Here is a 209,866-nt window from a genome sequence, read left to right as displayed (position 1 = left end):
TTTCCATTACAGCAGATAGAGAAGGGAATATTGAGCGTGGTAGATTTTGCTGATGATAAATTCTAGAGGGCTGTGAAAGGAATTCAGAAGATGGGGAAAAGTGCAAAATGGGATCAGAAAAGGATGCCTGGGAATTAGAATCTGAGCGATCTGGGCTTCTTAAGTTGACTTTATATGAACACAATAGGGCCAGGTACAAGAAATCCGGGCAGACATCATGCCTCACAAGCCCAGTGTGCCATGTGGCCTGGAGTCCCATCTCACCTATTCATAACTCCTCCCCAAGGCTATTTCCCTGACCTTAGGGGCTACCTGGGAAAGCAGTAAAGTGAGGGAGAGAGGCACAGAAACCTTGGAATGGGGTGCAAGAGGCCCAGGAGAGAAATTGTATAAAGCAGTATACAGAGCCTATCAGCATCAGGCATTCTGAATGAAAGGTGAGTTTCTCTGGTTACAGTAAAAGATGTCAGAGCCTGAAAGACAGGCCTCATTCATGTTAGTACCCTGAGGTGACCATAGGGGCAACATAGTGAAGCAGTTAACAGCATAGTTTGAAAGTTTGACAGACCTGGTTTTGAAACCTTCTCAAGCCATTCTGATGCCTTCCAACTTTTGGTAAGTTACTTATACTTTCTAAGCTTCTGTAACATCATTTAAAAATTGTAATAGTTGCCAGGTGCAGTGGCACATGCCTGTAATCCCAGCAGTTTGGGAGGCTGAGGCAGGAAGATCACAAATTCAAAGCCAGCCTCACCTCAGCAATTTATCAAGGTCCTAAGCAACTTAAAAAGACCCTGTCTCAAAACAAAAAAGGGCTAGGGATATGGCTCAGTGGTTAAGCACCCCAAGGACTTTGCATAGTATCTGCCATGTAATGCAGCTTGCAACTTTTAAAAGTAGCTGGAGTTATTATTCCTAGCCTACTCTTCACCTTTGTGTATCTTTAAATATATATATATATATATATATATATTTTAGTTGTAGATGGACATAATGTCTTTATTTTACTTTATGTGTTGCTGAGGGTCGAACACAGGGCCTCACACATGCTAGGCGAGTGCTCTAATGCTGAGCCACAGCCACAGCCCCACCTTTGTATATCCTTTTTAAAAATCAACTTTTGTCAGGCATTGGGGTATACACTTGTAAGCTACTTGGGAAGCTCATATAGGAGGATCACAAGTTCCAGGCCAGCTTGGGCAATTTAGCAAGACCAGTCTTAAGATAAAATAATCAAGGAAAATACTGGAGGGCTGGGGATGTGGCTCAAGCGGTAGCGCGCTCACCTGGCATGCGTGCGGCCCAGGTTCGATCCTCAGCACCACATACAAACAAAGATGTTGTGTCCACCGAGAACTAAAAAATAAATATTAAAAAATTCTCTCTCTCTCTCCCCCTCCCATTCTCTCTTTAAAAAAAAAAAAAAAGAAAAATGCTGGAAATGTAGTATAGTGGTAATATGCTTCTGGGCTTAATTCCCAATTCTAAAAAAAAAAAAAATCAACTTTTTATGATGGAGTTATAGCTCAATGTAGAGTGTGTGCTTAGGTTGCATGAGGCCTTGGGTTTACTCCCCAGAACAAAAACCAAACCAACAAACAAAAAACAACCTTATAGGTATTAGGGGCATATCTCAGTGGTAGAGCATATGCTTAGTATGTATAAGACCTTAGATTCAATTCCCAGGGCCTCTGCAACCATAAATTCTCTCCCCACACACACCCCCGCCCTGATACCAGGGATTGAACCCATGGGCACTTAACCAGTGAGCCACATGCCCAGCCCTTTTGTTTTTTTATTTAGTGACAGGGTGTCACTGAGTTGCTTAAGGCTTTACTAAGTTGCTGAAGCTGGCTTTGAACTCAAAATCCTCCTGCCTCAGCCTCCCAAGCCACTTGGATTACAGGTATGGTGCTCAGTGGGCTTAAAAGTTTTGACCTATGCATATATTCATGAAAGCATCACCCTTCTCAAGATAATGAACATATAGTCACCCCATAAGTTGGTTCTTGTTTTTCTGTAGTATCTTCATTTTGACACTCCCAGCCCTATCCCAGCTAACCATGAACTTGCTTTCTGTCAGTATAGAATAGTTTGCATTTTCTAGAAAGTTACATAATTGGAATCCTACCATAAATATATTTTTGTCTTGGCTTCTTTTTACCCAGCATAATTATTTTGAAATTCATCAAATGTTGCATGTATTAATAGTTGGTTCCTTTTTATTGCTTAGTAGGATTTCATTGTATAAAAGTTAACAGTTTTTCCATATTTTTACTGTGCATTATAATCATACATAATAGTGGAATTCATTGTTAAATATCCATACATGCACATGATGTAACAATATAATTTGGTCAATACTATTCTTCAATATTTACCCTTGTCCTCCCCTTGTCCCTCCCCTGGTCTCTTTATTCTCTATTCTGCTATTCTTCCTTTGATTTTCATGAAATCTTCTTTTTCTTTTCTTTATCTTTGGTACCAGGGATTGAATCCAGTAGAACTTTATCACTGAGTTACACTCCCAGGTGTTTTTTTATTTTGTTTTGTTTTTTGAGAAAGGGTCTTGCTAAGTTACTAAGACTGGTCTCAAACTTGTGGTCCCCCTGTCTCAGTCTCCCCAGTTGCTGGAATTACAGGAATACACCACCATCTCTGGATCTCTGATTTTTTCCCTTTTTCTCTCTCATTTCCACATGTGAGAGAAAACATAAGACCCTTGACTTTCTTTTTTTTTTTTTAATAGATAGACACAATATCTTTATTTCATTTGGTGCTAAGGATTGAACTCAGTGCCTCCCAATGCCTCCCACTTACTAGGCAAGTGCTCTGCCACTGAGATACATCCCCAGCCCCTTTGACTTTCTATGACCTCTAAAGGCACAGGAAATCAGTGGTCCCACACACACACTTTTTTTTTTTTTTTTTTTTTGTGTGTGTGTGTGTGTGGTGCTGGGGATTGAATCCAGCATGCAAGGCAAGCACTCTACCAACTGAGCTATGTCCCCAGCCCCCCCCCAGTGGTCCTTTTCCTTGAAATCCTTTCCTTTTCCTGCTTCCTCCTCTTGTCTTTTAGTCCCTGCATCAGGGCACCAGATGTCCATTGGGGAACAAGGTCCATAGTTGTACCTATTTGAGGGGTGGCACAGGAGGTCCTCACCAGGATTGATCACCCTGGAAATCACCACAAGAAAATAGAACTGATCCCCTGAAGTATTGGTGAGCTTAAGTAAAAGGGGTTCAATTTCCCTGATTATGGTTTACTCATTTTTTTCTCTCTTTCCTCCTTCCTCATTCTCTACTCCCCATCTCTTTCCTAATATTGAATGTGCACTCTGATTAATGTAATTGTTCTATATGTTTTTTGTCTATTAATCTGGATGTTAGTCTGAATTTATGAAGATTGACTTGATGAAGTCTAAGAATCTGATAGTTGCAGCAACAGAGATTTATCTACATGAGGTCCTTGGACTCCAAAGAGACAAAAATGTTCCCTCTGCCCCAAGTTGGGTGACCCTAAATTACTGGGTTTTTTTTTTTTCCTTGCTATGTTTTTTTATTGTACCAATGATTGAACCCAGAGGGGTTTTACCACTGAGTCATGTCCCAAGGCATTTTTATTTTTTATTTTGAGACAGATTCTCACTAAATTGCTGAGATTGGCCTTGAACTTGTGATTCTCCTGCCTCAGCCTCTTGAGTCTCAGAGATTTTGGGCATATGCCACCATGCTCAGTCTCTCCATTTATTTTAAGTTTCAGAATCCTTACTTAACTTAGAAGTTCAACATATAACTGGTTAAATTCTGATTTTTTGAAGCAGGTTGTATATGTGTCTGTAGGATGCTGTAATATATATGTTTTGATCTACTGTTCCTGACTCAAAACTCCCTTCCCCAGAGTAAGGCATAGAATTTATCTGTCTTCCCCAAGCCAAGTCATAGGAACTCTAATCTTCCCCCATCTTTATCTCTTAGAGATGACCATAAAGAAATTCTCTGATCTACCTTGTCTGATAGTGGGTCAGAAGACTCCCATTTCAAAGGAGACCTGCCCCATACCCACAAGGCAGGAATGCTGCGCAGAGAAACCAAGAAGAATCTGAACAGACAGGCCTTTCAGGGTTTCCCCCACTCAGTTGATTAGCATTAGATTATATCCTTTCTGTCCTATCACATTTCTTTTTGCATGGTTAACTGTATATGCTTTGATTATGTCTATGAAATGAGGTTTCCATAAAAAACAAAAGGATAGATTTCAGGGAGCTTCTGGATGGCTGAACAGTAGGAGGCTTACAGGAAGGGAAATGAACTCATCCACAGGCAGGCACTCCAACTCTGTAGGGAGAGAAAGAAGCTCCTGCACTCAGGACCTCCCAAACCTTGCGCCATGGATCTCTTCATTTGGTTGATATTTAAATGTGTTCTTTAAAATATCTTTTAGAAAAAACTGTTAAATAAGTACAATGTTTCTCTGAGTTCTGCATGCTGATTTTACAATTTTCATTATTATTATTTTTTTTTTTTTGGTGGTGTCAGGAATTGAACCCAGATCTTAGGTATGCTAGGTACACTAGGCAAACTCTCTACCAATGAGCTACACCCCCAGGCCTTAAAATTTTTTTTTTCTTTTGGTACTGTGGATTGAACCCGACGCATTCTACCACTAGACTAAATGCTCAACTCTTTTTTTAAATTACTTAATTAATTTTTTTTTAGTTGTAGTTGGACACAATACCTTTATTCCATTCATTTATTTTTATGTGGTGCTGAGGACCAAACCCAGGGCTCTGTGCATGCTAGGCGAGCGCTCTACCGATGAGCCACAATCCCAGCCCCATGCCCAACTCTTTTATTTATTTTTTTTATCTTGAGACAGGGTCTTGCTAAATTGCCCAAGCTGCCCTCAAACTTGGAATCCTCCTACCTTCTGCATAGCTGGGATTACAAGTATGCACCAACTGGTCACTAAGCTGTTCTAGTAATTTAATTGAATTCCAGGAGAGGTTGTAGAAACCCTAGCTGGTGGCCAGTAGGTCAGAAGTCTCAAAAACCTGAACATGCACTTGATCTGAAGTGGGGGACAGTCTAGTAAGCCTGAACCCTCAAACTGTGCTATCTCCAACTAGAGAGTGTCTGAATGAATTGAATTAGAGGAAGTCCAGATGATTTCTACTGCAAAACTGATTGCTGGCTTGTTGATGGGAAGAAGTCCCCACACATTTGGAAATCACAGAAGTGATCTGTGTTATGAGCATAGGGTAGGAAAAACAGTTTGAGTTTATTTTCTCTCTATAACTACAAAGGTGCTAACTCCTTTCTGTTCATCCCATCCTACCCCTCAAAAGCCTCTGAAACACTCCCAGGGTTTCCAGGAACACGATTGGGAAAATATTGAGATAAATAATTTAAATGCTACAGTTGCAGAACAGGTCCTGAAGCAAGGAAGGGAACACTGTAGAAACAAAACTGTTGTCTGGTAGTAAACACCATCATGTAAATATGTGATGGAAATAACTCCTCTACTGGGGTTAAGAAAGGGATTGAGGAAGCAAAGTGCAGTGGTACGTGCCTGTAATCCAGTAACTTGGGAGGCTAGGAGGAAGATTGAAAGTTCAAAGCTAGTTTCAGCAATTTAGTGAGGCCCTAAACAGAAACTTAGACCCTGTCTCAAAAATAAATTAAAGGAAGAAAAAAAAAAAAACAAAACTAAGGGCTGGGGATGTGGCTCAGTATTTAAGCACCCCTGGGTTCAATCCCGTACCAAAAAAACCCAAAAATAAATAAAAATAGAAGGGGATTGAGGAGGCGGGGGATGTAGCTTATTGGTAGAGTTGACTTAGCATTTGCAAGGCCCTCAGTTCAATCCCCAGCTCTTCAAATAATACTAATAATGATTTTAAAACTTTTTTAGTTGTAGATGGACATAATGCCTTTATTTTGTTTATTTTTATGCAGTGCTGAAGGTCAAACCCAGTGCTTCACATATGGTAGGCAAGCGTTCTACCACTAAGTCACAACCCAGCACTAATAATGTTTTTTATTAATCAAAGATAGAAGGAAATTTTCTTTGCTTGGTGAAGGTTTTTAGCTCAAAAACCTATAGCTGGCATTATACTTAATTGGTAAATATTAGGTATAGTCTCTTTAATACAAAAAAATGGGCTGGGGGCCGGGTGAGGTGGTGTACACCAGCCTCAGCCTCAGCAATGGCAAGGTGCTAAAGCAACTCAGTGAGACCCTGTCTCTAAATAAAATATAAAATAGGGCTGGGGATGTGGCTCAGTGGCTAAGTACCCTGAGTTCAATCTCTATATCCACCGACAAAAAAAAAAAAAAAAAAAGGATGGGCTGGGGATGTAGCTCAGTGATACAGCATTTGCCTAGCATATTTGAGGCCCTGTGTAGTGACCCCTCGACAGCAAGGAAGACACGACTCAGGAATCTTCTCAGCAGTTTATTCAGGCCTTTACTCAGACATGTCTTCTAGCATTTCTCCTTCCGCTTGCGCCTCCCACACTTAATAAAGCACACCAAGCCCCAATGCAAAGCCACCACGTGGACCTTTCTCATAGGGTGTTAAACAATGACGCGCCAACTCTCCCTAATAAGGAGTTGTTTGTCTCAGACCACGGCGGAGCTGGCGCCATCTTGTAATGGTGACCACAGTCCGCTGAAATGGCTCACCACAGCCCTGGGTTCAATCTTTAGTATTGCAAAAAAAAAAAAAAAAAAAAAAGAAAAAGAAAGAAAGAAAAGAAAAGCTGGATGGATATTGTCCTAAGTTCTTTGAGAATAAAGATCATATCTGGTTTGTTTACTTTTTTAATTAATTTTTCAGTACCAGGAACTCAGGGCACTTAACCACTGAGCCACATCTTCAGCCTTTTAAAATTCTTATTTTAAGGGCTGGGAATGTGGCTCAGGCAGTAGCGCGCTCGTCTGGCATGCGTGCGGCCCGGGTTCAATCCTCAGCACCACATACCAACAAAGATGTTGTGTCTGCCGAGAACTAAGAAATAAATACTAAAAAAAAAAAATTCTCTCCTCTCTCACTCTCTCTTTAAAAAAAAAAATTCTTATTTTGAGACAGGGTCTAGGTTGCTTAGGGCCTTGCTAAATTGCTGAGGCTAGCTTTGAATTTGCAATCCTCCTGCCTCAGCCTCCTGAGCCACTGGGATTATAAGCATGAGCCACCATGCCCGGTGATAATTTGAATTTTTGAAAGAGACTAGGTCTGGCTATGTTGTCCAGCTGGCCTCAAACTCCCAGGCTCAATTGATCTTCCTACCTCAGCCTCCCTAGTAGCTGGACTACTGGAGCAAGCCGTACACAGCAAATTCTTTAAAAAAAAAAAAAATATATATATATATATATATATACACACATACACACACAAACACACACACACACACACTAAAGCTTCTGGCCAATGTTCTAAGTATAGAAAAAGAAAAAAGGAAGAGTAATACTTAGTAGGAAGAACTAAAACTATCTAGTAGGGAGGAGGACTCTGAAAGCTCAGGACCACCAGGAGGCAGAAATTCTGGCTGAAGTTTTTTTACTTCTTAGGTTGATCACTTATAAGCATGTGCAGTTTATTGTATTTATTATAATTTAATAAAGGTATTTAAGAAAAACTGCCTCACTGAGCATGGTGGCATACACCTGTAATTCCAGTGATTCAAGAAGCTGAAACAAGAAGATCACAAACTCAAGGCCAGCCTGGGCAATTTATTGAGACCCTGTGTCAAAGTAAAAAATAAAAAGGATTGAGGATGTAGCTCAGTAGTAAGAGCACCCCTTGGTTCAATCCCTAGTACTCCCCTCACACACACACAAAAAATCCCTAGTACTCCTCCCTGCACAAAGAAACCATCTAGACCATTCCTATCACACATTTGTTCATTCATTCATTATCACCCAGATATTTATCTCAGTATTGCTCTATACTCCCTGATCTGCCATATCTTGCCCTCTTCCCCTCCTCAAAAAACATTTTGTCTTCAATCCCCATTCTGTAATGATCACCTTAGGAGATTCTTACTGTCTATCTTAACTGGAACCTGCCTGGCTAAACCTAAAGAACACCTCCCACCCCCACCCCCACCCCCGAACCGGGATTTAATCCAGTGGTGGCTGAGCCACATCCCCAGCCCTTTTTTATTTTTGGTTCTGAGACAGAGTCTTGCTGAGTTGCTTAGAGTTTAAGATATTAAGGCTACCTTTGAATGTGTGGTTCTTCTGCCTCAGCCTCCTAAATAGCTAAGGTTTGTGCCACTGTGCTCAGCAAGGCAAAAGCACACCTCTTAGTGAACAGCTTTCTCCAAAAAAGGCTGTCATTTCTGTATACTCCAAGTAACTTGGGTTCAGGGATGTGTGTGTTATCCCACTTTCTCCTTAAGTGGTTCATGAACCGCTTACTACACCTTTCTGCCTAACCTCCCTGGCTCCCTGCAGATTCCATTAGCCAGGTTCCATCATCCTTAGTTTACTTACCCAAACTCACTGAAAACTTCAGCTCCTCACTGTCTTCCTCCCCAGACCATTCTCTTTCATCTTTCTTGATGGACTCAACATCTCTTTGGATCATCCAGCACATACTCTGACCTCTTGGTTTCTTGAGAGCTTATTTAGAAGTTCTAGCAGGAGGCAGGGGAGCTATTTGTATACCCTTCACTGAAAAACATCCTTCTCTATTAGGGACAATTCCCCTTGTTTGTATGTGGTGCTGAGGATCGAACCCGGGCCGCACGCATGCCAGGCGAGCGCCCTACCACCTAAGCTACATCCCCAGCCCCTAAATCTTGATTTCTTAACTACCTTGTCCTCCATAATCTTTCCTCTACTCCACCAGTCATAGTTTAGACCTTGGCATCACACAAAAACTATCATCTTAGAAAACTCAAACCATGTCTCCAATAGTCACTTAACTTTCCAGTTCTCTTGCTCACCAAGTCCACCTCAACAGTTTGTCTCTTTTATTTCACTTCCAATACATTTTTACCATTTCCCCAGCTCCTAGCAGACTCCACCTCTCTCTAAGAATCTTGGTTTCTTTAATGAGAAATGGTAGTGAACACCATCTATGCACTAGGAATGATCATTAGGTTGGTCATTCTAGGTCTTTTCAGTAGGCAATGTAGAAAGCTGATACATATCAGCATTTATATTGATATTTCTAATTCATTTTAGAATTACAAAACTACAGAAAGTCTGGAGAATCATGAATCATGGCTCTTGGGACTGGGATTGTGTCTCAGTGGTAGAGTGCTTGCCTAGCACGTGCGCAGCCCTGGGTTCGATCCTCAGCACCACATAAAAATAAATAAATAAAATAAAGGTATTTGTGTACATCTACAACTAAAAAAATAAAATTTATATATATATATAAAAAGAATCATGGCTTTTGGGCTAGGGATATAGCTCAGTTGGTAGAGTGCTTGCCTCACGTGTATAAGGCCCTGGGTTTAAGCGCGCATACACACACACACACACACACACACACACACACACACACACGATTCATGGCTTTTAAATCAGTGTGCAGTGATGCTTTCCTGTAATCCCAGCAGCTTGGGAGGCTGAGGTAGGAGGATTGCAAGTTCAAAGACAGCCTAAGCAACTTATTGAGACCCTAAGCAACTTACTGAGATCCTGTCCCGGAATTTAAAAAATAAAAATAAAAAGGAGGAACTGGGGTTGTGGCTCAGTGGTAAAGTAGAGTGCTTGCCTAACATGTGTGAGGCACTAGATTCGATCCTCAGCGCTTCATAAAAACAAACAAACAAATAAATAAAGTTTAAAAAATTCATAGCCTTAAAATAATAATAATAATGATGATGATGGTGGTGGCGGCTGGGGATGTGGCTCAGTGGTTGAGAGCCCTTGGGTTCAATCCCTGGTTAAAAAAATTAAGACTAGCCTGGGCAACATAATGGGATCCTGCCTCAAAATAAAATCTTACAAAAGGGTTGGGTTAGGCTGGGACTGTATAGCTCAGTGGCAGAGCACTTGCCTAGCATATGTGAGGCACTGGGTTTGGTCATTAGCATCACATAAAAATAAACAAACAAAATAACGACATGTTGTCCACTTACAACTACAAAAGAATTTTAAGAAAGGGTTGGGTTGAGTTGCTGGAATTATAGGCATGCACCACCGTGCCCAGTTATTCTTCTGTTCCTTATAGTTATGATATTTATACTGTCAGATCATATGACCATTACATTCTGTACTCTCTCTTTTTTTAATTGAATTGAATTTGTTTATTTTTATGTGGTGCTGAGGATCGAACCCAGGCCCTCACATGTACTAGGCAAGTGCTCTACTGCTGAGCCACAACCCTAGCCCCTGTACTCTCTCTTTTAATCTTCATTTAGTCTCAGTAATATACAGTACTGACTCTTGGTCCTTAAATTGATGACTCTCTAAATGGTTTGGTTGTCTAAAGTTAATTCTTTTTTGGATTTCTTAGGAAAGACTCATGGGGACAATATTCCCTGAGTACCTACATGTTTATAACAATTTGTGCCCATTATAGTTGAATATTAATTTTGCTTTGGCTCATATGTTCTTCCTTAAATATTTAAGAAGGACAACTCCATTTTCTTCTTGCCTAAAACACTGTTGTCAAAAAGTGTGACAGTTTTCTAATGTTTCCTTTATGAGTTATGGCTCTTTTTGCCAGGTAAAGAATACTTTTTTCCTTGGAAGTCCAATAATTATCATCAAATATGTCTTGGTGATGGTCATTCTAACTCAGTATTTTTTATATTTATTTTTTAGTTGTAGTTGGATTCAGTGCCTTTGTTTTATTTATTTATTTTTATGTGGTGCTGAAGATCGAACCCAGGGCCTCGCATGCTCCAGGCGAACACTCCATGCCTGAGCCACAAGCCCAGCCCCTAATTCAGTATTTTTAAGTACCTGTTCTAGGAAAATCCAGTGTAAAAAAATAAAAAAATAAAAATACAGGGCTGATGATACAGCTTAGTTGGTAGAATGCTTGCCCCGCACAAGGCCATGGGATCCTGCCTCAAAATAAAATCTTACAAAAGGGTTGGGTTAGGCTGGGACTGTATAGCTCAGTGGCAGAGCACTTGCCTAGCATATGTGAGGCACTGGGTTTCAATCCTCATCACACACACACACACATACAAAAAAAAAAAAAAAAAAAAAAATCCATACGTGGAAAGTGCCAAGACAAGAAAGAGACAGGACTTGTCAGAGGATTGGACTCATTTACTAGTCAGGACAAAAGTAATTTTCATCCAGGACAGAACATACCTGGTTTAACCCAAGCTACATTCAAAGACATTAGGCCAGCTGAGTGCAGTGGTGCACACCTGTAGTCCTGCTACTGTGGAGGTTGAGGTACAAGGATCAGTTGAGCCCAGGAGTTCAGGGTAAATCTGGGCATCAGAAAATAAGTACATTCCTGATGCGTATGGCGCCAGGATCTGATTGTAACACTCCACATACCATTCTAATGGTTTTGTTTATCTGTAAAATGCTGGAAAGTATGAAGAAAAACAGGTCAGAGTTATGCAGAAGCAATCATGTTGGTTATCACTCGAGATAGCTACGGTCAGGTCTAACTGGATCCCTACAGTACCTGCTATATTCTTTCAATATGTCATTTTGATTTTTTTTTTAAGGTGCTAGGATTGGAACCAGTGCCTTATTAATGCAAGGCAGGCGTTCTACCACTGCACTATACCCTCAGCCCTAATAGTTTAGTCTTAATATTTAAAACCAACCTTCCTTCCTTCCTTCCTTCCTTCCTTCCTTCCTTCCTTCCTTCCTTCCTTCCTTCCTTCCTTCCTGCCTTCCTTCCTGCCTTCCTTTCTGCCTTCATTCCTTCATTCCTGCCTTCATTCCTGCCTTCCTTCCGGGGTTTGAACCCAGGGGAGCACCTAGCCACTGAGCCACATCCACAGTCTTTTTAAAAAATATATATATTTTATATATTTTATCTTGAGGTAGGGTCTCACTAAGTTGCTGAGGCTTGTTTCAACCTGTAATCCTGCTGCCTCAGGCTTCTGAGCCACTGGGATTACAGGTGTGCACCACATACCCAGCTAAAATGTTTTCTTTTTATGTATTAAGTTCTGTCACTTTGTTTTGGAACTTTCATAATTCTGACTTGTTATTCTTTCATGTCTCACATCACTTTCTTAATGTGTTTTAACTCATTTTGAAATCAAAATGTTATAATTTTCAGTTGTTTTGTGAGCATATCTCTCACTCTTTCTGGCATGCTTTCTTTGTAGAGATGTTTTTCTGTTCCTTATTTTCTTTTAATAATAACTTGTGTTTTGGTACTGAAGATTGAACCCAGGGGCACTTTACCACTGAGCCACATCCCCAGTCCTTTTTATTTTTTGAGACAGGGTCTTGCTAAAGTGCTGAAGCTGGCCTCAATTTGTGATCGTCTGCCTCAGCCTCCCCAGTGGTATTTTGGCATGTGCCAATCGGCTTTTACAGTAATTTTATACAAAACTTAACTGAAGGGGCTGGGGATGTGGTTCAAGCGCTAGCACGCTTGCCTGGCATGCGTGCGGCTCAGGTTCTATCCTCAGCACCACATACAAACAAAGATGTTGTGTCCGCCGAAAACTAAAAAATAAATATTAAAATTCTAAAAAAAAAAAACAAACTTAACTGGATACTTTTTAGAGCTGAACAATATTACACTGCTTGGATGTATATTACATTGCATTTATCCACTCTTCCATTGAGGGACACCTGGGTGGTTTCCATGGCTATTATGAATGATGCTGTTATAAATACTCATGTACAAGTTTTGGTGGTAAGGACTTATGATTTTATTTTTCTTGTATAGCCTCAGGATAGGAATTACTAAATGATTTAATTTACTCTTTTTTCCATAACCAAATATTTCTTTCTTTCTTTTTCTTTTCTTGTTTTTTCTTTTCTTTTCCTTCTTTTTTTTTTTTTTTTTTTTTGTACCAGGGATTGAACTACTTAGGGGCACTTGACCAATGGGCTACATCCCCAGACCAATTTTGTAATTTTGTATTTTATTTAGAGACAGGATCTCACTGAGTTGCTTAGAGCCTCACTTTTGCTGTGGCTGGCTTTGAACTTGCACTCCTCCTGCCTCAACCTCCTGAGCTGCTGGATACAGGAGATTTTTACCAATATGTTTTGAGTTTTTTCTTTTTCTTTTTATTAGAGTGTTCTAATTATATATAGTATTTTGGTTCATTTGACAAAATACATTCAAGGAATTTTATTTCAATTTTATTTCCTCCCTTTATCCCTCTCCTTTTCTCCCTCCTCTACTCCACTGGTCTTCCTTTTCTTTTTTTTTTCTTTCTAGTACTGGGAGGATTGAACCCACTGATGCTTAATCACTGAGCCACATCCCCAGCTGTTTTATTTTTTTATTTTGAGACAGGGTCTTGCTAAGTTACTCAGGGTCTCGATAATTTGATGAGGCTAGCCTCAAACTTGTGATTCTCCTGCCTCAGACTCCCAAGCCGCAGAATTTTAAGCGCTTGTAATTCCAGGTGTGTGCCATGATGCCCAGCTATTTATTTTTAATTAGTACTTTCTACATATACATACGGTGAAATTCCCTTTGGTACATTTACATATGTATGCAACGTGATGCTGTTAGATTCTTCCATATTTCTTTCTCTCCTTCCTTCCTCTCGTTTTCCTTTTTCTACTCCAGTCATTTTCCCTACATCTCCATGATATCCATTCCCTTACCCCATGGCCTTCTGTCCCTTATTTTGCTGTAGCTTCACATATGAGGGAAAATATTCAACCCTTGATTTCTGAGTCTTGTTTATTTCACTTAGCATAATTTTCTCCATTTCCATCCATTTACCAGCACATTCCATTATTTCATTCTTATGGCTGAGTAAAATTGCATGCTGTATATATGCCACATTTTCTTGATCCATTTATTTATTGACAGGCATCTGGATTGATTCCGTAATTTGGCTATTGTGAATTGTGCTGCTATAAACACTAAAGTAGCTATATTACTATAGTATGCTGATTTTAGTTCTTTTGGATAAATAATGAGGAATAAAATAGCTGGGTCATATATGGCTCCATTCCTAGTTTTTTGAGGAATCTCCACACGGCTTTCCAAAGTCGTCGTACTAATTTGCAGTCCCACCAACAATATGTGACTATATTTAATTTACTCTTGGATCCATTAATAGTGTTCCTAATGTGCTAAATTATAGTCCCACCTATAATCTGATATTCAGTCTTGGGCGACACATGTTGAAAACTAGACTGGGAAAAGCCAAAAGAGAACAGGGCAGACGGGTACACACCTATAATCCCACAGGCTAGGGAGGCTGAGGCAGGAGGATCACAAAGTGAAAAGCCAGCCTCAGCAATGATGAGGTGCTAAGCAACTCAATTCAGTAAGACCCTGTCTCTAAGTAAAGTACAAAATAGAGCTGGGGATGTGGTTCAGTGGTTGAGTGCCCCTGAGTTCAATCCCTGGTAACTGCTCCCCACAAAAATAAAAAAGAGGCCAGGGTAACAGAAGAAGGATTATTGAGTAAGTCACTTGAAGAACAAAAAGAAGACCTAGAGACATTTAGCTAGAATAAAGGAAACTAATAGGGAAAGAGAAACATCTTCAAAGATCTGAAGAGGTGTTACATAGAAGGCAGAGAAGTTAGAACTAGATCTGCTTGACAGAAGCTACCAAGAAAAACAATTGGTCTGTATTTCTTCTTTCTTTCCTCCCTTCCCCATTCTTTCCAATTATGTTATATTTTGATCACATAAAACAGGAACAAGGGGCTGGGGTTGTGGCTCAGCGGTAGAGTACTCGCTTAGTGTGGGCGAGACCCTGGGTGGATTCAGCACCACATAAAAATAAATAAATAAAATAAAGGTATTGTGTCCAACTACAACAACAACAAAAATAAATATTAAAAAAAAAAAACAGGAACAAGGGCTGGAGATATAGCTCAGTTGGTATATCTTTGTGCCTCACGTGCACAAAGCCCTGGGTTCATTCCCCAGCACCATACACACACACACACACACACAAAAAAAAAACAGGAACAAAACATAGAAGATGTAAAAATACATATAGTGATGTCTTATAGTCACTTCCCATTTCTAGAAGCAGTTTCTTATGTATTTTAAGCACATGTAAACAGTTTTTTTTTAAATTTAGTTGTAGATAGATATATTACCTCTATTTTATTTATTTACTTTTATATGGTACTGAAGATTACATCCAGTACTTCACATGTGCCAGGCAAGCACTCTAGCATTGAGCCACAAACCCAGCCCCACAGATTTTTTGTGTTATTTATTTATTTATATATTTATTTATCATTTATGGCATGTGCTGTCCCACTGAGCTATATCCCTGGTCCTTTTGTTCTCAATTATTGATGCTCAAAGCCTAAATTAATAAATCTATTAGTCAAAATATGGTAAAATTTTAATTATATTATTCCTTCTTCACTTGTTTGCTGGTTTGTTTGTTTTTGTTTTTCCCCTTGCAGTGCCTTGGGCATGCTAGGCAAACACTCTACCACTGACTATATCCTCAGCCCTATTTTTTGTGGGGGAGTAAGGGGGACTGGGGATTGAACACACAGGCATACTTAGTCAAATGCCCAGCCCATTTTATTTTTTGAGACAGGGCCTCCTAAGTTGCTGAGGGTGGCCTCAAACTTGTGATCTTTCTGCTCTAGTCTCCTGAGTGGCTGGGATCATAGGTGAGTGCCACCGCACCCAGGCTCAGCTCTATATTTTTATGAGAAACTTCCCATTGTTCCTAAATTGCTACTCTGACATATGTAAGACAGGGAGAATAAATATTTATTACTTTTTATTTATTTAGAGTTTTCAAAATCATGGATTGGTTTCCTATCATTTTCCAGTGATAAGCAATTTCTCTGTGTGTGTGTGTGTGTGTGTGTGTGTGTTTACTGGAGATTGAAACAGGGGTTCTCTACTGCTGAGCTACATCCCCAGTACCCACCCCTCATTTTTTTGTACCGACGATTGAACTCACTTAACCACTAAACTACATCCCAAGCCCTATTTTGTATTTTATTTAGACACAGGGTCTCACTAGTTGCTTAGTGCCTTGCTAAATTGCTGAGGCTGGCATTGAACTCTTGATCCTCCTGCCTCAGCTTCCCAAGCTGCTGGCAAGCACCACCGTGCCCAGCACCACACCCTACCTTTGTTTTCCAATTTTATTTTGAAACGGGTCTTACTAAGTTGCAGAGGCTGACCTCAGACTTGCAATATTCTTGTATTAGTCCCTGAGTAGGTAGGACTATGGGCGTGCACCACCATGCCTGGCTTCAGTTCACATTTTTAAAAACAACACTAAGATGGGCTGGAGATGTGGCTCAAGTGGTAGCGCGCTCGCCTGGCATGCGTGCGGCCCGGGTTAGATCCTCAGCACCACATACCAACAAAGATGTTGTGTCCCCCGAGAACTAAAAAATAAATATTAAAAAATTCTCTCTCTCTCTCTCTCTCTCTCTCTCTCTCTCTCTCTCTCTCTCTCTCTCCTCTCTCTCACTCTCTCTTTAAAAAAAAATAAAAAATAAAAACAACACTAAGAATTCATGGATTTAATGCTGGACATGGAGGTGTATGCCTGTAATCCCAGCGGCTCAGGAGGCTGAGGCAGGAGGATTGCAAATTCAAAGCCAGCCTCAGCAAGGGTGAGGTACTAAGCAAATACAAAATAGGGGTGGGGATGTAGCTCAGTGGTCAAATGCCCCTGAGTCCCCTGAGTACCTGGTACCAAAAAAAAAAAAAAAAAACAGTTCAAAAACAGCCTCAGCAATTTAGCAAGGTCCTAAGCAATTTAACAACACCCTGTCTCAAAAAGAAAAAAAAAATTAAAAAAAAAAAAAAAGGCTAAGCACTCCAGGGGTCGATCCCCAGTATCAATAAAAATAAACAAATAAAAAACAATTCATGGATTTAAAGTTCAGTATGATGTTTCACACATGTAATCCCAGTAACTCAGGAGACTGAGGTGGGAGGATCACAAGTTTGGGGCCAGCCTCAGCAACTTAGTGAGACCCTGTCTCAAATAAAAATAAAAAAATAAAAAGGAACAGAGATGTAGCGATGGTAAAGTACCCCTGGGTTCAATCCTCAGTACCAAAAGAAAGAAACAAAAACTCATACATGTAAATCTATTCAATATGTTCTAATCCATTGTGGTTATTATCCTTGTTGATAGTGACATTAGGAGAATCTTCAGGATGGCTCTCTTTTTTTTTTTTTTTAAAGAGAGAGTGAGAGAGGAGAGAGAGAGAATTTTTATTTTTTAGTTCTCGGCGGACACAACATCTTTGTTGGTATGTGGTGCTGAGGATCGAACCCGGGCCGCACGCATGCCAGGCGACCGCTCTACCGCTTTGAGCCACATCCCCAGCCCCATTCAAGATGGCTCTTGAAGCCTTTGGCAACAACATTAATAGTCTTTGGGAGATACTCCCATTCTCTCTTCAACCCACTATATAGCAGGTTTAACCCCTATCATTTGATAGAAACTTGTCAAGGTCATCAAAAATCTCTAGATGTGATCAAATCCTGCGCCAATTCTCAGATCTCATCTTTACTGCCTTTTCAGAAGCATTTGTCTCTGCTTCTTTGAAATCTTTTTCTTTTGTCTTTTGGAACATCCCTCTCTCTTGGTTTTCTTTCTACTTCACTGAATATACATTCTCTCTCTACTTGATCTTCTTCCTGTTCCTAATCCAGAAAGTGAAAGTAGGTGATGAAACAGTTCATCCACCAAGTCTTGGAAGTCTCCACCATTTAGAAGTCAAAAAGAAGAGAAAGAGGGCTGAGACTGTAGCTCAGTGGAAGAGAGCTTGCCTAGCATGTGTGAGGCACTGGGTTCAATTCAATTGTGCCCAACTAGAAGTAAAAAATAAATATTGAAAATATAAATAAATAATAAAGGCATACTGTCCATCTAGATCTGAGAGAGAGAGAGAGAGAGAGAGAGAGAGGAGAAGAGGGGAGGGGAGGGGAGGGGAGGCTGGGGATATTGCTCAGTGATAGAGCATTTGACTAACATGCAGTAGGCCCTGGGTTTGATCCTCAGCACTCCAAAAGGGGAAAAAAACAGGAAGATCTCAAATCAATAACTTTGTATCTCAAGGAACTAGGAAAGAACAAACAAGACCCAAAGTTAGCAAAAGGAAGAAATAATGATTAGAGCAGAGATAAAAGAAATGATGAATTTAAAAAACAATAGAATAAAGAAAACCAAAATAAAGCAAAAAGAAAGAATAAACAAAACCAAAAGTTGGTTCTTTGAAAAGATCAACAAAGTTGACAAACCTTTAGCTAGCCCAACTAACAAAAAAAGAGATACACAAATAACTAAAACTAATAAAAATGTAGACTTGCTATGACTCTCATGGAAATCAAAAGGGCTCAGTGGGGGGGGATGGGAGAACTGTACTCTCCTATTACCTCAGAGAATACATACATGATCATAAACAAAATGCTGTTAGAAATATGAACATTGTCCAGGGTATAGTTTAGTGGTTGAGCACTTGCCTAGCATGTGCAAGGTCCTGAGTTCAATCCTCTCTTCTCTCTCTCTCTCTCTCTCTCTCTCTCTCTCTCTCTATATATATATATATATATATATATATATATATGTGTGTGTGTGTGTGTGTGTGTGTGTGTGTGTAGTTACATATACAGATATTGATATGTATATAGTTATATGCTATATATATATATATATATATACACATACATACATACACTATACTATTAAGGGGTTTCTGGTGAGATCTTGATGGATATAGGGACATGTTATTGGAAACTGGAAGAAAGATGGTCCTTATTATAATGTAGAAAGAACATTGCTGAATTGTGTTCTTGTATTTTGTGGAAGGAAGAATTTATGAGGGATGATCGTGGATATTCAGCTGACCAAATCAATTTACCTACCTGCCTTTCTTTTTCACAAGGTTTATAAAATGACCTCTACTTTTTATAAGTTAATATGTGCATTATAGGGATCTGAAAAGCACAAAAGCAAAGAAAAGAGAAAAGGCCATCCACCATCACGAGCAGTTTACAGTTTGACCAGTCCTCTAGGGCCTATGTGTGAACCCACAGACATCCAGTTCTATGTGACTAAAATTGCAGTGTGTCATGCTTTCATCATGCATATTTACCAGTTCAAAATCAAAAGCTCTATGAGTATGTTGATAACCAAGAATACACTCTACCAACTCAATCTGTTAGGCAAAAAAAAAAAAAAAGCAATCTTGACTTTCTTGGCAACAAAATTTCATGGAATATAAAAATAACAACAGGCTTCTAAATAAAAGAATTGGCCGAGAGCTGGGGTGTAGCTCAATGATACAGCACTTGTCTAGCATGTCAAAGCCCTGGGTTGTTCTATTCCTAGCAGCATGCATTGTTATGACACATGCCTACACACACACACACACACACACACACACACACACACAAATTGGCAGAGTTACATTTAAAACACTGAGCTGGAAGCAGTGATAAGCCCCTATAGTCCCAACTACTTGGGGGGCTGAGGCAGGAGGATGGCTTGAGCCCAGGAGTTTGAGGTCAGACTGGACAACCTAGCTAGATCCTACCTCTTAAAAACAAACAATGAGGGGAAAAACAACAAAACACCGGAGACTGAACCCAGGACATGTTAACACTGAGGTTCAATCACCAGTCCCTGGTATACCAGCTGTGCTCTGCCACACCTAGCAATACTGCATATTCTCTCTCTCTCTCTCTCTCTCTCTCTCTCTCTCTCTCTCTCTCTCTCTCTCTCTTTCTCTCTCTTTCTGGTACTGGGGATTGAACCCAGGGACACTGAAACACTGAGCCACATCCCCAGCCATTTTTTATGTTTTTTCAGAGACAGGGTCTTGCTGAGTTGCTTAGGGCCTCTTTAGGTTGCTCACTTTTAACTTGCAATCCTCCTGCCTCAGCCTCCAGAGTCACTGGGGTTACAGGCATGTACCAGCACACCCTGTTAATACTGCATTCTCTTAATGCTCAATTTACACTAAGTAAGAGAATTATCAGATCTATACTATTAAAATATTATCAAGAAGATATGTTTTGTCTGGGGTTAAAGAAGAGGTAGAGTAACATTTTCTTAATCAGTGCAAGGCTCTGGGTTTGATTCTCAGTACACCAAAAGAGGAAGAGGAAGTATGTTTCCACTGAATTACTGTATTTTATCTCATAATTGTTGCCACTGCATAATAGTCACACCCTGTTTTTTTCAGTCCAAAAATTGAATTATAACCTTTCATCAAGGAATCATTGCATGATTTAATTCTGTTCCTTACACAGCTTAAAAGGAAAATAGAGTAGCAATATTTTCACCAGGGGCATACAGATACACATTTGTATTGTGCACTGAGTCCAAATGACTGGAATTCTCAGCCCCAAAAGCCAACTTGCCTTTGTTAAGAAACCTGCAGTACTGACCATAAACACATCTAAAAGGTGTTTGGCTGCAGAGGGCTGGTCAGATAAAGAAACAAATGATAGGAGTGCAGCATCTTCAGACAGAAGGTTAAATTTTCTAAACTCATACTTTGCAACATAGTAGTAAATTTTCTCAAGTCTGATATTTCCACTGTAATGCACAAATCAATAAAAATTAATGTGTTAACTTTTTATTTTCAGACCAAAAAAATGTTCCATAAACTGTTATGAAGAAATGATGTTCATCCATTTGGACTATTCAATTTTAACATATTTTCATAAATATTCTGTGGATCCTAATTTTGTACCAAAAACAGTTTAGTAGTAAATGATTTTTAAGTAATACTGGCACAATATTTTTAAGCTTTACAAAACGATCCATCCCCACTTTTTTTTTTTTCTTTTTTCGTACTGGGGATTGAACTCAGAGACACTCAACAACTGAACCACATCCCCAGCCCTATTTTGTATTTTATTTAAAGACAGGGTTTCACTGAGTTGCTTAGCACCTTGCTAAGTTGCTGAGGCTGGCTTTGAGCTTGAGATCCTCCTGCCTCAGTCTCCTAGACGTGCACTGGCCCACCCCACTTTTTCTGCAAAAAGATTTGGCATAAAATTTGTGACGATTATGCAACAAAAGATCATAAAACCAAAAGATGCACACACTTGATTCATTGTCTGGTGTCAGAATTTAAATATGAACATACCTGCATACATCTCTGCCTTTAACCTTACTCCGCTGCTGTCAACCTAATGAACAAGTCCTGGTAGACACCTCTCAGAGGTAGTTTAACAATTCCATAACTGAGACACATCTTCTCTACTATAACAAAGATATTTACCAATTGATTAATTTACTTCCTCTGTTATTGTCACACGTTGTCACCTTTAGGTACCTATAAAACTTAGATGTTTCAAAATAAAGATGAATTTTGTCCACAATTAGCACATTTGCTTTACCAAAAATGTACATGTAGACCTGTGGTTATTGTGTAAAACCATCTCAGAGATATGGAGATATGTGCAAAGAATCCTTTCCTAACCTTTTCTCTTCTCTGTTCCCCCATTCCAGTCACTTCATATGGAACTATGTGTTACTTCAGGAGATAGATCAACAAAAGTCACTCCCAGAAGATAGTCCTTCCTAAAAACTAACAAAAGGACATTTATAAAATGATCGTTTTAATTAGCCCCCTTTATGTATGTATGTGTATACATATGTGTGTGTATGTATATATACACGCTACCACTGAGCTACACACCAGCTCTGCTACATTTTTTTTTTTTTTTTTTTTTTTTTTTTTTGCTACTGAGGATTGAACCTGGAGCACTTAACCACTGAGCCACATGTCCAGGCCATTTTTATATTTTTATTTGGAGACAGAGTCTCGCTGAGTTGCTTAGACCCTCACTAAATTGCTAAGGCTGGTTTTGAACTCGTGATAACTCCTCCCTCAGCTTCCTAAATTGATGGGATTACAGGCATGGGCCACCACGCCCAGCTACATTAATATTTTTAATGTGACAATAATACCCAAAATAATTTAGAGACTGATTTTATGAAATGTACTTTTTGGTTTCCATTCATGGTTCCTGGCTCATAGCTCCTAAAATTTCCCTTGAAATATCCAAAGTGACTAAAGTAATGGAAGTTTTTTTTTTCTTTTCTTTCCTCTTCCTTCCTTCCTTCCTTTCTTTCTTTCTCTCTCTCTTTCTCTCTCTCTCTTTCTTTCTCTCTCTTTCTCTTTCTCTTTTTCTCTTTCTTTCTTTCTTTCACTAAGGATTGAACCTAGAGGCATTTTAACACAGATATTTCCCAGTCCTTTTATTTTTTGATACAGGGTCTGACCAAGCTGCCCAGGCTGGACTCAAACTTGATCATCCTACCTCAGCTTCCAGAGTCATTGGGATTACAGGTGTGTGCCCAGTGGCCTCACCTTTCTTTCTTTCTTTTTTTTTTTAATTTTTAATTTTTAGGTGGACACAGTATCTTTATTTTACTTTATGTGGTGCTGAGGATTGAACCCAGTGCCTCACATATGCTAGGCAAGCACTCTACCTCTGAGCCACAACCCCAACCCTGGCCTCACCTTTTAATGCTGTTACAATGCATGTTATGGTTTAGATATGAGGTGTCCCCCAAAAGCTCATGTGTGAGACAATGCAAGAAGGTTTAGAGATGAAATGATTGAGTTATGAGAGTTTTAACCTAATCAGTGCATTAATCTCCTAATATTTTATCTGTAGTCAGGGGATTCTCTCCCCCACACACCTCTTTCTCTCTTTTTCTCTCCGTCTGTTTCCTGGTTCCATATTCTGGCTGCTTTCCTCTATCACACTCTTTCGCCAAGATGTTCTGCATTACCTAGGACTCAGAGCAATGGAGCTGCTGTCTATGAACTGAGACCTCTGAAACAAAAACTTTTCCTCCTCTAAAACTGTTCTTATCAGGTCTTTAGGTTGCACAGTGAAAAAGCTGACTAAAACAGTGGATATTAAGTTTAAGCACTTGCTTAGCACATGTGAGTCCCTGGGTTCAATCCTCAGCACCACATATAAATAAATAAAATAAAGGTCCATTGACAACTAAAAAAAAAAAAAAAATATATATATATATATATATATATATATATATATATATATATAATTTTCAACATGAGTTTTGGAGGGGACATTTGAACCTTAGCAGGAAGTAAAGTTACTTCTATGAGTTCTATGAGCTGCTCTAACAGATTAATCAAACACAAGAAGGGGAGCCTGGCAACCTCAGTACCTGAAGTGGGGAGGGGTACTCTTATACAACTGAACCCTCAATCTATAGGATCTGATGCTATTTCCAGGTAAATTGTGTTAGAATTGGATTGAATTAGAGGACACAGTGCTATCTGCTGCAGAATTTCTTGGTGTATGGGAAGTAAACCTTCCTGTATATCTGCTGCCAAAAGTATTGTGTTGAATGAGAGTAGAAAATAGGAAAAGGCAAAGTGTAGTTTTCTTTTTTCTTTTTCTTTTTCCCCTTGAGATGCTGGGGATCAAACACTATTTTTGGTTTTGGTTTTCCTTATCCTCTAATACAGTTTGAATGAAATCCCTGTCAAAATTCCAATTACCTTTTTTGCAAAAATGGAAAAGGTAATCCTCAAATTAATATGAAATTATATGGAATCCAGAAAACCAAAATAATCTTGGAGAACAAAGTTGGAGAAATCCCATTTCCCAATTTTAAAACCTACTACAAAGTTACGGTATCAAGTATACAAGTGTTATTGGCATATACATAGACATACAGACCAATGGGAGAGAATTGAGAATCCACAAATAAAGAGTATATCTTTAGGGGCTAAGGGTATAGCTCAGTGGTAGAGAGCACTTGCCTAGCATGTGTGAGGCACTGAGTTGATCCTCGGCACCACATAAAAAAATAAGATAAAATAAAGAGCATATCTTTGGCAAACTGATTTTCAACAAGGATGCCAAGACAATTCAATAGGGGAAAGAACAGTCTCTTCAATAAGTGGTGCATCAACAACCAGATATTCATATGCAAAAGAATGAAGTTGGGCCTGGTGGCCCAAGCCTCTAATCCCAGCATCTGAGACCGGAAGCTGAGGCAGCAGGTTTGTGAGTTCAAAGCCAGCCTCAGCAATGGTGAGATGCTTAGCAATTCAGTGAGACCCTGCCTCTAAATAAAATACAAAATGGGGTTGGAAATGTGGCTCAGTAGTTGAATGCCCCTGAGTTCAATCTCTGGTACCAAAAAAAAAAAAAAAAAGGGGGAATGAAGTTGGATCCCACCTTACATCAAACACAACACAAATATGAACTCAAAATTCTTAACTGCTTAAATAAGAGCTAAAACCATAAACTCTTTTTAAAAAAATACCTTTATTGTTTAGTTGTAGATGGACAATACCTTTATTTATCTTTTTGTGTTACTGAGGCTTGAAACCAGTGCTTCACACATGCTAGGTGAGTGCTCTACCCCTGAGCCACAGTCCCAGCCCCCAAATCATAAAACTCTTAATTGAAAAAAAAAAAAAACCAAAAAAAAACAGGGGAAGGCCTGGGGCTGTAGCTCAGTGGCAGAACACTTGCTTTGCACATGTGAGGCACTGGGTTCCATCCTCAACACTACATAAAAATAAACAAAATAAAGATATTCTGTTCATCTACAACTACAAAAAGTGTGTATGGGGGGGTAATTCCTCATGACTTTCAATTTGGTAGCTTATTCTTTTTTTTTTTTTTTTTTAAAGAGAGAGAGAATTTTTTTTAATATTTATAATACAACATCTTTGTTTGTATGTGGTGCTGAGGATCAAACTCAGGCCTCACGTATGCCAGGCGAGCATGCTACCGCTTGAGCCACATCCCCAGCCCCAATATTCTTTTTATTTATTTATTATTTTGGTGGTACTGAGAATTTAACCCAGAGGTGCTCTGCCACTGAGCCACCCATCCCCACAGTGTCTCACTAAGTTGTCCAGGCTGGCCTTGGACTTGCAATCCTCCTGCCTCAGCCCCCAGAATAGCTGGGATTACAGGTGTACACCACTGTACTTACCTTGGTAGTTTGTTCTTAAAATTTGACACCAAAAGTACAAGCAATGACAGAAAGAAAAAAAATCCAGATAATTGATCTTCATCAAAGTTAAAAATTTTGTGCATCAAAATACATTATTAAAAAATGAAAAACAACATATGGAATGGTAAAAATGTTTAAAAACCATACATCTAACCAGAGTTTGGTATCCAGAGTATATAAATAAGTCCTATAATTTAACATAAAAAGACAGTTCAATTTTAAAATGGGCAAAAACGTTAAATAGATAATTGTCCAAATAATATATCTAAGTGTCCAATGAGCATGTGAAAATGTGTGCAACGTCACTAGTCGTTAGGGAACTACAATCAAAACCATAGAAAGATATTACTTCACACCTACCAGTGTAGCCATCATTAAACAATGGTAAACAAAAGCTGGGGAGGCTGGGATTAAGGCTCAGCGGTAGAGCACTCACCTCGCACATGCAAGGTCCTGGGTTCGACCCTCAGCACCATATAAAGTTAAAAAAAAAAAAAAAGCACCCCTCCCTATTAAAGGAAAAAAAAAAACCACCCTGGGTACAATGGCACACACCTGTAATATAGGCAGTTTAGGAGTCTGAGGCAGAAGGATCACAACTTCAAGGCCAACCTCAGTAACTTACTGAAACACTGACTCAAAATAAAAATAAAAAGGGCTGGGGATAGGGCTGGTTGTTGTAGCTCAGTGGAAGAGCACTTGCCTAGCATGTGGAGGCACTGGGTTTGATTATCAGCACTGCATATAAATAAGTAAAATAATGATCCATGGACATCTAAAAAAAAAAAAAAAAGGGCTGGGGATATAACTCTAGTGGTAGACTTCCCCCAGGTTCACTCTCTAGTACCAAAAAAAAAAAAGGAAGGTCACAAATTTTAACCTAGATATGGAGAAACTGTCATTCTCAGACATTATTGGTAAAAATGCAAAGTAGTCAGTTTCTGTGAAAAAGTTTGGTAGTTTCTGAAAAAAGGTTAACAGAATAATTATATACCACAGCAATTTTTTTTTTTTTGTGTGTGTGTGTGTGTGTGAGTATGAATTGAAAACAGGAACTCAAATGCTTGTACAAAATATTCATTGTAGCACTTCTCACAATAGCCAAAGGGTAGAAACAATCCAAATGTCCATCAACAGATGAATGGACACACAAATTGTGGTATTATGTACAATGAAAAGTTATTCAGTCATAAAAAAGAATGAAGTGCTGATTTAGGCTACAATGTAGATAAACCTTGAAAACAGTATGCTGGGTGAAAAAAAAGAAAGGCCCCTTATTGTATGATTCCATTCATATAAATTATCCCAAATAGGTCAATCCATAGAAACAAAAAGATTGTGGTTAAGAAACAGGGAGTAATTGCTTAATGGATATAGTGTTTTATTTCAGGGTAATGGAATGTTTTAAACTAGATAAAGGTAATGGATAATACTGTGAATGAACTGAATATCACTGAATTGTTTATTTTTTGTGTGGGGGAGTCTTTTTTTCCGTTGTTGATAGACCTTGATTTTATTTATTTATATGCGGTGTTGTGAATTGAACCCAGTGCCTCCCACATGCCAGGCAAGTGTGCTACCACTGAGCCCCAGCCCCAGCCCCTGAACTGTTCACTTTTAAGGAGTTTTTTTTTTGTTTGTTTGTTTTTTTTGTAGTTGTAAATGGACAGCATGCCTTATGTTTTTTTGTGTGTGTATATTCTTTTATGTAGTGCTGAGGGTTGAACCTAGTGCCTCCCATGTGCAAGGCAAACACTCTGCCACTGAGCCACAACCCCAGCCCTTAAGGAGTTAATTTTATGTTATATAAATTTTACTCCAATTCAATTTTTTTTTTCTAAATGGGTACAGGTGTAGCTCAGTGGCAGAGTATTTCTTGACTAGAATTAGAGTGAGGCCCTGGGTTTGATCCCCTGCACTGGAAAAGAAAAGAAAAAAAAAAAAAAAGACTGTGGTACTTCCCCCACCCCCACCCTTCTCTCTCCACTCACTTACTCTGGGGGAAGATGGAAGGAAAGCTGCCATATTGAGAGTAGTGCTGTGGAGAAGCCCCTGTAGCAAGCAACTGATATCTGCAGCCCTTGGCCAGTGAGGATTCAAGCCCTGCCAACAAGCTCACTGAGTGAGCTTGGAAGTGGATTCTCAAGTTGAACTTTGAGTTGACAACTTGATTGCAAACTTGTGAGAGATCTTGAGCCAGACCACTGATTAATCTGCTCCTGAATTTCTGACCCACAAAATCCATAATATTATATATTTTTTGTTTTTTAAACTTCTTTGTTTTACTATGACTTGGACTCCGGATATAGCAGAGACTAGGTTCTAAGAATGAACATCCTGCAAGGGACTGTCCAGAGAGCAAGCATTCAGAAAGAATTAGAAGCTACATCATCATTTTTTTAAAAATATTTATTTTTTAGGTGCAGATGGACACAACACAATGCCTTTATTTTTTTTTATGTGGTGCTGAGGATCCAACCCGAGCCCCGCCCATACTAAGTGATCGCTCTACTGCTGAGCCACAATCCCAGCCCTACGTCATCTTTTATGAAGCAGAAGACAGAAGTCCTCAGAAGTAGCTGGGTGGGGCTGGGGATGTGGCTCAAGGGATGTGTGCTCGCCTGGTATGCGTGCGACCCGGGTTCCATCCTCAGCACCACATACCAACAAAGATGTTGTGTCCGCCGAGAACTAAAAAATAAATATTAAAAATTCTCTCTCTCTCTCTTCTCTCACTCTCTCAAAAAAAAAAAAAAGTAGCTGGGTGTAGTGGCACACAACTATAATTCCACTGACTCTGGAGGCTGAGGCAGGAGGATTTCAAGTTCCAGGCCAGCCTTCCAATTTAGTGGGGCCCTCAAGCAACTTAGTGAGACACTATCTTGAAATAATAAAAAGAGTTGGGGATGTAGCTCAGTGGCAGAGTCCCCAGGTTCTATTCACAGCACAAAAATAAGTAAATAAATAAAAATTCCTAGGATTATAGGATTGTACCACTGGTCTAGATAGAAGTTTCTAATATTAATGATTTATTAATTTCTTTATGCTTGGTGCATTTTGTATCTTGTTTAAGAAAACTTTGTACATGCTGTAATCATGAAGATAGTCTCCTATATTTTCTTCTAGAAACTTTTTCTTTTATTCATTGTAATTCTATCTACAACCCACCTGGAAATTATTTTTTTCCATGGTGCTGGGGTTGAACTCAGGGACTTGTACATGCTAGGTTAGTGCCATGCCACTAAACATAGCATATCCCTAGCAGATATTTGATTTTTTTAATGCTACCTATTGCAAATTATATTACTTCAAAATTTCACTTTCCACTCCTGTGGTGCTGGTATATTGAAATATAATTTTTTTTTTTAAATTGGCCCTGGAGATGGAGCTGTAGCTCAGTGGCAGAGTGTTTGCCTAGCATGTGTGAGGCACTGGTTCGATCCTCAGCACCACATAAAAAATAAATTAATAGTGCTGGGGTTATGGCTCAGTGGCAGAGCACTTGCCTCACACCTGTGAGGCACTGGGTTCAATCCTCAGCACCACATAAAAATAAATAAAAGTATTGTGTGTATCAACAACTAAAAAAGTTATTAAAAAAAATAATAAACAGGGCTGGGGATGTGGCTCAAGTGGAAGTGTGCTTGCCTGGCATGCGTGAGGCACTGGGTTTGATCCTAGTACCACATAAAAATAAAATAAAGATATTGTGTCCACCTAAAAAACCAAAAATTAAATATTTAAAAAAATCCTTAGAAAAACCCCAAAGATATTGTGTGTCCTTCTATAACTAAAAGAATATTTAAAAATTAAATTAAATTAAAATTAGCCTGGAGGCTCCATGTGGTGGCACACACCTATAATCCCAGTGGCTCAGGAGGCTGAGGCAGGAGGATCATGAGTTCAAATCCAGCCTCAGCAAAAAGTGAGATGCTAAGCAACTCAGTGAGAACCTGTCTCTAAATAAAAATACAAAATAGAGCTGGGGATGTGATTGTGTGGTCAAATACGCCTGAGTTCAATCCCCGGTACCCCCCTCAAAATTATCATTGACTCTAGCTACCTCGGTAAACTCATTTATTCTAGTAGATAGATAGATAGATAGATAGATAGATAGATAGATAGATAGATAGATTTGTACCTTTTTTTTTTCCTTCAGTCTGAGGATTGAACCCAGGAGCACTGTACTTCTGAGCTCAGTCCTTTCTTTGAGATGGAGTCTCTGTAGGTTACTCATCCTTGAGTTGCTAGGATTAGGGGTATGGCCACTGTGCCTGGCTCTGAGATACTTTTATTACCTGAGATACTATTCATGTAAAAACATTCACAGTGCATTTCCTTCCTTCATCTTCCCACCACCTGTACTGTCACTGTCCCCAAGAACCCTCAAGCCACTATATCTTTCTGTAGCTCATGGTGCTATTAAGCTTCACTCATGGGCTGGGGATATGGCTCAAGCGGTAGCGCGCTCGCCTGGCATGCGTGCGGCCCGGGTTCGATCCTCAGCACCACATACAAACAAAGATGTTGTGTCCACCAAAAACTAAAGAATAAATATTAAAATTCTCTCTCTCTCTCTCTCTCTCTCTCTCTCTCTCTCTCTCTCTCTCTCTTAAAAAAAAAAAAAAGCTTCACTCATCTGATCCTTCCTCCAGTCTGAAAATTTGTGGAACTCATGCATATGTATGTAATTCAGTATGAGTTTTTTCCTGTTAATCTGATTTATATCAATTTAATTTATAGTTCAACCAAAGGACCTAGAAAGATGGAGGGAAGCTATTTTTATCTACTCTACAGAGAATAGAAAGAGTTCACATTTACTTGGAAAAGACAACAAATACATTTATAGTCTTTCTCCAGGGCTATGTTAACTCTCCTGTTCTCTATCATAAAATAATCTGAAGACATCTAACCAGTAGGACTTCTTTCAGACCGTCACTACGTTGATCTGCTATATTGATAACATCAGGCAAAGAACCATTGAGCAGGAAATAAATGGCAGGTATGTCCTGATACCTTGGTAAGACCTGCTGTCAAGAGGGTGGGATATTAATCTTATTTCAAAGTTCCCTTCAGGATTAGATGAAGCATTGCTACTATTGTACAGCCTAACTTCTGTTCAATCGTGTAGCTTGATGGAAGGGCACTTGCCTAGCATGCATGAGTTTCAGTCTTTAGCACAGAAGGAAAAGAGAGAGAGCAAGAGAAACCAAAATTAAGAAAGTTTGAGAAGACCATCAAACATATTAAACATTAAAATTGTAATGAGATGGGGCTGGGGATATAGCTCAGTTGGTAGAGTATTTGCCTTGCATGTACAAGGTCCTGGGTTCAATCCCTAGGACCACAAAGAGATATTTAAACCTTAGAAAATTGGAAACTTAAATAATGTCAAGTATTGGCAACAAAGTTTGGAGAAATTGAAATTCTACCACTGATTGTGAGAGTATAAATAGGTGGATATTCCAGAGTCAGGAGCCCCATGTGCACAAGAAATTATCACAGGACCAAACATAGATATGAGGATATTTATTGCAGCATTGAGATGGCGGCAATAAGTTGAAGACTATTTAAGTTCCATCACTGGGATAGCAAACAAAGTAGTGGGAACCTTGTAATAGAATATCTTGCAGGAGTTAGGAACAATAGACTAGAAGATCTTGGAAGTCAAAAAAGTTCATTTTGTTTTATTTTTGGTTTTGTTTGTTTTGGTATTGGGGATCAAGGCAAGGTGTGTTCAACCACTGAGCCCAGCCCTTTACATTTTTTACTTTGAGATTGGGTCTCACTAAATGGCTGAAGCTGACCTGGAACTTGATCCTCATTACAGGTGTGCACCCCTGTGCCTAGCTGATTAACCTTTAATTTTATAATAAAATAAAACCCAAAATCACTGGCTAAGAGAAAGAAAAGAAAAAAAGGATGCTGGAGGACTAGAGAGAGCATTCTGTAAAGGCTCCCTTTCATTTATTCATTTATGGTAGTCCTTAACATTTCTGTTAAGCTGCCAGCTCCATGGCAGCCCTGTGTACTGTTTCTCTAAGTGCTAAAGAATGAACAGATACCAGCAAACCTATCTTGGGATCTAGCTAGGAAGGGTAGTTAGAGTTAAAGATAATGGGAATAGATAAAGCTAGCTTTCACTGAATGTTCCTTAAAGGTAGAGCATACCACAATAATTTCTCTTTAAAGCCAATCAACCTGTTGAGCACAGTGGTGCAATGTGTAACCCCAGGGATTCCAGAGGCTGAAGCGGGAGGATTGTATGTTCAAGGACAGCCTCTTGCAATTTAGCAAGATCTCTCTCAAAACATAAACAAACAAACAAATAAACAAATAATTTTTAAAGGCTGGAGATGAAGTTCAATGGTAGAATCAATGGTAGAATATCCCTGGTTTCAATCTCCAGTACTGGGGGCCGGGGGGGGGGGGGGGGGGTGACCAACAACTTTATAAACTGACATAACTGGAGATTTTTTTTCTTTTTGTTGTTCTTTTCTGCAGTGCTAGGGAATCGAACTCAGGGCCTCTCATGGGTTAAACAAGCAGTCTACCTCTGAAATACACCCGGGTCCTACAATGTGTGTGTGTTTGTGTGTGTGTGTGTGTGTGTGTGTGTGTGTGTGTTAGGGGTTGAACCCAAGGAATCCAAGGGCACTTTACCACTGATCTATACACCCAGCCCTTTTTGTTATTAATGTTATTTATTTATTTTTTTTAAAGAGAGAGTGAGAGAGAGGGGGACAGAGAGAGAGAGAATTTTAACATTTATTTATTTTTTCTTACTTCTCGGCGGAAACATCTTCGTTTGTATGTGGTGCTGAGGATCGAACCCGGGCCGCACGCACGCTAGGCGAGCGCGCTACCGCTTGAGCCATATCCCCAGCCCTATTAATGTTATTTTTGAGACAAGGTCTCCATAAATTGTGGAGACTGGCCTTGAATTTACAATCCTCCTGCATCAGCCTTCTGAATCGCTGGGATTATGGGCAAGCATCATGGCAGCCAGGGAGCCCTATCACTTTTAAACAAGGAAACCAAGGAGTGTTTTCTCCTTCAGAACCAGGGCCCTGAACAGTAGGTTTCCATGAGTCAGTAATAAAAATGAAAGACCTTTCATCTGGATAGAGCAGGAGGAGCACTTTAAATGGTATTAGCACAGTTACCTGATGAGTGTTTGAATCCCAGTGGATGAAGCTCCAGTCTCAGGACATAAGAAATTCTAGGTAGGGCTGGAGATGTGGCTCAAGCGGTAGCGCGCTCACCTGGTATGCGTGCAACCCGGGTTCGATCCTCAGCACCACATACCAACGAAGATGTTGTGTCCGCCGAGAACTGAAAAATAAATATTAAAAATTCTCTCTCTCTCTCCTCTCTCACTCTCTCTTTAAAAAAAAAAAAGAAATTCTAGGTAAAATCAGTAGACCACTGAGCCTCTCTTCCCAATCAGTAGACCACTGTCTCCAGGTAGATGAACTTGAAGAAAAATCATAAGTTCCAGTTCTGGTAAAATGGAGAGTGATGTAGCCTAACTCACATGTTTTTCATGTTAAGTAGCACATTCTCTAAGGCATTAAGTTTGGGGAAATGCTTTGCAAACGAACTGTTTCATGGTAGTATATATATATACATGGTAATGGTTTTGCTGCTGTTGTTACTAGTAAAACTGTTGGGCAAGAGGTTCAGGTCCAGGTGAGGCCAACCTCCTGGGAAGGTGACCTTTGGCAAAGAATGAATCCTCTGGGTTATATTTCCATACTGAGCAGGAAAGAATTTTAGCCTCTAGTCTTGAGGTTTGTGTGTGGTGGTAGTGGGTGTTTCTTCCTCAAGAAACTCTCTGAAACTTGGGACGCAGGAGTATGGCAAGTTCCAGGCCCAAAAAAAAAAAAAAAAAAAATCTGGGAATGTAGCTCAGTGGTAGAACGCTTTTCTGGGCTCAATCCTGGGTTCAATCCCCAGTACCAGAGGGGTGGGGAGTCTATTGTTTTCCAAGTCTCTAGGGGAAAATAATTAGGCTTTCTGTTCAAGATCTTGTAAAGCCAATTTAAAGGATTTGAAATACAACGTCTTGTGGGGCTTCACTGTCGCGGGTTGTGCACAAGGGGGCGCCAGTCGGATTCCTTCGGGAACTGGCAGGGTTGGGGGCAAAAACCCCCACGCGGCCGACAGCCTCAGTACTTAGATGTAGGAGCTGATGTAGGAGGTCCCAGGGGTTCATCCATTTCTTGCACTCAGTCTCTGGTGACCTATTCGCGTTCCCCTTCACTGCTCCCTTCTCTTTCCTTTCTAGCGCCTGGGAGGGTGCCAGAGACTGTGGTGGGGTCGCGGGGTGCCCATCTGGGTCCCTAAAAGAGCGGCGGGAACTTCAACCGCCCGGAGGGCGCGGTCACACACACTCCAGAGTGGAAGGGGAGGCAGCTGTTCGCCCAGGCAGCCGTGAGGGGCAGCAGAGGGGACAGTGACAGGTGCGGGAGCCCTTCCCCGAGTCGAAGTGGGGAGGCGGGCTCTGGGGTCTGTTCCCAGGCTGGAAACCACCCCCCGCCTCCCAACCAAATCCCCCGGAGAGGCCGGGCCGGCGCCGGGTCTGGAGGAGGAAGCGGCCGGAGACAGTGCAATTTCACGCGGCCTCTGGGGCTCTGGTTCCCGGGCAGGGTGGATGAATTATGGGGCTTTGAGTCTCGGGGAAACTGAGGTGGACTGAGCGTGAGGGGGGGGGGCCCGACCCTCCCCACTCAAAACACACAGAGAAATATTCACATTCAGAGAAAATCCCTCAAGTGACCCAACCGGCTAGGGGAGTTGAGTGATTTGGATAAGGGGCGAGGCCAACTTTCAGGGGGCCGGGCTTTAGAGCTCTCTCCCCAACCGCATTCAAAACCTTCCCCGAATTGGGGGCTTTTCCAATTTCGATCTTCCCTTAGCCCAGCTCCTAAAGAAATGTTAGAGTGACACTCGGTTCGATCTGCTTGGCCGCGCTGCGGGTCGGTGGGGCGCGGGTGGCACGCTCTGGGCCGGCTGTCGGAGACTGCAGCAATCCCTACTCCAGCCTCGCACGGGAGGGGGCGCGGCCGTGACTCACCCCCTTCCCTCTACGTTCCCTCCCTCCCTCCCTCTCTCCCAGACTTACACCCTCCCCTGCCATCCCGCTCCGGACTTCGGCTCCGGCTCCGATTGCAGTTTGCAACCTCCGCCGCCACCGCCGCCGCCGCCACCAATTCGCTGGCGGCTCAGGTGGCTGTCGCTTCGATGTCCTAGTCCAGGGGCCCCCCGGGCCGGACTCGGCTGGGCCCTCTTCGCTCTCCACTGGAGTCATGAAGGCAAATCGGGCTCTGCAGGTGCTGGGTTTCGTTCTCAGCCTGGCCCGGGGCTCCGAGGTGGGCAACTCGCAGGCAGGTAAGTGGCGTGGGTGCACCAACTGGCTGGAATCTGGGAGCCGGACTGAATGCGTGCAGACCCTGAGGGCAGGGGCGAAGGCAAAGGAGTGCCAGGCTGGGGCTGCGACCCTGAGTCTGCTGCGACCACCTGGGAAGGGTCGGTTAGGCTTGGGTTCTCGGCGTGGTGCGGACAGAGACTGCATTCCTGGACGGCTCACCCCTTCTTCTTCAGGGCGTCGCAGATTCTCTAATTGGTCTCCTCTGGTAAGATTGATGTTGAAACAGTATTTCACACTTCTGAGGGGCTTTGCAGGGAGAAGAACAGGATTCTCCTTTCTGTAAACATGGGAGCTGTTATGGGTACGGTGGGCGGTGGGCCCCAGCTTGATTTCTGGCACCCCTGGCTCTCACCCCACCCTGGGTTTCGGCAACCCCCAGTTTCGTTGTTTTGCCCACAGGGCGGAGCTGTGGGAGGATTGGAGGGGGTTGTTGTTTTCTGGTGTTGGAAAAACAGAAATGGCACCTCCTCTTCCGTGAGTGGGCCTGCCCTGGGGAGTACTGAGATTAACAACAGGGCCAAGTCCAGGTGACACCAGGGTGAGAGGCCCAACAGAGGCTGGCTGCCTGTTATCCTCAACATAAAGCTGGCTAGACCCCAACTTGACCAACCTCTCTTTGTCAACACTTAGTCAATTCAACTAATATTTATTGAGCATCTACTATATACAGGGCCAGGTAGGGAAAATGTTGTAGGGGAAATGACATACAGACTTTATTTCTGTTTACTTTTTCTCTTCCTTGAGGACCAAGTGGGTACTTTGCCTACCTTCTGAACCTTCTGTCCTGGAAAGTCATTCCTAGGCCTATCTCCTACCCCTCTCTCATTCTGTTTATTATCTAACTCCAGAGTCCTGGGTTACTCATCTCTATTCCTCTTCCCGGTCCATGCCATCTGAGCCCAACCATGTGAGGGTCTCTGGGACTATGGACACCTGAAGAGTTGTGGGATTAGAGTCTTGTTAGTCTTCCCCCTCCCCCCAGATCTCTGCTTGGGGTTTGGCACAGCTAGGGCCCCTTCCCCAGGGTGGGAGTGGGAGAAACCACCTGTGCTTCCCCCACAGTTGCTGGGCCTAAATTTAGCCCCTGGGATCTTGAGATGTGAACACTCCCAGCTGGTGGAGGGAGGTGGTCTGGGGACTGGAGTGGGAGGGGCCAGTGAATGACTATCACTGTCTCATCCAGACCCCTGGAATCTTTAACCCCAAACCCAGGAGTCCCAGATTCTAGCTACCCTCCGTGAGAGAGGCAGGAGGTAGACATGGTTGAGTCTTTACCCTTTATCTGGATCCTGTAGCCTCTGGGCATCCGGCCCTGTCTCAGGCCTTCTATAGCCCCTTTGTCCCTACTGTGATGGGGGTGGGGGACATCAGAGGGGAGGCCTCTGGTTGAGGGGGGGCTGGACATTCTTGTCTCCCACCCCCAATGTTTTCTACTAAAGGAGGGACACTGGCTCTCCTATGCTTTCCTGGTTCCCGGGTACAGCAGGGGTTTTTATAATTCCCTTCCTCCTGCCCTACTCCCCACGTTGCCTGGTTCCTCCCCAGAGTTGTTGTTTATACTCCCTTCCTGCCCAGGCCCTTTGCCCCCTGTGTGAAACATGGACTTTACCCTCAGGGTGTCAGACAACTGGGACTATAGAACTATTGCCTTCCACGCGCAGACTTTGCACAGACATAAAGTCTGCATCCGTGCTGTGGGCAGGTGGGATGGACGCTACCACCTGCAATACTTCCTGATAAGGATCCTAGGGACAGACCAATGTCGATTTCTGGGCCAGCTGTGTTCACGTGTGTGTGTTTGTTGTGCGTGCACCTATGCACACATTACTTCCCTGTGAAGAAATCTTGGCTTCTCCCTTATCTGGGAAGAAGGGTTGGCAACTTAACTTAGAAAAGGGGGTGTCCTTCCCGAAGGGGGTTGGGGTTCCAGAAATGACTAACCTTCCTTGTCTCTTTCAATTCAGTCCAAGGACCCTAGAGTTCCCAGACTCCTCTGGAGAACTCCCTGCCTGTTTACCCCTCTTGGCTGAGACTAGCCCACCCCTTCCCTTCAAGGGGAGTGATAGGAAGAGGAACCCTCAAAGATCAAGTGGTCAGACCAGGGGTGTATCTAGCAGGAGGGGTTGGAGCCTCTCAAACTCCCTCTCCTCTGTTTTGTACTCTTGCCTCCCACTGGGCTGCTACTGCCTTAGGGAAGGGTGGCTGGAACAGGTGGTATCTATTCCCCTACTCTCCACCCTCCACACTGGCCTTTCACTGAGCCAGAGAAAAGAGACAGGTATATATAAGGCTTCAGGGTCCAAGATTTCCCTTCACCCATTGTCTTTCATATTTACAAAGGAAAGTGAAAACCCCAGGCTGCCTGCTAGGTGCTTGCACCCTTGTCTAGGCTGCCTCCACTGTGTGGAGAGGAGTGCCACGTTGTAAGTCAGCTTAATGAAGCTCTTCTGACAATGAAATTGGTAGAAGGCTTGGGAGTGTGTGTGTGGCGGTATCTTCTGCTGTTTCCCTCCCTTCTTATTTAGGGCTGGAAAGGGATGCTGAGTGAGTGGAGTATATTGGGATAGAGGAAGGGAGTGAGAAGGGAAGCCAGAGTTTAGGAGGGGGGAAGCTGCCAGCTTCTTATCTTCCAGCTTTAAAGACAAAGCTGCCATTGACCCCACCACCATCACCAGCAGAGCTCCCCCCTATAGTGAGGTCACTTGTCTGAGACCAAAGCTCCAGGGTGGAGGGGTATGTGTGAAGGGGGGTGCCGGCATCTGGGACAGGGTGGGGCAGCCCCCTCCTCCTGGATAGAATTGCTTCATTGTGGGCTGAACTGTGGCCCCGGGCACTGCCCCCACCTCTGCCCCCATCCCACCCTCAGTAGACACAATAGGGGCTGTGTGCTAACCCCAAAGAGATATTTATTCCAGGACCTAGAGAGAGGCAGGACAGGGGTAGAAAAGTCAGTGGCCTGGTTGAGGGGGAGAGGAGGGTAATCAAAGTTGTGATCCTTGCCTAACTTCTCCCTCCAGGAGGGGAACAGTCCCTAATGTCTTCCTTCTGGATTAACCCTTTTGTACCCAAAGTAGAACCTGAAAAAGACTTCCAGAGGGCCCTGGTGGAAAAAGAAAATCTTGTCAACTTTTCATTCAGGGGATGGTGAGGGCATTCTGAAAATGGAGTAGACTCTTAGGCCATGATTGGCACCTCTATCTGTCCCTAGTAGGAAGAGTCAGCGCCAGCTGCCTTTTGATCCTTCTTTAATATTACTAGAAGAAGGCAACCAAGGGAGTGTTGTTGGGGGATGGCAGATGGGACTGAAAACTTTGTATCCAGCCCTCTGCCACTTTTCCTGTGTTTTGTTTTGTTTTTTTTTTTTTTTTTTTTTTTAAAGAGAGAGTGAGAGAGAGAGGGGGACAGAGAGAGAGAGAGAGAGAATTTTAACATTTATTTATTTTTTCTTAGTTCTCGGCGGACACAACATCTTTGTTGGTATGTGGTGCTGCTGAGGATCGAACCCGGGCCCCACGCATGCTAGGCGAGCGCCCTACCGCTTGAGCCACATCCCCAGCCCCTTTTCCTGTGTTTTGAATAGTGTGTCCCGGGACCCTGAATGGGCTGAGTGTGACTGGTGATGCTGAGAACCAATACCAGACACTACACAATCAATATGAGCGATGTGAAGTGGTGATGGGGAACCTTGAGATTGTGCTCACAGGACACAATGCTGACCTCAGCTTCTTACAGGTGAGAGTGTCTGATCCCTTCTTCAACCTGTTCTCCTTTATTCTGTACAAAGGAGACTCCTTCCCTCCTTTAGGACCACCCTTTGCTGAGTTTAGCATTCTTAAGACTCAGAGGTAAGTCCTAAGATTCAAAGCTGTGTAATTTTGGAGACAGTGGCTGGAATCTGGGACCTCTGATCTGAAGGCTGTAGTCAAGGATGTGTAGGTACTGGCCATTAGGTGGGGACGGGGGCAGATGGTGATACAAAGTAATTAGGGACTAATACGGGGAGACACCTAAGGACCTGAGGACCCAGAGGCACTTGGAGAGATGGGGAAGGGACTAAGCCAGGACCCTTCTCCCTGGTATGAGGAGGTCTGAAAAAAATAGGTAGCAAACTTGAATTCCTCAATTATTTCTGCTGCCTTTTTCACTAACCAAAGTGACACAGTAATGTGACATAGCTTACCCCCTACTCCAGAACGGGAATTCAAAGAGGTCAGGCACAATGGCACATGCTGTAATCCCAGCTACTCATGTGGCTGAGGCAGGACAACCACTTAAGCCTTGGAGGCCAACCTGGGCAATGAGTTAAGGATGCCAGAGTGGGGGTGGGGGTGTGGCTCAGAGATAGAGTGCTTGCCTAACATGTGTGATGCCCTGTGTTATATCCCTAGCACTGAAACAAAAAAGAAGAGTTAGGGAATCCTTAATTCCTTAAGGAGGGAAAGGGGACTAAGATCTTTTGCTCCATTGTCTCTCTCATTGACATAATCTGCCCCCTCACAGTGGATCCGAGAAGTGACAGGCTATGTCCTTGTGGCCATGAATGAATTTTCTACTCTACCACTGCCCAACCTTCGAGTGGTGAGAGGGACCCAGGTCTATGATGGGAAGTTTGCCATCTTTGTCATGTTGAACTACAACACCAACTCTAGCCACGCTCTGCGCCAGCTCCGTTTCACTCAGCTCACCGGTCAGTTCCTAAAGATTCCTTCTGGCCTTGCCCTCAGCCATCCTGCTGGCAGATATCTCCTTGATGATGACCCAAGACTCCTCACTCTAAGTGCTCTTTCTAAGGTGCTCAACACCTTGACCAGTATGGTCTAAAGACTCTCCACTCATTAAGTAGAGGACCCAATAGGAAGCTCAGGGCATCTGTTCAGGAGAGTGGGTCCTTATGTCATGGTGGGGCTGGAGTTGGAGCTGGGTTTATTACCCATGCCTCTTGTTGCAAAGTACAGTGTACCTTGATATCCCTCCTTCCCTGGAATCCTACCTTCATTCCCTCTCCAATCCCCACAAGATGGAGGACTGTAGGGATTAAATACCATCAGGCAACCTTCTACTCTCCCTGTCCCAGTCAGTTGGAAAACACTCAGGTAGGCCCGGGGGGAGGGGGCATTGAGTCAGAGATGTCCTTTCTTTTCCTTCCCCTCCTCCACTGGCTAAACCGGATCTGGACAGGTGTCTGAAGTGGCGGGAGTTTCTTTGGCCTGACTCCTCCTCTTTCCTGCAGTGAAGGATCTGATTGGACTGTCTGCCGTGTTTCCCCTGCTCCCCGGTCCCTGGTGTCCTTTTGGACTTGTCGGGAGGTAGGGAAAAGGAATGCTGTATTTCTTAGCTTGTCACTTCTTTTCCCTACCTCAGAGATTCTGTCAGGGGGCGTTTATATTGAGAAGAATGATAAGCTTTGCCACATGGACACAATTGACTGGAGGGACATCGTGAGAGACCGAGATGCTGAGATAGTGGTGAAGGACAATGGCAGAAACTGTGAGTGGCTATGATCAAGGCTATGATCCTGTCCCACCAAATCAGTGACTCCTTTCCCATGTTCATTACATCCCTAGTCTGAACCTGCCCCTCCACTGAACAGTCACCTCAAGCCCTAGGCCCAAAAGCCTGTCAGAAGATACTAGGTCAGTCTCCTGGAATCCAAACCACAGAAGCAGTGTATTAGGAAAGGGGGCCAAAATCTCCGGGTACTAATTAGGGAAGCCAGGCCTTTGCACTGCACATCCATTACTCTTTCTGCTCTGAGATCTCCCTGCCTGCACTGACCAGAATCTAGTACTCCCTGTTCATTCACAGGGACAATTTCTGCTGGGTTCAGTTTGCCCAGAAAGAACTGAGTTCCTGGGTTGAGGTTGGGGCAGAGCTTGGCATTTGCCCCAGTCCCTCCCATTCAGCTGCCCAGTGGGCGGTGTGGAGGCGGGGGCTCCACCCCTTGTTGACAGGTTCACTTGAGCCCAGCCCTGCTCTCCAAGGGCGGGGAGGGACACTGCCCTGACTTTTGCTTCCCAGGATTGAGGTGCCTGTGTGCTGACATCATACCCTGTTGATTCAAGTAAGCAAGCCTATCTTAGACCCAATAGCCCCTGTGTTCTCTTCCTTCCCATCAGGTCTCCCCTGTCATGAGGTCTGCAAAGGGCGATGTTGGGGTCCTGGACCAGAAGACTGCCAGACATGTGGGTTTGAATTTCCCTCTAAAAACTTCAAGTTTCATATTCTTGCCTACCCAAGCCTGTGTCAGTCTGAGGGTAGGAATGGACTAATGGGTTCAGAATTCAATCCAAAGAGTCCTGACAGCCATGCTTTCTCTTCTTCCATAGTAACCAAGACCATCTGTGCCCCTCAATGTAATGGCCACTGCTTTGGGCCCAACCCCAACCAGTGCTGTCATGATGAGTGTGCAGGGGGCTGCTCAGGCCCTCAGGACACTGACTGCTTTGTATGTATTCACTCTATGTGCCTGGGTTCTGAAATGGGGATGTGGGTTTGGGGGAGGAAATAGGGTACTGCGTATGTGCTACAAATTTTCAATCTGTGTTCTTAGGCCTGCCGACACTTCAATGACAGTGGAGCCTGTGTGCCCCGGTGCCCACAGCCCCTTGTGTACAACAAGCTAACTTTCCAGCTGGAACCCAATCCTCACACCAAGTACCAGTATGGAGGAGTTTGTGTAGCCAGTTGTCCCCGTAAGTGACAGGAAGGAACAAGGATAGTGGATGCAGGTTTTCAGACATACTTTTGAGAGTCAAAATGGATTGAGTTAGGTGACAAATAGGAGACCTAGACAGTAAATGGTTGTGATCACTAACTTCCCTCATGAGTGACCTCTGTGTCCTATCCTAACAACTATGGCCTTTAGCAGCAACAAAGAGCAGACTTCATTGTTCCATCTGCATGACCTCCAGCTATGGCCCTTAGGAGCTGCATAGAGCAAAAGGACTTTCTAATCTATAGGATAGCACTTAAGTAACCTAAAATGGGGCAAATTTAGTGCAGAGCAAGAGGGAGCAAGGACTCAGAAGAGGCATTCCATTGGTATGTTGGCAGTATTCCCCTCTCATCTCTAATGGTGCCTTCTTCTCTAGATAACTTTGTGGTGGATCAGACCTCCTGTGTCAGAGCATGTCCTCCTGACAAGATGGAAGTAGATAAAAATGGGCTGAAGATATGTGAGCCTTGTGGTGGGCTATGCCCTAAGGGTGAGTAGGAGATGGTAAGAAATTATGACGAGACATCCTTTTCTCTGAGACTAGTCAGGCCACCTCCCTTCACTGAGCTTCTTTTGTATTTGCAGCCTGTGAGGGGACAGGCTCTGGGAGCCGCTACCAGACTGTGGACTCCAGCAACATCGATGGGTTTGTGAATTGCACCAAGATCCTGGGCAACTTGGACTTTCTTATCACTGGCCTCAATGGGTTAGTAGAGATTGTGCCTTCTCTCCCCAGGTCCTACCCCAACCACCCACACAGTTCATTTAATCAGCCTAAACCTTCCCTATGTAGAGCTGACCAGGAATGTAAGTCATAAAACCTTAGCAGTAGAAAAGGAACTGAGAGAATGCTGAACTCAACCTCCTATCCTGAGCTTGAATCCCCTCAGGGACATCCTTTAGCAATCCAGTGTCACTCTGAGGACTGATGCTGTACAGGGACAGTGTCTAAAAGTTTGTCTTTCAATTTCAGATAGAAATATGCTGTTCTTGGGTTGGGGATGTGGCTCAAGGGGTAGCGCTTTCGCCTGGCATGCGTGGGGCACTGGGTTCGATCCTTAGCACCATATAAAAATAAAATAAAGATGTCGTGTCCACTGGGGGGGGGGGAGAAATATGCTGTTCTAGCTCTTTTCTCTAGTTCTCCTCCTTGAAACAACAAAGGTCAAAGGGACTTTCTGATCCATAGGTTAGCACTTAAACTGTGTATGTAGGAATGGGGTGGGGAAGACTATAGCCACCTGCTGTTTTCACTTTTTACTTGCACATAATTTTAGATCTACACTGCAGTTGCAAGAATGATATATTTTCTATACGCTCTTTACTCACATTACCCGAATGTTAACATATCACACATGATTTTATCATTCCTCTCTACTCATACACACATACTACTCAGAGTATTGTGTTTCTGAACCACTGGATGGTGAAGCTTCAGTCATGTGCTCCCCTACCTCTGTTGTATTTCAGTGTGTATTCTTTGAAAACAATAACATTTTTTTTCTTTTGGTACTAGGGATTGAGCCCAGGGCCTTGCACCTGCTAAGTATTTGTTCTACCATTGAGTTACACACCCCCAAGAACATTTTTTATCTAACCAAAGTGTAGTTGTATGTAAATTAAAAAAATTAATATTGAGGCTGGGTGCTGTGGTGCATGCCTGTAATCCCAAAAGTACAGACTGAAGCAGGGGGATCACAAATTTGAGACCAGCCTTGGCAATTTAGTGAGACCCTGTCTCCCCCTCAAAATTAAAAGGCCTGGGGAGTAGCTCAGTGTTAGAGTGTCCCTGAGGTCAAACCCCAGTACCACAACTCCCCAAGAAAAACCCAAAATAAACAAAAAACATTGTAATCAAATATTATCTAGTTTATAGACCTTTCTCAGAATTCACTAATTGTTCTACTAATGTCCTACATTCAGTTACTATGTCTCTTTAATCTCCTTTAATCTATAATAGTTCCTCAGCTTTTGCTTATCTTTCATGACATTGACATTGTTGATGAGTACAGGTCAGGTAACTAGTATAATATTTTTCAATTTGGATTTGTTGATGTATCCTAATTCTTTTTTTTTTTCCTTCTTTCTTTTTTTGGTGGCATGGATCTAATTATTCTGGGCCTCACACATGCTAGACAAGGGTTCTATCATTGAGCTATATATCCCTAGCCAAATTAGGTATTTTTGATAGCTGTATCTCAGATGTTGTATTTGTGGTACATCATATCAAGGATACAAGGGATGTTGTTGATTTGTTCCATTGCTGATGATAATCTTCCTAACTTGGATAAGGAGATATCTAATAGTTTTTTTCCACTATAATTACTATTATGCCCCTTTGAAATTAATATATTAAGAGACATTTGCTTGAATCATTTATTATGCCTAAGGTTGATAAATTAATTCTCTTATTCCTTCTGCATTTATTCGTTGGCATTCTAGAATTAGGAAGAGTCTCTCCTTCCTATTTATTTATTTATTTATTTAATGGTGCTAGGTATTGAACCCAGACCCTTGTGCCTGCTAGGCAAGTGCTCCAGCTACACTCCCAACCCTGATTTATTTTATCAGTGTGGATACTTAATATTCAATGGTTTATGAACCTTTACAGTCATTATTTATTTTATTGTTCCGGTGTCCCTTCCTTTGGCCATTGGGAACCCTTTCAAGCTGGTTCCCGTGCTCTTTGCATGGGTATCCTGCCTTCTTTGAGCACTTCCTTTCTTTTCCAGCACAAGGTGCTGTAGGCTCAGGTTATATTTTCCCTGCTGAAATCTTTTCTTCAAAGAGCCCTGTTTTATTTGGGTAGAAAATGGCTTTTAGAAATCAAGTTCAATTGGGTTAGGGGTGAGTTCAGTGGTAGAGCACTTGCCTAGTAAGTGTACTCCTTACTACCGAGTTATATCTCCACCTTTTTTTTTTCTTTTTTTTAAAGAGAGAGTGAGAGAGGAGAGAGAGAGAGAGAGAGAAATTTTTTTTAATATTTATTTTTTAGTTCTCGGCACACACAACATCTTTGTTGGTATGTGGTGCTGAGGATCGAACCCGGGCCACACGCATGCCAGGCAAGCGCGCTACTGCCTGAGCCACATCCCGGGCCCCTATATCTCCACCTTATTGACCAATTTTTACTGTTCTCCCCAGAGATCCCTGGCACAAGATCCCTGCACTGGACCCTGAGAAGCTCAATGTCTTCCGGACAGTACGAGAGATCACAGGTGAGTGGGAGAAGAAGCTGCCTTCTCTTGGAGGAATACATTAACCATTGGCAAAAACTGCTGTATATCTGCTTGAGAAAATCATGTCCCAAGGAATAGGCGAGGGGCCAGAAGAACCTGCAAAAGAGGAAGGGGAGATGGCTCCTTGCTCAAATGCGTTTCTTTAATCCCTCAGGTTACCTGAACATCCAGTCTTGGCCTCCTCACATGCATAACTTCAGTGTTTTTTCCAACCTGACAACCATTGGAGGCAGAAGCCTTTACAAGTGAGTAAGGGGTTTGGAGGTGGTAGCAGCTCCAGACAGTTGAGTAATCTTTTTAAAAATATACAGTAACATCTCATGCAGCAGGCCCAAAGCTTCTTCAAATTTTATGGGGAAAGGGGAAAAAGGAAAAGGAGGGTGATTTCCTTTGTCTAACCCAGAACAGATTTGTTGAATGAAAAGTGAATCTTCTTAATTTTCCATTTGTAGTCTGCCCTCTCATCCTGTCTCCTTATTCTCAGCCGGGGCTTCTCATTATTGATTATGAAGAACTTGAATGTCACATCTCTGGGCCTGCGATCCCTAAAGGAAATTAGTGCTGGGCGTATCTACATAAGTGCCAATCGGCAGCTCTGCTACCACCACTCTCTGAACTGGACCAGGCTGCTTCGGGGGCCTGCAGAAGAAAGACTAGACATCAAGCATAATCGGCCCCGCAGAGACTGTGGTGAGGGAAAAGGCCCAGTGGGTGGTGAGAATAAGGAGTCAGGAAGGCAAGGGTGTAAGGACTATTCTGTCCCAGATGTGGGAGTAGTGTTGGGGGATGGAACCAAAGAGAAGGGGAGTGTTAGGCTAGAAATAATGAGGAAGGATTCAGGAGAGGGCTTTCCAGAAGTCCTCAGACTCCTCTCCTAATTTATCCCTTCTTTTCCAGTGGCAGAGGGCAAAGTGTGTGACCCACTGTGCTCCGCTGGAGGATGCTGGGGCCCAGGCCCTGGTCAGTGCTTATCCTGTCGAAACTACAGCCGAGGGGGTGTCTGTGTGACCCACTGCAACTTTCTAAATGGGTACAGTGAGGGGAGGCAGTCAAGAAGGGATGGGGTGTGCTGGGCACTATGGTATATGCCTATAATCCCTATGACTTGGGAAGCTGAGACAGGCAGTTTGCAAGTTCAAAGCCAGCCTCAGCCACTTAGGCCCTAAGCAATTCAGTGACACCCTGTCTCAAAATGAAAAATAAAAAGGGATGGGAATGTGGGCACTGGGCACTTACCCACTGGATGGTTCAATCCTCTATACACCCCCTGCAAAAAAAAGGGGTTGGGTAGGCCTGGGATGTAGCTGTCCAGGTGGCACCTGACAGTCTTGGTGGGAATGAGGTAGGAGATCCTCATTCAGGATCAGGGAATTAAATTCAGGACTTGGAAGTGACCCCTCTTCCTTTATCCCTCACTGCAGGGAGCCTCGTGAGTTTGCCCAGGAGGCTGAATGCTTCTCCTGCCACCCGGAATGCCAACCCATGGAGGGCATTGCCACATGCAATGGCTCGGTATAGTATCTCTAAGGGAGACAGGGAAGGGCAAGACTTAGAGTGTCCAAGGAATGATATGTTCAAATTCCCATCATAGCATAAAGAGACCAGACAATGATAGAGTATGTGGAGGATCCTGTAAATACATCTGAATGGCTGGGTTGGTTCTTGTTAGGAGGTATGGAATTAACATTAGGATCCCATTCTAGGATCCTGACCTTCTCTCTTCTACCCAGGGCTCTGATGCTTGTGCCCAGTGTGCCCATTTTCGAGATGGGCCCCACTGTGTGAGCAGCTGCCCTCATGGAGTCCTAGGTGCTAAGGGCCCCATCTACAAGTACCCGGATGTTCAGAATGAATGTCGGCCCTGCCATGAGAACTGCACCCAGGGGTCAGTGATGGGATGATAAAAAGAGGGGGTCAGGGAAAAAGGTAGAAGCACAGATCTAGGGTAAGTGGAATAGGAGTAAGACAGGGACTGTGATTTAAGAATTACTCCCAGCTCTGTAGTAATGGATTGGAGGAAGAAGGCAAACTCAGTTTTAGGAACCTGGAATAACCTCAGATCTGGGTCATTTAAGGGAGGATTGGAGAGGGCTGGTAAGCTGAAGATGGAGACTGAGTCTTGGGATAGACTTTGGAGCCCAGGATGGGATCCATAGTAGGTTCTGAAATAAGCTTTTGATGTTAAGCTGTTGGATTTAAGTCTCTGTTGTCCAAGTGCCTATCTAAGAGGGTGATTTTCTTCTCTAGGTGTAAGGGACCAGAGCTAAAAGATTGTTTAGGCCAAACACTGGTGCTGATCAGGTAAGATGGGCTTGGAGATTTTGGAAGCTGGTGTAATTGGGAGAGAAACTAGGGAGAGAGGGTGGTTAACTTGAGTTGGGGAGAGCCAAGATTTAGGTTAACCCCTTCATTGCTCAAGAATATATGTATATATAAATGTTAACTTGCTCCAGATTTGCACTATACCTTTAACACAAATATAGATGACGTTTGTGAGGGAGATGTAAATACACCTAGATTTCTTTGTATTCCATAGCAAAACCCATCTGGCAATGGCTTTGACAGTAGGTTTGGCAGTGATTTTCCTGATTCTGGGCGGCACTTTTCTGTATTGGCGTGGGCGCCGGATTCAGAATAAAAGGGCTATGAGACGCTATTTGGAACGGGGTGAGGTGAGTATTTAGCTTAATTTTGAGAGGTATCCAGGGATAAATGATGGGATGAGGCTTTCCTCATCTTTCTCTGGAGATTTAATCCCTTTCTTCAAGGAAATAGTATAGTCCACTAGAAAGAACACTGGGAATTGGGAGGCTTACATTATATTTCTGATTTTGCCATTAATTTGCCATATGAGGAGCTGGGTACAGTGGTGCATGACTGTAATCCCAACTACTTAGGAAGTTGAGATAGAGGCTTCTAAAGTTCAAGATTATCCCAGGCAACCTAGCAAGACCCTGGCTCAAAATAAAAAAGGGTTGGGGCTATAGCTCAGTGGCAGAACATCCCTGGGTTCAATCCCCAGTACTATACACACTCACAGAAAGATAATATTTTGCTATGTGACTTTGAAGAAGTTATGTGCCTTCTCTGTGCCTCAGTTTAAGAATCTATACAGAGAAATTAACATTCTTCTTTCTAGGATGGGGTGAAAGGGGATAATGTTTGTGAAAGTGCTTTCCAAAGCCAGAACATTGTGTAAAAGACCCTTAAGGTGATAGTATGACTAAGTTTCCTCAGCCCCCTCCTACTATTCTCTCAAAGGGGAAACCCAAACTGCTTGACTCCTGATTTAAAAAGCAAAAATGGGCTGGGATTGTGGCTCAGCAGTAAAATGCTCATCTAGCATGTGCGAGGCCCTGGGTTTGATCTTCAGCGCCACATATAAATAAATAAAATAAAGGTATTGTGTCCAACTACAACTAAAAAATAAATATTAAAAAAAAAGCACAAAAAACTTCCTCAGTTCTCAGGGCCTATTATTCCTCAATCTGCCTATGATGTTTCCCAGGACTAATGACTATTCCTCTTCCTGCCCTTAGTTCATTGGGTTCTGCTGCCTTTGGTATCCATCTATGGGGAGCAGGTAGGAGAGGGACATGAGACTGGGCTTTCCTGAGAACCTCCTTCCCATCCACTCCTCAGAGTATAGAGCCTCTGGATCCCAGTGAGAAAGCTAACAAAGTCTTCGCCAGAATCTTCAAAGAGACAGAGCTGAGGAAGCTTAAAGTACTGGGTTCAGGCGTCTTTGGAACAGTGCACAAAGTGAGTGACCTACAGAAGTATGGGGGGATGGAAAAAGGATCTAGGGCAGAGGGAAGAAAGATTTTGGCAAAGGACTTCCTTGCCTGGTGTGGTGGCAAGTGAGACCCTGTCTCAAAATAAAAAATAAAAAGGGCTGGGAATGTAGCTCAGTGGTACAGCACACCTGAGTTCAATCCCCAGTACTACCAAAGTGGAAAAAAAAATTCTGGAAAAGGACTGACCTGGGGAAAATGACCCTCCTTTGACTCCCACCCTTAACTTTCCAGGGAATATGGATCCCCGAAGGTGAATCAATCAAGATTCCAGTTTGCATTAAAGTCATTGAGGACAAGAGTGGACGACAAAGTTTCCAAGATGTAACAGATGTAAGTGAAGGAAGGGGATTCTGTATGCCACTAGGAGAGAGGACAATATTACATATGGTCATATAGAATCAGAGTCCTGTGTTAGCAGATACCATGTTAACTGTGCTACAATATTTGGCTTTGGGGGAAATCATGGTCTGGGTGTGTGTGTTGAGTATACATGAACCTGTTGTTCCCTGGATAAACACCTCTTGTATTTTGTAGCATATGCTGGCCATTGGCAGCCTAGACCATGCACACATTGTTCGGTTGCTGGGACTATGCCCAGGGTCATCTCTGCAACTTGTCACTCAGTACTTGCCTCTGGGTTCCCTACTGGATCATGTGAGACAACACCGGGGGGCACTGGGGCCACAGCTGCTACTCAACTGGGGAGTACAAATTGCCAAGGTGAGAGGGGCATGGAGTATTTCTATAATAACTGCCAGGCTGGAGGCAGTCAGGAAGGGTCGGGAAGTCTGACGTTTTGAAGTTGTGAGAGGGCCTTCAGAGTTTAGAGGGGATTCTCAAAAACTGACTCCCCAATCCTTAGACTATTTCTTTCTCCTGCAGGGTATGTACTACCTTGAGGAACATGGTATGGTGCACAGGAACCTGGCTGCCCGAAATGTGTTACTCAAGTCACCCAGTCAGGTTCAAGTGGCAGATTTTGGTGTGGCTGACCTGCTGCCACCTGATGATAAGCAGCTCTTACACAGTGAGGCCAAGGTGAGATGACACAATGGCTGGGAAAGGAGGTGGGGTGGAGTGAAGCAAGGGGAAAGGGAGCAGTCAGTGGTCTCTTTCTGAGGTAAGCAGATACTTTATGGTGAATTCAAGGAGAGGAAACTGGAGATGCCAGAAATTTAAGTTCAGAGAGCAACAAAGAAAAAATATGATAGATAACTTGGGGCTTGGAAATGCTAAGAGATTTATGGAAATCAACTGGTGGCATCTTTATCTTTAATCCTCAGACTCCAATTAAGTGGATGGCCCTTGAGAGTATCCACTTTGGGAAATACACACACCAGAGTGACGTCTGGAGCTACGGTCAGTGCATCTGGGTGACCTCTATATAAAATCCACAACTGCCTTTTGAGTCATCTCCTCTTATAAACTATAAGCCTTTCAGATCCTTGTATCAGATCAAGTTCTGCCTTTCCTTTACATCATGCCCATGTCTACTGTTTTTGTACTGACTAGTCAATTTCTTCCTGTACCAGGTGTGACAGTTTGGGAGTTGATGACCTTTGGGGCTGAGCCCTATGCAGGGCTCCGACTGGCTGAAGTACCAGACCTGCTAGAGAAGGGGGAGCGGTTAGCACAGCCCCAGATCTGCACCATTGATGTCTACATGGTTATGGTCAAGTGTGAGTTACCTGTTGACCTCAGCCATTTCTGACTTCCCTCCCTATTCCTCTATGGCTGTATTTCCTTTTCTCATACTACCTGCTCCATCTTACCCCCAGGTTGGATGATTGATGAGAATATTCGCCCAACCTTTAAAGAACTAGCCAATGAGTTTACCAGGATGGCCCGTGATCCACCAAGGTATCTTGTCATAAAGGTGAGCAGGGACTAAGAGATATCAAGGACATTTAGAGAAAAGAGAACTTGGCTGGAACCAGGATCCACTTAACAATCACCTTCCCCTATAGAGAGAGAGTGGGCCTGGAATACCACCTGGGGCGGAGCCCCCTGCTTTGTCAAACAAGGAACTGGAGGAAGTAGAGTTGGAGCCAGAACTTGACCTAGACCTAGACTTGGAGGCAGAGGAGGACAGCCTGGCAACCACACTGGGCTCTGCCCTCAGCCTACCAGTTGGAACACTTAGTCGGCCACGTGGGGTAAGACACCTTCTAATTGCCCAAGATACTGTGTGCCCTGAGCCCTCATTAACCACAAAGATACCAGATTAACTAATCAAAGGATCCTATGGTAAAAATAGATTTCTCTCTTCATTTTAACCTTTCATTACTTTTTTCATTCTAGAGCCAGAGCCTTTTAAGTCCATCATCTGGATACATGCCCATGAATCAGAGTAACCTTGGGGAGGCTTGCCAGGTAAGGCCTGCTGGGCAGAGTGGCAGAGTCTTAGGGATTTGATAGGGTTGATAAGGGTAATGTGGGAGACATTAGAAACCTTTAAGGTTGAATCTGTATTCTGAAAAAAAGAAGGAACTGAACATCCTAACCTTCTAAACAAACATCTCTTCTTTCCTCATCTTTGTATAAATCTCCTTATATTATTTTTCTCCTTAGGATTCTGCAGCTTGTGGGGGGAGTGATTGGTGTCCCCGTCCAGTCTCTCTGCACCCAGTGCCACGAGGACGCCTGGCATCAGAGTCATCAGAGGGCCATGTGACAGGATCTGAGGTTGAGTTCACAGAGAAGGTGTCAATGTGTAGAAGCCGGAGCCGGAGCCGGAGCCGGAGCCCACGGCCACGTGGAGATAGCGCCTACCATTCCCAGCGCCACAGCCTGCTTACTCCTGTCACCCCACTCTCCCCACCAGGGGTAGAGGAAGAAGATATCAATGGTTATGTCATGCCAGATACACACCTCAAAGGTGCCTGACTTTTCCATGGCTTTCCTCAAATCTTCCTCTAATCCTTTATCAGAGGTCCTCTTAATTCTTTTACTTCTCTGATCACATCCCTCTCTATTCATTTTTTTCTAATTTACCCTACCCATTTCTGCCCATTGCCATAAGGTTCACATTCCTATTCTTTCTTCTCAATCCTAGGTACTTCTTCCTCCCGGGAAGGCACTCTTTCTTCAGTGGGTCTCAGTTCTGTCCTGGGTACTGAAGAAGAAGATGAAGATGAGGAGTATGAATACATGAACCGGAAGAGAAGGCACAGTCCACCTTGTCCTCCTAGGCCTGGTTCCCTTGAGGAGCTGGGTTATGAGTACATGGATGTGGGATCAGACCTTAGTGCCTCGCTGGGCAGCACACAGAGTTGCCCACTCCACCCTGTGCCCATCATGCCTTCTGCTGGCACAACTCCAGATGAAGACTATGAATATATGAATCGGCGGCGTGGTGGAAGTGGTCCAGGTGGAGAATATGCAACCATGGGGGCCTGTCCAGCATCTGAACAAGGGTATGAAGAAATGAGAGCTTTCCAGGGACCTGGACACCAAACTCCTCATGTTCGTTATGCCCGCCTCAAAACTCTACGTAGCTTAGAAGCTACTGACTCCGCTTTTGATAACCCCGATTACTGGCATAGCAGGCTTTTCCCTAAGGCTAATGCCCAGAGAACATAACCTCTGCTCCCTGAGACATTCAAGGAGCATTTGATGGCAGCTAGTGCCTCTAGAGGGTACCCCTCTTCTCTGTACTCCCTCTCCCCTTTTCAGCCCTATTTCTCCAGTACTAGACAATTCCATTCAACCCTTTGGAGGCTTTTAAAGACTTTGACACAAAAATTTTGTGGTATGTACCTGGCTGTGCACTTTCTTCTCTTTCCCAACCCCAGGAAAGAAGAAGGTTTTCCTATTTTGTGTGCTTTTCCAATCCCATTCCTCAGCTTCCTCAGGGGGAACACCCTGGAGATATGAAGGATCACTCCCCTGGTCCCTTTCTCTCAGGCTCTTACTTATTTGGATTAGACTGTTATGTGTGCTTTTACTTCCCATCAGAGTATCCTAAGGAAAGGATAGGGGGAAACCTGGAAGAGGAAAGTAAATTTTTGGTTTATGACTCTTAATCCTCTGGAAAGACTGGGAAGCTTAAAATTTTGTGGAATGAAGAAACAGAAGGAGATACTACTATCAATTGAGCATTTATTATGAGCCAATCATCATGCTAAACTTTGCCTACATTATCTCACATAATCTTTTCGAATCATTACAATTTTGTAAGGTAAAGATTATCCCACTTTACTTATATAGTAGTTCCATCAGGTATTCCAGTGAAACTGGGATTAGGTAGTAGCATACCTGTAATCCAAGTAACTCAGGAGGCTGAAGCAGGAGGATCACAAGTTTGAGGCCAGCCTGGACAACTTAGTGATACCGTCTCAAACAAAATGAAAAGGTCTGGGGATATAGCTCAACAATAGAATACCTCTGGGTTCAATCCTTAGTACCAAAACCAACAACAACTTAAAACCCAGTCAATTCCTGAAAATGCAAATAGTACCAAGCCCTATAATTTAATGCCTTTTCCATCTTAACTAAGCATTTATGCATTATGGCCATAAGTTTTGCAGTTTGAAGCATGACAGCAAAACTAGTACTAATTTCCTTTCCCCCACTTTCACAATTTCAGATAGTTATGTTCTTACCATGAATCTTAGCAACCTCAGCATATTATCTTTTTTCTTTCCTTATTGAGGACTTTCATCTTTTCATTTTAAAGGAAGTCTTTTATGGGCTTCTATTTGGCATGTCTGAACTATTAGCACCACAGCTCTTGTGTTTTGGGGCTATTATTAAGTAAAATAAGGGTAAACAATCACTGTGATACTACAAAAGTCTAATGGAGGACTGCTAAGTGACAAAGGGGCAGGTAGCCTATACTGTGTGTGGATACACTGGGCAAAGGGGTGATTCACCTCTCCGGACAGCAGGATGGTATGCAATTACATCATGCAACTCAGAATGGTGTACAGTTTATATAAATTGTTTATTTTCCATTTATCATCTTCAACCTATAGTTGACTATAGATAATGAAACTGTAGAAAGAAAAACCGTAAGTGGGGACTGAGCTTTGAAGAAATTAATGAAGCAGCAGATGGAAGATTCAAAATTTTTCAGTCCCAGTGCACTCACTCTTATAAGGTGTTAAGGAATACTGTATGATGGAGCCCTTGTAAAAGGCATTGTTTTCTTGGTTTTGCACTGAATTAAACCCAACCCCAATAGCCACATCTTCATTCTACACTCAGATTTGTGCTTTCAGGAAGTGTGTATGCATGGCGCGGTGGGCTCAGAAAGAAATACAACTGGACACCTTTGTGTAGACCATAGCTCATTTGTGTTGTCAATGATCTCCACTCCTTATGAACTGATTCACAAAGGTCTCCAAGACGCACTTTTAGGAGCTATTCTGATCCAGTAATGAGAAGCTTCCAGGTGGAACATAAAGAAGTCTATCTTCAGACCTCTGTCCTCTTGGATGGGACTGGGGAAAAAATGTCTGTTGTATCAGTGAAGTTTTTTGTTTTGTTTTTATACATGTCTGAATAAAAATGCCCAAGTTTTTTCAGCTTCTTGTTTGTCAAATGAAAACTTTGTGAGATAAGAAAGCATTCCTTTTCTTTGCTCCTCAGAAGTGAATAGCTGCTTTTCTCTGTCTCCAGACAGTCCTACTCTATCCCATCCAACTTTCTCCAATACCATTTTTATTTGTATTCCTTTAAAGCAATCATAGAGGACAGTCTTTTTTTTTTTTTTAAGGGTTTTTACTAGGACTCATTACACAGGCAACAACTAGGAATAACAAAACAAAAAACCGCATGCTTAAGAAAGTTAGAAAAAGCTTTATAGATGGGCTTTCTCCTTCGCAAGTGTAATAATGAAACCTCGGATACTTCAGAACAGTTCTCTTTAGAGTGAACAAATCTCTCTTCTTGAACATTTCCCTGAGGTGTTCCATCAAAGGCTATTGTTGGAATAATAAATGCCATCTTCTGTGGGAGTCTGGAGCCTCAGCGTAGGGAGGACATAGTAAATAGACAATCCCTCGGAGTCTGGTTGCCCAAGTTGGCCTCGCTGCCCAGTCCCTGCTCTCAGCACCCTTCCTTGTCCTTCCACGTCCGCTGTGCTCCTCCCCAGCGTTCGAGGACGATTAGACTGGCTGGGCCGGTTGCGCCTGTAGATCCAGGGATCCAAGGCTGCGCGGCCAGGCTCCCCGCCCTAGGTGTAGACATTGCCCATCCACCTCGGCTCCACCCTGCCCCTACCGACTCTAAACCCATTCCCCGGGTAGCTCCGCCCCTACTTCCTCAGCCCGCCTCCTTCTGTTACGGGCTCCGGCTCAGCGCTCGGGTGGATGTGGTTTTTTCCCGGAGAGACCACGCTTTCCTTCATGCTCCCCAACGGCTCCGCCTTCCCGCCGGAGCCTGACCCTTCCCAGCGTGCCCGGCGATTCCGGCGTGCGAGGCCCTGGGAGGGCAAGGCCCCAGGGCCTGGCGGAGGGGCGCGAGGGGAAGGTTGGGAGTTGTAGTTCTCCTGTGCACGAGGGCAGCTGGAGGCTGGCGGAAGGCTGGACTCGTTGTCCCAGCGTGCTCTGCGCCTCTACCCGCGCGCTCGCAGCTTCTCGCTCTCGCCGCTTGCCCGCCCGCTCCCTTGCTTGCTCGCGCTCTGCTCGCGGATCGAGGAGGCTTTGGCCACTGCGTGCGGCCGTGAAGGGAGACAGGAGGCGGCTCAGGGGAAAGGAGGCTGCATTGGTGGTGGTAGTAAGAAGATGTCGGGCGAGGACGAGCAGCAGGAGCAAACTATCGCCGAGGACCTGGTCGTGACCAAGTATAAGATGGGGGGCGACATCGCCAACCGTGAGTGCGGCCTCAGGGGTCTGGGAGTCGAGACTGAGAGGGAGAGGTGCCGGTCTATCCCCAAAGGGGCTGGAGCGGCTGGGTCTTGCGGAGTGAGCTACCGAGGGGCGCGCACCGGCCCGCGGGGGGTGGCGTGGTGGGAAGACCCGGTGTCGCGCCGGGGACGCAGTGGCCAGGCCTGGGCTGGAGTCTGGAGGTGCGGGCCTGCGTCCGGGAGGAGAGCAGAGAGGGGCCCCCCGGCAGGCCCAGACTCTAGGCCGTTGGAAGGAGGCAAGGCGCGTCCTTTACAGCCCCTCACCCTTCATTCCTGTTCTCAGCCTTCTCTGGTTCTGGCAGCAGCGAGGCCACTTCCAAAAGGAAGCGCCCAGCTGCTGGCGTCAGAAGCACTCTGTTTTGTTGCGGTTCCCGGCGGTCAGGAGCCGAGCCGGCACGTGTTGCTCAGACCCCATGCGAGTCGCTGTCTTCTCTCTTCCTCTGCTACAGTCCCTGACACCAGCTTCCACCACGTGCTTTACTAGAGCCTTTCCTTCTTTACTTCGGCTTTTACCCTGGTGGGGGCCCCCTTTTACCCTAGGTTTAGCTCTGGGGACCGTTGGAAGGCACTCCTGGACCTTCTGACACAACTCCTGGAGATAATGTCTGCTTTTCTGGAAGTTATTCATATCTACCATCGCTCCAATCTGTGCAGATGGCCTTAGCCTTTAAATTTGATTGTTCTCAGGGACTTGACAGTGTTTTGAGGTTCTGCTCTCCTTCCAACTAGGCAAGTTTGTGAACAGTACTAGAAAAGGGGAGACTGATTATAGAATTGTCATAAGTTGTCTTTATTCCATTTGTTTTCTTAGGAGTTGCCTGCTACTCTGGACAGATGTCTCAACTTTCTGTTTTCTCTCTTTCTAATTCCACTTTTAAAACTTAAAACCCACTTAGGGAGATAGAAACTGCTTATCCTTGAACTTTTTAAGTAATTTGACAGTAAAGATAGTTGGGAGGAGATATCTGGAATGCTTTTAGTCCTGTGGCTGAAAATTTCAGGTTTTATGGCTTCCAAACAATCATCAAAACAGATCTCAAAAATCAAACCTAAGGGGCTGGAAATGTGGCTCAAGCCGTAGCGCTCTCGCGCCTGGCATGTGTGCAGCCAGGGTTCGACCCTCAGCACCACATACAAACAAAGATGTTGTGTCCGCCGAAAACTAAAAAATAAATATTAAAATTCTCTCAAAATCAAACCTAAATTTCAGGATGGATGATAATAGGAAATGTACAGACTCCTTTTTGATGTGTTTTTAGTGTTGATACTCATGGTTTAAATCTGAAAAAAGAAGTTTTTCCTCTTTCTTGCAATGCATAATTTGAAGCACTGGTGATCTCAGATACCAATTTTGAAATTGAGATCGCATACCTCTTTGATATCTACTGAAAGTAATAGCCCATGAGCCCCCCTGGAGCTCAGGATCCTTAGATTAAGTCCTCTTGGCTTATATACTTATTTATGAAGAAAAAGTCTACATATAATTTCGATTACTAACACCTAATTAGAGTGACAAGGAGAGAAGAAGGTAACATTTAACAGTGCATCAGCTTCGAGTCAGCAATTCTGTCTACCTTCCCATTGCCTCTGATGCCTATAAATTTCTTCTAATCTGCTTGGCATGTATGTGGGGTACCTTGGCAAGAGCCCGATGAACTTCATAATTCTATCTTAACACACAAAGGGATCTTTGGAAAGTTTGAGGCCTTGCCTAAGGAGACAGATTACATATACCCAGTTGTCACATAATGTGAGGGAGAAAAAGGAGTGTTGGCTTTTTCCATTTTTAGGAAAAGAAGGTAGAAATTAGAGATTGTAAGTAGATAGATTCCAAGAGTCAAGAATTGTTTTCTCCTTCAACGTCAGGACAGTGACACTAGGGAGTATTAAAATTTTTGAGTCCAGCTTGGGTGGTAACTAGATAATAAATATATGCACAGCTGAGATGGTGGTATTGTGTCCCCAGGGGTACTTCGATCTTTGGTGGAAGCATCCAGTCCAGGTGTGTCGGTACTGAGCCTATGTGAGAAAGGCGATAACATGATTATGGAAGAAACAGGGAAAATCTTTAAGAAAGAAAAGGAAATGAAGAAAGGTAAGGAAAAAAAAAAAAAAGATTCCCTCCCTAATTTTCCAAGTTTGACCCTTATTTGGTCCTCTGGTTTTTTTTTATCCATTGTAATTGTGTGATCCCCACCCCAGTTATGTTTGAGGTATTTGAAAATTTGGAGTGCCGGGTAGGATAGCATTTCCTACCCAATCCAAACTTACTGAGCTTAAGCAAGTCCCTGGAAAAAAAAACTAAAAAACAAAGAACTTTTCATTTTTCTAAAGGGCAACAGGGCTCTGGAAAGAGAGCAAGATAGTAAGGCTGGTGATTCTTTTTACAGGTATTGCCTTTCCTACCAGCATTTCGGTAAATAACTGTGTATGTCACTTCTCCCCTTTGAAGAGTGACCAGGACTATATTCTCAAGGAAGGTGACTTGGTAAAAATGTAAGGTTAAACCATTCTAGAGTATTTGTTTTTTCCCTAAGCATTTACATAGTGCCAGTTCCAATGCAGTGCTCTGCTCTTGCCTTTCAGTGACCTTGGGGTCCATGTGGATGGCTTCATTGCTAATGTGGCTCATACTTTTGTGGTTGGTGTAGCTGAGGTAGGTGCCCTGTTCTTGAACTCTACTCAGTCTTGGTGGGGAGATGTATTATCATTTGCCTTTTATCCCCATCTTCTAGTACCACATCAATTTTGACAGTGCCTAGAAAAAGGATTTTTTTCACATGTTTATTGGTTGGCCTTGTATATAAGTACAGAAATATATTAGCTAAATAGCCAGCTGCATTAGCAAGCTTTTCAGGAAATCACTGTTTGTTTATATTTCCTTATCTACAGGGGACCCAAGTAACAGGACGGAAAGCAGATGTCATTAAGGCAGCTCACCTTTGTGCTGAAGCTGCCCTGCGCCTGGTCAAACCTGGAAACCAGGTAAGGTGTTTTCTCTTAACTCAAACCTTGATGGAACCAAAGATGCATTAGACATCTATAGCTACTATGTGTGGAATTGTATCTTTTTTTTTTTTTAATTGTATCTTGCAATGGAATTTCTTAAAGAAGAGAGGCAGTAACTAAAGTGCTTGATACTAAACAGCAGTTTAACTATGAGTGCCTATCACAGACAATATCTGGAGATATATGAGCCCATATATGGATATATGGAGCCAGCCTATAGTGGTCCTTTCTTGTTTATATGTGCATCTTTCTCAAAAATAAGAGGTATATAGCTAACAGCAAAACAAATTTTTTAAAACCCCAACTTAAAAGCTTATAAAAGTCATAAAAATAATAGGAAAGAGACAATAGTACCAATACACTGATGTCAAAGAGAGGCCAAAATTTATTCTGTACTTTAAGTTCACTCAATCACTGATCCACATCCCCAGCCCTATTTTGTATTTTTATTTAGAGACAGGGTCTTACTGAGTTGCTTAGCACCTCACTTTTGTTGTGACTGGCTTTGAACTCTTGATCCTCCTGCCTTAGCCTCCCAAGCAGCTGGGATTACAGGCATGTGCCACCATGCCCGGCTATTCAATGCGTTTTGCAAGACGATATTAGGAAGTCTGGGAATGATAAAAGTTCTCATGAACTAACAGAATTAAACATGTTAGGTTATCAATAGAGATATTTCCAGAGACCCATTTAATACTTAAAAGCATTGGGTTCCCCTCCCCACTTTTTTTGGGTACTGGGCATCCAACCCAGTACTTTACACATGCTATGTAAGCACTCTATCACTGAGCTGCTACTCCTGCCCCAGCATTATCTTTAAAAATTTCTTTCTTTGTGCTTTTTTTCCTCACATTTTTAATTAATTTGTACTTCATCATCATTTAATTGCATTTTTTCCTACTGTTTAATTTCCTTATAATGATATCTAGCTTTAGAGTTGTTATAGAACCCTTTAAACTCTGCTGCGTGTATAGTAAACTTCTGAATTAGGTGTTAGTTTTATTTTACATATTTATATGTGATATATTTTCATAGGAAGATGGTATTGTGGCTACTTTTATCTGAAATCAGATGGGTTCTTTACCCTATCACCAACTCTTATTGATTAAAATAATCTTGAACTCAAATTTCCTCATCTGTGAAATGGGAAAAATACAATTTTGTCTTGTTTGCAGAGTTGTGAGAATGGATTTGGTGTGAGGGGGTCTAAATTAGTAGCTTAGGTGAGGATCAGATCACATGTGAAAGAGGTAAAGAAGAAAAAAGGTCTTGCTGTCCCCTTTCAACAGATAAAATGACTGGCATAAAGGAATAAAAACTGGACTTCACACAGAAAAACCCAGGTTTAGATCAGGTTCTTCCTGTTAAGGAAGGTCCTTCCTTGTTTAACCTTGGGCAAGTCAGTCAATCTTTCTAAGCCTCAGTTTCCTCATCTTCTGTATAGATATAGTTCTGTCCTTTTCCCCTTTGAGAATTGTTCTCAATTAGATCATTTTTGTGAAAGTATTTCGTAGAATAATAGGTAAATATAAGATTTTTAGCCTAGGGATGATAAAATGAAAAACCAATGAATGGGACTTGTTGGCACTTGAAGGATATTAGAACTCCAACTTTTATGCTTCTTGTTCTTGTGATAGAGAACTTATTAGCCCCTGATATCTTACCTTTTATTTGATCTTGTACTTCTAGAACACCCAAGTGACAGAAGCCTGGAACAAAGTTGCCCATTCATTTAATTGCACGCCAATAGAAGGTGAGACCTCAGATAACAGGGTTGAGGGTCTAAGAATGAGTGGTTTAGCAGACTTAGGGATTTTGCTCCCTTAAGGATCCATCCTGGCTTTAGCTCAGTCTAAGCCAGAAACCTCAGTGCCCTGTTTCCATAACCAGGCACATTGCTTACATTGTCAAAAATGGGTGGATTTGGAATCCTTTTTAATTCTGGATAGCTGGTACCACGGGCCTTGTCCTGTCCACAGGTATGCTGTCACACCAGTTGAAGCAGCATGTCATCGATGGAGAGAAAACCATCATTCAGAATCCCACAGACCAACAGAAGTAGGTACCAACCCCTCTCTTCACTGTCTGCCATACCGGAGTAGTCACTAAGCTTTTTTCCATAATTCCAACTTAATCATATCCACCTTCAACCCCAAATTTAGAAGCTACTTATTCTTCTCAACCGTTCCCTTTTTCTCTATTCATTTTAGGAAGGACCATGAAAAGGCCGAATTTGAGGTACATGAAGTATATGCTGTGGATGTTCTCGTCAGCTCAGGAGAGGGCAAGGTGAGGAGAGTAGCAGAGTTACCAGAAGGGATGGCTGGCTGAGGGTATGTTCACCAGAACAAATGTGACCTGACTTAACTCTTTTAGGCCAAGGATGCGGGACAGAGAACCACCATTTACAAACGAGACCCCTCTAAACAGTATGGCCTGAAAATGAAAACTTCACGTGCCTTTTTCAGTGAGGTGGAAAGGCGTTTTGATGCCATGCCATTTACTTTAAGGTACTGCTTTTAGTAAAAACAGGACTTGAAACCATTCTGACTCAGACCCTGTACTCAGGAACACTTTTCCTTCCTATATCCTTCCCTTCCTCTTCCCTCCTGCCCAGACTTGTAGCTGGTGCATGCATATACTAGCTCCCTCTCTTCCATTCTCTCCCTGTCTACTCATTGAAGGTAATATAAAAGCAATCCTAAACATGATTTCTGCCTGAGGGTAGGCATGATCCAAAAACATGAGCAAAATGGGGCTAGGGGTATAACTCAATGGTAGAGCACTTGCCTAATACATGTGAGGCCCTGTGTGTAATCCCTAGCACCAGCACCACCAAAAAAAGAAAGCCATCTTTTGGTGGGGAGTGAGGAAATCTCTGAATTCCATTTTTCCCTACCTAGAGCATTTGAAGATGAGAAGAAGGCTCGGATGGGTGTGGTAGAATGTGCCAAACATGAGCTGCTGCAACCATTTAATGTTCTCTATGAGAAGGAGGGTGAGTTCTGAGATGAGATTTTCACTTTGGAGCCCCTGATTATATGGCATCCTTTTCCCATAGCTTCACAAAAGAGCTAGATTGACAAAGGAATGTTTTATCGAAATAATCTTCATTTTCCTCATAGGTGAATTTGTTGCCCAGTTTAAATTTACAGTTCTGCTCATGCCCAATGGCCCCATGCGGATAACCAGTGGTCCCTTTGAGCCTGACCTCTATAAGTCTGAGATGGAGGTCCAGGATGCAGAGCTTAAGGTTAGTGTGGAATGGAGAGTGATGAACATGTGGCACTTGTCCTGTGATGAAACCTTGAGAAGTGCTGCAGTGCTAGAACGCTGTTTCCTCAAAAATTGTTGCCTTCTTTGTTCTGTTTTTTAGGCCCTCCTGCAGAGTTCTGCAAGTCGGAAAACCCAGAAAAAAAAGAAAAAGAAGGTGTGTTCTGATCGTCCTCTTCTGGCAGGGGAACCTGAGTACTCTTTATTCTACCTTCCTGTGTCTTGGTGGAGTATAGATTTCTGCATATCCTGATATCACTCCTCTTAGCCTTGATGGAGAGAATCAAGATGTTTTTAGTTTTGGTCCCCCCAGAAACTATTCCTGAAGTATTTAGAAACTGATGTGTCGTCTTCTCCTTTTCTTGAAATGTAGGCCTCCAAGACTGCAGAAAATGCCACCAGTGGGGAAACATTAGAAGAGAATGAAGCTGGGGACTGAGGTGGGTCCCATATCCCCATCTTGCTGCTCCAGCCTCATCCCCTTCCCACTACACCCCAGGCTCTGTGAAGTGCAGTTCATCTTCTCCACCTAGGACCGCCAGCAGAGCAGGGTCTCCCTGCCCTCATCCCAGTCCCCCTGCCCACCCCCTTCCAACAACAACCAGCTCCAACTGACTCTGGTTTTGGGAGGCCAGGCTTCCCAGCCACTGAAGACTACTTTAAATTGAAAAAAAAAAAAGAAAGAAAGAAAGAAATTGAATAATAAAATCAGGAGTCAAAATTCATCGTCTTCAAGCCCTCTTTCTAGCCTTTTCTACTATGCTTGATCAAGGTTTGTGAACGGGGAGGAGGCTAAATTAGCCACCACCACTAAAAACTCAGCTGAAATATTTTATACCATTCTGATGTCAACATTTTCTTATCCATCTTGGGCTTTTCTGTCTGATTTCTCACTCTCCCCAAGTATTTTATCTGCTCTCAAAATTAAGAGGAGCTGTTCTTCAGATTGTTTTTTATTCATATGTAGCAGATTCCTCATCTGATCCAGGTTGTCTAGTCAGGCCCTTCCCATGTTTAGAAGTTGAAGTCTCCATTTCTGAAGAGATTCCCATCTATCAAATGGATTCCCATTTGTAAATCTTTTTAGTTGTTTTTGTTCTTCAGGCTCACCCCCCCACCCTTGACAAAACTGTAAAGAAATAAACCATCTCACCTGTCCTTTTCTCTGGAGTCAGTGGGGCCTTCCTTGCTCCTCCATTTACAAAAAACCTAAGCTGGAAGTTCAACTGTGGTTTTATTCCCTGTTTGAAATATTTTGACCTCCCTCCCCTGAAAGAAATACCTGGAACCAGAGGAGTAGACTGAAGAGAACTCCTGGCTTTCTGAAGCTATGGACTTGGATTGGATGAATTGCTGGGGGTTTATAGAGAAAGATGACATTTCAGTACCTCTGGCATGCTGTCCCGGGAATCGGGGCTCCCACTAACTTATGAGGTTTTTAAACACATTGAAGGTGATATAGCATTAAAATAAATTTGGATTTGCTCATAATGTGCCTTTGTATGTTGCTCTTATTTTAACAAAGGTAGGAAGAGTGTAAGTCCAGGCAGTGATGATTAACTTGGAAGTTTTTCTATAATGCTACACTGTACCTTTCTGAAACAAGGATTGATTGGGGATAGTGGGTTTACATGAATCCTAGATTCTTTGAAGATAACAAATCTGGCATTTTGGTTGTGATTTGATTTTCTGAAGCAGAAGCATCCTTCATTGCTGTCATTTGTTCAGGACTAGGACAATTAATGTATACTACAAAAAACATTTGGCTAGGCATGGTGGCACTCTCCTGTAATCCCAGCAGCTCAGGAAACCCAGCCTCACCAATTTAGCGAGGCTCTAAGAAACTGAGATCCTGTCTGTAAACAAAATACAAAGATGGCTGGAAGGTGTGCCTCAGTGGTTAGCTGCCTCTGAGTTCAATTCTTAGTACCAAAACCAAAACAATACTGTATTTATCTAAACTCTTAGAACGTACATCACCAAAAGTGAACCCTATTAGTCTGAAGTAGTGGTTCTATGGGTGTTGGTGTGAATGTAGATTGTCAGTTGTAACATATCACTGGGGATGTTGATAAGGAGGGTGACTCTGACTGTGAGGGCAGGGAATAAGGTAGAGGAAATAAATTTTTTGAGGTACTGGGGATGGGACATAGGGGCATTATATCACTGTTATACCCTAGCTCTTTTATTTTTTTGAGACAGGGTCTTGCTAAATGGCCCAGGCTGGCCTCAAGCTTATGATTCATCTTAGCCTCTTGAGTAGTTGGGATTACAGGTTTGTGCCATTGTGAGAAATCTCTCTACTTTTAGTTTTGCTATGATAAATGTTTTAAAAAGTAGTTAAAAGCCAGGGATGGAGGTACATACCTGCAGTCCCTGCCACTTGGGAGACAGAAGCATGAGGATTTGAGTTCAAGGCAGTCAATTTAGTGAGACCCTGTCTCAAATTTTTAAAAAGGGCCAGGCATGGTGGTATACACCTATAACCCAGCAGGCTGAGATAGGATTGCAAATTCAAGGCCAGCCTTGAATTTAAGAGGCCCTAAGCAATTAGGAAGATCCTGTCTCAAAAAAATAAATAAATAAATAAATAAAATTTTAAAAAAAATAAGGGCTAGGGATATAGCTTAGTTGGTGGAGTGCTTGCCTTACAAGCACAAGGCCCTGCCTGGGTTCAATCCCCAACACCACTAAATAAATAAAATAGAACCAAGCACAAGGCCCTGCCTGAGTTCAATCCCCAACACCACTAAATAAATAAATAAAATAGAGCTGGGTGAGGGGTTTGATTTGGTGGCAGAATGCCCCTGGGTTCAATCCCCAGTACTGAGGAAGAATGGGCAAAAAAAAGTGACATTTCCCCTCAGAGTTTATAGACTAGTTGGCAATCCTGATGGATCTGATATAATTGCTAGGATTTTATTTTATTTTAAAAAGTTTCATTCTTTTTTTTGCGACAATTTTAGAACTATCTAAACATGTGGAACAAGAACCCTTAGTTTTAAAAACCTTGGGAAACTGCTCAAAAGAAGAAGAAATTATAGACACAAAAATCTTACACTATTTTAAGTGGTAAAATGCCTTGTTTGGCTAAGGGTTCTTTTTTATCCTTAAGTACTCTGTATCCAAATCTTTGAGGTTGTTTTCAGTGTATCTGACTGTATCATAAGATTAAGGTTCTTTAACATCAAATGTCATATTTTCCCTAAAGATGTTAGCTAATCTTGCATTCCCTTGACTGTAATTCAGGACTCCGGAGGCTAAGGCAGGAGGACTGCAAATTTTGAGGATCCATGGCAATTTGAACCGTCTCAAAATAAAAAATAAAAAGGGCTGGGGGATGTAACTCAGGTGTAGAGTGCCCTTCGGTTCAATCCCCAATCTCGAAAATTAAAAACAACCCTAACAGTTTTCTGTACAAATTATGCGTTGTGACCAGGAGTCTCTAGTGACATTCTATCTCTGGCCTTGTCGGGGAAAGACCACAAGACCACTCAGCCATTTCATTCTTGGAGTTGTAGAAAAAGGCTGACGTACCTCAAACAGTGAGTGATAAGGGTCTCTTTTTAGCCTCCTGACTCCCCACTTTACATCCTTCCATGTTCTTAAGAACCTGCAAGTTCCTATTTCAAATTTCCCTGCAGCAAATTACCTTAGAAAATAAAACAAACCAGTAAAATACATCAGAAATTTTTAGTGTACAGCTCCCACCATTCCATAATAAAATGGAGGACTTCGCTAAGATACTGCAACTCCCAAGAAGCAATGAGGGAAGGCGGAAGCCATTATCTTTTTCCCGTCTGCATGTCTCGGTCTTGTATTGGAAATAGATGTCCACGCTGAAATAATACGAAGTCCTCAAAAATGGCTGGGGAGGGGGAAACTGGTAACTCCCATTCAAAACACCCTGCTACCCAAGAGAACCGCTGGATCACCTAACTGAGGGCGGAAGAAAGCCATTGTTGCTTTCATTGGGGAGCCCCACCTCTAGGGGAAGGGCCGGCCGGCGGAAGTGACGACTACTGTCGCTCCATTAAATAGCTGCAAGCGGAACTTTGGCGCTCTCTCGGCCTTAGCGCCATCTTCTTGGGTGAGTGTTAGTGATGTTTGTCCGGATTCCGCGTACAATCCGTTAACATCTGAGCTCTATATTTACCATCATCACAGCAAACTAACTCTAGCCTATTTCTCTTTCCCTGTAGAAACCTCTGCGCCATGAGAGCCAAGGTGAGCGGTCCCTACCAGGGAACTTGGGGAGGTAGGAGTTGGCAAGGAAAGTCCGCCATAATTTCCAATTGCTGGGTTCTCAAAAGTGCCAAAGAGATGGTGGGAGAAGGCAGCATAGTTTGGAGGAGAAGCAGAAGACAGCGAAGTCCTGGGTAGGGCAAGTGTAGACAAACGCAGAATTGGAGCTTCATGCAAATGTAAATGTGTCTAATACTGATATGATTGTTGTGACCAGGCTTTAATATTTTGTGAGGAACCTATCCGATTCTAAATAGTGGACTAAAAGCCTTACTTAAACCTTTTAATAAGACATTCTCTTTTTTCCCCTCCTTATGCCTCTTGTGACTTTCTAGTGGAGGAAGAAGCGAATGCGCAGGTATGTTAACATAATCAGCCCAGGGTGAGGATGGTAGGCGATTCACCTTGAAAAAAGTCGCCTAGGAACATTTGGTTTAAATGTAAAACTTGAAGAAAACTGCGGGAGAAAAATGTTACAGAGCATTGCCTTGGCGAAACCAGGGACTGAACGCAGGACGCTTTGATGCTTGTTGACTTTATTAGGCCATGTATTCAGTAAATTTTAATGTGGGAAGGAAAAACAACTTTGTGTGTGGGCAGATGTATTCTTGTGTCTCCTTTTCAGGCTGAAGCGCAAAAGAAGAAAGATGAGGCAGAGGTCCAAGTAAACTAGCTTGTGCACCGTGGAGGCCAAAGGAGTAGAGATACGGAATGCCAGGGGCCGGGGACGTTGGTACAAGTTGGACTGCCTCCTACTGTCCACATTTTGTCTCGGATTTAAGAACTTACATCGCCACCTCGTCGCCAAGATCACCACTGAGAGAAGACCCACCTTGCTTTTAACATCCCCTGTTGGTCCTTTGCCCGGGACCTTTGGCATTCTGGACTAACTCGTTTCTCAGTTGTGGCCAGTGTAACGCGTGTACAATAAATCATCCCTTCTGTTTTAGCTGAAGAATTCAAATCGTTTTTTTCGTGTTTATTTCGGTTCCTTTGGGTGGGCATTCTGTCGTACAGTTTGTACCGGTTCCCTGCCTGTGCTGTGGAGAACGCTAAGAAGCGTATAAAGCCAAAGCCTGGGGTGTATGATGTGGTCTACATATGGATGGAGCTGAGGAGGGTGTTGTGTGTGCTTGAAACTTTTTGAGGTTCGCGGGCAGGTTTGGGGAAAATTACGGCACCGCCCCTACTTGGCAAGGGACGTACGCTGTGCGGAATTGTGCTTGAGAGGTGCTTGACTGGTGTTAGAACGGGTTGCTATGGCAACACGCAAAGCTTGCTGGGAACTTCCTGTGTCGCTTCTCAGAACTACTCCGTGCGCTATAGAGTGTAGTTCCGGGTCTGGTGACTAGAGCGTCACTTCTTCCGCAGGAAGCGGAAGAGCGAAAGGGTGGGCGGCTCTTTGTCGAAGCTAGAGGACCGGCAGGCGGCAGCAGCAACTACGGCGGCGGCGGCAGGTGAGGGAGGCGGGAGACTTAGGTGGAGGCCGCGCCCGGAGGGGAGGAGTCGGCCGGCCCAGCGACTGGGCTCTGCCGGGCCTCACAAGCCCCCCAGAATGGAGCTGGCTCTTCCTCACATCCCAGGAAGACCCCCTTTTCTGACTGACCCCGCTTAGCGAGCAAACGCCAGCTCCGTGACGTCACAGCCCTGCCCATCTCAGCTTGATGTCATCTAGGGCTCCCTTTCCCCGCTTTATTTTGTGTTTCCTTAGTGCCCTATTCACCTGGTCCTCTGCTGAGTGAGCGCAGCGCTACATGGAACTTACCAAGCTAGAAGACTTGCTGCGGGGAAACTCCTAGACTTTTCGCAAACTCTAGGGTGCTTGGAAGCGTCATAATCACCGCCCCCAAGTCTAATCTGCCTTCCCGCTGCACTGTCAGTTGCTGCCATTTAGCGATCGTAACTCCAGTCCTAGGCAGGGCTTTGGTCCCTATATCCTCCTTCATCTTGAGTCAGGGCTCCCCCTCACCCTTTGGTTCACTGAAATACAGGTTTTTCAGTCCATCCTTTCAGGTTTTCTGAATCAGTTCTATTTCTTACTCCTCTTACTGGCGACTTCTCCCTTTGACAGGTGAAGTTCAGTTTGAACCCCAAGGAAATTCTTAAGTTTCCAGTGCTTTTACTGTTTTCAGAGTTCTTTCTGGTTGACAACCACCTCTTGGTCCTCCACTCTTACTCTTTCTCCCACCCACGTGTCTATTTTTTTCCTGTTCAGAACCCAGCAGTGATGTGGAGGTGGAGACCCACAGGAGCCCCGGACTTCACCTGAGCTACCTCAGGTATCAATTCTGGGAGAGTTTGGTGGGGTGGAGTATCATACCAAGTTTTCTATCTGGTGGTATTTGCAACACATGGATCATTTGGTCATTTTCCTTTCAGTAAGTTTGTATCTTTTACCATTTGTATTATTTTAGGGCTACTTCCATTTGAAGGAAGAGGATTTTTTTTTTAACATAGATTCTTGTGTAACTCTGGCCTCTGACCTGGTCGGTTATTTAGGAAGATATAAAGACCAAGATAGGTCAGTAGACTGTCCAGAGATATCAGAAGAGATTCCCCTAAGTTTAAGGGGAAATAATATGAAATTTTCCTATTTGAACAGCAGAGGGAGCCTGAACACTGCCTAGGAAAGGTTTAGGAAGTTAAGACACGTGGTGGCAGGGACTCCCTGTCTTCTTGGGGGTGGAGAGAGGGGAGGGCTATAACTAGGGCAGTGGACTGACATTCCAGAGCTCTCTTGGGAAATAGGAGACTTAAAAAGCTTTTATAGAGTCTATAAATAAAAGGATCTTTATGGGATAAGGGATAGTGTGGTTTGATGTCAGTGGGATCTTTTCATGGAGAGGTAAAAGGTGGGTGGGGAATAGAAAAAGAAAGGTCACTTATTCCTGTAACATTAACTCTTTCCTATCTTGACCTTACCAATGTTTAGGGGGTCCAGAAGTGGAGATTACAGCTTAGAACTCCTCCCCTAAAGTGGAGGAAGCTGATTTTCCTGGAATTGAGAATGATAGTAGACTACAAAAGGATATTAAAAATTGGTAGGTTTAGGGACTACCCTCAAGCTGGTGACATCAGTCCTTTTACCCAGGATTTCTTGGGTTCTAGAGATATGATGCATTCAGAGCCTTCCCCTAAGATTTCATGGAAAAGAGTTGAGACGTTTTATTACCAGTGTCCCATCTCCACAAGTCCTAGTAGCTAAGCAGCCCAGCTTGGGCACTATTCCCGGTCTCCTCCCAACCTATTCAGAAACCAATAGCAGTTTTAATTTCACTTCCACAACTTTAATAAGGTCAGCCCAGAAGGGAAGATAAAATCCACACTATGCTCTCCCTCTGCCACTACCCCTGACCTATCACCATTAGTGAGATGAGGTGGCTTCATCCCAACTCCCTCCTCTGTTAGCCAGGCAAGTGTGAATCATTCTGACCAAGACCAGGTGCACAACAGCCTGGGCAGGACTTCTGACAAATCAACCAGTCCAGCCAGAATTCTCGTTCTTTACATGTACCATCTACAAAGCCATTGCCCTACTGGACTGTCTGCTCTATAGTCAGGACAAGTGGGATCTCTGAAGGACTCCTGTATAATACAATTCTCTTTTTTTTAGCAGTCACCAAGAGTGGCAAGAGAAGGAGGAAGGCCCTGAGTTGGAGGGGGCCAGAATGCCTGACCGGGACAGCTATGCCAATGGTACCGGCAGCAGCGGTGGAGGCCCTGGAGGTGGTAGCAGTGAGGAGGCCACTGGAGCAGCAGCAGGCACTGGTGGGGCCAGCTCAGATGCCATCTGTAGAGACTTCCTGAGGAATGTGTGCAAGAGAGGAAAGCGTTGTCGATATCGCCACCCAGACATGAGTGAGGTATCCAACTTGGGGGTAAGCAAAAATGAATTCATCTTCTGCCATGACTTCCAGAACAAAGAGTGTAGCCGCCCAAACTGCCGTTTCATTCATGGTTCCAAGGAGGATGAGGATGGCTATAAGAAGACAGGAGAGCTTCCACCTCGGCTGAGGCAGAAAGTAGCTGCTGGCCTGGGGCTTTCACCGGCTGACCTACCAAATGGCAAGGAGGAGGTTCCTATCTGCCGTGACTTTCTCAAGGGTGACTGTCAGAGAGGAGCCAAGTGCAAGTTCCGTCACCTGCAAAGGGATTTTGAGTTTGATGCTCGGGGTGGGGGAGGTACCGGTGGTGGAGGCTCAACAGGCTCAGTGCCCCCAGGACGACGCCATGATCTCTATGATATCTATGACCTACCTGACAGGGGCTTTGAGGACCATGAGCCAGGGCCCAAGCGCCGGAGAGGTGGATGCTGCCCTCCTGATGGCCCCCATTTTGAATCATATGAATATAGTTTGGCTCCACCCCGAGGAGTAGAATGCAGACTGCTAGAGGAGGAGAATGCTATGCTCAGGAAGCGTGTAGAAGAGCTAAAGAAGCAGGTCAGCAACCTGTTGGCTACTAATGAGGTACTTCTGGAACAAAATGCCCAGTTCCGCAATCAGGCCAAGGTCATGACCCTGAGTTCTACTGCACCAGCAACTGAGCAAACTCTGGCCCCCACTGTGGGCACTGTTGCCACTTTTAATCATGGCATTGCCCAGACTCACACTACTCTCAGCAGCCAGGCTCTACAGCCTCGACCTGTGTCCCAGCAAGAACTGGTGGCCCCCACTGGAGCTCCAGCTGCTCCCCCAACTAATGCTGCACCTCCTGCTGCTCCACCACCCCCACCCCCACATTTGAACCCAGAGATCACACCACTGTCAGCTGCTCTGGCTCAAACAATCGCCCAGGGAATGGCACCACCACCTGTCTCCATGGCTCCTGTGGCTGTATCTGTGGCTCCTGTGGCTCCTGTGGCTGTATCGATGGCCCAACCCTTGGCAGGAATCACAATGAGCCACACTACCACTCCCATGGTGACTTACCCCATTGCTTCACAGAGCATGCGCATCACAGCCATGCCACATTGATGGGGCTAATGGATACTCCCCTGGTATAGCCTCTCAGGGCTGGGTTTGAGGGGTCCTTACCTACCCCCCTAGCCCTCCCAGGCCCTATCTGAAGGGCTCACTCAAGGACTAGGACAAGAGACTATAAGGAGTATGCTTCTGAGGAGCATTTCCTGAGGTGGGGTTGGGTTGGTGTGTTCTGTCACCACCCTTTTAAAGGGGGTCTTCTTGTCCTTTATTCAGGCCTCAATCAAGTCGGGGCTTTCATAGGAATGCAGACTGAAACCAATGAGAGGAAGGACTGACTAAGGGGATATGTCCTCTTACGGAAGTTGGGGACATCCTTGATTTTGTCCTCTTGTGAACAGCACAGGTCCTAGCACTGGTTTTGGAAGAAAAAAAATCCCTCCACAGGGAGAGCCAGGAAAGAATTGGGAAGTGGGTGGCCAGGAGAGAAGGCCTCATAGGAGACTATTTGGGGCCCGGTTGGGTTAGATAATACAGGAACTACTGCTGGGCCCCTGAAAAGATCGGGACCATAGTATTCCAGCTCAAAGACTAGGGGAGCCTTCACATAACCTAGCTTGGCCTGGAAATCTGTAGGGCAGGGCCCACTACTTTCCAAAGAAATAAAAGAGCAATTATTTTTAACAAATGGAGGCAGTGAAAACTTGCTTAGAAATTCTCTGGAAGAAGGGAGCATAAAATAGGTCTCATGCCAAAATGGGGTAAGGACCCCACCCTTACAAAGCTTGGGTAAGTTGGATGAAAATCAGCAAAGGGTAGGTATGTAGAACAAGACCAAATGGGGCTTTGAGGAAAGCACTTTGTGGGGAAAAGCATTGGAGCCACCTAGTCTAGTTTAAAAATAGTCGCATCTGTTTCTGATCTCTGTCTGCATGTGCTGCTCCCAGGTTGCCTTAGTAACCAGGGCTCCTAGGGTCATTTAGGGGGGCAAGTTCTAAGGAGGGTGTATGTGCTGAGAAATGGGGATGAGAGGTTATGTAGTTGACAAATCCTTCCCTTATTCAAAGAGCAAGGCAGGTGGCAGTTGCCTCTCTTAGTTGTTGATGGCATTTACTGTCCCTTCTACCCCAGCCCTTTCTCAGTGGCCAGTCTCTTAAGCCTTCAAGGCTTGGGAGGTGCTGGGAAAAGGGAGTTCTTCTGGGGACACAAGCCTCAGGGTTTATCCCTTTCTTCTGTCTGCATAAAGGACCAGAGGTTTAAAATCCACTTAAGGGTCATTAAGTCCAGAGGCCCAGTAGCCAAACTTCAGTCCCTCCTTAGCTCATGGCTGATGTAGGGGAAACAACTCAGGTATCTGTTCTAAAATTGGGGGTAGAGTAAGTGGTCCTGGATGTGCTTCCTTAATTGTATCTCCTGCTACCTTTTGCTCTGGTGTGGTTAATCACTCAGATTATACACCTGGGGTTGGAGATGGTGGGCTAGATCAAGGCTGGTCACTTAAAAAAATGAAATCGGGAGCAGTGGCACATGCGTGTAGTCCCAGCTACTAGGGAGGCTAAGGTAGGAGGGTCACTTGAGCCCAGGAGTTGGGAGACTAGCCTAGACAACATAGTGAGACCCTGTCTCAAAGATGGGGGGTGGCCTAAAGACAAAAAACGTGGGCAAGTATTGTTTATGAATTTTAGAAACAACACTTGATAAGTTTAATGTTCATCTTCTGGCACAATTCTGGATTATTAAAAAAGATGGTTTATGAATATTTAGAGAGGAATATGATTATAGATACCAACATGAATTCTCAAGTCAGGTCCCAACCTTATTTCCTTCTTGTCAAGTATCTCCAAAGAAGTGAATTTGGGAAACTGTGGACATTGTATGTCTTGCATTAATGCACTCCAGCTAAAGGTCACCAGGAATATACATGTAGTACACCAAATACAGTTCAATGCTTATTGCAGTGAAGGAGAGATTGATTATACCACTAGGAATCATGATATGTCTCAGCAAAGAGGGTATTAGAAAGGTCTCAGAGGACTTGGACTTTGGTGAAGACATTTTGGGAAAGGTTCAAGGAAGTGGGTATCCTCTGGAGTGGGTGCTGCCAAAGGAAGCAGGGGTCATTCTATGATTATTATCTTAATTAGAAAGAGGGCAGACTAGAATGAAGCTAAGGCTGCATTTGGGAGTTGGGGATGTTTCTATTTTGTGTTTTGCACATTGATCGTTTTGTGCTTAAAAGATATTGTGAAATGATCTTGCTTTTTGGTCTCACTTCATCACAGTCACTGAGTGACCTTGTCTCATGTGGTGTTTTGTGAGATTGTGTCAAACCTAAGAACTCATTGGCTTAGCTGTGAGCACCAGGTCAACCCTAGTGATTCCAAAGGGTGGCTGGCTGTGTTAGGTTAGTTATCAGATGTCAGGAGCTGCTTTTGTCTCTCACTTGTGAATCATCGCAAATAAGAAAAAAGTTATGGAGCTGGGCATAGTAGCACATATCTGTAATCCAAACTGCTTTGGGAGACTGAGGCAGGAACACTGCAACTTCAAGGCCAATCTGGCAATTTAGTAAGACTATCTCAAAAAAAAAGGGCTGGGGAGGCTGGGGTTGTGGCTTAGTGGTAGAGCAATTGCCTCACATGTTCGAGGCTCTGGGTTCCATCCTTAGCTCCACGTAAAAATAACTAAATAAAGTACTGTGTCCATCTACAACTAGAATTTTTGGTTTTTAAAGGGCTGGGGATGTAATTCAGTGGTAATGAACATTAGTAGCTAATGAATGATGATTAGAGAATTCATGTTCAAGAAATCTCTAGACTGTAGTGATATGCCCAGTGGCTATGTTTTATATTATTTTTTTAAAAGTGGAGGTAATACTCCAACTTTGATAAGAATATTAGAAAAACATAATTTAAGGGCTGGGGGGTATGTGGTTCAGTGGTTGAACGCTTGCGTAGCATGTGCAAGGCTCCAGGTTCAATCCCCAGTACTACTGGGGGTTGAAAAATAAATAAATAAAATAATAATGAAAAAGCCCATAATTTGGACTGAGTAAACACTGGACCCTTCTTCCCTCAAAATATGGCTTAAGGATAAAGCCTTGAGCTTGACTGAATAATAATGTTTAATTCACTAGGGGGTCTGGGACTTCCAGTTAAAAATCCCATCCAAGATCTTAAAAAATTAAGATCTTGGATGGGATTATAGCTCATTGGCAGAGATTGGCAGAGTGCTTGCTTAATTCCCCCACTAATTTTTTTTAGTCCTCATAATGTCAATTCATAGAGCATGCTAGGTTCTAGGTACAGCTTTAGGAGATCCATAAGGATAGTTGAGCCTTAGTCATGGGTTGTAAATAAAGTAGTTCTGTGTTCTGCCTAAGTGGAACCATGTAACCATTTCCTTTTTTATTTTTTTGGTACTTGGGATTGACCCCAGGGGCACTCAACCACTGAGCCACATCCCCAGCCCTATTTTTGTATTTTATTTAGAGAGAGGGTCTCACTGAGTTGCTTAGCGCCTTGCCTTGCCAATGCTGAGGTTGGTTTTGAACCTCACTATCCTCCTGCCTCAGCCTCCTGAGCCACTGGAATTGTAGGCATGCACCATTGCACCCAGCTTCATGGGCTTCAGGGAACCATTTCTAAGTACTGTGAATTTTTCTTCTTTTTTTTTTTTCCTTTTCTTTTCTTGGTGTGGGGAGTACTGGAGCTTGAACCCAGGTGTGCTTTACCACTGAGTTAAATCCCTAGCCCTTTTTTATTTTTTATTTTAAGACAGGTCTGGCTTCAAACTTGCTGTGCTTCTGCCTCAGCCTCCTGAGTTGCTGGGATTATAGGTGTGCACTACCATGCCCAGCTATTGTGTATTCTTCTGATTTTTTTTTTTTTTTTGGCCCTGGGAATTGCACCCAGAGGTGCTTTGCCACTGAGCCATTCCTTTTTTGTATTTTTTGAGTCAGGGTCTCACCAAGTAGCTTAGAGCCTCACTTAGTTGCTGAGGCTGGTCTCAACTTTCGATCCTCCTGTGTCAGCCTCCCAAGGTGTGTGCCACCACTCTCTGCTTTAATATAAATTTTAAAGAGGGACATTGACAAGGCAGAGGGGTAGTAGCTGGGCGGGGAGTGGGGTGGAAGGGCAAGAGAAGACTGAGGAGAAACTCAATAGATGTCTTCAAAAGTTTAAAGGGCTGCCAAAAGGAAGAAGGTCCTATGTTGCTGCAAGGAAATAAACAGGGAGTTCTAGAATAACAGCTAGCATTTCTGAGTGCTTAATGTAAGGCAAGGTACTGTGCAAGACATTTTCCATGAAGTATTTACTGACCCAGTGGATGATATTACCTTACACATTTTGCAGAGGAGAAAGCAGGTTTAAAAAGTAATCTGGCCAGGTACAGTGTTGCACGCCTCCCAGTGGCTTAGGAGGACCACCTCAGCAATTTAGCAAGGCTCTAAGCAACTTAACAAGACCCTGTCTCAAAATTTAAAAAGGCTGGGAATGTGGCTCAGTGGTTAAGACCCTCTTAAGCACCCTGAAACCATAAATAAAATAAATAGATTAGATAGATCGATCGATCGATCTGTCCAGGGTTCCACAGATAGTAAGTAATGGGGTCAAGAATCTATTCAGTCTTAACTCCAGACTTGTTATAAAAGAGTTCTGAAGAAAATTTCCTCACATCCTGTTGCCTTCCCATCTTTATGAGTGGGCTGAGACCAGAATACCACATCTGACCCTCTGTCTCCCCTAGAAAGCAATTATAGATTTCAAGTCCAGGAAGTGTAGATAATCTCTCCCCCGCTGAAGCTCCACCCTGTAAGACACTTCCTCTAACAAATGGCCATCCCTTCCTGTTAGCCGCTTACTGCTTTTCACCACCAGGTGGCACCTGGGAAGCAAAATTGTCAATGGGTGGAGACCCACCCTGTTTGTGCTGCTACCTTCATTTTGGCTGCCAATTCGGTGATTCCTGGTTCCCAGTTGGGACAAAAACCTTTTTGAGGATGAGGTTATGTCTTAAGTAGGAGGGTCTGATAATCTGGATGGAGTGAAGAAGGGCAGAAGTTTTGGAAAGGAGCTTCCACAGGTCACCTTGCCCATTTCTCCAGCCTTTGGAATCCCATCCCTAACTGCAAATTTCATTTTCTAGGGAGTCATCTTCTAAGGAGGTTTATTCATTTCCTAGCTGTAGTTCTGCTTCATCAATTCAAAGCACATTCCCTCCAAGCTGCTTGTTTCCCTTTTCTACCTGTTCATCTCTGGGAATATGGAGAACATGGGCATCAGATAGAAAATTATTCTTTATATCGTTCAGCACACAGAGTAAAGCAGTCTAGATATTGGCAGCCCCAGGGAAGTACAGAAAGGGAAGTGAGAAAAGATTAAGGGAGGGAAGCTTTAAGTAGCTTTGATGAAACAGCCTGATGAAATCTATGCCCTGCAGAGCCAGATAAAATTTTCCAGCTGCAGATCTAGTCTCTCCCCAATAACCAACTCTAGTTCCCCTGCTGCATCAGACTAAATTACACAAGACCCATATGTGCGTCGTTAAGAGGTAATCATTTTATGATAAACCCTTCCCTTAGTTTCCAATTAATCGAATTTCTAGGTCCCTGGACAACACTATATTTCTAAGGCAAGTAAATTGGTAACAATAAACACCAGTGTACCTTGAACTTTTTCCTTCCTAAACCTACACAGTACTATGTAGAATATGTTAATTCTACATCTGACTATATTCCAAATCTTCTAATTCAGAAAAATGAGAAACTGAATCCTCTCACTATCTTGATTTCTCATTTTAATGTCCTAGAAGCTCCTCAAAGTCAAGAAATTCTTGGAATTTCTTGTAATTATTTCTGCAGTGAGTCCTCCCCCCTTCTTGGGGCCAATTTGGTCTCCATCTATAATAAAAATCTGCCGGGCGTTTGCAACTCTTGGAGATTTTCAAAAGGAAATCAAGCCTCAATTGTTTACTCCTTTGCTCCCCACTCCCCAGGCTGTATTATCTCAACTCTGATTCTCTAGTTTTCTCTAGTCAGCCCTTACACTGCACAGACAAGGTAGAGGACTGGGAACAGGATAGACAGGATCCGTCTTCGAACATATTCATTCCAAATAGGGTCATTTTGTTTCTTTTTATAAGGGCAGCCAGGAAAAAAACATTTTTTTTGAAGGATAAAGGAATGTGTTTAGAATCAAAACTAGGAAAAGTTGAAAAGTGAACATATAAGAATCCCAGACTAAATCTGGCCCAACCGTCTGAATGGGTGGAGGGAAATATTAACCCACCCACAACCCCTCAACTTAGCAAACCCATCTCCTCTCGAAAACCGAGTAATTGGGGTTGTGGCTCTGCATGACGTCATACCACAGGCGCTATATCCCACGTGGGAGGAGCACTTAGTCCCGCCCAGCTTTAAATAGTGTGCCACTCCTTCTCCTCTTTACAGCCAATAGAATGCAGTCCTTTAGCCCCTTTCCTCTTTTTCCCGCCATCCCAGACCGCTTATCTTGACACTCTTGTCCAATCAGGGAGGTCCTGCCTCTCCGAAGCTCGCTCCCTTTCCTGCAGAAGACAGGCGGAGTTTCAACCTTTTGACTCCACCTCGGTATATGCAGCACGAACCAACCCAAACTGTCAGGGATAGGGGCGTGGCCTGGGTCCCCTCCCCCAACCTGGGGATCTCTGCTTGCAAGGGGGGAGCTGGTCTCAAAACTAGGAAATCTTTAGCGGGTGACTGGGTCGGGAGGGTCCTCCCAGAGTTGGCACCATGGAGCGGTCTCCTGGAGAGGGCCCTAGTCCCAGCCCCAACCTGGTGGACCAGCCCGCTGCTCTCTCTGAGCCCCCTGACCAGCCCCCTGCTGCGCACACTAAGCCGGACCCAGGTTCTGGGGTCCCACCTGCTGGCCCAGGCGCGGCGGGTGAGGTGCTGGCGGTGCTGACTTCCTTCGGGCGACGATTGTTGGTGCTGGTACCCGTGTACCTGGCTGGGGCAGTGGGGCTCAGCGTGGGTTTCGTACTCTTCGGCCTTGCCCTCTACCTGGGTTGGCGCAGGGTCCGCGACGAGAAAGAGAGGAGCCTTCGGGCAGCAAGGCAGCTACTGGACGACGAGGAGCGGCTCACAGCAAAAACCCTTTATATGAGTCATCGAGAGCTACCTGCTTGGGTGAGCTACCCACTTCAGTCCTTGTGCAGCACAGCCCTATCTGTTCTTGAGCTCTGCCCCTACTCCTAGAGTCAGCTCCCCAACTTGGGACAGTGAGCCCCAGATTTATACCTCTTGCCCCGCTAGCCGCTTGCCTGTTGGGACTCGCCACAGTTGGAAGGACTACCCAACTCTCCCCGCACACCCGAATCGGGTCCTTTCACAGAATCAGGACTTCTTCCTCTACTCTTGGGCAATAGCCAGACAATATCTGGTCGCAAGCCAGGCCATCTTGAACGCTACTCCTGGTTGTTGGTACCCCTGACGCCCTTGCTACTCTGCCCCTGGGTATTTCGGTCCCCTTTACTGCTCAGAGGTTCCCTCCCCTTTCCTTGTCTCCTCAAGACTTTTTATTTGGTTTTCCCCTTTTCCTGATCTTATCCCCAGCCCTCAGAGCATTGCTTAAATGATCCCCAAAATCTGGGCTGACTGTGGTTGCCTTTCAGCCTCAAGCAGCCCGGCTGCAGTGTAGCGGAGACAGCTGCTGGGTCAAGGGAGCGGGTGCTGGGAAGAGGACAGTGTGCTGCTGCAATTCCCGCTGCCCCCACTGCACTGGCTCCTGTCTGGCCCCACCCTTTTCCGGATTGTCGTTGCGCTTGTTCTCTTGTTCGGTTGACCCAAACCCTTATTTCTGCTCTCCTCTCCAGTGCTGAGGCAGATGCCTTCTCTCTGGCCCTGCAGAGGCAAGGCGGTTTACGGGCCCCTCCTAGCCTTCCTTCCTGCTCCTCCCAGCAGAGGTACAGTCTAGTGGGAGATGGCAGAAGAGAGGAATCAAGTTGAAACTACGAACATAGGCACATTTCCAGGCTGAACTGGAGAAGAGAAAGGAGGAGAAATGGTCCTAGGGACTTGTAGCCTAGGCAGCAACTGTCTGTTCCAGCTACTCCTCATCCCATACATCCATACAGAGCACAGGTGCCCTTTCCCATGAAAGGAGTCACCCAGGAAGACAGAAAAACAAAGAGGATATGCTTGAGGAAAGGGCTGAAGAAAACATATATATGGTGGGATTTGCTAGGCCACAGCATCCCTTTTCCAAGACAATGAAGGAAAGCTGAGTGAGGTGGCTCACACCTGTAATCCCAGCTACTGAGGAGCCTGAGGTTTGAGGCAGGAGGATTGAAGGTTCCACACCAGCTTCAGCAATTTAAGTGCTGACTCAAAAAAAGAAGGAGAGAAAAAAAAAAGCCAAAACAGTGTGTGTGTTGGGGGAGAGGTTGCACAGGGAGGGAAGGCAGATACCATTGTCCTCCTATCCTGCAGACAAAGAAGAACTGCAAACAAATGCTTTAGAGAGGTAAGAGTGACAGACACACACACACACACACACACACACACACACACACAGCCACACAGCCACACAGCCTGAACAGATCTTCTAGCCCCTCTCTCATTAAGGATTTGCTTTCTTTTTCACCTGCTTGGGATGGAGGTCCCAGTTTATTCCAAAGGGAGAAGGGAAGGCTGGACAAAGGAATCAGGATTTTGTGAATCCCAGGATTCCCTCAGCTCTGATTTGACAGGACCTCTCCTTCCAGAAGCAATGTGCCCTCTCCACTCCTCCTCCTCTGACCCAACATCTGTCATTTCACATCATTGAGCTATCCACAAAGCATCTTTACATGGCCCATGCCCTTCTGGCTCCCCTTATTTGAGAGCTTCAGATCCCCCAAATTCTGAGAAATGAAACCTTAGGACACCCCCACCCCTGCTAGTTCTGGGTGTGAGGCGTCCCAGTTGTATGGACATGTTCCCTCTCCTTTGTGGGCATTCCACAAACTTCTTAGGAAACATAGATGGAAGGTGTGTTTGACACTGTCATTGACTTCCCTACCTGCAGGTCAGCTTTCCAGATGTGGAAAAGGCTGAATGGCTAAACAAGGTGAGGACTATCCTGATATTTATTTCCAAAGAAGGGACAATGGGTATTTGTTCCTTTGGCCAGGCCTTGCCACACATTAATTCTAGCCTGAGTCTAGTCCCCAGTACTTCCCATGGGTAGGATTCTGGAAGAACTTGTCTTTAGAGGGTAAATGGGCCTCTCCTCTGACCATCTCCCTTTCTCCCAGATCATTGCACAGGTTTGGCCCTTCTTAGGCCAGTATATGGAAAAACTTCTGGCTGAAACTGTGGCCCCAGCTGTTCGGGGATCTAACCCTCATCTGCAAACGTTTACATTTACACGAGTGGAACTGGGTGAAAAGGTATATGTGGGAGGAGATGGGACAGGGAGGATGAAGGGGAGCAGGCTGGAGAAGGCTGAGGTGAGGTGCTTCTGCCTCTCTTGAGATTTCCTCTCTCTCTAGCCATTGCGCATTATAGGAGTCAAAGTTCACCCTAGTCAGAGAAAAGACCAGATCTTGCTGGACTTGAACATTAGGTAATGCCATTCATCACTCTTCCTGCAGTGGGTCCTGGTCACTCCCGGCTGCTTCACACACCCCCTACCCCACTTCAGCCTAGTGTTAACCTTCTTTTTTTCACCAACCCTCAGCTATGTAGGTGATGTGCAGATTGATGTGGAAGTAAAAAAATATTTCTGCAAAGCAGGAGTAAAAGGCATGCAGGTAGGACAGATGTCAGGGGCCCTCATATTAGAATTGGGAGGGAAATTAATGGGATATGAGGAAGTGGGAGGTTGGAAAAACCAAGATTGGGGAAGTTTGCATGCCTTTTCTGAGGGAAAGCTTTGGTCTTCTTGCCTTAGCTACATGGCATCTTGCGGGTGATTCTTGAGCCACTCGTGGGGGACCTTCCTATTGTGGGAGCTGTGTCAATGTTCTTTATTCGACGCCCGGTAAGGGAAAACATTGAGGGGGATGGTGGAGAAGCAGGATTTGGAGGGTGAGAAGGCAATTGACAAAAAGCGGAGAGGCCTAGTGATTATTGGTTGGGTGTGACTGTGACCCATAGGTGCTAGCCTGACCCCCTGCCCTTTCCTTCCAGACCCTGGACATCAACTGGACAGGGATGACTAACCTGCTGGATATCCCAGGACTTAGGTATTATGGGTTTACTGAGCACCTGCTAAGTATCCTAGCCCTGGGTTAAGGGTTTAAGGACTATAAAACAGTAAAAGATATAACTTGTCCCCTGTAGTTGGGGAGATAAGAAAAATATTCCTGAAAAGTTTAATACTGTGGTTTTCCTTCTATGGGAAGAGCATGCATTTGGGTAGGGAATAAAGAGGGTTGAAGACTGCTCAAGCAGGGCAAAAAGAGAAAAGCTGGGATGGTGATGAAGAAGATATAGAGCAGTAGGTGAGAAATTTGGATATAAGAGTAGCAAAAGGATTTTCAAGAAAAGACTTCCTTATAACTTTAGGTCTCTCTTTGCAGTAACAAATTTGGATTTGAGGGAAAAATGGAAGGTGGGGCTATATTTCTTTTCCACTCCCCTATTTAGCTCACTCTCTGACACCATGATCATGGATTCCATTGCTGCCTTCCTTGTATTGCCCAACCGACTATTGGTGCCCCTTGTACCTGACCTTCAAGATGTGGCCCAGTTGCGTTCCCCTCTGCCCAGGGTATGGCCTCTCCCCATTCAGATAGATTCTTCTTTTAAAAAAGCATGTGCTGAGTTCTTAAGTTTCTCACCAACTGATTCCTAACCCCAGGGCATTATTCGTATTCATCTGCTGGCTGCTCAAGGGCTGAGTTCCAAGGACAAATACGTGAAGGGCCTAATTGAAGGCAAGTCAGATCCCTATGCACTTGTGCGTGTGGGCACCCAGACATTCTGCAGTCGTGTCATCGATGAGGAACTCAACCCTAAGTGGGGAGAGACATATGAGGTAGGAAGCCAAGGGCGAGGAGGCCTGTGCAAAATGGGAAGGCCCTGAGAGGTTAAGGAAGAAGATGCTGATTGGATTATCATCATAGCTGCAGCCCAGGAGACCTTTATCCATCTGTGCTTCTAGGTGATAGTACATGAGGTCCCAGGGCAGGAAATTGAGGTAGAGGTGTTTGACAAGGATCCAGATAAAGATGACTTTCTGGGAAGGTAAGTCTCTACTTATGTTAAGATTCTGAGATCCCAGAGGTAATTATAGTCATTTTCTGGGACTGGGATTCACATTTCCTTTTCCTTCCCTACCCATGGATACACACATACAAATATCTCAGAGAAGGGTGTTGGTGATCTGCCAGTTATTTCTGGGTGGGTGAGTGAAGGGTCATTGACATGCTACAAATTACAACACTCCCCTTTTCTCCCTCTCCATACCTTGTCTTCTCCCTGCCTCCCAGAATGAAGCTGGATGTAGGGAAGGTATTACAGGCTGGAGTACTGGATGATGTAAGTTGAGGAAAGAGAAAAATGGGAGAGATCTTACCCTTTGGCAGACACTAGCTGCTTCAATGGTAGAGAAGTGGTTGGGTAGATATCTGACCTCCACTACACCTCACTTTCTTCTACTTCTCCCTTCAGTGGTTCCCTCTACAAGGTGGGCAAGGCCAAGTTCACCTGAGGTTAGAATGGCTGTCACTTTTGCCAGATGCAGAAAAACTGGAGCAGGTGAGCCATACGGGAAAAAGGAAGCCAGCAGGGAAGTGATATTGGAAGTAGGGATTAAGAGAAACAGGGTCTGACTTTTACTTCCTGTTTCCTAGGTTCTACAGTGGAATCGAGGAGTCTCGTCTCGACCAGATCCCCCATCAGCTGCCATCCTAGTTGTCTACCTGGATCGGGCCCAAGATCTTCCTGTGAGTTTGCTTCTAGTGTGGATGAACGGGGAGACTTGGCTGCAGCATTCCCATACTCTCTTTTGCTGAGGACTCAAATGACCCTGACTTCCTTGCTGTAGAAGCAGGAACCTGTAATGCAGGGGTTCCACAAAGGTCCACCTCAGGGAAGAGTTCTGGTATGATCCTACCTTTTTTCACCAAAATCCAAACTCCCAAGATGCTGACCTTTGAATTCTACCCCCACAGCTGAAGAAGATGAACAAAGAACCCAACCCCATGGTACAACTGTCAATTCAGGATGTGACTCAGGAGAGCAAGGTAAAAGTCAGGACATGTGGGGGTGTGACATGGGAGGGGGCCTGTTCTTGAGATGAAGGCTTCCCTTCAGAAAGCTTGCAAGTACTTTCTGGAGAAATGGGAATGAGGCTGTCATTCATACCACCCTCCCCATCTCCAGACTGTCTATAGCACCAACAGCCCAGTATGGGAGGAAGCTTTCCGGTTCTTCCTGCAAGACCCTCGAAGCCAGGAGCTCGATGTTCAGGTGAGATAATCACTATTCACCTTATTCTTTTTTCCCAAATCTATGCTATTACGTCTCTCCTTTGATCCCTATTTACTTTCTTTCTTTTCTTTTTTGTGTGTGGTGTTGTGCTTAGTATGGAACCCAAGGACCATTTGTTTGCTAGGCAAGTACTCTACTACTGAGCTACACCCCCCAGTCCCAGAATCAGTTTTTATAATTGACAATTGTATACTTAAGATGAGTGATTTTTGCCAGATGTGATGGCAGAATGTCATATATTCCCAGCTGCTGGGAGGCTAAGGCAGGGGGGATCACAGATTTAAGTCTGGCTTGGGAAATTTAGTGAGACCCCATTTTTTTTTTAAGTATGGTAGCTTGAACTCAGAGGTGCTCTACCACTGAGCTATATCCCAATCCTTTTTATTTATTTTTTGAGACACACAGGGTCTTACTAAGTTGCCAAGCCTGGCCTCAAATTTGCAATCCTCGGGCTGGGGCTGTAACTCAGAGGTAGATTGCTTGCTTTGCATGTGTGAGGCACTGGGTTCGAACTTCAGCACCACATACAAATAAATGAATGAATGAATGAATGAATGAATGAATGAATTCCATCTACAAAAAAAAAAACACCAAACATGCAATCCTCCTGACTCAGCTTCCCAAATGCTGGGATTACAGATGTGTGCCACTGGGCGACATTGTCTCAAAATAAATAATATAGAGGGCTGCAGATGTAGTTTAGTGATAGAGTCAGTGGTAGATAGAGCACCCAACCCATAGATTCAATCCCTAGTATTGCCAAGAACAAGAAGAAGCATTATATGAATGGTATGATGTAGCTCAGTCGTAAAGTGCTCCCTAGCATGCACAAGGCCCTGGGTTCTATCTCCACTATTAGAGAAAAAAGAAGAAAGAAAAACAGAAAAGCATGAAACAGTGTCTGCCTATATAGCACTTACTGGCCAGCGTTTTAGTTTGGGTTTTGGTTTTATACTAGGAATTAAACCCAGGGGGTCTTAACCACTGAGCCAAATCCCAGCCCCTTTTGTATTTTATTTAGAGACAGGGTCTCACTGACTTGCTTAGGGCCTTTTTTTTTTTTTAATAGAAATATGGCTTTTATTCCCCACATGCTTAGGGCCTTGTTAATTTGCTGAGACTGTCATTGAACTCTCAATCCTCCTGCACTGCTGGGATTACGGGTGTGTGTTACCATACCCTGTGGAAGTAGACTTTTAATTGAGCCCTGAAGTATATGTAGGATTTAAATAGGCAGGGTGGAGGAAAATGAGAATTTTCCAAGTAATGGGAACAGAATGAGCAAAGGTAAGAGGGACCCTGGCATGGCTAGAGGACTGTAAAGAGATAGCTCTGAAGGGAACAAAAGTTTGTGATGGTAGAAAGAGGAATGAAACTGGGGCTGTGTTATGATTTCCCATGTGCCTCCCTTTACTCTAATTCCTTCACTACATTTCTTCCTCCTGTATCTGTAGGTGAAGGATGACTCCAGGGCCCTGACTTTAGGGTCACTAACTCTGCCTCTGGCTCGTCTGCTCACTGCCCCTGAACTTACCCTGGACCAGTGGTTCCAGCTCAGCAGCTCTGGCCTAAACTCCAGGCTCTACATGAAACTAGTCATGCGGGTATGGAAATGGAAGAAGTGCTGAGGGGTGGGGAAAGGATTGTGGATTCCTCAGTAGTCAGAGTAAGGAAGGGGAGCCTGCTAAGACTAAGTGAGCTGGTATATGTAGAAGCAGCTAACAGGCAATTTTTGTTGGGGTAGCACACACCTGTAATCCCAGAAACTCAAGGGACTGAGGCAGAAGGATCTCAAGTTCAAGGCCAGCCTCAGCAATTTAGCAAGACCTTGTCTCAAATGAAAAATAAAGGACTGGGAATGTGATTCAGTGGGTGAAGCTCTCCTGGATTCAATCCCCAATACCAAAAAAAAAAAAAAAAAAAAGTTTGTTGATTAATGTGACAGGGGGAGGTCTGATGGGGATAGGTGTGAAAACAATCTTATAGAGATATGCCCAACCAAGTCAGGGACCTGGTTCCCCTGTCAGAGCCAGGGCTCTGTCTACCAATCTCCGCTTACCTTTGCCTGCTGATGGCTAACTGCACCTCCTTGATTTGGTAACCATACTACCCTCCCAGATCTTGTACTTGAATTCATCAGAAATCTGCTTTCCCACTGGGTCTGGTTCTTGGGACCTAGACAATGAGAGCCCCCAGACAGGCAGCAGTGTGGACACTCCGCCTCGGCCCAGTCACACAACTCCTGACAGCCACTTTGGGACTGAAGTAAGTTAATATCTGGAAAGCACTAGGGTCTATTTGTATACCCTAAGTAAGCAATGGTTCTGAGAAATTGTGTTTCCTTTAACTGCCACTTGGTGCCCCATCTGTCCCTTTTGCAGAATGTGCTTCGGCTCCATGTATTAGAGGCCCAGGACCTGATTGCCAAAGACCGTTTCTTAGGGGGATTGGTGAAGGGCAAGTCAGACCCCTATGTCAAGCTAAAGCTGGCAGGAAGAAGTTTCCGGAGCCGTGTTGTTCGGGAAGATCTCAATCCTCGCTGGAATGAGGTTTTTGAGGTCAGAATTGACTGAGCCTCAGCCTGCCCCATTCTCCCTGCCCCCCCAGTTCTGAGAGTAGTTCATAAACTTCTGGGGTTGCTAGCTGGGTATGGTGGCACACACCTGTAATCCCAACAGCTAAGGAGGCTGAGGCAGAAAGATCTCAAGTTTGAGGCCAGCCTCCAATTTATCAAGATCCTGTCTCAAAAAAAGTTGGGAAGTAGCTTAGTAGTAAAATGTCCTTGAGTTCATTCACCCTATTTCCCCCTACTAGGTGATTATCACATCAATTCCAGGCCAAGAGTTAGAGGTTGAAGTCTTTGACAAGGACTTGGACAAGGATGACTTTCTGGGCAGGTGAGAGGGTGGGAATTCAAGTGGGCAGACAGGATGGATCCCTGTAAATCATGGAGTGTGACCTCAGGGAAAGGGAGTGTTGGTTTGATCATCTGCCTCTTGTCTTCATCTTTCTTCTCCACAGGTGTAAAGTGAGTCTCACCGCAGTGCTAAATAGTGGCTTCCTTGACGAGGTGGGCATGGGATTAGAACCAACAATCCTTTCTGATCTTGACCCAAGCCTTCTTCTCTTTGTTTTTATCCCCACATCCTCAAGTTTTTCACTGCCTCCTTCCACAGTGGCTGACCCTGGAGGATGTCCCATCTGGCCGTCTGCACTTGCGCCTGGAGCGTCTGACTCCCCGGCCCACTGCAGCTGAGTTAGAGGAGGTAAGGAGAAGACTGGAGGAAGAAAGGAACCCAGGAGGAGGCAGGGTGAGCTCTTCTCAGCTTCCAAAGCTTGTGTCCGACACTAGGTTATCAGTTCCCACCTCTGTCCCCTGTGTGTCTTCCTCCAGGTGCTACAGGTGAACAGTCTGATCCAGACACAGAAGAGCGCAGAGCTGGCGGCAGCCTTGCTGTCTGTCTATGTGGAGCGGGCAGAGGACTTGCCGGTGAGAGCTGTTCCCCACACCCCTCAGTTCCCTGGCCCTTCTACCTCCTTCAGGTGTGAATGTTCCTCATGAATTTGGAATAGTAAATGGCTCCTTTCTTTTTGAGGATGGTGCTAGGGTGGGATGATTATCCAAGGTTGTGACAGTAATGGCTGTCAAGTGAAAATGGAGACATGGCCACTGGCTGTGGCTATAATTTGTGAGGGAAGGAGCTGCTTAACCAGGTCCAAATTTAAGACTAACACAATATTTTCTTTCCAGCTCCGAAAAGGCACCAAACCTCCTAGTACTTATGCTATTCTTACCGTGGGAGAGACTGCCCATAAAACCAAGGTATTGGGAACTGTTGCAGGGTTAAGAGATAGAGGGAAAAGAAGAGAGGAGGAAGTATCAACCACTGATCTTAACACTTCCTCCCTACCAGACTGTTTCCCAAACCTCAGCCCCTGTGTGGGACGAGAATGCCTCTTTTCTCATCAGGAAGCCACACACTGAGAGCCTGGAGTTGCAGGTACTATAAATTTACTCTACAAATACTTATCAGATTCTCTAATTAACCTAACTTAATGCTAGCAGAGGTAGAGAAGAGGTATAAATGAGCTCTCAACTCCTCATCTTTCATAGCAGGGAATCATTACATAAAGTTGATAAATCATGAAAAAGATACAGTCATATTAGAATTAAAAAAAAAATTGTAGTTGTAGATGGACAGAATGCCTTTATTTTATTTGTTTATTTTATGTGGTGCTGAGGATTGAACCCAGTGCCTCATGCATGCTAGGCAAGCGCTCTACCACTGAGCCACAGCCCCAGCCCAAGATTTTTTTTAAATATATATATATATTTTAAGTTACTGATAGACATTTATTTATTTATTTATTTATTTATTTATGTATTTATTTATTTATGGTGCTGAGACTCGAACCAGTGCCTCACACATGCCAGGCAAGTGCACTACCACTGAGCCCCAGCCCCAGCCCAGCATATTAGAATTATACTAAAAAATAAATAAATAAACAAATATGATTTATTTATTTATTTGCTTGAGATTGAACCCGAGACCTTGTACGTTCTAAGCATGTGTAACTGAGCTACAATCTAGCCCAACAGGAAGGTTTTAAAAGTTGTACATATGGAATATGGAAATGAGAGCAGGGTGAACAGGGAACATTTCATTTTTGCCACTCTTCACTCTTCAGGTAAAAATTTTACTATTGGTAAAATATGTGAAGACTTAGGAAATAAAGATAGTATACTCTACGTTGGATAAGAGAGGAATGAAAGAGGGACCAGCAATTGTTATCATGGCTTCCTTGCCCTTCACAAAACTTCTCTCTTACCAAAACTACCAAAGTGTCCAAGTGTTTAGACTTTGAACATCAGATAAAATAATGTATTGATGATGCATTTGCCTCTGAACACAGCCCTGTTGCTCCACAGATTCGAGGCGAGGGGACTGGTGCCTTGGGCTCCTTATTCCTGCCCCTCTCTGACCTCCTCGAGGCAGATGGGCTCTGCTTGGACCGTTGGTTTGCACTTACCAATGGTCAGGGGCAGGTGCTACTGAGAGCACAGCTAGGGGTAAGTGCCAAGAGATGGTGGGTGGGCCTAGAGGGAGAGGAGAGGGCCTTTCTGGCTGAAGGACACCAAGAGGGTGGGAACAGAGGGCAGTGTCCTTACCGCAGGAGAGCTGGGAGAACTATGCCCAGCTTACAGCTTTCTTACTCCCAGATCCTGGCGTCCCAGCACTCAGGAGTGGAAGCTCATAGCCACAGCTCCAGCTATAGCTCCTCCTCACTGAGTGAAGCAGCAGAGCTTGGTGGGGGACCCCCTCACATCACCTCCTCAGCTCCAGAGCTCCGGCAGCGCCTAACACGTGGTGACAGGTGAAGGGCTGAAACAGAAGACTGGAGACCAGTAGAAGTATAGAGGGTGAGTTTAAGCCTCCCCAGGCGCTACCTTCTCCCAGACCTATTTCCATTTCTTCACAGTCCCCTCGAGGCTCCTGCTGGGCCTCTGGGCCAGGTGAAGTTGACAGTATGGTACTACAGTGAAGAACGGAAGCTGGTCAGCATTATTCACAGCTGCCGGTGAGACCCCTGTATCGTGTCCCCCAGCTTCCCTGCATGCCTTCCCTTCGATCACTTCATCACCTACAGCCTCCTGTTGCAGGGCCCTTCGACCAAATGGACGGGATTCCCCTGACCCCTATGTGTCACTGTTGCTACTGCCAGACAAGAATCGAGGTACCAAGAGGAAGACCTCACAGAAGAAGAAGACCCTCAATCCTGAATTCAACGAACGGTCAGTGAGTGGGCATTCAGATAGAGAGGTGAAAGGCTTGGGAGGCACCCTGGCCCTAACACCCACCCCTCCCCAGGTTTGAGTGGGAACTGCCCCTAGATGAGGCCCTCAGGCGAAAGCTGGATGTCTCGGTGAAGTCTAACTCCTCCTTCATGTCAAGAGAGCGTGAGCTTCTGGGGAAGGTAAGAGGGCAGAGATGGCCAGGGAAAGGAGTGCTGCTGGGACCAAGGCTGTTAGGCACTAATAATGGGGGAGTATCCCAGGTGAAACTTTGGAGGTGACTCCATCACCTCTGCAGTTATTTGGGACCAGTAGTGTGTAATGATGATGGGACACAGTCTTTGAACACATCAAAATAACATCTTATCCCCTACCATCCTCCAACCTAGGTGCAGCTGGACCTGGCTGAGATAGACCTTTCCCAGGGTGCAGCCCAGTGGTAAGTGTCTGCATGGGTGGGGCTGGGGCTGAATATTTAGGTAGAAGAAATCCCAATCTCAGGAAAGAGAAAAAGGAAATAATCTGAACTGAGAACCAATGATTCTGACATTAGGAACCCTAGGATTATGTCTCATTTTTAAAAGGACATAAGGATCATCATTCTGTTTGAGCCCTTTCCTTATCTCTCCAGGTATGATCTGATGGATGACAAAGACAAGGGCAGCTCCTAGGAGCTGGTGGTGACCAGCCCAACTTGGCTGCCTTCTTGCCTTGCCTCTTACAGCATCCCCGCCTCCAATATGATGAGCCTAAAGCCAGGGCCCCAGGGCGGAGCCTGTACTCTTCAGCCCTCTTGCCTTTCAGGCCCATACTAGGGCCTTTGCCTGACCAAAGAGAAGGACCATATGTTACTCTTTACTGCATGGCCTTTATCCCTTGGGTTCCTGGGGCAGGGACCTGAGCTGACTATTTCCTGCTCTGTCTGCATATTGTTCTCCCTTCCTCCCAACTCCTCAGGGCCTTCTGTACCTGTGCCTGGCCACTGGCAGCACTAGCAGTGGCATTAGCTTATGCCAAATACAGCTTTTGGAAAGATCTTTCTTCTTTAGCTGGTTGGTCACCTTCTTTGCTATCATGATCAGTCAGACAGGATAGACATGTGTGGGAAGGTAGATAGGCTAAACTCTCAAGCTGTGAGCCTCTTGGACTACTGCATGTAGCAGGTGTCCAGCAACCTGAGCTCTGTGTCCAGTTCTGTCCTCTCCTTCATCAAGCCTGCCCTACAAATACACCTGCTATAATTCCTAGCACCTGCCTCCAGATTGTCAATCCAGAACATGTGGATTCTACTCAAGCCACCAAATAGCAAGATACCAGTCTTGGAGCCCCAAGCTGGTAATATGCAGATGGTCTTAAAGGATTTGGGACAGCAGGGCCAATTTTTTGTTCAAGTGCCTAGGTTATAAACTCATTGACTAGAACTGAACCTGATACTCTTAGTTCTGCACCAACTCTGTCAATCTACTGTCTTATATTAAACATAATACTCAAACCAGCTGTGGCTGTTTTCCTTAAGAATTGGGAATCCATCCTGGACATGGTGGCCTATAATCATTCCAGCAACTTGGGAGGCTAAGACAGGAGGAATGCAAGTTCAAGGCCAGCCTCAGCAACATAGCAAGACTTCAGCAACTTAGTGAGATCCTGTCTCAAAATATAAAAGGGGCTGGGTATGTAACTGTATGGTAAAATGCCCCTGTTAGATCCCTAAACCAAAAAAAAAAAAAGAAAGAAAGAAAACAACAAAAATTGGGACTCTAGCCTAACTATCAGAAGTTTATTATAACTGTCAAAAGCCTACATTCAAGGGCTGTGGTGGGGCTCAGTAGTAGACCTCTTGCCTAGAATGTGTAAGATACTGGGTTCAATTCTCAGAACTGCATATAAATGAATAAAATAAAGGTCCACTGACAGCTTAAAAAATATTTAAAAAAAAAAAGCCTTCATTCAGTCACAAGTCATGTCAATTGTGAAAACCTACTGAGGGGGGCTGGAGTTGTGACCCATGGAGAGGTGAAAGGCTTGCCTAGCATGGGTTCGATCCCCAGTACCATATTAAAAAACAAAACAAAACAAAACAAAAACCCTAAATAAACATCATAAAGAAATATAACCATCTACAGTTATAAAACAAAACAAAAACCTATTGAAGGGGGATGGGGCTGGGGCTCAGTAGTAGCGCACTTGCCTGGCATATATGAGGCACTGGGTTTGATTCTCAGTACTCACTACATATAAATAAAAATAAAGGTCCATTGGCAACTAAAAAAATGTTTTTTTTAAAAAAACCCAAACCTATTAAGATCACAGTTACCACCAGGCACAGTGGCTCACACCTATAATCCCAGTGGCTTGGGAGGCTGAGGCAGGAGGATTACAAGTGCAAAGCCAGTCTCAGCAATTTAGTGAGGTCCTAAGCAACCCAGGGAGACCCTGTCTCAAAATAAAAAATAAAAAAGGGGGGGCTGGGGATGTGGCTCAAGCAGTAGTGCGCTCGCCTGGCATGCGTGTGGCCTGGGTTCGATCCTCAGCACCACGTACAAAGATGTTGTGTCTGCCGAGAACTAAAAAAAATATTAAAAAATAAAAAAATAAATACATAAAATAAAAAAGGGCTGGAGATGTGGCTCAGTAGTTAACCGACCCTGAGTTCTTTCCCTGATGATTAAAAAAAAAAAAAGAGAGTTCATAGTCACCAAAAATATTGATTTCATTGAGGATGGTCAAGGGCCTTGTGTGAAGCAGGTGCTGAGTTTCAGGTAAGACTTATTTTCAGTCAGTGATGAAGTTTTGTTGATCCAGCCTGTCTGCTGATCACTGTCCTCTCATGGCTGGCTGGGGAAAGGATTCCTAAACCTGGTAAACCTGGAAGCTCAGTGTCACAGCATAAGCTTGTAGTCTCAGTACCATCAGGGCCTGTTCAGTCACATCCAAAAGGGTTTCAGGTTCATCTGACCAGCAACTTAGATTTCATACCTATTTTATTTTTTTTATTCTTAAAATTTTTTTAGTTGTAGATGGACCCTATACCTTTATTTAATTAATTTATTTTTATGTGGTGTTGAGGATTGAACCCAGTGCTTCACTGAGCCACATCCCATCCCTAATTGTATTTTATTTAGAGACAGGATTTGAGTTGCTTAGCATCTCGCCACTGCAGAGGCTGGCTTTGAACTCCTGTCCTTGACAGAGCACTTATCTACCAATGGAGCATGTGCCAGGCCTTGGCTTCAATTCCCAGGACTGCAAAACAAAAACAAAAACTTAGGACACTCCCAGTGTGAAGAGGGGAAAGATTCAGGGGAGGAGACTAAGCTCAATTCCATAATTTTTCACAAATTTTCTACCACTGAGCCACAACCTCAGCCCCATATCCATTTTAATACCCATGCTCACTTTGAACTCGGCTCCTCACAGGAACCGTTCTGGAATGCAGGCTCTAGGGATGTGCTCCACCACGTGTTCTAACTGCTAAATGAAAGGAGAGTGACATGGATGAAAAGTTACTACTAAAAACAGGGTCACTGGAATAGGAATTTGGAGATTTTCTTAGTGCCTCATAGGCTTTATCATTTTCTCTAAAATGATAAAAATCTTATCCCAGTGTGCATGCTTATAATCCCAGTTGACTAGAGAGGCTGAGGCAGGAGAATCTCAAGTTTGGGCCAGCCTAGGCAATTTAGTGATACTCTGTCTCAAAAAAATATAAAGGGCTGGGCGTGTAGCTCAATGACAGAGCACTTATGTACCATTGGAGCATGTGCAAGGCCTTGGCTTCAATCCCCAGTACTGCAAAACAAAAACAAAAACTTAGAATGCTCCCAGTGTGAAGAGGGGAAAGATTCAGGGGAGGAGACTAAGCTCAAGTCCATAATTTTTCACAATTCTCTTTATTGGCAAAAACAGAATTTAACTTCTATATTGTCCACTGACTTAGCTGCTTTGTTTTCAGTGATCCCTTTGTACTAATTGCTGGTTCTCCTGCATCTTCCTTCTCATCAATTTAAGAGCACCCCAAGCTTTGCCATGAGAAAGAGTTCTCACTTACTGCTGCTTCCTCCTGACCACTCCAGACCCTTAGTGGGGTAAACTCCAAAGACACAGGGCAGAAGAACTTACATTTTTAAGGTTTCTTACTTAACTATTGGATACTGGGCATGTGACCCAAGACCTGCTAGTCCAGCTGGCTTCAGATAATACACCAGGGATTTTGCTTTATATGATTTTAAGAAATCACTTTAAGTAATTATATTTCTAGAAACCAGAGGACATGGCACAAATTTTCTCAGTCTGGAAGGGTCCATACTCTTTCTTTACCTTTCCAAAGTTCAGGATACAATAGGGAGGAGTACCAATCTGCATATTAAATATCACTCACACTTCAGTATTCAGTACTTTTTTTTTTTTTTGTGTGTGTGTGTGTGTGTGTGTGTGTGGTGCTGGGGATTAGAACCCAGGGCCTTGTGCATGCAATGCAAGCACTCTACCAACTGAGCTATATCCCCAGCCCAATGTAGTTCTTTATTTGGGTGGGGGAGTTAAGAACTCAGAGCACTCAGCCACTGAGCCACATCCCCATCCCTAATTGTATTTTATTTGGAGATAGGATTTGAGTTGCTTAGCATCTCGCTACCGCAGAGGCTGGCTTTGAACTCCTGTCCTCCTGCCTCAGCCTCCTGACCTGCTGGAGTTACAGGCATGTGTCACCACACCCAGCAAGTCAATACATAGTTCTTTTATGTACAGGAAGATGAACCAAGTCATTAGAGGGATTAAATATTCTTGTTATATATCAAAATAGTTTCATTTTTGATATCTGTGATGCATGTTGCACTTTTTCCAGAGAAAGACAGGTATGACTGCATATGGGGACATTGTCATGGCCTTTTGCAAATGCTACTTCATAGGATGTGGCTCTACTGAACTAATGTGCTGTAGTAAACTAACTGGGTGTAGCAACACAGATGGCTACCCAATAGCTTTCTCCTCTTCCCTACATAGAGAACCCCAGAGAATTCCAAGTGGCAGTGTACCAGCCCCATGGGATTAATCACAATCCTCTTTGCTGGATACTCATTTTCCCAGACTCCCCTATAACTTGGGATAATTCTGACCCAGTTCTAGTAAAAATGTAAAAGGAAGTCAGTTGGGGACTGGAGCATCAAAAGAAGTCATGCTGGGCCTAGTGGTGTATGCCTGATAGCAGGGACTCAGAAGGCTGAGGCAGGAAGATCACAAGTTTGAGGCCAGCCTCCACAATTTAGCAACCTTAGCAATTTTAGGAATAAGGATATAGCTCAGTGGTACAGCACCCATGAGTCCAATCCCCAGAACCCAAACAAAAGAAAGCCTTCATACCTCTTCCTTTTGGGGAGTGGGGAGTTGTGGTGCTGGAGATTAAACTCAGAACCTCTCAACCCCTTCCTTTTTAGGTCATTAGTATCAGGATGTGATGTCTGGAACTATAGCAACTTTTTTTTTTAACTGAGCTATATTCCCAATTCTTTTCATTTTATTTTGAGACAGATTTCACTAAGTTGCCCATGTTGGGCTTGAATTTGTGATCTTCCTGTCTTAGCCTCCCAAGTAGCTAGGTATGTGCTTCCATGCCTGGCTAGTAACCTTTTTTAAGACCAAAAAGTGACCAACACACAAGGAAAGCTAACATGATTACAGGAATACAAATTTACAAATTAGGATCATAGTATAACCTACTTTATTCACTTAGCACAAAAGCATTTTTATACTTCATAAAGTATTCTTTGAAATCATAATGTATAGAGCTGAGGATGTATCTCAGTAGTATAGTATTTTCCTAGCATGCGTAAGGACCTGGGTTCAACTCAATTCTTAGTATCATGAAAAAAATATATAATAGTTGTATATAATGCCACAGAATGAATTTACCATAGTTTCGCTGATCTATTGTGAGGCATAAAGATAGTTCCCAATATTTTGCTAATCACTGGCAATAGACACAAACAATATTTATATATGTCTCAAATGCTTTAATTAGGATAAGTGGGATTACTGGGTCAACTTCTGTACTTTAAAAAAAATTTTTTTAGGGGCTGGGGATGTGGCTCAAGCGGTAGCGCGCTCGCCTGGCATGCGTGCGGCCTGGGTTCGATCCTCAGCATCACATACAAACAAAGATGTTATGTCCGCCGAGAACTAAAAAATAAATATTAAAAATTCTCTCTCTCTCTCTCTCTCTCTCCCCCTCCTCTCACTCTCTCTTTAAAAAAAATTTTTTTTTAGTTGTAGTTATTTATTTATTTTTATGTGGTGCTGAGGATTGAACTCAGTGCCTCACACGTGCTAGGGGAGCGCTCTAGCACTGAACCACAAAACCCAGCTCTCAACCACTGTACTTTAATGACATTTACTGCATTCTTCTAAACTGCAATTTAAGAAGATTATAATGCAAGTATCTTATATGTGCTTTTGTCATGTGAAAATCGCTTTCCTATATTCTCTCCAATCCTGAATATTATGAAAATCATGCCAATGGATGTGTAAATTTTTACTTTTATAGATTTTCCTAAGTCTTCCCTCACAGTGAGACTAACAACTGTCCTTTCTTGTTGATGTCTGTCAAGCCCTTTCTCCAGCAGTAATCTACCTGCTAACTTTCTCATATTTGGATGGAATTCCATAAAACTTGTGTAGTATTTCACAGTTGGTGCTACTGGAAATATACAGGGTTTGTTTTGTTTTGCAGTGTTGGGAATCAAACCTAGAGCTTCAAGCATGTCAGACAAGTACTCTTGGATGCAGCAGCCCATGCCTGTAATCCCAGGGACTTGGGAGGCTGAGGCAGGAGGATCACGAGTTCAAAGCCAGCCTCAGAATTTTAGCAAGGCCCTGATCAATTCAGCAAGACCCTGTCCCAAAATAAAATATAAAAAGGGCTGGGGACATTGCTCAGTAGTTAAGTGCCCCTGGGTTCAATCCCTGGTACAAAAAAAAAAAAAAGGCAAGACTACCTACCCTAAAAAAACTATAAATCCCAAACGAAAAGGTGTAGGGTGCTTAGGCAAGTAAAACTATAATAAATAATTGAACATAAGAAAGGAATAAAGAATAAAGATGCCCTAGAAGAGCAGCTGAAGGGCCCTGAAATAATCTCCTTCTGCTCCCCTTCCTCTCAAATCTTCCCCTGTGCCCTCTGCAAGCCTCAATCCACAGAACGTCCCACCCACTCTATCTACCCGGTATTCTTTAGCTGTACTGACACAAGCTTATTCCAGCCTCCCTTTAAACCTGGCTCACCTCTGGAGAGGTTCTGTTCACCTGTAGCACCCTCTAGGGGTTGCTCCTTATCCTGAATCCCATATATTTATCTTGCAAGGGGGGCGGTTTGCTCCTCAAAGAAGATTCTTCATCATTACTCTCAAGTCAGCAAAAATCTCAGCTCTTTTGGAGATGATGGGAGTATTATATATTGTTTCCATCTTCTGTCATTTCTGTTATTCACTAAAAACTTGGTTATTCCTCAATATTTACTGATGGGTTTGGCATTCGAAATCTTGCTACCCTCCTGCCACCTTCAGTGCACAGCATAGGCGGTTATTCAATAATTAGCATCACAGTTCCTCACTGTGGTTGACATTGTTGGTTTCCTCGCCAGTATTCTTTCCACTCCTTTCCATTTAGATTGACCCCAATCTACCTCCAGTGTCAGGGACACACCTTAAGTGGCCTAAGTGAATCAGAAGAACACACCATCTTCCTTGCTACCGGGGTGGGCAATAAGCCATGCCTAAGCCAATCAAAAACATATCCTGCCAGAGCAATTAGTTCAAGGGTAAATGGGCATTTTTCCAAGTGGGTCCAGTCAAGGTAAAGTCCAGGAATTGATTCCAATGGTCAAAAGAAGTTCATTCTCACATTTGAGGCCAGCCTGGGAAAATTAACAAGACTCTGTCTCAAAATAAAAAATAAGTGCTGGAGGAACTGAGAAGTTCATTCTCTTGACACATGGAGGAGGGAGCCAAGAGTATTAAAGAATGAATCCCTTTGTTTTGTTGTGAATTCCTGGGTCAAAATAAATCTAAAGCCTACCCAATTCTTGACTTTTCAATTACATAAGCCAATAAATCCCCTTATTGTTTAGCCAGATTTTTGATACTCTCAATTGAAAGAACACTAATGGATTTTATCAAAACTAATGACCTTGTGGGTGTGGCTGTGCACGTCTGTAATCCCAACAGCTCAAGAGGCTGCAGCAGGAGGATCACAAGTTCAAAGATAGCCTCACAGCAACTTAGCGAGACCCTAAGCAACTTAGTGAGATCCTGTCTCAAAATAAAAAATAAAAAGGGCTGGGGATGTGACTCAGGGGTTAAGCACCCCAGGTACCAAACAAAAAAAACTAATAACCTTCACCCCATTCATCTCTCAATCATCTCTACCCATAGCCATTCACCTTAGTTCCTGGCTTCCACTATATTCTTCAAAATTTTAATCTCAAATGCACTATTTTCTTCACTACAACACTAAGGTCTTCAACAATCTCATTTTTTTAAAGTGGTATCAGGAATTGAATCAGGGATGCTCTATTGCTGAGCTACATTCCCAGCCCCTTTTATTTTTCATTTTGAGACCATGTCCCACTAAATTGCTGAGGTTAGCCTAGAACTTGCCATCTTCCTGCCTCAGCCTCCCCAGTAGCCTGGATTTTATGTGTGTACAACTGCACCAGGCTCAACTATCTTACTTCTTCATCCTCACTGAAATTTATGCCTGTAATGACTCTATATTCTCTCAATCTAACAGCCCACGCCTCTATACTTATTTTTCTCTTTTGGGCCTAGACCATAAACCCTATTTTTACCTAGAATCTCAACTCCCTTTATCCCATGTTCATCCATTGTCCCTATTCCATAAAATGCCAAGATCTGACCATTCCAGTTGACACTTTATCTGGCTCAATTGTGCACATGGCAAAGTGCTGCTGGAAGAAGGAACTTAGTACCTTATAGACTGGCACTATTCCAAATTCATGGGCAGGAATTACAGGCTAGGGATGGAGCTTGGTGAGAAAGCACTTGCTTAGTATGTGCAAGGCTCTGGGTTTAACCCCCCAAAACCACCCCCCCACACAAAAAAAGCAAATTCATGATTTTCCATTGCAACTACTCTTCATGCTACTCAGCATGAAGTACAAGTGCTTAGTACAAGTGCTTAGCACTTGGTAAATGTTTACTAAACAAATAAGTCATTTCCCATCTTTTACAATATCTACCTCAAATCTTTACTACTTTCTCAATTTATCTCCTATTTCTCTTAGCAAATCAAATCATTTCACCTTTTATTTTTTTTTCTTTTTGATACTAGGGATTGAACCCAGGGGCATTTAACCATTGAGTCACATACATCCTCAGCCCTTTTATTTTTTATTTTGACACAGGGTTTCACTAAGTTGCTTATGGCCTTAAGTTGCTGAGGTGGGCTTTGAACTTGTGATCCCCCTGCCTCAGCCTCCTGAGTTGCTAGGATTACAGGTGTGTGCCACCACACCTGGCTCACTTTCCATTTCAAAGTAAAAATAGAGTTCAATAATGGGAACTTTCTCAATCCCTTTAATCTCCAACATACCTATTGACTTAGTAGTATGGGTGTCCATCCTTGACTCTTCCCTTTCACTGAGATATCCATTCTTTCTACAAATATTTCAGAACTTAATATGTGCTTGGTTCTGCCTGGCCCTGGATATACCATATGTGTGGGGATGGGGAGGTGTATAGGATCATAATAGAAAGGGAACCTGAGCAATGAGGACACAGGACATGTATGAAATACTGCAAGCTGGTAGGTGTGACTGTTACAAAAAAAGAGTGCTTTTGTGAGACCCTAAAGAATGATTCTAGGGCTGAGGATGTGGCTCAAGCGGTAGCGCGTTCGCCTGGCATGCGTGCAGCCCGGGTTCGATCCTCAGCACCACATACAAATAAAGATGTTGTGTCTGCCGAGAACTGAAAAATAAATATTAAAAAAAAAATTCTCTCTCTCCCCCTCTCCTCTTTCTAAAAAAAAAAAAAAAAAAAAGAAAAAATAATTACTGGAAAATGAAATTAAAAAACAACAAAGATATATATATATAAAAAGAATGATTCTATTTATTTTTGTGTAGTGATGGGTTTTGAACCCAGGGTCTTGCACATGCTAGGGAAGCTCTCTCTCACCTATACCTAGCCTCAGGATTAAATCTTAATTCAAAAAAGATAAAGGAGTCCACAGAAATGGAAGGATTTTAAGTAGGGACATCACATAATCAGACATAAAATTTGAAGTGATCACTCTATTTAGTAAAGCTGTGTTACTTGTATGTTTGGTAGCTTTTTCTCTGTGCTTTCTAGCAGACTAAAAATATTTTAAAAACATTTCCAGTCCTGGGTAGGGGGCTCAGGAGACTGAGACAGGAGAATAGCCAGTTCAAAGTCAGCCTCAGCAACGCGAGGCACTAAGCAACTCAGTGAGACCCTATCTGTAAATAAAATACAAATAGGGCTGGGGATGTGGCTCAGTGATTGAGTGCCCCTGAGTTCAATCCCCAGTACCCCCCACCTCCCATGCACGCGCACGGCATGCACACACACCCACACCCACACACACCCCACAAAAACATTTCCACTCCCTAGAAATTCTGAGGAGAGAGTCTGGAAGTCTGTCTGCTTACAAATTCCTAGGAGATTCTGAAAAGTAGCTAAATCTGTGAACTACTAGTAAAGAACATTACAAATATGAAACTAGCTTTACTTACCATAAAACTAATTTTTCTGTTTATATTTTGCATCTCGTACAGGTCTATAAATATAACTTGAGCTGGGGACGGTGGCACCCACCTGTAATCCCAGCTAGTTACTTGAGAGGCTGAGGCAGGAGGATGGAAAGTTCGAGGCCAACCTGGGCAATGTAGTGAGACTCTGTCTCAAAACTTTAAAAAGGAAAAAAGCAGGAATGGTGTGTGCAGTGTGCATATGTGCATTGTGCACACACAAGGATAGTTTTTCAATCTATTTGTCAATGGTCTTTTGTCTCTTCTCCTTGCACTACTTCTCTATAAAGCAAACAGAAAATTGTATCAAGTCCACTGACGCCATAAATCTCATACTAGGCAAATGCCTAAAGTGGACCACAGCTAGAGGAAAGGAGGGTAAGTTAAAAAAAAAAATAGATAGACCACATCTTTGAAATTGGACAGAAGCCAGGTATGGTGACACCTGTCTGTAATCTCAGAGACTGGGGGAGAGGGAGCCGAGGTAGGAGGATGGCATGATCCAAGTCCAGTCTCAGCAACTTTGCCAGACCCTATCTCAAAATTTTAAAAATAATACATAAAAAGGGCTGGAGATGTAGCTCAGTTCAATCCCCAGTACTGCAAAACAAGAATTGGGCAGGTTATGTAGTTCAGTGGTCCAGCACATGCCTAGCAAGTAGGAGGTCCTGGGTTTGAGCCCCACTAGTCCCTGGAAAGACAAAAATCCCTTATGGTGTTGTCCCTCCAAACATGGGTTCTCTTAAAACTTCTATTTTACAGATTCTAATGAGAGTGGACCAATGCTGCTTCTGTAATTTAGCTCTCAAGAGTGGTTTCTAACTATATCATTCCAGATTGGCCTTAAACCTGTCATCCTCCGGCTGCAGCCTGGCTTCTTCGGGTTGTTTGTGTCCTACACAACTTTTCTACTACTATTCTTTTTTGGGAGGGTGGTAGTGAGGATCGAAGCCAGGGCCTCTGAGCCATATCCTTAACCCTTCCATTTCTACTCTTCTGAGAAGCTTTCCCCAACCAGTAAACTTAACTTATACCCCATAAAGTTCACTTGGGCCTCACTCTGGGGATCCGGGCGGTTTTCTAATCTGAGCCACTCTTTGCATACCCATAGCCTTGGCTTCCAGCGCGAGGTGCCTCGCCAGAGCATTGAATGGTGCAAATGTGGCTGCAGAGTCTGAGGTCAGGTGACCGGGCTTAACTGTAAATCTCATTTACCTCAGCGACTAGTTTATTTAAAAAATAAAAATACACTTTGAAAGTTAACTGCTCCAAGCCACACAACAATTAGCCTGTTTTCCCTGTATCAAATTGCTAGAGGAAACGAAAGACATCACAGCTACTCTCTGCGGTACAGTGCTTTCAGCTATCTGATCTTCAAACCGCCGGCTGCAACTTTTCCTCTGGTTTTGAGTCCTCTCACCTTTGGTGAGATGCAGAAAAACACCCTTGCCACTCTAAACTCACCACAGGGCTAGGCACAGCGGATATCCTGAGCAGCCCCGCAACGTTTTAGGGTCAAGGGAGGGGACTGCTCAAGATAAGCCCACTCCGCAGAGCCTGAGTCACTAACCGCGGTCGCGGTCCGGATGCCCTGCCCACGCCCTCGCGTCACTACCGAGTTGGAAAGTTTCCCGTGAGCCCGCGGGCGCGGGAGGACTACGACTCCCGGCATGCTCCGCGGCTGACGGAATTAACCTTTCAGGGCCCGGAGCCGCGCTGCCTTCGGTCCCCGCCCCTTACCCGGACCCTGCAGGGTGAGTTTTGGGGGACTGGGGAGGGCTTCTTTCCTTTAAGGCTTAGGGATATGCGTGCGTAAGATGGATGTATTATTCGCGGAAGGAATGATTTCTTATTTTCCAAAATTAAGACAATTTGCTGTAATGAGATTCAGAGGCTTTTTTGCAAATGGGAACCCAGCATCAATCTGAACCCCAGGGCCCAAGTGGATATCACTACTCTCTTCCTCAGATTGCTGCCTAAATCCTCTCCTTTTTTTCCTAGAACAAAAGTAGCCAGCACCCCTTCCTCACACCCCCAACTTTGTCCCTTCTTCTCTGCCCCACCCCGCACCCCGCAAGGTTTTGTAACCTGGAGCCAGAGTCAGGGCTTTTATTAATTATATCCTTGGTTGGGGGATGAGTACTCATGGAGCCCATAGGAGTTTCCATATCCTTTTGGATTACAGAATCTAGGCCTTTTCTCTCCTAGAGCGGCCCTTACCCCCAGGTACCACCAGGGATTCCCTGCATTTTCAGCAAGCACCCTACCTTTTGTCTGACTTGAATGATTGTGGGCTTGTGGAAGAAGATTCCTTCTTTGGAAGAATGGGTATGGGTGGTGGGTGTTAAACTTGATTTTTAGCTATACCCCCACCCCTAAATCAGTACTAGATACAGGAGACAGTGGAGAGCCTCACCCTCCCCTATTACTATGCACAGTTTCAGGCCTAGACTGGGGGGCCTAGAGACTTCAAGTACTGGGAATTATTAGACTATGGGGTCAGCTATCCCTGCCCTCATTCATGGTTAGGGGGGCTGGACAGGCTGCTTGTTTTTTCACCTTTCACTGTTTCCAGACCACCCTTTAAATGTTCCCACTTCACACAAACCTCTCCAGGCTCTCCCCCACTCCCCGACTCCCACCCCTCCCTAAGCTTTCTAGAGTCTAGAACTTCTGGCTTCACTCCTTTGCTTCACCCCTATCTCAGTGTCACTGGCAAGCATCCTATCCTTACCCAGGAGGTTAACTCCCTCATTCTGGGCAGTCTGTGGCTTACTCCCTCTGCCCCCAAAGGGAACAATATTCTGGTCATCTTTTGGGGAGGAGTGGGCAGAGGAAAGAAAACCTTGGGGCAGGAGTTCTGAACCATAGTAGGCCAGGGGAGTGAGGACAGGCAGGCATATCTCTCCTACCTCACCCTCACCACCGCCAACTGGCTCCCTGCCCCTGCCCCCGCCCCTTGACATCCCAGACTCCCTGGCTATTTAAACAGAGATGGGTGCCCCCATCAGCACACTGTCCTTTGGTCACCGGACATCATGCCTCCCAAGAAGGATGTTCCCGTGAAGAAACCAGCAGGGCCCTCCATCTCTAAGCCTGCTGCCAAGCCAGCAGCAGGGGCCCCTACAGCCAAGACCAAGGCTGAGCCTGCTGTTCCCCAGGCGCCTGTGAAAACCCAGGAGCCCCCTGTGGATCTCTCTAAAGTGGTGGTGAGTCCCCAGAAAGCGACAGTGTGGAGAGAGTGATTCAGGGTCTGATTCTGCCTAGAGGATTAGGGAGTACATAGAAGATAGGGATGAATGAGATTGGAGGTTCCTTGCAGTCCCCTATTGGGCTTATGATTCTGCTGTTGTCTTTGCTGTTGTCTGTCCTTCTATCCTATGACATATGTGTACCATATATACATACTTGCTGATCCCCTGGTGGAGGCAGGGACTGTGAGGTGGGGAACACCTGGGTTCTGGGGACAGTTTCAAGGTGAAGGCAAGGAGTTGCTGCCTGCTTCTGGCTGGCTATTCGATTCAAAAGGCCACAGATTTGAACCCCAGGAGGGGAGGCTGAAGAGGACAGGCTTGTTAGACAATCACAGCTGGGGGCCAGGAGTAAATTTAGCCTTTGTTCAGCCCCCAGTTATGTGAGGGATGCAGGGCCCAGGGCAGTGGAGGGAGGGAAACAGGTGGCATGGGATTAACCCTGTTCCCAGGAAACCCTCCCCACTATAATTCCTCCTCTTGGGATTCTCCCAAGGCCCAGAGCTGGGAATGGGACTGAGGTGGCTGGGCTCCCAGCTTGGTCCCTTTGGGCCCCTCCCCAGAAGTGGCTGCCAGCTGGTTGGGAGGGGTGCTGGAGTGGGATTGAATAAACCCTGACATCTCTCCTCACCTGCTCTTTTCTTCCACAGATCGAGTTTAACAAGGACCAGCTGGAGGGTGAGGAGAAGCTGGTTCCTTAAGCCCACTGTCCAGTCCCAAGCAACCCTGCTCAGATCCCTTCTCTGTTCCCATAACTCCAGTCCCGACCTTGAAACCTCCCACACTAGTCCTTTTTCCAACTTTGTTGCACCCAGGTCTACCACACCATTTCTGATCCTTCCTTGAGGGGGGGGCGGTGGAGGAATGGGCACCACTGATCAACACTGATCCCTCCTTACATCTCAGAGTTCAAGGAGGCCTTTGAGCTGTTTGACCGAGTAGGCGATGGCAAGATCCTGTACAGCCAGTGTGGGGATGTAATGAGGGCTCTGGGTCAGAACCCGACTAACGCTGAGGTGCTCAAGGTCCTGGGGAATCCCAAGAGTGATGGTAAGAGGAGCTTTGGAACAAGTGGGTTTTCTTTTTTTTTTTTTTTTTTTGCAGGAGCTCTGGGGGATCAAACCCAGGGTCTTATGCATGCTACCCAAGCATTCTACCACTGAGCTACATATTCAGTCATCAATTTGCAATGGTAGAATGTTGGTAAGGTGACAAAGAATGCTTGGGTGGACCTCAGGACTTCAAAAACTTAAACAAAAGGGCAGAAAAACATCCTGAATGCTGAAGGGGATGAAAGATTTGGTAGGGATGAGAGCTGGGTCCTGGGTGATACCACAATGACCTCTCTCTCACCTCTTTCTGACCTCCAGAGCTGAAGACCAGGCGCGTGGACTTTGAGACGTTCCTACCCATGCTCCAAGCAGTGGCCAAGAACCGGGACCAAGGCACATATGAGGACTACTTGGAAGGGCTTCGGGTGTTTGACAAGGAGGGGAATGGCAAAGTGATGGGCGCAGAGCTCAGACATGTCCTCACCACCCTGGGTAAGGCAGGGACCAGAAATTGAGGAGAGAGTAGATCAGTAAGAAGGTTGGCAAGCTAGGCAGAGCCAGGGAGGGGATTATTATCTTGCAGGTCATAGACAGTAGATTAAGAAGGTCAAATCCATGAGGGCAGAATCTGAGGGACTTCTCAAGACTAAAATGCTTTCCAAAAGGGACAGAAAGAGAATGTGGTGGAAGCCCTAAAGTTCTAGCTTTGGAAGCAATTCTTGTGCTCTGTGATTCCATTTAAGTCAATCCTTGGGGCTTCAGTTTCCTGTCAAAGGTTTCACTGGGTCCTAGACACTGTGTTCAGGCTGGCAATATGGAAAGCAAGATTCAGGGTGGGAAGAGCTGGCCCGGTTAGGAGAGGGAGGAAAGGCAGGGGGCTCCAATGCTGTGTTTGGGATTCAGGAGAGAAGATGACTGAGGAGGAGGTGGAGACGGTTCTGGCAGGACATGAGGACAGTAATGGCTGCATCAACTATGAGGGTAAGGGTAGTCAGAGGCGCAGAGGGTCCAGGGGTGGAAGAGGAGTGCGGGGTGGGAGAGGGGCAACCTGGATTACCTACAGTTGGGTGGATTATCCAAGGGTCTGCTTCTGAAGCCTTCTTGCCTGCTCTCTCTGCAGCCTTCCTGAAGCACATCCTAAGCGTCTGAGCTCTACAGGTAGGCCCTCCAGCCTCCCCAGCTCGGCTTGAGGGGCAAGACTCCTCTTCCCTCGGCCAGCAAGAAAGCCGGGGAGTGCGTTTTCCTGTCCAATCATTGCGCAAGCGCCAGGGCTTGGCAACTTTCATTTTTTTCCACAGATCCTGTGGGGCCGGCTTGCCTTCCCTCTCCCAGGCAGACGGAGGCACGTTTCTGCCACTAGGCGGCCACCTATTGTGTCAAAATAAAGACATGGTTCCTTGCTTGGTCTCAGACTTGTTTTCTTCAGAGGAATGGGTAGGAGTAAAGGGTGGGCCCTCTCCTCTCCCAAAGCTGATATCCTCGGATCTTTAGGGTCTTCGGAGAAGCGGACACTGTGCACTCCACCCCACCCCCTTGCGCGGCTTCTGCGCCCAGGTAGGGCTGCAGCCCAGAAGGGACCACAGCCGGCCCGCCCACCTCGTTACAGATGCAGCATTGTCATCTGCATAAATCCGGGTCGGGGTTCCTATTGGCTGAATTCGAGGAGGGTGACGTCATTAGGACGTACTAAGACTAGGGTTGGCCTTGGAGTCGGAGCCATTACTGCAGGAAAAGGTCCCGCAGAGCTGAGCAGTCAAGATGGTGGGGCCCGAGGCCTGGGGATAAGCGGGGTGTGGGGCGAGGAGGGGAGGCAGGGGTCGGGGGCAAAGGGGGCCTGAGGGCTTGAAAGGTTGGCGATGGGGTTGGAAAGTTTAGGGCCCAGTCCTGCGGGGAAGAGAGTCTCCAGCGTGAACAACAGGACTTTGTGGGACTGGGATGTTCGCTTGTGGGATTGGAATTCAGATGCTGACCACTCCCTTCTTCTCCGAGCAGTGTGACTTCACGGAGGATCAGACCGCAGGTAGGCAGTCTCTGATCCCAACTGAGGTCGCCCTTAGGGAGAGGGACACCCCCCTGGCACTTATCCTCTAACCCCAACCTGTCATCTTTCTCGCACCCCCCCCCCCGAAAGTACCTCCTGGATTCCCTTCTCCCTTCCTCCATTTTCTTTTCTCATTCTTTCTTCCTTCCCCTTCCACTCTAGATCTGAGCCCCAAGCACTGGGTGAGTTTTAGGTGCTGTGGGTATGTGAAACAACTTGAGTTACCTCATGCCTGATGTATGTGGGATTTGGGGAGGGTGTATTAAGCTGTTTGTGCTCCTCTGTCCCTTAATCAGTGACTTCTGCTTCTTCTGTTGTCCTGTTAGCAACTGTCCTCCTCCCCCAGCTTGGATTTGTGAAGATTGCAAAGAGTGACCTAATATTTTTGTGAAGTTGGGGACTGGGAGAGTATGCTAAGGATTAACTGCAGCTCCACCTTCTGGAAGGTCTCTTTGTAGAGGAAGGGTGGGAAGTGGCAGGCTAGAATGACCCCAGGCCACTGCTCTCACTTCCTTATAAGGTCTGGACCCAGATGGGGCGGTGGCAAATTCCTGCCCTGAGTAGTGTAGTAGTAGTGAAGAGGCTGGGCCTGACCTGCTGTAGGCAGAGGGGGGTGTATATATAATATTACTGTGCTGACAAGGTGGGGATGGGAGAAAGACTGTATTTTTAATTGGGACATTTGAGTTGGGAAAAGTAGATTGTTCTTAGCTGACTTGTGAGTGCAGCAGGGTAGTATCTGGTTTCCAGAGTGTGATCAAAGTTGACCAGGCAGCAGATCACTCTGAAGTAGGATCTGAGCTGACCCCCTCATTCCAAGTGCTCATGTTCACTTGAATCCTCAGAATTCAAGGAGGCCTTCCAGCTGTTTGACCGAACAGGTGATGGCAAGATCCTGTACAGCCAGTGTGGAGATGTGATGAGGGCTCTGGGCCAGAACCCCACCAACGCCGAGGTTCTCAAGGTCCTGGGGAACCCCAAGAGTGATGGTGAGCATCCTTATGAACAATTCAGTGTGGTGTAGTAGGTCCACAGTACTTCAGCTGAACTTTATTGCCATAGGACCCAGGCTTAACCAAATCTTGTCTTGATTAGCAAATCCCACAGCATTCCTCTTTGAATGGGAACATCTGTTGTGACCCCCATAATTCCCTCTCCTGGGGAATTTCGTGACTTCTCTGGCTGACACTTTTCCACTTCCCATGACAGAGATGAATGTAAAGGTGCTGGACTTTGAGCACTTCTTGCCCATGCTGCAGACTGTAGCCAAGAACAAGGACCAGGGAACCTATGAAGATTATGTTGAAGGTCTTCGGGTGTTTGACAAGGAAGGGAATGGTACTGTCATGGGCGCTGAAATCCGTCATGTCCTTGTCACATTGGGTAAGGCCCTGTGCCCTTGTCCTGGAACTAAGGTGCCACCCTGAGGTACTTCACTTGCCACCCAAATCCAAAAATGCACTTTCACTCTCTGTAGGTGAGAAGATGACAGAGGAAGAAGTGGAGATGCTGGTGGCGGGGCATGAGGACAGCAATGGTTGTATCAACTATGAAGGTGAGGGGTAAATTGGGGGCTTTCACAGTTAGCATATAGCGGGCATGTTATGGACAGCTTCTGGGGCTTTCCTTGTCCCTGGATTTGGGCTCCAAAGAGCCAGGAGGCAAGAGGCAGGGCCCAGCCCAGCCAGGAGTGGGAAGTTTGTGCAGGGGGCAGGGGCGGGGATAACGGGAAAGTAAGGGATAATGAAGGGCAAAGGAATGGGAAGTAAATGGAATGTCTGTTTCCCCACTGCCTGAACCCTTCACCCCATGTCTGTGTCTTGTCTTCACCATTAATGTCTCTTCCTTCCTGCAGCGTTTGTGAGGCATATCCTGTCGGGGTGACGGGCCCGTGGGGCGGGTACGGCTCCTCCCAGCCTCTCCTTCTGTAGATGATCTCCCCCAGTGTTTCTTTTTCTTCCCAAACTGTGCTCTCTAGCCCTTGCCCTTACCCTACTACCATCTGACTTCTTTCTGGCATGTATGTGCATGGAGCTGGCTAGGGAGGGGAGGGATTCCTCAAAGAGGAAGGCAGCTTGGGGGTATGGTACCTCCCACCTCTCTCCTAGAATGGTCTGAGATTTTGCTTATAGGGCCCTCGGTACTGGTGTCTGGGAACTCACACCAGCTTGTAGCTAATCTTGCTTTCGGGTAGTCCTTTGGCCCTGGAGCATGGAGAATTGGCATAGGTGGGTAGGCTGCCTGCCCCATTCTGCTGCTATAGCTGAACAGCCCTATCCCCATCCCTCTGCTGGGCAGCTTGGAGGTACCCTAACCCAAAACTCTGTCCTCTCCTCCCTCCAGTGGCTGATAGTAGCTGTAGGTGTAGTTGAGAACCTTTCTGCCTCTGCTGTGTTCTTGCTGCTCAAGGTGGGGTGGTGACTAACAGCTGGTGGGAGGGAAGCCAGGGCCAGAGAGAACTGATTAGACTTAAGGTGGCTTTTCTGCAAACTGACCCCAAGGTTGGTTGCTGTGGGCATGCTCCCTCTCATGCTACCTTCATGGTCTTGTAGTCTCCTGGTCCATGGTGTAACCCCTCCCCAGCCCTGTTCCCTGGGCTCACCCCTCCTTTCATTTCCACAGAGCTTGTCCGGATGGTGCTGAATGGCTGAGGACATTGCTGGTATTCCCTGAGCCTGTGCCTTGCCCTGTATGAGATTTGTATGGTGACCCTGGAGGCTTCCTAGGCTCCCCTGTCAAAACACCTTTCCCACCTGGTCTTTCATGGATGATGTTTGCCATCAGCATTCACCAAATAAACCTGTTTTTTGGCCTACATTTCAGTTCTACTTTTCTTCCTAAGCAGGGTTAAATGGGGAAAAGGTGAGATGGTGATGATTTCTGCCCTGAGACAGAGAGAGCCCAGAGCCCAAGAACAGTGGGCCAGAGTTTGGGGGAAAGTTGGAAAGGGCCTTGTACTGATATTGAAATGTTGCATGTTGCAAAGGCAATCCCCCTGGGGATCAGGAAAGCGGTAGATCCCTAAATCCTTATTGGACCAAGCCTTTTTTTTTTTTTTTTTCTGGCAGGGGAGGGTGTCCTTCAGTTCCATCCCATATCAGGCTGAATCTTCTAGCCTTCAGGCTCCTTAAATCTATCCCCCACCCTTCTAAGCAAGGAAGGCCTTTTGTGGGAGGAGCCTGGGATTGTTGACTAGGGCTAAAGCCAAGCCATGTTAGCACTTCCTGAGCCTGTCATCACACTGGCAGGGCTGGGGGCCAATAACAACAGAAGTGAGAGACTGCTTCCTCCCTAATAAGGGAAGGAATGAAGCTTCTACTTCTAAAGGATAAAGATACAAAATCTCTATGTTATGGGCATGTCCTTCCAAGTCTCAAGCAGCTATTTTTAGGGCAAGTGAGAGTCTCTGCTGCTACAGCAGTGCCCAGTCCTGACAGCTCGTCTGCCTTCAGTGGAGAACCGCACAGTGTCTGTAGGCCTTGTAGTTTGCAAAGTGCCTCTCCAGCCCTGTGAATGGTGAATGCCCCTGTGAGGTACTCTAGGAATGCTGCCCCCAGTCCGATCCCCCTGCCTAACAGTCACAGGTAAGAGAACACAGAGGCATCCACAAGATGGAACTGAAAGCAAATTAATTTATAAAAAAAAAAAAAAAAGAAAAAAGAAAGGAAAAAAAAAAGAAAGGGAAGAAAAGAGAAAATTTACAGAAAACTTTGAACAGAAGAAAGGTGCCAAGATGCACAGGAAGAGAAATATGGGGACATGAGGAACAAAGGGCCTGGTAGGAGGAACCAAGAACTGGTGTAGAGCCTGGAATCCCATTTGCCTCCATGTCAAGGGGCAGGGGGAGAAGGGGGCACCTGGAATGGGGAGGCACTGGAATCCAGGGAGCAAAGCCAAGCTGTGATGTTCCCAAACCTGGGTCCTCATCTGGAGAAACCCTATTAGTGAGGTCTGCCAGTCTTGGTGGGAGCGGGCAGAGTTTGGGAGTGCCCCAGACAAGTCTTAAGAAGGAGGTGATTAAGTGCTTTTCGAAATCTTCAGGTTTTAAAAAGTTCCCATTGTCTTACAGCTCCCCCTTCCATACCTCGTAGAAGCTTATGGATACAACTCGGAGAAGGGAGGAAGAACAGCTCCTAGCGCCCTTCTTCTCTTACCTACCACAGGAGTCCCCCCCCAAAATTATTTACCCACCAAATACACATACGCTGACATCAACTAAGCAGGTGACTTTTAAAACAAACACGAAACTGACATTCAGAGGGAAAGGGATCAGTGGCTGAGTTAGGGCGGCCTAAACAGCCACTTTGAGGAAGCAGGAGAGAATGGGTACGAATGATCAGGCAGTGGGTGAGGGGAGCTGACTCAGTTATTCCCAAGGGGCTTGGGGCGAAAGGTTTGGAACCTTACTCCATCCCCAGAGCTCCCCTTAGAACCGTAATTTCCCTTTCTTAAAACTTAACCTCCCCCCTCAAAAAAATGTAAAAGTTGGTTGTTTTTTAGTGAGCTAAAGGGAGCTCCAATGTGGCTTTTTAAAATCTTCCTTTTGAAGGGCTTAATTTTTTTTTATCTGTAAAAAAATGCAATAGTTTTAAGGGGGGTGCACCCTTAGAAGTGGTTAAGTAGAACCTTGTATAAACACCCTTCCCCTGCCCTTCCTTCCTTTGAGGGCAGCAATCCCATCCTATCCTCTCTCCCAGACATTAGAAACATCTTTTAAACAGAAGTCCTTGAATAATCCAATATAAAAGTACATGCCTCTGCTGGGCATGGAAGGGGCTGTGGAGGGGCAGGAGGAGCTTTCCTTACGTAGTGATGAACTCTCCATCTGGGGAAGGGTCCCAGTGGGGAAGGGCTGTTCCTGGAACTGTGATCTCCGTGGGGGGCAAGGGGGAAAGATGTCTGGCTGGATCCTCACTGTGGAGGTGGTACAGGGGTGACTGTCCCTGGACTTGGGGCCGTGGGGTCTGGAGGCAGGGGAGTGCCTGGGTCTGTGGAGAAAAGGAAGAGGAATCAGTTGGGATAAGCAGCTGAGAGGGATATAGACCCAGGTTCCACATACAACCAACCAGGCAGGGCATGCAGTGGGTGGGTAGATGAATGAGGTACCCACAGTGTACAACTTCCTTTTCCCAAAACCCTCTTCTACCTCACCATTGGAAAAACTGATAATACCCTAAGTCATCTCTTGCCCCAAAGGAACTCTAAATGGGGCATTGAATGTGATGGGAACAAGCAAAGGGATGCTAATCATCATGCAAACAGACAGCTGTGTTTCAAGTTTACGACTGAGATGCTCTCTGCCACAGGACTCCTCCGTGACCCACCAGTGAAAGGCCCCAACGTCATCCCAGAGTTGGCAGCTGCCAGGTTGGGGAATGGTAGAGGACAGCCAGAAAGGCCCTTCCTCCTGCATTCTAATTTTACCAGAGTATTCAAATAAAGATTGTGGAAATTCTAGTACCTGACCCCTTCCGCACCAACCTTCCCTCCCCCCATGTGGACCCCTCTCCCTCACCCTTCTCCCCTCTTAGCCCCTTCTCACCTGGCAGTGGGCTGGCACTGGGCAGGAGGTTGCCCTGAACAGCTGCCACAATGGCAGGGCTCTGGGCTGCGGCGGATCCGAGCCCCGGCCCGAGAGGCAAGGAAGATGGCATGGTGGTGGTCGCCGGCAGGTTAGGATGTAGAGGGTTCGCCATGGACACAGGCAGGTTAGGTGGGGGGAGTGTGCCCGGGGCGAACGGGAGATGGTGATGATGCCCATGCAGGTTAGGAGGAGGGGGAAGGTTAATACTGATGGAGTCAGCTAGACTACCAAATGGGATGATGGATGGAGCAGGAGGAGGAGGAGGCGGCATGCCAAAAGGCAAACCCAAAGGAGCATTACCCGCCACGCCTGGGTGCCCGCTGCCTGGCACTGCCCCTGGCATCATTGAGGGAGGAGTTTGTTGGTTGGGGAACGGTGAGGGGCCTGGCAATGAAGAGAGAGGAAGGTTAGAGGAGTAAAATCTCACTCACCTATTCACTTTCACAACAAGGACACTCTAGCCACTGCTTGGTGCCACGTTCCATTTTCCTGACACTAGAATAAAGGGTACCTCTTAGAACAAAATTCCAAAGGTCTGGGTTTGGGGAGAAATGCCTGCTGGCTTAAGGACATAATAGAAGTAGGACCATCTATAAGAAAAAGCTAATCCATTATCTCTAGGCCCATCATGTCTTCCCTCTGCAGGCAACTGTGATGTTCACCTGGCTCCTGGTGAGCCAGTTCCCAAACCTACCACTTACCATGGGGTCCAGGGGGGGGTACCCCTGGTGGGACTGCCCCAGGCTGGGGGGCTCCAGTTGGTTGTGGCTGCTGTGGCCCTGCTGTTGGTCCTGCCTGCCCAATCTGTTCAGAAGGGCCCAAGCTTCCAGGAGGGGCCCCACTGCCAGTAGGAGCAGGGGCCACAGAGGCTGGAGCCACAGCTAGGCCATGAACTGTGGGTGGCCCAGCAGCCCCTGAGGGGGGTATAGGCTGGGAGCCTGGAGGCAGGGTTGGTGGTGGCTGCTGCTGCTGTTGGTGCATCTGCTGGAAGTGCTGCTGCCGTGCCCTCATCTCCGCATACTTCAGCTGCTCCATGTGGAAGGCTTGTCGGTCTGCCAGGAGTTGCTGCCTCTGATACTCCAGCTGCCAGTGGCAATTCAATGTTCTTATTGGCTTTTCATATGACCCCTAGGCAAATGTCTCACTCTCTGCTTTCTCAGAGATCCCATCTCCATGCTGGTGCTTCCCCAAATCTAACCCTGTGCTTCCTCTGTCCCCGCCCATTTCACCTCCTGTAAATTCCATGACCTTTTTTGACTCCTTGCTGCCCACATCACTTCTTACTGCATTCTAGTCACTCTGGTGGTAGCCCTGGCTCATTTCAACTCCCAAACTTTTAACTTACTATTACCTTGATTTGGCAAATGTTTCCAGTTCTTTTCAACTGAAGTTCTTTTCTTCCTCCAAAACTGGCTAGAAACTTACTATTTTTAAGAAGCCATCTGAGCTCAATTCACTAGCCTCTGAGCTTTGACTTTATTCTGTGATTTCTCAGGCCTATATACTGGATACGAAACCTCTCAATTTGAACTGGCCAGATACTTTAAGCATTGTTAACTGTTTCAGATGTCTCCTTATCATACATTTGATGTCTCCAACTAAAATTCTGAGGGTAGGATCCCTATCTTCTATTTCTTTTAAAGTCCTTTCAGAAACAAATTGGTTCAATAACCTGTCTGGCCCATTCCCTTTCCAAGTTCATGTTTTGAATCTGAAATCCCCAACCTCTCATCATCTCTCCAACCCATTCAATAACTTGATAAAGATTTATTGAGTCTACTATGGGGCAAACCAAACTCTGTTCTAGGACCTGGAGATGCAGCAACCAAAAAGCCTGACTGGCATCTCTGTTCCATGGAGCTGACTTTTGTAGGACCTCAGTCTACAGCTTCATGTATGAGGCCACTTTTCCTTGATTGCCTGAGACTGGCTCTCTCTGCCTTGACCTGCTGCTCTCCCTTTTGCTTTAGAGCCTTATCATTCTCAGGCTTTCTACCCTACTGTTTCTCCCTCTCCCTCTCCCTCTCTCCTCCTTTTTCTCTCTCACACCCAGTTCAGTCTCTAGATGTGGTTCCAAGCTCCTGATGACCCCCTAGGGGAGGCTACTCACTGCTTCCCGCTCCCGGTCCATTATTGTCTCCAGCTCCTCAAAGTGCCGGAGTTTGATCTCCAGTTTTTTCATCTGGGTCTCCACCAGCAGGGCCACCAAAGATTTGATCTTTCTTTCCTCAACAGCAGCCAAGTGCTAGACAAGGAGGGGTGGTATAATATGTCAAGGGGAGAACCTAGCTGCAGACGTTTCTGGGGAGACAGGGTAGGGTGGTTGCTGGTAGGTTTAAGAATGAACTTGGCTGGGCATAGTGGCATATGCCTATAATCCGAGCGACTCAGGAGGCTGAGGCAGGAAGGTCACAAGTTTAAGGCCAGCATTAGCAATTTAGTGAGACACTATCTCAAAATAAAAAATAAAATGAATTGGGTATGTAGCTTAGTGGCAAAGCACTCCTAGGTTAATCTCCAGTACCAAAACAAATAAACGAATAATCCCACCCTAATTTCTGTGGTCACAACCCAGGCTTGATTTTTTTTTTTTTTTTTTTTTAAAACAGCATGAAGAGGGGCTGGGGTTTTGGCTCAGCGGTGGAGTGATTGCCTCACATGTGTGCAGCCCTGGGTTCAATTCTCAGCACCACGTAAAAATAAATAAATAAAATGAAGGTATCGTGTCCAACTACAACAACAATAAATAAACCTTAGAAAAAAAAAAAAACAGCATGAAAAATAGAGTGATAAGGATTAGACAAAGTCAAATGCAGAGCTGGAAACAGGCCCAATATTAAGAGCTTTAAAATGCTTAGAGATGACTAACTCTCAGAATAAAACAGAAAATAAAATTGTTTAAGGGATGAGCAAGGAAGGACTTCCTCTAAGCGAAATGATTAGAGAAGTGGGCCACTTCTTCTCAGAATCTTTGGGAACTGGTCTCACCTTGGCCTTCACTGCAGCGGCAGCCAGAGCAGCAGCGGCAGCAGTGGAGAGGTTACCCTCACCAATATCCCGTTCCACCTTTGTCTTCCTTTCCCCCTCCGACTCCACCACTTCCTTTAATATTTCCTCCTGTCCTTCCTTTGGTTCCTTCTCCTTCTCAGAGTCAACTGGACCAGGACAAGACCTGCGTTAGTCCTATACCTTTACATCTTTTTCTGTACCCACACCCACCATTCAGGGAGGCTTACCTATCGGGTCTCCATCACTCTTCTCTGACTCCTTCTCACTGTCGCCTTCTTTTCCTTTCTCTTCATCCTTCTTGGGAGCCTCACTTGTTTTCTCCTTTGCTTCCTCCTCTACAACCCCTCCTTCTCGGGGTTCCTGACATCCCAGTAGAAGAAAAGAAAGACATTAGGAGCTGAGGAGACTAGCTCTTATACAAAGGGCCTAGACTGGGGACTGACTTTACTCCTTTTACTTCAGGGGTGATCTGGCTTTAGGAGACTGCCCTTGCCACCAGCTTCCCCATCACCACCAAGCTGTGCCTGGCACCCCCTCCCAGCTCGAGGTCAATCCCTCTATACCTTGGGCTCCTTCTTTTCCTCTGTGGCCTGGCCCTCTGCCCGTGCCTCATCGGTCCCGCTCTCCTCTAGGCCCAAGGGGAAAGGTAAAGAAAGGGGAGGTGTCAAAGCATGCGAATGACACTTTTCCAACAACCCTTTACCAGCCAAAATCTCAGTGAGAGGACCAGTAGTAGCCAAAGCCCCTAACGTGAAATCCTGGGGAAAATAAAAACCCCACCAATTCTCCCACTGGAATTGTGCCCTGATGCCACCATGGAGCAGGGACAACAGAGGGATGCAAGGTAACTCTGACTCTTGGGAAAAGGGGAGAAACCTAGAAACTTGCCAGGCCTTACCAATGCGCTCAGGCTCATCGGAGGTGGTTCCTGCAATGCCACTGCTTTCCAGACCAAAAGCTGGGTCAGCCTTGCCTGTCACTTTGGCTGCTTCTTCCACTTTCCGAACATGGGCCTCCACCAAGGCTGTGGGCACCTCTTCCTTCATTTTGGAAAACTCTTCTGTAAGACCCAGAAGAGATAAGGCTGAGATGACCAAGGTGGGCAGTTCTAGCTATCCCTATGAAAGCTTCCTCACAAGCCCAGCTTTTCTTCAAAGACCAGAATAGAGCCTAGACAGGTTCCTAAGCTGAGGCCAGCAGGGCAGCCAAACTTCTGAGGGTTTCAAAGCAAACTAAGAAGGCTGGGTCACCACCACCCCCAAATACCTAGGGCTGACTTTGCAGCTGCAGAAGCGACTCGGGGATCGACGACAGAGGCCAGAAAGGCAACCGTGCTCATAACAGGGTTGCCCGACTGACTGAAGGGGATGGGCTGGTAGGCCAGGGGGCCCAGGGAGGCCTCTGAGTCTTCCAGGTAGGGGTCTTCAATGGGAAGGCGAAGAAAATGCAAGATACATTCGTCCTGCGTACGGCTTCCCACATGCTCGGATACTTTGTTCCAGTCATCCTTGTACATTTCCAGGGCCTGGTGGTAGTGGTGGAGACACAACTCCATTTACTTAGCCACTTTCTCGAAGGTCAAAACCCCCATCCTACTAAGGGCAGCTGGCTTCAAAGCTCTCTGTGTTCTGTTTTTTTGAGTACTCTGCTGGGTCCAAAGGGGATCTCCAAGTAGCACTAAGAAAGGATATAAAGTTAGTAAAATGACTCCAATCCTTGGTCTGGAGCCATTCCTGGACAGATGCTATGGGTAGTGGGATGGGGGGACCAGGGCACAATTTTTCTCTGCTCACAGCAGATTCTATAAGCCCTCCTCACTCACAAGCATGACTGGCACCCCAGCCACTTTTGCTTTTGCAGCAGAATTCTCCTTTTCTTGCCCCAATTACCTCCAGGAGTAGCAGGGTTTCCTGTTCTGTCCACTCTCGAGTAGCACTGGCTGCAGCTTTGCTCTACAGGAGAAACATGGACGGGTCAGGAGAGAGGAGCCTGGGACCTGTGGGGAGGAAAGGTCCTCTACCCCAGGTCAGCCACAACTCATACCTTGGAGGGAACATTCTTCTTTGTGTACATGTCTGTGCGCAGTCCAAAGTTCTGCATGTCTGTTGGTTTCTCTTTGCCTTTGTCAGGAAAGTTGAGCATTTGTTGGGAAGCAGAGCTCTGCTATTTGTGGAGGGGAAAGAAAGAGGTGAGTGGAGGTGACCCCAGGGAGCCAGGGGCAGACAGAAAGAAAAAACAGACAGAAGGAGCTTCCTTCCCAAAGCCAGGGATGCTCTGGGTGGGACTTCCTCCCTCACTGCTGTAGCTCCTCTGCTCTCATGTCTCTTCTTCCCAGGCAGGGCCCCCCCAATAAAGGGGCAAATAAGAAGCCCAGCGGGGTCTGCACCCCACCTACCAGCTCTGGCTTGCCCTTAGCCGTCTCTGGCACCAGGTCATCCAGCTCTTTGCCCTTCCGCCCAGCCTTGGTATCAGCATCAACCTGGCGGCCCTGGGGGACAGAGCTTGGCGTCATGGAGGCTGGGCAGGAAATGGCCAGGCCAAGGCCCTGGAGGCCTCAAAACCAAATGCTGGGCATTCATGGGGGCATTCATGCCACTGTTCCAAGCTCCCTCCATGATTAATTACACAGGTAGTTGGCATGATATTCACTTGAATTCACATGTACCTTTATAGGTTCTCTTAGGAGCTGGACAATTAGGTTCAAATCTTAGATTTGATATTCTGTGACCTTGGGCAAGCCACATAGTCTTTCTCCTCTTAAATTTTGTATTCGGTGAAATGGAAATGTTAAAAAAAAATGGAGGTGGTAATAATTATGAGGCAAAAATTAAAAAATGTGGAAAATGACAAAATTTTAAAAGTTCACACAAATTAATTTTGAGATACTAATTTTGAGACATTTTTCTCTATCTGCTTCATCCCCTACATTAGCCTGTCTGCTTCCTGAGGACATGAAGTGACTCTTCTCCCTCAGCAAGTCCTCATGGCCTTAAATACTGAGGCTGAGAGAAGATGCTAAACACATGGGGCTGATTCCTGTGGCCCTGTGCATACCATGGAAAAGGAAGAAGCCTCAAAGCACTCCTGAAACATTACCCTATAAACCAGAAAAAGAAAAGTCCAAAGAGACCCAATCTTACCCACCCCTATCCTGTCCCCACAGTCCCTCACCCTACCTGTGGGGTTTTGGGCTGCAGAGGTACCAGCCCTGATGGCGTGTCAGCCAAGACATGGAAGTGAGAAGTGGGTGGAGGCCCCATTGGGGTTGGTCGACTCTCAGCATCCACCTGGTAGTTAATAAGACCCCATTGTTCTAGGAAGGCATGGACCCTATAAGAAAGGCAGTCAGTGTTACACAGCATAGTCAGAAAGGTACATGAGGAGGAGGCTGGAGGCCTCTCCCTCTTACCCTGTTTTTTGTTCATTCTATTCCCATCATTCACCAGTGACACCTAAGCACTCACTCTACCCTGGACCCTCCTCCATAGCAACTACCAACTAATAACTAGTAAAACTGAACCATGGGTTGGGGCTGTAGCTTAGTGGTGGAGCACTTGCCTAACATGTGCAAGGCACTGTGTTTGATCCTCAGCACTACATAAAAACCCTAAACCACTATCTTTCAGCTACAGACATGTTTTTCTTTCTCCTTCTATTCTACATTTCCAATCCCTCAAGTCACTTATTCCTCTATCCTGTACTTGGTCTTTCTCTAGAGGTATTCTCCTGCCAGTTCCCCTATGTTTCTTGTAGGCATCTCTAGTTCTGCCAAGACATCCACAGGGAGACATCCTCCCATACCCCTTTGCCTCAGCTGCAAGACCTACCTCATGATGGCACAGACGTCACCTGCCAGGTTCCGACGGCAGGCAGTAGAGGTGAGATATTCCTGAGGGTTCAGTCGGTAAGTGTCAATCATGAAGTTTCGATAGGCCAGGTAGCTTACAAGAGACAGAGAAAACAAGAAGAAAAATAAATGTTGGGTGAGGGCTGAAGAGTAGGAAAAATGATAAGAACTAATGACTCAGCTGAAGATGTAGTTCAGTGGTAGAATGTTTGCCTAGCATGTGTGAGGTTCAATCTGCAACAAGAACAAAACTAAAGACCCATTCTGCATGAGAACGATGGAAAAGAGTAGATTTTTTGAGTCAATAAATACTGGAGTGTCAGTATTTATTTATTTATTTATTTATTTATTTATTTTTAAAGGTAATTTTTTTTTTAAAGAGAGAGTGAGAGAGGAGAGAGAGAGAGAGAGAGAGAGAGAGAGAGAGAGAGAGAGAGAGAGAGAGAGAGAGAGAGAATTTTTAATATTTATTTTTTAGTTCTCGGCAGACACAACATCTTTGTTGGTATGTGGTGCTGAGGATCGAACCCGGGCCGCACGCATGCCAGGCGAGCGCGCTACCGCTTGAGCCACATCCCCAGCCCCTAGTGCCAGTATTTAAAAAGTGCCTCTCCACCTCATGTACAGTCACAAGAATGGGAAGTTATATTCCATGTATGTATAATACATCAAAATACATTCTACCATTAAGTATAACTAAAAAGAACAAATAAAAAAAATACTGAGTGCCTGCTATATGTTAAATGCAAGGGATTCAAACTTTTTTTTTTTACATTTTTCCTTATTTATTTACGTGGTTAACAAGGATCGAACCCAGGGGCTCTTAATCATTGAGCCACATCCCTAGCCCTTTTTTTCTTAAATTTATTTTTTTACTTGTTCTAATTAGTTATACATGACAGCAGAATGCATTTTGATTTATTGTACATAAATGGAGCACAACTTTTCATTTCCCTGGTTGTACATGATGTGGAGTCACACCATAAGGGCAGTCATACACGTACCTAAGGCAATGATGTTCATCTCATTCTACCATCTTTCCTACCCCAGCCCTTTTTAATATTTTATTTAGAGACAGGGTCTTGCTGAGTTGCTAAGTGCCTTGCTAAATTGCTGAGGCTGGCTTTGAACTTGTGATTCTCCTGCCTCAATCTCCAGAGCTGCTAGTATTAAAGGCATGCTCTACCGTGCCCAGCCTTATTTGCTTTTTTGTTTAGGGTACCAGGGATTGAACCTAAGAATGTTCTACAGGTGAGCTACATTCCCACACACTTGTGGTCCTCATGCTTTAGTCTCCCAAGTTGCTAGGATTACAGGAATGCACCACCACACCCAGCTACATCCTCAACCCTTTCTATTTTTTGACACAAGATTTTAATTAAGTTACCATCACATTTGGCTTTGTGGGATTTTTTTAGGTTAATGAACTATTAACTTAGTTATAATTGGGGATGTTTTACCCAACTTTTGAACAAGGAACCTAAAAGTAAGAAAAAGTGCCTTTGTTTCCAAAATCAGATGTTAAAATGAAGTTTTTATCCATGCATCCAGGTTGTCAGCATGATTTCAGAGAAAGAATTTAGGCTTTGAAGTTAGAAAGATTTACATTCAAATCCCCAATCTACTATGATGGTCTTGGCAAATTACTGCTCTTTCTTGAAACTCAGATTCCGCGGCTCTATAAAATGAAATGTCCACTGAGGATTAAAGAGGTCTGTAAAGTACTAGTATAGTGTCTGATATATTGTAGGAGCTCAAAAATTAGTAGCTGTTATAAGGTACAGTGTAAAGTTTGAGAATAAAACCAGACTAAAGGATACGGATTCCGGTTTTACTGACTGTGAATTTACCTGCAAGTGACGTAGATATTTATACCCTAGTTTCCTAATCTGTAAACTGGAGGTAATAACAGTAACCACATCTGAGGTTAATGTAAAGATTATATTAGCTGCATATGGTGGCACACACCTGTAACCAAAGCAGCTTGAGAAGCTGAAACAGGAGGATCATGAGTTTAAAGCCAGCCTCAGCAATGGCGAGGCACTAAGCAACTCAGTAAGACACTGTCTCTAAATAAAATACAAAAATAGGACTGGCCGGGCATAGTGGCTCACGCCTGTAATCCCAGAGGTTTGGGAGGCTGAGACAGGAGAATCTTGAGTTCAAAGCCAGCCTCAGAAATTGCACCAAGATGCTAATTAGCAACTCAGTGAGACCCTGTTTCTAAATAAAATACAAATTAGGGCTGGGGATGTGACTCAGTGGCCAAGTGCCCCAAGTTCAATCCTGGGACCAAGAAAAAAAAAAAAAAGATTAAATTAATGCCTATAATCCAGCAATTCAGGAGGCTTAGGCAGAAGGATCAAAAGTTAGAAATCAGCCTGGGAAAATTAGTGATACTCATCTCAAAATACAGAAAGCCTTTAAGAGGGACTGAGGATGGCCAGGCATGATGGCACACACCTGTAATCCCAGCAATTTGGGAGGCTGAGATAGGAGGCTGGCATGTTCAAAGTCAGCCTCAGCAATTTAGTGAGGCCCCAACTTAAAGAGACCCTGACTCAAAATAAAAAGGGCTGGGGATATGGCTCAGCAGTTAAACACCCCTGGGTTCAATTCATGGTACAAAAAAAAAAAAAAAAAAGGCTGAGGATGTAGCTCAGTGGCAGAGTGCTTATATAGCAAGCACAAGGCCCTGGGTTCAATCCCCAATATCTTACAAAAAGGAAAAAACTGGTTGTTTGTGGTGCACACCTGTGATCCCAGTGACTCAGGAGGCTGAGGCAGGAGGACCACAAGTTGGAGGCCAGACCCTGCCTCCAAGTTAGGTGTAGTAATGCATACCTGTAATCCCAGCAATTTGGGAGGTTGAGGTAGGAGGATTACAGGTTCAAAGACAGCCTGGGCAATTTAGCAAGACACTTTCTCAAAAAAAATAAAAAGGGCTAGAGATGTGGGTCAGTGGTAGATCCCCTGGCTCTCATCCCCCTCATCATATATCTATTCTGAAGTATCCACAACCGCACAATTGCCAAATCTCATCTAAAGCCAGTTTGACATAGCCAAACCTCAAAGGAGATAAATCCTCCTGAGCACTCTTCATCTCTTAATTCACAGATTGGTCTTCCCTTGGTTCCTTCTCTTGTTTTTCCTAGCAAAATATACTCTCATATGGGCTGGGGCTACAACTCAGTGGTGGAGGGCCTGCCTTACATGCATGAGGCACTGGGTTCGATTCCTCAGAACCACACAAAAATAAATAAATAAAGATATTGTGTCCATCTACAACTAAAAAAACAAAAAAACAAAAAGACTATTCTCAGAGACAGCCTGATAATAAACATTTACCCTTTAGTCAAAGCTATTGCCTATGCTACAGTTATACTTAGTTTTTGGATTTAAAAGCTCTGTACCCTGTACAGAATTTGAAGCTCTAGAACAACTGGAACAGGCATTTGTTTTACACAGAAGAATACACTTTAATATCCATCATCCTTAGGTAAACCCTTCTAAAGAACATGCATCTAAGTGCTGGGCTACAGCAGGTATCATGTTTTCATAAGCTTAGCACAATGCCTGAGGTAGATGAAGTTCAAGAAAAGTTTGCTTAACTGAACAGTCTGGATAAGGAAGGATGAAAATGGGGATAGGAAGAAGAAAAAAATCATGAGTTGAAATTTCCTTACATCTCTGGAGTCTTGGACTTATTCTTGCCGTTAAAGAACTCAGGGAGAGCCCTCCGCTCAATGGCATGAACACTGCAAGAGAAGGCAAAATAGATTCAGAAGGTGCCAGGGGAGGGAAAAAAGTCCAAAAAGGAGGAAAAGTCTATAAGGTGGGGAGGCAAACAGTTCAAAACTAGGAAGAAATGAGAAACTTGAGGATTTTCAAGAAACCAGGAGCTCTTCTAAAACTGAAGCACACCCTGGTCTATCTCATGGAAGAAAATATTTGTTTGGATAAGGCAAGGGGAAAAAACAACCCACTGATCCCTGGAAGAAGGAAAATAAGAACCTAATGATAATACCTGTTGTAATCAAACCAGGCAGCATAGCTAGGAATGATGATGTGGTGGGTCTGCTCAGTCACATTGTCCTCATGCAGATCTGGATTCTTGGTCTGCTCCCCCTTGTTCCCCGTACTGCTTTCATCCTCATCCTATGAGTATGGAGGCTGCTGGACACAGCATTCCCACTTCCCCCCAGCAACCCTTTGCTGTTCCCACAGCCCAGGAATGTGGACACTAAGAATGGGTGATAGGTTGAGCATAATGGGCCCCAGGACATGGAAGGGGTAAGAGTTTTGAGCAACAGCTAGGATTAGTCTATGGTGGTAGAAGGAACTTATAATCACAAATCAGAATCACATAGAGAGGTAGGGCCTCTCTAAACTGGCTCCACCTTGCCCGTGGTCTCCATGCCTTCATCCTCCTGCTCATCTGAAAGAGAAAGAGAGAAAGATGTAAGGCTGGAGCCTACTAAGGGGCAGGAGGGTCCTATTGGAAAGCCTTGTCAGGTTAGGGGAAGGTGGCAGCTGAGCCCTACTGGAGCCTCATGCCTGCCTTGCTGCAGCTCCCATCTTACCTAGGTCAGTCATGGTGCCTCCTTTGACTGGGGCTGACTCCGAGTCCTTCTTAGTATTGACTGCCAGAAGAAAAAGTCATTTTATCAGACACTGCCAAAACCAATCTCTTATCCTCCACTGTTAATAGTTCTAGAGATATCACTTTCACTTAATAATTTTCTCCATTTGATCACAAAATATACTAACTCCCTCTGGTTACAATCAATCTAGTGCTTGAAACTCACTTGCTACTTTACTCATTATCTTCAACCAAAAATTCAATTAACTTCTTTATCTATGTATATGTAAAAGTCATTCTTGTTTTTGATAGATCCTTATCTCCATCATTTATATATCGATAAGCTCACTTTTGTTTTTTTTCTTTGGTACCAGGGATTAAACTCAGGGGTACTTAACCACTAAGCCACATCCTCAGCCCTATTTTGTATTTTATTTGGAGACAGGGTCTCATTGAGTTGCTTACCACCTTGCTTTTGCTGAGGCTGGCTTTGAACTCGTGATCCTCCTGCCTCAGCCTCCTGAGCCTGTGGGATTATAGGCACATACCACCCTGTGCCTGGCTAAACTCACTTACTCTTAATGGACTGAGATAGAGTCTGAACAAAGTCACTTTGTAGGGGAGTTAAGTGGTTAGATCTTAAAACTTTTTTTCCTCACCTTTCTTTTGTTTAAATTTCTTTTTTTGTGGTGCTAGGAACTGAACTCAAGGTCTTACACATGCTAGGCAAACACTACCACTAAACCTTATCCCCTGCCTACTAATTGTGATCCTGTGATCTTGACTATCCCTGCTCTATTTTTTTTTGGTTCAGGGGATTGAACCCAGCCTTATGCGTGATAGGAACATGCTCTACCACTGAGATACACCCCCAGCCAGACTTCAAACATTTCTGAAAGCAGAGGAGTTTCATGAACTAAATTTATAGACAAAATGTTAGGACAAAACATAGGTACAGAGGTGAGTTGATCTGAGGAGGGAAGAAGTGGGGAATACTTCTCTCTCAGCCACTTTCCAAACTCTACCCCTCAGATATATTTCTGGAATACTTGGGGCTAGTCTATGGAATACAGATTATAAACCAGTATTATAGAGCAATGGTCTCCAAAGTTGGGTTCTCCAGTAGGACACAAAAGATGATCCACTTTAGGATCACCTATAGGAAGAAACTATTAGAACTTGTCTTTACCTTTGTTTTTATTATCCTTTACATTTTTTCCATTTTTTAAAAAAATTATTTTAGTTGTAGATAGACACAATACCTTTATTTTCTTTACCTTATTTTATATTTTTATGTGGTGCCAAGGATTGAACCCAGTGCCTCACTTGTGTGACGTAAGCGCTCCACCACTGAGCTACAACCCTAGTCCCCACTTTTCCATTTTTCAAGATAATATTTGCATGTGTTTTATAATGGTTCCAAAGTAGTGGCTTAATAGTACATGTAAGGGCTAGTGATGTAGCTCAGCACTACAGTATATATAGCCTAGCACATGTGAGGCCCTGGATTTGATTCTCATGACTGCACCAAAAAAAGAGAGAAAAAGAGAGAGTTTGTGTGTGTGTGTGTGTGTGTGTGTGTGTATTTGGAGACAGCTATTACTAGGCACAAAACAAGTCCACAACCAGATATGAATGGGAAGTGAGAGGATTTTCCATGGTAATGATAACAATTTCAATAACCAGCTAGATTGAAGGGAAAGCAACTTGTAGACTTGGAGCTAAACCTGGGAAATCAGCCCGCTCAGGAGTTTGGCACTGGAGTGGTAGGATAGGGAGTAGGTATGGGTCCCAGGAGCTTGGCTTCGCCTGTACCTGTTTTGGGCAGGGTCACTTCTTCTACATTGGGGACGGGAGAGGGCTCATCCATGTCCTTTGTCAGGTCTTCTTGCTCTTCCTCTCTGTGGCCACGCTTTGACTTAGTGTAAGGTGTTGAGGGACTGAGAATGAAAGAGAATACCTGGTCATCCTTGCACAAAGTGCCCCTGAAAATTGGGGTCAAGTGAAGGGAAACTAGAGAGAATCTCAAGGGTAGAGTTGAGCACAAAAAGAAATCAGTAACTGCAGAGTGATGGGAGATGGCAAAGCCTTTTTATTTGGTGATTAAGACCTCTTTTAAGCTTACTGGTAGCTGGGACTAGAACTAACAACTGGGCCCCTAAAGATCTCATCTATTTCTGTCAGTACAGCTGCAGTGTTACACAGGTCAGGGCCCAGTGATTATAGAAAGGGATTTATCCATTTTTCCTTTGACATGGTGTGGAAAGAACAGTGAAAGTGGCGGCAGGTTAGGGGTTGGCATACCCTTTCTTAGCATTTTTCTTCTTAGCTTCTGGGGTTGGTGAAGGAGAGGGGGAGCGCTTTCTCTTCTTATAGTTCCCTCCTTTCTTGTCCCTTCGATCTGAATCTGGGCTATTCACCTGAAGGACAAAGAATTGAGACAAATGTCAGTCTATAATCCTCAGTGAAGATTTGTTTTGAGACTTAGGCTAAGGTCTCCTGGAAAGAATAGAATTTTCACCTCATCTGTCAATGTCTTAGCTGAAATTTTTTTCCGGCGAGAGACAGGGTTTTTGTCATCATTTACTTCATAGTCTTCCTCATTCATCCATTCATTGAAGGTGTCTGTGTCTAGGATCCATTTAGCATGAACCTAAAGTACAAAAGCAGACTCTGTTGGAGACAGCCTAGAAGTCACAGCTCTATCTAGGGACCCTTAAGAGCACAGAGCCCCCACTTTACCTCCAGAGTGGTCTGGTCCTAGCATTTTTCCTGGGGTAGGGGGTATAAGAAAAACTCACCTTCCTAGGTTTCTCGGGAGTTGGGGCATCTTCCACAGATGCTTCAATTTCACTGGCTGGGATCCATGTGTCATAACTGCCGGGAAAATTTGAGTGTGAAGTACAATCAATGGAATGGAGTTGTAAAATAGAAAAAGTGCAGATTTTTACATTTTTCATTTATAAAAAGTATTGGGTTGTTGGCTTTTTTTGATAAAATTATTTCACAATTAATGTTGGGATTCTTTTCACTATAAAGTAATAGAAGCATACTGTAAAACATTTAAAAAATAGACAACGATGTTTGAGATGATGGATATGCTAATGACCCTAATTTGATCTGTGTACACTGTATATGTATGTCAAAATAACACAATGTGGCCAGGTGGGGTGGTGCATACCTATAATCCCAGCTACTTAGGAGGCTGAAGCAGGAAGATTACAAGTTTGAGGCCAGTCTGGATGAATGTCTCAAAATAAAATAAAATAAAATTTTATTGTATTCTATGTTATTTCATTCTATCTTTACAAGAGGCTCTTTACCACTGACCTATACTCTGCAGCCCTTTTTTATATTTTATTTACAGACAGGGTCTCGTTGAGTTACTAAGTGCCTCACTAAGTTGTTGACGCTGGTTTTGAATTCCCGATCCCCCTGTCTCAGCCTCCCGAACTGCTAAGATTACAGGTGTGTGCCCACCATGCCTGGCATCCCCAGCCCTTTTTATTTTTTGAGTCAGGGACTCAGTAAATTACCCAGCCTGGCCTTGAACTTGGAAGAAGCCTCCCACCGCAACCTCCCAAGCAACCTGGGATTATAGGTTTGTACCACTGGGCCTGACTCAAAAAAAATATTTTTTTAAAGGGCTGTGGTGTAAATCAATGGCAGATTGCTAGCATGTGTCAGGCCAGTACTGCAAAACAACAATTACAACAATTGTGATTTATCAACTAAAAGTAGACTTAAAAAATTGAATGATCTGGGTATGGTGTGCATGCCTATAATCCCAGCAACTTGGAAGGCTGAAGCAGTAGGACTGCAAATTTGAGGCCAGTATCAGCAACTCAGCAAGACCCTAAGCAACTCAGTAAGACCCTGTTTCAAAATAAAGAATAAAAAGGGTGGGCTGGGGATGTGGCTCAAGCGGTAGTGCGCTTGCCTGTCATGCATGCAGCCCAGGTTCAATTCTCAGCACCACATACAAACAAAGATGTTATGTCCACCGAAAACTAAAAGAAAAAATAAATAAATAAAATAAAAATTCTTTTTCTAAAAAAGGGTTGGAGATGTTTCTCAGTGGTTAAGTGTCCCAGAGTTCAATTACAGGTACCAAAGAAAAACAAAAAACAAACAAAAAGAATCAACCTAATATAACTACTCTTGACATTCAGTATATATATTTTTCCTGGAAACACTTTTCTGTACCAATTTGGTTTTACACAATTGTATCATAGTAGATATTATTTTGTTGCAGTTCCTTTGTAATCCTGGGGATAGAATTCAGACCTTATGAGCTATATAAAATCAGTCCCTAGATTTTATTTATTTATTTATTATAAGATGGGGTCTTGCTATGGGGCTTTATGAACTCATGGGCTCAAATAATTCCCTTGCTTTAGCCTCCAGAGTAGCTGGGACTATAAGTCCACACCATTGTGCCTGACTTACATGCTACTTTTTGCCATTATATTCATCTATAAATTATCCATATTATTTTATGTCACCTTAAAGGCCATATAATAGCCCACTGAGTAGATATACAAATTTGTTAAAACATTTTCCTATTGTCAGATTGTTTTAACACTTATCAGAAATTATACTGGGGAACTGGGGATATAGTTCAGTGGTATGGAATTTGCTTAGCTGTTTCCAGAACTCAAGTAAAGAAAACCATCCAAAATACACACACACAGATAATCATTTCACACAAAAAGCTCAAATCCTTTTAGCCTAAGCCTTGTCCAATAAGTCTAAATCTCCCACAAGACAGAGGACTCACATATTAGGTTGGAGAACAAATTAAGTTACCTAAAAATAACCTCCAAAGAGTGCTTTTTTTGCTCTTCAATATGTTCTAGGACTTCTGGTTCTGGCTCTGGCTCTTGTACTTAAACCTGCCCCAGGAACCCATCCTCACCTGTCAGGATAGTAGCCCCAGTGCAGAAGAACCTGCTTATCCCTCTTCATGACTGGTCGTACCCATTCCTCTGGGGATAGAGAGAGAAAAGGGAGACAAGTAAGCTAAAGGGGAACACAAAAAGTAACTCTGGAAAAAGTCTAACTGAGCACTCTCCAGTTGCAGCAGGGGACTTGGTAATAGGAACTTAAGATAGGAAGATTCAGGGTTGAAAAGAGAGAGAAGCCTAGGTACTACATGGTGATTCTTCACCTCCTAGTACAAGCTGTCCACTGCAGAGGCCAGTAAAACCCAGGTCGTACCTTCTTCTAGGTTCCCTGGGACGGGATACACAACATGGGAGGCATTGTTCTTATCCTCAGTGACTGTTCCCTGAATGGCACAAGGAGAAGCAGATCAATACAGTCCTATTTGAATTAATCTTTAGTGTAAATAAACCAATTTAAGATGTAACCATAGATGTGTCTGCTTAATACTCTGCTTAGAGTGGTATTAAAGTTAGTTCCTAGCACACACCAGTTGAGGGGCAGAGGAAAACAGCTGGGATTATGTTAAAAGAGAAAAATTTTAAAAATATTGCTACAAAAAATACCAGTACAGGGTTGGGGCTGTAGTTCTGTGGCAGAGAGCTTGCCTAGCATGTGTGAGGCACTGGATTCACTCCTCAACACCACATAAAAATAAACAAATAAAAAAAGGCATTCTGTAAATCAACAACTACAAAAAAATTAAAAAAAAAATACCAATACAAAAAAGTATTGCTATAGATAATCCTCTGAATAGATAATCCACAACTGGGAAATTTTTAAGTTGACTAAATGTTCATATTAATGGCATCTGCTTGTTATTATTTAGTTCTAAAGAACAGAGATTTCATTTATATGAAATCAGGCAATCTCTAGTTTAGTGGAAGTGGATACTTCTTCCCCCAGGTCTCTAGGAACAGTGATCAAAAGTGTCAGCATTGGGAAATGGGAGAAACAGGAATAAAAGGCTCAATACTTTTTTTTTTTTTCTTCTAGTACTAGGAATTGAACCCAGGGCCTCATGAATGCTAGGCAAGAACTCTAACACTGAATTACATCCCCAGCCCAAGCTCAATGCTTTAACTCTAGTCTTTGCCAAGTAGAGAAATCCACCTATGTAGTAGAAAGTGGTATTTAAGTGTTGCTTTTTGACAATTAAAAAGTATTTTTAATTAACATTACTTCCTACAATTTCTTTATTTTTTATTTGTTCCTTTTAGTTATATATGACAGTAGAATGTATTTTGACATATTGTAGATGGAATATAACTTTCCATTTTTGTGGTTGTACATGATGCAGAGTTACACTAGTGGTGTATCATATAAGAACATAGAAAAGTTATGTCTACTGTCTTTTTTGGAGCTGCTTCTTGATATGGAAAATAGTAGGAAAAGAGTCATGGAATTTCTGAAACCTCTCCTGACCTGCCACTCACCTGGTGTCTCTTGATAATGTCCTTTAATTTCCCCAGCAATTTAGGCTCAATTTCTGGGCACAGAAAAATGTTAGGTCGAGACAGGCAATTATTCTGTGGGATGAAGAAATAGATGAGATGAGGTTATGCGGAAGGAGTCCTTTGGATTCTCACTGAGGGAAGATGATGCATGGGGAAGGTTCATGAGTATTACCTGTACCAAAGACTTCTCAATGGTCATGAACATTTCTACATTGCGGTCCATGCGTGATGGATTCTGGAAATCGTAACGCCGCCTTGTGAAGAGACAATAATCTAGTGAGTGATATAGCTCATGTCTGGGGATAAGGTGAGGGTATGTAACTCCTTAACATGGGAAATTAGGAGGTACTCTTGGTGACAGCTGTTGCCAAAAGAACCCTAGATCTGGGATTCCTGATCTCAACTCCATAAATCCTTCTATACTTAGTCTAAAAGAGTGAAGAAAAGCTTGAGATACCAACCTAAGAATCTCTCTTTCTCTATAACATATATGCTGAGATACACACGCAGACACTCCCACATTCACTCTTGGAATCTCTTTTTACTCTGGCTCCCAACTATTTTTCTGACTGATCTAACAAAATAAGAGACACACAGCATTTCTACCTGTATTCCCCCACCCCAGAAAGACCCCAGGGAATCAAAATAGGAGTTTCTCTTTAATCTAAATATAAGAAGCATAGAGATAAGGCATCTCACCATCCCTGGTCACTCTTGAATTTGTAAGCAGCTGCAAGTATGTGGCATAAGGAGCCTCCTGCTTTGAAATCTAGGAAACATTTGATCTATAAAATCCAGACAGGGAAGAAGTATATGAGAGTTAAATTGTAAATTCTCTTTATCACTTAAAAATCCTTTCTCAAAATCCCATGTTGAGGGCTGAGGTTGTGGCTCAATGGTGGAGCACCTGCCTAGTACATGTGAGGTACTGGGTTCAATTATTTTTATGTCAGTACCACATAAAAAATAAAATAAAGGTATGGTGTCACCATGTGGACACCATCAACAACTTAAAATATTTTTAAAAATTCATGTTGAACTGATCTCCCTCTTAAAACTGTAATTCTTTAACCCTTGAGACAATATAAAGGGTTATATGGCCTAGAAGAGAAAGAAACCAATGTATACAAAGCACCACCTTGTGCCAACCACTTTACTGGGTTACTTCATTTACTATTGGAGAAATCCTATAAGTAAGAATATTAATTCCATCTAGAGATGAAGGAACCAAGACACACAAAGGTTGCTCAAGATCTCTGAGCCATCAAATGGCAAAGCCAAGATTTGAACACAAACCTGTGCAAATTTCAATCTTAAACCCTTTTAACTATATCAAGAGATGCAAGGTAACTTGTTACACAACTATTACTAAGGGAATGGTAAACTGGGGACAAGGCCAAACCACCATACCCTGACCAAGGATAGAGACTGTAATAGGTAACAACCCAAATTTTAAAAATAATGAAAACTTCAAATATTTTTACAAATACAATTCCCTCTCCAATTTGGAGGGCTGATCTCCTTGTTTTTGCACTCACCGGCAGTTTAGTGAGCGGTGCATTGCTGACATGTTTGCCAAAAACTTCTTCCTGAAATTGTAGCAACTGTACGACCAGACTAGACAGGGACTTGTTAGTAGGTGGTTCAGCTTGAATATACTGGGAAAAGGCAGAGAAAGGAAAGAAAAATAGACCCAGATAATGGTTTATCATCTCCCATATTTCTTCCCCAGGGGCTCTGGAAGACTCTGGGGCATAGAAAATGGTGTCTTTCTCTTCCAAAGAATATGGTAGAAAGGAGACCCTAGAAACCTTTAACCAGAAAACTGGATTCTGCTGCTACCAGCCCAAGCTGCCAGGATTGGATGCTGACAGTAAGGAAAGCGTCCTACTCTTCCTCAGCTACACCCTGAAATTGGAGTTGCAGGATCCTGTTTCCTTGGCACCTGATCTCCAGCCAACAGCACAGAGGGTTGTAAAATTCTAAAACTATTAAGTTCAGGCCAGAGAAGCAACACCCCTTAGATGCTCTAAGTGAGGACAACAGTGTATTTCTTAGGGGAACTTTGAGAATGCAACAATTACCCTTACCATGTAGTCTAAAGAAAAAGAAGCAAGGAAGTAAGGTAGGTCAAGCTGAGTGAGTTTGTGCATTCTGCTTCTGCTAGACCTGGGCATAAATGTCTTCCTAGGCCCTCCTAGCTGGGAAGTACCACCTACTCCCAAGCCTGATGAGGAGATGTCTATCCTGAGGAAGCCATATCCAAGACAAGCAACCTTGAGCCTTCTTAAAAAACTTCCCTATCATACTACCTAGCATCCTAGCCTTCTGTTCTAATTTAAAACTCAGTTAGGAGACTTTCTCTTTACCTATTGACCCTTGTTTCCACTGAAAAAAGGACACCTCTCAGTGGGAGGTGTAAAAAGATCTGTAAAGGGAAAGGTAAATGACAAAGAGCTAAAAGCATGAAAGATGAACCAGGTCACAAGCTTTCAATCCCCCTAGGGCGGAGTCTAAAGCCCTAGACTGATTGATCTCCCTTCAAAAGGTTAAAGGTTTCAGAAGTCTGGGAACTAGAGCCTCACATTGGGGTACAGACAAGCCACAGCCTGGCAGCTGTTTGTCAGGATTCTGACTCCAGCGAAACCTGGAGGGATATCAGGGGCAGGCTCATAACCAGGATTAGTGTGGAGTTCTCCTAAATCACCCATCACACTTCTGACAGGCAGCAAAGCTGGGCAGTAAGAACTGGGGAGCTGAAAAAAGCTAGGAAAAAGAACCCATAACTGGGGACAGTGAGAAGGAAGACAGGCAGGCCATCTACAGAAAAAATCGGGCTTAGACACAAAGAAGGCATCAGGAAGAGGCCTGGTAGAAGACAGGTAAGGTTTCTTAAGCCTTTTTTGTTGTTGTTGTTCACTACTTCATTATCCCCAGTTATGGGGTGATGGGGGGGGGACTGGAGATATAAAGCTTATCTGTGCCTCTGGACCCTAAACCCAAAGCAATGCAAATCTAGGCTGCCGGTGACTTCTTTGTGAAGCCTAGGACTGGTCTTAGCAGGGACCACTGCCCAGAAACTCGGTACCCTTCCCCCTGGGAGGTTTTGTTGCCCTTTAGATGGAGGCGAGGTGGGTGATGAGCCGTGAAGACAGGTGATACCAGGGTGGAGACCCTTTCGGCCTGCTCTGTGGCTGTTTACCCTCCTGCTTTCATCATCTCTCTCAGAACATACACAAAGCACCAGGGAGGCCTTAGCCCCGCTGGTACCTGGCTCCGTGGGGAGCCCTGGCGGGCGCAGTGGCGGGTACACTAGAGAGGAGGGGGAAGGCGCCCATTCGGCACCTCGTCCATCCCCCGGCCCGCAGTCTCTCTCGGGAAAGCCGTGAAGGCGATGGCTTAAGGGAGGGTGGGCTGCAGGCACCCGACAGTGGAGAAAAACAGGGACAGAGGGCACAGCGGTGGGGGCGGGGGTGGGGTGGGGGCGGGGAGGGGCGCGGGCGCGCCAGAGGACACGCTGGGGGCTGCCAGGGAGGCCGCTGGGAGGGGCCGGGGCGGCTGGAGGGTGGGCTGGACCCCGGGGAGCCGCGGGCCGCGCTCCCTTTGTCCCGCCCCCGGCCCTCGCGCGGCCCTGCCCGCGTACCTTCTTGTAGTTCTTGCCGAGCCAGAGCCGCACGTTGTCGAACTGGGTCACCGTGTCCGCGGCCTCGTAGTACTTCACGTTGGGGCCGCCGTCCTTCTTCCGCACCGCCATCTTCTCGGGCTCGGGCCCCGCCGCCGCCGCCCGCCCCGCTCAGCTCCCGCCTCCTCCGCCTCCTCCTCCGCCCGCCTCCCGCCGCCTCCCGCCGCCGCGGCCGCCGCCTCCCGCCGCCTGGGCCGGCCCCGGCCCGCGTAGCGCCCCCTGCCGGCAGTCCCGGCGCGGCGGCGGCGGTGGCCCAGCGCCCCGCGCGGCGCAGACCCTGTCGGCCTCCCCGGTGCCGGCCTCCGGGAAAGCGGCTGCTTCCTGGTGGGGGCGCCACTTTCTTGAGAGCGCCCTTTACCCGCCGCGAAGAGCCCTTTCCCTCTTTTTTTGCCTTTCATCCCGGAGTGTGCTAGTCCTCTATCCTATGTAAGGGAGGAAGCCCGTCGCCTGAAGGGGCCCCAACTTATAACCTGGAGTGGTCTTCACTTGGCACGGTCCTAACCTCACGGAGGAGCTTTTATCCCGAAGAACTCCAAACCCCTTTCCCCGAGAAATTCCTTCCCTGCATGCATTACCAAGTGCTGCTTACTCCCTCGTCTCCCTCACCCGCTTCGCCTGTTCCACTCAGTCCCTATCACTCCTTAACCCGAGAAGTCCCCTTAGCCGCCACCGTGAGGGCCCAGACGCTTTCATCAACTGCTTGGTCCGAAGGCCTTGCCATCGATTCTAAGTAGATTTGCGCTCCCTAAGACACCCCCTCATCCACCCACACAAGCAGGAGACTCCCGCCGGGTCAGCCGGTGCACCCGACTCTTTTCCTTTGAGTGGCATAGAGGAGAGGTAAGGAGCGAGGCGGGATAGTCTCAAGGTGTGTGCATGTGGGCCGCGGCCCTGCTTCCTATGGCCCCGCGCCGTCCGCGGTCTCCTTGCGGACCCTTTCTGTAAGCGCGCGGCAAAGCGCGATTTTGGGAGTCACGGTGGCCGAGTGGTTAAGGCGTTGGACTCGAAATCCAATGGGGTTTCCCCGCACAGGTTCGAATCCTGTTCGTGACGGTGGCTTTTTTTCGCCTCCATCTTTCATAGCATATAAGAGGAACCCCTGTACTCGCACGTGTCTGTCCAGCACTTCTCTTTCCGTCTCCATAAAGGTCACATCTTTGCACTTGGGGAGGACTGGGGTGGTCCCAGATCTCGGAAAGCTTAATTATGCAGAGCTGTATTGGCTGCTAGGATGCCAGACCCTCAGAATTCTGTAACTTATGATTTGCTAGCAGATGTTGACACACGTTTCATTCTTTTGAAGGGATGGGGAAGGATTTGAGTGAAGAAGAGTTGAATTTTTTTCAAGGAATGTGAGCTTGTGCAATAATCATCAAACCTGGGATTTCAAGGAAAATAGAGCATCTCTGAATTATCTCTTTCTTTCTTTCTTTTTTTTTAGTACCAGGGATTGAACTCGGGGGCACTCGACCACTGAGCCACATCCCCAGCCCTATTTTGTATTTTTTTTTTTTTTTAGAGACAAGGTCTCTTGAGTTGCCTAAGGGCCTCATCAAGTTGCTTAGGCTGGCTTTGATCCTCCTGTCTCAGCCTCTGGAGCCACCGGGATAACAGGCGTGCCAGGCCGGCTGCACCTCTGAATTTTGTAACTGGAAGTAACACCTTCAAAGTCTGAGGCCACTGAAGACCCAAGAAAGAGGGCATTTTCATTAGTATTTTCTTGAGGCGGACATAGGAGGGGGCCTATTGGAACATAAACACTGCAGATCCAGCTGGAGCCAGGGAGTTGGAAAATAATTTTATTTTTTATAAAGTGCTTGTTGTGTACCAAACTAGGGAATTCATCTGTTCTTATGCTCTCCTTTACTCAACATCACTTAGTTCTTAATCTAAGATACTTGTTTTTGTACTTCATTTCTTCTGCAGTGCATCTTCTCCAAAAAGGATCACAAGAGCAGGCAATTCAGGGTAAGTCAGAGCTTTGTGCACATTTATAAATCTTAAGAGTTTTTCACCCTCATACCACTACTCAGCTGAACTTCCCAGCATCACTCTCACCACTCCAAAATCCTGCATATCCTTTGGGCTCTTCTCCTTGATGCTCTAGATCACTCCAGCTGGAACCTAACAGTCTGTCAACTACCATTCACTGAGTATGATGCAAGGAATATCTTAACATGCTTCCACAAAATTAAGAACAAGTTCTGTTTATTTTGCTTTCTAAATATGTTCTCTAAGGTGAGTTTCAGGTTGGGCCCACCACTTAGCAAAGCTTTCAATTGGGAAGTAGTGGTACTTGTGAGCCATACTAAAGTAATCACACTGCAGCTGACCTTAAGTCTTGCCATGGTTGTTTTTTTGTGTTGCATGATCTGACCCTTTTCTCTCAACAGTCTTCCATTTTATTTTTTATTTATTTTTGCGGTTGTAGGCTTTGAACCTAGAATGCTTTATCACTGAGCCACATCCCCAGCCCTTTAATATTTTGGGTACAGGACCCCCAACTTGGCTCAGCATCCCAAGTCACTAGTATTTCAGGAATGTGCCCCTGTGCCCAGAGTCAATCTTCAATTTTCACAGCCACCAGCATTCTTTTAGTTTCCTAGTATAGTTATTTGACCTTGTTCATATGCTGTTCTCTGCTTTAAATAACCTTCTCATCCTCATCTACTCGGTATCCATCTAAGTGTTGGTTCTCTTAGAAAGTCTCTGACCACCTGGCACACATCCTTCTCCCTAATCTTTTTTTTTTTTTTTAAAGAATTTCAATATTTATTTTTTAGTTTTTGGCGGACACAACATCTTTGTTTGTATGTGGTGCCGAGGATCGAACCCGGGCCGCACCCAGGCCAGCGTGCTACCGCTTGAGCCACATTCCCCAGCCCCTCTCCCTAATCTTATATGAAGTCTTTCTTCCTCTGTAGAATATAAACTCTTGACACAAATAAGCCACTCAGTATACACATTTTAATCTTGTTTGGCTTTATTTTTTATTTTTATTTTTGGGGGTGGGTGGGTGGGTAGGGATTGAACCCTGGGCATTTTACCACCGAGTTACATCTTTAGCCCTTTTTATTTCTAATTTTGACAGTGTCTCACTAAGTTGCTTGGGCCTTGCTAAATTGCTGAAGCTGGCTTGGAACTTGCAATCCTCCTGCCTCAGCCTCCTGAGTTCACAGGAGTTCACCACCATGCCTGACCAAATTGGTGTTTTTTACAGTAATATAAAAATTTCTTGAGACTTAGGAAAACAGTGTATTTTGTTTCTTTGCAAGAAAATATCTCATACACAGATGTGATCAAACATGTATTGAAATAATAGAATCTAACAGGCTCAGTTTTCCACTTCCTGCCAAGTCCCATTTTGGATATACCCTCAGGCTTAAATATCTGGAGAGCCAAAATCAAAATTGACCAGCAGAGGGCAACCAACAACCATGTTGTGAAGGGAAGAAGGCTTCAAGATTTACAAAATGGAGGCTCTAGACCGGGAAGGGGATTGTGGCAGAGGTGGCTAAATACTTGATGTTCTTTTTCCCTTCTCAAATTTATTTTCCCTCTAACTTCTGAGGGTGAGGGTTTGTAACTTTCATGTACAATAGATAATTTGAAATTTCTACCATCTCTGTAGGCCACCCCAACTTCTCACCCTTTTTCTTCTAGCCCAGCAAGTCCTATCTATCCGTTTTATATTGTATGACCTGATCCACTCCCCAAACCATTTTTACATATTTATATTCCACCCAGTGCTTTAGTTCCTACTTTAGTATTTGACCTTGTTTATCTTCCCTGAAGTTGCTTTCTCTACTAGATTTACCATCCCACTCATTTCAGCCTCCTAAAGAACCTTCCATAAATATTTTTGCATCACCTTCAAATTCTCATACTCCAGGTAACCATTCCTTCATGAATTCATGACAGAGAAAATCCTACATTTGACAATTTCAAATCACCAAATTGTTTTGTACTTTTTTTCAGATAAAATACATACTTCCTGCCAAAGTCCCTAGTACCTTCATCCCTTGTCATCTGGTTTCTGCCTCCCAAAGTTATTTTAGACATTAATAGAAACCATTGGACAGATATGTATATGTGTGTGTGAGAGAGAGATAAATGCAGGAAATTGAACCCAGGGCATTTTACCACTGAGCTATACCCCCAGACCCTTTTTTAAAAATTTTTGAGATAGGGTCTTGCTGAGTTGCAGAGGCTGGCCTTGAAATTGTGATCCTCCTGTCTCAGCTTTCCAACTTGCTGGGATTACAGATATTTGCTACCACGTTAGGGCAGAGCTAATACCACTGTATAGTGATATTTTCAAGTATAAATTCTTAAGATTGGGGTTGGGTCTGGGCTCAGCAGCAGAGTGCTTGCCTCACATACGTGAGGCACTGGGTTCTATCCTAAGCACCACATAAAAAATATATTTTATCCATCTACAACTAAAAATATTTTTAAAAATTCTTAGATTGTAATCAAAATTGCTTTCCAGCATTAAAAAAAAAAAAAAACGCTGCTAATGAGGGAAAATCTCGTGCAATTGTTTAATATTGTGCTCTTCCAAGTTGTTGACTTACTCTAAATTTTAAAAGGTTTGCATAAACCCCTGAAGTTTATCCTGTAAAGCAAATAAAATTAGGACTTGAGTGGAAATTATCTCAACCTACAGTTGTTTCAGGGATGTTGCAATGACAGAAAACATTTCTGAAATTCCTTCCCAGCCTACTTTATGAGCTATCTTAAAATGATTCATTACTTCAGAATTATTTTTTAAAAATTTAGTCAACCTTATCATGCATCGCCTGTTTTGTTCCAGATGACTACTGGGATTCCTAGTACTAGAATTTCTTGATCTCCTCTGGGCAGATAATTCCCCAATTCATGTCCTTAGCTCTAGTTTCTTGCTCTTAAACTCCAGATCCATTTCCTGGATTTTCCAATCCAGTTCTCCAAATTAACTCAAAACTACTCATCCTCTTCTCCCTATTCAGGTTAATGACACCATGTTCTCATCAACTTATACTAGAAACCTGTCTTTTATCTTTGACTCATTTTTGTTTATGTGTAATAGTTAGAGGCTCAGGTTCTAGAATGATTTTTCTGGGCTCAAATCCTAGTTTTGATTATTAACTCTGTGAACTTTGCCTTCTGCTTCAATTTCCCCACATAAAAAATGAAGTTGATGATAAAACCTCTTAATTAAAAAGTTGTTGGGCCAGGGACATGTCTGCAGCCCCAGCTACTTAGAGTTTGAGGCAGGATGGTGGCAAATTGGGGCTAGCCTGGGCAATTTAGTAAGACTGTCTCAAAATGAGATTGTACTTCAGTGGTAGAGTGCTCCAGGTTCAATCCCCAGTATGGAGCAGTATGGAGCAGCAACCCAGTATGGGTGGATTAGTGGGATTATTAAATTAATATCTAATATTTAGAACAATGCCTGTCTCACAGTAAATGCTCAATCTGCCCACTACCCCTTTTCTTTAATGCCAAATGTGACTGGTTCAGAATTCAGCTCATGATTCCAGAGAAGCCTTCCCCTTCATGTCCTTCAAATAGATAGATGACTCCTTTCTTGACCTGTTATATTTAGTCCCTATCTATTAGCAACATACTATACTGCATTTCTCATTGTTTAAGTTTACATTACCTAGTAAGCTGCAAATTACATCTTATTTTTCAATTATTTACATACTTCAAATGCCTGGCACCATGTCTAGCACATGACAGATAGTTTCATTGTTGGGCTGAGAAAAATCTAATCAGTTAAGACCTTATTTATTTTTTCTTCCCAAATGTCTCTTGTCCCTTCTTTCCTGCTATATTTCAAGGGCTTATTCTCTCTGCATAAATTACTGGAAAGCTTGTTAATATTGCTGACACCAATTTGTTTTCTTCTCACAACCACCAGAATCAGTTGAAAGCCATTCCTCCTCTCAAAAACTTACCTGTAAAATTAAAATCCAAATTCCCTATAATGCAACTTCAATAACTGGCCTCAAATTATTTCTACTAACCTTTCATTAGATCCTTTGATAAATTATGCTCCAGATTATATCCTATTGTTTTCCTTCACTTTTTTAAAAAAATATTTTTCTTTAATTGTAGATGGACATAATGACTTTATTTATTTATTCTTTTATGGTCCCGAGGACCGAACTCAGTGCCTCACATGTGCTGGGCAAGTGCTCTACCACTGAGCCACAACCCCAGCCCATAACTTCACTTTTTAAAAAAAATTTTTTTGTGATACTGGAGATTGAACCCAGGGGCACGCTACCACTGAGTCTATATATATATTCTTTAGTTGTAAATGGACCTTTATTTTTATTTCTTTATATGAGGTGCTGAGAATTGAACCCTGTGCCTCACACATGGTAGGCAAGTGCTCTACCACTGAGCCACAACCCCAGACCCAGGTCCTTTGTATTTAAGACAAGATCTCACTAAATTGCTGAAGCTGGCCTTGAACTTGGGATTCTCCTCCATCTATCTTCTGAATAGCTGATATTATAGGCATGCACCACTGCATCTGGCTATCTCTGTTTTGTTTTTATTGGCAATGGGGATTGAAACCAGGGGTGCTCTTTCACTGAGCTATATCCCCCCCCTTTCTATTTTGAGACAGAGTCTCACTAAATTGCCAAGTCTGGCCTCAAACTGAATCCTCCTGCCTCAGTCACCCATGTTGATGGGATTACAGGCATGTACCACTGCACCTAGCCCTTCAATTGTTTTATATTGTGATCTCAAAACAGGTTGCAATGTTTTAGACCTTTAAGCATGTTTTGAAGCATTTTCTTTCTTTAAATATTCTTGGTTTTAGGTGGACACAATATCCTTATTTTACATTTATGTGGTGCTGAGGATCGAACCCAATGCCTCATGCATGCTAGGTGAGCACTCTACCACTGAGCCACAACCCCAGCCCCTTGAAGCATTTTCTTTTTTTTTTTGTTCTTTTTTTTTTTTTTTAAGCATTTTCTTAAAGCAAGCCAAGATTTAAAAGTTGTGAGATGTTACATGTTAGGATGTCCAGAGATTTTTTTTTGAAAAATCATTAAAATTGGTAATATTTGGTACTTATTCTTGTATGGCACACCTACACTGCCAGGTGTCTTCTCTCAAGGTATGTATTTTTGGGGGCTGGGGTTGTGGCTCAGTGGTAGAGCGCCTGCCTGGGATGTATAAGGCACTGAGTTTGATCCTAGGCACCACACAAAAATAAAGGTCCATCTACAACTTAAAAAAAAAAAATTAAATAGAAAAGATATGTAGTTTTCATTTAGCCATCTTTAAAAAAAAATCTTCCTACAACTGTACGGTGAAAAGATCAAACTAAAGGTGGAGCAATCGAGCATATCTTCTGATGTTAAGAAATAAAGACTCTCCTGTGATGTCTTCTATCCTCAGAAATGTTTTGCTTGAATCTCTCAAGATTCTAAATTTGTTAAGTAAAACAGGGATTAGAGGAATCATTTTAAGTACTCTCTGTAAAAGCATCCAGTCAGTGTTGGAGCCCTTGCCTGGCATGTGGCCCTGGAGTCAGTCTCCAGCACTGGGGGGGCGGGGGATGCCACAGTGGCACACACCCCTGGTAATCCCAGCAATGTGGGTGGCTGAGGCAGGAGGATAGCAAATTCAAGACCAATATTAACAATTTAGCAAGACACTGTCTCAAAATAAAAAATGCTTGGGGCAGGGCTATAGCTCCATGGCAGGGCACTGTGAGGCACTGCATTCGATCCTCAGCACCACATAAAAAATAAATAAAATAAAGGCATGATCTCTGCCTACAACTACAAAAAATTTAAAAAATAAAAATAAGTAAAAAAATAGAAAAAGCTGGGAATGTAGCTTAGTGGTACAATCCTGGGTTCAATTATCAGTCCCACCCCCCCATCCTGCCAAAATAAAAGCAGTCAATCTATTGAAAAGACAATTCTCCAGGACAACTGGCCTAATCTCTTGAACAAATTAGTATTATATAAAAAAGGTTGTTCTGGGAATTCAGATAAAGAAGGTATACTGGGCCAGGTGCAGTGATGCACACCTATAATCCCAGCAATTTGGGAAGCTGAGACAGGAGGATTCCAAGTTCAAGTTCAAGGCAAACCTCAGCAACTTAGGAGGGCTCTAAGCAAAAATAAAAAAAATTAAATAAAAAGGGCTGGGAATGTGACTAAATGGTAAAGCACTCCTGGGTTCAATTTCTTATACCACAAAAAAAAAAAAAAAAACCACTGGTTTTATTTTCCTCTGTCCATACATTACTAGTAACCTTAGCATACTTATCATAAGGCATCTTATGATATATTCATTGCCATTAGGGAGTAAGTTCTTTGAAGGTAAGTGCCATTTTACCACATGAATACCCCAAGCCTCCCATTCTCACTGTTATCTTGCAGGATAGACATTCAATGAATATATTTCCAAAAACAGTTCTACCCCAAAGGAAGAAGATATGGTACCATTCATAACATTCCAAAGAATGAATAGCAGGTTCTCAAAGTAATTTTGGAGGAATTTCGGGGAAAACAGGACTAGTAGTATTACTTGGGTAGAAATATTGCTCTTAAGCTCTATGTTGTGATGTGCCCATCATTATGTTCTAATCATACCTTATATATATCAAAGTATTGACTCAGTGCAGGAATGCCTTTTCCCTCCAACTCACCAGTTTCTAGAATATTATTAGACTTACATTCGCTGCATGACAAATGCTCAACAAACTTAAAATATAATTGTGTGGGGAGTTCCTTCTCATGATGTGGAGAAGGTGGTGCCAGAAAATGCTTAGAAAAAGACTATCTGTTTGATGACCACAGCAGGTATAGTTGCTTCAGGTTCCCTTCCTCACATTTATTTTCTTGGTTAGGAGGTATCAGGGAGTGGAGGCCTCTCTGCCTGCAATGAAATTCCAGATTTCAAAGCAAAGGTGCTTGTGGGATAGGGGGAAAAGGTGTGCACCTTCTACAAAAAGTAACCCCAAGCCTAGCAACACAGAGAAGACATGGAATTTAGGGTAAAGGCACATCTTAGAAAGAACACAGTTCAGATCACTGGAGAGAACTTTGGCTGATACAGAATAAGAGGAGGGGGAGGATGCAGGAGAGCACACAGAGCGAAGCAGATGTAGAGTACGCACTATTCCTAGATAGATAGCTTCCAAAACAAAGGTCAGACCTAAGGTAAAGGTAAGGTTTACAAAGCAAGGAGAAGGGTAATTAAGAGTGGAAAAAAAGTCAAACAGATGAGAAACTTTACCAAGTAATGGTGAATTAAGAATTTAGAGGATTGAGTGAAAGGTTTATTATTAGTGCAGTCAACACAATGGAAGAGCATGTACAACACAACCAGCAACCTGCAGAGACACTAGTGCAAAGGGTAGGTAGGGAAGCCTCAACTGAGCTTTCCAGCTCCACCTGAGGGTTAAGGACAGGAGACTGTGAACCTTGGTAAGGAAGGAAGGGGCAAAAGGAAATGTAACCAGACTAATAATTATAGCAGTGTCTGCAAATTCCTGAGCACCATGTCCTAGAGCTAGAATATGGCTGGTTCCCTACTCCCCTCAAGCTGTATCCCTCCTCCCCAACTGAAGTGATGCCATGACTTGACTATCCAGACCAATAGCAAGTTGGCCTGGAATAAAATTCCAAAAAGAGAAGCTGTTATATGGTGGAGAGAAGCCCTTTGATTTTTCTCAAACCCCACTCCCACATATTTCATATTAAAATAATCACACCTACTACCTTCCCCTTCACTTATTCTGTCAGTCACTAATCAGAGGGATCAAGGAATGCCTCAGGTAGCATAAAATGAAGTTGAAATCCTTAAGTGGACAAGGGTGAGGCAAAGCACAGCCTGTTCTTGGAGACACAAGATAATTCTTACCCCTTGCCTGGTGAGGCTTAGAACCCAGCTATACAGTTCCAGGGAAACTTGAGAAGGAGATGCACACCGCCACCCCCCCCCATTTTTTTCTTGGTACTAGAGACTGAACCCAGGGTATTCTACCACTGAGCCAAATCTCCAACCCTTTTATATATATATATATATATATTTTTTTTTTTTTTTTTTTTTTTTTTTTAATTTTGAGACAGGGTCTTGCTAAGTTGCAGAGGCTGGCCATGAACTTGACATCCTCTTTCCTTAGTTTTTTAAGTAGCTAAGACTATAGATGTGTTTCATTGCACCCAGCAGATGGATGCCTTCAAAATTAATATTCTAAATCCAGGGTTTTACAATAAGACCCTAAAGGGCTGGAAGCAAATTTCTTCAGGGGCACAGGCATTGATGTTGTGTGTCACATCCATCATGGGAGTAGAGGAATAACTCCTCATCTCAGATAGGTTATGAAGTGTCAGAGCAGGTATAAATTCAGTCAAGGACTCCCTTGGCTCTTCCTATGTTAAAGCCAAAGGTTGTGCTGAAAAGGAAAAATATAAAACAGACTCCTCCCTGTCCCACCCTATCCAGAACCCCCACAATACGAACAACAAAAGAAAAGTTTTTAAGTTTTGTTGATATTTTTTCTTTTTTCCTTTCTTAAAAAAAAAAAAGTAAATAAATTAAATTGCCAACAATGTGGCTGGACTAGCAAGTGGGATAGTCATAACCAGGCCATTCTTTTTTAAAAAAAGGGGGGGAGGGGGACAGATGTGATTTGTGAAATATAAACAAACAACAGCCAAAGGAAATTTATCAAAATAACTAACTACAATCACAGGTCTAGAGAGGGGTGTATGGAACTATTATGGGCATGACACAAGAGGCAGTATCTACCTGACTTCAGCAAAAGCCAGAGAGCAGCTTCTTGCTGAGCATATGAACCTCAACAGTCAAACCCTTACCCCAAACCCTGTCATTCCCTAATTATGAAAAAGTGGAAAACAGAGCTCATCTGGAAATTTCCAGCACTCCAACCTGTGCACCTGCAGACCCAGCAGGAGCCTGCACCTTTAAGGTGGGCTGAACAGGGATGTGCTTGGCACAGAGGTCCAGTCTTCCCCTAAGGGCTATCAGTGACGGCCAATTACTGGCTTATTTACTTCTAGGGTTTTGGATCCACCCTTACCTTTTCTTCTAGATGTCTGTTCCTCAGAGCTGCCCTATAAATGCTGCTTAGAATCAACAGGCCAGCCTGCTCTGATTCCCTGGTTTTAGAGTACAGGGATGATTAGCAATTCCTCATTCCAGCCTGATCCTCTAGGGAAAATAAATCTCTTTGTGCTTTCTGAAAATACCTGGAACCAGGGACCCTAGGCAGGAAAATACATAGGTGGGGACTTTCCCACCCATGCTGAGAATTAACAGACATTTTAGGAGAAGAAATATGGCAAAAGGCAGGAATCTGGGTTTCTCCCCTGAAAGGCTGAGCAAAGTGCTCCAGGGCCCTTCAGTGCCAGAACAGCAGGGAGATGTGTGGCTCAAGTGTAAGCCGAGGCATTAAGGAGAGTGGGGAGGACGACTCAAGGCCCAGCTGCTGGAGTGATGGGGTTTTCCCGATTTCCATCTCTTCCTCATAGCTGGTCGAACTCTCCTATATCTCCTCCACGCCATGAGCAAATATCATGACAAGCCCTGGCTCCTGCACCATGTCATCACCCATATGCTGATTTTCACAGGCCATCACAACAACAGCCTGCTTGCCAGGGATGCGCTTGGCCACGTAGTTCTCATAGTAGCGCCGGTTCATCTGTCTTGTCTCTAGTGTGGCCAGACCCTGGGGCCAGCTGCGTTCGTGGGCATTTTCAATCAGCTCGTTGACAATAGAGGCAGGGCAGCCACTCTCCACCAGGGAGCGCTTGATTACAGCCTGGAGCACAGCATCTGGGGTCGAGATCATCCCTCCCCAGCGGGTCACTCTAGCCGGCTGCAGGGAGTTCACCCACCTGTGTGGAAGGGGTTGGTGGTGGTCATTTCAGCTCATTACCTTTCTCTACTTTGGCTTTTTTTCTTAAGAGGAATGACCACCCACTCTGCAGTTAGCTAGCCTCTACTCTTCCTTCTCTTCCAGTACTGGCTCAGAAACCCCAAATCTTTCCCTAGATGATCACATCCAAGTCACCACAAGTTATTCACCAATTAAATTCCATGAGTCTACACTATCCTTGAATTTTCTTTGAAATCCTAAATGCTTAGCACATATAGTGCCTAGCACGCAGTAGGTGCTCAACAAATGTTTATTGATTCCTCTATACTGTGTCCCCGCTAGGCACTATTGCCCTATATATATCAATTCACACTTACATTTAGTCTATGAACTGTATAGCACTCCAGAACTGAAAGGGATCTTAGACTTCACTTGTTTTTGCGGCATTTTAGATCACTTTCCTGGATTTGTACTCTCCCTCTTCTTCTCTGGGTTGTAAGCTACCTGAAGACAGGGACAATATCTTCTATTTCTTTTTGGCCCTCTTATGACTCCACAGCTTTTAAAACAGGGCTTTGTTCTTGGTGGTACTCACCTAGTTCTGGAAAAACTGCATCCTTGGGCAGGATTCCCTGTCCATCCACCCAAATGAGTAAGAGATCCTGTCCTGGAATTGAGGGTTATCCTCTTCTCCTCTGCCTTTGTCCTTCACCCAAATCTGAGAAGCAGTGGCCCTAGCCCAGCTTTCTTATTGCCCTCCTCTGCCACTCCCCTGTTATTCCTCCTTTCAGGCTTTGGTGCCAGGACGTGGAGTCTGACTCCATATCCTGAGTGACACTCACTCTAGGATCTCGTTGTATTCAATCGTCTCCTCCAGGTTCTGAAGGTTGGGGTTGACACTGCGGATTGCACGCATGTATGCCTTTAACAGCTGGATGTCTCGCTTCTGTTGGAGGGAAGGAGAACCAGGGATGATAGTTTAGGCAGACAAGATCTGAGAACCAAGGCAACTGAAAGATCTGAGAAACATGAGACTGTTAGCTTCAGGAAAACAAGAATAGGACTATCTCATTTCCAGCTGTCTTCCCAATGCTTAGCAAAGTGCCTTTACAGAGAAGGCATTTGATAAATGTTAGGTGAATAAATGACATGAAGGGATGAAGGGAAGTCAAATACCCACTCACCAGGGCTCACAAGCACAACCACAAATCCAAGTGTTCACAGTGGTGTCTGTAACCCATAGGCATGCAGTTATTTGAATATGAGGCAAATGTTCTACCCCATGTTCTCTGAGCCCTACCTGTTCCGCCAGCTGGTGTTTATGTTCAGCTGACGTCTTCTCCAGCTCTGCAATACGTGTCTGCTGCTGCTGTACCACGGAGCGCAGGTGCTTAATGCAGTTGTGGTTTGGCAGCTCATCTTTGGGCATCTCCAGGCTGCAGTCCAAAGTAGAGAAAGAGCAGAACAGGCCCTTTCAATGGGTCATGTAGGCAAATGGCCTATTCAGTGGCAGAAAACTGATGAGTGGGATATCTCCTATCCCAGATATCTAACATTCATTTCAGGCCTTCCTTTGTTTATTCCATTAACCTTCTTCCCCCAGACTTCTTCCTTCCCCTTTGCTCTACTTTATCTGAATTTCTTTCATCCTTTAAGATATAGTACTATGGGGATTTTTTTCCTTTTCTTTTTTTATTATTTTCTTGTGCCTTTCATAGCCACTCCTACTTAGTATGGCCCTCCTAATCTGAGAGGGGGATTTCTAGGTACATTGCTAAACCACCCTGTTAAAACCGAGTACAGGGAAGCAAGAAAGGTAAAAGCCAGGACAAGAAAAGACAAGAGTGTTTTATCAATCATATGTTTTTTTTCTCCTATAGATTCTGCCTGTGCACTTATTTATTCTGAGAAATCCTAGATTCACTACCCCTGCTATCAGCATTTAATCAAATATTTCTACCTCAAAAAAAGAAAAAATAGGGCAGAAGAGAGAAGCCTGGAAATTACAGCAGTCAGCCTGACGAATAGAAAGCATTATGAGCCTAAAAGGGAAAAACAAAGTAAATCAATTTTTAGTGTTATCACCTAGATTGCTGAATTGCTGTCCTCTTATTAAAACAAAAACAAAAAGATCATACTTAGAAAGCAGCAAGAAAGTGAGATTTGGGCTGGGGATGTGGCTCAAGCGGTAGTGTGCTCGCCTGGCATGCGTGCGACCCGGGTTTGATCCTCAGCACCACATACAAAGAAAGATGTTGTGTCCGCCGAGAACTAAAAAATAAATATTAAAAAAAATTCTCTCTCTCCCTCTTTAAAAAAAAAAAAGAAGAAGAAGAAGAAGAAGAAAGTGAGATTTGGGGCAGAGAACTGAGAAGGTCAGGTATGTCTGTGCCTACATACACAGAAAACCTCCTTAGCAAGTGGGCAGGGCATCCAGATTCAGGAACAAAAATGAGAACCCTTTATCAGTGTAGGGCAGAGGGGAAGGAATCTCACCCGCAGCCCTGTTCACAGGTCACAGGCCGCTTTGGGTTGTGCTCACAGTCACTGAGGTGAGACATGAGGTTGTCAAGACGGACAACAGCACTACAGCCAAACACAGCGTTGTCACAGGCAATCTGCAGCTTTGACAACATGTTCCGCATGATCCGAGGTACTGGGCGCAGGTGGGCAACTGTCACAACGCTACGGTCCACTGGACAGGTCTGCTGCTGAGAGAACCACTGGGTGATACAGGCGTTGCAGAAAGCATGCTCACAGTGAGGTGCCTAAGAAGAGAAAACAAAGGAAGAGGGACACAAGGAAATTAGCAGGAGCTAAGAACCTGGATATAACTACAAAAACAATTGAGCCTTTGAAAAGCTTCTAGAACCAAAGGTCCCTAGGGTCACAGCAAATTATAGATCTACTATGGGCAAGGCATTTTGGGATCAGGCTTAAGATATATTTCCTGTGCTCAAGAATACAAATGGGAGTCGGATGCAGTGGTGCACGCCTGTAATCTCGAGTTCAAAGCCAGCCTCGGCAAAAGCAAGGTGCTTAGCAACTCAGTGAGACCCTGTCTCTAAATAAAATACAAAATAGGGCTGGGGATGTGGCTCAGTGGTGGAGTGCCCCTGAGATCAATCCTTCGTACAAAAAAAAATATACAAACTGCTCAATAGGTGTAGTGGTGCACGCCTGTGATCCCAGATACTTGGGAGGCTAAGGCAAAAGCATCAGCAATTTAGTGAGATCCTATCTCAAAATAAAACAAAAAAAAGGGATTGGGATGTGGCTCAAGGGTTAAGCACTGCTGGGTTCATTCCCTGGTTCCAAAAAATAAAAAAATAAAAAACCAAACAGGTTGTGAGACAAGACAAACAAGTAAAAAGTTATATAACAATAAGAGATATAAATAACATTCCAGGACAATAGGAGATGACATAAGACAATTATTGTCGACTGGATTGCACATATAATAATTGGCAAATAAATAAAGACCAGAGGAGGGTGAGATCTTTCCAGACTAGGTCAATCATAGCAGATTATTTATGGAGAAGCCAAAATTTGATATGAATCTTTTTTTTTTTTTAATATTTATTTTTTTTAGTTTTTGGCGGACACAACATCTTTGTATGTGGTGCTGAGGATTGAACCCGGGCCGCACGCATGCCAGGCAAGCGCGCTACCGCTTGAGCCACATCCCCAGCCCCTGATATGAATCTTGAAGGATGATTCAGATCACAGATCTGGAGAAGAGGGAGAAAAGATTTACTGGTAGAGGATCAGTATAAGAGAGCAGAACAAGAAATGCCTGGGACTCCTGTTGAGAAGTAAGAAACCTCTCTACATAGATCCAAGTTGTTATTTTATATAAGAAGGCTGACCTTAGGAGTTGCCATGAGTCCCAATAGACACACTTAAACTCCTCAACAGGGCCTTAGTTTTCTATAAATTACTGAATATCTTCTAACTGGATTTCCTACTCCAAACTTGGCCCTCCCCCAAAAGACTTTTAATTAATTTATTTTGAGATAAGTCTCACTGTGCTGCCCAACCAAGCCTTGAACTTGCAACTCTCCCACCTTAGCCCTCCCAGTAACTGATATTTACAGGTAAACACTGAACCTGGTTACCCTCTTCCCTTTATAATCCATTCTGCATTTAACAGCCAGAAAAAGCATTTAAAAATGCAAAACCCCAACTGTGGTGGCACATGCTTGTAATCCTCGGGAGGCTGAGGCAGTAGGATCTTGAGTTCAAAGCCACCCTCAGCAAAATGAAGAGGTAAGCAACTCAGTGAGATCCTATCTTGAAATATAATACAGAATAGGGCTGGGGATGTGGCTCAGTGGTCAAGTGCCCCGAATTCAATCCCCAGTAACCAAAATTAAAAATTAAAATGCAAACCAAACCATATCATTCCCATGCTTAAAAATTTACAATGGGACTGGGCATGGTGGTGCATGCCTGTAATCCAGTGGCACGGGAGGCTGAGGCAGGAGGATCTCAAGTTCAAAGCTAGCCTCGCAACTCAGTAAGGCCCTAAGCAACTCAGCAAGAACCTATCTCTAAATAAAATACAAAATAGGGCTAGGGATGTGGCTCAGTGGTCAAGTATCCTCCCCAAAAAATATTTACATTGGAGGCTCCACAATAGAGCACTTGCCTAGCACACATGAGCCTCTAGGTTTGATCCTCAGCACAACAACAACAATAAATTTCTTTCCACGGTTTCCCACTGTACTTAAAATAAATCTAAACTCCTACTTAGGACCTATAAAACTCTGCCTAATCTGGGCCTCTGTCTCTGACTCTCACCTTATGTCATATTCCCAGCAATGTTCAGGCCATTTTGGCTTTCTCTCTGTTCCTTGACCATACCAGCTCATTTCTGCCCCAGAACTTTGTGTATGTGCACATGTATGAGAGTGGAGAGCAAGGGAAGGAAGGAGGAGACAGGGAGGGGAAAAGGAAGAGAGAGACAGGCAGACACAGACACACTAGAGATTGAACCCAGGGGCGCTTTACTACTAAGTTACATCCCCAGTCCGTATTTTTATTTTTTATTTTGATGGGGTCTTGGTAAATTGCTCAAGCTGGCCTCAAACTTGTGATCCTCTTGCCACAACCTCCTAAATCCCTGGGATTACAGGCATGTTTCATCACATCCAGCTAGAACCTTTCTTTTTATTTTTCTTAATATTTATATTTTTTTTAGTTGTAAATGGACACAATACCTTTATTTTATCTATTTATTTTTGTGTGGTGCTGAGGATCAAACCCAGGGTCTCGCATGTGCAAGGTGAGTGCTCTGCTGCTGAACCACAACCCCAGCCCCTAGAAACTTTCTTTTACTGCTACTCTGTTTAAAATTAATGCCTTCCTGCAGATCGCAACATGAAAGCCCCTTATCATTCAGGTCTTGGTTTAACTATCAACTCTTTTTTATTTATTTATTTACTTATTTTTTGTAGTGCTAGGAATTAAACCCAGGGCCTTGTGAGTGCAACGCAAGCACTCAGGCAACTGAGCTATATTCCCAGCCTTCTCTTTTTTTTTTCTTTTTTCTTTTTTAGAGCATCATAGTTATACATAATAGTTGGGTTCATTTTGATAAAATCATACATGCAAGGAACTTGATTTCAATTCCCATTCCCCCATTTTCCTCTCCTCCTCCCTTTCCCCGTCTCCCCCGCTCCTCTACTTTACTGGTCTTCCTTTTGCTCCTTTATTTATTTATTTTTGATAGGTACTTTCTACATATACATTACGCTGAAATTCCCTTTGATATATTTATATATACACATAACATGATTTTGTTAGGGGTTTTCCATATTTCCTCCCTTTTTCCATCCTTCCTTGCTCCCTCTTATTCATCTTCTACTCCTCTGATAAAAGATTTATTTATTTATTTATCTATTTTTAAAGAGAGAGAGAATTCTTTTAATATTTATTTTTCAGTTCTCGACGGACACAACATCTTTGTTTGTATGAGGTGCTGAGGATCGAACCTGGGCCACACGCATGCCAGGCGAGCGCGCAACAGCTTGAGCCACATCCCCAGCTCTGATAAAAGATTTATGACATCTGATCCCCAACTCCCACTGCCTTCTTTCTCTTACTTTGCTTTATCTACCACATATGACAGAAAATATTCAAACCTTGATTTTCTGACTCTGGCTTATTTCACTTAGCATGATGTTCTCCATTTACCAGCAAATACTATTATTTCCATCTTCTTTATGGCTAAAACTCCACTGTGTATATATACTTGATATATATATTTCCTGATTCACTCATCTACTGATGGGCATCTTGATTGATTCCATAATTTGGCTATTGTGAATTGCAACTCTCACCTCTTCAATGATTATCCTAATTCAAACCCACCATTGCTACAGAAGTGTACAGAATGAGCAACCTTTTATAGAGTTGTATACTCCCCACACACATCTATCTAAATACTCACTGGAGGGATACCAAATAAGATTTTTTTTTTTTTTTGAGAGAGAATTTTAATATTTATTTATTTATTTTTTAGTTTTCAGCGGATACAACATCTTTGTTGGTATGTGGTGCTGAGGATTGAACCAGGGCCGCACGCATGCCAGGCGAGCACGCTACTGCTTGAGCCACATCCCCAGGCCCCAAATAAATTAATAAAAATAGGTAGACAGGGACAAGGACAGAAGTGAGAATTCTCACTATTTTTTTTTTTTTTTTTTTTGGGTACCAGGGATTAATCAGGAGTGATTAACCACTGAGTCACATCCCCGTCCCTTTTTTTGTATGTATGGTGCTGGGGCCTATGCATGTGAGGCAAGCACTCTACCAACTGAGCTATATCCCCAGCCCTTTTGTTTTATTTTGAGATAGGGTCTTGATAAGCCACTTAGTGCCTCACTAAGTTGCTGAGGCTGGTTTCAAATTTGGAATCCTCCTGCTTCAGCCTCTAGAATTGCTGAAATTATAAGTGTGTGCCACCATGCCCAGCCATCTTTTTATACTATTTTTCTTTCTTTTCTTTTTTTTTTTTTTGTGGTGCCCAGGATTAAAGGGATTGAACCCAGGGCCTTGTACTTGCGAGGCAAGCACTCTTATCAACTGAGCTATATCCCCAACCCACTATTTTGATTTCTTAACCATATAAATGTAATACCTATTCCAAAAATAAATAAAGAGCTGGGGGCTGGGGTTGTAGCTCAGTGGTAAAGCACTTGCCTCATACATGTGAGGCACTGGATTCAACCCTCAGCACCACATAAAAATAAATAAAACAAAGATATTGTGTCCATCTACAAATAAAAAAATTTTTTTAAATATTTTATTTTGGTTAGCAAGTGATGTGGATAGCAACAGAATGTGATGGCTATCATTATCCAAAGTATGAAGACACAAACTGGTGTGAACATACTTTATATACAACCAGAGATATGAAAAATTGTGCTATGTATAACAAGAATTGAGCAACCTTTTGTATAGAGTTGTTTTCCACTATCATTTATTTGAAAAATCAATTAAAATATTTTGTTTTAGTTGTAGTTGGATATAATACCTTTTTCAAAAAATTTATTTTATGGGGTGGGGATGTGGCTCAAGCGGTAGCGCGCTCGCCTGGCATGCGTGCGGCCCAGGTTCAGTCCTCAGCACCACATACCATGTTGTGTCCGCCGAAAACTAAAAAATAAATATTAAAATTCTCTCTCTCTTTAAAAAAAAAACATTAGATATAAAAAAATTTTTTAAAAAAATTTATTTTATTATTATATGGTGCTGAGGATCAAACCCAGCACCTTTTGCGTGGGCTAGGTGAGTGCTCTACTGATGAGCCACAACCCCAGCCCCTAAAAAAACATTAAAAAAAAAAAAAGAGCTGGGAGTATAGCTCAGTGGTGGGAGTATGCTTAGCATGTACAAGGCCCTGGGTTCTAGCAATAAAACAAAACAAAACACCAAACAGCTGCGTGCAGTGGCATACGCCTGTAATTCTAGTGACTCAGGAGGCTGATGCAGGAGGATCACAGCTACAGACCAACCTAGGCAACTTTGAGAGACCCTGGCTGAAAATAAAAAAAAAAATTAAAGGATGGAGGATATAGCTCAGTAGGAAAGCATACCTGGTTTCAATCTTCAGTACTACAAAAACAAACAAACTATGGCATGGCATTAACATCCTTAGCAGGGGCCTTCACCCTTGGAAATATGCCTAGTATCACAAAGGTTGCCTCCCCTGCTCCTTAGAAGGTAAATCTTAGAGGTGAATAGATGGTTTCTAACTAACACTCACCTCTTTATAAGTGTCTTGTTTCAAACGACACCAACAGAAAACAGACAAGGCCCTGTCAGAGAGGGAAGGGAACCTGACACACCCCATGATCTCTGGACATCATAAGGATAGCTCACTCCACACCTATCCAATATGTCTCTAATAGCAGTAGGCTGCAAAGACCTAAAAAGGGGATAGTCAATGGAGGGCTGCTTTTGGAATGTAGTCTAAATTTTATTCAGCTCAACCATATGTGCTTCTTTGGATGATTGGAAACTGGAGAAAAATAATCAACTCAAAGGTTCAAGGGGGAGTCCCTGGGAGTTATTTAAGCAGTAAATATGAGACCTCACTGACTGGTGTCCTTGTTTGGAAAATGGGATTACCTCTAGTTGGCTGGGAGTGGCAGAGGATTAATTGGTATTTACAGAATGAGGGTAATAAGGATCATGTAGGATGATGTCCCATGAATGCAACAGTTAAGGAATCACCTTACTCATATTTAACTGGTAATACTAAGCTTCTTCTCAAACTTGCCCTAAGAAGGTATGAGTGACTCTGGTTGGGCAAGGCTAGCAAAAAAATAACCTACTGATGCCAACAGCTTTCATGTCAAATTGCAGAATGCATGGCTGTACAAAAGTTGATCTATTTAATAGATCCCTGGAAGAAACCATCAGTAAATGTAGTTCCCACTTCCTATGTGTTAATAAAAGAGGTCTACAGAGAGACTAGCTGATTATCAGGAACACTACATCATCAAAATTCAGAGAGAACTTATCAGGAGTCCAGAAGGTCAAGCATGGAAAGGAAGAGGAATCTAGTCACAGTTCCTGCAGACAAGAGGCAGTTACGAAGCCACTGCCAGAAGAAACAAACAGTTGGGTAACAAAAGCACACATTGCCTCAGTGATCTCAACTACTCAAGAGGCTTAAGTAGAAGGATCCTAAATTCAAGGCCAGCCTCAGCAACTTAAGGAGACCCTGCCTAAAATAAAGTAAAGGCTGGGGATTGTAGATCAATGGTGGAGCACTTGCCTAGCATATGCTGAATTTGATCCTTAGAATCATAAAAGTAAAAAAGAAGAAAAAACAAGCTACTGACTATTTTACAGCAGAAATATCTTAGAGCAACCTTATAAGAAAATCTGAAGCAGGGGATCTATGGCACCCATATCTGGACAGTCTCTGGAAGGCCCTATTATTCTTAGAGCCACCACTGCTCCTCTGTACCAAACCTCTATTAAGGTTGAGGAGGGGAAGTAAAACATAGTGACTTCCCCATGGATTCCATTCCTCATGAACATTTTCTACTAGTTCCACTGCTACCTCTTGCCCTACTAAACCCACCATGCAGCCAACTCACCTGTACTGGCTCCTCCAAGACTCCACTGCAAATAGGGCAGATAAGATCTTCGTCAACATCCCCCTGGAAACGGGTTACATCATACCCCATGTCTCATCACTGAAACCCAGATCCTGGAAGAAACAACAGAGAAAAAAGAGGCCAGTTCAGAAAGTCTACCACAATGTGGTGAAAATGAACTCATTGCCAAGATTAATTCATTTATCCAACAAATATTTATTAAGAGTCTAATAAGTACCAGTAATTCAGGGGAAAAAAATAAAAGCTGACATAAGAAATTTAATTTAAGGGCTGGGGTACAGCTCTGTGATAGAGTACTTGCCTAGCATGAGCGAGGTCCTGGGTTCAATTTCCAGCACCAGGGCGAAAAAAAAAGGAAGAGGGATAAAGTGGATAGAGGCCTTGAAAGGTCAAGTACGAGCACAAGTACAGCACTGTGTTAAGTCAAAATGAATTGGATTCACATGCTTACTCTTACAAATTAGCTGTATAGCACAGGGACAGCTACAAAACCTTCCTAAGCCTAAATTGTTGAGCTGCCATAACTTGCAATCTTTTTTTTTTTTTTTAACAGAGAGAGAGATAGAGGAGAGAGAAAGAGAGAAATTTTAATATTTATTTTTTAGTTTTTCGGCGGACACAACATCTTTATTTGTATGTGGTGTTGAGGATTGAACCTGGGCCGCATGCCGCATGCATGCCAGGCAAGTGCACTACCGCTTGAGCCACATCCTCAGCCTAACTTGCAATCTTAAATGCTCCAAAATCCAAAACTTTTTGAGTACTACAAATGGAAAATTCCATACCTGATCCCATGTGATAGGTCACAATCAAAACACAGTTACACTAAAGATATATATAATGAGCTATGCCAATCATGGTGGTATATACCTGTAATCTCAGCAACTCAGGAAGCTGAGCTAGGAAGATTGGAAGTTCAAGGACAGGTTGAGCAACTTATGGAGAACCTGTCTCAAAATCAAAAGAGCGGGGGATGTAGCTTAGTGGTCCAGCACCCCTGGGTTCAAACCCCAGTACAGGGGGCAGAAAAGATGTTAGGTTTGGGATATATGTATATAAAATAAAAACAAATTTCATGTTTAGACTTGGTCCCATCCCCAAGATGTTTCATTGTACACATGAAAACATTCCAAAATCCAATTAAATCCAAAATCCAGAAATTTGGGTCCCAAGCATTTTGGATAAGGGATGCTCAACCTACACTTGATTAAAAGTTCCTTTAAAGTAGGAATTCATGTCCCTTTCTATATTCAATGTAGTACTGAAGCCCAATTACTTACGTAAAACAAATCAATAAAGTGTTTGGTGTTTTTTGTTTTGTTTTGATTTGTTTCCGTCTGGTACTAGGGATTAAATCCAGAGTTCTTTAATGCTAAACTATATCTCAGATCTTTCTCTTTTCATTCTGAGACAGGGTCTTGGCTAAATCACCCAGACTGGCCTCAAATTTGTGATCCTCCTGCCTCAAACTACAAATTACAGGCATGCCCCACTATGCCCAGTTTAAATGTTGCTTTAACTGGTAGCTTCACAGTAACGATGATACAATGAACTCCTATTTATTTTGCCTATCTAGTATCCTGTTTTGTTTGTTTGTTTAGTTATGCATGGACACAATATCTTTATTTTTTTATTTATTTTTATGTGGTGCTGAACACGTGCAAGGAGAGCGCTCTACCACTGAGCCACAACCCCAGCCCCTAGTATCCTGTTTTCTTAAATAACACTACAATTTTCTTTTAGGAATCATACCATGGTTCCAATGGACATGTGGCCCAAACCAAGACAGTGAGACTGTTGCCAAGAACCTTTACTGGTACTATCAAGAAAGCCCTTCCTTGGGGTCACAGTTGACAGGATGAACCACCCAGAGTAGCTGGGGACCATCTCTGCCATTAGCTTGCTTATAAGAATGAAGGGCTGGTGACATAGCTCAAAGGTACAGAACTTATCTAGCAGGCCCTTGGTTGAATGCTCAGTACCACAAAAAAAAAAAAAAAAAAAAGAGGTTGATATAAAGTAAGAAATCATATTCATAATTTTCATTATATTCAGTAAAGTCCTGGATTCTGCCTTGCCTAAAGCACAATCGACACCCCCCACCATTTGGGATGGGTACTAGGGATTGAACCCAGAAGTTCTTTACCACTAAACTACATCCCCAGCCCTTTTTCTTCCTTATAGGAAGACAGGGTCTCATTAAATTGCTGAAGCTGGCCTCTACCTTGTAATCTTCCTATCTGAGCCTCCCAAATTGCTGGGATTATAGTTGTGTGCCACTGTACTAGGCTAAATTTATATATTTTAACTTTTTTGTATGGTGCTGGGGATTGAACCCAGGGCCTCACACTTGCTAGGCAAGTACTCTACCTTTGAGCTATATCCCTATTGTCAATGTTTAACTTTATTTTGTTGATTTCAGATTTACAGAGAAGTATTAAGAACAGTACAAAGAATTTCCATATCCCCTTCATCCAGATCTCCAAATACTAACATTTTACATGTATTTTATAGTTTGCTGTATATATACATATTTAAATTTGGGGGGGGGGGCTAGGTGCAGTGGTGGTGTCTGTAATCCCAGTGGCTGGGGATGTGGCTCAGTACTTGAGTGCCCCTGAGTTCAATCTCTGATACTGGGAAAAAAAAAAAAAAAAAAGTAGAAGAAAATCCTGGAGAAAAGGGGCTCATAAAAGTCAAAGAGGAACTAGGGATGTAGCTCAGTGGTAGAGTGCTTGCCTAGCATGCAAGTTGCAAAAGGCCCTCAGTTCAATCCACAGTGCCAAAAACACACAAACAAAAAAATTAATCAGAAAAAAAAAAATCATTTGCGCTTTTAACCAGACAAGGTGGCACACACCTGTAATCCCAGCAAGTTGGGAGGCTGAGGCAGGAGGATCTTGAGGTCAAAGCCAACACCAGCAATTTATCAAGACCCTAAGAGCTTAGCAAGACCCTGTCTCAAAATAAAAAAGGGATAAGAACGTGGCTTAGTGGTTAAATGCCCTGGGTTCAATCCCCAGTATAAAAAAAAAAAAAAAGGCTGCAAATGTAGCTCAGTGATAAAGACCCCAGTATCAAAACCAGTAACAGGGGCTGGGGATGTGGCTCAAGCGGTAGCGTGCTCGCCTGGTATGCGTGCGGCCCGGGTTCGATCCTCAGCACCACATACCAACAAAGATATTGTGTCCACCGAGAACTAAAAAAAAAATAAATATTAAAAATTCTCTCTCTCTCTCTCTCTCTCCTCTCTCACTCTCTCTTTAAAAAATAACCAGTAACAATAATAATTAGTGCCTTTAATGCACTAGATAAAAACCTGCAGATGATACATATCACAGTTATGAGGTCACTGCAAAATAACACATGTAAAGTATGCCTCCATGTGTGCAAAAAAAAACCCAATATATATGTGTGCACATGCTTATATGTGTTTGGAACTCTCCAGAGGATACACAGGAAATTGCTAACAGTGTTTGCTGCTAAGAAGCAGGGACTAAGGCATAGAGATAAGAGGGGAATTTTAATTTTTCTATTTCTCTGTACCCTTGGAAATATTTGTTTGTGTAGTATTCACAATTCAAATATATCTATAATTATATTAAGTTGTGAAAGAATGTATAGAAAATATTTACTTCATGTGTCATGTGCTATATATGTCATGTGTGGCATATAAAATACACACATGTTAAGATATTACATACTATAGCAAGGCCTAGAAAAAATGTACTCTTGCAAGAAAAGGTTGATACAACTGAATTATGACATAAACTTGGTAAATATACTAAAAAGTATACACTCTTCTGGTATGTGGTGCTGAGGATCGAACCCAGGCCGCACACATGCCAGGCGAGCGCGCTACTGCTTGAGCCACATCCCCAGCCCTAAGTATACACTCTTCTATCTAACAATTCTACCTAGAGAAACTTATCCTAAGGAAGTAATTACCCAAGGGTACAAAAAGAAATGAATCTAGTTGTCTATTTAAGCGTTGTGTATAGTAGCAAAATATCAGAAATATCATAAATAGTGAGAATTTCTTAAATCCATAAAATTGAATACCATGTAGCATTCATATGACTTGACATAATTATTTCTCATCAGTAACATTTACTTAACATTTATTGTTTATATAATTATTTACAGATATCTTATATGCCATAGTTCTATTTTTGTTTAAAAACAAAAATATATTCATTCTCATTCCAGTCAGAATGGCAATTATCAAGAATACAAGCAACAATAAGTATTGGCGAGGATGTAGAGAACAAGGTACCTTCATACATTGCTGGTGGGACTGCAAATTGTTGCAATCACTATGGAAAGCAGTATGGAGATACTTCAGAAAACTTGGAATGGAACCACAATTTGACCCAGCTATCCCACTCCTTGGTTTATACCCAAAGGACTTAAAATCAGCATACTACAATGACAACAGCCACATCAATGTTTACTCAATTCAATTCACAGTAGCTAAACTGTGGGACCAACCTAGATGCCTTTCAACAGATGAATGAATAAAGAAAATGTGGTACATATACATAATGAATATTACTTAGCTTTAAAGAAGAATGAAATTATGGCGTTCGCAGGTAAATGGATGGAACTAGAGAATATCATGCTAAGTGAAATAAGGCAATCCCAAAAAACCAAAGGCTGAATGTTTTCTCGGATAAGGAGATGCTGATCCATAGTGGGGTGAGCGGTGGATAGGGAACTTTGGTTTGTGTACAGGGGAAAGAATGGAGAGGTGGGGCTGTGGGGATGGGAAGGACAATAGAATGAGACAGACATTATTACCCTATATACATGTACGATTACACTACTGGAGTAACTTGGCACCATGTATAGCCAGAGGAATGAGAAGTTGTGCTCCATTTGTGTACATTATGTCAAAATGCATTATAATGTTATATACAACTAATTAGAAAATAAAAAATAAAAATTTTAAAAATGTATATATATTTATATGCTGTGTATACACATTTATATTTCCTTTTTTTTTGTAGGGGCTAGTAACAAGGGACTGAACCCAGGAGCATTTTAACACTAAACTACATCCCCAACACTTTTTTATTTGAGACAGATTCTCACTAAATTGCTGAGGCTGGCCTTGAACTTGTGATCCTTTTGCCTCAGCCTCCTGAGTTGCTGGGACTGCAGGCATGTACCACCATGCCTGGCCACATCTATATTTGAAAACATCTCAAAGGATATCTATTATAAAAGCCATTTTTAAGTATACATTGTTAATACTTTTAATTTCATTCTCAGTTTTGCTTTTAGTTTTTCTTACTTCTTCTACAATGATTTTTTTATTGTTATTTTTATAGTGCAAAAGATCAAACTTGGAATGATCATGTTTTATATATACTATTAAACAATAAAGAAGACAACAATTATTGAACATTACTATGTGTTTGGCACTATTTTAAGCATTTTTGGAATATTAGCTCATCTAATCCTTATAACAACTCCATGAGGTCAATACTATCATTATTCACATTTTACAGATGAGTAACACAGGTGCAAAGGTTAAAAAGCCTATCCAAAATCATACAGCTAACTGGTGTAAAGCCAGATTCAAACCAGGTGGACTGGCTCAGAATGAAGCCTGTTTTTTTTTTTTTTTTTTTTTTAGTTGTTGATAGACCTTTTTTTTATTTATTTACATGTAGTGCTGAGAATTGAACCCAGTGCCTCACACATGCCAGGCAAGTGCACTATTAAGCCACAGTCCAGGCCCTCAGAATCAAGCCTTTTAACCATTATACTTACTTGCCTCCCCAAATGAAAAATGCAAGTTGGGGCTGGAGTTATGGCTGAGCGGTAGAATGCTCGCCTAGCATATGAGAGACCCTGGGTTCAACCCTCAGCACCACATAAAAATAAATAATAAAATAAAGGTATTGTGTCAATAAAGGTATTGTGTCCAATTACAACTAAAATATAAATATTTTTTAAAAAGGGGGGGCTGGGATTGTGGCTCAGCAATAGAGTGCTCACCTAGCACATGTGAGGCCCTGGGTTCGATCCTCAGCACCACTTAAAAATAAATAAATAAAGATATTGTGTCCAACTACAACTAAAAAAAAATTTAAAAAAAAGAAAAAGAAAGAAAAATGCAAGTTGCCAAAACAGTATGCGTACAATGGCCCATTTTTATAAAAACAAATTTAAAAAGGAAAAGTCATATAGGTAAATATTTTTTAAAATCTAGATGCTGGAGCCTTTTTTTTTTTTTCCTTTTTGGTATCAGGGATTGAACCCAGGATTGCTTAACCACTGAGCCACATCCCCAGCTCTTTTTTTTGTGTGTGTGTGATGCTGGGTGCTCAGGGCCTTGTGCATATGAGGTAAGCACTGTACAAAATGAGCTACATCACAGCCCCCCAGCCCTTTTTTATATTTTATTTTGAGACAAAGTCTTACTAAATTATTTAAGGCCTCACTAAGTTGCTGAGGCTGGTCTCTCAAACTTGCAATCCTCCTGCCTCAGCCTCTTCAGCCGCTGGGATTACAGGCATGCACCACCATGCCCAGCTTGCTGGGAGTATATTTTAGATCTAGGTTGTACATTTATGCAAAATTTGAGTTTTAAAACAATAAGTTATCCTTAGCAAGTTGTGAAAATTAATATTACCTTTTTTTCTTTTCTTTCCTGAGGCAATGTAGAAAACAGGCCTAGAGTTTGTATTGTGCTTCATTACTGTCATTTTAAATCAATGTTAATGATAATGTCTTAAAGAAATCAAGTACTGAAAATTATATGAATTTGGTTTCAGAAGATCCCACATTCCTCCAAAAAATAGCAAAAAACTTCCCTCAATTGGTGCACAGATAGAGAAAGTGGGTAGAAAGCCATCAGCCAAGTATTAAGAATTAAAAGGTTCCCATATAAAGTCAGGGTTTAGATAACTCTGTAGAGATGCTAGTCACAGTTGTTTTTAAATCTGACCATATCCCTACACTTAGTTGTCTGGAGATTTTCCTACTTTATCCTTCTTCCTGTACCTGTACCCTTTCTGAGGTGTAGCATTAAGAATTAATGGGCCAGGGGCTGGGGATGTGGCTCAAGCGGTAGTGTGCTCGCCTGGCATGTGCACAGCGCTGGGTTCGATCCTCAGCACCACATAAAAATAAAGATGTGTGTCTGCCGAAAACTAAAAAATAAATATTGAAAAGCTCTCTCTCTCTCTCTCTCTTTAGAAAAAAAAAAAAAGGGCTGTGGCTCAAGCGGTAGCGCGCTCGCCTGGCATGCGTGCGGCCCAGGTTCGATCCTCAGCACCACATACAAACAAAGATGTTGTGTCCGCCGAAAACTAGAAAAATAAATATTAAAATTCTCTCTCTCTCTCTCTAAAAAGAAAACTTAAAAAAAAAATAAAATTAAAAAAAAAAATTAATGGGCCAGGTGCAGTGGTACACACATGTAATCCCAGCAGCTTGGGAGGTGGAGGCAGGAGGATCACGAGTTCAAAGCCAGCCTCAGCAATTTAACAAGGCACTAAGAACTGAGACTCTGTCTCTAATAAAATACAAAATAGGGGTAGGGATGTGGCTCAGTGGTCAAGTGTCCCTGAGTTCAACCCCTGGTACCCCCTTCAAAAACAAAGAGTTAATGGAAACCAGGCACAGTGGTACACACCTGTAATCCCAGCAGCTTGGGAGGCTGAACAGGAGGACCACAAGTTCAATGCCAGCCTCAGCAGCTAGGTGAGACCCTAAGCAACTTAGTAAGACCCTATCTCTAAATAAAATACAAAATAGGGCTGGGGATGTGGCTCCATGGTTGTTGAGTGTCTCTGGGTTTAATCCCCAGTACCAAAAAAAAAAAAACTAATGAGAAGGGCTGCAATTACAGTGGTAGAGTGCTTGTGTGCTTGCCCAGTATGTGTGAAGCACTGGGTTTGATCCTCAACATCACATATAAAATAAATAAGTAAATAAATAAATAAAGGTGTATTTAAAAAGTCAATAGATGATGCCTAAAATTTTAAAAAGAAAAAAAGAGAATTAATGGGAAATTCACATTTCTAATCTGGTTAGGGTATTCCCTATTCCTCACCTATGAGAAACAAATGTTGATATGGGTATACACAATCTTGAAAGTCAGTTCTCTGATTTGGCTTTGTCCTGTCCCTAGGCACAGTGTAAATCTGATAGGTTAGGCTCATTTGACTATTCCTTCAAATCTCTGAAACTTCCAACACAGCTACTGGCTGGCCCAGAGGCCAGTCCAGTTATTATTCCAATAGGGAAGCCTCAGAAAAACTCAGCTGCTTATCACCCTGGAGCAAAAGGCCTAGTAAAATGGCAACCACAAGAACCTCAAGAGTCACAACTAGCAGGGCACAGTGGTACACACCTGTAATCTCAGCTCCTTGGGAGTCTAAAGCATGAGATCGCAGGTTCAGAAATTTAGCAAGGCTCTTAAGAAACTTCATGAGACCCTGTCTCAAAATAAAAAGATAAAAAGGAAGGGCTGGGGACTTAGCTCAGTGGTCAAGCATCCCTGGGTTAAATTCCTAGTCCCCCCTCCTCCAAAAAAAAAGTCTTGGAAGAGTTCACTCAAACCAGGTAGGTGACTTGAAGTAGCACCGAGGTATCTCTTTCAGGCTTATAAAAGTTTGCCAGTCGCTGATTTAAACATCTTAATCCGGGGCTGGGGATGTGGCTCAAGCGGTAGCGTGCTCGCCTGCCATGCGTGTGGCCTGGGTTCGATCCTCAGCACCACATACCAACAAAGATGTTGTGTCCGCCGAGAACTAAAAAAAAAATATTAAAAATTCTCTCTCTCTCTCCTCTCTCACTCTCTCTTTAAAATAAATAAATAAATAAATAAACATCTTAATCCAAATTGAAAACTGCATTCTAGGGGCTGGGGATGTGGTTCAAGCAGTAGCGTGCTCCCCGGGTTCGATCCTCAGCACCACATACAAACAAAGATGTTGTGTCCGCCAAAAACTAAAAAATAAATATTAAAATAAAATATTCTCTCTCTCTCTCTCTCTTTAAAAAAAAAAAAAGAAAACTGCATTCTGAGTCTCCTATCTTGCAAGCTAGAATCAAACCAGACTATGTTACTTACTTCCTCTGCATTACACCAGAATTTCTCCATTCTTGGTCACCACTGTTCTTGCAATGATTTATCATATGCAAGAGATTTATCATACCCCTTCTTACACTTTTTTTGGGGGGGTACTGAGGATTGAATTCAGGTCACTTGACCACTGAGCCACATCCCCAGCTCTATTTTATATATATATATGTCTCACTGAGTTGTTAAAACATGATGTATAACATGAGATATATATATGTAAAAAAAAAAAAAAAAACAAGATGGTGTGGGCTAATCAAGGAAATATGACAGTAGTGGTTCATGCTGTTAATTCCAGCAACTTGGGAGGCTAATGTAAGAGAACTGCAAGTTTGAGGACAGCCTCAACAACTTAACAAGGCCCTAACAACTTAGTGAGACCCTGTCTCAAAATAAAAAATAAAAAGGTCTAGGGATGAAGATCAGTGGTAAAGCACCCCTTGGTTCAATCCCAATACTTAAAAAAAAAAAAAAATCACAGAAAGTGTTCTATAGAAAGAAGTTTTAAGAAATCAGGTTTGTTTTGTTGTTGTTGTTGTTTAGGAGGGGTACCAGATACTGAACTCAGGGGCACCCAAGCACTGAGCCACATCCCCAACCCTATCTTCCTATTTTGTGTTTTATTTAGAGACAGGGTCTCACTGAGTGACCTGCTTTCCCTGAGGCTGGCTTTGAACTCATGATCCTCCTGCCTCAGCCGCCAAGTCACTGGTGTGTGCCACTGCACCCAGCTAGGAATCAGGCTTTTAAGAGCAATAGGAACCCCAACTGGCAGAGAAAAGAGGTGAAGCCTAGAATGGGATTTCAAATCAAGGCTCCTTACCTTTCAAGTGTTGGGGGGCAGGTTCCCTGTTCACAAGGCTCCAACCCCCTGATGCCTCCACTCAGTACCACTCAGGAGATGCTCCAAGTAACCCATCTTGTTGGCTATTCTCCAATTGAGTCTTCCTTCCTAGTGACAAACTCCATCACCAACGGATGAATGTAATGTCACAATCAGATGTCACAATCAGGAGCACTCTATTAATAGGAACAAGGAAGAGAAAGGTGAGTCAGGGGAACTACCTCCATTGGCATGAGACTGGATAGACTTGGATCTGGTCAAGAGTTAGTTGGGAAGAATGAGACAACTCCTTTAAGGACTACGGGTTTCAGTACAAGGTAGAGCTCATGAGCTAAGGAATTAAACATATAGTCCAATAGATTCAAACATAACTGGGAGAGAGGAAAAGGACAAGAAAGAGAAGAACAGTTGGTGATTAAAAAAAAAAAAAGGGGGCTGGGGATATAGCTCAAGTGGTAGCGCGCTCGCCTGACATGCGTAGGCGCTGGGTTCAATCCTCAGCACCACATAAAAATAAAGATGTTGTGACCACTGAAACCTAAAAATTTAAAAAAAAAAAAAAAAGAAATTAAGAAAAAGGATTCTTGGGGCTGGGAATGTGGCTCAAGCGGTGGCGCGCTCGCCTGGCATGCGTGTGACGCGGGTTCGATCCTCAGCACCACATACAAACAAAGATGTTGTGTCCACCGAGAACTAAAAATAAATATTAAAATTCTCTCTCTCCCTCTCTCACTCTTTCTTTAAAAAAAAAAAAAAGAAAAAGGATTATTTTATTCAGCACACCTAACTAGAAGTAATGTGAATGATTCCAAGTCCATGATTATATAATACAGAGAGTCATAATACCAGATGTATTCAGTATGATGCTTTCATGTTTTAAATGTTTTCACATACTTATTTCATGTTCAAAGAATTCTAGTCCTACCCTTTAATTGGAAATACTACTTCAGACAGAGATGCTCAAAAATGTTGGTACATGTGCAATTCTACTTCCTAAGTCAGGAAATATTCTTGAAGGGACTGGCCTTTAAATAAAATAAAATAGGCAGTAAGGAAATTATTCCAGGGTGGGCAACTCAGAAGGTGAAGAGCAGTAAAATTAGGGTGACCAGACTCAAAGGTGATTATGAGATCTACTCAACTATTTTCAGGGGAATAACAATTATTCAAACTTATTTCCTCACTAATATGTGTCTATTAATAATTTAAGGACTGTGTTGGGATAAAATAGGATGATGACTTTAAAACATAATACTTTAAAGGAAAAACACAAAAAACAAATTTAAAAAAACATAATACTGGGGCTGGGGATGTGGCTCAAGCGGTAGCGTGCTCGCCTGGCATGCGTGCGGCCTGGGTTCGATCCTCAGCACCACATACAAACAAAGATGTTGTGTCCGCCGAAAACTGAAAAATAAATATTAAAAAAAAAAATAATAATACAAAGTCCACTTCATCTCTTTTTAAAAAATATTTTTTAGTTGTTGGATACCTTTATTTTATTTATTTATTGTTTTTATGTTGTCCTGAGGATCAAACCCAATGCCTCACACATGCCAGGCAAATGCTTTACCACTAAGCCACAACCCCAGCCCCACCACTTCATCTCTTGAGTCTGGTACATATGTTCAATAATGTTCCATGCTCATTAGCCACAGTGTGTTTTGCTCTTCTTTCCTTCCTTCCTTCCTTTTCTTTCTTTTTTTTTTTTTTTTTGTAAAGGGGACTGAACCCAGAGACACTTTACCATTGAGCCACATCCTCAGATCTTTTTATTTTTTGAGACAGAGTCTTGCTAAATTGCTTAAGGCCTTAATAAGTTGCTGAGGCTAGCCGCACACATGTGATTCTCCTACCTCAGCCTCTGAGTTGCTGGGATTATAGATGTGTGTTCCACCAAGCCCAGCTTTAGCACATATTTTTAAATTAATCAGAGTAATGAAGGTACCATGCCAGACACACTTTCTCTTGCCTGTGGTTCAGCTGGGGTTGGGAGGTGTTAGTATTTCTCTCTACTTTCCTTTCCCACCCTTAATACAGAAAAGGGTATCATATTTCTTCCATTTGGATGATATCCCCACTTCCCAATAAAATGCATCTGTACCTCAAGAAATGCTTCCATAGGGCTGAGGTTATGGCCCAGAGGTAGAGTGCTTGCCTAGCATGTGTGAGGCACTGGGTTCAATCCTTAGCACCATACAAAATAAATAAATAAAGGTACTGTTGTCAACCTACAACTAAAAAATAAACATAAAAAAAAAAAAAAAAAAAACGGGCTGGGGATGTGGCTCAAGCGGTAGCGCGCCCGTCTGGCATGCGTGTGGCCCGGGTTCGATCCTCAGCACCACATACAAACAAAGATGTTGTGTCTGCCGAAAACTAAGAAATAAAATATTAAAAGATTCTCTCTCTCTAAAAAAAAAAAAAAAACTGAGGTTTTGGCTCAGTGATAGAGCACTTGCCTAGCATGCCAGAGGCAGCGGGTTCAATCACCAGCACCACAAAAAAATAAACAAATAAAATAAAGGTATTGTGTGCATCTCCAACTAAAAAATATATTTAAAAAAAAAAGTATTTCCATGCCAGGTGTATGGTACATGCCTGTAATCCCAGCAGCTCAGATGCTAAAACAGGAGGATTGCAAGTTCAAAGCCAGCCTCAACAACTTAGTGAGGCACTAGGCAACTCAGTAGAGACCCTGTCTCTAAATAAAATACAAAATAGGGCTGGGGATGTGGCTCAGTGTTCGAGTGCCCCTGAGTTCAATCCTGGTACCAAAAAGAAGAGAAATGCTTCCAGGAACCAGTACTATGCTCAAGCCTCCTTCAAGTGACAAGTTCCAGACTCAGAAAGCAAATAGTTGCTCACACTCAGAAAACCAATCTTACTTCAATACCCCACTGGGTAGAACAAAATGAGGTTTTTCAACAGAGTGGACAACAGAAGACAGAAGACTTGGATTCTGGTCCTAGTTATGGAGCAACCAACTGGACAACTTTGAATAAACTATCTAACCCTTCTGTAGTTTTCAGTTTCCTGAACTGCCAAGCACAGAAAATGATACCTGCCCTAACTACCTTATATAATGTCCTACAAATCAAATGAGAATTCGAAAGTATACTTAATACTATTATCTTCAGGTAAGGTATTATTTGTAGAAATATTATGGCAAAATAGATTTATAATGAGAGCTAGAGGAAATGTTTGGAAAAACTTGTTCCTTCTTTTCAATTACTGGGAACTAGGCCAGGCCACAGGGTCAACTGGACACATAGGGTAATAACACTTTTGCATCACTCATATTCCCTCACTAGTCCACTCCATTCCTACTTGCTGGAAGACTAACAGCCTGCAACACCATCAGCCTATTGTCAGACTGGAAAACCATTGTATAGGAAGGAATAAGACTTGCATAGATCATTCTCCAAAAAATCGAGACCTCAGTAGTAGCCTCATTTGCTGTCAGATGAAATGTTTCTTAATGGGGGAAGATATTTGTCAATCCCTCAGGCAAAAAAAGCTTTCACCCGTCTTGGCTTCTAGCTTCTTCTTCAACCCCCAGCTCCCCACTCCTCAATATCCCTGCGTCCTAAATTGGGGCAGGGTTTATGGTGTGTGAAGAGGTTGCGTGAAGCGTGCATGAAGACCAGGCTGCAAACCAAGGGCAAAGATGTAAGGAATGTGAGATTCCTTCGCGGAAGACTGGGAGAGGAAAAGGAGCTGGGAAGGAATGAAAGACACAAGGCTGCCAAAGACAAGGCATGGGAGAGGAGCCAAGCTATTGCGCTTTGAGGGCGGAGGTTCAAGTTCCGCCGCCCCTGCTGAGGCTGGCCCCCCGAACGTTCCCTTCCTTCCCTCCAAGCCTGTCAATCATTGCCCATTTAAACACCACGCTGTTCTCCCCGGGTCCGCTCCTCCCAGTCCTCCGGCTGGCTCAGACCCCCTCCCTCACATAAGACTCCCCTACTCCAGGGCACCTCCCCCAGCAACACAACCTCCAGAGCCCCCTTCTCACCTCCCTACTCCTTCCCAAGGCTGCCCTCTTCTTTCATTTTTCATCTTTACTTCACCCCTCCTCCGGAACCCCAGTATCTAGAACCAATACCCCTGGGACTTCGCCCCTTCCCCTCCCACACCCTGGTTTAGGTGAAAACTCGCGCAGGCGCAGTACGCACCACCCTGGACGCAGTCTGGGCTCTCCGTACCCGGGCCTGCCAGGAGTTGAGGCCGCAGCGGCCACACGATAGCCCCGGTGCCGGGTCCCAGCCTTTCCCGGGAGGGGAAGGGGAAGGGGAAGGAGAAGGAGGGGAAAGAAGGTTCCGACCACTCGTCGCTGTCTCAGAAGGATCCTTTACCCCGCCCACTGCTGCTACGCAACCTGGCGGAAGCCCGTCACCAAGCCCCGCCTCTTTGTTTAACTCGAGCGCGACTAGAAGCTGTGAGCAGCGAACGAGGAGCAACCGAGGCTAGCCTGGCGTCCCCTCTAGACCGGAAGTGCTCGTGGTCCCAACTGGACTCTATAGCCTTTTGGGAGGAACGACTCTAAGTTCTTCACGGTGTCAAAGTCCGGAGCGAGTCCGAAGTTGACTGCCCTAGAAGGCGACAGTTCGCCTTGGAGGGGCGCAGGTCTCTTGTATTCTAGAGCGGATGCGGAGTGACGCGACATCGTGGGGGGCGGCTGGCCTGCAGTGTGATCTGCCATCCTCCAGGCCCCTCTCAGTTTCCAGAACCGTGGTCAGCATCCCTGAGCCTCCTGAACCTGTGATTCATAATCATGGGAATGGATACTGCAGTTAACAAGGCGGCGGTGGAGTGGAGTGTCTCCCCACAAACCTTTGATCTAGGGATGCTCAACTGGTTGTCCTCCTCTCCCAGCCATACTCCTGCCCTATTCACGAAGGCTCAACAAACACTCCTAGAATACCCTGAAACACTAAGGAGAGAGAAGAGAGAGACGATGTCCCTCTTCCTATGGCGTAGTTAATTTCCTTAGTTTGCAGCACCATGGTTGGGAATGTGGGAGTTCCGAGGGAAGTTATAAGGGATTAATTTAACTAACCAAGGCATTACAATTACAGGACTTCTTAGGCTAATCTGGTATTAAATAGTATTTGTTATGGATATTCGCTAAGCAAATGGTAATGCACATAGTATATGTTTATGTAATTTGTTTATACACAATACTACAGAACTATCTTCCTTTCCTTGACTATCCCACAAGTCCCAAAAGGAACTAAAGGTTCTGGCCTCTCTTGTCCCCCCAGGAACTCTCTTCCAGTGAGATAAGGTAGTAGGAACAGGTGCCTTGGGAACTAATGAGAAGGATTAATGCAAATGTTGCTTTTTATGCCCAGATTCCATTTTCTTTCAAAGGGGGTTGAGGCTGCCTACTGTAAGTCCCTGGTGTGTACCCCAGGAGCCGAGCTGGCTAGTGCATTAAAGATGAAGACCCCGCCGGAATGGTAGCACACGCCTGTGATCATAGCAACTCAGGAGGGAAAGGCAGGAGGATCACAAGTGCAAGGCCAGTCTGGGCCACTTAGTAAGACCCTATCTCAAAATATAAAAACGTCTGGGGATGTAGTTGTGGTAGAGGGCTCCTGGGTTCAATCCTCAGTACAAAAAAAAAAAAAAAAAAAGAGAGAGGAGAGAAGACGAGGAAGAAGAAGACGACCCAAATCAGGAATTAAGATGATGGTTAGAGCAGGGGAAAATCGAGGGAACTGGTATATTTATAAGTGCCTGCTGTGTCCTCGGCTTGGCTTTTTATATAAGTTCCGTTTTTTCATCTATAAAATGGAATTGCATATTTAAGAGTTATCGAGAAAAGTGAAGCAGTGAAGTCCCTCAAACTTTTGTCCACAGGATTCCAATGCCCTTGGTCCTTTTCTAAGGAAAAAATCCTAAGAGCCCATTAAATGCATTCTTCTAGCCAAGTAAAGGAAAATTGGGGCCTGAACCGCCCCCTGGTGGTTCACCTTGCCCACTGCTGAGCAAATCATCTCCAGGCTCCTTTAATTCCTGAAATCCTCCCGGGTCGCCGCGCGCGAATCTCGGAGCCTGATTGGCTGGACGGGGATTCGCAGCTAGGCGTGGGGCGCACCCCAGTGGTGGTGATTGGCCCGAGGAGGTCAGCCCGGGGAGGCTTCCGGAAATGTCCACACTCCCACGTTCCATCGGGCAGCATCCGGCGGCAGCTGGGCCTGTGGCTCCCCCTGCGGGCGGCTCGGCGGCGTGCACGGTCCGGCCTCCTGGCTGGGTGGGTAGTGGGCTGTGGGTGGGGGAGGGAACGGACCGATTCCCGCGTTGTCCAGATAAGGGTTCGGGAAGGTTTGGCTAGTAAGATTCCATTACCTGGCCTTGCACCGGGTTTCCTAAGCCTCCGTTGGCTCCCCTGCTTTGGGGTGTAAGACTGAAAGAGCATCCTGACCAGGGGCCTTCCAGCCCCTAAGCATTCTATTCAGACACCCTTCCCCAAGGTTCTTTTCTTGAAGTTCGAGGCTCCCGGGAAAGTTCATTTCTAACCTTCTACAAGAGTTAGAGGAATTAGGGCTGTTTGATCCCAGCTTTGTATGGTAGGTAGGCCTTTGAGAAGTGGAGCATGGGGGCAAAAGCTCCAACCGTGAGCCTTCGTCCCTTGTTCCCTGTTCCAGTGGGGTGCTGAGGCTCGGGCAGCATGACGACGGAGACCTTTGTCAAGGATATCAAGCCCGGGCTCAAGAATCTGAACCTTATCTTCATTGTGCTGGAGACAGGTGGCTATGCTGGAGTGGCGGGTTCGGGTTCACGAGGTGTGGGGTGTGGGAGGGAGGGGGAACTCATCGCCTCTGTTAACTTGCTCCTTGGACAGCAGGGTGCGCCCTAAGGCATGGCTCAGTCCCCATCTCAGATCCTAACACAGGGGGTTGCAGTAGGGTAGTGTAGATAGAACTCTTACCAGAGCTATGCACCCAGTGTCACGCGGGCCTCTTTCCACTCAGCCCTCTCCATGGTGCTGGCTTCTCCACTACCAACACCCCCCCCCTCCCGGCACCAGGGATTTGGGCTTTGCTTTGTACACTTTTTATCTCCCCCCACCAATATCTAGATTTCGTCTCTCTGACCATTACTGCCCCATTTGTTTAAGTATCTTACCACCCTCATTTATCTGTACCCTTCAGGCCGGGTGACCAAAACAAAGGACGGCCACGAGGTTCGGACCTGCAAAGTGGCAGACAAAACAGGCAGCATCAATATTTCGGTCTGGGACGACGTGGGCAACCTGATCCAGCCTGGAGACATTATCAGGCTCACCAAAGGGTAAGGTAGTTGGTGATTCCTGGCTATTCCCAGGGCAATAATAGTCAAGACAGATAGGGTTAAAGATTCCTATAACTCTTATGAAGACTATGAATCCTGCTTTATTTACTTTTATTTTTTTTCTGCACAGATATGCTTCTGTGTTCAAAGGTTGTCTGACACTGTATACTGGCCGTGGGGGTGATTTACAGAAGATTGGAGAGTAAGTGCTGGTTGGGGGATTGGGATGAAGAAGCAACAGGCCAACAGGGGGCAGTTAAGGTTTCAATGGAAGCAGCATAGGGTCTGCAGTCCATGCCCAGTATCTGGACTTTTCTGAAGCCTCCATCAGTGACCCAAAAGATGGGTCCAAGGCTTTGGCTACTTTCCCTCTGCAGATTCTGTATGGTCTATTCTGAGGTTCCTAACTTCAGTGAGCCGAACCCAGAGTACAGCACCCAGCAGGCACCCAACAAAGCGGTGAGTCCTCTGGCTTGATGCTAGTGAAGGGGAAAGGATTAGGTTAAAAAGCATGGTGGGGAGCAGGGTCTGAGTATGTAATCTGTGTCTTCAGGGGCAGAACGACAGCAGTCCTACAGCCCCCCAGGCTACCACTGGACCCCCTGCTGCCTCACCAGGTAAATCTATTCCTTTTCATCAGCTGGCCCTTCTAACTCCAGTACTCTCCCCAGCCTAGAAAGACACATTTCCCTCATCCCTGTTTTAAATAAATCTCTTTTCTCTTCAGTATCCCCTAACCCAATTTTTCTGTAACCTCCCCCCTTTTATGCCCCCTAGTACTGGGGATTGAATCAGAAATGCTCTACCACTGAGCTACATCCCCAGGCCTTTTTATTTTTTATTATCTTGAGACAGGGTCTTGCTGAGTTGCTCAGGCTGGCCTCAAACTTGTGATCCTCCTACCTCAACCTCCTGAGTCACTAGGATTACAGGTGTTGCCACCATGCCCAGCCTTGTAACCTCATTTTTCATGCCTTTTCCAAGTCCCTGTGGTGAAAAGATTTAGAAACCTGTTTCAGTCACTTGTAGAACTGGAGTACCCTTTTGCTACTACCACTCAAATCAAAAAAGAGAACAGTTTCTTCACATGTGGCAAGTGAATATTAGAGGCAAACAGTCTCACTTACAAGACCTTAAAATATTTTTGTAGATTCTTTGTAACAAATTGTAATGTATGTATATAATATATACAGTTAAATATAAATATATGTGATCATGTATCATTTGTGATAGGGATACATTCACACATCATTGTGTGAACATCCTAGAGTGGTCAATATTACTGTCTTTGCCTCCTCACCTTGTCCTACTGGAAGGTCTTCAGGAGAAATAACACACAGAGGGTATCATCTAATATGACAATGCCTTCTTGTAGACAGTCTCCGGAAAGACCTGCCTGAGGCTGTTTCATGGTTAACTTTTTTTTTTTTTTTTTTTACGTAGAAGGAGTATACTCTAAAATAATGATAAAAAGAATAGTATACCTTGTCTCTAAATAAAATACAAAATAGGCCTGGGGATGTGGCTCAGTACTGCTGAGTTCAATCCCTGGTACCCCCCCCAAAAAAAAGAAGTATGGTATAATAAATACGTTAACCAGTAATGTAGTCATTTATTAATATTATCAAGTGTTATGTGCTATACATAATTGTATGTGCTCTACTGATAGCTCAGCAGATTTATTTATAACAACATTACAATAAACATGTTAGTGATGCATTATACTACATTATTATGGCTACAGTGTCATTAGGCCATGGATATATTTCAGCTTCATTATAATATTATGGGACAGTTGTCATAGATGTGGACCATTGCTGATTGAAATGTCATTATGAGATACATAACAGTATATATCTTATACTATATTGGTTCTGGCCCTGTGGAGAACCCTGAATAATACAACCATAAATTCTCAACAATTTTTGTTTGTTTGCAGTACTAGGAATTGAACCCAGGGCTCATCTACCACTGAGCTATATCCCCAGCCCTTTTTATTTTATTTTGAGACAGGGTCTTGCTAAGTTTCCCAGCCTGGAAAATATTTAATTCCTGCACAAAAATTAGCATTTGATTTTCCAACAGTAAATAGGACTGTTGAGGCTAGGGGGTAGCTTAGTGGCAAAGTCTTTGTGTTCAACCTCCAGCACTTAAAAAAGAAAAAGAAAGAAAGCAAATATGACTGTTATATATTTTTAGATGTCCAAGACTCTATCACATACAGAAATATTTTTAAGCTGGGCATGGTGGTACACACGAGTAATCCCAGCTACTTGAGAGGCTAAGGCAGGATCCCAAATTCAAGATCAGCCTGAGCAACTTAGTGAGACCCTGTCTCAAATAAAATTTTAAAAAGGAGTGGGTAGCTCAGTAGTAAAGTACTGACTTAGCATGTGCAAGGCCCCGGGTTTAATCCTAGTACCCAAAATATTTTTATGTGGTGCTGAACCCAGTGCCCCCATGTGCTAGTTGAGTGCTCTACCGCTGAGCCACAACCCCAGCCCACCTTTTTTATTTTTTTTATTTTGAGACAGGGTCTCACTAAATTGCTTACGGCTTCTCTAAATTGCTGAGGCTGGCCTTGAACTTGCAATCCTCCTGCCTTAGCCTCCCAAGTCACTGGGATTACAGGAGTTTACCACCATGCCTGGCTATATGTTTATTTTTTTTAATAAGGTACATCTAAGCCTGTTTGCCTCTAAAATTCATTTACCACATGTTTATTCACTTTGTCCTCTGCTATCAGATACAAAAAATTTAATTAAAAAACATTTGAAAGCTGAGTATGGTGACACATGCCTTTAATCCCAGGGACTCAGTAGACTAAGGCAGGAGGATTGCAAGTTGGAGGCCAGGCAACCTCAACAATTTATCAAGGCCCTAACCAACTTAGCCAGACCCTATCTCAAAAATAAAAAAAAAAAAAAATAGGTTGGAGATGTGCTCAGTAGTTTAATGACCCTGGGTACAGTTCCTAGAACCAGTAATTAAGTAAGTAGGATGTAGCTGAGCGGTAAAACATTCCTGGGTTAAAATCCCAGTACTTGGCTTGGGAGGCTGAGGCAGGAAGATGGAAAGTTCAAAGCTAACCTTAGCAATTTAGTAAATTGTCTCAAATAAAATATTTTAAAAAGGCCTGGGGTGTGGCTTTATTATTAAGCACCCCTGGATTTAATCCCTGGTACCAAAAAAAATCTACCCACTCCCCAAAAAATAGTGTGACAGCCAGGTACAGTAGCACATACCTGTAATCCCAGCTACTCAGGCTGAGGCAGGAGGATCACAAATTTGAGACCAGCCTGGGCATCTTAGCAACACCTATCTCAAAATAAAATTTTAAAAAGAGTGGGATGTAATTCGGGGGTAGAGCATTTGCCAAGCTTACACCAGGTCCTGGGTTCAACCCCCATTACCCCACAGACACAAAAGAAGTGTGTATGGCACAAAAACTTAACATTGACTTCTATACATTCACCTTTTTCTGTGAAATAAAGAAAGGACATTATTCTTCAGTTCTGCAGATAGCTTATTCTGGTAAAACAGTAGCATTCAGAAGGGATATGGTTTGAGAACCACTAGCCTATAACTTCTACACTATTAGTGTGTACAGTGCCCTATGTATGGGAGAGACAGGCCTCTGCCTTCATTTAACAAGCATTCATAGGTCACCTAATCTGTGCCAAGGAATAATCTGCCTTTAAGAGCTTGAGAGTGATATGCACAGTTACAGGAGCCTAAAAAAGTCATCTCACATACCTGTCTGGTTCCAGTCAAATTTTTAAAATATATTTGGGGGCTGGGGTTATGGCTCAGTGGTAGAGCACCCGCCTAGCATGTGTGAGGCACTGGGTTCAATCCTCAGCACCACATAAAAATAAATCAATAAAATAAAATATATTTGGGGTGAGGAGAGGCTGAGGATCTAGCTCAGTGGTAGAGGGCTTGCCTAGTTTATGTGAGGCACTGGGTTCAATCCCCAACACTGCAATGAATAAATAAATGAAATTTACACAAAACTTATCTTTGAGAGAATAATATTATGTGTAATATTTTTTGCTTATATTTATATTTTCTAAAATGAACATAAATTCATACATACACACCACTACCACTTTTTAACATTTTTTTTTTTTTTTTTGTGTGTGTGTGTGTGTGTGTGTGTGTGGCGCTGGGGATTGAACCCAGGGCCTTCTACACGTGAAGCAAGCACTCTACCAACTATCCCCAGCCTGATTTAAATTGTTTTTTAAAGCTCTTTTTTTTTAATATTTATTTTTTAGTTGTAGTTGGACACAATACCTTTATTTTTATGTGGTGCTGAGGATCAAACCCAGGGCCTTACACGTGCTAGGTGAGCACTCTACTGCTGAGCCACAGCCCCAGCCCTTAAAGCTCCTTTTTACTGGTTTTTTCAAGCATGCTAGGCAAGTTCTCAACCACTGAGCTACAAATTCAGCCCCCTTCTTTCATTTAGAGACTTAAGCCTTTCCCCTTCCCATGCTTCTCTAGTTTTACAGTCACCCTTAATCAAGGGTCATGTTTGTTGGAGTTCCTCAAGCCTTAAACTGAACAGCTAATCCTAGGTCTGACTCTCAGTGATGTAGAGCTGAATTAGAAAAATATCAAAACAGGGTTCCTGTAAAGACTTCCATAGTAAGCAAGAGTTCTCTGGGTTACATTAATACTTTCACTTGGTCCAGTTGACATTAATGTGTGGTGCAGTGTGAAGACTGCTGCTTTCTGGGGCATGAAGGTAGGCTGTTGGAATGGACTCTTGTCTTACTTAACTCTGATTCTGTGTTTCTTCTCCTTTTCCTACAACTAGCTTCTGAGAACCAGAACGGGAATGGACTAAGCACCCCACCAGGTCCTGGTGGTGGCCCACACCCCCCTCACACTCCCTCCCACCCACCTAGCACCAGAATCACTCGAAGCCAGCCCAACCACACACCAGCTGGCCCTCCTGGCCCCTCCAGCAATCCCATAAGTAACGGCAAAGAAACACGCAGGAGCAGCAAGAGATAGCAAGACATTCTTCCTTTTCTACTGCCATCAGCATAACCCAGGTGTCTGCTAGAGAACGAGACAGGCTAATAGGTTTCTGGCTTTGTGGTGGGGGCTGGAGTAGCAGCCCTAGCCACTAAGGGGTGGTGAGCTTCGTGGCTTTATTCACCCAAAACTCATAATCCCTCTTGTCCATCTGAGCTGCCTGTCCCCTGTGATCCAGGACCCTCTACCTGCCCTCTTTCCTCTTTAGAAACTATAGTTACATAGTTTGTTTCCTGTGTAATGTGGGGGTCTAATTGAAATCCTCCTTCCTAATAAATGTTTCCACTCTTTATTGGACTTCTTTGCTTTTGGGGGGAGAAGGAAAAAGACAGCAGTCAGCTAACCTAGGTGGTGGAGGGGAGATAAGTTATAGGCAAGGAGGCCTAGGCAAAGCAAGCCTGCCCCTTTAAGGTAGTGTCCCTCCCCTGCCCCGTTCCTGCAGGTGACCCTTGCCCGCCTGCCTCCCAGAAGAAGGCTGGGTCCCCTTCCTTTGGGCGTCTTTCCTGTTTCCTGCTGCCAGGTAATGTTAACCTCGACCCTCTGGACAAATCTCCCTAATCAGACTTTACTCCTCCATCTTAAATCAGGTCAGACATCAGAGGGGAGCCCACTACTTGTTTCCTTTCCCCAGCTGAGCTTCCCCTTCTTCCGTCGTCATTCCCAGAGTGTTGGCTCTTAGGATTCCTGGGGTGAGGAGTTGCTGAGAACAGTTTCTTCCCCACACAAGCATTTGGGGTGACCACTTATCTGTCCTTTCCCCTCCTCCCCAACTTAGGGACACCTGGGTCAAATCTTCCCAGGGAACATGGGGATAGAGGTTGGAGACAGGAGAAGCTCAGTACCAGATATAAGGTGGGTGGGATAGGAGTATATACAGGAAAAGGCTCAAGTGCTATTAACTAACTGGGTTAGGGGTAGAGGAGAAAAAACAGCACAAGTTCCTAACCATGTGGCTGTCTTGGGGCATAAAGTGGCTTGTCCCCACCTCTGGGCCCAGCAGACTGATCTTTGACCCCCACCCCAGATAAGAGTGAATCATTAACTCCTATGTGAACCTTCCTATACTGGCCACGCCCCAAAGCAGGTGGGCTAGGAGGGGGAGCCTATCCATCACGGCCCTCTATATGACGTGGACTCCATTGCACCTTGGCACCTGGAGGCTGAGCCCAGGACTCCATTGCACCCGGGCACCTGGAGTTTCCCCCTCTCTGGCTTGGGAACTTCTTAATGTCCACAGCAAGGCCTGCAGGGAACTGAGGTGAAAGTTTTCACATTGCCAGTAAGGGTGAGGCCCTGGGAATTTAGGGGGCATAGAGAGGTAGAACAAGGTTAGGGGTGGGTTATGGGAGACCAGGGAAGAATGCAGGTGTGGAGAGAGGGCTGGATCAGGAAGGTGCTCTAGAAACTGGCAAACAAGAGACTGTTCCAGGAGACTATTGAAAGGGTAGAAGAAGGCCTGAGTGGGGGCTGCTGCTAGATTCAAGTGGGGGACAAGTGGAAGTACTGATGGTCCTCCCCTAGCATGGGACCCGAGAGCAGAGAAGCAGCCTTGATCCCTTCCTTCTTGTTCTTTTAGGGCACAATCCTAAGGATGTTCCAGATGGAATAGAAGCCAGAATCAGAGCTCTAATTCCTTTCAATGATGGGGGCCCCAGTGTGTTTTCTGCTGGCTGGCCTATGTGTAGGGTTGATCTTAGGCTGGGTAGGGGGTTCAGTCCCCAACCTGGGCCCTGCTGAGCAGGAGCAGAATCACTACCTGGCCCAGCTGTTTGGCCAGTACGGAGAGAATGGGACGCTGACAGCAGGGGGCCTGGCCCGGCTTCTTCATAGCCTGGGGCTGGGCCGAGTTCAGGGGCTCCGCCTGGGACATCATGGGCTTCCAACTGGTCCAGCTGCACTCCCAGCTGAAGACAATTTCACACACAGGTACTAACCCCTCTGTCCACCCCAAAATGCTACATCTCAGCTCTTCTCAGTGCTTAGATCAATCTCCAGTTGCCTAGTGCTGGCTTCCTTGAATGGATCCCTGGAATTACAAATTATTTGGAACCCAACTCCTTAGTATTCTCATTGCGTTCTTGCCTCTTCCAAATCCCTATGCCCTCAAATTCCTTATTCTTAGACCCACTACTCAATGTCTTCAGATTTATTTTGCTCCCAATTTATAGCATTTCTGGCTTTTCCCCTCCCCAGCAGCTCTCATTCTTGAGCCTCCCTATAAAGTGAGAGTGCCCAGATTTCCTCAGGACTGATATGCCTTAGGTTTCTGAGTCCCAGGAACTCCAGCCAGTGGCTGGCCTTCCCTTCCCCTAAGGACCCTGAGAAACTCTCAAGGCAGAGAATCTGATTTGCTGTCCCATCCATTCCAGGCCACAGGACCCTGAGCTGAGCATGGATGTCTGGGCAGAGATGCCACTGGGTCCCTCAGGGTGGAGTGACTTAGAAGAGTCCAAAGCCCCCCACCTACCCCGTGGGCCAGCCCCCTCGGGCCTGGGCCTCTTTCACAGGCTTCTACTACTGGATCATTCATTGGCCGATCATCTGAATGAGGATGTGAGTTTGATGGTTTCTAGAGATGGGTAAGGAACCACAGGATTAGGTAGCCTGAAATGTTTAGGGTCAGTAATTTAATAGTTATTTAAAAAAATAAAAATCTCTTGGGCTGGGAATGTGGCTCAGGCGGTAGCGCGCTCGCCTGGCATGCGTGCGGCCCGGGTTCGATCCCCAGCACCACATACCAACAAAGATGTTGTGTCCGCCGAGAACTGAAATAAATATTAAAAAAAAAAAAATCTCTGGAGGCTTGGAGTACAGCATAGTGGTAGAGCCCTTGCCTAATGCACACAAGACCCTTTTCTTTCAAAAAGAAAAGAGACAGAGAGAAAATCCTAATGTGGTAATGTGGTTTTAGGATATGTTATCCAGTAGTAGAAGTTATTCTGTCTGTGCTCAGACAGGTGAGCACACACCCAGAACTCTAAGACCCAGTTTAGGGGCCACATTTAGCAAAGTAGAGAATCTAGAGAAGCAGCTCAGTGCAGGATCTGGGTATGGTTATCTAGAGAGGAGTCTTGCAGGGAGTGGATGGCTGTCTCTATCTAGAGAGACAAAAAACTTACTCCACTGTTCCATATACCCCAAAAGGCAGATGAAGTTACCTAACCTTGACACAGGCCCAATAAGAGCCCCATTACAGGAAGCATTCAAGCCCAGGCTGAATGAACATGTGAATATGTGACAGGGTCTTTGAGAGGGAAGTTAGATGGCATTTCAGATTTTTTTTTCCTCTCTTATTTTTTGGTACTGGGGACCTAACTCAGCGGTGCTTTACCATTTCACTATGTCCCTAGTCCTTTTTTATTTTGATGGGATCTCACTAAGTTGCTGAGGTGAGGTTGGTCAAGACAAACTTTTGATTCTCCTGACTAAGCCTCCCAAATAGCTGGGATTATAGCCATGTGCCACAAACACCTACTTTCACATTTCAGATTCTTTTCCCTTCTAGGATTCTGGCACGGAGGGCTCTAGTTGTCCAATCAGGTCCATCACCAAACCAATAATTACCAGAGCTTGCTGGACATGGTGGCACACACCCGTAATCTCAGCAACTCAGGAGGCTGAGGCAGGAGGATTGCAAATTCAAGTCCAGCCTCAGCAGCTTAGTAAGGCCCTAAGCAACATAGTGAGACCCTGTCTCAAAACAAAAAATTAAGCCAGGCACAGAGGTGTACACCTGTAATCCCACTATCTCAACGAGAGGCTGAAGCAGGAGGATCACGAGTTCAAAATCAGCCTCAGCAACATAGCGAAATCCTATATATAAATAAAATATAAAAAGGGCTGGAGATGTGGCTCAGTGGTTGAGTACCCCTGGGTTAAATCTCCAGTACCTAAATAAATAAATAAATAAATAATGAAAAGGCTTGGGAATGTGGCTCAGCTGTTAAGTGTCCCTAGGTTCAATTCCTGGTACCAAAAAAAAAAAAAAGAAAAGAAAAAGAATAATCAGGAGCTTTGGGGAGAGGATGGCAGTATTCACTAGCACCTACTTTGTATCAAATTGAATATTTGCACTGGATTGAATATTCACTAGTAATTAACGAATATTGATTATAAGTACCCTTGTCCTCAGTCCCTGGTGTACCTGCCAATCTGAGCAAAGGGGACCCTAGAAGAGACCCAGTAGTTCATGCAATGGAAGGACAGATGTAAAGATATGAGTCAGTTACGAGTGTCTCCCTAAGGTATGACCCTCTCCTCAATGCCCAGTGTCTGAATGGCTCCCAGCTGCTGGTCAATTTTGGACTGAGCCCTGCTGCCCCTCTGACCCCCCATCAGTTTGCTCTGCTGTGCCCAGCCCTGCTTTATCAGATCGACAGCCGTGTGTGCATCCAAGTCCCAGCCCCAGCACCTCCAGGGAATCTACTTTCTGGTCAGTGGGTGAGAGTGGGGTGGGGTACCCTGAGCCCTAGTAGGGAGTAGACCCCATGCAAAGGAAGGGGATTCGCTGGGGCCCCACATTGCCTGTGGTCCAGCCCTGGCCTAACTTCAGCCCCTGATTCTCCCCAGCCCTGCTTCATAGTGCCCTGGCAGTCCTGTTGCTCAGCCTCCCTACTCCCCTCTCCCTGCTGCTGCTACGGCTCCTGGGACCTCGTCTATTGCAGCCTCTGCTGGGCTTCCTGGGGGCCCTGGCCGTGGGCACTCTTTGTGGGGATGCACTGCTACACCTGCTGCCACATGTACGTGAAGCCCCTTCCTTATATCCCTGATCAATGACAGCCAGCCTTCATTCTTGGCCATAGGACATCCCCTCCCCCTTCTGTCAGTTTACACGTCCCACTCCCCCACATCTGGCTTCAGCCCACAGCTGCCTTCCAGAAGGGAGGGAGATGCTATTTGATATAGGTGCTTCCAGGTCTGCCCTAACTTCCTCTCTCTCAGGCAAAAGGAGGGCAACACACAGGACCTAGCGGGCAACCAGAGGAGGACCTGGGTCCAGGGATATCGGTGCTTGGAGGCCTCTTCCTGCTCTTCACACTGGAGAACACACTGGGGCTTTTGCGGAACAGAGGTCTCCAGCCAGTGAGTGACACCCTTTTCTCTTCCTCCTGTCAAGATGACAGTCCTAGCCAGGAACTGGCCAAACAAGCCAGGAGGTGAGGGGCAGCATGTGCCTCTGGATTTTGGATATTTGCCTAACTGTGCAGGACCTGTCTGCCAAGAATGGGTAGGGGTTTCCTAGCAGATCCAGGACTTCTGGCCAAATGGCCTCCTCTCCTAAGTTCAAGTCAACAAGAAACAGAGGGAGGTGCCAATTTGGGAAGAGAATAGAGGCCAAAAAACACCCCCAGGTGCCAGAAGTGGAACCAGGTGTTACTTTTCCCACCTGGTGGCCTGGCTTCCCCTTATCCCCCAGTTCTGCTGCCTCCTCCACCAGGAGGGATACAATCCTATTTCAGAGATGCTGCAGGCGAAAAAGGGACCTCGAAACACCAAACTTGGACCCCGAGGATGGCAGTGGGATGGCCCTTCGGCCCCTACAGGCAGCTCCAGGTGACTAGAAGAGAAAATGAGCAGTAGGCTCCATCAGGCAGTCTCACTTGCAGCTACCAACACTTGTCCTTCTTCCTGCAGAGACAGGGGCTCAGGACCAGAGGGAGCAGAACAGCCAGTCCTCACCAACACCAGCCCTCCCTGGGCACCAAAGCCACAGTCACAGGCACCAGGGTGGCAGCAGTGCCAACATCACATGGATGGTCCTTCTAGGAGACGGTCTACACAACCTCACCGATGGGCTGGCCATAGGTGACAGAAGAGGGAATGGTGTGGGGAGGCTGGTCCTAGGGTAGTTCAGGATTCGTAGTTATCAGCTGTGGCCAGAAGATGGCTACCGGGGAAGGTGGGGGGAGATGAGAGAATGACAGACACACACAGGCACCGACCCCCAAGGAGACTTCTGGGCCAACTTCCAATCCTGCTAACCCCAGGTGCTGCCTTCTCCGATGGCTTCTCCAGTGGCCTCAGCACTACCCTAGCAGTCTTCTGCCATGAGCTGCCCCATGAACTGGGTAGGAATGGCCCAGGAGGGTGGGGTGGGCTCTCAAGAGGAGTAGCCTCCAAGGGGTAGAACTTGGAAGCTGGCGGGCAACACAGGTGAGGGGCAGCGCTGGCTTATTCCCTCCTATTCTATCCTCTCTCCCCAACAGGTGACTTTGCAATGCTGCTCCAGGCAGGGCTGTCCTTTCGGAGGCTGCTGCTGCTGAGTCTTGTGTCTGGAGCCCTGGGTCTTGGGGGTGCAGCACTTGGGGTGGGGCTCAGCTTGGGCCCTATCCCCCTCACTCCCTGGGTGTTTGGGATCACTGCTGGGGTCTTCCTCTATGTGGCCCTTGTGGACATGGTGAGAGGTGTGGGGAACAGCAGAGAAATCAAGGGAAGTGGGGAGATGGGTGTGGAGGAAAGGGAAGCATCAGTCTCTCTGACTTCTACCACCAGATCCTGGAGGGTGTTGCTCCACAGGTCTGCCAGAATCTGAGACACAAGAAAGTGTTCTGGCAGGGACTAGATACCCTTCCTCTTGAATTAAGAGGTCAGAATCATGACATTCTTCTTTTCTTTCAGCTGCCAGCCCTGCTTCGTCCTCCAGAGCCCCTGCCTACTCTCCATGTGCTACTGCAGGGGCTGGGGCTGCTGCTGGGGGGCAGCCTCATGCTTACCATAGCCCTGTTGGAGGAGCAGCTCTTGCCCCTGGTCCCTGATGGCTGATGGGGGCCAGGGGCAAGGGGTCCAGATTGCCCTTCCTTCCCCCCAACCACAGGAATGGAGGCGGGACACAGGGCCAGTAGGAGCAATAGGATTTTAATAAACAGAACCCATCCCAAAGCCATGACTACGACAGTTGTACTTGCACCAAAACAGCATAGAAAAACCAGGGTGTGGTGGGAGGGCTCAAAGCAGGTTGGGGGAGGACATGAGTAGGGCCTGGGGAGGTGCAGGGTGCATCAATCTTCAGGGAGAGCATTGTGCTTTAGCCCAGGGAAGAGGGGGAGGGGTGGGGCAAAATGCACCGAGGTCCCCACTTTTTCCTGCTGCCCTCAGCACCCTGGGGATGCAGGCATTTGGGCAGATCTGCCCTTTATTGCTGCCCATCAGCATTAAACACCCCCGACCCCAACACTAGCACCACAGGTGGATCCGGGGCAGGGAGAAGGGCAGGAATGGGAAAATTGCTTAGAGAAAGATTCAACTAGAATCCAGTGAATTGTGCTCAGTTCTCTTTACTTCCTACAACCGAGTACATGGGTCACAGGGTGGAGGGTGCAACAGGACATGGAACATGCCCTTCTGTGCCCCCCAACACACACCTGCACACAGGATGGTGGTGTCTGCAGCATCACAGGTCATGCAGGGCATGGGAAAGGGGAAGTTCACACACACATAGATGCCCACAGTGGGTACCAGACAGAGAACACCCCTGAATATACACAGCTGTACATGGGGAACCCCCAGGTTCCCATCCCAACCCTCTCCCCTGTCTTGCCGTCCCCCAGGCAGGGGAACTGTATTGCTTTGAGAGAGCCACCCTGGGGGCTGCTCTGCCAGGCACCCTCCCCTCCCACCCACCCCCATTTTGGCACATCTGCAAGACACACGGCAGCGAGAGTAGGCACCCTCCCTCCCAAGCTTCTGTGGCTCGGAATTGGAGAAGGGGGTAGGAGACTTCATCCTCCATCTTTCCCCTAGCCCTTCCCAAACCCCTGCCAAACCCACTCCAGCCAGGACCCACCCCCACCCCCAAACACACACATACAAAGCTGAGCTATCCAGGAATACAAGCAGAACAAGGAGATTGTCCGGGATGGGAGTGGAGGTGGTGGGGAAAGACTGGAAGCAGAGCCCCACCCTGGTGTGGGGTAAGACTGGCACAACAGCTACTTTAGTGCAATTGGAGGGGGTGCCCAGAGTGAGGATGGAGACGGGAGGGAAGGCTCTCCCCGCATTCCCTGGGGCAGTCAGACTTCTGGACTCCCCAGGAAAAGGGCCTAGCAGGAGTAAGCGAGGGCCGAGGGCAGATCCTCTCGTCACCCGCCACCCTCTGCCCTCCCAAATGCAGTGACAGTGTCCCCCTCACACCTATGTGGGCAACAGCAGCCTCGGAGTCAGTACCTTCAAGTAATTCAAAGAGCAGACCCTCCCCACCCCAGCTCCCTCCCATCTCTGGGATTTGGTCGCTTCTCTAGGGGTTGGGTCAGGAGGAGGGAGTCCTCAAGTCAGACCCTTCCCTCTCTACCTCCCTCTTCCCAGACCACTGGGCTTGGTCCTCAAAGATTCCTTACCTCCGCCCTTGTCCAACCTGGGTCAAGGCTGCGGAAGGCTGGAGCCACCACAATTAGAGGGGAAGGGGCTGCTTTGCTCCTTATCCCTCCTCTTAAAAGGTAGGGTTCAAACTTGGCGGGATGGGGGCCCATACTGGCTTGCCCCAGGAGTAGGGTTTCTGGGCTAGGGTCTGTAAGGCTATTTTCCTTTGCGGTGGGAAGGGGAGGCAAGGGATGAACACTGGGTGTGGGGAGAGGGTGAGAAATGGCTGAGAGGGAAGGAGGAAGGGGCCACCCCACTGGAGCATAGTCACTGGAGTCATTTCAACAAAGAAACACTCATGTGCATAAGATACAGAGTGTGCCTACTCCCAGCCCCGCCAGCCTGTCCCACCCCGCCTCTCAGGACCCCTTCTAAGACCGCGGAGAAGGTTTGGGGGTACAGTTGTAGAACCGTTCACTCTGGCCCCACCCATCCTACCACCAGCCTCTTCTCCCCTTCTAGGTCCAGGGAGTAAGAAGGTGCTCAGGTGGGCAGACAGCGGTGGAAACAGTATTGAGTTTTCCTTTGGTTACATATTGAAGGCAAAGGTGAGCTGGACTTACAGTCAAAACGGATAGGGGTGAGAAAGGAAGAGGGGCCATGGCTGGGGTTGGAGAGGGAGGCAGACCCTCCTTAGCCCCTCCACCCCAAGGAACACACATCTACGTGGGGGTGGCAGTCCCTCAGTCTCATCTCTCCCACCCCCACAGCACCAAACAAAAGGAGAAGCCCCCTCCCCCCAGGGCTGCTCCCCACCCCAACCTGGGCTGTACATTCAGTGGTTCTCAGCAGTCCTATGGCTCAGGGGGCCACGGGTGGGGGAGGTGGCCCATCAGTCTCAGTTGGACAGTGGCAGTGACCCAGGTCTGTTGGTCCTTCCAGGGACCTATAGTTTGTGCCATGTGTTTTTCTGAAGGATAGAACACAACCCTACCAAAGCCACCGCCCAATCAGAAACATCCCCCCAAAATCAGAAACTAAAAGCTGGCTTTTTTCACATCGCCCTCTGATTCACACATCTGTCTCCTGTGTAGCCCTCGCTCCATCTCCTTTGCTGGGACCTGGGGCTGCTCCCAGGGTCCTCACTTAAAATAGGCCTTTTCACAAAAGTGCTTATTACTTGAAGCAAGTGCTTTAGAGCTGTGGTGGGGAGAGGGGGAGGGGAGAAGGGAGGGTAAAGAGAAGGAGATACTTCCTCCCCCACCCTACCCCCTTTAGATTGGGGGGCATTCTGCCTATTTTACTTCTCCACACCCGTTTAAGTCAAAAAAATCTTAACATTAAAATAAATATGCAGTGGCCATGAGAATGGTCAAAATGCTTCAAAAAACACTAGGGACTAGGGAACTCGGGCTGGGGTGCAGGATTTCCTTTGGCATAAGGAGAGGAGGCTGCTTGCCCTCCAGGCCTCCTCACAGCCACATGAGGAGGGACAGAGGACTTCCTGCCACCCCCCCCCAGCACTGCTGACAGTGTGCCGAGGGGCAGCAGGAAACACACAGCCACCAGAAATCTCATCTAGCAAAACAAAACAATGGGGCTCCTGACAAATACTCAGATTCTTCCTGTCATCGCCAAGCATTGATAAAGGAGAACACGACTGATACCCCAAGTCTTCCCCATAGGACCCATCTCCCTGCTCCCTGTGCCCCCCACCACCTAATTCCCAGCACCAAAATGAGAGGGAGGGGGTGGAATGGGAAGATTTCAGGAGAGAGAATTGAAGTTAGGGGGCAAGCTTTGCAGAACCAGCAAGGTTGGGGTGGGGGCAGCAGCCCTTAAGAGAGGTCACATTGATTGTCGTATAGGGGAGGACAGGGTATGAAGGGAGGTGGGCAAGAGGGGCATCACAAGGCCCTTTGGCTTTGAAAACAAAAATAAAAACTAAAAGCTGCACAATCCTTCTCACCAATAATGGTCATTTGGAAGCCTTGAAATGGTTTAGGATCTGAGGGTTGGGGGAAGCAAGACACAAAAGAGAAGGGGAATAATAGGGATCATGAATAAAATTAAGGACTTGGACAAACACCCCAGGCTTCAGGGAACCAGCATGAGGTAAGGTTAAGGGTATCTGTGGGGAGAGAGGGATCCCTGGGACAGCCCCTCTCCCCTTAGCCCACCCTTGGCAAAGGTGGCAAGACATTCAGGGGACACAACTGAAAAATGGGTAAGATTGTGAATAAAGCAAGCTTGAATGGGGAAGGTGGATGAGGGATTCCCTAGGGGAGACCCTGTACTGTGTAAACGAAGCCTGTCCAGTTCTCGAGGGACAATACTGATGACAGCCAAACTGGGCAAGGATGCACTGTGTGAGTGGGTAGCGGGGCAGGACCTCTATTCAAGTTCTGTGTCTTGGCCCCTGGCTGAGGTATTGAGTGTGAGGAAGGGAACACTGGGCTACAGGAGTGGGTCCAACTATGCAGAGACTTACCTAGCAGACGGATGGACAGGGCATCTGAAGGGACCAGGGCCAGATTCAATGCTACATTTAGAGAGAAAACTGCCCCCTCCTCACTCCAGCCCAGTTTGGCTTCTGGGGTGCACCTTCTAGGAGTCTTATAAGTGCAGCCCCCAACTCAATTCCATCTTTCCCCCTGCTGGGAAGGCAGGAGACCAAGCCTCAGTATCAACCTGTCATTCTCTCCTTACGAGCTTCCTCCTCACAGGAGGGAGGCCTGCTTCTCCAACTCATGGCCACAGTCCCTAGTCTGCTCTGCCCCTCCCACCATCTTTGGCTTCAGATCAGGAGTGACCGGGGTAGCGATTACTCTCAGATGTGACAGGAGATGGAGGCAGACAGGGGGCATAAAGGAACTCTGGGATTGGGGGCAGAGGAGGAAGAACACAGTCCCTCCCTCCACACACATGCAAGCACATGCCTGAAACATGGAGGACATACTAGGGTTGTGGTTTTGAAATGGGCAGGAAATAAATTTGTTTCTTCCCCTAAAAGATAAAATGCTTACTTAAAAATTCATGACAAGCCTCAAAGTTCAAGGAGAGAAGGGCCAGGGAAGGAATGGCCACAGGCTCCGCTCTCCCAAAAGAAGTGAAAAGAAAGAAGCAAGGTTAAAGTGCGTGGTTAGGGGGCCAGGCCAGAAATGGGAGGAGAGGAGGGGGCAGGCTGTGGGGGCAGAACCAGCCCTTGATTTGCATATGAGGAGCCAGGGGAGAGTGCAGGATTGGGGCCCAGGTACAGTAGTTGCTGCTTCAAGTGTTTTGCATTTGAACTTTAGGGGTGGTAGGGTACAGAGTAGGGGAAAAGCTCCAGGCCCCAGTGCTAAATACCCTCCCCCCTCATCCTCTAGCTGCCCCTGAAGGGGGAGGGAGACACCCCCAGAGTGCTCACACAGTACCAGAAATTAAGGCTTCTCACTGCTGCAGGGATGGAGGGGCCGGCCGAGCAGGGAGGCAGTGATGGGTACGAAAGAAGAGGAAGGGTCTGCCTGGCAGTAGTGGCAGGGGGAAGGTGAACACAGAAAGGAGAGTCAGAGGGAAGAGTGGGGAGCTGGCAGCAGAAAGGGAGAACTGAGAGATGGAGTGAAAGAGGGGGAGCCAGGCATTTAGCAATCATTTTGGGACACTTGGCAGAAGGGATTGCCCTGGGGGTACCAAGGGTCCGGGGTGCTCCCTGTCAGTCCCAGACCCCTGCCAGGCCAGGATGGTGTGGCAAAGGGGTGAGCAGGTGCTCCCCAGTGCTTCCTTTCCCTCTGCCCCACCACCCAGTCGTGTTCTCCTTTAAAGTGCCCTAAATGTTTAGACTTTTTCTAAATAAATAGAATAAGATAAGCCACCGGCAGGGGAAGGTACACTGGAGGAGCTACTCAGAGTAGCAGCCATCTAACCCAATGGCGCCGTGCCGCTCCTGGCTGTAGGGACAGGAGGCCCCGTGGGGCAGGGCACCGCAGCCACCCACCGTCTTGGCGGCTGCGATGCCGCAGTTCTTGAGCAGGCTGAAGCTGAAAGGACTAACGGCGTCCTTGGGTGGGAAAGGCTTCATGGTGGAAAGGATCAAGGCCAGGCAGTCTGCCACATCTTTGTTGGGGGCACAGGCCAGTGCTGGGGTGTGACCTGCAGGGCCAAGAGGGAAAACTGAAGCACAGGATTCTGTATCCCTGGATCTCCATCTACCTGCCCCTGGACCCTGAGTTCTCATCTGTGGAATGGAGCCAAGGCAGGCTAGAATGGTCAGCAATCAAGGGAGGTGAGGGCCATGGGGGCTGACAGGCAGATTCTGAGTGTGGGGTAAATGGTAGAGCATGGGGTCAGAAGCCCAGGGTATGTGGGAGATCTTTCCAACTGCTGGCTCCACCTGATTCCATCAGACTTCACTCTTGAGACTCAGAGTACTGGTGTTGGGTCCCTGTTCTCAAGAGTTCCCTTGGGAAGAAAATCTCATTTATAGCAAAGTTAAGAAGTCACCTCCTGAAGAATGTCCCTGATCCCAAACCCAGGAAAGACAGGGGACTCCAAACCCCACCCACCTTCTTCATCCACAGCCAGCACTGTGGCCCCACGACTCAGCAGGGCCTGCACCACAGAAGCTAAACCATTCCGGGCAGCAATGTGGAGTGGCCTTGGAATAAAGGAAAGAAAAAGGAAGCACATGAAATCCGCAGGAATCCGAGCTGCCCTGCCAGTTACAGGCGGGCAACATGGACACCACAGAAATATTGGGAGCTCCCTATAACCTGGGGCTTCCATCTTCACCCACCTGCCTCCCCCAGCCAGGCACTTACATCTGCAGCGCACTGTTGGTAGCATTGATAAGGCCAAGGTCTTGGGTTTCTGCCAGGATCATGAGGGCACATTTCTCATGCCCCTGAAGGAAAGGAACAGAGAGTGGAGACTTGTGAGGTGGAAGCATGACAGGCAATAGGGTAAAAGGTGGAGAGGGTGGCAGGCAGACAAGCAGCTGTCAAGTCATATGGGTTGGACAATCCTGACTTCTACTGTAGACCTCTCTGCAATCAAGACCTGCCCCTCCTTGCCCAGCTTGGTCGTGCATGCCTATAATCCCAGAGATTCAGGAGGCTGAGACAGGAGGATCAAAAGTTCAAGGCTCAGCAACTTAGTGACATCCTATCTTTTTTTTTTAAATTTTTTAATTTTTTTATAGTAGATGGACACAATACCTCTATTTTATTTATTTATTTTGAGAGAGAGAGAGAGAGAATTTTTTAATATTTATTTTTTAGTTTTTTCGGTGGACACATCTTTGTTTGTATGTGGTGCTGAGGATCGAACCCGGGCCGCACGCATGCCAGGCGAGCATGCTACCGCTTGAGCCACATCCCCAGCCCCACCTTTATTTTATTTTTATGTGGTGCTGAGGATAGAACCCAGTGCCTCACACATGCTAGGCAAGCATTCTACTAGCTGAGCTACAGTGCCAGCCCAGTGACATCCTATCTTAAAATAAAAATTTAAAAGGGTTGGGGATGTAGCTCAGTGGTAAAGTACCCCTGAGTTCAATTCCCAGTACCAAAAAAAAACCCAAAAAATAAAAAAGACCTGTCCCCTGCATCAAGCTCTGATCCTTATGCAACCCCAGACCCAACTCTAGGCAATACCTTGCTACAAGCCAGGTGGAGGGCAGTGTTCTTGTTCTCATCTAGCACAGTCAGGTCTGCCTTCCCACGATATAGCAGAAATTCTACAACAGAAATGGGACAGAGGGATTGATGCCTCCCTCCAGGACAGCCATCACCCCAACTTTCCACCCTCCTAGCTACATATACTTTGCTTCCCACCCACAGTGGGTGAGACATCCAAAGGCATACTCCTGCATTCTGAACCCAGTCTAAATCAGTCCTCACAGGTAGGGCTGCCCCATCCTACAAACACCCTTAGGAGTGCCTCTCTTCCATAGCTGGCCCCTACACACCCACAGCAGCGGTCTGCCCGTTCTCAGCCGCCGTCATGAGCGCAGTGCGGCCAGTGTGGTCAGTGGCGTTCACCTCGGCTTGATGCTGTAGCAGCATCCGGAGACCAGAGACATTGTCCGCGAAGGCAGCGGCGTGAAGGGGGGTCCTGGGGGGCCAGGGTAGAATGAAATAAGGAAGGCTCTTCTGTCTGGGTAGAACACGGAAGCCAGTTGCAGCTCAGGCTTCTCCCCAAGCCTTCCATCACTCACCGTCCTTTGGCGTCTCGGCTGTTCACAATCTTGGCACCCAGAGCTCCCAGCAGCATCTCTGTGGTGCTGTCCTGGTTATTAATTCTGGGGGAGAGGGAGGAGGAATCATCAGGAAGGACAAGGCCAATGAACTTCCTGCCCTAAGCCCAGGTCAGAGCACCCTGAGATAAGACTGACACAGAGGAAGGGACTTACACTGCACAGTGCAAAGGAGTGAAGGGGTTTCCCTCTAGGTATGAGAACGGGCTGTGTTCAAGTAACAACTCCAGACAATCTTCATGTCCTGGGTAGGAATAGGAAAGCGTGGCAATGGGGAGAAATGGCAAGGTCTCTCCACTTGTCTTGTCCTCTCTGTTTCTGACCCACTAATCCAGGTCCCCTCCCACAAACCACCTTTCTTCTCTATATCCAACATATACTCCTACACCTGCCAAAGGCCCCACCCATACCAGTGTAGGAGGCCCAGTGCATGGGCGAGTATCCGCTGTAATCCACCCCAGCATCTAAGGGGTCTGTGGAAAGGGCAGCCTGTAGCAGGGTACGCAGTACTGCAGTGTGGCCACAGGCTGAAGCCAGGTGAATGGGTGTGCGTCCCTTAAAGTCTCGGCACAGCACAAATGCATCATGGTCCAGCAGGGCAGCCAGGCAGTCCTCACAGCCAGTCACTGCCTATGGGAACATGGGTGAGAATTAGAGCAAGGAACCATTCCCTTTCTACTGCTCAGTCAATGGGGGCTGGCCAGTAATAAGAACCACTTCCAGGGCTCTGCTGTTTCTACAACAAGGATTCTAAATGTAGGGATCAACCTATCCCTTCCTGATTCTCTGCCAACAGGCAAAATGGTCAAAATTAATCCTGAAGCTCTGGAATGAAAGACCAAATGGAGAGTAAGGAGAATGAGGGATTAAAGAATCTTGTGGGAAAACCAGGCACGCCTGTAGTCCCAGCTACTTGGGAAGCTGAGGCAAGGCTCACTTGAGCCCAGAAGTTTGAGGGAGGCCTAGACAACAGAGGGAAACACCATTTCAAGAAAAAAGAATCTTGGGGGAGAGGAGGCAGTTTTAGAACAAGTGATTGTGGAAAAGATCTGGGTGATGGCATCACTACCCAATGGGACAAGGCCAGCAATGGGCATGTCTGGGTAGTGAGCATGTGACTGCATGTGATGACAAGGCAAGGTCACCAGGAAAATCAAATGGGGATGTCAGGTACTCATCCCAGAGCAAACATAGCAGGCCCAGTGATATCCCAGGCACAAAATACTGGCCTGCCTCCTAGACTGTCTTGTGCCTGCTGCAGCAATTCCTATTTTCCCTGCATTGAGGCCTGTTTTTAATAAGCTCACTCACCCCACGGTGTAGGGCTGTGCGGCCCCGGAGGTCAGCAGCATCAGCTGTGGATCCTTTCTCTAGCAGCAGATGTACACAGTCCACGTGGCCATTCATGATAGCCAGCATTAGTGGGGTTCTACAGAAAGAACAGGAGAAAGGGTGAGGGTCCAGCAAGGATGGGAAAACCTGCACCCTTCCCTTGCCCACACTCACTGTCCATAGGCATCCATGACATCTGTGATGTCAGCACGTTCCCCACTGTCGATCAGCAAGTGCAGGGAATCAGTGTGGCCAGAGGCAGCTAAGAGAAAAGGCAGCCTGTGTCAGGACAGCATCAGGAAAGAGGGAGGCTAGGTTAGCCTAATGGACTCAAGGGTTGAGGTTATGGGAAAGCCTGTAACAGGGAGAAATTTCCAGTGTAGGAAGCTACCAATCAGGATTTTTAAGTTTTCATCCTACTTGTCCTATCCCACTGTCAGTCCTAACTCTGTTCAGGAGGGATTTGGCATGACAAGGGGAGAACAGCAGCCCAAAGTTGGTACTAACCAGCAGCGTGTAGGGGCGTCCACTTGCGCTTGCGCTCCTTGATGAGGGCAGAGGCGCCATGGGCTGTAAGCACCTCCACACACTCAGTAGAGCCTCGCTCAGTAGCCAGGAAGAGCGCGGTCCGGCCCTTGTGGTCCCTTACATCCAGATTCACCAGCGTCTCAGCGAGTGTCTTCAGGGCTTCACAGTGACCGTTGTAGGCCTAGAGTGGCGCATAGTAACCAATGGATATAGCTGTTGGGGCCCCTGGGACAGAGGCTCCAGGCATTAGTCCTCCACAAGCTCCTTGGGCCCCTCAGGTATCTTCACTGCACTGTGCCCATCCTCGGCTTGCCAAATCCCCACAAGAAGGCAGAAGCAAGGATGGAGTCACAAGTGCTAGGACCCTTGTTTGAGCCTGGGGGCAGGAAAGGACAAGGAAGACAAGAGGAAAAGACATGGGACTCACAGCTAAGTGCAAAGGGCTGACTGGAATGGTGCTCTCCACATCCTCCAGGCAGTTAAAGGACATTTCTAAGAGCTGGAATGGACAGGAAAGCAGGTGCTGAGATTCTGGAATTCCCAAGATATTGCCACCTGCCCACACTCATAGGGGTGACCTGTAGACCACATCTGATTCAACCGCCCCTTGGTTTCAGAACCACAAACCCAAAGACAGACTGTGTGCCCTGGTCTCCATACATACCAGTTCGAGGTTCTGTCTGTTGCCATAGGCGGCTGCATAGTGCACAGCTGTGTAGCCCTGCCTGTCCCGCAGGGAGGGGTCTGCACCATTATCCAGTAAGAACTCCAGACAGCTGTAGAGCCAGGAGTAGATTGTGAGGCAGGGTCAGCCTAACCTGGGGCACAGTTCTGGTGGGGGCAGAGGAGAGGGGCAAGGGAGACACATAGGACACCCTCTGCTCTACATGAGCTCTCTAATCCTGTTCAATCTTCAATCCTAGCTCCATACCCACTTTTTTAACAAAGTCTTCCCCAGGACACTGACTTCAATGCCCTCCTTCATCTTCTGGATAGTCTACTGGAGAACCTTGGCACACTATTCAGCTACTAGCCTTCTGCTGGCCAACAGGCTTGCCTTGCCTCCAGGCTTGTTAGCCCCCACCCTTTTTTGGTACTGGGTGATTAAACTCAGTGTCACTCGACTACTGAGCCACATCCCCAGCCCTGTTTTGTATTTTATTTAGAAACGGTAACACTGAGTTGCTCAGTGCCTCACTTTTGGTGAGGCTGGCTTTGAACTCTTTTTTTTTTTTTTTTTAAGAGAGAGTGAGAGAGGGAGAGAGAGAGAAAGAATTTTTTTTTTTAAATAAAATATTTATTTTCTAGTTTTCGGCGGACACCATATCTTTGTATGTGGTGCTGAGGATCGAACCCAGGCCGCAGGCATGCCAGGCGGGCACGCTACCGCTTGAGCCACATCCCCAGCCCCGAGAGAATTTTTAACATTTTATTTTTTAATTATCAGCGGACACAACATCTTTGTTTGTATGTGGTGCTGGGGATCGAACCTGGGCCGCACGCATGCCAGGCGAGCGCGCTACTGCTTGAGCCACATCCCCAGCCCTGGCTTTGAACTCTGGATCCTCCTGTCTCAGTCTCCTGAGATACTGGGATAACAGGCATTCACCACCTCACCCAGTTAAAACACTTTGTAAGAAGGCCTGCTCCTCCTAGCCTATCTGAAGAAATCCAAAGCAACCAAACTCAGCTTCTCTCCTCTGTAAAGCCTTCCCAACCTCCCTATTACTTGCCTCCTCCTCTGAATTCCCTTGGCACCCTTCTTATACTTTACTTGCAAGAGTAATAATAAGCAATTTAGCACAACGTGTCAAGTACTATGCTAAGCATGTGTGTTTAAATCTCATAATGATCCTCAAAGTTAGATACTATTTTTATCACTACTATGATTAAGGAAACTGAGGCACAGTGAAGTTAAGAAATTTGTCAAAGGGCTGGGGATGTGGCTCAAGCAGTAGCGCGCTAGCCTGGCATGCGTGCGGCCCGGGTTCGATCCTCAGCACCACATACCAACAAAGATGTTGTGTCCGCCGAGAACTAAAGAAATAAATAAATAAATATTAAAAAAAAAATTAAAAAAAAAAAAAAAAAAAGAAGTTTGTCAAAGTTCACTATGAGCTAAGCCTCCTAGATTTTAGCGCTCCCCCTACTTTTTTGGTACTAGGAATTGAACACGGGGCACTTAACACTAAGCCACATCCCTAGTCCTATTTTGTATTTATTTAGAGACAGGGTCTCATTGAGTTGCTTAGTGCCTCACTTTTGGTGAGGCTGGCTTTGAACTCACGATCCTCCTGTCTCAGCCTCCTAAACCACTGGGATTACAGGTATGCACCATCGTGCTCAGCTTAGAGCCCTTTTTTTTAAAAAAAAAAAAATAAACTTTTTATTTTAGAACAGTCTTAGATTTACAAAAACACTGTGAGGATAATACGGAGTTTTCATATACTCCATATCTAGTTTTACCCATTATTAACCTCTAACATTAATAAGTACAAGTGTCCTTTTTCTATTTATTTTTTCAGATGATTAGCATTAGCACTAAGCCACATCCCCAACCCTTTATATATCTTATTTAGTTACTTAGGGCAAACTGCTAAATTTGGCTTTGAATTTGTAATCCTCCTGCTTCAGCTTCCTGAGCCACTGGGATTACAGGTATCTACCACTATACCTGGCAAATAATTTTTTTTGTTTGTTTAATATTTTTTTAGCTGTAGATGGACACAATACCTTTATTTTATTTATTTACTTTTATATGGTGCTAAGTATGGAACCCAGTGCCTCATACATGCTAGGCAAGTGCTCTATCACTGAGCTACAACCCCAGCCCCAGTAATTTATCTTTGATCCTTATACCAACTAGAGGTGTAGCTCTGTGACAGAACGCTTGCCTAGCATGAGCAGGGCTCTGGGTTTTGATCCCAACACTGCCAAAAAAAAAAAAATCATCACTTATCCTTAATACCCAGTAACCTAGTAAGTAAATATTCTAATATTCAATTAAGGCTTGTTGAATAAGCAAATGACTTTGTGTAGTTAGCTTTCCCATTCTTCTCAAGAAGTCCTTCCATTCCTTGAGAAGAGTTACCTCTCATATATTTGTGTGTGTGGGGGGGGGGTGAGTGTGTACGTCTCCCAGGGGTTGAACTCAGGGGCACTCAACCACAATCCCAGCCCTGTTTTGTATTTTATTTAGAGACAGTCTCACTGAGTTGCTTAGTGCCTTGTTTTTGATGAGTCTGGCTTTGAACTTGCAATCCTCCTGTCTCAGTCTCCTGAGCCGCTGGGATTATAAGCAATGTGCCACCTCTCATATTTTGACTTCACCTAAACCCAGAGTGCTCCACACTTGTTGCTGACTGACCAATGGGATAATAGGGGCTGCAGCAGCATGTTGGTAGAGATGCAGAGTGAAGGGGAGAATAATGGGGCAGGGCTGGCACTAAGTACATCCCAGGGTCTCTGCTACTCACAAGAAGGCCTCCTTCCTGCGGGACTCCTTCAGTGGCTCGTCCTCTTCAGCATCATGGCTGGAAGCAGTGTGGGGTTCCGCTCTATGGAAAACAGAGTAAAGAAGCTGGGGGTGGCACAGGGAGGTACATGGGATTGGAAAGGGCCAAACTAGGAGCCTCACCTCCGGTAAGTGTCAGAGGCAGCAGCGTAGTGGAGGGGAGAGCAGCCTTTACAATCAGCCTCATTGACGCCTGCCCCAGCAGTCACCAGTGTCACTGCACATTGGTAGCTACCATTGGCGGCTGCATAGTGCAGTGGGGTCCTGGAGAAAGGATGAAGGAATGAGGGGGGGATCCAAATGCAACCAGATGTGCAGCCAAAAGTTACTTTGCATTTACAACACTATCCCACAGTCCCCCCACAACCCTCACATCACTCTCAGATACTCCATGCATCTATACGATGTATATTAGCTTACCTTCCAAATTTATCTCTCCTCCTCAGGTCAGCTCCACTGCTCAACAACAAATTAAGACATTCAACATTCCTAAAAGGAAGACAACAGGAAAAAGATCTGCAACAGACCCAGGGAGGGGCTCAGAAGGGGGAAGTGATCAGCTTTTGCTGTAGAAACTGCCCTCACTGTGAGAGAGGAATAGAGCTGGGAAGCAGTGGGAGGCCCAGACCCTTGCTCACTCTCTTCTGAAGGCTGGGAAAGAAACAGAACGCACCCTCCAGAAGCAGCAGCATGAAGACAGGTGCGGCCAAGGTTGTCAGGTGTATTGATGTCAAACCCAGCTGAAAGCACATGCTCGTTGCTGAGTGAAGACACAATGCTATACAGCTGACCTGGAGGAGCAGAACAGCCACACACTGAATCAAAGAACACGGAACAGCGGAGAGGCCTCTTCTTCTCCAGCCACTTGCCCAGTCCCAACCTGTCTGCACATACCTGAAGAAAGAAGCTTCCGGCAACAGTCAGAGAATCCAAAGAGAACAGCTAAGTGCAGGGGGAACATGTCGTGGATGCCGCGCCTAGGAAGAAATTGAGGGACTCAGTCCCTAGGTCAAGGTACCAGTTACAGACCTCTTTTCTTATTTTCCACAGTACTAGGGATTGAACATCAGCCTTGCACATGCTACACTCTGCCACTGAACTCCATCCCCAGCCCTTTTTATTTTCTCGACACGTGGTCTGTCTAACTTGCTCAGGCTGGCCTGGACTGTGTGATCCAGTTTCAACCTTCTGAGTATCTAGAATTACAGGCACATGTCACCATATCCAGTTTACAAATCTTTTTTGTGGCCCACCACCACCATGATCCTAGGAATCAGGGTAGGAGGTTCCCCAGGTTTCCTTCTGGCAAGCATCTGTATGCCTCCATATCTGATGTGAGCAGTATGTTTAGATTTGAAGTGGCCCAAAGATGGGGTCAGGGCCCTGACTCACCGGGCAGTATCCGCGCCATTGGTCATGAGAGTGCTAATGAGCAGCTCGTGTCCATAGCGAGCAGCCACATGCAGTGGCGTGTTCCCAAATTTGTCAGCACAATCAATCTCACTACCTGAAATGGGGATACACACATACAAACTCAGGCAGACCTCAGTCTTAAGACCACTCTTACCAGTACCATAGAAGTGCTTATTATTTGTTGGTCCAGGCTAATGTTCTACATGTTGTTTTGTTCGTCAGTCTTAGGAGACTATGCAGGAATAAATTTCAAGGGCCTATCCTAACTGGAAGATGGAATAGGAGGAAAAAAGAAGGTCGGGGGTTTCTAGAGATGAGTTCCTTAGAAAAGGAAAAGAAAGCACAAAGTCTGGGCCCATACCATTTTGAATAAGGATCTGGGATCTCGTGAAACGGCCATGGATGGCAGCCATATGCAGAGGACTTTTCCCTTCTTTGCTCTGTGGAAACATAGCAAGTTTTTTTTTTTTTTTTTTTTTTCCAATGCAAAGCACAGAGAATGTCCTGTTTGCCCTTCCAAAGGACTCTTCTCAAGAATGGAGGGGTCATATGGCATTTCCTCAGTCCACATTCTCTTGAGTGGGCAGTTCACCCCAAAAGGCAAGTGATCAAGTCCCCAGAAGAGCAATACAAATATGGTCAGGACCCCCGAGAACCAGCTTCCTCTCCCCACTGGTCTAAGCCTCATCCCTTCAAGCACCTGGTAGTTGACATCTGCCCCATTGTTGACCAACAGCTCCAAGCAGAGAGCGCCATTAGTGGAAACTGCAGCCACATGCAGTGGTGTGAAGCCCTTGTCATTCGGCTGGTTGACATTGGCTCCTGCATTCACCAGCTCAATAGCCACAGCATCCTGGCCCAGGTAGCAGGCAATGTGCAAAGCTGTGTTTCCAAAAGCGTTGGGCTCATCGATCTGGATTTCCAGAAGTGAGGGTAAGACATGTATCCATTTTAAACAAAGTAGAGTGGCACATATAGCCTAGAGTTCCAGAGATCCAACTGCCTAGTAACCTCAAGTTTCTGACCCAAAAGAATGAAGGCACAATTACATAATTTTATTCAGATCCTCTCACTACATCCTCCCAACCTCCTAAAACCATGTGAACTATCCCAACATCTTCCTATCTTCAGAACAGACTCTGACTTTCAACTCCCTGCCCTTAGTTCCCAGCCCCAAAACTCAGCACCCTGACCTCAGCCCCCATCCGGAGCAGGTACTTCACCACTTCAATCTGGCCACTGGCTGCAGCTGTGTGGAGCAGCCCATAGCCCTTGCGGTCCTTACAGCCGAGGTCTGCTCCACGTGCCACCAGCAGCTTCAGGACCTCCAAATGCCCTAGGAAGAGAGGATATTCTCAAGGAAGTGGAGGGCAGACCCTAAGGTTCCCTTTCCAGACTATAAACCCCATATTCTTTCCCTAAGAATTCTAGAGGAATTATGTATTCTAAAGGAATTATGTATTCTCTCTCACCCAGAAAAGCTGCCCAGTGCAGAGGCTGCCGTTCCTTTTTGTCACAGACATTCAGGCTGGCTCCTTTGTTGAGGAGCAGGTTCACCGTCTGTATCAGGATATAAAAGACACAGAGCCAAGTTTATGCCCACAACCTACCTAAGGGCAAAAGTCTCTCATCTCAAGAATAGGTGGGGATAGCCTAGAACAATCTAGAGGACTAGAGGGAACAATGGGTGCAGGAAGTAAGGAGGAGACACCATATAGGGTTAGAAGTTTGAGGGAAACTCAACTTTGAATTTTAGGGAATCTCTTCAGGTATTCTGGTGGTTATCAAATTCTTACAAGTCTTTGAAAATGTGTCAAAATATGTTTTCTCTCACCAGAAAAAGTCATACATAAAAGTATTTTCCATGCAACTTTAGATGGTTTAACAACCTCCAGAAGTCCAAGTCAAGAGTTCAATCTAGGGAATTCGGGTATTGTGGTGCATGCCTATAATCCCAGAGGCTCGGGACACTTGAGTCAGGAAGATTGCGAGTTCAAAGCCAACCTCAGCAATGGTGAGGAACTAAACAACTCAGTGAGACCCTGTCTCTAAATAAAATACAAAATCGGGCTGGGGATATGGCTCAGTGGTCGAATACCCCTGAGTTCAATCCCCAGTACCAACGAGTTTCAATCTAGGGCTGAGGATATAGCTCAGTTGATAGAGTATTTGCCTTGCATGCACAAGGCCCTTGGTTCAACCCCCAGCATCACCAAAAAAAAAGTTTCAATCTAGGGGCTGAGTGTGTAGCTCAGTGGTAGAGCACTTGCCAAGCATACGTGAGGCCCTGGGTTTAACCCTCAAAACAAAGACAAAAAAAAAAAAAGGATTTCAATCTAGTACAACCTTTCAGTTGGCAGCTTGAGCCCAAGTGTTTATATAACTATCTGGGTTGCTTCTCTCCCAGGCCTAATGGCCCAGAAGCAGGGAGAGGTAAGTAGGAAGGGAAGCCTGGGCATGGAGTAGTCCCAGTTCTCACCTCAAGATGCCCACTATGCACTGCATGGTGCAGAGCACTGCGCCCACTCCTGTCAGCCACATTGAGACTGCTCAACAGGGGTGCCAGAGCCTCAGCACACTTGGTGGCACGGTTGGCAGCAGCCACATGCAATGGTGTCTGCCACAGCTTGTCCCGGGCATTCACATCTGCTGAATGTGCCAGCAGTAGCCCCAGCACCTTCTGTGAAGGGGCAGGGAATAAGAGACAAGATAGAAGGGAAACAGGAGATAAAACAAGAGTAAGCAAAAGGAGGAATAGGTCAGCATGGCATATAGGTCCCATATCCCCAACACAGTCCCTTCTCATTTTCCCAACATTCCTAGCCTCTCTACACCTACTTCCCATCTCCTGGATCTCCTTAGAGATTAAAAATCATCCTTACCTTCCTGAGGAAAACAGGGACACCTTCCTCTTCATCAAGTCTCTCCAGCCAAGTCCCTGAAAACCTTCATTCACACATACATCCACCCCACACAAATCCACACATGTAGCTCCACATCCAAATCCCCTCACTACTCCAGGAAAAATAAATGCTCCTTTTACATCAATGGCCCAAACACTCCTCAGCCTTTCCATAGGCACCAAAATAATTTCCACACCTCAGTAAGCAAACAGATACTAGTTTCTCTCCAAAACCCACACTAAAATGTCCCTCCTAATCACTACCCACTTCATTCCCATTGACTTCAGCCTCTCCCCATAGTGGCTGGAGGCAAGGAAGTGATGGAGAATTCAAGTGGAGATCTCCTTTTCCCTGTCTTCAGTATTGATGGCACTATGGTACAGGACCCACTGATGAAGTTATGTTTAGCAGCTCTGCAGGCAACTTTCATGCTGCTTGAGAGGCAACAGAGCACTATCCCCATCCCCCATCACAAGGAAAGAAATCTCGTGCCTAGAAGGGGATCAGACTCAAGGTGGCCCCCCAGGGAGGGATGAGTCATTCAGGCCTGGCAGCAGGGCCCCGCAGTCTGCCAGCCCAGTGTTAAGCTCTTTCTGACGTCACATCAGCTGGCAGCACTCAGCCCCCCTTACAGCCAGTTCTAGGGGTAGAAGGGAGGAGCCAAGTTCTGGTCTCCTCCCTACCTGGGGTAGAAAAGCATGTAGGGCAAAAGAACTGAGGCTCTCGACCCTTAAGCTCCACCTTTAGTCCACTCCTTCTTTTTGGAAGGGTAAAAGAAAGTGGGAAGCTCATACCTCATTTCGGGAGGCAGCAGCACGATGAAGAGGGGTCAGCCACAGTGTGTCCTTAGCATTGACATTAGCACCTATAGGGATACAGTTTCCCATTTTGATAGGAGGTAAGGAGGAAGGAAACCAGGGATCTGGCTAGTGAATCTGGATGGAACTGGACCCTCATCTGGACCAAGCACCAGAGATCAATCCTTGAATATGAAAAAAGACTCCTCCCCTCTACTCCCCTCCCTAGATGCCACACCTTCCAGCTCCACACTTTCACCTGACATCAGTAGCAACTGGAGGATGGGGACATCACCTACGTAGGCAGCAGCATGCAATGGGGTTCGCCTCTCTTGGTCCTGGAAAAGCAGAAAAAGAGGAGCCGCTGTGGCGAGGAAGTATCGAGGGCCTCAATTCGAGTCTCAGAGATTTAGGCCCTTCCCCACAGTCTCTTCCCAAAGGTTCTGCTGCGTCCTATATCACAGTACTGACTCAAAGGCATGAACCTTGGGAGGGTGGAGTCAGGGCCACGGGCCGAGAAACCTCCTATTTCCAGGAGGGGTGGGGGCGCTGCAGACCCCGATGGTTCGGAAGAGAACACCGTTTCAGGCATCCCCATCCCTGCTGATCAATGCTCCAATCTTGACCTGTTCTCTAACCCCAAATGCAGAGCAGGATCCCAGGGTGAGAATTGCTGTAGCCTCATCAGAGCAGAGAAGATACGGAGCCGCCCCACTGGGGAGGGGTCCAGAACACCGAAGGCCGGATTCCGGGCTTGCCATCCTCCCTGCTCCCAACTCACCAGTACATTGATGTTCTCCTTCTGCGAGAGGAGGGAACGCACTTCCTCCACATCTCGGCTAAAGATGGCCTGGACCAGGGGCGGCTGCAGGGAGAACCGGCATTCAGGCAGCGGGCCGGAGCCGGAACGGAACTGGGGGGGTGGGGGAGCACCTATGTTGGAGGGGGGCGTCGCTGGAGGGGCTCTGCTCTGGGGGTCCTGGCTGCAGCGGATTTCCCGCGGTGTCTCCGCAGGTCGCCAGGCCCCCAAGGACACCAGCTCGGTTAAGGGGAGCGCAGCGTGGGGCGGGGTGGGAGCCGCGGGAGCCCGGGTCTCGGGCCCAGCCTAGGCCGCACATCCCCGGGCTCGCGTGGTGGTGGCGCCTGACCCTGGAAGGAGGAAGCAGGGAAGGGCTGGAGGGCTGACCTGGTCCGTGATGCTGAGGATCCCCATGGCCCGGCCCGGGCTCCGTCCGCATCGAGATCCCGGCGGCGGCGGCGGTGGCTCCACCGGGGACACGGGGCGGCCCAGGCGGCGGCTGCTGCGGCGGCTGCGGGGAGAGCGCGGCCCCGCCTACCGGGGGGCGGGCGAGCGGGAGCCCGCAGCGCTCCCTGGCGGCGGTCCTGGGCCCGGCGGCGGGGCGCCTCGCCGCGCAGGCTGCCCCCGGCCGCAGCGCCCGCGGCCCCGCGCGGGTGGCCCAAAGGCCCCGACACCGCAACCCCGCGCGCAGGCCTCTCGGCTCCCCCAGCCAGCTGCGCTGTGCTATCCTCTCCAGCCTGGCGGCCCGAGGGGTCTCCTACACCACCGTAGCGGAAACGCCGCTTCGGTCCCGAAGTGCCGCCCAACCTGAGGACCAAACGGCTGGCCAGATCTCGCCCAGCCACAGTACCCCTGGCCGAGCTAACTCCTCCCGACAGCAACTCCACCCACCAAAATAGCCAACAGACTAGGGAAAATTGTGGTGTGGAGATCTGGGGTTCATATATGGTAGTAGTCCCAGAGGAAAGGAAAGCACATCTCCACTGGGTGGGATGGGAGTTGTGTAGAAAGGACACAGCAGAAATACTCAAACTGCAGAGAGAAATCTGAAGTAACATTCTCCTGCTGCAGGAAAAAAACCACAAAAAGACGACTGGAGTAAGGCCTTCAAGGCCAACAGAGGGGCACTTTTCAACTCCCTAATTACTAAACGCACAAGTTAAGGCGGTAAGGTGACTACACTTCAAAAGACTCAACGGTTTCTCCCCCTAAAAGAGCGGGAGTGGTGGTGCTTCCCCTCCCCCATTGGAGAGGCAATCCAATTGGAGCAGCCAATCAGGGAACAACTGGCTGGAGGACATCCCAACCCAGAAAGGGAAAAGGAAATAAGTGGAGATTTAAAAATTGGTACAATTTACGAAAGGTGATTTAAGACCCTGTTCAGAGCTCAACAACTCAATACGTTGAAGAGAACGCATTTGGGAAAACATATAGCAAGTTGGCCCTCTGTCGAGGCTACAAATATAAAATATATAAAAGTCCTCCCTTGTCTTCAATATCTTGACTCCTGCTGGAAAGACATGCATAACTGGTAGCTTTGCTTTTCTCCTGGAGCGAAAAACTAGGGAAAAGGAAATGAAGAATAAGAGGGATTACCTATCACGATACACTTTTTAGAATTTTGGAGAGTCAGGGGGATGTAGCTTAGTGTCACAGTGCTTAATTAACATGCACAGGCCCTGGATTCTGGGTTCTATACCCTGTACCACAAACACACACACAGGGAAAACAATAGAATTTAAAAATTAAAAAGTTTTTACCATGTTGAAAATACAATTTTAAATTTTGCTTAAGTTCTGGGGGTGTTGCTCAGTAATACTGCTAGTCTACCACATGTAAGGACCCAGCACTGCAAAAACAAAACAACACGAATATTTCTTTTTAATTTTTTTTCCTTTTTTTTTTTTGTGTGTGTGTTGGTGCTGGGGATTGAACCCAGGGCCTTGTGCATGTCAGGCAGGCACTCTGCCAACTGAGCTACATCCCTAGCCCTAACACAAATATTTCTTAAAACTTATTTTTCTAGGAAGTCTTCTCTGGTTAACAGTTCTCCTGAAAACTTAAGTACTTAGTTTATACTGCCACAATCTGGTTTAAACTGCATAGACTTTTGTTTCTCATTTCATGTTACATTTTTTATGACATACTGGTATTTGTCATTTCTGAATGAATTTTAACCTCCTTATTAGCCAGAGCCTCTTAGTAGGGGGTGGATACAGGGGATTTAGCCCAGGGACACTTACTAATGAGCCACATCTCCAGACCTTTTTATTTATTTTTGAGACAGGGTCTCACTAACTTGCTGAGGGCCTTGCTAAGTTACTGAATGAGACTGGTCTCCAATTTGTGATTCTCTAGTTTCAGCCTCCAGATTCACTAGGATTACAGGCATGTGCCATAGATACTGTATATTGCTTGTTTTTTTTTCTTAATAATATTTTTAAAAATGGATTTGAGCTTTCTGAAGGAAAAAGGTTTGCATTAAATTATTCTTTTAAGGGAACATAGTAGCTCATGCCTTGTAATTCCAGCAACTCAGACAGTTGAAGCAGAAGCAGAATGATCCCAAGTTTCAGCCATGGCAATTGAGTGAGGCCCTGTCTCCAAATAAAAAATTAAAAAGGGTTGGAAGTGTGAACTGGGTTTGTGGCTCCATGGTGGCGTGCTTGGCTTGTATGCATGGGGTTGCCGGGGGAGGCACTTGGTTCGATCCTCAGCACCACATAAAAAATAAAATAAAGGTATTGCGTCCATCTACAACTAAAAAAAAAAGAAAGAAAGAAAGAAAGAGAGGGGTATAGAGTGGTAGAGTGCCCAGTGTTTAATTCCCAGTCCTGCCAATATATATATATATATATATATATATATATATATATATATATATATATATATATATATATATATATTTCTAGCAGATCAGCATATGGAAAACAAGCCCTTACTATCTGATGATGAAGTGTAGAGTCCTGCCTTGCATGCACAAGGTCCTGGGTTTGATCCCCAGTCCCACCAAAAAAAAAAATGATGAAGAAGAGGAAAAAGGAAATAGAAAATGAAGGTAGATGAGTATCTGTATCCAATAGATACAACATTTGAACTTGTCTGCTTGGGTGTTGGGTATGAAGGATCTTCCAGGAAAGGCTAAGCTAGGATATGACCCAGAGGAGAGGAGGAGGGAAATACATGGTCTCTACTGCCCAAAATAGCTCTTGGTAACCTGAGGAATTGCAGTCAAGGGTTCAGCTGGGGTCACGTGCCTGGTTCTGGCAAGGGGTGGAGGTGAACAAGGGAGGTTGCCAGCCTGGTTCTCTAGGCTGCTGGAAAGAGGAAGAAGCTAAAAGTGTTGTTGTTGTTGTTGTTGTTGTTATTTGTAGTTGTAGACAAACAGATTGCCTTTATTTTATTGGTTTTATTTTATTTATTTTTTAAGATGTTGATGGACCTTTATTTTATTCATTTATTTATATGTGGTGCTGAGAATTGAACCCGGTGCCTCACACATGCTAGGCAAGTGCTTTGCCCCTGAGCTACAGCCCCTACCCTACAAGGGTTATTTTTAATATTCAAAGCAATAAAGTGACTACGTAGGTAACATTGGTACTTCTAGGGCTCAGTGTAACACACAAAAGTAATAAGAGGGGTTGGGCTATAGCTCAGTGGTAGAGCACTTGCCTCCCATGGATGAGGCACTGGGTTCAATCCTCAGCAACACATGAAAAGAAATAAATAAAATAAAGATATTGTGTCCACAACTAAAAAAATAATGTTAAAAAATGTAACAAGAGGAAGAAGACACAACTGGAAAGCTCTCTCTTTCCTTCCCCCCCCCATACTGGGGACCAGGGGTGCTCTACCAATGAGCTACATCTCTAGTCCCTTTTGCCTTTTATTTTGACACAGGGTCTTGCTAAATTTTCAAGGTTAGACTCTAATTTACAATCCTCCTGCCTTAGGCTCCCCAGTTGCTGGGATTACAGGCATATATCACTGCACCTGTCAACAAAACCTTCCTATGCAAAAGTCCTGGATTTAACTGTTGAATTTATCTTTATATCTAGGAGTTAAACTTTGGTTTTTTAATTCTTTTCAAGATTCACCATGTGCAGAGCAGCCACACTGATTGGAAAGTAGAAGTTGTAATGTCTTTTTCTTTTTTTTTTTTTTTGAGTTTACAATTTAGAAGAACACACACATACATGAAACAAATATAGGATACATGCTAGTTTACATGGAATTATCTGTTCAGGGTAACGTTGAGGGATGGGTTCAGTCAAGAGGGTCTTCCTGGAAGAGGTATGTTTTCAGTCAGTACTCATAGGCAGTTATTGATACAGAATGGCATGGACATACAGGGAATTGGTTGTTTCAAGCACAGGGAAAGGTTTTAGTGGCAGTAATTAGCTAATCTAATTAGTAGGGAGATAGCAAGCAAATTGCTTGGCAGGTCTATTGGACCTTGGGGATTCTTCAGTATTTAACTCAGTTAAGGCAGTGTATTAATGAGGTCACAGTTCAGTCATGTATCCCAGTTAATTTCTGTCTTTTCCCAACCAGATCCTTATTGCTCAAGATAAGTAACTGTCTCACATTGCATGTGTTAAGCCCTTAGTCAGAGGAGGTGGAGACAGACAAAAGAGTGAAATTAGACAGAATAAATCTGTCCTTCAAGGTCATAGGCCCATCTGGGAGTGACTTCAAATTACCATCTTTGAACTGGAAGAATATACTATACCATGATGGTAAGGAGAAGGGTTGGGATATGAGGACATAACAGGCTCTCTCTGAATGCTAGGGGAAAAGATATTAGCAGCATTAAAGAAATGAGGCCGGGTGCTGTGACACATGCCTATAATCCCAGCTACTCAGGAGGCTGAGGCAGGAGGATTGCAAATCCGAGGCCAGCCTCAGCAATTTAAGAAGGCCCTAAGCAACTTATTGAAACCTTGTCTCACAATAAAAAATAAAAAGGGATGGGGATATGGCTTAGTGTTTAAGTGCCCCTGGGGTCAATCCCTAGTGCAAAAAAAAAAAAATAATAATAATAATTCCCAGTGGCAAATGCCTGTAATCCTAGCTACTTAGGAAAGTGAGGCAGGAAGACTGAAAATTCAAGGCCAGCCTCCAAAATTCAGTGAGTCCCTATAAAAAGAAAAATTTAGCCACATGTGGCAATGCAACTTGGGAGGCTGAAGCAGGAGAATGCCAAGTTTAAGGTCAATTTAGTGAGACCCTCAGGGAGTTAGCAAGACCCTGTCTCTAAATAAAATATAAAATGGGGCCGGGGATACAGTCAGAGGTTAAGTGCCCCTGGGTTGAATCCCCTGTAGGAAGGAAAGGAGGAAGGAAAGAAGGAAGGAAGGAAGAAAGAGGTCTGGACATGTTGTTCACTGGATCTGTCTCCAGTACCACAAAACAAAGAAAGGTGATGAAACATTAAAACATTCATTTGATCATTTTTTTTTTTTTGGTAACAAGGATTGAACCCAGGAGCATTTAAACACTGAGCCACATCCCAGTCCTTTTTCATATTTTATTTAGAGACAGGGTCTTGCTGAGTTGCTTAGGGCCTCGCTAAATTGCTGAGGCTGGCTTTGAACTTTTGATCCTCCTACCTCAGCCTTCCAAACTGCTGAGATTACACACGTGCACTTCTGTGCCTGGCTCATTTGGTCAATTTTTTATGCTTGGGACAAAATCCAGTGCTCAAACATGCTATTTTTTTTTTATGCTGGGGACAAAATCCAGTGCCTCAAACATGCTAAATGTCCCACCAAGCTACACCCCCAGTCCAATAATTGTTTATTAAGCTAGTAGTATTGAGTACTAAAGAGGTAGTACAGTGGTTTGGGATCACTGAGGGATGGTTGTGGCTCAGTGGTGAGAATATGCTTATTATGTAGTGAGGCCATGGGTTCAATTCCAAACTCTCCCTCCCCAAAAATGGTAGTGGGCTTGGTGATCATCCAGACCTGGGCTCCATCTTTATCACATAATTGTGTGAAGTTCCTGCTCTTTAAGGATAAAAGTACCTTCCTAACAAATGTTAAATGTATGCCTGACAGTTCAAGGAATGGTTCTTGCTAACTTGAATTCCAGATAAGATGGGTTTAAATTTTAAATCAATGCATATCTAGTGGAAGTCCCCAAAGTAATGTCAGTTTCAAGAGGTCAAGAGGTAGGGGAAGTTAGAGGATTCATAGGTTGCTCCCCTTCTCTCTCTCTCTCTCTCTCTCTCTGTGTGTGTGTGTGTGTGTGTGTGTGTGTGTGTGTGTGTTTACTGGTGATTGAACCCAGAAGTCATCTACTAATGAGCCAGATGCCTACCCCACCTCACCCCACTCTTTATTTATTTTTTTATTTATTTTGAGAGAGCGCCTTGCTAAATTTCCCAGGCTGGCTTTGAGCTTGACATCTTCCTGCCTTAGACTCCCAAGTTACTGGGACTGCAACCATGTCTGTTGGCACCTGGTACTTTTTTCTCCTTTGGTGCTGAGGATAGAATTCAGGGCCTTGTGTGTGCTAAGCAAGTGGTTAGCCACAGAGCACTAAATCCCCAACCCAGAGGTGGAAGGTTTATATTTACTTCCAGACCCCTGTTTCTGGGCAAGATGTCTTTCTTCCACACCAATTAGGCCTGCATTGAAATGAGTCATTATTTTATCCCTGCCCTTTTCCGACTACCACTACACAGAACCCTATGCAAAGTTCTTTTGATGTGGAAAGCTTGACTAAAGATTAGAAAGCAAGCTTTAGAAAGAAAGATTTAGAAAAGAAGGTTTTACTGTAACAGCATAAACATCTTATTGAGCAGTAGGTGCCATTAGTCTTAAAATATCCTTCCACTCCACCATGAGGAGGATTTCAATTGCTTTTGCACCCACCTAGATTCAGTCTCTTTCTAACTGCTGATTTCTTTTTCCTTTCTCTTTCTTTTTTCTTTCATTGTCTTCACTCTATCAAGAGCAACTGTTTTCTCTGTAAATTATGAAAAGGAGTATACTGATATTTCTTTGCCTGAATTTCTGTGAGTTTTCATCCTTCATTGAATACACACTTTTTCTGACAAAGATGATCTCTCTCCTAAAAGTAAGTCTGTTTCTTATCACTGCAACTTCTTTCTATAAATATAAAAGAGAAAACTGTGTAGTCTTAGACCAGAGCTTGGAACATTAATTTCTTTTTCCAAAGATATAAA

At 44.7% G+C, this 209,866-nt stretch overlaps 11 protein-coding genes, 3 long non-coding RNA genes and 2 other non-coding genes across 37 annotated transcripts; 11 read left to right on the top strand and 5 right to left on the bottom strand.

Annotated features, from left to right (window-relative positions):
• The first annotated feature begins 34,214 nt into the window (after positions 1 to 34,214).
• Erbb3 (erb-b2 receptor tyrosine kinase 3) lies at positions 34,215 to 53,796 on the top strand. The gene is made up of 28 exons (XM_078053328.1): positions 34,215 to 34,477; positions 38,098 to 38,249; positions 39,018 to 39,204; positions 39,879 to 40,004; positions 40,634 to 40,699; positions 40,844 to 40,962; positions 41,068 to 41,209; positions 41,609 to 41,722; positions 41,818 to 41,938; positions 44,377 to 44,450; positions 44,626 to 44,716; positions 44,956 to 45,161; positions 45,369 to 45,501; positions 45,893 to 45,983; positions 46,202 to 46,356; positions 46,719 to 46,772; positions 47,008 to 47,143; positions 48,114 to 48,233; positions 48,500 to 48,598; positions 48,803 to 48,988; positions 49,151 to 49,306; positions 49,552 to 49,627; positions 49,801 to 49,947; positions 50,047 to 50,144; positions 50,236 to 50,424; positions 50,570 to 50,641; positions 50,840 to 51,146; positions 51,324 to 53,796. Exons 1-28 carry the CDS (start codon positions 34,396 to 34,398, stop codon positions 51,848 to 51,850), a joined length of 4,026 nt encoding a protein of 1,341 aa, XP_077909454.1. The 5' UTR covers positions 34,215 to 34,395; the 3' UTR covers positions 51,851 to 53,796.
• A 254-nt stretch (positions 53,797 to 54,050) lies between these two features.
• Positions 54,051 to 54,720, bottom strand: LOC144378651 (uncharacterized). Its single transcript, XR_013440565.1, has 2 exons — positions 54,532 to 54,720; positions 54,051 to 54,446 (listed from the first exon to the last, which is right to left on the bottom strand). It is a non-coding gene; the product is annotated as an uncharacterized LOC144378651 (long non-coding RNA).
• Positions 54,721 to 54,853: 133 nt separating this feature from the next.
• Positions 54,854 to 66,609, top strand: Pa2g4 (proliferation-associated 2G4). Its single transcript, XM_005335620.4, has 16 exons — positions 54,854 to 55,084; positions 57,085 to 57,213; positions 57,509 to 57,614; positions 57,705 to 57,774; positions 58,011 to 58,103; positions 59,817 to 59,880; positions 60,107 to 60,185; positions 60,338 to 60,416; positions 60,504 to 60,637; positions 61,031 to 61,125; positions 61,253 to 61,380; positions 61,504 to 61,557; positions 61,774 to 65,490; positions 65,603 to 65,658; positions 65,981 to 66,003; positions 66,271 to 66,609. Exons 1-13 carry the CDS (start codon positions 54,997 to 54,999, stop codon positions 61,837 to 61,839), a joined length of 1,185 nt encoding a protein of 394 aa, XP_005335677.1. The 5' UTR covers positions 54,854 to 54,996; the 3' UTR covers positions 61,840 to 65,490; positions 65,603 to 65,658; positions 65,981 to 66,003; positions 66,271 to 66,609.
• Positions 66,610 to 66,956: 347 nt separating this feature from the next.
• On the top strand, positions 66,957 to 73,279 carry Zc3h10 (zinc finger CCCH-type containing 10). Of its 2 annotated transcripts, none has more exons than XM_040280483.2 (3): positions 66,957 to 67,102; positions 67,861 to 67,924; positions 69,262 to 73,279. In XM_040280483.2, exon 3 carries the CDS (start codon positions 69,314 to 69,316, stop codon positions 70,619 to 70,621), a length of 1,308 nt encoding a protein of 435 aa, XP_040136417.1. In that variant the 5' UTR covers positions 66,957 to 67,102; positions 67,861 to 67,924; positions 69,262 to 69,313; the 3' UTR covers positions 70,622 to 73,279. The 2 variants fall into 2 exon arrangements, with proteins under 2 accessions (XP_040136417.1, XP_005335678.1); XM_005335621.5 differs by having other exon boundaries at positions 69,259 to 73,279.
• A 3,075-nt stretch (positions 73,280 to 76,354) lies between these two features.
• Esyt1 (extended synaptotagmin 1) lies at positions 76,355 to 90,316 on the top strand. The gene is made up of 31 exons (XM_005335622.5): positions 76,355 to 77,735; positions 79,615 to 79,656; positions 79,844 to 79,978; positions 80,081 to 80,154; positions 80,269 to 80,341; positions 80,482 to 80,571; positions 80,721 to 80,776; positions 81,180 to 81,303; positions 81,394 to 81,570; positions 81,697 to 81,779; positions 82,025 to 82,073; positions 82,206 to 82,292; positions 82,388 to 82,480; positions 82,709 to 82,780; positions 82,920 to 83,006; positions 84,482 to 84,631; positions 85,146 to 85,292; positions 85,409 to 85,585; positions 85,842 to 85,924; positions 86,049 to 86,097; positions 86,204 to 86,293; positions 86,422 to 86,517; positions 86,779 to 86,850; positions 86,942 to 87,028; positions 87,958 to 88,098; positions 88,249 to 88,403; positions 88,509 to 88,607; positions 88,690 to 88,821; positions 88,898 to 89,003; positions 89,211 to 89,260; positions 89,453 to 90,316. Exons 1-31 carry the CDS (start codon positions 77,340 to 77,342, stop codon positions 89,490 to 89,492), a joined length of 3,312 nt encoding a protein of 1,103 aa, XP_005335679.2. The 5' UTR covers positions 76,355 to 77,339; the 3' UTR covers positions 89,493 to 90,316.
• Positions 90,317 to 101,213: 10,897 nt separating this feature from the next.
• Positions 101,214 to 105,307, top strand: Myl6b (myosin light chain 6B). 3 transcript variants are annotated; one of them, XM_005335623.5, is made up of 8 exons: positions 101,214 to 101,358; positions 102,597 to 102,813; positions 103,506 to 103,533; positions 103,762 to 103,905; positions 104,226 to 104,399; positions 104,811 to 104,888; positions 105,028 to 105,065; positions 105,206 to 105,307. In XM_005335623.5, exons 2-7 carry the CDS (start codon positions 102,643 to 102,645, stop codon positions 105,054 to 105,056), a joined length of 624 nt encoding a protein of 207 aa, XP_005335680.1. In that variant the 5' UTR covers positions 101,214 to 101,358; positions 102,597 to 102,642; the 3' UTR covers positions 105,057 to 105,065; positions 105,206 to 105,307. The 3 variants fall into 3 exon arrangements, with proteins under 3 accessions (XP_005335680.1, XP_013218495.1, XP_077909458.1); XM_013363041.4 differs by having other exon boundaries at positions 101,264 to 101,358; positions 102,616 to 102,813; XM_078053332.1 differs by having other exon boundaries at positions 101,298 to 101,358; positions 102,576 to 102,813.
• Positions 105,308 to 105,537: 230 nt separating this feature from the next.
• Myl6 (myosin light chain 6) lies at positions 105,538 to 108,765 on the top strand. 3 transcript variants are annotated; one of them, XM_005335624.4, is made up of 7 exons: positions 105,538 to 105,668; positions 105,900 to 105,927; positions 106,794 to 106,937; positions 107,158 to 107,331; positions 107,426 to 107,503; positions 107,804 to 107,848; positions 108,571 to 108,765. In XM_005335624.4, exons 1-6 carry the CDS (start codon positions 105,666 to 105,668, stop codon positions 107,830 to 107,832), a joined length of 456 nt encoding a protein of 151 aa, XP_005335681.1. In that variant the 5' UTR covers positions 105,538 to 105,665; the 3' UTR covers positions 107,833 to 107,848; positions 108,571 to 108,765. The 3 variants fall into 3 exon arrangements, with proteins under 3 accessions (XP_005335681.1, XP_005335682.1, XP_021589168.1); XM_021733493.1 differs by lacking the exon at positions 107,804 to 107,848 and adding an exon at positions 106,111 to 106,130 and having other exon boundaries at positions 105,651 to 105,668; XM_005335625.5 differs by lacking the exon at positions 107,804 to 107,848.
• Positions 108,766 to 110,159: 1,394 nt separating this feature from the next.
• Positions 110,160 to 133,177, bottom strand: Smarcc2 (SWI/SNF related BAF chromatin remodeling complex subunit C2). Of its 8 annotated transcripts, none has more exons than XM_078053323.1 (30): positions 133,015 to 133,177; positions 130,910 to 131,029; positions 130,071 to 130,156; positions 129,544 to 129,625; positions 129,351 to 129,443; positions 128,191 to 128,260; positions 127,889 to 127,958; positions 125,772 to 125,847; positions 125,492 to 125,623; positions 125,275 to 125,390; positions 124,786 to 124,910; positions 122,972 to 123,031; positions 122,789 to 122,826; positions 122,416 to 122,546; positions 122,075 to 122,146; positions 118,369 to 118,482; positions 117,718 to 117,871; positions 116,937 to 117,029; positions 116,585 to 116,704; positions 116,431 to 116,493; positions 115,808 to 116,066; positions 115,440 to 115,601; positions 115,105 to 115,169; positions 114,769 to 114,901; positions 114,521 to 114,687; positions 113,643 to 113,777; positions 112,234 to 112,615; positions 111,833 to 111,916; positions 111,491 to 111,556; positions 110,160 to 110,936 (listed from the first exon to the last, which is right to left on the bottom strand). In XM_078053323.1, the coding sequence occupies exons 1-30, from the start codon at positions 133,123 to 133,125 to the stop codon at positions 110,860 to 110,862; spliced, it is 3,456 nt and encodes a 1,151-aa protein (XP_077909449.1). In that variant the 5' UTR covers positions 133,126 to 133,177; the 3' UTR covers positions 110,160 to 110,859. The 8 variants fall into 8 exon arrangements, with proteins under 8 accessions (XP_077909449.1, XP_077909450.1, XP_077909445.1 ...); XM_078053324.1 differs by having other exon boundaries at positions 116,585 to 116,701; XM_078053319.1 differs by having other exon boundaries at positions 111,491 to 111,916.
• LOC120888293 (uncharacterized) lies at positions 131,700 to 151,149 on the top strand. Its single transcript, XR_005731805.2, has 3 exons — positions 131,700 to 132,253; positions 134,980 to 135,021; positions 150,872 to 151,149. It is a non-coding gene; the product is annotated as an uncharacterized LOC120888293 (long non-coding RNA).
• LOC144378649 (uncharacterized) lies at positions 133,148 to 134,885 on the top strand. Its single transcript, XR_013440564.1, has 2 exons — positions 133,148 to 133,893; positions 134,495 to 134,885. It is a non-coding gene; the product is annotated as an uncharacterized LOC144378649 (long non-coding RNA).
• Positions 134,025 to 134,106, top strand: Trnas-cga (transfer RNA serine (anticodon CGA)). The gene has a single exon. It is a non-coding gene; the product is annotated as a tRNA-Ser (tRNA).
• Rnf41 (ring finger protein 41) lies at positions 142,339 to 168,895 on the bottom strand. Of its 6 annotated transcripts, XM_040280474.2 has the most exons (8): positions 168,683 to 168,895; positions 164,487 to 164,683; positions 154,865 to 154,881; positions 154,543 to 154,655; positions 147,422 to 147,693; positions 146,226 to 146,361; positions 145,768 to 145,871; positions 142,339 to 144,944 (listed from the first exon to the last, which is right to left on the bottom strand). In XM_040280474.2, exons 4-8 carry the CDS (start codon positions 154,630 to 154,632, stop codon positions 144,593 to 144,595), a joined length of 954 nt encoding a protein of 317 aa, XP_040136408.1. In that variant the 5' UTR covers positions 154,633 to 154,655; positions 154,865 to 154,881; positions 164,487 to 164,683; positions 168,683 to 168,895; the 3' UTR covers positions 142,339 to 144,592. The 6 variants fall into 6 exon arrangements, with proteins under 6 accessions (XP_040136408.1, XP_040136409.1, XP_021589170.1 ...); XM_005335626.5 differs by lacking the exon at positions 154,865 to 154,881 and having other exon boundaries at positions 143,558 to 144,944; XM_013363095.4 differs by lacking the exon at positions 154,865 to 154,881 and having other exon boundaries at positions 143,558 to 144,944; positions 168,713 to 168,895.
• LOC120888788 (small Cajal body-specific RNA 11) lies at positions 146,620 to 146,757 on the bottom strand. Its single transcript, XR_005732474.1, has one exon.
• A 1,718-nt stretch (positions 168,896 to 170,613) lies between the features above and the next one.
• Nabp2 (nucleic acid binding protein 2) lies at positions 170,614 to 177,737 on the top strand. 3 transcript variants are annotated; one of them, XM_078053331.1, is made up of 8 exons: positions 170,614 to 170,766; positions 171,161 to 171,262; positions 171,668 to 171,806; positions 171,937 to 172,008; positions 172,184 to 172,265; positions 172,360 to 172,423; positions 176,632 to 176,872; positions 177,298 to 177,737. In XM_078053331.1, exons 2-7 carry the CDS (start codon positions 171,184 to 171,186, stop codon positions 176,829 to 176,831), a joined length of 636 nt encoding a protein of 211 aa, XP_077909457.1. In that variant the 5' UTR covers positions 170,614 to 170,766; positions 171,161 to 171,183; the 3' UTR covers positions 176,832 to 176,872; positions 177,298 to 177,737. The 3 variants fall into 3 exon arrangements, with proteins under 3 accessions (XP_077909457.1, XP_005335684.1, XP_013218494.1); XM_005335627.5 differs by lacking the exon at positions 177,298 to 177,737 and having other exon boundaries at positions 176,632 to 177,147; XM_013363040.4 differs by lacking the exon at positions 177,298 to 177,737 and having other exon boundaries at positions 170,617 to 170,748; positions 176,632 to 177,147.
• A 755-nt stretch (positions 177,738 to 178,492) lies between these two features.
• On the top strand, positions 178,493 to 183,734 carry Slc39a5 (solute carrier family 39 member 5). 2 transcript variants are annotated; one of them, XM_078053329.1, is made up of 10 exons: positions 178,493 to 178,781; positions 179,225 to 179,408; positions 181,194 to 181,287; positions 181,425 to 181,594; positions 181,797 to 181,937; positions 182,315 to 182,408; positions 182,490 to 182,660; positions 182,843 to 182,923; positions 183,062 to 183,252; positions 183,474 to 183,734. In XM_078053329.1, exons 1-10 carry the CDS (start codon positions 178,495 to 178,497, stop codon positions 183,615 to 183,617), a joined length of 1,557 nt encoding a protein of 518 aa, XP_077909455.1. In that variant the 5' UTR covers positions 178,493 to 178,494; the 3' UTR covers positions 183,618 to 183,734. The 2 variants fall into 2 exon arrangements, with proteins under 2 accessions (XP_077909455.1, XP_040136406.1); XM_040280472.2 differs by having other exon boundaries at positions 181,125 to 181,287.
• Ankrd52 (ankyrin repeat domain 52) lies at positions 183,695 to 203,225 on the bottom strand. 2 transcript variants are annotated; one of them, XM_040280469.2, is made up of 28 exons: positions 203,059 to 203,225; positions 202,654 to 202,785; positions 202,132 to 202,210; positions 201,870 to 201,940; positions 200,652 to 200,852; positions 199,645 to 199,732; positions 199,366 to 199,508; positions 198,873 to 199,085; positions 198,534 to 198,612; positions 198,152 to 198,266; positions 197,654 to 197,736; positions 197,433 to 197,550; positions 197,180 to 197,248; positions 196,883 to 197,023; positions 196,722 to 196,802; positions 193,910 to 194,021; positions 193,673 to 193,744; positions 193,225 to 193,426; positions 192,892 to 192,979; positions 192,697 to 192,814; positions 191,796 to 192,015; positions 191,542 to 191,629; positions 191,347 to 191,430; positions 191,098 to 191,243; positions 190,784 to 190,866; positions 189,950 to 190,032; positions 189,695 to 189,786; positions 183,695 to 189,281 (listed from the first exon to the last, which is right to left on the bottom strand). In XM_040280469.2, the coding sequence occupies exons 1-28, from the start codon at positions 203,083 to 203,085 to the stop codon at positions 189,031 to 189,033; spliced, it is 3,279 nt and encodes a 1,092-aa protein (XP_040136403.1). In that variant the 5' UTR covers positions 203,086 to 203,225; the 3' UTR covers positions 183,695 to 189,030. The 2 variants fall into 2 exon arrangements, with proteins under 2 accessions (XP_040136403.1, XP_005335685.1); XM_005335628.3 differs by having other exon boundaries at positions 202,654 to 202,737; positions 203,059 to 203,224.
• Between the last annotated feature and the right edge of the window lie 6,641 nt (positions 203,226 to 209,866).

This window comes from Ictidomys tridecemlineatus, chromosome 6 (genome assembly GCF_052094955.1).
Source record: "Ictidomys tridecemlineatus isolate mIctTri1 chromosome 6, mIctTri1.hap1, whole genome shotgun sequence".
In the NCBI taxonomy this organism is placed as follows: Eukaryota; Metazoa; Chordata; class Mammalia; order Rodentia; family Sciuridae; genus Ictidomys; species Ictidomys tridecemlineatus.
The sequence above is the reverse complement of the archived record's forward strand: the minus strand, read 5'-3'. Positions and strand labels throughout refer to the sequence as shown.

What these genes read in the sequence shown, in the direction of transcription:
- Erbb3 (XM_078053328.1), top strand. Translation starts at nt 34,396, where the DNA reads ATGAAGGCAAATCGGGCTCTGCAGGTGCTGGGTTTCGTTCTCAGCCTG. An exon ending in CTCAGGACACTGACTGCTTT is followed by an intron (nt 40,963 to 41,067) that starts GTATGTATTCAC and finishes CTGTGTTCTTAG; the next exon opens with GCCTGCCGACACTTCAATGA. An exon ending in CACTGCAACTTTCTAAATGG is followed by an intron (nt 45,502 to 45,892) that starts GTACAGTGAGGG and finishes CCCTCACTGCAG; the next exon opens with GGAGCCTCGTGAGTTTGCCC.
- Pa2g4 (XM_005335620.4), top strand. Translation starts at nt 54,997, where the DNA reads ATGTCGGGCGAGGACGAGCAGCAGGAGCAAACTATCGCCGAGGACCTG. An exon ending in TAATTGCACGCCAATAGAAG is followed by an intron (nt 59,881 to 60,106) that starts GTGAGACCTCAG and finishes TCCTGTCCACAG; the next exon opens with GTATGCTGTCACACCAGTTG. An exon ending in TGTTCTCTATGAGAAGGAGG is followed by an intron (nt 61,126 to 61,252) that starts GTGAGTTCTGAG and finishes TTTTCCTCATAG; the next exon opens with GTGAATTTGTTGCCCAGTTT.
- Zc3h10 (XM_040280483.2), top strand. Translation starts at nt 69,314, where the DNA reads ATGCCTGACCGGGACAGCTATGCCAATGGTACCGGCAGCAGCGGTGGA.
- Esyt1 (XM_005335622.5), top strand. Translation starts at nt 77,340, where the DNA reads ATGGAGCGGTCTCCTGGAGAGGGCCCTAGTCCCAGCCCCAACCTGGTG. An exon ending in AGCGGGCAGAGGACTTGCCG is followed by an intron (nt 86,518 to 86,778) that starts GTGAGAGCTGTT and finishes TTTTCTTTCCAG; the next exon opens with CTCCGAAAAGGCACCAAACC. An exon ending in TCCCAGGGTGCAGCCCAGTG is followed by an intron (nt 89,261 to 89,452) that starts GTAAGTGTCTGC and finishes TTATCTCTCCAG; the next exon opens with GTATGATCTGATGGATGACA.
- Myl6b (XM_005335623.5), top strand. Translation starts at nt 102,643, where the DNA reads ATGCCTCCCAAGAAGGATGTTCCCGTGAAGAAACCAGCAGGGCCCTCC. An exon ending in TAACAAGGACCAGCTGGAGG is followed by an intron (nt 103,534 to 103,761) that starts GTGAGGAGAAGC and finishes CTTACATCTCAG; the next exon opens with AGTTCAAGGAGGCCTTTGAG. An exon ending in ACATGTCCTCACCACCCTGG is followed by an intron (nt 104,400 to 104,810) that starts GTAAGGCAGGGA and finishes TTTGGGATTCAG; the next exon opens with GAGAGAAGATGACTGAGGAG.
- Myl6 (XM_005335625.5), top strand. An exon ending in GGGGAACCCCAAGAGTGATG is followed by an intron (nt 106,938 to 107,157) that starts GTGAGCATCCTT and finishes TTCCCATGACAG; the next exon opens with AGATGAATGTAAAGGTGCTG. An exon ending in TGGTTGTATCAACTATGAAG is followed by an intron (nt 107,504 to 108,570) that starts GTGAGGGGTAAA and finishes TCATTTCCACAG; the next exon opens with AGCTTGTCCGGATGGTGCTG.
- Smarcc2 (XM_078053319.1), bottom strand. Translation starts at nt 133,125, where the DNA reads ATGGCGGTGCGGAAGAAGGACGGCGGCCCCAACGTGAAGTACTACGAG. An exon ending in GCATGGAGACCACGGGCAAG is followed by an intron (nt 122,547 to 122,788) that starts GTGGAGCCAGTT and finishes CCATACTCATAG; the next exon opens with GATGAGGATGAAAGCAGTAC. An exon ending in GACGTCTGTGCCATCATGAG is followed by an intron (nt 117,872 to 118,368) that starts GTAGGTCTTGCA and finishes CCTTTCTTATAG; the next exon opens with GGTCCATGCCTTCCTAGAAC.
- Rnf41 (XM_040280474.2), bottom strand. Translation starts at nt 154,632, where the DNA reads ATGGGGTATGATGTAACCCGTTTCCAGGGGGATGTTGACGAAGATCTT. An exon ending in TCTTGGAGGAGCCAGTACAG is followed by an intron (nt 147,694 to 154,542) that starts GTGAGTTGGCTG and finishes TTCTCTTCTTAG; the next exon opens with GCACCTCACTGTGAGCATGC. An exon ending in ACCTGTGAACAGGGCTGCGG is followed by an intron (nt 146,362 to 147,421) that starts GTGAGATTCCTT and finishes TTTGGACTGCAG; the next exon opens with CCTGGAGATGCCCAAAGATG.
- Nabp2 (XM_078053331.1), top strand. Translation starts at nt 171,184, where the DNA reads ATGACGACGGAGACCTTTGTCAAGGATATCAAGCCCGGGCTCAAGAAT. An exon ending in GATTTACAGAAGATTGGAGA is followed by an intron (nt 172,009 to 172,183) that starts GTAAGTGCTGGT and finishes TTCCCTCTGCAG; the next exon opens with ATTCTGTATGGTCTATTCTG. An exon ending in AGCAGGCACCCAACAAAGCG is followed by an intron (nt 172,266 to 172,359) that starts GTGAGTCCTCTG and finishes CTGTGTCTTCAG; the next exon opens with GGGCAGAACGACAGCAGTCC.
- Slc39a5 (XM_040280472.2), top strand. Translation starts at nt 178,495, where the DNA reads ATGATGGGGGCCCCAGTGTGTTTTCTGCTGGCTGGCCTATGTGTAGGG. An exon ending in TGCTACACCTGCTGCCACAT is followed by an intron (nt 181,595 to 181,796) that starts GTACGTGAAGCC and finishes CCTCTCTCTCAG; the next exon opens with GCAAAAGGAGGGCAACACAC. An exon ending in CACCGATGGGCTGGCCATAG is followed by an intron (nt 182,661 to 182,842) that starts GTGACAGAAGAG and finishes TGCTAACCCCAG; the next exon opens with GTGCTGCCTTCTCCGATGGC.
- Ankrd52 (XM_040280469.2), bottom strand. Translation starts at nt 203,085, where the DNA reads ATGGGGATCCTCAGCATCACGGACCAG. An exon ending in TCAGCCCTTTGCACTTAGCT is followed by an intron (nt 193,427 to 193,672) that starts GTGAGTCCCATG and finishes GCGCCACTCTAG; the next exon opens with GCCTACAACGGTCACTGTGA. An exon ending in GACGCCCCTACACGCTGCTG is followed by an intron (nt 192,980 to 193,224) that starts GTTAGTACCAAC and finishes CTTTTCTCTTAG; the next exon opens with CTGCCTCTGGCCACACTGAT.